At 39.4% G+C, this 288,358-nt stretch overlaps 3 protein-coding genes across 4 annotated transcripts; 1 reads left to right on the top strand and 2 right to left on the bottom strand.

The window, feature by feature from the left end:
* Nucleotides 1–66,440: 66,440 nt before the first annotated feature.
* On the bottom strand, nucleotides 66,441–67,178 carry LOC149813025 (uncharacterized). The gene is made up of 2 exons (XM_089990755.1): nucleotides 67,059–67,178; nucleotides 66,441–66,887 (listed from the first exon to the last, which is right to left on the bottom strand). The coding sequence occupies exons 1-2, from the start codon at nucleotides 67,150–67,152 to the stop codon at nucleotides 66,604–66,606; spliced, it is 378 nt and encodes a 125-aa protein (XP_089846881.1). The 5' UTR covers nucleotides 67,153–67,178; the 3' UTR covers nucleotides 66,441–66,603.
* Nucleotides 67,179–108,557: 41,379 nt separating this feature from the next.
* LOC149813024 (cell division protein FtsZ homolog 1, chloroplastic-like) lies at nucleotides 108,558–135,622 on the top strand. 2 transcript variants are annotated; one of them, XM_089992511.1, is made up of 6 exons: nucleotides 108,558–109,165; nucleotides 110,883–110,982; nucleotides 111,164–111,393; nucleotides 127,874–128,041; nucleotides 128,197–128,430; nucleotides 135,219–135,622. In XM_089992511.1, the coding sequence occupies exons 1-6, from the start codon at nucleotides 108,905–108,907 to the stop codon at nucleotides 135,462–135,464; spliced, it is 1,239 nt and encodes a 412-aa protein (XP_089848637.1). In that variant the 5' UTR covers nucleotides 108,558–108,904; the 3' UTR covers nucleotides 135,465–135,622. The 2 variants fall into 2 exon arrangements, with proteins under 2 accessions (XP_089848637.1, XP_089848636.1); XM_089992510.1 differs by having other exon boundaries at nucleotides 108,782–109,165; nucleotides 111,158–111,393.
* A 2,449-nt stretch (nucleotides 135,623–138,071) lies between these two features.
* Nucleotides 138,072–262,117, bottom strand: LOC149813023 (transcription initiation factor TFIID subunit 6-like). Its single transcript, XM_089991927.1, has 12 exons — nucleotides 261,856–262,117; nucleotides 205,115–205,201; nucleotides 203,043–203,144; nucleotides 202,841–202,949; nucleotides 176,571–176,674; nucleotides 176,304–176,441; nucleotides 176,128–176,223; nucleotides 150,465–150,589; nucleotides 139,599–139,731; nucleotides 139,401–139,526; nucleotides 139,072–139,186; nucleotides 138,072–138,596 (listed from the first exon to the last, which is right to left on the bottom strand). Exons 1-12 carry the CDS (start codon nucleotides 261,979–261,981, stop codon nucleotides 138,226–138,228), a joined length of 1,632 nt encoding a protein of 543 aa, XP_089848053.1. The 5' UTR covers nucleotides 261,982–262,117; the 3' UTR covers nucleotides 138,072–138,225.
* Between the last annotated feature and the right edge of the window lie 26,241 nt (nucleotides 262,118–288,358).

The following is a 288,358-nucleotide window of genomic DNA, read 5'->3' as shown; positions in this document are numbered from 1 at the left end:
TGTTTATGATACACTTCAAAGTGGACATAAAGTGACAAAGTGCAGATGATATAGTGAGGATCATGGGTTCTCTGTCAGGCAGCAAAGATGTCCTAATCCAACATGTTAACGAGTGCTCGAGGAAACGATGGTAAGTGGCAGCCTCGACCCTAACTGATACAGGAGCAAAACAGAAGACCCGAGTCCATAAGGGTCCAATTGGACTCATTTGTGTTTCAGATTTTTATTTGGTATTTTGGTTCTTGTGTTTGGATCATTATATTTGATCCACAATTTTGGACATATTCTATCTTATTTTGGAAGGTTATTTTAGAAGGTAGTTTGTTTTGATTCAATTAGGAAAATCTTCTTATGTAAAAAGAGTGTGGATACCCAATTTTTTATGATGTCCAAGTGTTAATATGTTTCTCAGGTTCTCCGACGAAAGTACCAAACCCTTAGGTCATGTCACACCCTAGCATAGGAGACACCCCAAAAGTTAGGCATAACCCATAAAAATTTAGAACACCTTCTACCCCCCCCCCCCCCCCCCCACCCACACACACACACACAAATGTGCACAACACCCAAAATATTAGAAATTCCTTCATTTTCCCTAACTTTCTTTCCATACGGCAAAAACTTTTTGTTGTCCGCGACTTTGGATGAAAAAAGGTTTTTGCTACCTAATCTTGGATGGCAAAAGATTTTGTCGTCTACTCTTTTGGACAACAAAAAGCTTTTGCATTTTGATCCTGGATGGCAAAAGTTTTTGCCGTATACACCTTGGATGGCAAAATATTTTGTTGTTGGATCTTCGGACGACAAAATTTGGTGTCATCTGTATAGACGTCAAAAACTTTTGCCATTCATCTTGCCCCATTTCTGTTGGACACTAAAAGTTTTTGTCTTTTGTTGGTAGATGGCAAAATCTTTTGTCATCTGCTACTCTGAATGTCATAAGATACCTTGGGATTTATCCCTATCTCGTATCCTAACCTTTCATGAGCATTTTAAGCATAAATCCTTCTGTGAGACACACCCATATTACTTTATTTTATTATTATGGATGAGCCTAAATCCATTTCGGGCATATCCAAATACAAAAACTCCTAGGACCCATATCTTATTCCCAAATCCTATAAATAAAGGGTGACCCCTAGAACCTAGCCAATCTAAGCGATCTCTACATAAGTGGAAGCCTCTTAAAGAGTAACCAGGCTTTTCCCTCACTATGTCTCTCTCCTACTCTGATTTGTATCCACAACATGAAGGTGTTGGCAAATCTGCTTTACAAATCACCCTACCTAAACATAAGTGCTACCGAATTATGGAGAAACATCTTTAGGACATTGCATTTATGGTCTGAGACCCATTTTTCATCGCATGTGTAGCATAAACCCTTCTTCCTATGTTTGGCATTTTGCGCATTGGATATGTATTCAGTCTTAACATAAGTACCAAAAACTTTCTTGGGCATCCTTGTTTGGACCCGTTTTGCGCCCACCATACCCATCGAGGGGTGGTTTGGCTTCCTTGCAAAGTTCAACCTTTTGTTTCATTCTTCAATCAACCTAGCTTTTAGATCTTATTTAAGTCCTCCAGTGAAGGCACTAATTAAATCACTTTTGTGACAGTCCCCGCACATAGTGCACAAATCTTCAAACTCGACTTGGTATTCTAATATGGTCCCCTTTTATTTGATGTTCTTTATCTCTACGCTATGGTTAGTATAGGGAGATGGACCAAACCTTTTAAGAATCTCAAGTTCGAATTCAAACCAGTTTGGGCACCCATGACGAACTTTGCACCATCTAAACCATCTAAGAGCCTCACCTTCAAGGTGGGGCTATATCACAACCTATTCTACTTTCATTATTCACATTTTGGCTTACAAAGTACTGCTTTGCCTTATACATCCAATCAAGAGTGTCCTTTCATGCAAACATGAGGAAATGAAGCTTCACGGGTTTGATTTAAGTGTCTCTTGAATCGGATTCAAGATCTCTAATTATGAACATGTGTTATGGCGTGGGGGAGCTCCAAGGATCGATCTTGCTTTCTTTATTTGAATACGAGAGTGAGCAACAATGTCCTCTTCTCCTTTCGACTTGGAGACATTCTTCCCAATATAACGAGCACGAGATTTAGCTGGGTTGATTCTAGAAGGTTGTTGTAGCACCCGGTCTAGTTGGTTCTTGAGGGTCACCATCAATTGTTCCAACATTGTCAACTGTTGTAAGTGTTGGCCGACTACCTGCTCCAAATTCAGGGGTCAGCTGTTTCCGCCATTCTCAAGAGCATTTCTAGAAACTGATTCTTCTTGGAAGGCGTGGTGGAGGGGGCAGATTGCAGGGTATAGGCTGATGGGTTCACTAGACTAGGCTCATATTGAGGGTTTGGATGTCGTTTCTAGTTCAAAAAACAGGTTTTGACAAAATTTGGTAATCTGACTATAACTCAATATCAGTAAGGACTTTTATATCCATAAATTGGGTTTGAAAGAGGACACCTTAAGCTAACTATTATAAATTTTTTGGATTTAAGCAGTTCAGGAATAAAAATATATGATTTTTTGAACCATTCATTGGTTATGGTTGACAAAAATATGATAGTTTTCAATTAGTTTTACCAAAACAAATCATTTCTCTCAAATGGCTAGGCAAAAAATTCTAATTTTTTGTGGGTAAATTGAAGAAAGGTTGGAGAAGACACATACCAAAGAGCAAGGGATAACTCCTTGTGGTTTGGGCACTCAGAATTTTCAAAGTTGATACAATTTTCTTGTTGGTTCACAAAACTACAACACTATTCAAATGAGCTCATTCTTATTCAACAACCCTTGGGCGAGCTTCTTGGTTTGAGTAATGGTGGTTCTGATACCAATTAATGTGCACATGATCGGGATTGGCCTTAGGAATCCAATTGAGTTTAAAATTTAGTCGTCTCTTTAGAAAAGGAAACCCGAATAGTAGAACATCTCATTAGAGGCATTAATCCCTGACTCATGGGAGTAGAGAAAACTGAAAGAAAGAGTTAGGGATAGTGAGAGGGAGAGAAAGAGTGAGAAAGAGAACAAGAAATTCATTCAAAATTCATGATGTTTTTTTTTTGCTTCTACATTTAATGTCTTGAATCCAATCATCATATGTTAATCATTCCTTACCGGTTGACAGTTTCTTATAGTGGATCCTTAGAATGGCAAGAGGATCTAGCTTGGGTGACACCTCATTTGGATGTGGCTCCTCAAGATTGGTCCATGAGAAGGCGACTTGTAAGTGGTTCCCTTGGGCGACATGCTGACTGTTGATTGGCCTTGATGATGGGCTTCCTATGATGAGGTTGTAGTCCTTTTCTTTTGTTTTATTGGGTTATATGGGTAGAAACTTTATTTGAATTCTTTAGATGGCAAGAGGGCTCTTATTGGTTTAAGTGAGAGGCAGCTCCTCTCCTTTAGTTTGATGTCATGTGTCAAGGTTGGTTTGGGAAAACTTTCACGTGGATTGCTCCTCTTAGATGTAGATAAGTGGCAACCAACTAGAGGGGGTGCTAAGTAGAAGGCCTTTCCCTTTTGGACATGAATCTAATTCCAAGAGTGTGACCCATTTTTTTCTCTGGGGTGGGTCCTGTGATGAGTGATTCCTAGGGCAGATCTATTTAGGTCATATCATATAATCATAAAATAATATAATAGTTATTCTAGAACATAAAGATGCATACACACACAAACCCCTAGAGCATCGGAGTAAGTACCAAAACATACTCTTAAGCATGATGTTGCCTATTGTGCCCAACCTCACTACAAATACTGCATTTGTATGGCATGACTTCCTTTGACGCAATCTTCTATCTCTTGACCATAGGATATCATGCTTTACATGACACTTTGGGTGGAAAGAGTGGAAGAAGAGTTGTTGGAGGGATGTGTGGAACATTATTTACCATCGGTATAAATATCTATGTACTATACGTAGTTCTACACGCTTCAACCTTATAATATTTTTACAACATCTTTCCCTCACACTAGATGCATGTAATCACATGCTTGCATGCCATTCCACTGACCTGTCACTTTATACATGAGCATTCACTCTTCTCAATATCAACATTGTAACCTGTGATTCTAGTCACGTATCTCATACTGACATCGAAGGCAACATACAACTTGCACATGTATTTATTCTATCATTCTTAGATCATTTATCTTTTTTTTACTCGAAAGCACAATAATGTCTGGCATATTCTGTGCGATGTCCCTCTTTTTTTTTAAACAAGATCATCAAGTTGAGACGGTCTTTCAATCAAAAGAAATAGAGGCTTGTCACACAATGAAAGAATCCATGCATTGAAGAATTCTATGTATCTTTTTCTTGGAAAATTAGATGTCATGCAATATTTTTGATCCATGTTTATGGTAATATAATGGTAGCTTCATCTTGTTCTTGTATTTTTTTTTAAAATATATGTATCATTTTTTCGTCATCGCTCATAGCATGCTTTACCAAAGTGTAAATAATGGTGTACCAAACTTTATAGCAAAATTCTCCATCAGTTACTTTATGCACTATCTGATATGACACCTCTCATGCCACACATGGGAGACAATATACAACAACCTTGGATCACTGTTTGAAATTACTATCAACTCTAATATCTCAACAAACTCATCGTATCGTATTTTTGGAGTTCTTCCTTCACACCATCTAAAAGCCATAACCATGAATTCTGACTCTTTATCTACAACTCCAAAAACTATAACTCCAAAAGCTACACCACAAGGATCAATGTCATGTGCCACTAATAATATTTTCATGTATTTTTCTTTTAGAAATATTTCTTCTACCATAAGAATTAGGGAATACCTTTTTAAAAAAATTGTCAATGCATGGCCGAAATGATAAGAACATGTACTTAAATCGACACTATTTATCTCTATTGATGTCTTCTAGTGTTCCAGGGTACACTTTTATCAAGTGATCTAAATAGGCAAAAAGTTTTGTAAAGGATTCTTCAAATGTACCACATAACACTTCTTTTGTGCATTCCCTTCTATGTCATGTTTGTTTGTAACTAATGTTTACACCCTCCTCACAACTAATGTCATTAATGATTTGTTTTAGAGTCAGGTCTAGATTATCATTCAGGAAATCACAAATGACACCTAATATCCATATAAAAGGTGATTTCTTCGCTCGATGGTTGCCCAAAAAAAACTGCCATAAGTATAATTATTTAAATATTATTTTACTTCAAAGAAAGATGATCCATGAACCCTGGTGCAATGGATCTTCCATGGGCAATTCTCCTTGCTTTGCTGATTTTTCCTCGTGCATTGAATTGTTACTCTATTGAAGTTGTTCCTAGAGTATTTTGTTTTGTAGTTATTTCTAATCATATGTTTTTTCAAAAAGTCATGATAATGTTTTAGATCATTAAACCTTTGGCTAACACATATGTCTATATTGTTTGACTGTGTTGTTAACCATTGAAAGGATTCTCGATTGTTGATATGTTCATTTTGCAATCCTTCAAACAATTTACATGCTTCTACTTCTATGATTTTCAACTCCTCTTTATTATAGGAGAACTTACTAAATGAGAACCTATGTAAAAACATATACAATTAATGTTAGGAGTCATGTTGTATGTTGCATAACTACTCATATACTTTAATGTACCATGGGCCCAACTTGTCAACTAGCATTTCTATATTATCGTCATCTGATGTTATATATTCATAATCATACATGCCTATCTCATGTGGTTTTAGAGTCTCTCTCATCCTCTACTACGTAGTGCATTCACTGGCATTGATTTTTTCATCCTTTATACAATATTCTTTATATTTTTTCATAATTTGTTTTTATTAACAAAGATAACTTTACAGAAATGATACATAAACAACAAAACAGAGAAACAAACAAAAACACCTATAAAATAAAATAAAAAATAAAAACTTTACAAAAAAAAACTTTTTCTATAAAGAGGGGGATGGGTACTAGCTATGAAGAATAACTCAAATTGGAGTTGGGGGAGGTGGTGTCAGATATGGTCTTACCAACACTATAATATTTGTTTGTCTAAAAGTAAGGCAATGAAGAGTGTTCATCTACATCCATATGACTACCTCCATCCTCATCCTCCTCGTACTCCTCCTCCTCCTCCACATTCATATCCTTCTCCTAGCTGAGGGTTGAAAGTTGTATGTTGGTTTTTGAATTGTGATTAAGGACCAAAGGACACTAGTTTCTATGGGTGGGCCTCCTTAAAACAATTGTTAGGTATGTTGGCCAAAGTTTCAAACTTGACCTGTAATTTGTAGGAAAAGAAACAGAGGGGGCTGGAGGCCAAACATACCTAACACCAATCTTCTTGTCAATACAATTATAGTCAAGAAAGATAAATTATTTGTCGATGATAGCTCTAAGTTTGTTGAATATGTCATGTTTCTAATGTTTAGTCTCAAACCAAACCAAATCCACATAGGTCGGGAAAGGAAAGAGACAAGTTTCTCTACATGGTCTTTGAATAGAAAGATGATTATGTGCACCAAGAATATATTATCTTTCACTTTCTACATGTCATTAAGTTATTCAAACGAGACATGGGTAAGACCCATGCTGGGTCCTCCTCCTACAGATCAAACTTCACTGGTCTCCTATAGTTGAAGGCACTCTTGAGTCCTTTAAGTATCTTATCATCCAAGAAGGTGGATGACAAACAACCAACCAATCAAAACTAGAGGCCCCTCTTGCACTCAGCACAATGCTACATCGAAATGTTGATAACTGCATAGTCACCCCATGTGTAGGACATTCCTAGGGGTGGTAGGGTACTTGAGAGTGGGGGTCAAATATTAACCTTAAGCCAGAAGAGGAAGGGACATAATCCATTGTTGAGGCGACAAATAGGGTGACCAATAGTGGGAGGAGAGTCATGGTGGCTAACGAAGGGAGGATAACTAGGAATAGGCAAAAAGAATAGAGAACTTCATACTTCTTCAACCTCTTGATAAAAGGACTCACCATAATATGAAATAACCCATGTCATATAGCCATTTCATTTCATAGGACAGTGACCCTTGAGATATGTGGGACGAGACATGCGACCCTATCACCTTACTGCTCCTGATGCTTTGGAAAACTCAGAAGGCGGTGAACGATTCATGAAAAAGGAAGAGAGGAACGAGGAGAGATGATGGGAGAAGGAATAAAATCATGAGCAGATTTGCGTGGAACCCTATACATTCACACTAATATCTAGCAAATGATCAACAAATTTGAATTGAAGAAAGGTATTAAAATTAAATAAGAAGATTCTAATTAAAATAAGATAAAGATTCTTATAAACAAAAAGGAAATTCAATGCCCATTGAAATAGAAAGGAGATTCACAACACTACAAGGAAAACGCTAATTAGCGATGGTAATTTGTGATGGATATTATCCATCGCAAATTAACAACGGATTAGCGAGAGAAAGATATTTATCGCTAACCTTTACAAAATTAGCGACAGAAACCAATTTGTCACTAATATGTCGCTCATTAGCGATGAATAATCAATGGAATGCTTTCTGTCGTAATATTCGTTGCAACTTAGTGACATATTAGCGGCAGAACCTTTCCGTCGCTAGATCATCGCCAAATAAGCGACGACCTAGCAACAACATTTGACCATCGCTAATCTGTCGCTAATTTTCTCGTAAATCCTTAATCAGAACCCTTTCTTTCTCTTATCTGTTTTGTCTCTCCTGCCCGACGCCATTCTTCTTCGTTGCCCGACGCTCCCCGGCCTACCGCCTGTCGCCCTTCGGTCCGCCGCCCGTCGCCCTCTCGACTGCCGACCCACGACCATCACCCAATGCTCCCCCTTCATCGACCTCTGTCACCCTTCTCAGCAGGCACCACCGACAGAATCCTACGAGCAGAGCCACCAGCGCTGTCATCGACACACTGACGACGTCTCAGTCACGGTCCTCCGTGCCATCCCTGTCACCGTTGTCTTTCTTGGCGTCTCTCAGGTAAACCCTGCGACCCCCTATCACCTTTTCCCCCTTTCTTTCGGGATCGCCAACAGGGGGTGTCCCCCTGCGTTGTTTGATTTCTCTAGTAGGGGGTGGCACCCCCTGCCTCGCTTGTTTTCTGGCAGGGGGTGGCCCTTCTGCCTTACTTGTTTTCTGGCAAGGGGTGCCCCCCTGCCTTGCTTCTTCTTTGGCAAGGGGTGCCCCCCCCCCCCCCCCCGCCTTACTTTTTTTTTGGCAGAGGGGTGGCCCACTGCGTTGTTTGATTTCTCCGGTAGGAGGTGGCACCCCCTGCCTCGCTTGTTTTCAGGCATGGGGGTGGCCCCCTGTCTTAATTGTTTTTCGGCAGCGGGTGGCCCCCTGCCTTGCTTCTTCTTTGGTATGGGGTCGCCCCCTCTGCCTCTTTTTTTTTCTGGTAGGGGGTGCCCCCCTTGCCTTACTGTTTCTCCGGCAGGGGGTGCCCCCCCTGCTTTGCTTGATTTCTCCGGCAGGGGGGTGGCACCCCTCTGCCTGGCTTGTTTTTTGGCAGGTGGGCACCCCCTGCCTTACTTGTTTTCTGGCAGGGGGTGACACCCCCTGCCTTGCTTTTTCTTTGGCAGGGGGTCGCCCCTCATGCATCATTTTGTTTTTAGGCAGAGGGTGCCCCCCCTGCCTTACTGTTTCTCCGGCAGGGGGTGCCCCTCTGCTTTGCTTGATTTCTACGACAGAGGGTGGCACCCCGTGCCTGGCTTGTTTTCTGGCAGGGGGCACCCTCTGCCTTACTTATTTTCTGGTAGGGAGTGGCACCCCCTGCCTTGCTTCTTCTTTGGCAGGGGGTCGCCCCTCATGCCTCATTTTGACCCCTGCCTTACTGTTTCTCCGGCAGGGAGTGCCCCCTCTGCGTTGCTTGATTTCTCCAACAGGGGGGTGGCACTCTTCTGCCTCACTTGTTTTCTGGCAGGGGGTGGCCCCTGCCTTACTTGTTTTTCGGCAAGGGGTGGCACCCTCTGCCTTGCTTCTTCTTTGGTAGGGCGTCGCCCCCCTGCCTCGCTTGATTTCTGGCAGGGGGTGGCCCCCCTGCCTTGTGTTTTTCGACAGAGGTAGCCCCTTGCCTTGTTGAGTGATTTTTTTTTCTGGCAGTGGGTGCCCCTCTGCCTCACTGTTTCTCTGGCAAGGGGGTGACCCCTCTGTCTTGCTTGATTTTTCCTGCAAGGGGTGGCACCCTCTTGCCTAGCTTGTTTTCTAGTAGGTGGTGGCCTCCTTGCCTTGTGTTTTTCAACATGGGGTAGCGGGTGCCTTGTTGATTGATTTTTTTTTTTTCGACAGAGGGTGGCTTCATTTTAACACAGTGTCTTTTGCATATTTCTCAACGGATCCCCCTTGTGCCCCGCCACCCGTGGTAAGTAAGTGACAAAAACAATGCAAATCGAGTAAATACCCGTGGTGAGTAAGTGATGCAAGTGCATCACATGTTATTTAATTTATTGGGTGCAACACTTTACTGTTCACAGACTCACTTAATTGTTGATATCTAGGACTTCTTTGATGGAGTTTGGAGATCATGCTGAGCATGATTTTAATGTATGAAAATAGAAGTGTTCTTATTTTTGGAGTATGGATTTCATGCTAGGCATGATAGTAGTTAGCGGTATATTGGAGTGTGTTTACTGCAGATACATGTTTGATATTGTTTTGATTTGAATGTATTGCAATGTTTGATGTGTCTGTATCCATGCTTGCATGAAGTTATTTTTCATTTGATTATGTCTTCTATGTGAAATTGTATGATGAATTTTTTGTTTAAATAAATATATCGTTCTATGTAATTTGATTTCAAATTTGTAAATATCCTCGTGATATGTATAAATATGATGTGATGGTGTATTGCACATGAAAGTTTAAACAAAAAATTACTCACAAACAATCACCAAATAAGAATTAATAGATAAATTAGATATTTGCTTCATCATAGCATTATTAAGATTTTTTTTAACTGGTGATGAAAATATCCGGTAAGTTGGTAGAGTTAGTAGATGTTATGTGTAGGAGAAAGATTGATGTTTTATGTCTACAAGAGACCAAATGGGTAGGTGAGAAAGCAAAAGTGATAGAACCTTGGGGATATAAGATTTGGTATACAGGAATAAATAGGAATAGGAATGGAGTAGGGATTGTTATGAGTCGTCAGTTTATAGATCATGTAGTTGAGGTCCGTAGGAAGGGTGATAGAATTTTACTTATTAAATTAGTATTAGGTACGGATATTATTAATATTATTAGTGTTTATGCACCTCAAGTAGGTTTAGATGATTCCATTAAGCATCAATTTTGGGAAGATTTAGATGGAGTAGTATAAGGGATATCTTATGGAGAAAAGCTTTTCATCGGCGGTGACCTTAATGGACATGTAGGCATTAGTAGAGATGAATTTGAGAGTATCCATGGAAGCTATGGTATAGGAGAAAGAAATGAAAGTGGAGAAAGGATTTTAGATTTTTGTTTGTCCTATGATATGATCTTAGCAAACACTTGGTTTAGGAAGAGGGAGTCTCACCTAGTAACATTTAAAAGTGGGGTTAATACGAGTCAGATAGATTTTTTCCTACTTAGAAAGAGAGATAGGGGTTGTTGCATCAATTGTAAGGTTATACCGGGAGAAAGTGTAGCTACACAACATAGAGTCTTAATTTTAGATCTTAGAATTAGACAATGCTGCAAAAGGGATAGACATAGGATAGATCCTAGAATTAAGTGGTGGGCACTGAAAGGAGCTAAACAAGGAATGTTTGTAGAGCAGATAGTTAAGGAAGTTGATTGGTGTCTCGAGGAGGATTCAGAATCAATGTGGAATAAGATAGCGGGTGGCATGAGAAAAGTGGCTAAGGAGGTATTGGGTGAGTCTAAAGGCGGTGCACCACTAGGTAAGGATACATCATGGTGGAACAAGGATGTCAAATTAGCTATTAAGGTTAAAAGAGAGTGTTATAGAAATCTAAGAGTCGTGATAATGAGAATTTGGAGAAGTATATAATAGCAAAGAAGGAAGCTAAAAAAGTAGTTCGAAACGCGAGAGCTAAGGTATATAAGGAGGTTTATGACAAGTTGGATACCAAAGAAGGCGAGAAGGATATTTATAGGCTTGCAAAGATGAGAGATAGGAAATCGAGGGATTTGGGAATGGTTAGATGTATCAAAGATGAAACACAAAGGGTTTTAGTCAAAGATGAGGAGATTAAGGAGAGATAGAAAGATTATTTTGATAAGCTATTTAATGATAGTCATGCTCAAGATCTTGGAGACTTCTCCATTCCTTTTCATGAGATAAATCGTGACTTCATGCGCAAGATTCAAAAGAAAGAAATTGCAGAGGCTTTGAAGAAAATGAAATCAAGAAGGGCAGTTGGCCCAGATGGTATACCTATCGAGGCTTGGAAATGCTTAGGAGAGAAAGGTTTAGAATGGTTGACAAATCTTTTTAACAAGATTTGGCGGACAAATAAGATGCCTAATGAGTGGAGGAAGAGTACTTTGGTGCCTCTATATAAGAATAAGGGTGATATACAAGATTGCACAAACTATCGCGGTATAAAACTCATGAGTCATACTATGAAACTTTGGGAGAGGATGATTGAGTCTAGGTTGAGGAAGGTTGTCATGATATCGGAGAATCAATTTGGTTTTATGCTTGGAAGATCAACTATAGAAGCTATACATCTTCTTAGACAACTTATTGAGAGATATAGAGAGAGGAACAAAGATTTGCATATGGTTTTTATTGATTTGGAGAAGGCATATGATAGAGTACCTAGTGACATTCTCTGGTGGACAATGTTGAAGAAAGATATTTCTCTCAAGTACATTAGTATAATTAAAGATATGTATGAAAAAGTAGTAACCAATGTCTGCACTTGTGGAGGGGTGACAACCAATTTTCCTATAACGGTTGGGTTACATCAAGGATCTGCTTTAAGCCATTTCCTATTTGCTATAGTGATGGATGAGCATACGAGATCAATTCAAGAAAATGTGTCATGGTGTATGTTGATTGCTGATGATATTGTTTTGATTGATGAGTATAGAGTTGGTGTTAATGCTAAGTTAGAATTATGGAGACAGACATTGGAAGCAAGAGGTTTTAAGTTGAGTAAGAGTAAGACAGAATATATGGAATGTCGGTTTAGTAAGCAACGAAGTAGTGATGGGAGTGTAGTGAAGCTTGGTGAGCAAGAAATACCGGTGAATGATTATTTCAAATATTTGGGATCCATCATTCAAAATTATGGAGATGTAAATCATAGGATAAAGGTTGGGTGGATGAAATGGAAAAGTGCAACTGGAGTGTTGTGCGATCGTAGAATGCCATTGCGGTTGAAGGGAAAGTTTTATAGGACGACTATTAGACCCGCTTTACTATATGGTACGAAATGTTGGGCTGCCAAGAGACATCATATTAAAAAAATGAGTGTAGCTGAGATGCGGATGCTTAGATGGATGTGTGGAAATACAATAAAAGATAAAATTCGGAACGAGGAGATACGTAAGAAGGTAGATGTTGCACCCATTGAAAATAAGATGCGAGAGAATCGTTTACGGTGGTTTGGACATATTCGGCGAAGGCCTAATGATGCTCCAGTTAGAAGGTTGGAGAAATGGGAAAATATATTAGTTAAAAGAGGTCGGGGTAGGCCTAGGAAGACTTGGATGGAGATGATAGGAAAGGATATGAATGCTTTGAACCTCACCGAGGACATGGCATTGGATAGAAATGATTGGAGGAAAAGGATTCTTGAGGAAGACCCAAAATGAATTTCTTTTTTGGTTCATATCGCTGACCCCAATTATTTTGGGATGAAGGCGTAGTTGTTGTTGTTGTTGTTGTTGGTGGTGGTGGTGGTGGTGGTGATGAAAATATCTGTAATATTATAGAACAAAATGGCTGCAAACCGTGAATGGATGTATCGTAGGATAGTTGATAATGAGGTATCACATGAATATATGGATGGTGTTGACAGTTTTATTGAATTCACAATGGCAAGTGTCAGTACAGTGGATTCCACCGGTCGAATCAGATGCTCCTGCACGATGTGTAAGAACAATCGATTGGTAGAACCTCATGGCATTAGACATCACCTATACAGAAAGTGTTTTGTTAGTGGTTATCAAAATTGGACGCTTCATTGTGAAGAATTTTGGAAGAATTATGATGCAAGGGTGGATGTGGTGCATGATAATCCATATGTGGACCTGATATTTGATGCCTCAGGACCGGAAATGGGTTCTACTGTGGGACATAGTGATGCACCAACTGGGGTAGAGGAAGAAGCAACAAACGATGCAACTAGTACATTCTATGACTTACTTAGAGATGCTGATGAACCACTATGGAATGGTTGTGAGAGTCGCACTATTCTGTCTACAGTTCTTCAACTATTGAATTTGAAGTGCGAGTTTAATTTGTGTCAATCATGTTTTGATCGTTTGTGCTCTATTATGAAGAGTATGTTGCCCAAAGATGAGAAATTGTCACAAAATCTCTATCGTGCGAAGGTTATGGTCAATGCTCTAGGTATGGGGTATCAAAAGATAGATGCTTGTCCCAATCACTGCATGTTGTATTTTAAAGATCAAGAAAAAAGCAGATCATGTCCATCATGTGACAACCTCGGTTCAAGCCAAAGACAAAGGAAAATGGTAGCACAAAGTCAAAAGAAGTGTCGTATAAGTCACTCTGTTACTTCCCTCTCACCCCTAGATTGCAATGACTTTATATGTCTTTGAGGGCAACTAAACAAATGATATGGCATGCAAATAAAGTTCAACATGATGAAGACAAGATCACACATTCTGTTGACGCAGAAGCTTGGAGGCACTTTGATCGTACTCATTAGAACTTCACTTTGGAAGTGAGAAATGTTAGGCTAGGTTTATGTACAGATGGATTTAATCCATTTGGGGGTAGATCAACCCCATACTCGTGTTGGCCGGTATTTGTCACCCCATACAACATTCCTCCAAGCTTGTGTATGAAACTTTAAAATCTTTTCTTGTCTCTATTGATCCCTAGTTCAACGTCTTCCGGCCAAAATCTTGATGTATATTTGAGGCCATTGATTGATGAACTAAAAATATTGTGGGATGACGATATTCTCACGTACGATGCCCACAAAAAACAAAACTTCAATATGAAGGTTGCTGTTCTATGGACAATCAATGACTTCCCTGCATATGGTATGTTATCTGGTTGGAGCACACATGGGAGGTTAGCATGTCTGTACTGCATGGAGGATATAAAATCATTTAGATTGACGCATGGAAGGAAGTCGTGCTGGTTTAATTGTCATCGTCGATTTCTACCTAGCAATCATCCGTTCTGACGACAAAAGAATGTGTTTTGAGCATGCACAACTGAAATGGAACGTCCACCAACAAGGTTGTCCGGCATAGTTATTTTAAGAAGATTGTGATACTTTCCATGTGGACTGACAGATTCCCGTAGGGCAACACCCTTTATTGGATTTGGGAAGGATCATAATTGGATAAAAAATCTATATTTTGAGAACTACCATATTGGTCAACCTTATTGATACAACATAATTTGGATGTCATGCATGTGGAGAAAAATGTGTTCGATAATCTGTTTAATACAGTAATGAACATGAAAGGAAAAACGAAGGATAATCCGAAGGCACGTATGGATTTAAAAGTGGTATGTAAAAGACCAGAATTGAAACTCAAAGAGTACAATGGCAAAGTACTGAAACCAAAGGCAAGGTATGTGCTTGGTCCAGATCAAGTAAAGTTGGTATGTCAATAGTTGAGACAATTTATATTTTCAGACGGATACGTTTCTAATATTGTTTGGGTTGTGAAGTTAGACGAGGAACAATTATATGGGTTGAAGAGCCATGATTGTCATGTCATTATGCAACGGTTGATACCCCTAGCATTCCATGATATTTAGACAAACCTATATGGAGGGTATTGTTCGATTTGAATAGATTTTTTAGAACATTGTATGCAACAGAAGTTGTAGTATCTGAGGTAAATAATCTCGAGGAATCTGTCGTAACTACTATTTGTCACCTAGAGAAGATATTTTCACCAGAATTTTTTGATGTTATGGAACATGTGGTCATACATTTGCCATATGAACTTAGGGTTGGTGGATCTGTGCAATATCAGTGGATGTACCCATTTGAAAGATATATATTTATTTAAATTTTTCTTTTTAATACTATTGAGAAATTTATTGTAATCGGAGATGTATATTGTTGACAGATGCATGTTTGACCTAAAAAAATGGTTCAGAATAAAGCAAGAGTAGAGAGCTCTATTTGTGAGGCGTACACCTTGGAAGAGATTTCAAATTTCTCATCTATGTACTTTGAACCTCACATTCCAACACGTTACACATGCCCACCTCGTAATGATGATGTAGAATAATTAACTGTAACTGACAAATTATCTATATTTCAACCACTTGGACATGCATTTGGCAATTGTCAGTCAAGACTCTTGGAAGATCGAGAGCAAGATGCAACACAAATATATATCCTTTTCAATTGCTTAGCAATCGACCCATACATTGAGTAAGTATAGTTAGTACATAACATTAAGTTCTATATGTGTGTACATGGTTTGGTAAAATAAGTTTATGTTAAGTGTAGACGATTTGATTTGGAGTTGCGAAGAAAATTTCTACAACTCACTGATGCAAAAGTACAGAAAGAATATGAAAATAAATTTGTGGCATGGTTGAAAGAGTTGGTAAGGACAATTGTATATATTTTTTCCCTTTATACAACAATAAGATACTTAATTTGTTGTGATCATAGTTCTTGTTTGTGTTTGTAGGTCCGTCATAGTGATGTTAAAGATCAAGGAATATGTGATTTAGAAAATGGTCCATCTAAAGTTGTGCAATGTTACAACGGGTACATCGTAAATGGTTATAGTTTTCATACAAAAGACTATGTTGTCAACAAGTCAACGCTGAACAGTGGCGTGTGCATCAAGGGTAGCAGCTATGGTGAAAATGAACATGACTACTACAGTGTTATAGAAGAAATAATGGAGTTGACTTACTTAGGCACAAATAATATCTTAATTTTATTCAAGTGTCAATGGTTTGATCCCACAACAACTAGAGTCGACAAAGTCTTAGGCATTGTGGAGGTGAATGGTAAGTCAAGGTTTAGAACATATGAACCATTCATATTAGCCTCGCAAGCTCAACAAGTGTACTATACTTCATATCCGAGTACAAGGAAGTCATATAGAAATGAATGGTGGGCAGTTTGTAAGGTGAAGTCTAAACTATACCTCGAGTATGATCAGTTACAGAAAGATAAGATTGCTAAAGAGGGTGAATACTATCAATCAGATGATATGTATGACTTCTCTTATGGTCACGATGTTGCACATGGTATGCATGTCATATCTCCATTGGCTGATGACACATGCATGGAAGAATGTGATCCAAATGATATACGAAGTGGATGGGCGCTAAATGAAGAAGAAGAAGATAATGACGAAGAGGAGGAGGAGGAAGAGGAAGAAGAAGAAGAAGAAGAAGAAGAAGACTATGAAAGTCAGACAAGTGATGATGAGTCATTCACGAGCTAGTGAAATACAACTTGTAATACAATTTGATCTAAATGATCTGAATGATCAGAATGATTTGAATGTATTAAAATGTATTATATTGATTTGAATATATTAAAATGTGTTGCAATGTTTGAATGTCTTGCATGAAGGTTTTTTCAATTTGATCTGAATGTTTTGAATGATTTAAATGTATTGAAATATATTGTATTGTATTGATTTAAATATATTGAAATGTATTGCAATGTTTGAATGTCTTGCATGAAGTTTTTTTCAATTTGATATGAATGATTAGAATGATTTAAATGTATTGAAATGTATTGTATTGATTTGAATATATTGAAATGTATTGCAATGCTTGAATGTCTTGTATGGAGTTTTTTTCAATTTGATTTGAATGATTTGAAATGTATTGTATTGATTTGAATATATTGAAATGTGTTGCAATGTTTGAATGTCTTGCATGAAGTTTTTTTCAATTTGATCTAAATGATTAGAATGTATTGAAATGTATTGTATTGATTTGAATATATTGAAATGTATTGCAATGTTTGAATATCTTGCATGAAGTTTTTTTCAATTTGATATGAATGATTTGAAATGTATTATATTGATTTGAATATATTAAAATGTATTGCCAATACATTTTTATTTGTTAGAATATGGTTCATGGAGGATACAGTCGTCGAGCACCCAATGGTAGCCAGTCTGAGCCTTCATCTTCACGGGCTCCTTCGATAGGTATATAATTTAAATAATTATATATTTGATTAGTTGAAATTTATATTATGTGAATTTCTAACTCATTAATCTGTAGGTGATGTTTCGTTTACATATGACACACCTATGCCAGATGTAGGGTCTTTTCAGTGTGACCCACGATAAGTAATTCAAATAGTGTATATCAATGGTCGACCGTAAGTATTTCATTGTCACTTGTTCAATATTTAACATATAAAAAATGTATATTGATGGTCGATTGTTAATGTGTATCTTTTCATGTGCAGTGCAAGGTTTGAGCAGCAAGAAGTAATACGAAGAATAATGAAGTCATTATTGTATCATCTTCCAGGACCGGTAGCGCAATGGAAAGAGTACCCGAGAGAGGTGTTGGACAATTTTCCATTTGACTTTTTTAAAACTGAAAAAAACAAATGAGAAAAACGAGTGCAGCCCAGCAACACGTTGTTGTACACAGCACTCAAACTGAAAATTCAAAAAGAAAAATACTCAAAACAAAGAAAAGAAAAGAAAAAGCCGCTGCAGTATTTTAGCGGTTACTGCAGCACCACTGTGAAGTGTCGTTGTAGTATTCCAGTGGATACTGCATTGTCGCTGCAGTAGTCAACCAAATACAATAGTGTCGTTGTGCAGCGTGCACAACACTGCAATATCACAATAACAGGGGCATTTAGGCCCCTTTGCCCTCTATAAATAGGACTTAACCTCCCCCCCCCCCCGCCTCAAGACCATTTTTGAGTTTTTGTTTAGTTTTAAGTTATAAAATCTTGGATTTTCTCACTTTTTGAATTTACTCAAAGTTTTCACTAGGATCTCCTGTGTTTTTTTCTAAAATCTAGTTTAGGATCTTCCAAGTTCTCATTTTGAGATTTCAAGATTTTCTAACTTCCCCAAATCTCTTAGGATCTTTGGAATTTTTCTTAGGGTTTTTTCATTGTTTCTTAAAATCTTCACTTCATGTTTTTCCTAGGTTGCCCTATGTTTTCAACTTAGTGTCTTGAGATTCTAACTTTTTGAGATTTTTCAAGTTCCTCATTTGGCTTGTTTAGCATTTAGGCTATATATATATATATATATATATATATATATATATATATATATATATATATATATATATATATATATATATATATATATATATATATATATATATATATATATATATATATATATATATATTTGCCAAATTCCCAAAATTTCTTAAGATCTTAGGATTTCTTAGGCTGCTCTTTAGCCCCCAAACATCCCATTTTAAAGATTCCTTAAATTATTACTTTGAGCACTTTTATTTCTTCTAAGATCTTGATTTTCTAAGTTCTTCTTGATATTTTCCCACCCTATATCTCTAATTGCTTGCACTCTTTTATGTTTTTACATTTTTGAGCAACAATGGTGTATCTAATACCATTGAGAGCTCACCTAAGTACTGAAACTTCGAAGTACGCAATACAAAAAAAAAGATCCAAATCCAATTTGAAGACTAGTCTTATTGGAATTATCCCTCGTCGTTAGAAGAGAAATGACCCCATCTCGTACATGTGGGATCCCATCACTTTTCAAAATGGAGGCAAGTTAAAGAATATTTTAAAAACAAAACAAAGAAAGAGAAGTGGACCAGGGACCTTCCTCCTTTCTGGGAGATCTCCATCTACCCATCTTAGGTGTCCACATGGAGGTATTAGTGCGAATGAGGAGAGGTCCATTAAAACATAAAATGAACTTTCAGGCCAAGAAGATTCGTTATTAATTGATGTGTACCACCTAAAAACTGCACTAAAACCTTGTGAAATGTGCTACCCCTTCATTGGTTTGATTCTTTTAGAGGTTCATGAGGTATTCATGTGAATGTCAAGAACACCATCCAAACTGACTACAGACCTATAAAGGGAGATGCATAGGTGTTTTATGTGGATCTCATGACATCCACACATATAGCTCATAAAAATGTGAATCTACTTTGTAGGTTTCATTTGATGCGTTCTCAAAATTTGAAGACCTTGATCCGAATTTGTTGTCTCAAGTCCTTGATATGTACCAAGAAGAGAAATAACCTAATCTAGCTTCTAGGGTCCACTAGAAGCAAACATACCCCATTATGGTCAAACCAGATCTGGTATCCAAACTCCAAGTGCTTCAAGCCACCTCAGTCAAGTGAGACCCTTGCCAAGTATCGCCACATCATTCATACAACCACCTCAGCATATGGGACCCACCCTTGGATGCCCCTATGAGGAACATTGAATGCAAATGGGGCCCATATGGGGTGCCCCCTCTAAAAGACTCCAAGAATGGCATGTTAGCCTCATCCTCTATGTGCCCTCGAAGGACATTAAACACTCTTCAAGGAAGTCGTGTATCCCTTGGGGCTCCTTCCTTGGTAGTCCAAGTAGGTCATGTGAAATGGGCCTCTTTAAGTGCCTAGGGGGGAGTATGCCTAAGTTTAGAACTAGGTGTGTAGTGTTATTCCTAGTGTCCCAAATGTTGTAGCACCTCTTATTTTGGAATTCCAAGACATCATGTTCGATGGGCTACCTTCCATGAGGTTGGTCTAACATGCCATAGACCTTGTTTCTAGAGCTAGTCTTCCTAACTTGCCTACATACCACATGAATCATGCAGATAATGTTGAGTTACAAAGGCAGGTTAGGGAGTTACTGCAAAGGGCTTCATTCGAGAGACTGTGAGTCCTTGAGCACTTTCAACCATACTTACTTGAAAGAATGATTGTTCAAGCGCATGTGTATCGATAGTCAAGCGATAAACAAGATTATAGTGAAATATTGGTTTCCTATTCCTCGAGTTGATGATATGCTAGACATGCTTGTTGGTTCTAGGGTCTTCTAAAAAATAGTTTTAGAAAGTGGTTATCATCAAATTCATATTCGTGAAGGAGATGAATGGAAGACAACTTTCAAAACTCGAGATGGACTCTATGAGTGGATGGTCATGCCTTTCGGTTTGTCGAATGCACTCAGTACTTTTTATGAATGTTATGACATAGGTGCTTCGGTCATTTCAATTATATTCTTGTTTACGGTCCTACTGAGAGGGAACATGTGTCACACTTGAGGCAAGTTTTAGAAATATTATGTAGGGAGAAATTGTATGTGAATGCAAAAGGGTGCCTTCGTGACATCTAGTCTCATTTTCTTATGATTTGTCATGTCATCTAAAGGAATGAAGGTTGACCCCTCAAAGGTGTAGGCAGTAGTTAATTGGCCAACCCCTAATTCCACTGAGGATGTTTATAGCTTTCATGGTTTAGCAACTTTCTATTGTAGGTTCATTCAAAACTTTTGTACCATTATGGATCCTATTATAAAATGTCATAAGAGTATTGTATTTTGATGGATGCCTATAACTAAGAAGACATTTTAGCTTATCAAGCAAAAGATGACCCATGCCCTTATCCTAGCTCTTTCAAACTTTTAAAAGGTATTTAAGGTTGAGTGTGATACCTCTCATGTGTGAGTTTCTGCAGTTTTGGGCCATAATCGTTGCTCTATCGCTTTCTTTAGTGTAAAGCTGACATCAACTAAGCACCAATACTCCACATATTATTTAGAGTTTTATGCAATCATACAAGCCCCCTGTTATTGAAGACATTACCTCATTTACAAGGAATTTGTCTTGTACACTGACCATGAAGCTCTAAAATACCTTAATAGTCAAAGAAAGCTAAGTACTCATCATGCTAAGTGGGTTAGCTACCTACAGGAGTTTACCTTCACCATTAGGCATCAATTTGGAACTCTCAACAAGGTAGTCAATGCACTTAGCTAGAATAATAACCTCCTCACTACTATGTCTATTCAGGTTGTGGGATTTGAGAACTTTCAGAAACATTTGGAAGAATTGCATTACAAATAGATATCCCCATGACTCAAAGTTTTCGATATATGATGGATATTTATTTCAGAGGAATCAGCTTTGTGTTCCTAACCCTTTTCTCATGTTGTACACACATTTTCATATGATGGCCTAAATCGAGGTGTGGCGTTGTTAGGTTCATATAGTGTTTTGTGTGTCAAGTCACCAAAAGTCACATGTAGAACACTGACCTTTAAACTCCCTTTACTATTCTTGATAGACCATGGGAGCATGTGTCTATAGATTTTTTTTTGGTTTACCCAAGATTGATAGGGGTTTTGATTTCATTCTTGTTGTTATTGACTGATTTTAAAAAATGGTTGTCTTTATTCCATATAAATAGAGTATTGATGCATCCTTAGTTGCTTCTTATTACTTTAAAGAAGTAGCCCATTACCATATACTTCCTCAGACTATCACCTCTTATCATGACACTCATTTTTTGGATCATTTATGGAGGTCATTGTGGGCTTTATTGAAAACAAAGCTCTAATTTAGTAGTGTGTACCACCCTCAGACTGGTGGATAGACTGAGGTTGTCAATTGTACATTGGGTAATTTGTTACAGAGCTTAGTTGGAGATCACATCAAGACCTGGGATCTTATCTTACCACAAGCCAAGTTTGCCTACAACAATGTAGTAAACAGATCCATTGGAAGGTCGCCCTTCCAAATTGTTTATGGGCATGGCCCCCACCCATATTGTGGATTTGTCTCTTGTTCCTAGACTAGACATATTTGCACCTGCGACTTCAGACATTGTTGATTACATGCAAGAAATACATCCTTAAGTTAAGCAAAAGCTCAAGGAAAGCTATGCCAAATATAAGTCCCATATTGATAAAGGTTGATGACATGTTAGTTTTGAGGTTAGTGATTTAGTCATGGTATACTTTTGCCCAAAATGGTTTTTTTAGGGTTATATGGGAAATTGAGCCCACGTAAGTATGTTTATTCAGAGTCCTCAAAAACTTAGAGAACAATGCATACCTGCTTGAGCTGCCTGATGTTTGGCAAATTTCATCGATCTTTATTGTTTTTTATATATTTCCTTATCATGCTACATTTAATTGGTCGGAGCTGAATTCTCTTCAATCGAGGGAGAATGATGCAGAGCAGACCCGTGATGCATTTGATCCTAATGCTATAGTCTAGGATCTGAATCCTATGCATGGTGATTTAGAACCAGAATTGGATCCTGCTGCAGACCCAAAGACTAATCAAGGTGATCCACTTGCACGTGGATCTGGTCAGTCAATGAAGGGACAAAAGAGGTAGAGATTTAGCCCTTCACCTCCTTAGTCAGATTTAGACCTAACTTGGCTCTTGGGTCTATTACTGAGACCCACCACCAAATCTAGTTCCAGATTCATTTTTTAGAGGGACTATATATATTTGTTTTGAGAGAGGGGAGAGTTAGTTGAGATATTGAGAAACCCTTTTTGTTTTGTTTATTGATTGCTTGATTTTCTTCTATGCATTATAGTTTTTCATAGTTTTGGTATTGATTTGAGAGGTTAAAGAGTGATCCTTCTATTCACTACATCACATGTTATTTGTTTGTGGAGGAGAAATGTTGTTAATTTAGAGGTGGTGGCAATGTCGAATCAGTTTGACAGTAGCAGTGAAAACTGCTTTGGGTTTGGTGTTTATTTCTGGTACCTGTGACATGTTATGGAAGGACTTGGAGACTAGTGCTCTTAATGTTCTATGGATGTTTTTAGTTGATTGGAATGCAATCCGGGACTAGGCTAAGATGTGTGGGGGACAAGCATCATCCAGTATATGTAGTTATTTTAATGGCATGATTTGGAATTGTGCTCTGACAGAAATTCCTATTCTAGGAGCCAAGTTCATATGGTACAATTAGTAGAAAGGATTGTGTCATGTGGCGAGTAAGTTGGACAGTGTCTTGGTTAATTAAGCTTGGATTCTTTCCTTTTCTGACACTTGCATAGAAGTCATTCCCAACTCATGCTCGGATCATGTTGGACTTATTATGCACTCAGGTCAAGTGCAGGATTGGCCAAAGCCTCTTTTTTGGTTTTTTAAAATGTGGACATTCAGACCAGATTGTCAGGACATCATCCAAGCTTGTTGGAAGAGTAGAGTTCAAGGGGTACCCATATTCATGTTGGTGACCAAACTGAAGAAAGTTAAATAGTACCTCAATGGAATAAGAATGTTTTGGGAGATATTCATGAGAAGATCAAGAGATGCAATGAAGATCTTATGAGGATTCAAAAACATATAGAAGAGAGTCAGTAGGTTTCATTGAGAAGGAGATGGCAATTAGGGGGAGGTTCAAACTCTTCTTATGTTTGAGGTAGCGTATTCGAAGTAGAAATCTTGTGTCCACTAGTTTAAGGAAGGAGATTGAAATATTAACTTCTTTCATTCAAAATTTAAATGTAATGTTCTCTTAAATTGCATTTGAGTGCTTAAGAAGTAGAACGGTTAGATGTGCCAGAGTTACCAGAAGCGCCATAGGGCATGGAGAAGCATGTTGCGCTTTCGAAATGTGCTGGGAAGTGCCAACAAAATTGGGAAGCACACTTCTTATTTGGGGAAGCTCGCTTCCCCTTCTTTTTTTCATTTTTTTTGTGTTTTTATTTATTTATTTATTTTGCTTTCCCCTCGCTTCCTAGGTCGCTTTTGGTTTGCTTCTTAAGTTGCTTTTGAGATGATTCTCGGTTTGCTTCTAAGTCGTCCTGCGCTTCCCGCTTTCTAAACTTTTGAAAGTGCAATGTTTTCTGCTTTCGCTTCTCGCTCCCACTTCCCCGACTAGCAACTCTATGTACTGTCATCAGGTGAATATCATGGCGAAAGCTACCTTGTGTGAAAGATTGATGAATTCAAACAAGTGGTGTTTGATCTCAAGGGAGACAGTTCACCGACCCCGAATGGTTTCTCAGGTATATTTTTTCATTATGCATGGTGATGTATGTAAGGTGGTTATGAAATTTTACGAGACTGGTCAGCTTCTTAAGGAGATTAACTCGACTAATATTATCCTCATTCTTAAGGATCTAGAGACTTTGCAAATCTTTGATTTTTGGCTGATAAGCCACTGCAATTTTATCTGTAAGGTCATAACGAAGATCATTCATTGTTAACAAAATACGGCCTATTTTGCAGCGTGTGATTTCACATAACCAGAGAGTGTTCTTGAAGGGAAGAAGCATTCAAGAGTGCATCTTGATTGCTCATGAACATGTTGATTCGACGTAGCAAGAAGTCATCATTCTTATTCAAAACGAATCTGGTGAAGTCTTATGACGATCGATTAGGGAGTTTTGTGTTCTTGGCTATCTTGATTGGGCTTTGATACTTGGTGGGTGGATTGTATCGTAGAGTGTGTGACCTCTCTCCGCTACTCTATGTTGCTCAATGGAAAACCGGGACATGTTTTCCATTGCACCAGAGGTATTCAGCAAGGGGATCCCATGCCCCCATATTTGTATTTTTGTGGTGATGGAGTGTCTTACCCGAAAGCTTCTTAAAGAGGAATTTGATGGAAATATAACCCTGTAAATGTCGGGGGATTCTCGTGAACACAGTTTTTATGCGGATGACTCCTTGTTTTTTATTAGAGACAAGGGTGCCTCTGTGGCTAATTTCCTGCATGTTATGAAGGAGTTTGAAGATGCTTCAAGGTTAAGGGTGATCAGAAAGAAGTCTATGATTGTTCCTTTTAGTGTTTAGGCCTACTGAGTTGATCATATTAGGCGTTGTTGTCAATTAAAAACTGGAGGTCTTCCTTTCAAGTATCTGGGTCTTCCAGTGTTTAAAGGTATAGCCTGAAAGCTTCTCACTGCCAAAGTCTCCTTTTGAAGTTTGAGGAAACTTGATTTGTGAAATGGGTACTATGCTGTCGCTGGCAGGAAGAGTGGTCATTTTCTGAAATGATATTTAGCGGGTGTGGACCCAAGTGGGTAGAATGTTTGGTGCAGTGACCTAATTCAATCCTATGAGCATTGGATCCGAGTGAGGTTGTCAAACAAGAACATTTGGAGTAGCTGGATCCTATCCTTTCAATTGGTGGTGTGGTTTATCTGGGAGACTCGTGATCTTATCATCTTTCAAGACAATCATATGCAGGTTGGTGATCATCATGAATCGGGTTCATGAGCTCTTAATTCTTCTCTTACATGGTGTGAACCATCCTATTGCTCTACAATGGTTATATGCATACCACTGGTGGGGTGGGTAAAACTTTCAATCTTCAGTAGATTTCACCATGGCTGGCGGACAGGCTACACTTTGCGTAATGATAAGGGTGAATTTTTAAAGCTAGGATGGATGAACAGGAAGGTTGGTGTTGCTGTCAGAGAATAGAGTTGGTGGAAGGGAATTTTGCATGATGTTTGAATGAGAAATATCATTATTGAAAGCACAAGATGTGATGTGGCGAAATTATTATGAAGAATGCTTTACAAGGGAGAATTAATAGGCACGTGGTTGCTCAAGAGATTGTGAATTTATTTCTTAGATTGGATAGATTCAAGTGTGTTTGGACCTCGAACGACTACACTTTCATACTGCGGTGCATCTCAGCCATCTCGAGGACCTGGGCAACAACCCTTGTTGGAAGGACAAACTACCAGTTTGATTTCCCATTGATTGCTTCACGTAATTGACCGAAGCAGGTTATATGTTCCCCCCCCCCCCCCAACAGGGCAGTTAGCTACATCTCATGATCGGGGGTCCCAAAGAGCACCACGTATGTAAGCATGTGCGTCTCGTATCCCCATGTTTGTCAGCATTAATTAGCGTTGGAGTTTGATGCGATTGCAAAGACTTAAGTACCCTCTCCTCCATTGGTGCAAAAAAAAATGACGGTTCTTGAAAAGGAGTGGTTATAAAGACTTAAGTGCCCCAAAGATGATTATTTAAGACCCAGTCTCTGTACTGGAGGATTATCCGAAAAAGAAATCTCCCCTGGAGGAGGCCATGAACATCAACCCTCTTATTCTCTCTCTCTCCCTTCTATTTCTGCTTCTGTGCACATCCATTAGAAGATCATACATTGCTCCATCAAGCACCGACTGACCTGCACATTGACTGTTGTGGAGCCTGATTCAAAGTTTTTACCCTTACAGGAGGAGGGTTTGGGGGCTCATCCCAGCGTGGGTAGCATCATTCAACTCTCACTCTCTCTCTCTCTCCCTTCTATTTTTGCTTTTGTGCACATCCATTAGAAGATCATACATTGCTCCATCAAGCACCGACTGACCTGCACATTTACTGTTGTGGAGCCTGATTCAGAGTTTTTACCCTTACAGGAGGAGGGTCTGGGGGCTCCTCTCAGCGTGGGTAGCATCATTCAACTTGAAGAGTTGTGGAGTCTGATTTAGAGTTTTTACCCTTACAGAAAGGGGGGTCTGAGAGCTCCTCCCAGTGTGGGTAGCATCATTCAACTTGAAGAGTTATGTAGTTTGATTCAGAGCTTTTACCCTTACAGAAGGGGGGTCTGAGGGCTCCTCTCAGTGTGTTCATGGCATTTTGCCCTTACAGGAGGGGGGTCCGGGGGCTCATCAACCCTCTCTCGCTCTCTCTCCCTTCTATTTCTGCTTCTGTGCACATCCATTAGAAGATCCTACATTGCTCCATCAAGCACCGACTGACCTGCACATTGACTGTTGTGGGTCCTTACTGATGAGCTGCCTCTAAATTTATTCGACTCTGGGTCCTTACTGCACTTGAAGTTGAGTCGTTGTATTTTTTGTTATTCGGTGGGTGGTGAGGCCCTCCTCTACTCTCTCAAGACTCTTAGCTTGGGCAATCTTTCTTTTGATGATTGTGGTTGTAATGTATCGTTGAAGTTAAAATGGGGAATGAAATGACAATAGAAATCGTTGAAAATTTACAGAAATAAACTAGACTCAATAACAAATACACCACTTTTTACGGATTTGGAATATGACCTCCGGTTAGGTACAGCGATTTGCTTACTGAATAACACTACAAATCGCTATAGCGTTGGAGTTTGATGCGATTGCAAAGACTTAAGTACCCTCTCCTCCATTAGTGCAAAAAAAAATGACGGTTCTTGAAAAGGAGTGGTTGTAAAGACTTAAGTGCCCCGAAGATGATTATTTAAGACCCAGTCTCTGCACTACAGGATTATCCGAGAAAGATATCTCCTCTGGACATCAACCCTTTCACACACTCTCTCCCTTCTATTTCTGCTTCTATGCACATCCAACAGAAGATCTTACATTGCTCCATCAAGCACCGACTGACCTGCACATTTACTGTTGTGGAGCCTGATTCAGAGTTTTTACCCTTACAGGAGGAGGGTCTGGGGGCTCCTCTCAGTGTGGGTAGCATCATTCAACTTGAAGAGTTATGGAGTCTGATTCAGAGCTTTTACCCTTACAGAAGGGGGGTCTGAGGGATCCTCTGTTATCATCGCAAAAGTTTTCCCCCGTCTTCCCTTCCTTGCGGAAGAGAAAGAGGGAAACACTTTCGCGATTCAAACTTGACCAGATTTTGGAAATGTTTTGAAATACTCGCCTCCATTTTGAAAATTGCGGGAAAATCCATGGGATGGGGCTCGACCTGTCGGTACGAGGTTCGACCGTTCCTGCCGCCTTTAACAGGGGTAATCGAACCAAGGACCAAAATTGTGCTTGACTTAGCGAAATTATTGAAGTTATGTTTTATCCTAAATGCAGAGAGAATTCAGGCATGTGCTATGAGGTTTTGGGAAAATGCAGCTTGGGAAAGCATGATGTATGCTTGGAAAATATTTGGAGTTGAAAAGATTCTCTAAGGAAAAAGCATGAAAGTCAATTTCTCAGGAAAACTCATGTGAAAAAGAGTTTTTGAAATCACGGGAAAGTTCATGGAGTTGTGGGAAAATCATGAATGGTTGAAAATACTGGGAAATGGAAGTGATTCTTGAGAAAAAAGGTGAACATTTGAAAAGGGAAACACTTCTCAGAAAAACTCAGGCTTTGAGAATTTTCTTAGGAAAATGATGGAAAATTCATAGGAAAACTTATTGGAGAAGGAAATTCAAACTTGGGAAATTGAAATCCTGGGAATTTTACCCTTGAAATACTTGGAAATCGATTTTGATCTTGGAGAAAGATTGGAAAACTCTTTTGAATCTCTTAAGAAAATAACATTTTCCAGGGAAAACTGTGGAAAAACTTGACTTGGGAAAAACCGATTTTGGAAAATCTTCAGAGTTTCTTGAGAAATCAATTTCTTGAGAATGAAATTTTCTTAAGAGAATCATGAGAAAACCAATGATTTCAGGATGCAAATGACATGAGTGAATGAATGCATTTTGGAAGATTTTCTAAGAAATTTGTTGGAAAAATGTGTATTAAGTCAAAATAAATCCTTCACATATTCTGACTGTGGCCATGAATATGTTCAGAATTTAATTGATTTAATGCACATGATTTTGAAAACTTTGGAAATATGATGTGCATTTTAAGATAGCCTAAGAGTGTAGGCTCAATGTGACTAGTAGAAAGATGATGGATCTGGGTCTCATCCATACTCCGACTAGGGTCGTAAATATGGATTCCACCGAGTTCATCAACTCCCTAAGAGTTGGTGCACATGCCATTCGTGTACATCCATAGTGCTTTTGAAATAAAATGCATGAAGCATATAAGCAGGATATTGCATAAATTTAAACTATATGATATGCATCCTAGCCTAAGCAGAAAATTAAAATCTTATTCCAAAATTTATATTATTACATCACTAAGTAAATGAAATAAGCGGAATTTGCAGACTTCAGCTCCTTCTTTTGAATGTCCCTGCCGAACTTGAAATAGGGTTAGCTCAAATATGTGGGTTTTTCCAAGATTTTCCAATAATATTGTGAAATTATTGGATTTAATTGGATATAAACCCTATTCTCATGCTTCCTTGATATTTGAAATGATGTAAATGCAGGGAATTCAGTGGAAAACAGTTTGAAATTCGGAATTAGGGTCAAAATGACCAAAATACCCCTAAAATTAAAGTTACACCTTTAAAATCAGGGTTTTTTGAAGGAAAACTTGGTAAAATTGAGATTTCGAAATTTAAATTGAATCAAATGATGATGAAATGCAGTAAGAGACATGATGACATGCTGCTAAACACATTAGGACTGTAAAATCAGAATTTGACATTTTGCAATTTATCCAAAATAACGAATTTCGCTTGTTTTTCACTTGGATCCGGGTTCTGCGGGACCCTGTTTTGGTATTATGGCTAATCCGAACCTTAAATGGATTCCAAATTACACCAACCTCGGTATGAAGCATCTACTTACTCTGATAAACAGCTTAGAATTCTAAAAATCATGAAATAATATGATTTAAATGCTAAAATTTAAAGAAAGTCCTAAAATGATGGATTTTGCCTATGGATCCAAACCAAATGCAATGCTTAATATGATAATGCAAGATTTACACCATGAAAACTTTTGATATTTTGCAGACTGCTAAAGTACCCGAAATGGAACATTTTTGGTTTTTACAGCCTTGGGATTTGAGCCATGGTGAGTTCGGCAACAGGGATTTAGTTCTGACAGAGGTAAAAATCACCCTAATCTGATGTAAAATGCTAAAAAAACAGAACAGTCATGGAAATTTCGGAAATTAATCAGAGCTATTCACGACACCCACATAAACAACTTTCATGTTCATGACGTTGGCATTTGATCAACAGAAACATGGATAAAAATATAACTTTGTGTTCCTAAATTGACAGAACAGACCAATGTGACCAAACAGGGGACTGAAAAGAAAAATCCGAAGCAGGTATCAAAACTGTTCTAAAAATCACAGGCTTTCAGATGCAAATAGATGACACCTCGGAAATAACTTTCACCTTTTACAGTTTTGGATTTGGAGAAACACACAAAGATAAACCATCGACCTAAGTTGATCCAAGATCTCAGAGGCCCAAATCAGGCTCTGACATGTGTCCCGAACTCTCGGATTTTTGTCAGACATAAACAAAAATCATAAAAATCTGCGAAAATCCAATTAAAAACTAGACATTCTCCCTAGTTCAGAACGTCTTTCGTATCGAAAATCTGATCTCCCATAAGGGATATCTAGATTTTACAAGTCGGCAAATGATTTTCAAAACGCATCCAGGTTAATAAAACCCGACTTGCCATTTTGAATGTTTACCACAGTAAACAAATTCAAATGCCTCCGAATTTTTGGCACGATTTTAGGGACACCTAAGGGCGCATTTTATGATTTTTTTGGGATTTTTAATAAAAACTAAATGCATGAAATGACGTGTGGACTGACTGACAAAAACAGAGACCTACTGAAAATGAGCAAAATTGAAATACATGCTAAATTAATCCTAATTAATTCATGAAATGTGCTAAATGAATGGAATAAAATGCAAATTAAACCTATCTAACTACATGAATGTTAAAATCATCAAGGAAGCCTAATTAACATTTTTATATATGTCGTTTTATTAGAATAGCTCAATCCATCTCTCGGATGAGCTCTTTCTTCAAACGACTCCCGAATCGATTTATGGAATCAAATCAAGGGGAAAAGAAGTGCACCTTGCTTCGTTATGCAGCGTAGAAGCTCTTGAAAGGGGCGGCTACCACGAGCTTCCTTCGTCCTTCGCTCCGGGCTTTGAATGGTTCACCAAAATCGACCTATGCTTGAATTGAATTGGCCACTGCACGAACTTTACTCCACCTTCTCCAATGAGCTAAAGGGGCGTGATTTCCAAAGTTCAAAATCAGACTTTTAGGAAGGCTAGGTCGAATTTTCAAGTTCACAAAATGGTCTCCAAAGATGCTCCCTTCCTCCTGGGCGTGGAGCCTTGTTTTTATAGATTTTCTGAAAAATTTTGAATTTCAAACAGGCTCAATCTGAGCCCTCCATGTGGCGCCATCTCAGGGGGTGCCATCTGGGGGTTTGAAATTCGAATTTGGCTTTTGCAGGGAGCCCTCAGGTGGCGCCACCTCATGGTGGGCTACTTTTATTAAAAATAAAATAAAAATCAAAATGGAGCCAATGGGAGCTCTGGAATGGTGCCACCTCAAAAGGTGTTCTGAGGTGTAAAGTTGGAACAGTAGGGGCATGCCATGTAGCGCCACCTCTGGGGGAGTTCAAATGTTTGAAATTTTTCTTTTTCTGCAGGAAAGGAGAGGCTGACATGTGACATTTCCTCAGAGTGGCTCCTACGATGCCATGTGGCAGGAGAACATGAAGGGAGGAAGCAAAATGCGCCACCTCATAGGGGGGGTTTCTACTTTTTCTGATGCAGAGAGGTCTGGACATGTGGCAGACAAGTGTCAGCTGTCTGGAGAGGCCTTCTCAAATGGCGCCACCTCAGAGGAGAATTTGAATTTCAAATGGAGGTTGGCTCTGAAGGAATGGGGGGTGGACATGTGGCGCCACCTCAGGGTGGCTCCTACAATGCCATGTGGCAAGAGGGAGAAAAAGGAGGGAAGTGACATGTGGCGCCCTCATAGGCCATCTGGAAAAATCATGGCCCAGGATTTGCGCCACCTAGGCCCTGTTTGAACATTTGAATGGTTTGCTTTTTCTAAAGAAAGCCAGGAGTGACATGTGTCTCCTACTTTTCTGAGAAAAGTAGGGAGAAGACATGTGTCCTCTACTTTTTCTGAAGGAGTTAGAAGGAGACATGTGTCACCTTGCTTTTTCTGAAAGAAGCAGAAGATGACACGTGGCTGAGGGGAGAGAAGGAGGGCCAAGCCATGTGGCGCCATCTCAGACAACATGGAAAAGTTGAAGTTCAGGATCTGCGCCACCTATGAGGAGATTTGAAACTTTGAATTCTAGTTTTTCTGAAAAGAGCAGGAAATGACACATGGCACTTGCTTTTTTTGAGGAAATGAGAGCATGACACGTGTCCTCTGCAGGAGACACTCCAGATGGCGCCACCTTAGAGGAGACAAGCCTACCTTTTCTGTAGGAATTTAGGAGTGACACATGTCTCCTACTTTTCTGAGAAAAATAGGGAGAGACATGTGTTAGGCTACTTTTCTAGAAGGAGGGAGGGGTTGACACGTGTCCTCTGCAGGAGACACACTTTAAGTGGCGCCACCTCAGAGGAGACAAGCTCCACTTTTTTCTAGACAGGACAACCTATGACACTTGGCATTTCCTGGTAATCTTGGAATGACACATGGCGCAGGATGGATAGGGTGACACATGGCAGATAAATGGGATGACATGTGGCGGCTTCTTAAGGTAGCCCCACACTGACACTTGGCATGGAAATGGGAGGAGAGAAAAATGACAAGTGGCACCAATCTAGGGGACAAGGCTCCTATATTTTTGGGTTTTTTTTCAAAATTCAAATTTTTCAAAAGAAAAGCTTGTGTGACACCACCTCAGTGTGGGTCCCACATTGCTTCTTTATTGAAATAAGGATAAAATAACAACTTCTTTTTGGAATTTTCATAAAATCTGGACTAATGGGCAAAACAGGAATTTTGGAAAGAGTTGGCCCTTGTAGGGCGATTTTGTAAAAGGAAGATATTTGAAATTTGTCAAAAACGGCAAAATCTGAGGTGAAGTGACTGAAATCCACATTAAAAACTATCCAGATCGTTTTCCTGAGAAAATATTTTGAAATTCAGAGTCCTGGGGGTAAAATGGGAAGAATTGATAATTTTGAAGACCCAGGGTTTTGAAATCAATTTTGAAAAGAGTTGAAATTCTAATCTGGATTGAAATTTTTGAAATCGAGAGTTCTGGACCTCGAAATGACATGCTGTGCAGTGCAGTGATTTGAAATGCTCATGCAATGATATGCAATGTCATGTCTTATGAAATGCAATCTTGAATCAAGACTTGGAGCTGTCTGTCTCCTGTCAGGAATAAAATTTTGAACATCTGAGCTAAAAATAGAGAAATTTTGAGAGTTGCAGATGAAAATTAGACTTTTGCAAGGTCCGGGCTCAAAAAATGACCATTTTACCCTTCGACGATTTCAGAGGTTGAATGATGATGTTTGGTGGAGATGTAGGGGAGGTGAGTGAAAATTTGGGGTGTGCGTGTGGCCGAGCTTAGTGGCAAAGAAAAACACACCAAATTTGGGCTATATATAAAAAAAATGCCCCAATTAGAAGGATCTGACTGAGTGTGGAGGAATTAGCCTGAGGAAGATGGTAGATATGAAACGGAGAATGAAGAGGAAAGATTTGCTCTGTCAGAGCAAAGTTCAGGTTTATGCCCTTGACCTGGATGGGACTGAAATACCTCGCATGGAACGAAGTTCAGGTTTTGACCCTTGACCTGATTGGGGAATGGAATATCTCATCGAAATGAGACTCAGGTTTGTACCCTTAACCTGATTGGGAGGAAGATGAAATACCTCTTTGAGGCTCAGGTTTATACCCTTATCCTGATCGAGCGGAAAATGAAATACCTCTTTGATTGAGGCTCAGGTTTGTACCCTTATCCTGATCGGGTGGAAAAATGGAATACCTCTTTGATTGAGGCTCAGGTTTGTACCCTTATCCTGATCGGGTGGAAAATGAAATACCTCTTTGAATGAGGCTTAGGTTTGTACCCTTATCCTGATCGGGCGGAAAATGGAATACCTCTTTGAATGAGGCTCAGGTTTGTACCCTTATCCTGATCGGGCGGAAAATGGAATACCTCTTTGAATGAGGCTCAGGTTTGTACCCTTATCCTGATCGGGCGGAAAATGAAATACCTCATTGACAGAGGCTCAGGTTTGTACCCTTATCCTGATCGGGCGGAAAATGAAATACCTCTTTGGATGAGGCTCAGGTTTGTACCCTTATCCTGATCGGGCGGAAAATGAAATACCTCTTTGGATGAGGCTCAGGTTTGTACCCTTATCCTGATCGGGCGGAAAATGAAATACCTCTTTGGATGAGGCTCAGGTTTGTACCCTTATCCTGATCGGGCAGAAAATGAAATACCTCTTTGGTTGAGGCTCAGGTTTGTACTCTTATCCTGATCGGGCGGAAAATGAAATGGAATCCTCGAAGGAAGAGACCATGATGGAACCTTCGGATTTTGCACAGTAAATCCGACAGGGGTTTTGTAAAAGGAAGGAAAATGGGGTCCCTAAAGCTTGAAAAGGGATTGGTTTTGGGCGTCTCATTGCTGAGACTAAAATCAGCTTTTGAAATTGCCTTTTGCGAGAAAATGATTGGTGGTTCGACCTCGAACCGAAATGGGACTGTCTATGGTGGGACAGTGGGGACACAAGGAAGTGTGCAATCTGAGAGTTCATGCTCTCAAAGAAGGGAAGGAATCAAGTCCTTAAGAGGGATTTAAAATTGGTGTCAGGATGAATCAAAAAGGGACATCAAGCTCTCACTTCACGTCAAGATAGCTAGAAAATATTGTCAAAATATTGAGAATTTTATTGTTGATTCAAAATATTTGAAAATGTTGCACATTTTTGCAAAGATATTCTTTCTTTTCTACCCAAAGCATTACCTCCAAACAAGGTTCACTTTGTAGAATCGAGACTTGAAATCCAAATTGCTCGCAATTGACCTTCTTCAAAGAAGTTATCAATTTCCTTTATATGAGCAAGAAAGAGAATTTTATATTATGAAAGCAGTTGATGAAAGAGTATTGATAATAGAACTTCACAAGATTAAAGAGGATTCTTGATAGATCTGGCAGTTTGATATCCTGAGGGCTTCTCTCATGATAATCTTTCTGCACTCTTTTGGCTCTCTGGGTTTTGGCTGCATTCTCCTTCATTTTGGAGATGTTCTGACTTTTTCTCTCTTTCTTTTTCCTCTCTTTCTCTCTTTTGGGAAAAGGGTACGTCACAAACTCCTTCAACTTGGAGATGTTTCGATCCTCCTTTGATGATATTGGTTTATGGGTTATTTTGATGATATTGGCTCATTGGCTGGAAGATCTTTAGCTGAAATTAAATACCTTTTAGGGATTGTCGAGGGGTTCATCGCATCTGCCTTCATCTTGACAGTGCTTTGGACCTTCCCTGGAAGGATCCGTCACAAACTCCGTCATCTTGGAGATGTTTTGAATCTTCTTTGGCCCCGGGGGTCTACTCGCCTAATTCGCCTTCATCTTGACGACAGGTGAGAGATCCCTTTTGCGGATATTTAATTGCAGCTTAGGTGATTCTGAGGAGACAGGGTTAGGGCGAATTCTCTCTTTTCTAGCACTCAGGATATTTCCACTGCCTCATCCTTACAAGAATAGCCTTTAAAGATGCGCCATTGACTGCAATCAATATCGATCATCTAGGGCTTTTCGATAACATTGAATCTTCTTTTCTGGCCATATTGAGGATTTATCCTTCATCCTTTTGGTTGGCCAATAGAAAGAATTTGAGTTTTGAATCTCTTTTCGCAAAAGCTTCACTCTTTTGGAAGTGATGCTGAAGGTAAATTGAGATAGAGATTAGTGCAATAAATATTCTGAAATCAACAAATAATTTGATTGACAATTTGACAAAATTTTCTTGAAGTCCTTGGTGAAAGTGAGTATTTGAAATCCGGCTCAACACATCCGTGACGAAAATTCTCCTCTCTTTTTCCCCAAAAACAGAGACTCAGGCTTAGCCCTTACCTGAATGGGAATTGGGAAATACTCCTCTCTTCCCTGAAGAGGAGGTGTTTGCAAAATGAACTTTCGAAGAGAAATTGAGCTTTCCTCAAAGCTCCCTAATATTAGGCTTCTCTTATGGAAAGGGGGCCGATAATAGTGAGGTCTGAAAATTGGGTCATGAAAGGAACGAGTCCATCACACTCTCCCTGCAAAGAGGGTCTTTCATGACGAAAAATGGCCTAGTATGAAATTGGGGGGTCACAAGAAAAGCGAGTCTCCGTCGAGCCTCTCCCTTAAAAAGGGTTTCTCGTGTGAAATTGGAAATTGTTTTGCAAACGGTTCACAAAGGCGCGAGTCCCTTCAAACTCTCCCTGAAAAGGGGCTAAGTGAACGAATTGGATAGCATGCGAAAAGAACGAGCTCCCTCGAACTCTCCCTAAAAGGGTCTCTCGCAAGAGAAAATGATTGAAATTGGATATTGAGATTGATTGACCCAAAGGTCGAAATTGGAAATTGGAAAATTGGTTGACCTGAAGGTCGAAAATTTGGCAATTGATCGAAAATTGGAAATTGGTAATTGAAATTGAGAATTGGAAAATGGGTGACCCAGAGGTCGAAATTGGAGAATTGCCTGATTTGAAGATTTAAATTGGAATTTGGAGAGCAAAATATCAAATTTGAGCAATTGACAAACCCTGATGATTGAAATGACTTGGATCAATAAAAGAGAATGATGAGTTCGAGTCAGAGCTCGAATAAAATATAGAGATCACGAGTCGGAACCCAGATCAACAAATGAAGAGCTTGAATCTGAGCTCGAATGAATAAAGAGATCTCGAGTCGAAACCCGGATCAACAAAAGAAAATGAAGAGCTCGAATCTGAGCTCGAATGATGTAATGAGATCACGAGTCGGAACCCGAATCAACAGAGAAAAATGAAGAGCTCGAATCTGAGCTCGAATGAAGATAAAGAGATCACGAGTCGGAACTCGGATCAACAAATGAAAATGAAGAGCTCGCATCTGAGCTCGAAAGAATAAAGAGATCTTGAGTCGGAACCCGGATCAACAAAAAAAGAAGAGATCGAATCTGAGCTCGAATGAATAGAGAGATCTCGAGTTGGAACCCGGATCAACAAAAGACAATGGAGAGCTCGCATCTGAGCTCAAAGTAAAGAGATCTCGAGTCGGAACCCGGATCAACAAAAGACAATGGAGAGCTCGCATCTGAGCTCAAATAAATAGAGAGATCTCGAGTCGGAACCCGGATCAACAAAAGAAAATAAAGAGCTCGCATCTGAGCTCAAATAAATAGAGAGATCTCGAGTCGGAACCCGGATCAACAAAAGAAGAGCTCGAATCTGAGCTCGAATAAGATAATGAGATCACGAGTCAGAACCCGGATCAACAAAGAAAATGAAGAGCTCGAATTAGAGCTCGAATGAATAGAGAGATCTCGAGTCGGAACCCGGATCAACAAAAAACAATGGAGAGCTCGCATCTGAGCTCAAATAAATAGAGAGATCTCGAGTCGGAACCCGGATCAACAAAAGAAGAGCTCGAATCTGAGCTCGAATAAGATAATGAGATCACGAGTCGGAACTCGGATCAACAGAAGGAAAATGAAGAAATCGAGTCAAGGCTCGAATAAAGTAGGGAGATCACGAGTCGGAACCCGGATCAACAAAGGAAAATGAAGAGTTCGAGTCAAGGCTCGAATAAACTAGAGAGATCACGAGTCGAAACCCGGATCAACAAAGGAAAATGAAGAGTTCGAGTCAAGGCTCGAATAAAGTAGAGAGATCACGAGTCGGAACCCGGATCAACAAAGAAAAATAAAGAGTTCGAGTCAAGGCTAGAATAAAGTAGAGAGATCACGAGTCGGAACCCGGATCAACAAAGGAAAATGAAGAGTTCGAGTCAAGGCTCGAATAAAGTAGAGAGATCACGAGTCGGAACCCGGATCAACAAAGGAAAATGAAGAGTTCGAGTCAAGGCTCGAATAAAGTAGAGAGATCACGAGTCGGAACCCGGATCAATAAAGGAAAATGAAGAAATCGAGTCAAGGCTCGAATAAAGTAGAGAGATCACGAGTCGGAACCCGGATCAACAAAGGAAAATGAAGAGATCGAGTCAAGGCTCGAATAAAGTAGAGAGATCACGAGTCGGAACCCGGATCAACAAATGAAGATGATTTGAATAAAAACCCGAATCGGAACTCGGTTTTCCAAAAAGTTGAAAATGTGCCAACTTGAATACTGGATTTTGAAATAATACCAGTTCGAGTGCTGGGTTTTGGTTCAGTATTGGCGATGATCTTTAGATCATTAGGAATTGTGATGGGACTGTTTGTTGAAATCCCAATACCGACCGGATTGTTATTAATGCAATTGAATGCAAATGAATATGAGTTGATGCATATGAATGCACAAGTGCATGAGATGAGGAATTTGTTTATCCTGCCTGCATATAGAATGCTTGAAAACAAATTTTCAAAAAGATGCCCCAGTGTAATGGGGGAGAGAGAATAATAACAAAACCGAACAACCAAAAGAAAAATGCCATAATTAAACGAGAAAAGTTGATGATTTTATTGATGCCTTAAAAAAGGATGACAACTTGAAAAAGGAAAACCACTAGGACTATATCGTCCTGACAAAAATAAATATGACAAAATGAGAAGGCATTGGCATTGGCATTGGCATTGTCATTCTTCAGAGTGATCTGGGAGAGGCTTGGTCAGGACTGCAACTCGTCCCTCTCTTTCTTCCGACACCAAAAGCTCTTTATCGATGTAGTCCTGTATAATATTTTTGAGAATGAAGCAACGTTCAGTATCGTGCCCCATTGCCCGATGGAACTCGCAGAAACAATCTTTCCATTTCCCCATGGTGACGGGAGGATCCACAATCCTTGGAAGTTTGATCATATCCTTCGCGAGCAGATATCCAAGAATTTCTTCGATTGGCTCACCTAAAGGAGTAAACTCGCGATCATAACTCCAACCATCACGCTTTATTTTCTTCGGATTGTTGGATTTCTGTTGAATGCTGACTTCTTTGACTTCTTTCTTGGTTAGGGCTACTGGATGTTCTTCTTCTCTGCCTTCAACAAAGAGGTTCTTATCAATACAGTCTTGTACAATATTTTTGAAGACAAAACAATGATCAGTGTCATGCCCTACTGCCCGATGGAACTTGCAAAACTGATTCTTGAACCTTCCCATGATGGTGGGAGGAGTTGTGGCCTTTGGGAGCTTCACTAATCCCTTAATCAACATGTATTCAAGGACTTCGTCGAGTGGCTTGTCTATAGGAGTGAAATCTCGATCGCCGCTCCAGTTTCCGCGCTTTGGTTTTCCTTGATTTTTTTCCTTTTGCTGAGGGCTGGATTGAAAAGGTCTATTCTGGATTCTAGAATACTTTCCTTTCAAATCTTTAGACTCTTCTAACTTGCTGCTTTGACTGTCTCTGTTGTTGCTGGGTTTAGAACTGGTTGCCCTGTTGTGGTCTCCAATGATGCTCATAGGGATGGTGATCGATGCCCCTTCTTTAACAGGAACTTTTCCGAAATTGGCTTCAGCTTGCTCGGATAATATCTCAATCATCATTCTTTTGAACAACCGATATATGGCGGGATCAATCTCCTCCTTGATGGTCTGAGCTCCCTCTTTAACAGACTTTAGGGAATCCATCTCTCACTCACTGTCTGTAACTAATGTGCTGGAGTAGTGCGGTCTTTGATCTTGTCAGAATCATACAACTATGCCAATGCCCTCTGCAGAACCACATGGGATGTTTAGCATGATGAAAAAGAATTTTGAAAGCAACAATCTTGAGAGAAAAACAAATGATGGGATTAGGTAATCTTGAAAGGAAATGACAAACAAAATTTTGGACAAAATTTGGAAGATATACCGAAAAAGAAGTTTTTGAAGACGAGCAAAATTTGAAATTTCAAAAATTTGCAGGCAGGATTGGAATAAGGTTGGAAATCCGAGATCCAGTAGAACAGAGGAATAGAAAATCACCTGGAGTTTTGAAAGAAATTGGATATTTGAGAAAATCATCCAGGGTTTGAGAAAAGATCTCGTGGAAAATAAAGATATTTTGAAAAAGGCCTAATAAGTTGAGAAACATTTGGGAAATATAAAGAATTGAGGAAATAATACACATACAATCACATCTTGCACAAACATTTATGCACATTCAGCACTCCCTAAAAGGCTGACTCTAGATGCATCATTTTGAAAACAGCTGTAGGACCCTAATCCTAACTCTAGGTTCAGATCATCTTTGTCCAATCCAGTTATGCCGATATACCCGAATCGAAATTCGAGGTACGTGGCATAGAATTTCAACTCTGGTTCTAAGGTAAGGTTTTCCAACATCCTTGAGCGCCTACCGATATACTTCAGACTGTGGCCCGCGGTACGTGGTAGGGGGTGTTAACCCAAATAGTTGGCCCAGTTGTGAGGTTCTGTCCCGAACTATGGTTCTGGAAGAGAGCCCAGCAACGTGAAGACCAGGTAATGATAGGTAAGGGAGTTTTGAAAAAATGATCACATGCAAAAAATAGAGGGCTCTAAATCCTAGAGAGATAGATTTTGAAAACTTTGAAGAAGCATACATTGTTTGCATTCAGATCCTAAATTGAGGAGGGTTGTATTTAGACCTAAGTCTATGTGAGCATGAAAATTTCTCCTCAATATGGTCCTACCAAACCATGCCTAAGCTATATGCAGTCAATGTCAGCTAGGTCAGAATCTAGGCTCCTAGGTTCGCATGATAGCAAAAGTAAAGAGCTGACATTTTGTGAACATAATTTCGATGATTGAACTAAGTCAAGCACTACTTTGACCAGACGAGGACAGGTCCCATCACGGTCGCCAAACCTGTTATCGTCGCAAAATTTTTCCCCCGTCTTCCCTTCCTTGCGGAAGAGAAAGAGGGAAACACTTTCGCGATTCAAACTTGACCGAATTTTGGAAATGTTTTGAAATACTCGCCTCCGTTTTGAAAATTGCGGGAAAATCCATGGGATGGGGCTCGACCTGTCGGTACGAGGTTCGACCGTTCCTGCCGCCTTTAACAGGGGTAATCGAACCAAGGACCAAAATTGTGCTTGACTTAGCGAAATTATTGAAGTTATGTTTTATCCTAAATGCAGAGAGAATTCAGGCATGTGCTATGAGGTTTGAGGAAAATGCAGCTTGGGAAAGCATGATGTATGCTTGGAAAATATTTGGAGTTGAAAAGATTCTCTCAGGAAAAAGCATGAAAGTCAATTTCTCAGGAAAACTCATGTGAAAAAGAGTTTTTGAAATCACGGGAAAGTTCATGGAGTTGTGGGAAAATCATGAATGGTTGAAAATACTGGGAAATGGAAGTGATTCTTGAGAAAAAAGGTGAACATTTGAAAAGGAAAACACTTCTCAGAAAAACTCGGGCTTTGAGAATTTTCTTAGGAAAATGATGGAAAATTCATAGGAAAACTTATTGGAGAAGGAAATTCAAACTTGGGAAATTGAAATCCTGGGAATTTTACCCTTGAAATACTTGGAAATCGTTTTTGATCTTGGAGAAAGATTGGAAAACTCTTTTGAATCTCTTAAGAAAATAACATTTTCCAGGGAAAACTGTGGAAAAACTTGACTTGGGAAAAACCGATTTTGGAAAATCTTCAGAGTTTCTTGAGAAATCAATTTCTTGAGAATGAAATTTTCTTAAGAGAATCATGAGAAAACCAATGATTTCAGGATGCAAATGACATGAGTGAATGAATGCATTTTGGAAGATTTTCTAAGAAATTTGTTGGAAAAATGTGTATTAAGTCAAAATAAATCCTTCACATATTCTGACTGTGGCCATGAATATGTTCATAATTTAATTGATTTAATGCACATGATTTTGAAAACTTTGGAAATATGATGTGCATTTTAAGATAGCCTAAGAGTGTAGGCTCAATGTGACTAGTAGAAAGATGATGGATCTGGGTCTCAAACATACTCCGACTAGGGCCGTATATATGGATTCTACCGAGTTCATCAACTCCCTAAGAGTTGGTGCACGTGCCATTCGTGTACATTCATAGTGCTTTTGAAATAAAATGCATGAAGCATATAAGCAGGATATTGCATAAATTTAAACTATATGATATGCATCCTAGCCTAAGCAGAAAATTAAAATCTTATTCCAAAATTTATATTATTACATCACTAAGTAAATGAAATAAATGGAATTTGCAGACTTCAGCTCCTTCTTTTGAATGTCCCTGCCAAACTTGAAATAGGGTTAGCTCAAATATGTGGGTTTTTCCAAGATTTTCCAATAATATTGTGAAATTATTGGATTTAATTGAATATAAACCCTATTCTCATGCTTCCTTGATATTTGAAATGATGTAAATGCAGAGAATTCAGTGGAAAACAGTTTGAAATTCGGAATTAGGGTCAAAATGACCAAAATACCCCTAAAATTAAAGTTACACCTTTAAAATCAGGGTTTTTTGAAGGAAAACTTGGTAAAATTGAGATTTCGAAATTCAAATTGAATCAAATGATGATGAAATGCAGTAAGAGACATGATGACATGCTTCTAAACACATTAGGACTGTAAAATCAGAATTTGACATTTTGCAATTTATCCAAAATAACGAATTTCGCTTGTTTTTCACTTGGATCCGGGTCCTGCGGGACCCTGTTTTGGTATTATGGCTAATCCGAACCTCAAATGGATTCAAAATTGCATCAAATTCGGTATGAAGCATCTACTTACTCTGATAAACAGCTTAGAATGCTAAAAATCACGAAATAATATGATTTAAATGCTAAAATTTAAAGAAAGTCCTAAAATGATGGATTTTGCCTATGGATCCGAACCAAATGCAATGCTTAATATGATAATGCAAGATTTACACCATGAAAACTTTTGATATTTTTCAGACTGCTAAAGTACCCGAAATGTAACATTTTTGGTTTTTACAGCCTCGGGATTTGAGCTATGGTGAGTTCGGCAACAGGGATTTAGTTCTGACAGAGGTAAAAATCACCCTAATCTGATGTAAAATGCTAAAAAAATAGAAAACAGTCATGGAAATTTCGGAAATTAATCAGAGCTATTCAAGACACCCACATAAACAACTTTCATGTTCATGACGTTGGCATTTGATCAACAGAAACATGGATAAAAATATAACTTTGTGTTCCTAAATTGACAGAACAGACCAATGTGACCAAACAGGGGACTGAAAAGAAAAATCCGAAGCAGGTATCAAAACTGTTCTAAAAATCACAGGCTTTCAGATGCAAATAGATGACACCTCGGAAATAACTTTCACTATTTACAGTTTTGGATTTGGAGAAACACACAAAGATAAACCATCGACCTAAGTTGATCCAAGATCTCAGAGGCCCAAATCAGGCTCTGACATGTGTCCCGAACTCTCGGATTTTTGTCAGACATAAAAAAAATCATAAAAATCTGCGAAAATCCAATTAAAAACTAGACATTCTCCCTAGTTCAGAACGTCTTTCGTATTGAAAATCTGATCTCCCATAAGGGATATCTAGATTTTACAAGTTGGCAAATGATTTTCAAAACGCATCCAGGTTAACAAAACCCGACTTGCCATTTTGAATGTTTACCACAGTAAACAAATTCAAATGCCTCCGAATTTTTGGCACGATTTTAGGGACACCTAAGGGCGCATTTCATGATTTTTTTGGGATTTTTAATAAAAAATAAATGCATGAAATGACGTGTGGACTGACTGACAAAAACAAAGACCTACTGAAAATGAGCAAAATTGAAATACATGCTAAATTAATCCTAATTAATTCATGAAATGTGCTAAATGAATGGAATAAAATGCAAATTAAACCTATCTAACTACATGAATGTTAAAATCATCAAGGAAGCCTAATTAACATTTTTATATATGTCGTTTTATTAGAATAGCTCAATCCATCTCTCGGATGAGCTCTTTCTTCAAACGACTCCCGAATCGATTTATGGAATCAAATCAAGGGGAAAAGAAGTGCACCTTGCTTCGTTATGCAGCGTAGAAGCTCTTGAAAGGGGCGGCTACCTCGAGCTTCCTTCGTCCTTCGCTCCGGGCTTTGAATGGTTCACCAAAATCGACCTATGCTTGAATTGAATTGGCCACTGCACGAACTTTACTCCACCTTCTCCAATGAGCTAAAGGGGCGTGATTTCCAAAGTTCAAAATCAGACTTTTAGGAAGGCTAGGTCGAATTTTCAAGTTCACAAAATGGTCTCCAAAGATGCTCCCTTCCTCCTGGGCGTGGAGCCTTGTTTTTATAGATTTTCTGAAAAATTTTGAATTTCAAACAGGCTCAATCTGAGCCCTCCATGTGGCGCCATCTCAGGGGGTGCCATCTGGGGGTTTGAAATTCGAATTTGGCTTTTGCAGGGAGCCCTCAGGTGGCGCCACCTCATGGTGGGCTACTTTTATTAAAAATAAAATAAAAATCAAAATGGAGCCAATGGGAGCTCTGGAATGGTGCCACCTCAAAAGGTGTTCTGAGGTGTAAAGTTGGAACAGTAGGGGCATGCCATGTAGCGCCACCTCTGGGGGAGTTCAAATGTTTGAAATTTTTCTTTTTCTGCAGGAAAGGAGAGGCTGACATGTGACATTTCCTCAGAGTGGCTCCTACGATGCCATGTGGCAGGAGAACATGAAGGGAGGAAGCAAAATGCGCCACCTCATAGGGGGGGTTTCTACTTTTTCTGATGCAGAGAGGTCTGGACATGTGGCAGACAAGTGTCAGCTGTCTGGAGAGGCCTTCTCAAATGGCGCCACCTCAGAGGAGAATTTGAATTTCAAATGGAGGTTGGCTCTGAAGGAATGGGGGGTGGACATGTGGCGCCACCTCAGGGTGGCTCCTACAATGCCATGTGGCAAGAGGGAGAAAAAGGAGGGAAGTGACATGTGGCGCCCTCATAGGCCATCTGGAAAAATCATGGCCCAGGATTTGCGCCACCTAGGCCCTGTTTGAACATTTGAATGGTTTGCTTTTTCTAAAGAAAGCCAGGAGTGACATGTGTCTCCTACTTTTCTGAGAAAAGTAGGGAGAAGACATGTGTCCTCTACTTTTTCTGAAGGAGTTAGAAGGAGACATGTGTCACCTTGCTTTTTCTGAAAGAAGCAGAAGATGACACGTGGCTGAGGGGAGAGAAGGAGGGCCAAGCCATGTGGCGCCATCTCAGACAACATGGAAAAGTTGAAGTTCAGGATCTGCGCCACCTATGAGGAGATTTGAAACTTTGAATTCTAGTTTTTCTGAAAAGAGCAGGAAATGACACATGGCACTTGCTTTTTTTGAGGAAATGAGAGCTTGACACGTGTCCTCTGCAGGAGACACTCCAGATGGCGCCACCTCAGAGGAGACAAGCCTACCTTTTCTGTAGGAATTTAGGAGTGACACATGTCTCCTACTTTTCTGAGAAAAATAGGGAGAGACATGTGTTAGGCTACTTTTCTAGAAGGAGGGAGGGGTTGACACGTGTCCTCTGCAGGAGACACACTTTAAGTGGCGCCACCTCAGAGGAGACAAGCTCCACTTTTTTCTAGACAGGACAACCTATGACACTTGGCATTTCCTGGTAATCTTGGAATGACACATGGCGCATGATGGATAGGGTGACACATGGCAGATAAATGGGATGACATGTGGCGGCTTCTTAAGGTAGCCCCACACTGACACTTGGCATGGAAATGGGAGGAGAGAAAAATGACAAGTGGCACCAATCTAGGGGACAAGGCTCCTATATTTTTGGGTTTTTTTTCAAAATTCAAATTTTTCAAAAGAAAAGCTTGTGTGACACCACCTCAGTGTGGGTCCCACATTGCTTCTTTATTGAAATAAGGATAAAATAACAACTTCTTTTTGGAATTTTCATAAAATCTGGACTAATGGGCAAAACAGGAATTTTGGAAAGAGTTGGCCCTTGTAGGGCGATTTTGTAAAAGGAAGATATTTGAAATTTGTCAAAAACGGCAAAATCTGAGGTGAAGTGACTGAAATCCACATTAAAAACTATCCAGATCGTTTTCCTGAGAAAATATTTTGAAATTCAGAGTCCTGGGGGTAAAATGGGAAGAATTGATAATTTTGAAGACCCAGGGTTTTGAAATCAATTTTGAAAAGAGTTGAAATTCTAATCTGGATTGAAAATTTTGAAATCGAGAGTTCTGGACCTCGAAATGACATGCTGTGCAGTGCAGTGATTTGAAATGCTCATGCAATGATATGCAATGTCATGTCTTATGAAATGCAATCTTGAATCAAGACTTGGAGTTGTCTGTCTCCTGTCAGGAATAAAATTTTGAACATCTGAGCTAAAAATAGAGAAATTTTGAGAGTTGCAGATGAAAATTAGACTTTTGCAAGGTCCGGGCTCAAAAAATGACCATTTTACCCTTCGACGATTTCAGAGGTTGAATGATGATGTTTGGTGGAGATGTAGGGGAGGTGAGTGAAAATTTGGGGTGTTTACATCCTCCCAGCGTGTTCATGGCCCTTTGCTTTCACAGGATGCTACCCGTTCGGGCTCATCAACCATCTCTCGCTCTCTCTCCCTTCTATTTCTGCTTCTGTGCACATCCATCACAAGATCCTATATTGCTCCATCAAGCACCGACTGACCTGCACATTGACTGTTGTGGGTCCTTACTGATGAGCTGCCTCTAAATTTATTGCAAGTCACAGCTATGCTCAGAGCAACATGTCAACGTCCCACTGATAGGCAAAACAACATTTCAAAGGTTATTTATCATAATGCCAGCTTTAGTTGAATCTGTTTTGATTGCAATGTTTGAAACATCTCTTTCTTGCTTTGAGTGTTTGTGTTTGTTGCTTGCTGCTTAAGTGCTTCTCAGTAAGCAGAATCTGGCCCTCATGCTCATCTCGATTGGATTACTGAGATTCCACCAGTAAGATCTGTAGTCCTTGCTGCTAACTCTTTACATTTGCAGGTTGTTTCTTCAAATGATTATAATAATGACAAATATGCGAAGGAGTTCAGTATCAGTGTTTCTAATGCGCTTGCTACTTGTCCTGCTCGGGTTTTGCCAACTCCTCGTGTGAGTTGATCAGAATAATGAACAAAACAATAAATTACATATGATCAACTCACACGAGGAGTTGGCAAAACCCGAGCAGGACAAGTAGCAAGCGCATTAGAAACACTGATACTGAACTCCTTCGCATATTTGTCATTATTATAATCATTTGAAGAAACAACCTGCAAATGTAAAGAGTTAGCAGTAAGAAGGACTACGGATCTTACTGGTGGAATCTCAGTAATCCAATCGAGATGAGCATGAGGGCCAGATTCTGCTTACTGAGAAGCACTTAAGCAGCAAGCAACAAACACAAACAATCAAAGCAAGAAAGAGATGCTTCAAACATTGCAATCAAAACAGATTCAACTAAAGCTGGCATTATGATAAATAACCTTTGAAATGTTGTTTTGCCTATCAGTGGGACGTTGACATGTTGCTCTGAGCATAGCTGTTTGGAAGGGTGAAGCCCAACTGTTGCAGCCAACCGTTGGAGAGGTGGAAGAAGAAGATGAGGTTGCGGCGTTTGAGACGTCGATGGAAATGCCACCCCTCGAAGCCGAAATCAAGTCTGGCAGGGCAGATTGGTCCAGAAATTGCAGGTTAGAAGGTGCAATGAGGTCGCTGCCCAGGCTGTCCGACTGGTTCCGGCGACTGGAACCCAAGTTCGGAGGAGGTTGTAACAAGGTTGGGATCTACGGGGCTTTGAAGGCATCCTTAGGGAACATAAAGTGTCAGGCCAACGTGATAAGGGCTCTGTTTGAAGCATGGTGCTGGGAGACCAACACCTTTGTGTTTCCGTGGAGAGAGATGACGATCACCTTGGAAGATTTGGCGATGATGGGACTCCCATTGCTTGGAGAGCTCGCTCGAGAGGACCCCAACAATTTCAAAAGCAACAGTGCAGAATCCGGCAAAGAACTGAAGGAACGATTCAAGAAGCTTCTTAGGCTTGGGCAATCTTTCTTTTGATGATTGTGGTTGTAATGTATCGTTGAAGTTAAAATGGGGAATTAAATGACAATAGAAATCACTGAAAATTTACAGAAATAAACTAGACTCAATAACGAAGACACCACTTTTTACGGATTTGGAATATGACCTCCGGTTAGGGAGATATGGCCCTGACAAGTTGGTCCTAATTCGGGTAGCGATTTACAGTGATTTGCTTACTGAATAACACTACAAATCGCTATAACGATTTGCGGAAGACACTACAAATCGCTATAGTGATTTGCGGAAGAATTTACAGAGCCGGTACTGAGATCTCATGTTCGGGGGTTCCAAACCGCGCCACGTATAAGATGCAGACCGGCATGTATCCCCATGTGGGTCGCCATCATATTGCATCGTAATTTGGTGCTGCAGCAAAGACTTAAGTAACCTTTACCGCCATTCGCTTCCTCTTCCTCGGACGGACATAAATGCCATCCTTCTAGAAAACTGAATCGTCGGTTCATGAAAATGACAAAACTGCCCTCCATCGATATCGCGGGAAAACGTTCCGCAGGTGGTTGTAATGTATCGTTGAAGTTAAAATGGGGAATGAAATGACAATAGATATCGCTGAAAATTTACAGAAATAAATGCCCTCCTTCTAGAAAACTGAATCGTCGGTTCCTCTTCCTTGGATGGACATAAATGCCCTCCTTCTAGAAAACTGAATCGTCGGTTCGTGAAAATGACAAAACTGCCCTCCATCGATATCGCGGGAAAACGTTCCGCAGGTGGTTGTAATGTATCGTTGAAGTTAAAATGGGGAATGAAATGACAATAGATATCGCTGAAAATTTACATAAATAAATGCCCTCCTTCTAGAAAACTGAATTGTCGGTTCCTCTTCCTCGGATGGACATAAATGCCCTCCTTCTAGAAAACTGAATCGTCGGTTCGTGAAAATGACAAAACTGCTCTCCATCGATATCGCGGGAAAACGTTCCGCAGGTGGTTGTAATGTATCGTTGAAGTTAAAATGGGGAATGAAATGACAATAGATATCGCTGAAAATTTACAGAAATAAATGCCCTCCTTCTAGAAAACTGAATCGTCGGTTCCTCTTCCTCGGACGGACATAAATGCCCTCCTTCTAGAAAACTGAATCGTCGGTTCGTGAAAATGACAAAACTGCCCTCCATCGATATCGCGGGAAAACGTTCCGCAGAGTTTGCGTATGTAGCAAGCGTTATGTTGTATGATACAAATAGTTCAAAAAAATCCTTTCTCGCTCTAAGCACTCTACCGGAGATTCTTTGCTTTCATCTCGAGTTGCCGGAGCATCCTTTCCTTTTTACCAGAGCATCTGTTTCCGTCTTACGCGCAGTCGCAGCATCGTTGCCACCTTCTGTTGCGTATTAGTTGTTACTGTTGCTTACTCTACAGTTGGAATATCCAAATTCCCATCGTTTCAGTGAGTTTCGTGTAAGTTTTCTTTCTTCAATCTGAAGATTGGTTCTTATACAAGGATTTGTATTATGAACCCAAATATTCCGACGATTTCTAATGATGATGATCATGTATTGTGTTGTGCAGGTTAGCAATGTCTGCGCCTCATCAGATTAGAGATACCCCGTTGTTCTATGGGTTGTCTATTAGAGAAGTGATTCGCCAGTCCCATCTATCTAATGTTTTTGAAAGATACCAAAATATACTTAAGATTGAGAACGATGAAGACAGGGAAAAAGCCTTGGAATCGTATTTTGCGGAGGATTATCCATCAGATATCGAGGCTGCGGACCAAAGGAAGAACTCTGAAGAACGAAAGATGCAGAACAAGGATGACAAAGTGAAGGCAAAGGCCAGAAATATTGATGAGAATATAAATAGAAGGCGAAGGATTAACGCACAGCAGATGGAAAAGAGGAAGAAGAAGGCCGAGGAGTGGGAAAGGGATGTTAGCAATATGATGGCGGAGGCTCATAGGATAAACTTGGAGAGTAGAGCAATGTGACACAAGGCAAGGCTACTGAAGGAGGCGGAGGATAGGCGAAGGCAAATGAATAAGGAGGAGGAAGAGAAGGAACAGAATATTCCTCAGTTTGAGGAAGAAAAGGAAAGGTGAAGGAGGGAGTTGGAGTTCGAGGAAGCTAAGGAAATGCAAAGGCAGCAGAAGGAGAATGAGGAAAAGAAGGAAAGGCAACGGAAGGAGAAGGAGGAGGAGGTAGAGAAGGAAAGAGAAAGGAAGAAGCATGAGGAAGAATTGCAGGAAAGAAGGAAACAACAACTGCAAGAGAAAGAAAGGCGGCGAAAGGAGAAGGAGGAAGAAAATGAAAGGGAAAGGAAGAAGCAGGTGGAAGAACTGCGGCAAAGAAGAAAACAAGAAATCGAGGAGAAAGAAAGGCGGTTGAAGGAGAAGGAGGAGGAAGAAAAGGAAAGGGAAAGGAAGAAGCAGGAGGAAGAGGCAAAAAGGGAGAGACAAAGGAAGCAGAAGGAGGAGGAGATAAAGGAGAGAGAAAGGAAGGAGAAGGAGGAGGAGATAAAGGAGAGAGAAAGGAAGGAGAAGGAGGAGGATGCGAAAAAGGAGAGAGAAAGGATGCAGGAGGAGAAAAGGGAGAGAGAAAGGAAGGAGAAGGAGGAGGAGAAAAGGCAGAGAGAAAGGAAGCAGAAGGAGGAGGAGGAGAAAAGGGAGAGAGAAAGGAAGGAGAAGGAGGAGGAGAAAAGGCAGAGAGAAAGGAAGCAGAAGGAGGAGGAGGAGAAAAGGGAGAGAGAAATGAAGGAGGAGGAGGAGAAAAGGCAGAGAGAAAGGAAGGAGGAGGAGGAGAAAAGGGATAGAGAAAGGAAGGAGAAGGAGGAAGAGAAACGCGAGAGAGAAAGGAATCAGAAGGAGCAGGCGGAAAAGGACAGAGAAAGGAAGCAGAAGGAGGAGGAGGAAAATAGGGACAGAGAAAGGAAGCAGAAGGAGGATGAGAAAAGGAAGGCGAGAGAAAGGAAGGCGACGGTGGAGCCGGTAGAGATGGAGATTGAAAGGCAGTTCGAGGCAGTGGACCCACCAGAAAGTCCCAGGTTGGAGCGAGAACAGCAGAAAATAGCGACCAAGGTAAATATATCTGTCCTGTCTGCGAAGATTTAATAATATGTTTAGCGATTTTGGTATAGCGATTACTGTGTTAGGTATTGATATTTATAGCGATTACTGCGATAGTATGTCTGCAATCGATATTATTTATAGCGGTTAGTAGAATAGTATTTATAAGTACAAATGGAAGTAATTTATAATTTGTAGGAATAATATGTTATTTTGTGTTACAGGGAGGTCACAGGAGAAGTAGAGCACCAGGTGAAAAGCTCGGAGGTCGCTGTCAATGGCCTGTAGTTCTGTCTTGGTATGGTCAACTGAGTGCATATCAGAAGGATCGACTACGAAATATGCACTTCGGTGGCCTTTTGGACCAGTAATATTTTGAAACTTGCTGGAATACCATGACTCACCTGGTAAATAAGTGGAATGATAAGACTAACACATTCCAGTTTGATTCTTTTGAGATCACCATGACTCTAGAAGATGTGGCGAGGATCACTGGCCTTAAGTGCGATGGCAGTGCTGTCCTATTACGGCATTCAAACTATAACGCAAGGGAAAACTGCACTGCCCTTCTAGGAATGTCGATGGACGAATGGAGTCAATGTATTTCTGGTGGAAGCAATTCCACATCAATGAAGGTCTCAGTTTTTCGTAATAAATGGGAAGGCCACTCCGCTACTTGTGCATCTGAAACAGCTGACCAAGAGTTGCGCGGCTTCCTTCTATATTTTTTTGCTCTTACATTATTTTTCGATTGTTCTGGTTCGAGAATAAGTTTCATGTGGCTGCAGTACCTGGCAGACTTAGACGAAGTCGACAACTATGCCTGGGGTGCCGCTATGCTCGCACACCTGTACAGTCAACTCCACCGTGCGAGTAATGGTACGAAAACAGTTGGCGGATTTTGGCCATTTGTTCAGGTATTTGTTGATTACATACTTAGTATTTGTAGACAAATCTCATTGCAATCTGTGGCGTTGCTAATAATATTTTTTTTGTTAGGCCTGGGCGTTGGAACATATTATCCCATTGCGTCCACGGTGTGGCCCTCCGATTTGTGGTTTTCCAAAGATCGGTCGCTGGGCCAGAATAAACGTCGCAGTTTATAATGCTAAGTCCATTTTAGATGGGCTGCAATTAAACGAGGTAAACGTTCTAAAATTGTTTACAATCGCGTCAGCATTTAGCATTGAGTATTATAAGTCGTTGTAATGTTCAACATTCTTAAGTATACATCGCTGCAGGATTGTCTTCCGTAGTGCATATTGTTGTTGCCATATCATGCGTAAATAAATTTTAATATATTTGTCATTCGTTATTAAAAAGAATTACCAATGTACAGGTTTTGTGGAGACCTTATGGAGATGGGGGCGATGATGAAGACGTTGTTGCGGAGGCTGCCAGATTGTCTGACCGCGATTTGTGGCTATTCTGCAATTTTGAAGCCGAGATGCAGCAAGGTAGTTGAGTTCTCCTACAATCTGGCTTGGGGCAGTCTATCCCAAATAAGCCTTTGGAGGTGAGAAGGAAGATGAATAATGGTGGGGGCAGACACGTGAATTGGAGCGATCGCTACAGGGATGAATTATTAAATTGGAACTCAGGTGGTTTCTCTGCCGTACCGTATGATCATGAAGGACGACAATTTGATCCCTTCTATTTCGAAAGCTATTGGGAACCAATGCGGCGAAATCGGAAGATTGAGAAAATTGTCAACCCATGCCTCCCAACTGTCCCTTCTCATGTTGTAGCCCAGCCTCTACAACCAAAACGTCGTCTCGATCTGGTTAATACGACTAGTCCATCAGTAACAAATCACGAGGAAGACCGAACTCTTGCTCCAAAAGAGAAGACTGTCTCTGCCGCAAGGTTCGAACTTATTGAGAGGGAGAATAAGAAATTAAGGACAGAAGTAAGCACTATGGGGACCCAATTGAATGCAGTGGTGGACATGATGACCAGTCTTCTTAGGCAAGGTTTCGCAACGAGGAGGCCACCCAGGATAGACAGTCCACCAATAAAAAGTGAGAGACAAGTCTATGAAATTTCATCAGATTCGTCCAGTGACTCGGAATAAATCCTAGATTTTCATTTTTATCACGCTATACATTTGTTGTAATTGTATAATGAGTTGCGGTAACGTGAAATTCTTTTACTGTTTAATTCTTTATTATTACATCTTTCCGACTTTGGGTCTCGGTAATAAATAAACTTTCCTCTATGGGAGGATTAGTAGGTTGATAAGAAGGATGGTTGTCTTCATCTATATTTTCTTTTTTACTAAACTAATTGAGTTCATCATCACTAAAATTATCATCATTTTTAGATAGTAACTTAAACAAGAAAGAGTAATCCATATTCTCTTTATGGGATTCATCCTTCTCCAAACCACTAACGTTTCCTAAGAAAGTCACATTCCTAGAAACATATAGTTTGTCGTTCTTAACATCATAGCATCTAAATCTTTTTTGAGTTTCAGAATATCCAAGAAATGCATAAGGAATGACTTTTGGTGAGAGTTTGTCATTTTTGTCGGTAAGGACAAAACATTTACATCCAAAGATTCTTAACCTATTTTAGTCGGGTTCCTTTTGGTATAAAATTTTAAAAGCTGAAGTTTTGTTTAGATTTTTTGAAGAAAAGTGATTTATAAGATAAACGGATGTAAGAGCTGCCTCGGCCCAAAAACTTTTTGGAATGTTTTGAGAAATGAGTAAAGTTCTAGTTGTTTCAATAATATACCTATGTTTTCTTTCAGCTAGACTGTTTTGTTGTGGTGTTTTTGGACAAGATCTATGATGAACTATTCTATGGTTTTCAATATAGTTTTTAAAATCATTTGAAAGATACTCACCTCCGGAATCAACTGTAAAGATTTTTAAATTATCATTAAATTGATTTTTAATCATCATATGATATGTCTTAAACGATGCAAAGACTTCATGCTTATGTTTAAGGAAGTATATCCAACAAAATCTTGAATAATCATAAAAAAAATAACATAGTAAGCAAATCCTCCCTTAGATACTACGAGTGTCGGTCCCCATAAATCCGAGTGCACAAGTTCAAAAGATTTGTTTGTAAACGTAGATCTTTGTTCAAAAGTCAGGCTTCTCATTTTTCCAAAAATGCAATGATTACAATTGAAATTACTTTTATAGAGATCTTTGTCTTCGCAATCGCTGTATTTGTCTTCGCCTCGAAAGAATAGCGCACAAAGTATTGGCGATCTAAGCCATGAACAATAATTTAACGAGTTCTGACGGCACAAAGGTTTGTATCCATATACGATAATCGTGAAAAGGTATTTGTGTTAAATAATCAATAGATAAGGAAAGGATTTGTTGCCATCGCTGGATACTTCGTGCTTTGAGTCGGAGAGCGATCTGTGGCATCGCAGCATAGTGATTTGTGGGTATTGTTCGAATGTCAAATCACACGTGAAAAACATATTTTTGAATATTTAAAACTTAATGAGCGGCATGGAAAGACGTATTTTTGAATACTTCGAACGCAAGCATTTAATTTGGCAGCGGTTATCAAAAAAAGGCGGCATGCGAAAAGCCGTATTTATATTTTTTTAAAACGCAATCAATTAATTAGCTTCGTGCTTTGAGTCGGAGAGCGATCTGTGGCATCGCAGCATAGTGATTTGTGGGTATTGTTCGAATGTCTAATCACACGTGGAAAATGTATTTTTGAATATTTAAAACTTACGATAATCGTGAAAAGGTATTTGTGTTAAATAATCAATAGATAAGGAAAGGATTTGTTGCCATCGCTGGATACTTCGTGCTTTGAGTCGGAGAGCGATCTGTGGCATCGCAACATAGTGATTTGTGGGTATTGTTCGAATGTCAAATCACACGTGGAAAACGTATTTTTGAATATTTAAAACTTAATGAGCGGCATGGAAAGACGTATTTTTGAATACTTCGAACGCAAGCATTTAATTTGGCGGCGGTTATCAAAAAAAGGCGGCATGCGAAAAGCCGTATTTATATTTTTTTTAAACGCAATCAATTAATTAGCGGGCTGTTTTCAAAAAATGGCTGCACGTTAAAGGACTTTACCTTTGTAGGTGAGGACGGCGTTTCAGTATCTCCGTTGCAAAGGTGCCATCGATATCTCCGTCCAGGCATGGCGCCGAAGAAGGGGACAATCGGAGCAGTACGACCAGCCATGGCGGACAAGAAGAGGACTAGTGGAGCAATACGACCCAGCACGACGCCAAAGACGATGGAAGCACTACGACCGGGCACAGCGGCAACGAAGAGGACGATGGTAGCAAAACGACCAGGCATGGCGCCAGAGGAGTGGACGAGGGGAGAAAAACGACCAGGCACGGAGCAAACGGATAGGAGGATGGGAGCTAAACGACCAGGCACGTTGCCAATGGAGTGGACGATGGCAGCAAAACAGCCACGCACGGCTCTGAACAAGAATACAACCACATCCACAGTACCAGGACTAGCGCTTAAGAGGTATATTCTTTGAAACGCCTGAGCGGTTTAGTAAACATTTGGCTTTTCATGTCGTATTTGGACTAGTGTTGTTTACTGTAGACAATAATTTCAATGTTCAATCCTGAATACCACGCTCATGGTGCACTCAGTGCAACATCCACAGTCTCGGGTGGGCGGCAACGCCCTGACGAGTTCGTAGATGACATCGAGCAGATGCAAGATGAATTTGCAGATGGAAACACTATCAGTAATTTTTTAAGTATTTGTCCACTATCAATTTCTAGGTCATCGGTTTGCATGTTCTGAAGTTCGTAACTTTGTACAACCAGACAATGTATGATTTTGTCAATTACATTCAGAGCAACCCAACGAGCAATACAGTACGCATCATCAGCCCGTATTTCATGGTATGTCTGTGCCGCTGTTGTTCTGTTCGCTTTCATGACGTACTCACGTTTCTTGGTGGTTAAACCTTGCTATTTCGTGCAACAGATGTACGTCCGGCGAAAGCCATACGGCATAGGATTCGAAGATGCACTACCTTGTTGGAACAGCGATGATGAGTGCATAGACATTTCGAAATTTGGAAAGGTAAGTGAACAAACCTCTTATCCAAGGTTTATTCGTAACATCCCCATCACGATAAGTCTCTGGAACGAAAAATGATTTTATCGATTCACAGATTTTACTTCCTACACTCTGGCAACATCCAGACCATTGGGTCCTATACGAGATGAATTTTCAGCTAAAACAACTATGGTGCTACAACTCATTGGACTGCCACAGTGACGTAGAACGCGATGTTATGCATTTGGTAAGCTTGTACCCAAAGGTGAAGTAGCTATTCGAGGTGGACCGGACTGCAATATATTATCCCTTTTTCACAGGCGGGATTCCTTAACGGGCAAATGGGTGTCGACATTGGTGAGTGGATGTTGCTCTGTGCTGACGATGCTCCATTACAAAGTAATGGGGTCGATTGTGACATATTCGTAATGAAGCATATTGAAGCAATATACAATGGAGAACAACCTTGTTTCCACGCTGTATGAGCTTCGTATCCGATGTTATTGGGTATTCCTGTTATATATTGGTTTCACATTACCTGTTTTGTTGCAGGAACATATGCCGGTAATACGCGACGAAATATGCGGAAAATTGATTGAGTTTAAAACGAACGACAGACAGAATAGTATAAAGTGAAACCTATCGATTGCTCTGTCTGTACAACCTAACGAGGCCCTCCATCACCGTTCTCGTCGTCCTCCTCGACAGTAACCCAGTAGGTGCAGTCGCGCTGAGGGTGACCAGCAGGAGCTCCGCCAAGTCCTCTTCCTCTCCCTAGCGAGGTCTAAGCGGATTTGTCGTTCCAGTGGCGGGTGTTCATCTCGTTCCGTTGACGGGTGTTCTATGAAAAGTAAATTGTCTTCAGAAATAGTTTTGTGTTGTATACGCATAACCAATGCTGGTAAAGTTGTTCTTAAGCAATGAAGATATTTCTACTAGTAAGGGGTAGTAATGTTTCAAGGTGTTAGTGGGTATCTAAATTTTTGTCATGTAGTGTAAAAGAGGGTCGACCCCTATATGTTGTAACCTTTTCAGGGTTTTTTGCTAATGAAGCTTAAGTTGTTTTCCCTCTCTATTCTCCTCTCTTCTCCTTTTGTTCTTGCTGGTTTCCTGATTTCAATATGGTATCAGAGCTCTATTGAAAATGAAAGGGTGCTTTGTTGAAGATCGGTGAGAGGAAGAAGCTTCATCTGCATCGGTCGTGCTGGGACCCACCTCAGTTTGTGTTCTCCACAGCTGACGTCCGTACCAACCTTGAAGTCTTGAACTTTTGGTCGATTGATGTTGGATTCCATTAGCTCTTGATTTTTGTGATTGAATGAATCAAGAATTTTAATGGTCGGATGAAATCTCATTTTTTAGTGGATTTTCTTGTATTTTCTGAAAAAAACTGATGAACAGTACCCTGAATGCAAAAAGTTTGTGATTGTGATGCTATCAGTGGGTTTTGTTTGCCCAAATCAATTGTAATCTGGTCATTTTTTGGTGTGTGATAGATTGGGACTGATTTGAAGGGCTATTTGGGTGTTTGGGTGCAATTTTGATGATAGATTTGGGTTCCTAGTTCAGGCGGTAACCCATTTTCTGTAGTTTTTCTCTGTTTCGACCAGCATATTGTGTTGGGTTGCTGGTGCTTTCGACCAACACAAGTACGACCAGTATATTTTTCTCCGGCGAAAGATATTTCTAAATATCGCATTACGTGAACTTATCAATAAGAAAGGTTTGTTCTTAGAAATCGCTGTATTGATGAACCGACGGTAATATACACCTAAGGCGATTTCTTTAGACGTACTTGTGGATTTATTTGAGACCCAAAGATTCGGTCTAATCGCATTGACTACCATTCAGAATAGCCCTCTGGCATGACATTGTTTTCATTAATGCGGAGTGCTTTTTTATTTAAGATTTGCTTTTGGTTTAATGAAACTGACGTATATACTCGAAAACTGACGGAGGGTGATAGGACGTTTCATTAATATTTGAATGACACAACACACAGTTCCACTTTGCTTCACGAATAAGGAACCGACATAATCGACAATTCCTGCATACACGACTTATTCTTGAATCGAGTGCATAGGCGGCTTCAACGCAGTTGTCGTATCCGTCTATACCTTTTTCATAGGTCTGTAAGATCATAATTGAAGAAACCATCGTTTAAAATTCAAGCAATTTTCAAATGCTGGCACAGGTTTTCATGGTCGTAGCAGTGTAGTTTGACGTTAGACCACCAAGTGTATCGCTTTGTACTATTCGTAAAATACGAACGCGACATTAAAGCGATGTTTAAGCATACAACATTTCATAGCGATGTTGAATGTTATCATTTCGAACATTAGAAGTCTTTGTTCATTGCACACATCGCAGTCTCACCCTGCGACTGTCAATCATGCGGGTTGAGCGCACATCTTTTATCAATTACAAGCCTTTTAGACCTCGCCTCCGTCAGTTTCTCCTCCGAAATTAGAAAGGACGTCAACTTTTTGCAGAGTTCTTCGCGGAATCCGGGTATATCAACCTGCAAAAACAGATTGTAAACTAGAAGCAATAGACATGCCCTTAATTGCCAATAACAGAGGCCAAGGAATGGCATACAGCGTCGAAACAGGGTTCAGCACCATTGTATATCGCTTCAATGTACTTCATTACAAATACGCCGCAATCAACGCCATTATCTTGTAAAGGAGCATGGTATGCCGTGCGATAGATCCACTCGCTGACATCGACTCCCAAAATGGATATGAGGAAACCGATCTGAGAATAATGCGACCGAAAGTAAATTCATGACCCCATTACACTACACGATACTCATATAGATGGAATCTTACGAGATGGGAAATGTCTAGCCGTAAACCACTGTCAACTTCCAACGAATTGTAACACCATAGTTGTTTTTCACGTAAATCCATCACGTATAAGACCCAATGCTTTTCAGACTGCCAGAGTGTAGGAATCAGTATCTGCAAATAGATCAAAAAAATGTTGTTACCACTGTCACGCTGTAATATTGCACTGTAGGTTTGTTTGCTTACCTTTTCACTTGTCATAAGGTCTCTGCAGTGATTACCGTTAACCCAATAAGGTTTGCCGTCTTGAAATCCACTGGAGTATGGCAAACGGCATAATATAGTCTGCAAACCGAAAGAAACATTGCTAACACCAACGTTAACATATGAATCAATTGGACTAAATCAATAATGAAAAGCAACATAAAATACAACCGATATACCATGAAATATGGGCTGACGACGCTCACAGTCTGGCTTGGTGCGTTGCTTTTAATATAATTTACGAAATCGGATATAGTCTGTTTGCAGCAAATATGGTGTTGTATTGATCATATGTACACATGGATTACGTTTATAGACAACTACTACTAGTTTCATACTAACAAAATTACTGATCATGTTGCATTGTGCGAATTCACTGCGCATTCGGTTGATGTCCTCCAGGAGTGATTGACTAAGTTTTCGCCCAACTTCATCGGTGGATGTTCGACTGAAATGAATGCGGACATTGCAACGACCGATATTTAAATTACATTATATAGTACACAAAAACAAATCGCAAAAAATGAATGAAAGAGACGGATTTTGCTGAACATGTAGACTATGTGTAGACAATATACCCATGATTCGCCATTGTTGGTCGTGTAGCTGTCTTCGTCTGCCTCACCGACTATAATTTTCTATGTTCGAGGGCGGATCTCCAGGTTTATGAAGGAACCGTCGGTTTGGTTGTTGCTGGTTCACGAAGTAGAAGACAAACACACCTTCCAGTGCTTGTGCGACTATTTATGACCTAAAAGATGTACTGCTCAACCAACATGATCAATGAATATTGTACGACAACTCAAACATTTATGGGTATCCGTTGGAAAATACACATTGAGTAGCCTTTTATTTATAATATATGGATACAACTTTTCACAAGATAACAATAATGATTTCAAAAGGCAAGTGGAGGTGTCGGGAACGCGAAAGATTTGCTGGAGAAGAAGTTGACTGGAGGTGTATGGTGATTTGTGGTTATCGTTGAATAGCGATCTGTGGCATCGCAGCACAGTGATTGACAGTCTTACGCTGCGATGTCACACATCGCAGCACACTTGAACAATCCTTCGCATCACGCTAAGATTGACAGTCCAACAATAATCAACAACGTTCTACGCTGCGATGCCACATATCGCTATTCAACGATAACCACAAATCGCCATACAGTGATGTCATCATTCACCTTCCTGCAGAAGCAAAAACCCGCTATCTATCGATTTGAACAAATTCAACCATGAACCGCAAGTCGTCAATGACAAACGACTATAAACTCTCAAAAAATCCGGCATTGTGGAGATCGGGTCATGCAAAGAGGCATGACAACTAAGTTAATAGCCCACACGAGATTCCTGTGTCCCAAACCTATCTGTCGACTGCATCATAGCCTGTCATGAAAGAGAAAATATTAGACACTGAATTATGTTTCACAAGAAATGTGTATCTCCTCGCAACATCGATTACATACCAAAAGCCTTGTAAAACTGTAGCGATCGTTGCCAGAAATCTGGTCGGGAGGAATGTAGGTTTGAACGTTTGCCGGTACTTCTGCAGGGTATTGCTGCATGAAGGACATTACACGAGTTAGCTATTTGACAAGCTTCACGCAATGGGAAGCAATATAATGTTTTACATACCTGTTCATTCGAAGGGCTTTGTTGTTTTTTATTACAGGTTGGTTGTTTCTTAGTCCTTTTCTTGCCAACCAATTCTAGTGCACCCTTTGCCCTCCGACGACTGCGATCAAAGGCAGGTTTTCTTTTGATACCCTGTGCTTCATGAATATGTCCATCATAATCAACAACGTTCACTACTGACTTGTTGAAGATAATGTTTACGCTTCGGCGCAACTTCTCGGGAGTGTCAAGCGAGACATGATTTTGACCTACGTTGTTCGATCCCATTATCTTCGGCTGGTATTCATTCGCTGCAACAGACTTAATGTGAATTAACTCCACGTTTTCAAGTAACTCCGTTGCAGCTTTTCTCACACATGCATAGCCTTCTTCGCTTCTCGATGCCAAATCAGCAACATGCATGAATGACCTACACAGTTGTTGGTAACGGGAGGCTATGTGGCACTTCTCGTCAACACCAGATTTACTCGCATTGTCCATAACGAGCTTTTCAATCTTCGCGCGTCTCGTCCATCTTCGCATTACGTAAGACTCAGGTATTTCTTGTATCTTCTCTTGATTGAGTGCCTTTAATGCATGACAGCATAGGATACCTTTGAATTCATACATTTTGCACGAACATTCTACCCTTCCGTTGTCGACATTGTACGTGACATGCGCTTCTTGCCTTTCCTGATGCTTTTCGCCCTGACAAAAAATATGGTATTTGTGCATATTCTCGGTTTGCACCACTTCTTCTATTCTGCAATTCATGACATGCAACACATCTTTCTTGATCCATTCAAATACAGTTAGTGTATACAGAGCTGCAGGTCGCATCAATATTTTCATGCCAAAAGTTAGAGGTCGTGTATTGAAGCATTTCACGTCTTGTTCAAGCTCATTCTGTCTTAGACCGTCTACAAATAATTCATATTGTTCCATGAAACGAAACATTGTTAAACATGAATACAGGGTTTTCTTCAGCGTGGCATGCATAGATTCGGCTCTTTGTGTGCTTATCATACCTGCACAAAAGTATTATCTTCCATATGCCAATGCCCACTTCTCTTTTTCTGCATATAAATTTTGTAACCACAGACAGTCAGCAAGGTCGTATGTCTTAATCATTTTGTCCCAATCTGACTTAAAGGTGACCTCGTCTACGCTATGAAGTACACACCTTGTAAAATGTTTGTCAAACCCTGTATTCTGATTAAATATGTGTCCTATGTTCTTTGCTGCATTTTGAAAGATATGCCACAAACACAGGCGATGATGTGCATCTGGCCACACATGAAGCACTGCAGCCGCAATTGCGTGATCACCATCTGTAAGTACAGTTTCAGGATGCTTCCCATTCATTGCCTGTGTAAATACTCTGAACAACCACTCAAAGGTTTCCTTGGTCTGGTCATACACAAAAGCACCGCCTAATATACAACTCTGTGCGTGATGGTTCACTCCCACAAACTGCGCAAATGGCCACTGTTCAGTGTTAATCTTTACTATAGTATCAAACACAAGCACATCATTGAAGCATTCATAATCTAATCTAGACCTTGAATCTGACCAAAACATATTCACGGCATATCCATCTGCGTCCACTTGCATTGCACTAAAGAAACCATGTTCATTACTTGATTTATTCTGTAAGTAACGAACCAAACAACATATTTCTCCATTTTTCATGTTATCTGTCCTCTTCCTGCTCAAGTGGTTTCTAGGATCCAAAGGTGTGAATGGCACATTTTCGCGACCACCATCAATGCGGGTAAACAAATTGTATGTCTTCCTTGGTGCAATGCCGGCGCTATCGGCTATTTTAGCCATTGCAGCATGAGCTACAGTTACTTTACGATGTGACCTTAGCATAGGAGTCATAAATGATGCAGATAAATCATGATTATGATCACTGATTAAAGTACGCATGACAAATTTCCCATTCGGATGTCTTCTCAAAACCAATCTCGCCTGACATCCACATCTTGATTCTGGCGTGCTCCTAGTTGGATTTCCCATTGATTTCTTCCAACCTTGCTTGGAACAGACATATGTCTTTCTAACCAAGACACCCTGTGCATTTTTTGACCAAGAAAACCTTCTCACACTGAAGCCAACTTTTAAGGCATAATCATTGTAAAATTTATATGCATCTTCTTCGTTATTAAAATGCATTCCTTCTACAGGAACATAGTCAAGTGCAATTCCATGTACATTCCCAGTTCCTACGGTTTTATTAAGTGTACTGACATCAAAATCAGGATCATTATTGAATTGCATTTCTTCTCCTGGAACATTGAAGTCAGGTGTACTTTCGTGTACATTCCCGGTGCATACACTTTTATTATGTGCGCTGTCATGGTAGTCTACCTCATCATTGAATTGCATTTCTTCCACTGGAACATTCAAGTCAATAGTGGGTCTAATGCCTGCACCCTTCTTTTCATGTGCATCGTCAGTGCAGATGTTCAATTCTTCAGTTGGGTCATAAGTATAGATATTCAATTCTCCAGATCTTTCTATTGATTGAGCTACATCGTCTTTATTACAACCTGGTGATAAGCTCAATAATGTTTTAAGCAATATATCAATTTGTGTTTGCAGTAACATGGCAAACAAGTCGATATTATCTCACAAAAACGAGAGTCTGTTACTAATACAGCGGTTTGAGATACAATGCATATGATGAGTGACTGTAGGATACCTGATGGGGTAGAGGCCCTTCCTAGCATCTGCAAACAAGCATTCCTGTCAACAGGTCCCAGCGTCTTACAAATATCGATAAGTTTCCAACCTTCGTAAGAACAAGATCTACCTGCAATAACCAAACAAAGCCTTAATGACACACAAGACGACATGTCTTCTTCATCGATAGCATGATGCTTGGAAGCTACTCACGCCGCCTTGATGGAACTGGTTGGAATGTTTGTGCATCATTGCTTTCTTCCTTAATGCCTAACAACAACGACAAATAAAAGAAGACAGTGGAATGTTTTGTAAGCAATATATCAATTTCCGTTAGCAAGCGGCATAGGTTTACTACGATTTAATCAGGATGCATATAAGAACGGATACCACTAGGGTTACGCAAGTCAAAGCAACGATTTAATGAATGAAAGTATCAAAGCAAGTGTGGTTTGATGTTTGCTTATGCTGAGCATCGACGTGTCGCTTACCATGCCAATAAAATAAACATGTCGTACATGTGTGTTGACGATAACGCTCTCATAATATCCACAAGGCTCTAAAGCGAGTTCAATAGAAGTTGTTGAGAGAGCAACGATATGCATGCGAAAATCGCCCCGCCATGCGTGTCAAGATGTGTTTCTGCACCCAAACGTTTTCAAAGTCTGTGTACAAATATCTTACAAATACATATTACAAAACATATAATATCTTACAAAACGATATGTATAGCGATTTGTCAGATATTGAAAATCGATACGGCAGTTCAGTATTTATAACTTATAACTCGACGATACAAAAACATACTATCTAAAAGGTCGATAAATATATCGCACAATAAATTACAAATCGATAAGGAAGAACTTGAACATAATAGCAAACAAATCGATATTAACTAACAAAAATGTATCTCACAAAAACGAGAGTCTGTTACTAATACAGCGGTTTGTGATACAATGCATATGATGAGTGACTGTAGGATACCTGATGGGGTAGAGGCCCTTCCTAGCATCTGCAAACAAGCGTTCTTGTCAACAGGTCCCAGCGTCTTACAAATATCGATAAGTTTCCAACCTTCGTAATAACAAGATGTACCTGCAATAACCAAACAATGCCTTAATGGCACACAAGACGACATGCCTTCTTCATCGATAGCATGATGAGATGAAAAGCTACTCACGGTGCCTTAATGGCACTGGTTGGAATGTTTGTGAATCATTGCTTTCTTCCATGATGCCCAACGACAGCAGAAATGAAGAGAAGACAATGGAATGTTTTGTAACACAAGGCAGGCACGAGAAGGCGACAGTGTGTTGTACAACAAGATAAAAAACAAGGCGGAAAGCTCGACTGGAGACGAAGGCAAAGTTTGCGTTGATAATGGGAGCACTGTTACAGCAGATGGCGCAGGCGAACGTCTCCACTTTAAATGGTTAACATCAAACTTTCTGGAAGGAGGACTTTTTTGTCCTTTTCCCCACCCGTCGTTTCACAACTTTTGAACGGAGGATATTTTTGTCATTTCCTCGAACCGTCATTTCAGGGCAAGAAAAGCAAGTAAGGGTGATTAAGTCTTTGCAACAGCACCAGAGTCCGATGCAAAGTTATGTCAACATACACGGGAATACGAGCCCCATGTGCATGAATACGTGGCGCTCATTCGATCCCCCGAACACGGACGTGGGATTCAGTGAATCATCGGGGGCGAACATACACAACCCTCCCTAATTGACTCGTGATGTAACTGGTCGGACTCTACCTAACCCCAGCTTGTCAACCCATATATATATATATATATATATATATATATATATATATATATATAGTGGTAGCTGTGCAACCCATAGGTCCGCAACTATCAGTGGGATCAAGCTGGCCGTCCATGAGGGCATGATGGACGGCCAGTGCCCAAAACTGTGAAAAAAAATGTTAAAAATGTGCTCTTGTTCAGTTTTGAGCCTTTAGTCGTGCTTTTGAAGCGCCACTAAAGGTCTCAGTTCTGTTGAGACCTTTGGCAGTGCTTTAAAGTGTCATTAATGCCCCCAAGAGGGATCGGCCAATCATTTTCTGAAATGATATTTAGTGGCGGGCAGAAACTGCTCTAAATGTCATTTTTGGGTAAAAAACGCTATTTTCAGTGTTTTTTTGTGGTGTAAATGGCTGAGCATCCATCACTCCCCATTATGGACGCTCAACAGTGTTCCACTCCTAGCTGCACACCTAAGAGGGTTGCGTATCTCTCTCTCTCTTTTTATATATATATATATATATATATATATAGAGAGAGAGAGAGAGAGAGAGAGAGAGAGTAGGGTATATCATCGGACAGAAAATCAGACGTGTGCACGGCACGTGATCAGCGGCGCGCACACGTAGTTAAAAGAAAACTTAGCTACGGTCATTGACTGCATCTAAAGGCTTTTTTTTCCTACACGTGGTGCACGATGGGGGCGTCCGGTTTCTTTCTAATTTTGGGGGGTTCGATGATACTCCCAACCATGGGTGTAGGTGCTCCGGAGCACCCTATCATTACTAATATATATATATATATATATATATATATATATATATATATATATCAAACGTCAAGATTCAAGTTGCTTGGTGACCTCAGATGCAATGGACTAAAGTTATTTTTGCTGTTGGGGACGAACTGCACAACATTATTTGGGTTGGGGTTAAGATGGTCGATGAGGATATTATTTTTCCAGAAATGCAGCTATGCACAATATCGTTCGATCAAACTCATAGTGGGAACATTTTTCTTGTCTCTAAGTCTAAGCAGCGGATTTCTCTCCTGAAATCGACTCATGAAGGTCATCAAAGAAAGGTGCAGAGATTTATCATCAGCTTTCGTGAAATTCCCATTGATATAAAATTCTGCAAAAGCTTCCTTCAAAAAAAATTCTGCAAATGCGGTCCAGATCCATTATTGTGTAATTTATCAAGTAGAGGATCAGATGTTTTGTAATAATATGCTGCCGGATTGGAGGCTGCTATACACCCATTTATAAGGATTGTATATATTGTTTTTTATGAATGAAATTTTCAGGGACCTAAATATTTCATTTCTACAAGTTTGTATTCTTGTGATTGGCCCTGTTCGGATGGTGAGAACTTATAAATAATTAGCTTTTCTAGAAATTTCCATATACAACTCAAACGTGGTGAAAGCACATGCATGACAATGATATTGTATGCAAATAACAAGACATTTTATTTATTTCGTACATCATCATACACTTGAAGAAGCTAATGCTTCAACATTTTATTTCGCTTATTTGCTTATTAATTAAGGGGCAATGAGTGAATCGCCCACTTATTCAGTTTAGATTTACGTAGACAGCATATGCATGCATTCATGCATGACATGATCAGCAACGGCCCAAGGGGCAAAAAGGAGGACGGTAACCACCATATCCGGGAAAACCACCTCCAAACCCGGGTCCATATCCGTAACGAGAACCGTAACCACCATATCCATGACCATAAGGACCACCATATCCAGGGCCATAAGAACCACCATATCCAGGACGATAAGGACCACCAAAGCCAGGACCAAATCCACCATACCCACCATAACGTGGACCATATCCAACTAGAAATCCAGGGTCGTCACCATCATCTTTGGTGTGATAGAGATTATTTGCCTTCTCGTCTGCATCAAAACAAGCATGCGAGATGATTGATTAAATGCAAGAAAATGAGAGGATTCATAAACGAATTAAAACAACTTTTCTGCAAAATAAGAAAATGTTCATTTCGATTGCAGCTGTTTTGTTGGTTGTTCGTGATGTAGTAGTAAGGGAGAAGCACGAGGGATGCTTACTTGGCTTCTCCTCAAGCTCTCGAGCGAACATTTGAGAGAAGAGTGAAAGGAACACGGCACACACAAGAAGGAGAGTAAGGCCCTTGGAAGCCATTTCTCTCTCTTATGCAATTATTAAATTATCTCTACGACTGTAACAATGGTGTATGGTGAATACCTATTTATAGCAAGAGAGAGAGAGAGAGAGCAATTAAAGAGTGCAGTTGGTAGTTTGGGATGGTTAATTTTCATCTCACCCTGTGGGTTCTTTGTATCTCACCCTACTCCTAGCTACTTGCAGGGTTTCACGGGCTTATTCGGTTGACTGATGGCCGCGTTGATTCTCACTTATTTTTGCTTGTCTTTTTGGGCAATTTGCATTCGTCCCTTGCTGTTCAAATTTGATGTTCATGTTTCATTCTATGTCACCTCACTCAGAAACTTTTGTTGTGGCTTACAAAAGCAATATCACTTCTTTTTAAGGCGCAAAGGATATGTTTGTGTGGCAAACATATATATATATATATATATATATATATATATATATATATATATATATATATATATATATATATATATATATGTGTGGTTGAATGCAGGTTACCATACAATCTAACTGGACTTATTTATCTTTCTCACTTTGAAAATCAATAGGGTTTACATATTTCACTTGATCGAGTGCCATAGGTTCTCATATCTAATCTGAAACTTCGTTGTGTGATCTAAATAAGATTCAGATCCAAAATATGACTCGCTAGCTCTTCAAAAATAGGATTAACCTTTTGCATTCATAGGTTATGGAGAGAAAAAGATGTGCAGCGCATATGATGTTCAAATCTTTACTACTGTGTGATTTCTTGAAGTAGAAGAATATCTTACAAAATATTTTTAGACATCTCAAAGTTAATCATAATTAAACCATTTCAAAGTAGCGGCCAAAATATAACAAATTTATCGTTTTTATTTTTTTTAGCACGATAAATTGGCTGGATTTTTATACTTGGGCTTAAGTTCCAATTGATATGAATAGGTAGCCATATAACAGGCAACCTAGTTAGAAGAGTAGCTATCATGGGAGAGGCATGAGCCTCTCATGGAGGCGCACGCCTCATGTAGGGGCTTAGGCTTCCTTGGGGAAGAAGCATGGGGGAGGAGCTAAACTGGCTAGTGTAGAGGTATTAATGGCATACGCCTTTATTAATGCCCTCTACAACTGCCTTTTTAAACCAGAATTTCTGCCGCTACAGGTTCTAAGTGGCAGTCGATCAAGTGGCCTCACAATTTTGCACCTAGTTAAACAATGGTGTCACTAATTTATTACCGAAGAAAAGGGTGTGTGCCACTAAAAAATGCTTTAGTTTCTGGAAAACATAGGCATACTTGTGGTAAATACTTTAGTGGCATTTCATCAATCTAATGGCATTGGCCTTAATTTAGTGGTCATATCTTCCTTTGTGTTGCACCCTCCTCGACATCCGGTTCTGAAGGTTTGAAACTTGGACCTGAAGGGAGCCTCGGGTTGATAAAAGAGAATTGTGCTTGTGATTTCGGTCCCTTTGGGCCTGTGGCTAGGGTGTTACACAGATTGACATAGTGTGGTAAATGTATGAGGCCTTTAATGGTGACGGTTTAAGAGGTACAAAAAGCTACAAGAACAAAACACCAAAATCGAGTAGGTCAAAACTAGGCCTAGTAGGTTGTTCGAGAAACAAGTGTGATTCGGATATGCAAGGGGCTGAACACGAGGGTCCTAGGGATGCCTAGGGGCATGACATAGGGTTTGGTACTGGTGTTGTGGTTCAGGAATTCAGGATGGGTCGTTGGATGGGCTAGTGAGGTCAAACGGCTAAACGATGTGTTCAGACGGGTCGGTATAGTATGATTTAGGGCTTCTGGATTCCGAAAAGGTATAATGACTTGGTTAAGGTTGCATCTAGGATCAGGGATAAAGTAAAAGGTCTAGGGACCGATAAAATACCTAGAATAAGTCTGGAGAGGTTGATCAGCAGAACCACATCTGACAGGGCTCCTGCACGATTTCTCGGGTAGGGGTGGCTTTAATACAGTAAGAGGATTGCACAATGGGCTTGGGCCCTCTAGTGATTCGAGACCACCAACCAGGGACGTCCACCCAAGGGAGAGAGATATGTAAAGGGGTAGGGATTTCTTGAGAAGGGAAAGAAGAGAGAGCATGAAGGAAAAGAGAGAGAAAAAGAAATCCAAGAAAGAATCAATATTAAATGATCCTCAAAGTGCTTCACAACCCTCTTTTATAGAGTGGAGGTATAGCCTAACCAAGTATAATTACTCAAGAGACCAACCAAGATAAAGAAATAAGAAACTGGATAAGAGAGAGAGACCTACACTAACCATAACTCTCTAACTATGAAGAAACAAGATTAACGAAACCTTAAAGAAAATAATAGCTAACTAATCTAATTAGATGAGTTTCTCTGGAAGAGGGGCACGTCCCCTAAGACTTCTAAATTTTTGCCCCTCATGGAGCCCATTGGGTGAATTAGCTTGCTCTCTAGGGTGACACGTATCAAGCTTCTAGTCTCTCTATGAAAGAGCCACCCCAGCTACTGCGTCAGATGTCTGGGTATCACTTGTGCCTAGTTGACCCTCTTTGCCTGCTAGGTAGGGTGTGTGGATCCTCAACTCTGGATTTAGAAACTCTGATAAAAGTAGGCTCGTAACAACTCCACCACACTCCAGTTGACCTTACCCCTAAGGTCCCAAATCTGAGAATCTCTTTTTCATGTCGAATTTCTACTCTGATGTTACAGTCTCATTGCCACCATGTTCCCACTCTGCAAGATGCTTCTGCATCATGCAGTTATAATTGTGGAGCCTCTTGGTCTTCAAAATGTCAGTGGGTTAGGGCTCTCAATCTTCATCATGGGGCACATCCACAACAGTCAGAGGCTCAGAATAGAATGGCTTAAGGCGAGACACGTCGAACACTAGATGAATCTTCACCTCACTAGGCAGGACTAGGCGGTAGGCTAGCTTCCCTACCAGTTCCTTAATGTAGTATGGACCATAATACCTAGGCAAGAGCTTATGGTAATCTTGACCTAAGAGGGTATTTTGGCATCTGGTCCTTCTCTTTAACCACACCCAGTCTCCTACCTCAAACGATCTTTATGATCGGCCCCTATCATATATCAACTTCATGTGTTGCTTGGCCTTGGCAATATTCTACCTCAAAATAGCAAGAATCTCATCCTGCGACCTCAAGTCTCTATCCACTTCAGGAGATGCAACACTTTCATGCTCATTAGCAACCACTTATAGTGGCGAAAACCCATACAATGCCTCAAAAGGAATCATGTCTATGGAAGAATGATGACTCTTGTTGTAGGCATATTCTGCCCAGAATAAGAACTGAAGGACTTGTTTGAGTGGTCTTATACAAAACAATAGAGATAGGTCTCAATTGCCTTATTAACGAACTTTGTCTGGCCATCTATCTGTGGGTGATGGTGGTGCTATAGTTTAATTTGGTACCACTCAATGCGAAATATGTGGTCAAGAATTGACTCGAGAATATGGAATCCAGGTCACTCACGACTCTCTAAGGCAAACCATGGATCTTAACGATATGGCTCATGAACTTCTTAGCCACCATCTCTGTAGAGTATTTTTAGGGTAGCACAATAAAATGAGCATACTTCAAAAATTGGTCAAATATTGTCACAATGACTACTTTCTGCTCACAAGAGGGTAGGGCCTCAACAAAGTCCATGGATATGGATATGTCCCTCTAAGCACCCTCAAGAATTGGCAATGGTCGTAACAACCTAGGCATTTTCTTAGCATCGTATTTGTTGGCCTAGAAAACCAAACACTTCTACACATATTTGTGGACGCAACCTCTCATACTTGTCCAATATAATAGGGCCTTAAGTCGTTGGTATGTCTTGGACACTCCTCCATGTCCACTACTAGGAGAATCACTCATCTCATCAGGGCGATATATAGATTTGTCCTTTATAGAATAGGATTTCACATCTAACTGTGTGTCTAAAGTGACTACTCAGGTTTGTAGTCAACTCACACACCATCTTCTAGATAGCACTATGACCCTTTTGGGTAGCATATGCTTGGTTCCAAACAGAATAATCAATAGTAGTAAGGATGTGCAAATATGTAGGCTCCTTAAAATGTCGAGATAAGGCTTCAACTACTGTATTCTCTATCATTTTTGTACTAAATCTCGAAGTCATATCCCATGAGCTTTACAACTCACCTCCGTTGGCTGACAATGGTAATTCGCTGCTCTAACATGTACTTAAGGCTTTGTTGACCCATACGAATAATAATTTTGTGCCCAAGGAGGTAGGGGTGTCACTTCTCAACTACAAGGACTGTGGTCAGCATCTCCTTGTCGTAAGTGGACAAGGGTCAACTTCGCTTAGTTAAGGCCTTGCTCATTAATGCAATGAGATGTTTCTCTTGCAAGAAATCAACATCAATCCCACTGTCACAGGCATCAGTCTCCATAATGAACAACTTAAAGAAGTTAGACAAGGCAAGAATTAGGGCCCAAGACATCGCAACATTTATCCTCTCGAAAGCATAAGTAGCTTTTTTTATCCACGTGAATTTGTCCTTCTTCAAGAGGGGTAAAGGGCTGAGCAATGAGATCATAGTCTATCACAAACCTTATGTAGTATTCGATCAACCCTAAAAGAGCCTATAGTGCCCTTACTGTTTGTGGCTTGGGCCATACCTTCATGACCTTAATTTTGTCCTGATATGTCTGCATGCCACAATCGAAAATAATATGACCAAGGTAACTCACCTCAGCCTGTCCAAAAAGGCACTTGGACATCTTCGCACACAGGTGATGATCACGTAAAGTCCTCAAAACAATATGCACGTGTTACAAGTGTGTATACCATGTGCAGCTATACACCAGGATATCATCAAATAAGACCAATGTAAACTTTTGAAGCATTGGCTTAAAGACGTCGTTCATGATTACTTAGAAGGTGGCCGATGCAATGGTCAATCCAAAGAGCATGACCAAGAACTCGTAGAGACCTAGATGGGCCAAGAAGGTTGTCTTATGCATCTCCTCATAGGCAATGCACACCTAATGATACTTGGAATAGAGATCCAACTTGGTGAAGAAACCTGTGATGTGCAACTCGTCCAACAGTTTCTCAATGATTGGGATCGATAACTTATCCTTCATCGTGATCTCATTAAGAGCCTAGTAATCCATGCAAAACCTCTAGGTGCCATACTATCCTTCATCGTGATCTCATTAAGAACTTAGTAATCCATGCCAAACCTTTAGGTGCCATACTATCCTTCACCGTGATCTCATTAAGAGCCTAGTAATCCATGCAAAACTTCTAGGTTTCATACTTCTTCACCAATTACAACTCCATGCAAGTCCATGGCCGCTTTAGCTGCCGGGAGATAAATGTTCTCATCGATACAAGTAGCACTCATAACTATATATGAGAAAACTGTCTGAAAAGTCTGGTACAAATTTAAGGAGCTCTCGATTTTTTATGTTATGGTGAGAAACAAGTCAAACCTCAAATATTCAAATATGCAGAGGTCTGCCTGAATGTGTGTTTACAACTCCAAGGAGCTAAATTTGTGCTAGATCTATGTCTTATCTATACAAAGTGTGGGTATGGTCCTTGGTATGCACTGACATTGAGAAAAGTAAACTAGGATTTCTCTACCATTAAGATGACTTTTTGGAAATGCAGAGAGGATATCATACTTTATGCTTTCAGGCCTCCTACGGCAGAAGAAGAGCAACCAAAAGGGGCCTTGAAGTTGTTGAAAGTTCACCAACCTTAACCAATGTGAGTTGATTGGCGATGTTTTCTAGAGCAATTGTTAGTTTTATTCCTAATCATGTTTCTGATCATGTTTGTCTCCTTATAGATTGCGGATTGGATTCTCATAAAGTCAAGGTGTCATTCAGATTTTTTAAGATGTGGACAATCCTTCCTGAGTAATCAAATTATGCTTAAAGCGTGGTCTATTCATGTTAGAGGTGTTCCCATGTTTGTTGTGGTGAATAAACTGGAGGAAGTTAAACAACAACCAAAGTTATGGAATTCTGCTAAAATTGGGGATATTACAGGTCACAAGAAGAGACTTCAGGAGGAGCTAGTTTCTATCTAGAATATTATCGATAGAGGGGATGACACGATAACTGATAAAAGCTTTGTTATCTGAGATGAACTCCAATGATGCATTCAGATGAAGGAGCTTTTTTGGAAGCAGAAGTCCTGCGTAAAGTGGTTGCATGAAGGTGATCAAAATACAACATTTTTTCATGCCAAGGTGAAGCACAATACGAATAAGAACCATATTCAAGCCATTGAGGAGGATGACACTTTAGTGGATAAGCAAGATGACCTGGCCACACTTATTCGGGTTTAAAGATGGCTCCTTTTGGCATCGATGGAAGTTTGTTGGTTATTTATGGGGATGGAAAGATGTGATTAGCAGCATTGATTTGATTCAAGAGTGCTCCAAATGGCTAATTGGTGATGGGCGTAGAGTTTTATTTGGGTATGATCCTTGGGCTGAGTTCGGCCCCCCTTATCCGTCATGTTGCTACTCATTGGGACACAGTGACCTTGAAAAGCTTGCTTCTTATTTCGGTTGCCAAGATGATTGATCCATCAGACATTTGTTTTTTATCAGAAACAACTATTCCGGACCTTGATGCTTTAAGAGCTTCACAACTCACTCCTCTCATTAATGGAGTCATCGGTAGAAGTTCGGATCTAGACGTGTCATGGCAGGGTGACCAAGATTTCACCACCAATTCAGTATGGAAGTATAACAGGCAAACAAGCCCTCCTCTTTTTCTTTTTTTTTGAATAAAAATTAAGTATTATTGATTTGAATGGGTGTGATGAGATATCATACTTAGATAACAGGTAGTCTAAACAAAGCAGAACTATAACAAAAGTAAAACTGTAAAAACAAAGATAAAACTGGAGAAACCAACAGCCCAGAATGGTCCAAATGAAGGGGTAGATCTGCCAAGTGGAAACCAGAGCAATATGACAAAAGAAACCAAGACGGCTAGTGCCCAGCCAACAGAAGACCAGACCAGGCCAATTGAGAAACAAATTCTATTCATCCAATATAGGACTAATGTTAATGTGCAAAGTATCGAATGAATGAAGGAAGCACGGCCCTGAAGAATCAGGGTTTAAAACTGCAAAAATCCTTCTGAAGCAAACAATGTGACGAGAGAGATAAGAATACAGCTTGATCTTCCTGAGTTGAGGTAGAACATGATAAGTATGGGCAAAACCCAAACATCCGAAGGTCAGTATGTGTGGCTTGCCCAGCACAAAGAAGAAGATGAAATCAAACTAGGTCTGCAAATGGTAGGCCATGCACAGGACAGAGATGAACAGAACCTAAAAGAACGTCCCTGCAACACAATCACATATCCACTGACACCCCATAAAGACACGCACCCATACACATTCACACACACCAAAAGAACCAATTTTAGAGAGTCCGAGCTCTCTAAACCATTATCCTCCTCAAACCAATCCAGCGAAGATCTTCCTTCAGCCATTTCCTTCTAGCCCTTCTATCCATTTCTAGTTTAGAATTAAGTGTATCTGATCAACACATGTATGGGTCCCCTCGAAAATTTTGTGGTTACGCTCCAGCCAAATAACCTGCCGCGTCGACAGCCACCATACCCTCCAAATGAATCGCCAATTATGCTGCCGATATTGAAAGTGCTGCGCGATCGATCAGCACTTGCTTTGGAAATATCAAACTATCTCATGGGATACAAAGGTCCTCTCAGGCAAGACTTCTCAAGGAACAGATAAAGGGGCAGTCCCAAAAGATATGTATAGTGTTTCTCCTCATGAAAAAAGGCAAAGGGGACATCTGCTCGCAAGATGAAATCCTTTTTTCTTTAAGTAATCCTCTGTTACAATTCTACCTGCAAGAATGAACCAGCCTGTCAAAGAGGCACATTGGGGCAAGTTGTTCCCCCAAAGTGCTCCTTTTGGCCCTCCTCATTTGCATAAATTCATTTGGTTTCCGCATCATGTTCTTCGAGCTGCTGTCACTCTTAGAATGGTTGTGAGTAGGCGATTGCTTACGCAGGGTCGCTTGCAATGTCTGGGTAATAAATGTGTTTTGTGTGGAATTGAAAGTGAGACAATAGTACCTTTTTTTCATTTCTTGCCAAGTTACTGTCTCCTTCTGGAAAGCAGTGGTTTTCTATTTTGGACGCTGGACAACTCATGCAGGTTATGCCTTCACAGAGCTTGGTTAGTTTCATTTCAATCTGTTGTTAGGAAAATCTGGGAAATCAGATGTAGCATCATTTTCTACTCTCAGCTCCTTTCTAGTTCATCTATCATATGCATGGTTCTCTGTCATGTTCTTCGTATTGGCTCCTGAAGGTTAATATATACTCTTATGTGATTGAGTAGCTGGAGGGTTGGCTTCACCATCCGGGATTACAATGGCGTCAATCTATTCTTGGGGATCCTGGTTTAGCAATCCCAGGTCTTGCAGTCAGAGCTGATTGCATGGAAGTACATTTTGAGCCGTATCCTGTTAAGGTAGTTGTTGAATCATCTAGATGGGATATTGTGTCCTCGACGAACAGGATCTTAGAAGGTTGAAATCCTTTATAAGCCTCCTGATTGGTTCCCTTTAACTAATTGGCATTTGTATTGGGATTAATTTTCTATAACTGGTAGTTGTTTGCCTAACCCCAGCTTTTCAATAAAATAAAATACTCAGGCCATACAAAACACAGAATGGTACCAACATACTGAGAGGGTGGTGTATGTTCTCCCCAGATGATTCACTGAATCCCACGTCTGTGTTGGGGGGTCTGAATGAGCACCACGTATACACGCACATGGGGATCGTATTCCCGTGTATGTTGATATCGCTTAGCATTGGAGTCTGGTGTGGTTGCAAAGACTTAAGTACCCTTTCTTGCTATTCTTTTCATAAAACGACGGTTTGAGAAAATGACAAAAATACCTTTCATTCAAAAAAGAAAAAACAAACGGTTCAAAAAAAGGACAAACATGTCTTCCATCCAGAAAGTCAAGGATGATGTTGACTCTTCAAAGTCTACACAACGAAACAAACTTTAATCATTTCGCCGATGGTGATCGGGTGAAACGATGGTGAGCCGGCGATCCGATGGTCATCCGGCGAAACGAAACTGAGCCATCAAAAATGTTTGTTTGAACTTTTCATCAAAACAATGATGAGCCGGCGATCCGATGGTCATCCGGCGAAACGAACCCGAGCCATCAAAAATGTCTGTTTGAACTTTTCATCGTCATCTTCTTCTTCTTCCTTCTCCGTAAAACACTGTAAAACCCTCTCTCTCTCTCTAGAGAAGAAATTATGGGAGGCAAAGAGTTCCTCCTGGAGAAGGCCATGAACATCAACTCTCTCACTCTCTCTCCCTTTTTTTTCTACTTCTATGCACATCCAGCAGACGATCCTACATTGCTCCATTAAACACCAACTGACCTGCACACTGACTGTAGCATCGTTCAACTTGATTCGTTGTGGAGCTTGATTCAGAGTTTTTGCTCTTACAGAAGGGGGGTTTGGGGGCTCCTCCCAGCGTGGGTAGCATTATTCAACTTGATGAGTTGTGGAGCCTGATTTAGAGTTTTTGCCCTTACAGGAGGGGGTCCAGGGGCTCCCCCCCGGCGCGGGTCCCGTTGCGCGGTCAGCGGGCGCGGGTCCCACTGGAGCCTGATTTTTAGTGTTGTCGGGTCTTCAACGAGCCCCACAACGATTTATAGTATTGTTCGGTCTTCCAACAATGATTTGTAGTATTGTCGGGCCTTCCTACAACGATTTATAGTGTTTTCGGGTCTCCAACAAGTCCCACAGTGATTTATAGTGTTATCCGATCTTTCAACAGCGATTTGTAGTATTGTTGAGCCTTCCTACAACGATTTGTAGTATTTTTGGGTCTTCAATAAGCCCCACAGCGATTTATAGTGTTATCCAATCTTCCAACAACGATTTGTAGTGTCTTCCGCAAATCATTATAGCGATTTGTAGTGTTTTGGGATAATAGGGGTATGGTTTTTAGTTAAAATGGGAAATGAAATGACCATAAAAATCACTAAAAATTTACAGGAATAAACTAGACTCAATAACGAAGTTGGTCCTAATTCGGGTAACGATTTACAGCGATTTGCTTACTGAATAACACTACAAATCGCTATTGCGGAAGACACTACAAATCGCTTTATTGCTCTTTTTCGATATTTAAAAGAGGAAAAGAAAATAAAAAAATTATACAAGGACCCGCGCTGGGGGGAGCCCCCAGATCCCCCTCCTATAAGGGCAAAAACTCTAAATCAGGATCCACAACAAATCAAGTTGAACGATGCTACCCACGCTGGGAGGAGCCCCCAAACCCCCCTCCTGTAAGGGCAAAAACTCTGAATCAAGCTCCACAACGAATCAAGTTGAACGATGCTATCTACGCTGGGAGGAGCCCTCAGACCCCCCTTCTGTAAGGGTAAAAACTCTGAATCAGGCTCCACAACTCTTCAAGTTGAATGATGCTACCCACGCTGAGAGAACCCCCCAGACCCCTCTCCTGTAAAGGTAAAAACTCTGAATCAGGATCCACAACTCATTTAGTTGAATGATGCTACCCACGCTAGGAGGAGCCCCCAAACCCTCCTTCTGTAAGGGTAAAAACTCTGAATCAAGCTCCACAATAGTCAATGTGCAGGTCAGTCGGTGCTTGATGGAGCAGTGCAGGATCCTCTGCTGGATGTGCACAGAAGCAGAAAGAGAATGGAGAGAGAGAGTGAGAAGGTTGATGTTCATGGCCTCCTCCAGGAGAGATTTCTTTCTCGGATAATCCTGCAGTGCAGAGACTGGGTCTTAAATAATCATCTTTGGGGCACTTAAGTCTTTACAATCACTCTTTTTCTAGAATCTTTATTTTTTTTTTGCACCAATGGAGAATATGGTACTTAAGCCTTTGCAATCGTATCAAACTCCAATGCTAATTAATGCTGACAAACATGGGGATACGAGACACACAGGCTTAAATACATGGTGCTTTTTGGGACCCCCGAGCATGAGATCCCTTGTTGGGGGGGGGGGGACATATAACCTGCTTTGCAACATACTACATCCTCCTCCAAGTGGATAGAGGCAATAGACACCTTTTTCTAATTTCGAGGTCTGCATCAGTCAAAAATAGTGCTTGGCCATAAAGATCCAACTAGTGGGGTCCTTGTTGTTGAAGGTCAAAAATTTCAAATGTGGCTGCTTCATTTGATTTCTCCCTTTGGCATGACCGAATTGTTGGTCATGGTTCTTGGGACCGTGTTAGCTAGACCCTTCAAACGTTCTAAACCCTTGGTTGGTTATTAATTCATGCATCATGGTTGATAAGTCATTGAACTTATGGTTCAATTCTCCCATTTGATGTTGGGTCTCAATCTGCAGTGCATTTGTGAGTGCTTGAGCTCCACGGGTGACCATGGTTCTAATTCAAAGTTCACTTACTTATAAGTTGTTGTTGGTCCATGGTTCAAGTGGTTCAAAGGTGTGGGTTGCGGTTTGGGGTTGGTTTTGGGTCTAGTCTTGCTATTAGAGGTATAACATAGGTACAAATAATGTTTTTGGTATTTTTTTAGGGTTTTAGGATCTAGAATTTGGGTATTCTATGGCCGGATGTCGGGACAGGAGCAGGCTTCTACAAGTTACAGGTTGACAGGGTCTAGTAAAATGGAGATAACTCTAGATCGAGATAAGATTTTTCTGATTCAACTAGGTTAGGTTGAGGACAAGTTCGACTAACTACTGTCAATTTTTGGGAGTTTTTGGCTAAATACTTGGTTTTTGAGTTGTTGTGCAAGTCAGGCCAATTTTTGGTCTAGGGTTCAGGCTAGTTCAGAATCGATTTCTGACAAGTCTGTAGTTCTAACCAATTTGTGGTTCTAACCTAAAAAGGGGTAGAGGCAGTAGATTTGAGGTTAAAATTTTTACTACAGCTTTTAAAATTTGTGGAGGACTTTAGTCATGTCAATCTCTGCTTCAAGGCACGATAGACTTGGTCCGGGTTCGTGAAGGGCTTGGGCCCTCGATGCGAATCGATCTCTACGTGCTAGATTGATTTCAATGTCCTGATATGGACTTGCTCTAATACCAATTGATAGTAGCAACTCCCAAATGGTGTTGCTCTCAATGAAGTTGCCCCACTGTAGGGACATCTTGAAAGGGAAGAAGGGACGGTAGTGAAGGGGATCAAGGTTTACTGTGATAGGAGATTGGATTAGGTAAGGGCATGTAGGGTTTGGCTTTGGGTTGAGTGGGGTTATGGGATGAGTGGAAGGGAAGGAGGAAATTGAGGGCTCCTGAGATGGTAAGGGAATTAAGACCTCCTTGAAAATTCAAGGAGACTGATCCTTCTATGAAAATAGTAGGCCAAAAAGGAAAATATCATTTCAATAGAATTCATATTGCCTACCTTTGAATTACAATCTTACAATATTTATAGATGTAGGTCAATTAAATTTCAAATTGTACCCAACTTGACCATTCCACATCCATATTAGAGATTTCCTCTCCATTGCAATGATGAAATTGCCCTTGTATGGGTGTTTGAATCAGAACATGTACCACATGTTCCTATGATGGCATTTTGCTTGGTCCCTTACCTAAAATGCCTCTCTTAACAATCTTAATTACCTCCATTGACCCTCCTACATGTAAAGGACCAATATATCCCTATCCTAACCCAAATTACTTATACACTCGTATGGATCATCAGATCCAATTTCTACTAGGGATACATCTAGATCCAATTATAAAAAGAGAAATTAGACAATGTCTTTGTGCCAAGCTGCTATCAAATATCTAGTTTTACTTGCATCTCCTTGACATGAGGTCGAAACGAGTGATCCCTATGAAACACCTTCGGATGCAAAACGACTTTGATGGTGATCTAAACTGGCAATCTCTAAAGATATACTTATTGATGTTGGAGAATCTTGAAGAGGGCTCCATCACTTGGAACATCATGCATGTTTATACTTATCGAAATCCCAAGTTCACCAAGTCATACCCTTGAAGAGTTCTTTGGTTGGTAGTCCTTTTTACAAAGTTTCATATCATCCTGACAAGTGTCATTGCCAATTCTCACAAATTCAGGGGACCATAAATAATAAGGTAGCTGAGGACATACTTCAAGAGGTTGCCATCGACACGGCTGAGTGGGATTATTGCTTGAGGCTTGTATCTTCTTCATGGGATCATGTTGCACCCTTTCTTTCATACGATGGTCTGAACATCAACCAAGATTACTTCAACTGGTGGGAAGATGTCCGTCCATATTTTGATTTCTCATATCTCGATTAGGGATTTCTCTGGTGTTGGGATGCATATATAGATGTTCTTTTTTTTTAATGTAGAGAGCATACCTCATTTATGTCCATAGATCCACTTTATTTTTATACAAAATTTTGATAGAAAGAATATTTTTAAGACACTAACACTTGTTTTTTAAATTCTCTTATAGAAGAAGAAGCATGAGAAGTATCACGACAAGCTCAAGTCAGCGGTCAAGGAGTTGAGACTCACCTTGCGCCTAGGGAGCACTTTAAATGCCCCCTTGCTTCTTCATATTTTAGTCATTCACATAGAGTTAATATATTTATCTCCTTATTTCTCATTTTCCAAAATACCATTTTACTTTTTTTTTGTACTTCTTTTTGTCAATATATCCTCTATCTTTTGGTTAATTTATAGTTTTTTTTATTGTATCAACACTTGTTCATGATGTATTGTGATGTTTTACTTAGCTCTATTATTGCTTATTTTATTTTGTAGCTATTTTTCTTTATTTTTTATTGTTCTTTTCTGGTGCTTCTTTATTGTTATTTAAGGAGAAGGGAAATATCAAAAGAAAAAGGGATCCAGGCTACTAGCACAGGAGAAAGGTAATAGATCCAAAGACAAAGAAGTGGAAAGGCACTACAAGAATTCTGCAGATTAGCGACGGACGCTATCTGACGATAATCCATCGCCAATCCATTTAGCGATGGATTGGCGATGGCTTAGCGATGGATATAATCCATCGCAATTTTTTGGTCGCTAATTAGTGACAAAATTGATGTCACTACTTTCGTCACTAATTCACGATGGATTAGCGAATGTCATGATCCATCTCTAATCCGTTGCTAAATAAAGACTGATTTGGTTTTGAGATAGATACATATTCATCGATAATCCATCGCTAAAAGTTAACGACGGATACGTATCCGTCATTAAATTCCATCGTCAATTTAACGATGGATTCATGACGGATTACATTCTTTCACAAAACATCAGCTGATTCAGTTTTTGAGACAGATAATATATGTCCCTAATCCGTCGCTAAATTGGCGACGGATATTGTTCATCACTAATATGTCGCAAAATTTTAAAATATATATATATATATATATATATATTTAAAATATAAATATCGATATTTTTTTTATATACAATTTATATAACCTGTGTATAAAAAATAAAATACACATAAAAAATACATATGCAATGTAGGTGAAACAAATTTAACACAAGTTATAAGTGAAACAAATTTAACAACCCACTGTAATCCTCGCCAAGTTCTTATTAGTTACAAGTGAACATATATAAAGAGTTTTGTTTGAAACAACAAGTATGTGAAACAAATTCAACACATGAATCTAATCATCGCCAAGATTCAGAGTATCATCCTCTTCATTATCTCGATCTGCCCCTTCATCCATGCCTCCATCAGCTCCTCTACGTTGATTATCTTCAGCATCCTATAAGAGAATCAAAATATTAGTATTGATAAACAAAATATAATAAAATAAATTATATGCAATGCACATAATCTAAGGAAATCAAAGTAACATGGCTGAATGACACATAGACTAGCAATAAAGTGAAGGACATTAACAAAATTTAGATATATGTTCTAAGGCTGACAAAAAAAATTCATAGTGATTCAATCATGCAAATATGTGTTGTAAGATTGTCAAAAAAATATCATAGTGATTCAAGCATGCATATATGATTTATAAGACTGTCAAATAAATGTGTTATGTATCACAATCATGCATATGTGTGTTATAAGGCAGTCAAAAAACATTCATAGTGATGAAATCATGATTATATGTGTTCTAAGGTTGTCAAAAAACTTTCATAGTGATTCAATCATGCATATATGTGTTATAAGGCTGTCAAAAAAATTTCATAGTAATGAAATCATGCTTATATGTGTTCCAAGGTTGTCAAAAAACTTTCATAGTAATTCAATCATGCATAGATGTGCTATAAGGCAATCATAAAACTTTCATAGTGATGAAATCATGCTTATATGTGTTCTAAGGTTGTCAAAAAACTTTCATAGTGATTCAATCATGCATATATACGTTATAAGGCAATAAAAAAAATCATAGTGATGAAATCATGCTTATATGTGTTCTAAGATTGTCAAAAAACTTTCATAGTGATTCAATCATGCATATATGTGTTATAAGGCAGTTGAATAACTTTTATAGTGATGAAATCATGCTTATATGTATTATAAGGTTGTCAAAAAACTTTCATAGTGATTCAATCATGCATATATGTGTTATAAGGCAGTTAAATAACTTTAATGGTGATGAAATCATGCTTATATGTGTTATAAGGTTGTCAAAAAACTTTCATAGTGATTCAATCATTCATATATGTAATATAAGGCAATCAAATAAATTTCATAGTGATGAAATCATGCTTATATGTGTTCTAAGGTTGTCAAAAAACTTTCATATTGATGAAATCATGCATATATGTGTTATAAGGCAGTCAAAAAAAATTCATAGTGATGAAATCATGCTTATATGTGTTCTAAGGTTGTCAAAAAACTTTCATAGTCATTCAATCATGCATATATGTGTTATAAGGCAGTCAAATAACTTTCATAGTGATGAAATCATGATTATATATGTTCTAAGGTTGTCAAAAAACTTTCATAGTGATTCAATCATGCATATATGTGTTATAAGGCAGTCAACAAACTTTCATAGTGATGAAATCATGCTTATATATGTTCTAAGGTTGTCAAAAAACTTTCATAGTAATTCAATCATGCATATATGTGTTATAAGGCAGTCAAAAAACTTTCATAGTGATGAAATCATGCGTATATATGTTCTAAGGTTGTCAAAAAACTTTCATAGTGATTCGATCATGCATATATGTGTTATAAGACAGTCAAATAACTTTCATAGTGATGAAATCATGCTTATATGTGTTATAAGGTTGTCAAAAAACTTTCATAGTGATTCAATCATGCATATATGTGTTATAAGGCAATCAAATAATTTTATAGTGATAAAATCATGCTTATATGTGTTATAAGGTTGTCAAAAGACTTTCATAGTGATTCAATCATGCGTATATGTGTTATAAGGCAGTTAAATAACTTTAATGGTGATGAAATCATGCTTATGTGTTATAAGGTTGTCAAAAAACTTTCATAGTAATTCAATCATGCATATATGTATTATAAGGCAATCAAATAACTTTCATAGTGATGAAATCATGCTTATATGTGTTCTAAGGTTGTCAAAAAACTTTCATAGTGATTCAATCATGCATATATGTGTTATAAGGCAGTCAAAAAATTTTCATAGTGATGAAATCATGCTTATATGTGTTCTAAGGTTGTCAAAAAACTTTCATAGTGATTCAATCATGCATATATGTGTTATAAGGCAGTCAAATAACGTTCATAGTGAGGAAATCATGCTTATATGTGTTCTAAGGTTGTAAAAAAACTTTCATAGTGATTCAATCATGCATATATACGTTATAAGGCAGTCAAAAAACTTTCATAGTGATGAAATCATGCTTATACGTGTTCTAAGGTTGTCAAAAAACTTTCATAGTGATTCAATCATGCATATGTGTTATAAGGCAGTCAAAAAACTTTCATAGTGATGAAATCATGCTTATATGTGTTCTAAGGTTGTCAAAAAACTTTCATAGTGATTCAATCATACATGTATGTGTTATAAGGCAGTCAAATAACTTTCATAGTGATGAAATCATGCTTATAGTGATTCAATCATGCATACATGTGTTATAATGCTATCAATAAAAATTCATAGTGATTCATTCATGCATATATGTATTCAATCATGCATATACTTGTTTAAAATCTAACAACATGAAATAAATGACATGAAACTTTATACCTGACGAGCACCAGAGCTTATGTTGAATGCAGACACATTGTCCCAAAAAAAGTTGCATAACTCATTATAGACAAGGTTGAGAATAACTTCATGTAAAAAGTCACGCATTGTGTCCTGAAGTAGCTGACAGACATTATCCCAAGAAACAGCAGGGTCAATCGGACAGTGGGAGTTGATGCTAACGGGAGAACTCTGAGAGCCCTGGTTACAGGAGACAACGATTTGTGTGGTGTTCATATTACTCCCAAACCTGAACACACGATCCATTTTGAGTTCACCGGTTGCAGTCACCCATACTACAGAATCAAAAGGCGGATATTGAGTGGAGTCATCGTCATATCGCTCTACCATCTGTTGCTCGTATGACTCCTACAAAGTAATTATTACAGTATAAATTAATAATTAAGAATTATAATGTTTATGATAATGTAATTCATGGTAACTTGTATATTACAATATTTATTAATACAATAAATACATATCATTGTCGCTCCCGCCTTCTCTGATACAAACTCTCTCGTGCTCTTACGTTTATGTGTTTCAACAAACACATCCTTGTAAGACATAATGCTTCCTTTTTCGGCTTCCTGCAAGGTTAAATGATAAAAAAAATAATTAAAAAGTAAGCAGAAATACTTATAAATTTGCCAATATATATTAATGAGTTACAATTTTCTTCTGGTGGATCCCAAAAGTCCTAGAACCACTTGTGTGTAGATGATCATCTGACATCTTTGCTCGGTTTTGTGTGGCCTTTACTAAGCGGTTTCAAAATTCATGGCTCACCCACTTGTCGCACATTGCATCACAATAATTTATCCTGATAGCAGAATGGTCATGGCTCTTCTAATGCAGTGGATCATCTATCCAACCAGCTGCTTTTATTGTTGCAGTCTTCATATTGTGAAGCATGTCGACAAATCGACTCACAGCCACTTTTTGTTATATTATCCTCGCGTTTTGCTCCTCCTTCACAACTGCGAAGCGATTCGAAGCCTACAAATAATTTTAGAAAGTTAGTACACATGACTATAACAAAAAATTAAATATGAAAAACATTAGCTATGATAAATAATTGTATACCACGAATGAAGACCATAATCTTTCCAACACCTCCTTCGGGTACTCTTTCCATTGAGTGACCGGTCCTGGTAGATGCTGAAGTAGTGACTTCTTAATTTTTTGTATTGCTTCTTGTGGCTCGAACCTCATGCAGCATATAAATTGGTACACATTAACAATCGACTATCGATACACACTATTTATAAAATAAGTATTGGACAAATGACAATATAATACTTACGGTCGACTATCGATATACACTATTTGAATGAGTCATCGTGTGTCAGACTGAGAAGACCCTGCATCGAGTGTTGTCTCGTGATGTGTATGAGTAGCTGGTGTAGGTGGGTCATGTGCAGGCGAAACATCATCTACAAAACAATGAGTTAGAAATTTACACAATGCATATATAAACTAATCAACTGTACATTTATTTAAATGATATATCTATTGAAGGATTACGTGAAGATGAAGACTGAGACTGGCTACCACTAGGTACTCGACCACTGTGACCTCCACAAACCATATTCTAACAAATAAAAATATTATTTGGATCAGTTACATAACTCTTGATCTTATCATAGACATGACATATGCATAAAATGTAAAGATTTAAAGGTTCTATATGAATCAGTTTTATAACTATGCATGAATTGTGCATGTACATGCTAAGTATGCATAGAATGTAACATGATATGCAATTCCATAAATATGGATACATAATTAAATAAAAAATAACTTCATGCAAGCATGGATACAGTCACATCAAACATAACAGTACATTTAAATCATCCATATCACAACAATGTCAAAGATGTACCTGCAGCAAACACACTTCAATATCCTGCTAACTACAACCATGACTAGCATGGTCTCCGAACTATAAAAATAAGAGTATATGAGAAAGTGATGTGTTATTATTACAAGATGTATTTCACTAGCTCGAGTATGCTTCCTCATTACTTATTTGACTTTCATATTCTTCTTCTTTCTCCTCTTCCTCTTCGTCTTCTTCTTCATTTGGCACTCATCCACTTGGTATATCATTTGGATAACATTCTTCCATACGTGCATCATCGAACAATGGAGATGTGACATGCAGATCATTTGTGAAATCGTGACCATAAGAGAAGTCATACATATCATCTGATTGATAGTAATCACCCTTTTTAACAATCTTATCTTCCTGTAACTGATCATACTCGAGGTATAGTTTAGACTTCACCTTACAAACTGCCCACCATTCATTTCTATCTGACTTCCTTGTATTCAGATATGATGTATAGTAAACCTGTTAAGCTTGCGATGCTAATATTAATGGTTCATATATTCCAAATCTTGATTTATGATTCATGCCCATAATGCATGAGGCTTTGTTGACTCTTGTTGTTGTGGGATCAAACCAATGACACTTGAATAAAGTTACCCTGTTATTTATGCCTAAGTCAACTCCATTATTTCTTCCATAACACCGTAGTAGTCAAGTTCATTTTAGCCAGAACTGCTACCCTTGACACACACGCTACTATTCATCATTGACTTGTTTACATCGTAGTCTTTTGTATGAAATTGATAATCATTTACGATATACTCGTTGTAACATTGCACAACTTTGGTTAGACTATTTTGTAAATCACATATTCTTTGGTCATTAACATTATCATGGTGGACCTACAAGCATAAACAATGGTTGCAAACACGACCAATTAAGTAACATATTGTTGTTTACACAGAAAGAATGTATGTCATCATCCTTACCAACTCTTTCAACCATGTCCCAAACTTATTTTCACATTCTTTTTGTACTTCTGAATCAGTGAGATGTAAAAGTTCTTTTCGCAACTCCAGATCAAATTGTCTGCACTTAACAAATAATTATATTACCGAACCATGTACGTAGAGAACTTAGTGTAACATATTATGTATGCTTACTCAATGTAGGGATCGATCTTTGAGCAATTAAAAAGGATATAGATTTGTGTTGCATCTTGCTCTCGATCTTTCAAGAGTCTTGACCGGCAACTACCAAAGGCATTCCTAAGTGGTTTAAATATTGATAGTTTGTCATCCACAATAACTTGTTCTCTATCATCATTACGAGGTGTGCAAGTGTAACGTGTTGGAATGTGAGGTTTAAAGTACATAGATGAGAAATTTGAAATCTTTTCTAAAGTGTACACCTCACAAATTGAACCCTCCACTGTTGCTTTATTTTGAACCTTTTTTTTTAGGTCAAACATGCATCTATCAACAATATACATCTCGTAATACAATAAATTTTTAATAGCATTAGAGAGAAAAATATAAATAAAAATATACCTTTTAAATGGGTACATCCACCAATATTGTATAGGACCACCAACCCTAAGTTCGTATGGCAAGTGAATCATTACATGTTCCATAACGTCAAAAAATGCTAGCAGAAATATCTTCTCTAGTTGACAAATAATAATGACGACAGAATCCTTGAAATTCTTTACCTCAGTTACTACAACTTTCGATGCACACAATCTTTTCAAAAATTGACTCAACTCGGATAATACCACCCATATAGGTTTGTCTAACATATCATGGAATGCTAGGGGAATCAACCATTGTATGATGACATGACAATCATGGCTCTTTAACCCATATAATTGCCCATCGTCTATCTTCACAGCCTCAACAATGTTAGAGACATATATATCTGAAAATCTCAACTGTCTCAACCACTGACATACCTATTTTACTTGATCTGATTCAAGCACGTACCTTGCATTTGGTTTCAATACTTTGTCATTGTACTCTTGAAGTTTCAATTCTGGTCTTTTACATATTACTTTTAAATCCATACGGGCCTTCGAATTATCCTTCATTTTCTCTTTGACATTCATTACCGTATTGAAAATATTATCGAACATATTTTTTTCCATATACATCATATCTAAATTATGTCGTATCAATAAGGTCGGCCAATATGGTAGTTCCTAAAATATAGATTTCATTGTTCAATTGTGATCCTTCACAAATCCAAGGAAGGGTGTCACACTACGGGCATTTGTCAGTCCATATGGAAAGAATCGCAATCATCTTAAGATCTTTGTGCTAGACAACTGTGTAGGTGAACCTTCTATTTCAGTTTTGTCAGCTCAAAACGTGTTTCTTTATCGTCAGAACGGATGGTTGCTGGGTAGAAATCGACGATGACAATTAAACCAACATGGCTTTCTTTCATGCGTCAATCTAAAAGATTTTGTATCCTCCATGCAGTACGGACATGCCAACCTCCCATGTGTGCTCCAACCAGATAACATACCATATGCAAGGAAGTCACTAATTGTCCATAGAACAACAGCCTTCATAATGAAGTTTTGTTTTTTATGGGCATCATACGTGAGAACACTGTCATTCTACAATATTTTTTGTTCATCAATCAATGGTCTTAAATATACATCAAGATTTTGGCCCGAAGACGTCGGACCAGGGATCAATAAAGACAAGAAAAGATTTTGATGCTTCATACACAAGCTTGGAGGAAGATTGTATGGGGTGACAAATATCGGCCAACACGAGTATGGGGTTGATCTACCCCCCAAATGGATTAAATCCATCTGTACATAAACTGAACCTAACATTTCTCACTTTCATTGTGAAGGTCTGATGAGTACGATCAAAGTGCTTTCAAGCTTTTGCGTTAATAGAATGCGTGATCTTGTCTTCATCATGTCAAACTTTATTTGCATGTCATCTCATGTGTTTAGTTGTCCTCAAAGACATATACAATTGTTGCAATCTAGGGGTGAGAGGGAAGTAGCGGAGTGACTTGTATGACACTGTTTTTGACCTTGTGCTAGCATTGCCTCTTGTCTTTGGCTTAAACTAAGGATGCCTACATGACTGATATAATCAGCTATTTTCTTGGTCTTTGAAATACAACATGTAGTGATTTGGACAAGCATCTATCTATTGATACCTCATACCTAAAGCGTTAACCATAACCTTCGCATGGTAGAAACTTTGTGGCAATTTTTCATCTTTAAGCAACATACTCTTCACAATAGAGCACAGACGATCGAAACATAATTGACTCAAATTATACTCTGACTTCAAATTCAGTAGTTGAAGAACTACAAACAAGATAGTGTGACTCTCGCAACCATTTTAAAGTAGCTCATCAGCATCTTTAAGTAAGTCATAAAATCTACTAGCTGCATCATTTGCTGCTTCTTCCTCTACCCTAGTTGGTACATCACTAGGACCCATAACAAAACCCAGTTCTGGTCCTGCGGCATCAAATATCAAATCCACATATGGATTATTATGCACCACATCCACCCATGCATCAAAATTGTTTCAAAATTCTTTACCATGAAGCATCCAATTTTGATAACCACTCACAAAACCCTTCCTGTATAGGTGATGTCTAACGCCATGAGGTTCTACAAATCAATTATTCTTACACATCGTGTAGGGGCATCTGATCCGACCTGTAGGATCTACTGTACTGACACTTGTCATTGCAAATTTAATAAAACTGTCAACACCATCCATATATTTAAGCGATACCTCATTATCAACTATCTTATGGTACATTCATTCATGGTTTGCAGCCATTTTGTCCTATGATGTTACAAATATTATCCTAACAAGTTAAAAGAGAATCATAAGAATGATATGTGGTTTACAAATCTGTTAGAAATTCCTGTTTGGTGATTGTTGGTGAGCAATTTTTTTGTTTCAGTTAATGCAAAAATTTTCTTCCTCTCTCTACTACAAACATTTTTAACATAAAATGCAATTTCATGAACTATTATGCATGCATTGATAATTCAATATTTTCGTGTGTAACACCATCACATCATATTTATACACATCACAAGGATATTTAGAAAGATGAAATCACATTCACAAACACAATACATTTAATTTAAGCATGTTAAAATGCAATTCCATGAACTATTATGCATGCATTGATAATCCAATATTTTTGTGTGTAACACCATCACATCATATTTATACACATCACAAGGATATTTAGAAAGATGAAATCACATTCACAAACACAATACATTCAATTTAAGCATATTTTCATGATACAATTTCACATGGAATACATAATCAAATCCAAAATAACTTCATGCAGGCATGGATAGCCATGTCAAATATTGCAATATATTCAATCATTAATATCACAACAATTTCAAACATGTACATGCAGCAAACACACTCCAATTTCTCGCTAACTACTATCATGCCTAGCATGAAATCCGAACTACGCAAATAAGATCACTTCTATTCTCATACATTCAAATCATGCTCAGCATAATCTCTAAACTCCAATAAAACAGTCCTAGATATTCACAACTAAGTGAGTGTGTGAGCAGGAAAGTATTGCATCCAAGAAAGTAAATAACATGTGATGTGCTTGCATCACTTACTCACCATGGGTATTTACCCAATTTACATGCTTTTACATTTGCATTTTTCTTCTTTCTTTTTGCATGGCATTTTAAGCCGCATGTGATGCTTAGCATTAAGCATCACATGTTTTGCTTTGTTATGCACCTGCAATGACAAAGACTATCGGCCAAAGACAAAGACACAGGCAGTGAGCTTCACCATGCCCTACCTGACGAAAGAGGAACACGAACATAAGGGAGCCCCCTCCCTCTGTCGGCAGAAGAACCATTCAGGTAGGGGCTTCGCCCTTCCTGCCCGACAAGAAAAGACAACAGAGGGAGGCAGAGCCCCTGCCGGCCGAAGAAACAAAGTGGACAGAAGGCGGAGGGGCTCCGCATTCTGTTGACTGGAAGAACCGCGGACAGGGGGCTCTGCCCCCTACCGACCAAATGAAAACAAAGAAGGAATAGGGGAGGGGTTGAACCCCTCCCTCGTAACTCAAGCAACAGAGAGGGGGTCTCAGCCCCTCAATTATGAAGAAGGACAAATGACAGGGGGCTGAGCCCCTCCCTCAAAACTGAAGAAAATGCATACATGGAGAAGAGGGAGGGGGTCTCAGCCCCTCCCTTACAAAGAAGGAGAAATGGCAAGGGGCTGAGCCCCTCCCTCAAAACCAAGAAAAAGAAGACAGGGAGTGAACTCGACCCTTCCCTAAAGAAAAAGAAAGAACGGGTGGGGCAATGACCTTGCCCCCGCTTGCTGGAAATACCCAGGCAGTAGGGGCAAAGCCCCTGCCGGTCGGAAGGAACAAGGCAGGGGCCCAAAGCCCCTGTTAGAAAATTGTTCACAGGCATCAGAGGGTGTCTCTCCTACTGACCTATCAAAAAAACTGGCAGGGGCTTTAGCCTCTGCCGGTCGACAGAAAAGAAAGAGAAGGAGAATAAGAAGTAGAAGAAGAAGAAGAAGACACCAGAGAAAGAGAAAGGGGATGAGAGGTTACCTAAAGAGGTGAATGAGGGTTCGACTATGAGAGTCGAGCGAGGGAGAGGGTTCGGGGTTCGATCGAAGGAGAGAACTCGGTGGTCAGCGGTCGATCGAGGGAGAGGGTTTGACAATGTAAGTGAGGGAAGAAGTAACACGGTGGTCGATGGTGACACACGACGGTCGGTGGTCGGTGGTCGGTGGTCGGTGGTCGGTGGTCGGTGGTCGGTGGTGGCACACGGCGATCAGTGGAAGGAGAGAGGGTTCGGGGAAGGTGGTCAGCGGCGGCACAAGGCGATGAGAGAGATGAAGTGAGGCAAGAAGTAACTCGGGCGGCGGGCGGCGGAAGGAGAGAACTCGAGCGACGGGCGGCGACTGCGTGCGAGGAATGAAAAAGAAAGGAAAAGAAAGGGGCTCACATTAGGGTTTTACTTGAAAAATTAGCAACGAAAAAATTTTGTCTCATAATTCGTCGCCAATTAGTGATGAAGTAGCGACAAAAAAAATTTGTCGCTCATCCATCGTGAAGTTGCGACGGAGTTTGAGACAGAATTTTTCCATCGCTAATTAGCGATGGATTTTGAGACAAAAATTTTTCGTCGCTAATTCTGTAATTAATTCTAATTTTAGGGATGGCTAGTTTTCTCTAGCTAATTCATCACAAATTCGCGATGGATTGTTTTCATCGAAAATTTTCGTTGCTAATTAACGTTTTTCTTGTAGTGAGGTGGAGTTTTGTGCAAATATTGTAAAGAAACCTACAATGGTGATATTTTTTGACTCAAGTATCATCTTGCTGGCACAAGTCACTCTACAGCACCATGCAAACATGTGCCAAATGAAGTGAAAGAGATGATGTCAAAATATTTGAGGACCACAGGAGAGGATAAAGAGCAGAGAGAGAGAACTATTTGAAATTGGAAGAGTGGGATATCCTTGTACAACAAAATCGATTCAAGGTAGCAATTGTACTTCCACAAAGTTGGATAACTCACATCCTATGGATTTATTTGTGACTAAAAAGGCAAGGCAAGAAAGTATGAACATTGCCTATAAGAAACAAGATCACCATTGCTTGTCGTGCTATAGGAAGGTTTTTTATACGAATGCATTTTCCTTCAACCTGTGCAATAGTCTGTACTTTGGTTCAATACTAGACGCAGTTGCAAACTATGGGTGTGGCTTTATTCCTACAAGCTACCATCACATGCATACAAGAATTTTGAAAGAAGAAGTTGAACATACACAATAGTTTGTTAGAATTTATGAAAACATTGGGCCAAGACTAGATAAAGTCTAATGGTTGATGGTTGGACTGATGGCAAAAGTAGAAGTTTAATAAATTTTTTGGTAGATAGTCCAGCAGGAACTATGCTCGTGAAAAGCATTGATGTTTCTAATATGGAAAAAAATGGAGAAAACTTATTTGTTTTATTTGATGAAATGGTTAAGAAGGTCAGGGAAGTCAATGTTGTGCAATTAGTGACCGATAATGCAACAAATTATGCCAAGGTTGGAACTCTATTGCAAGATGGGAAGAGGTTGTTTTGGACACCTTGTGCTGCCTATTGCATTGATTTAATGCCAGTAAACTTAAAAGTACATAAAAAAATGATCGAAGAAGAAAAACATGTAGCAAATTAATTACATATACAATCATGGTTGGGTGTTGAGCTTAATGAGAAAATTCACTGAAAAAAAGAGGAATACTGCGGCCTTTGGTAAAACGTTTTGCTACTTCCTTTCTCACATTGCAAAGTATGTACTCTTTGAAATAACCTTTGAGGATTATGTTTTTGTCAAATGAATTTCAGTCAAATCACATTACAAGAAGTCTTGTTTGAAAGCAAAAAGGGTTATTGAAATTATTACTAAAGACATAATTTTGAAGTAGTCTCCTTTATGCTATAAGGACAACTTCTCTAGAGAAGGTATTGAGATTAGTGGATGCAGATGATGTTCCTCCTATGAGATTTCTATACAAAGCAATAGAAATAGCCAAGCAAGAGAGAGAGAAAACTTAAAAACATAGAGAGGCAATACAAGCCAATTTGCAAGGTGATTGATAGGAGGTGGAACATGCAACTACGTGGTCCTTTACATGCAGCAGGGCGTTTTTTTAAATCCTTACTTTCATTATGATGATGACATTGATGCTGATATAAATGTCAGAAATGGTTTCTATGATTGCTTAGAAAAGATGGTTCTTGATCGGGGGCGAGCCTGCAAAAATCCTCCAACAGTTGCCTGCATTTGAAAAGTAATTGATATGTTAGGAAGGGAGGTAGCTAAAGATACAAGAAAGACAAAGAAACCTGGTATATAATTTTTTTTATATGTATCTATGTATACAAGTATTTGGCTTAATTAAGTGCATGGCAATATAAATATTTGCTGTTTCAGCTGATTGGTGGAATGCATTTGGAGAGAAGATTCCAGAGCTAAAGTGATTTGCTATTAGAATTCTGAGCCTTGCAATGCATCTGGATGTGAAAACAATTGGAGTACATTTGCTATCAGGTACTTAAATAACTTTTTTTATTAAAACCTGCACTTAAATGAGAAAATTATAATACTAAATTTGATATGTCAACTTACATGTGCATACAAAGAAAAGAAATCTCTTAGAACAAGATAAAGTTAACGCATTGGTATTTGTTCTTTATAATATAAAATTGAAAGAAAGACAACAAAAAGAAAGGTTGTTACAGATCCCATTTGCTTAGATACAATGGATTAAGATGATGAGTGACTTGCGGAGAAAGAGGAACCAACATAAACAACAAACATGTCATAGCTTGAAGACTCATGGTTAGATCTAGATTTTGATATCACAACTATTGAGATGTGCCTTGAATTCCTTGTTACAACCCCGACACACCCTATGGTATGGACCCGATCTGTTTGTAACAAGGTCCTATAAATACTCTTCTGACAAAGTATTTTCAAAAAGATATCTTTAATAAAAGACATAGATAGCTTGATAATTGGTGTTAGCTAAAGACGTGCACATAGCCCAACAGCGTCAGACACTTACTGGTAGAAAGGTTTGGCCAAACGAGGTTGGTCTGCAAACTAAGCTAGTACCTTGTTTTGAACGAGGGCTTTCCCTTGAACTTGATATTGTGATCATGAAGTCTTGTTGAACGAGGTCAGACAAAGATGAAACACGTGTCTTATTGCTTAAAATTGCATAAAAGATGATTGGTGATTGATGAAGACAAAGATTTCTTATAAAAATATGGACAGAGATAAGTTTTTTGGGGCAAAAGCATAAAAAAGACTAAGACTTTTTTTACTTTTGATGGGGTAGAATGAAATGAAGTGGAATAGAATGGAGCCAATTTTTTGAAATGCGCATTTGAGACAAAATTTTGGTTTAGGATGGTTTATATGCTTGTCAAACGGGTTATCAGATTGCTCCATCAATCAGTGGGACAATCTAAAGACCTAATGTCCATCTATCTACAAGATGATCCTAAGATGGGTAGATGAATAAGCTTTTTCTAAGGGGTTGACCGAGATTCCTGTAAGAAAAAGATTAAAAAATGCAATATGCATGTAATGCATGACAACAACATATTGAATATACATGATATGCATGAAAATGATTACCGAAAAGACATGGGGAGAGGAGACCTATCATGTCAAGCAAACTCTAACGACAAGTGAACTTGTCATTAACGGGATCCAATAATGACAACTCATATTGGGGATGTGTCATGTTGTTGTACTTGGAATTTTGCATTTTTTCCTCTAACGCCAACTAGACTTGTTAAGGAAGCTTCCAAAATCGCTAACGACAACTAGAGGTGATGTTAAAGATCTTTTCTTTTGCTCTGATGACAAGTCGAGGCATTGGGCTCTCTTTTGAAAATTTTCCTCGGGGATTGGCGACAACTTATGGACCTGCCGTTTCATTGGTGACACCTTGCCTTCCTCTGACAACAACTTAAGTTGCATTAGAGCTTTTTTGAAACTTTTTTAATGTTTAAGGATTCCTTTCTGTGTCAGGCTATCAGTGAACTTTCTCCAATCCTTTCTTTCTTGCATCTTCTTCTCTCTTGAGCTATGGTGATGATCGGGAAGGGAAATGTCTTCCCTCACTTTGATGTTATCGGGTTGACTTATGAATACTATCGCATGGAGGAAGTGGACATGGTAAGGCTACTTTTTTATTTACTCTTTCTTTATTTCTTCCCTCTAATTTTGTCTTTTCTTTTCCTGCACGTGCAGAATTTGAAGAACATTGTTCTTTCTACCACTCCTTGGTTTATGGACTGGGTGCCTGTATTCGAGCTTTTTAATGAGTATCTGATCATTTTCAATTTTCTTATAGCTGCTCGACTTTGCTCTTTCAAAGTTAATGGCTCACTCATTTCGATACTTGCAAAAAGGTGGAATTTACGCACTAACATGTTCTGGCTTTTGATGGGGGAGCTTACAATTACCTTAGATGAATGCCTTACCATCTTTGAGATCACTTCTCTACCTCGTGGTAAGACACTCCAAAACCAATTTTTTCTTGAACTGTCCTCCCTATAATGAGTGAACTGCTTTACAGAACTTGACTGATGGAGCATAATGGCCACTCATGGACCGCAACGGTGTCTCATGCTTGTCTCTATGATCCTTATGGGAGGCATACCGCGATGTTACCGATATCAAGACTCAATCCAAGTAGTTCTTGACAAGGTTGAGATATAGCTTTACACTATGTTTGGTCGCTTTCATTGTTTTTGGCGAGACTTAAGAACTTATAGATCCTTGTCATGCTCATCTTATGAAGAATTGGTTCCACCATGAAAAGTGACTTTCAATGAGCATGACGGCTCTTGCTTCTCTATACAAGGGTTTGAGCTCTTTCGCTTATCGCCAGAACAAGGGCTTTACTGGTAGTAAAGTCCTCTTGGATATCTGATTTTACGAGCATGTCTTTGACCTTCGACCTCCTCAAGCTCTTGCGAGGGGAAAACTGCCAAAGAACTATGCTAACTTTACAAGAATACAAAAGTGTCAATTTGTAAAGTTTTTTTGAAGGCTGCTCAATAACCTGGAGGGTGAGTCCATCACTTGGGATGTCTTACTGTCAGCTACTTTTGGTCTGCCCAAGTTCACGATATCAGTTCCTCAAAAGGTTCTTTGGTTGGCAGACCCTTACTATAGGGTTCTCTATCATCCCCATTGATGTTTGTGCCAATTCTTGCAGACTCAAGGGACCATGAACAATAGGACTTTTGAAGATAAGTTGCATGATGTAAATTTGGATTCCAACAAGTGGATCGTCGACTTGAAGATGGTCTTGGAATATTGTTGTGCTGACCTTGAAGGCTTCGAGTGCCACTACCAACTTTTACCATTGGTGGGAGGATGTGTGTCCCAATTTTGATTTGTAACTTCTCAAATTTTAACCCAAAAATACATAGAATTTCTTTTTCTGTTCAATTAAAATAGGAGGTTTCATCTATGTCATTGCCTTAACTGAATCAAACTCTAAAGAGTCAACATGCATAAGCATTGGCATTTAGTAGCCTCTAGAACCGAATTCAAGAAAATACGTTCAATTGATAAAACTTTTTTATTAAATAAATTTGAAATCACAGCAGAAACATTATTTTGAAATCGGTTAACCATTAAGAGTGAGTTACAAGTATGTAAAACATCTCTACCAAATCATAAACATATCTAAATCATTTATTCTATAAATCATTTATTCTATAAACCATTTATTTATGAGTCTAGATTAAATAAAATAAACAAATATAAAAATTAAAATTCTCCCAAGGATTAATAATTGGTTCTCATGGCACCACTATAGCATCCTGTAACTGCTTCAACCCAATTATTCTATATCTATTTATTTTAAAATATAAGGGTTAGACTTCCAAAGTCTCTATAAGAAAATGCATCAACTGAGCATATATACATAACATGAAGCATACATACACATATAATCAACAATCATTCTTTTAGAAAATACACAAAGCAATATAGCATTCATCATGCAATCACACAGATAACTATAATAGTTAAATGCATGGAACATATTATCATAATATACCACATATTAAATATCAACCTCATCAAATGCAAGCTCACAACACAAATATGATGGTAAATGTAACTGCACAACTGTAAAGTGAACCTATTCAACTATTTTATCGTTTCTCTTGCTTACACCCCTGGGCGTACTCGCAGGTTCACATCAACGCTTTAGTTGAGACCACTTGTATGTTCATTAAGGTTTGTATTTTAATAACCCGAATGACTAACTGAAGTCATTAATCCAAAGAGGGTAATTCACAACCAAGAGAAAAACCTTTAGAGGCTCAACATGAACATGATCAATCCTATAACTCTACAAAGACAGGAACATACCACCTAGGACAGATTGATAGTCCAGCCCCCTAACTCCTGTGACTAGGGACTAAGTAAGACCTTCCGCCCACAAAACGACAACAATATTCCAGGAGCTTGTACATTCTACTCTCACTAAGGTAGACTTGGGATGCTAGATCTCGTGCATTATAGTACCCTTTCAAGGTTCCAAGAACCGCCAAGTGTGAAGTTATCTTCATTAAGGTCATAGGTCAATGATATTTTCATAAATTAGGGTATAGTCAACACCCCATGAGTTCACAACCCCTTGCTCACAACTAAGCAGTCCAATGTCATATACATGCCTTACAGCACAAGAATATCATTTGATATCATCCCCACAATTGTGCACACACAAGGCATGTCCACATGCGCATATGCAACAAATCAATTTAGGCTCTCAAGCATTGATCGGTTCCTTAAACCGTAAGCTCACAGAAGAGCAATCAATCATATATCATGTATCATAGAATATAACAACCGTAATTAATCATCACAAAACATGTCATAACATATGTTTCATATTATACTTATTTAAGCACGTAACATATTATGTATTTATTTAACTATGCAACTATTATTTAGTATAAGTATAATCATAAACATCATATAAAAAATATATTGCTCTCTAACCATTAGTGTGTCCATCTAGTTTAGTTCTAGAACTAGGACATGTCCAATTGGTCCTCTCTTGGAACCAAGGCACATGTATCACACGAGTTTCAACTCGAAACTATAGAGATTGAATTTTATTAGTCAATATAAATTTTGTCACAATCATATTACAATGAGTAAAAATCTAAATTTTTTATAGTAGATGCACAGATGTGTTAGCTAAACATAGCCATAAACTTTGCCTCAATCGAAGCTTGGAGCAAGAAGAAATAAATAATTTACCAAAATTGTTTTCTGCTCCTGAACTAACCTATCCAATTTTGTCCTCCGAAGAAGTATCAAACAACAATTTTACAAAAGTATGAAAATTCTATAAAAAATACTGTAGATAGGTGGACATGTCTGAAACAATCTATAGAGATCAGGTCTAAAATCAATCCCAGTTGTGAATTAAAATTTAGATATTGCATCCTATTCAAGTTCTTGGACAGGCAATGATACATACATTTTCAGGTTTCATTTTATGATTTTTAACTCACATGCCGTAATGAATTTGTGTATCAAATTTTCATTGAAAGCTCATCAACATGTAATCTAACAAATGTAATACTTTTAGTCATAACCATGAAACAGATTAATAAAACTAAAATTCACAAGATAATGCAATCATATATAGAATTTTTGTTATTCTGTTCCAACTTTTACAGGTCGTATCTTCTCATCCGAACCTCGAACAAAGCCAAAATTTCTTCGGGGACTTTCTTTATGTGTTTGAAATGTCCTTATAAAATTTGAGAATTTTTTGTCAAATTTTTGGGCATATGATAAAGTTCTTGAAAATAGATAATATATTATTTACACCCAAAAACCATGTATAATTAATAATTTCTATAAAATAAAGCACACAAACATGATTTTCATGGTTTGAATCATCACAATATGATTAATATCAATTTAAACATGCATCAACATAATTTCATGCTACATACGAATTAATCCAATGCATAGAATCGAATGTAAAACACACCAAAATATTTTTCTTCAAAGCAAGCATTCATACACTAAAACACATTGAAAAAATAGAATTTAATTTTGAGTAGTATATGAGTCATGCACATGTATATCAGATCTAACAAGAATAAAATATATATATATATATATATATATATATATATATTAATCATGAATTAATTATTCATAAAATCATAAATAAAGCCATATAATTTATTTTTCTCAAAAAAGGTTCTTATAAACCCTAATTGGTATAAACTATATAATTGCATTTATGATATTTAAATTCAGTCATGCATAAAATCATGAATCTAACATGAATATAGTTCAAATCATAGAATAAATGAATCTTAACATGAAACATAATATCATAAGCCCTTAAAACCTGGTTTTCCCAAAAAGTAACCCTCAATCCAAAAAATTAATTTTCACTATTTATTGTTTTGTTTTATTTTAATTAAACATCATAACTACCAATTTCAATAGAATTAAAACATGTTGATCATATCAAATTCATCATAATCTAGAAATATTAAACATGATTTCTATGAACTATGAATAAGATTTAAGATTTTTCCTAGAAATCATTTTTTGCAAAAACCCTTTTCGAGATCTCGTAAACCTCTAAAACCCCTGGATATCAGTCCAAGCACAAAGCTAGGGCTGATATCTCATCAAATACCCATCTAAAAATTTATTCCAGCATGTGGATGCACCCTTGGTGCTATGTACACACACAAGTCAAAGGTTTCCTACTTGAAAAATTGGCAAGATGAAAAAGTCGTTAGAAATCATTGGATGTTGGTGTCTAGCTTCACCACCAATGGATGTACAACCTCACCTCCAAGCTCTAATGGAGGTCTAGACCTAGGGTTTGAGGAAAAAGAGGGTAGAGAGAGAGGGACGGTCGAAATTGAGTGAGGGGTCTCCTCTTTTTTTATAGACTTTTATCAATATTAGAATTTTATCTTTCTAGGAGTCGAATTCGATGTTTAAATAGTCGATTTGATAGCCTTTAAAATATAGATCATCATGGTGGTCTTAGATTTAATTGTATAAGCATGTATCGGTAAAAAAAATAGTTGACACTGAAAAACATTGATTTCTGACCTACAATAAGGCATGAACTTCAACCAACGATAAAACACTCAAATCAATACCAATTTGAGAGTATAGATAGTCAATTTTGATGTCCTCAAAATGAAGAATGTCAAGTTCAACTACAATTTAATAAGTGAACTATTGATCAGCCAGAATGTTCACTAAAATTGTAATGATAATGTTCAGGGCATCCCACACTTGGGTCTCCACTGAGTCCAAATACCATATTAGATCCAAAATTAAGTTCCAAATGAGTATTTAAACCTAAATTAAAATTAAATATCAATTTAAATACCTAATACAATTTCAAAACACCATTAAGATCAAATCTTATTTTTATTTATTTAATACATAGAAAATTCTTGGATATTACATGATTGATCTCCCTGGGGTCCTCAGTGATAATGTCATGCTTGAGAATGAAAATGGATTCTCTTTTTTTATTTTTATGAATAAAGGATGGTTGAATGCAAAATTTTTGGAGTTTTTGATGAATGCATGCAATTTAAGGATGTGAATACATAAAATGTTGTGCCCTTGTTCACTCTAGAAATAGTCCAGAGGTCGTAGGACTGAACGAGTTGTAACAACAACTCACTTGTCATTAGAGACAGGTGATGATGACAATTCTCGAGGAAGAGTTGTTATTGTAACCCAGATCTAGGTCCTTGAACCTAAAAATGCAAAAGAGGTCTGACGACAACATAGGTTGTCGTTAGTAGACCGGATCTGGACCAAGGTCAAATGACCCAAATCCCTTATGACAAACTAAAGGGTTCTAATGACATTTACACTAGTAAGAATTGTCATCAAAGCTCTAACGGGTTAACTTATTCAGGATCATTTTTTGTCAATTTAAAAAAAATGGTATTTTCAAAACTTTTGGAAGTTTTTCGCAATCCATGGCATTTGCGACTGAAAGAATGTTGGATTCAACAAAATGAACCCTTTCCACATTCAGAAATCACTTGAGAATGAAGTAAACTGAAAAAGCCCTTTTTTGAAATTTTGATTTTCAATTTTTATGCCAAAATTGCCTTATTAAATCGGTGCAAAGCATTTCTAGGGTAAAAATGAACGCATAGGGATATTTTTCATGGGTGAAAATGTCAAAATTGGTAGAAATCGATTAGTGACCTTTTAGTTTCTAAAAAAAGCCCCAAATCTGAATTTGGGTCAAAATCCTTGCAAAAATCTAAGTATTTTTTGTTTAAAACACTCAAAAACAAGTTTAAAAATGTTTTAGAAATGTTTAGAAGTTCTGGGTTTGGGATTTAATGGAAAAAATTAGCTAGAAAAGGGTCAGACAGTCGTCGAAAACCCTGGAATGTTGATGACAATTCAGCGTCAGTGTCGCGGGCCTTGACAACAACACAAAGTTGTGACGACGATTTTTGCCTGAAGAGTTGTCATTAGATATTGACGATAGCTGAATTTGTCATCAACCAGACCTCTGACGATAATCAAACTTGTTGTTAGAGGTCCACTAATGACACTTTGAGTTGCTGTTAGAGATTGTCCAATGACAAACCTGCTCTTTTCCCTTTCATATGGTATTGTGGCCCTACACCTTAGAGGAGGAGGAGTCTCTAGGAGTTGCCATCTTGCTGGACCGTGCACCAGTGTTTTCTTGTTTGATTGGATCAACAAACCTTATTATCCAGACCAGGTGAGGAGGTAGTTTGGTCTTCGATAGAGTGTCCTGGTCTGGGGAGCTTGGGTACTACAGGTAGCACCTTGGGTGCGTCCTGAGGATGATGCCAAGTACTTGAGGTGGTACTTCTTAGTGCAGTTGATCCCACTTTGCCATAGGATAGGTCAGAGCAGAGCAAAGGCAGTGACTACAACACAATGTGTGAAAGTTCATGAGCATAATACAACAATGAGCATAATACAACAACTTATGGGAAAGCCTTCTCGGGAGAGGACCAGAGAGCAGAGGTTGGCTCTGATGTCTTCTCTTATGAGGAGCTGTCGAGAGAGCCATCGAGGCTTCATCGAGATTGTCCTAAGCAGACAAAGGGAGAGGATTAGGCTTGCAACACCTTCAACTTGGGTATGTCTCAGGTTCATAGACTTCTTGAGGTACTTTTTGCTTTTGCTTTTGCTCTTATTTTTTTCCTTTTCTTTCCTGCTTTGCTGCTCGTTCTTGAGCTGACCTATCGACTTGGTTGGCTTTATCAGAAAGAGGAGAGGAGATATATGAGGCATAGATTTGGAGCCTAGTGGACACTTTTTTTTAGAGGACTATTGTGTTAGAGGCTGCCATGTTGGGGCAAACTGCGACTAAGGAGCTGTGGATTGCCCTAGAGGAGGCTAAGAGAGATTGAAACATTATAGAAGAGTTGTAAATCACCCAGGAAGAGGCACTGAAGGCTTGAGACACTGCCTTCAAGGAAGGTAAGGTGGTTGCACGAACAGAGTCGGTGCAGTTGTTGGCCACTGTTGCTTTAAGGTATCATTGTTATCTTAGGGAGGCCACCAGTACCTGCTTGAATAGACATCGACCATCCAAAGGCTTCCTTGTCGCCCAGAGGATAACAACACGTGAGTTCACTCAGAGGATGGTGAGTGGGAACCCTCGAGGAATCCCTGTCATCAGCGGTTCAGTGGAAGGAGTCAGGGATAGCTAGGGAGTGTCTTAGGAACAAGACGCTCCTTAGATTCACTTTCTCTCTCTCTATACTGATATGATGTGAATGATTTCATGGAATGGATGCATGTGGGTTCCAAGGACAGGGATATGCAAGGAATGACACCCTTCCTCGCATAGCATGAGTGATCATTTTCCACAAAAGCCTATCTTCAACCTAGGAGGACATACACTAGCACTTTTGAAAGCTATTTTGCAAAACTCATGATTTTATGTATGTGCACTTTTGTGCCACTAATTGCCTCAATTCCAAAATGCCTTTCTATATGATGAGATATCAAATTCCAACATTTTGGCCCTCTTTTCCCTTTTTCAAAGTTATCCTAGATATTGAAAAAATGGCTTGGCATTTACCGCTACCCTCCTCACTGAATTTTTGAGCAGGGTCAAGAGATGACTAGTCATTGGGTCCATAATTGGATATTCGTGGTACCGGTCACCATACTTGTTATTTTCATATATTTGGACTCTATTTGCTGCCAAACAGGAAAAGTACCTTGAGGATCTTTTTATGCCCCTGGGAAAGAAAAAATTGGAGACAAGTTCATATTTGCCCTAAGCCAGTTCACCTTTCTATAGTTTTTCGCAACTATTGACCCCCCCGTCACATGAGATTCTATACAATTTTTTCACTCTTTCATGTGTGACCCTTTTTTGTTCTTTATGGGTTTTTTTCTTTGCGTGTGGCCTTTTTGGCTATTTTGTTTCTCAATGTTGTTGCCACCTGAACCTGTGACTGGATGATAACTTTACCCACAATCACCAAGCCTAGGGTATGACAAAGTTTTTTCACAATTTTCACTCCTTAGCACCTTGGCCTCATTCACTTCCCAGCTAATTTTACTACTATATGAAGTCCACTTTAGGTTAGTGACTAGGAACTTTTTGGGACCGACCAAAGGACGTTGAGAAGCAAGGTCAAGCAAGAGGTGACTATGTTCTATTTTTAAGCCCATAGAGTAGGTCATCTAAGGAAGTCCTATATGGTTTAACACTTTAGATATCAAATTATGCATTCCCATAATTTGACTCTAGTGACCCTTAGTCAGTATACAATTATTTTGGTATCTCTGCTTTATCGCTAGTTTTTTTCCTCAAGACAACATTTCTATTCGGATTTTGGGCTTTCATAGTTTTCTTTTCATCTCACTTTTCAAAAGACACATTTTCATAAGAAAAAGAGAGCATATTTGTGACGTTTTCATTAAAATTTGAATCCAATCTAACTTTAGAAATTTTCAAATACATCTCATTGATCGGGGTTGTTTAACTGGTATTGTTATTGGGCAGATCTTGGTTCACAAAGTAAGGTCCTTCCCAATTTGGGTGTTGCTTCCTCAAGGGATGTGGTCCTATATGGTGAATGAACTTCAAGACCATCTTGTTGACTTGGAAAGATGACTTAATCACAAGCTTAGCATAGTATCTCTCAATCATTCTCTGATATTCCTCATTATGCTGAATGGCCAAGAGTCGCTTATCATTTAAGAGATCTAGCTCTGCCAGTCTAAACTCTTGTTGAGCTTCTAAAGGCATTTCTAATGTAATAACCATAAAATTTTTAGAATTTTAAGGTAATTAAAAAGATAATTATTTTGGCATTCAGTTTAATTTGCCATTTTTGGGCTAATTAATTAGCTATTATTTGTCAAATATATTTAATTAACAAATTAAGTAATTTGTTTAAGGATTTAAGATAAAGTAAATCTAAATTATCTAAGTATCGATTTGGATTTACAAGATCGAAAGAGGTATTCGAGTTTGGATCTTAGTAAAGATCTGATCAAAACCCACCTGTGAAATTCTGAATTCCAAATATCCAATTGAAACACATCAGACCAATAGATCCAAAAGTCATTTGGGTTTGGATTTTAACAGACCCACATGAGTTAACCCACCCAAACACTTTTTTTTAACCCGATATGTTTGGATCCTTATTTGGATGTAGAGGATCCAATGGATCAACACACTTGATTGAGATTAGATCCACTTGGCGGATCTGGTCTAAATTAAAACTAAATTGTGTTTGGATCCCTATTTGGATAGAGGAAATAAAACATATAATGGATTTGGGTTTGGATCCAAGGACCCAAAACCAAAAATCGAAAACCAAAAACCATCACATTTCTTCACCCATCACATCCTTTATTTAAACCCCTTAAATCCCTCACCAAACCCTATTACAATCCCTTAAATTCCTCACCTACCTACCTCTCACATCACTCATCTCACACTCTACTATGTATTCCCCTCTATAAATACCTCCCTTGTTAACTCTCTCTCTCTCTCATGTCCTCTCTCCCTCTCTATCTTTTTCTCCTCTCCTTAGTGTCGATTTTCTTGGAGTAAAAGAGCACCTTCTTTTCATGATTTTGTGAATGACCTCTAATTATGCTTTCTCTAAATCCACGAAATTGGGGTTGGTCTTAAGTGTGGGAGTTCACTATTAAAGAAATTTGTCATTTTCAAGATTTATTACTCCTTGTAAAATTACACGAATTTTGAGATAGGGTAAATTTATAATAACTCTGGTATTTATGTGATTCTAATGCATGATTTAAATTAAGTAAAATAGATACTCATATATATTATTTTATAAATAAAATATGCAAATATATTCGCATACGTGGTTTTACAAATATAGGTATATATTCACATGTGTTAAGGTTTAGGTGCCTCATATTGTAAAATATGTATATTTGAAATTAAATACGCATGTTCAGAATTATATATGCATGCTATGAAATATAGTTGATTTAACGTATTGAATACACATGTTTTGGATTTTTGTGTGCATGTTTCGGTGTTCAATTTATGAACATATAAATATTATGAAATGTGATGTTATGATATGCTGCTATCTGATGTGATGTATGTATAAAATGATTGAATTACATCATAATAGAAATGAGATATATGATAGTTTCTTTTTATATGAGATTGACTAATCAATCAAGCCTAGACATGTGGCTCATGACCTTGTGTGTGGTCATCTAAATTGATGTGTGTTGGTGTCCCAAAATGTTGGTCGATAATCTTATGTCTAGTTAATTGAATGTATAATGTTTATGCATGTATGACAATATACTCATTAAGAAACTGTTCCAAATGAGATCTTTGTGTGAGTACGCATGACCAAAATTAGGTGATCCAGCTAGGACGGTAAATCTCTATGAGGAGGTGTATTGTCCAAGATTAAGAAACCTGCTAAAACGGTAAATCCGTGTGAGAAAGTGCATTGTCCAAGAGCAAATAATCTGACTAAACCAAAATCCTTCTAAGGTTGTCCATTCTCAAGACCAAGTGATCAAGAATAGAACTTGTTTTCAAGATACTGTAAATCTGTGAGGATGAACACTAAAAGTAAATTCTGATATACTAGATTAAAAATGTATATTTGTGATTTTTATAGAATGTTTAATATGATATAGTGCTTGAGGTTTCATGTCCTAATCAAATATGGACCTTGGCATGAGATTATAATTGAACAGGTTAAACATGTTAGTGAATGATACATCATACCTACGTAGTTACTTGGTAAATGAATGCATTATGTTTTTCTTAGTGAAATATATTATACATGTGCACCATGATTGATATACATCATGAATATCTAATTTGATGAATTATGTTATCATTAAATATTCTATTTTTATTAGTGTTGTTCACTTGCCATGTGTTCTAGTGTAGACCTACGGGGCTTTTATGAGTCTGACCCTTTTTATGGGATTTCAGGTGATGTATAGCTGCAGAGCGGATGCAGGATGCTAAGGCGGTGTCGGGAGTCAATCATTTTCTTTTCCCTAGCACTAAATTATGGATACATATTATTAAAAATGTTATTGTTTATTGGTTTGCAATATTTAGAATGTAACTTGCCTGACATTTTGAACCAAAGTTAAAAATGTTTTTAGTGATGCTTATTTTAATTTTAAATTTTCATGTATTTTACAAGTGGTTAAAAATCATGGGGTGTTACATCTAAAGCAACAACTATCCTGAGTGAGGGTAACTGCACTTGTAGAAGCAACATGACTTGGGTTTCATATACCAACTCGAAAGGAGTGGCATTTGTGGGGGTATGGATGGTGGTGGTGCAGGATGCAATGAATGCATCATGCAGATTTTCATGTCAATCCTTGTTAGTTTCTATGATTCTCTCAATGATGTAGAAACGACATTGTCAGATTTTTAAATTTTTAATTTTTTTAGTTTTTAAAAATATCCAATTTTTTTTGGATTTTTTAATAAGGGACATAGACATTGATGAAAATGGGAGATTGATAAAGACATTTTTATCCTTGTCCACGAACACAAAGGAATTCTGGAACAAGGAAGAAACAATGTTATCTGTTATACCCTCCCCAAGATCTAGTTTTGAAGGTTCAAAACTTGGATCCAAAAGGAGCCTTGGGCTAGCAACAAACATATACTTTAGTATGAGCTTGACGGAAGCGAGAAGATTGAATCTAAAGTTCTTAGTCCTCTAAGGCTGAGGTGAATGTATCTGAGGTATGGACCCCTACTGGACACAATAGGACAGTGGTCTAAGGGTAATTGTAGTGTAGGTTTAGGGGTTTTAAGATAAACTCTAAGGAAACAAAAAAAATCAGGTAGGATAAAAATGACTCTCAAGGTTAATCAAGAAAGTGCTTTAGTTCAGATCTAACATAAACTTGAAACAAGGGCTTTTTGAACACTTAGGAACATGTGTCAGAGTTAGGATAGGATACTTGAGAGATCACTAGAATAGGTTGTTGATTGACTTGGATGCTCAAACGAGCAAAACTAGAAGTTTTGTCGAATCAACATGATGCAGTTTTGGGTCCTGAACATGAATAGGGTTTTAGGAGATCATTTTTTTTAAGAGTTGTGTATAAAGTTTAGGGAGGTCTTGAAGGGTACGTTGGACGTATCTCTCGTATGCGACTTGTGCTTCAATTTTGATAAAATATTAAATATCATGTCGTATTGTTTTTTAATCTATAAGTATGGTCTTACATTCGTAATATATTGAGATGTTATCGTTTTTTTAAGACTTTTAAACAATTGTTTGTGAAACGTACGCTTTTTACGCTTCCAAGCGAGTGCCTCGCCTTAAAGCATGGCTTTTTGGTTTTTCACAATGACGATCACGACTCCTTAAAGGCTTAAACCCCATTTACTTCCTCTTATCACTCCCTCCCTCCTTCGCCCAACACAGTCCTCCGACCTCCACTCTCACAAACAAAACCCACGGCACGGCGGCCTTCCCTCCTTCCCTCCCTCTATTTATTTTACATAGCTTGTTTGTGTTGTTTGGCCGCTTCTCTCTGCTGTTCTTTTCCATTCCCTTCCATCCATCATTTTTGCCTGACCTAACCGCAAACAACCTTCTTCTTCTTTCCGTAGTGTCTTTTCTGTAGGCAAGGCGGGGGAAAATGGGCGTCCTGGAGTTCTCGAATCCCTCCCTCTCTTCCACATTCTGTGTCGGGTTCCGACGAAACTTGTGGTGCGATTCCTGCATCTGCGAGTGGGATTGGAGCAAGGGGAAAAGTAAATGCAGAAGCAGCAGGCGGAGCGGAGGTAGCAGAGTCTGCCGTGCTTCTTTCACGCCCATGGAGACTGCCAAAATCAAGGTCGTCGGCGTCGGCGGTGGTGGCAACAATGCCGTCAACCGGATGATCAAAAGTGGGTTGCAGGTGTGGTTTCCGGACCCCCGCCCCCCTCCTTTTTCTTGTATTGCGATTTTGTTTGAACACAATTCGGTCTGAGCAAGCGATCCCTTGTCGAACAGTAGGCGCTTACAATGTAAAGTAAACGTAACCTAAGAATTAGGCATATATCACTTAAGTTTCTCAAATGCATTGCTTGAATATGGAGAAATCGTGCCTGAATATGTTGTTGTCGAGCTCGATGCAGTCTCTGAAAACGCTAATGAGGGTAGATTAGGTCGCTCGATCTACGGCTTCTCCATATAAACCTCCAATAACCTGACTGTTATTGTTGGCCTGAAGATGGCAACCTTGCTTAGTTAGTAAAGGAACATTTCTGGATATAAGAAAAGAAGCCTTTCCCCATGTGTTTCCTCAAATGTGTCGATTACTTCATTTGAGTCGTGGAAGAGTTCTGGTTTCGAATTCATCAAGTCCACCAAGCGCATTGCCATGCTTATTTGGTGGCTATAATATTGTGGAGTTGCTGAAACTATTCTTACTCTCTTCATTTGTGGCCTTTCTCCATGGTAACTTTCTTACCCAATTCGTAGCTATGATTAAGTCATCCTGGTCATCGAGTTACCAGAATTGGGAGTTTGTTTAAGGGACCTAGTTGTGGAATGCATGGGGGGTGACTACAACTGAGATGGCTTTATGGATGGTTGAGTTAACGGTTGATGGTATGCTGTTTTGAAGTGGCTTGCGTACTTAAAGCTTAAGAATATGCAGGTGGCCATGTCTCACTCTGTATAAGAGAAGAAATTTCCTTTTCTTTTTTGGATCGTTTTTTGGCACTTGTTCGGTTCTTTTGTCTCACATGCATCAGGGAAGAGATAGTTCCACCCTTTTTTTCCTCTTTCAGGGACTGCCCATCTCAAGTTGTAGTCTTGTTACCACCAGGGAAGGTGGTGATTGAGAGTTATATGCCTGGCTGGAGCTCTTGCTCCACACCTTTTCATTTTGATTTTCCCGTGATACATGCATATGGAAGTAACATGTTTATACTTTTCTTGTTACACTTTGCATAAGCATATCATGATATAGCATTTTTGGATTTTAAGAGGCCAATTAACAGCTGGACACAGTTGGACTTATATGTACTCGGTGATGCCAGAAATGTAGGAAACGTTTGTCGTGAAATTAACTCTATTCTAAATTAAATAAATTTGGTTAGTTTTTGCCAATACAAGGAACCAAAAGTTTTGCCAGCCAACATAATGATTGGATGGTAGTGATATTAGTGGATGTGGTGGTTATGTCTTGCTTGGCGGTTTGGTTGACGTTCAAGTTTGTTAAATGCAATCAAAATGGGGGCTTATTTTCTTCACTTGGCAGCTCGTTCATGAAATGCACTATGCTGTTAGCCAGCATCCTGCTTCAGAGTCTTGATAATTCACATTCTAAGATGGATAATCACAGAAGATGCTTCGGGATCAAATGAGATAGTTGGATGATTAGGTCACACTATCACAACAGAGGGTCTGGCTTTAATCCCATGGGGGTTATCCCCCAGCTTGCAAACCAAAAAGCAAAAAAAGAAAAAAGAAAGAAAAAGAGAAGCATGCTTCTTGTCCCGGACCAAGCCACTTCTAGTCTATTGATTAAATCATTTCCCTTAGCATGTTACTATCTTTTCTTAGTCACCTGTTTTCTACCTTTTTCGTGATGTTGTGATGCTCACTTTTCCTACCTTCCAAATCAGGGTGTCGAGTTCTTTGCGATTAATACAGATGCTCAAGCGCTTAAGCATTCAGCTGCCGAGAATCCACTGCAAATTGGACAAATGTTGACTCGTGGACTAGGTCAGTTATTCATGCTGAAAGAATATTTACTGTATCAGGCAATATTATCTTGATTTATTTCTTTCAAATGCCTGCACAGTCATCAGGATCTTAGATGAGGTTTAACATATGGGTTAACCTATTACCCTTTAATTACATTAACTGTTCTGTATCCATTAATTTTTCCCATTCATAGGTGCAGGTACTGGTGGAAATCCATTACTTGGAGAGCAAGCTGCAGAGGAATCCAAAGAAGCAATTTCGGATGCCCTCAAAGATTCTGATCTTGTGTTTATTGCTGCTGGTATGGGTGGGGGTACTGGTTCAGGTGCTGCACCTGTTGTAGCACAGATATCAAAGGATGCTGGCTATTTGACTGTTGGTGTGGTTACTTATCCCTTTAGTTTTGAAGGTCGTAAAAGGTCTTTGCAGGCAAGTGTTTCATGAAGGCTTTTGTTTTTTATTTGATTTGTCATTGACTATCATAGTTCTTTTAGTTACTGAATTTATATTTATATGAAGCAGTATATGATTACAGTCTTTGACATGTCTATGACAGGTTCATTTATACTTTGCACATTTTCTGGCAATAAGTTTTTGTAGATTAATCAGAAACTGTCAACTTTATTAAAAAGGAATGACTATTTGGATGTGCCATATTTTCAACTGCATTTTGAAATAAGTTATATGATGAGCTATGTAGGTAGTTCTGGTTGGACAATAGGTTAATGATACAATAATGAGCTCTATGCCTTGCCCGATAAGCCTTAAGCCCAAACCTGCGTTTTGACTTCCGCTACATAAACTATTTTTATGTTATTGTGTTCTGGTAAAATTTTCCTCTTTCCAAAAAATTAAAATATAAAAATGAAAAAATAAGAAGAAAAATGGAAGAGAAGGAAACTTCTATTTTGCCTTGGGAAAATGACTTTGGTACCAGTTACAAGAAAGGGTACCTTAAGTTGCAGTACATGTTCTTGTTAAAATACATTGTATACATCTGATATATGTATATTTATACAATATATGTATATAAGGGGCATTTTGGTCTTTTACTGTCCTGTAATAAATACAGTGGCACTTATTGTCTTTTTATTTTATTTATTTTTCTGTTTTTATATGTTAGTCAAAGATGACAGTTGGACTGCTCCCAACGGTCATAAATATGATCATTGGAGGCAGTCGAACAACTGTTGAACTAAGTCACAGGGATTCAGCCAACCAGGTGCCGCACCCGCATCGATGACGCGATGCGGGTGCGCGTGCGGCATCCGGTGCGATCAAACCGACCCTGGGTGCGGTCAATGCACCCAGAGTCATTTTTGTCTAGGTTTTAGACTTAAAAAAAAATGCCCGATGAAAAGGGTTGTGAAGAGGAGGATTAGGGCAATTTTTTTTGCCCTAATCCTCCCTTCCTTTCCTCCCGACCTCTCCTCCTGAAGCCGAAGCTGATTGACCTTCGTCGGACCCCGCCGCCATCGACAACCGCTCTGCTGGACCTCTCCTCCTAAGGTACTCTCTCTCTCTCACTCGACTCCCTCTACTCTCCTCCTCTCCTCTCTGACTTCCCTCTGCTCTCCTCCTCTCCCCTCTGACTCCCTCTGCTCTCCTCCTCTTCTCTCCGACTCCCTCTGCTCTCTTCTCCTCTCCGTGATTTGCTAATGTTGTGATTTGATCTGATTTATGTGATTTTGTTGTTGGCTATCGGGTTGTTAACATGATCGTTAAGTAGAAAAACAAATTGTGTATACACAATCTATTTAAACGTTTTCCTTGAAATAAAATAGTTTTTATTAAATTCCTGTAAGTGTTATCGTTTTCCTAGTACTTGTGTATACACAAATCATAGATTGTTAATTTGATTTATTGCATGCATGATGATGAATTGATTTGATGATATTGTGATAATTGTTTTTTATTTCATTAGTGTTAATGTTGTTAATTGTTAAAACTTAAAAATTATATATATATATATATATTTTTGCCGTACCCCCGCACCCAAGTTTTTTGAAAGTGTCGCACCCGCACCTGCACCCATGTGACATAGCTGTTGAACTGCCTCCCCCTTTTGTATGTGTGGCTCTATAAATAGAGCCACACTATCTCTTGTAAAGTAGGCTTCTTACAAGCTTTTTGTGAAGTAATATAAAAATATTTATTTTTATATTGTTCTTGTGATAAGTGTGATATTGTGTGTCTCCTTCGTGAGATTGTATTTGATCCATTTGAGATCCTTTTGTGATTGTGTACTTGTATAGCCCTTTGTTGGCATTGTAATTGTCCCCATCTTGTTTTCATTTCATGGTATCAGAGCCATGGGCTCTTATAGTGGTGAAAATTATCTTGGGTGTGCTCTCTTTGTGGTGGTGGTCTTCAAGCTTGGTCCTTCAACCTCAAGCTTATTTTTTCAACATGGGTGAAAAAGAATGCGCTTTCATTGTCTCCTATAAGCTCGACAAAAGAAATTACTTGGCGTGGGCTACAGTAATGGAAGCCCACGTAAAGGGGAAAAAACTTTGGGGTTTTGTTAGTGGAACCACTAATGAACTCCAACTAAAGTTAACGAGAAAATAAAGAGATCAAACTAAAGTTCTCTCCGAAGAAGAAAAGAAGAAGACTTTGCAAGATTATCAAGACAAAATGGAAGATTGGGAGGCCAATAACGTCAAATTCTCTCATGGTTTATGAATATCATGGAATTCAAGATTGCCACCAACATCATCAAGTTCAAAAAGGCGTGTGATGCATGGATTTTCCTAAAGAGTACATTCATTCAAAAGGATATGGCTAGGCTATATTATCTTCAAGATAAGGTGCATACTACTAAACAAGGGGATAAAAGTGTAAAGGATTGTTATAGTCTCCTATCTCCGATTTAGGATGAGATGACTATGTTGAAACCAAAATGGGAGGGTTCCTCTATTGAGATGAGAACACAAGTTGAAAGAGAAAATCTCTTCTTTTTCCTATATGGTCTTCAACCATAATTTGAGCAAGTTAGGTCCTCTTTAATCCATTGGACCTCGTCTCCTTCCGTTAGTAATACTCTTGCTCAAATATGCCAAGAAGAAACTAGACTTGGAATGCAAGTCTAGTGATGAGATCCTTGTTGTATCAAGACCCAAAAGCTTTGTATAAGCTCATAAACACCTCACTTTGAAAAAAAATACAATGGAGGAGGATACAAGGGTGGTAAAATTACTTGTGGCTATTGCAAAAAATTGGGGCATATAAGGTCGGATTGTCCAAAACTCAAAAAAGTAGCCTCATTAAGTGAAGAGTCTTCAATAAATGAAGAATCAAGAAAAAATGGCAAATTCAATGATTTGACAATTGCCCAAAATATGAAAGTCGTTTCACAAATCCTAAAAGTCACTTCTTCTACATCTGGTGCTGCCATCTCTTCCTTTTCTCTTCCAAGTAAGTCTTCTTGGATTTTGGATTTGGGTGCCTCTTTTCATATGACACATAATGAGTCATTATTATTCGATTGCACTAATTCATATTTTCATGTGTCTCAACCGCCGATGGTACCCTTTTAAAAGTTAAAATTTTAGGAAATTTTTACAAAACTATAGGTTTTTCTGCCTGTGTATAACTGTTTAGTTATACACTGTCGGTCTCAAGCCCGGATAAAGGAGGGTTGTGGTAGGCCAGTGACAGCCAGCATAAAAACTTAGTCATACCCTATGAATATGAATCAATATAAGAATTTCGTTGGGGCGTTCCCTACTTTGCGACACACTGTACTCTATAGGCCCGAAGGCAGTGATAAATAGGCAAGGGTTGCTAGGTCGTCGCTCAGAAGCAACGCGTCACACCAGCGCTCGGGTGTGGTGTCAAATAGGCAAGGGTTCCCTCACTTTGTTGGACGGGTGGGGGTAAAGAAGTTAGTCCAAGACCATAAAATTAGGTTAGCCACTTGGAACATAGGGTCTTTAACTGGTAAGTTGGTAGAGTTAGTAGATGTTATGTGTAGGAGAAAGATTGATATTTTATGTCTACACGAGACTAAATGGGTAGGTGAGAAAGCAAAAGTGATAAAACCTTGGGGATATAAGATTTGGTATACAGGAATAAATAGGAATAGGAATGGAGTAGGGATTGTTATGAGTCGTGAGTTTATAGATAATGTAGTTAAGGTCCGTAGGAAGGGTGATAGGATTTTACTTATTAAATTAGTATTAGGTATGAATATTATTAATATTATTAGTGTTTATGCACCTCAAGTAGGTTTAAATGATTCCATTAAGCGTCAATTTTGGGAAGATTTAGATGGAGTAGTACAAGGGATATCTTATGGAGAAAAGCTTTTCATCGGCGGTGACCTTAATGGACATGTAGGCATTAGTAGGGATGGATTTGAGAGTATCCATGGAGGCTATGATATAGGAGAAAGAAACGAAAGTGGAGAAAGGATTTTAGATTTTGGTTTGTCCTATGATATGATCTTAGCAAACACTTGGTTTAGGAAGAGGGAGTCTCACCTAGTAACATTTAAAAGTGGGGTTAATGCGAGTCAGATAAATTTTTTCCTACTTAGAAAGAGAGATAGGGGTTGTTGCATCGATTGTAAGGTTATACCGAGAGAAAGTGTAGCTACATAACATAGAGTCTTAATTTTAGATCTTAGAATAAGACAATGCCGCAAAAGGGATAGACATAGGATAAATTCTAGAATTAAGTGGTGGGCACTGAAAGGAGTTAAACAAGGAATGTTTGTAGAGCAGGTAGTTAAGGAAGCTGATTGGTGTCTCGAGGATGATTCAAAATCAATGTGGAGTAAGATAGCGGGTGACATGAGAAAGGTGGCTAAGGAGGTATTGGGTGAGTCTAAAGGCGGAGCACCGCTAGGTAAGGATACATCATGGTGGAATGAGGATGTCAAATTAGCTATTAAGGTTCAAAGAGAGTGTTATAGAAATCTAAAAGAGTCGTAATAATGAGAATTTAGAGAAGTATATGATAGCAAAGAAGGAAGCTAAAAAAGTAGTTTGAAACGCGAGGGATAAGGTATATAAGGAGGTTTATGACAAGTTGGATACCAAAGAGGGCGAGAAGGATATTTATAGGCTTGCATATTAGAATATGGGTTGGATATGGATCCATTTAATATTGGATCCATATCCATTCCCAGGCTTTGTATTTTAATGTAATGAGTTACTTATACAAGGGCATTTTTGTCCACGTGTGAATTATTGTAACCCTATTAAACTAATGATGTATTAGCGCAGACCTGTGTAGAATAGAGGCTGCCGATTCTCAACAACAATATCAGAGCTCTCTCTCTCTCTCTCCCTCTCTCTCTCGTCTTTAATTTCTGCAGGTATTCTATTATGGTATCAGAGCAGTGGCAGGTCTGGGCATAAAGCATCTCTTCAGCGCAAGCTTTTGAACAAAAAAAAAGCACGATCCTTCAGCTTCTTCAGTTAGCCGAGTCTTCCCATTCAGCATCGGCTCCATCTCTCCTTCCAGTTAGCCGAGTTTTCTTCTCATTCAGGGGCTGAAATCATTCAGCCGAGTCTTCTTCATCTTCTTCAGCCACACCCAACAGTAGACCCTCATCTTATCCAGCGTAACGTGAAAAGCACGATCCTTCAGTCGAGTCCTGACATTCATCTAATCCAGCGTAACGTGAAAAGCACGATTCTTCAGACCGAGTCCCCTTCATCCTCTGCAGCAGATCACCTTCTTCCAAGGTTTTAAAACCCGTGACTCGGAACTCGACTCGTTCTTTATTGACTCGTGACTTGGCGGGTCAACTCGGTGACTCAGACCGAGTTTTGTTAACTTTTGTTTTTAAAAGAAAAACAATGTATAATTTGTCTGAAACCATGTTTTTGAGTAAACATAGTCTCCAAATGTCTGTAAGAATATAAAAACAACTGCAAAGAGGTATAGAGGTTTGCTTGAATAATTGAATTTGATATCTATACAAGCACTTTGACAGTCAATTTGTCATGTGCCACAGAAATCTGGGAGTTTAAAGATTAAAAGTTTATTAGATGTAGAACAGTTGGTCACGACAAGCAAAAATTCATTAATTTTGCTAGTTTAAGTCTCGACTGCCAAACCATTTCATCAGCTTGCAGAAAGTACTAGACTATTTTAGCCTTACTCAAGACCTGGTTCTCCATTTCAACAGTTTATCTGATTTTTCATATCAATCCCAATTTTGAGGTAAACAAGGTCTGAAACTGCAAAATAGACCATTTTTTATTTGACAAAAGCAAATGCATACAAAAATCTCCTGGTTTTGCCAATAGAGTAAGTTTTTCAATGTATGTTTTTACACAGTCAATTGTACATACAATCTATTAGAACACATTTTTTTTTTCAAATAGTTTGTCAACATGTAAGCAAGTTTCTCAAGGGCTTCACAAATCAATGGCCTACAATATGCCAAAATTTCATGACTCAAAAAAACATATTTTTACATAAAAATATATGATAAAGGTGTGATTCCTAGCAAATAAACCATGTTGAACACATATATGAGGTCAGATTGCTTAGATACAACTTGCATCTATGATTTTTCAACTAGATTGTACAGACAGTAAACAGTAGACTGCATATATGTAAATATATCATTACCATTTGAAACTCAAAAAACAAATTTCAAACATCCCAGAACTCTCCCGAGTCAGGCCGAGTCAAGCCCGAGTTTTGGCAAACCGAGTTTGCCTTGCCGGGTTGACTCGCTGGAGGGCCGAGCCGAGCCGAGTCAGCCGAGTCAACGAGTTGACTCGGCGAGTTTTAAAACACTGCCTTCTTCAGGTCGAGTTCCCTGTGCCGAGTCCTATCTTTCTAGTTTCTAGTTTGACAGAAAAAGATCACCTATCTTTCTAGCTTCTGTTGTGAATATCTATTGGTCGAAGTTTGTTTTTCAGTTTTCCTCTAATATTTCTTCTTTTTATTCTTTAGTTGTGAAAATTTATTCTTTAGTTTCCTGTTGATTCATCATATTTAACATCTTATATTCTGATTTCAGTAAAATCGAGTTCCCTGGTTTTCCAACCAAGTATCTGCCTTTGATATCGAGTTCCCTGGTTTTCCAACCAGGAATCTGTTTTTAATCTTCATTCCTTTTCTGTCAAACTTTCCATACCCTAGAGCTCTCATTTCCCTTGTCGTGACATTGTGCCGATTTCTGCCAACTGTAATAAAACAACTCAGTTTCAGTCACTAGTATTAATTCTAAAAAAAAAAAGGGTTGTCAACAAGCCTACAAATGGATACTTCAGCCAATTTGGGTCTTTCTTCCAATTTCTTGGGGCAGCTAGTTTCAGAAAAGCTAACTACAAACAACTATCTGACTTGGAAAAGGCAAATTGCTCCTTTTATTTGAAGTCAAGACCTTTCCGGTCACTTGGATGACTCCATTCTTATGCCCCCAGAATCCATCATAACCGTAGCCAAAGAGGATTGAGGATTGCCGAATATTGTTCGCAATCCTGCCTTTGTTTTTTGGATGAAGCGCGATCAGGCACTTGTCGCATACATCACTTCCACGTTATCACAAGAAGTACTGATTTCTATTCCTGATGATTGCACATCCAAAGTTTTGTGGGAGGCTTTAGCTCAAACCTACTCTCAGATATCGGAGGCCAAAGTGTTGTTTCTCAAACGCGAATTTCAAATGCTAAAAAAGGGGGCAATGAGCATCATTGAATTCTTAAATCAAGTTAAAAGCATCACAGATCAGTTAGCCATGGTTGGATATCCAGTGTCAGATAAAGAAAAAGTGCAGCAGACATTGAATGCTCTGGGACCAGAATATCATGTTCTTGTAACGTCTTTATTGTGTCTACCTACGCTACTCAGCTTTGAAGAATTACGTGCTAAACTCTTTCAGTACGAGATGACTCTGAAAAGCATGTCTGATGCTTCAGCAGGACAATCATCTACGCATGAAGTTCTTGCCACAGGGATAATAGCTGATCGTTCACGAGGAGGACGTGGCAGAAGCAGGGGAACTCCAATCCAGGGTGGACGTGGGTTACTACCTACACCAAATCCTAATGTCAGTGCTTCAAAGAATGTTCCCACATGCTACCAGTGTAACAAACGTGGTCACATCAAAGCCAACTGCTGGTTCAATCCACAAAATCGGAACAAAACACAAAATAATAGAAATGTTGCTACATCAGGAACGACAGGTACATTTCGAGTCAGTGATGATGCCAAGGATCTTCTCTTATCTGCGATGGCCAACTTGAATCTAAAACAGAGTGATGATGGAATATGGTATGTTGACTCTGGAGCAGCAGCTCATGCCACTGGCAATGCAGGTAAGTTCTCTGCGTTGACTCCTTATCTTGGTAAATCTATTATTGTAACTGGAGATGGGACTCACCACCCTATTTCAAACATTGGCAATGTCCTCATTCTTTTGTCTGAGTCATCTATTTCTTTATCTGATGTTGTTCATGCGCCAAATATAAAGAAAAATATTATCTCTGTTTCTAAGCTTGTTGATTCTACCAATTCATCTGTGGAATTTACTCCTACTTCTGTCTTTGTCAAGGATCTTCAAACGGAGATGTTCGCTAAAGGAGAGCGACGTGGAAACATGTATGTCTTCAATGAAAATTCAACCTCCAGTGTCCTGAAGCCCAAGTCTGATCATGTCTCCAAAAGCGTCTTAAGTATATCCAAATGTAATAAGCCAGATCTCTGACATTCTCGTCTTGGTCATTGTAGTCAAGTCTTTATTGAAAAGTTAGTGTCCAATGGTTTTCTTTCAGAATATGTTTCATCTTCATTGAAGGATAAAATGTGTCCCAGTTCTCAGGTCTGCAAAAGTCATGTACTTCCTTTCCATCAAATAAATAAAAGAGCCTCCATGCCCTTTGAAATAATATGTTCTGATATTTGGGGCTCAGCCCCCAATCCTTCCTTTTCTGGAAGCAAATATTATGTATCTTTTATTGACAGTTTCTCTCGTTTTACCTGGATATTCTTTATGAAACACAAATTAGAGGTTTTTTCCATCTTTCGTCATTTTCATGCCTATGCTAAAACTCAATTCTCCCAAAACATTCAAATTCTTCAATGTGATGGAGGTGGTGAGTATTCTTCCAAAGAATTTTTAGACTTTCTCCAAGATAATGGGATACATCGTAGAGTTTCTTGCCCGTACACTCCACAACAAAATGGAATTGCTGAACGTAAACATAGACATATTGTGGAAAGTGCAATGAGTATGATGCATGATTGTAACTTGCCCATTAGTCTTTGGACAAAAGCTTTTCACACTGCCACTCATGTGATAAATCGTCTTCCTATGTCTATCCTTGAAAATCAGTCTCCCTATTACGTTCTCTTTGGTGCACATCCTTATTATGATGAGTTACGAGTTTTTGGATGCACATGTTATGTACACATTGATAAATCCATGAGAACTAAATTTCAGGACAAAGCCTCCATATGTCAATTTGTTGGTTATGCAGATGAACATAAGGGCTACAGGTGTTATGACCCTGCCAATAAGAAGGTTAGGATTTCCAGAAATGTTGTTTTTGATGAAAATAGTTTTCTGAAAAGTAAAGCAAATCACAATCGAGAACACGGTGACGCAGCTGGTAATTGGTATGATCCATGGCTTAGTGCTGAACTTTTTTCACATATTGCCGAAGATACTATTTTGATCCCTGAAGACATACATGGTGAGACAGTTTCAGATGATGCATCACAAACAGCATGTCTGAGATACAAAGGTAATGTGTATACCAGGAGACCCAAAGAGCAAACAAATGTACCTGCTGAAGAAAACATTGCATTGTCTGATAACAAAGAAGCACCAAGAAGATCAGGTAGGATAAGACATCCTATTGAAAAATGGGTTAGTTATGACAACTTTTCTATGGACTTTCAAATTTCTCTATCCAAGATTGAGAAACATGATGAACCACTTGGTTTTCATCAAGCTGTTCAATCCAACAAATGGATTGAAGCGATGAATGAGTAGATCGAGGCACTTCATGAGTGTCAAACATGGGAGACAGTTGGGCGTCCTCCAGATAAGAATGTTGTTGGTTCCAAATGGGTATATAAAATTAAATATAAACCGGATGGTAGCATTGAACAATACAAGGCACGTCTCGTAGCCAAGGGTTTCACTCAAGAATATGGTCAGGATTACGATGAGACATTCAACCCAGTGGTGAAAATGGGAACTATTCGCATCATACTTGGCTTGGCAATTGAACATGGCTGGACCCTTAGTCAACTTGATGTTAAAAATGCATTTCTTCATGGAAATTTAAAGGAAGAGGTCTACATGGAGCAGCCTCAAAGTTATACAGAGGGAGACCCAAAAGAGTATGTATGCAAGTTAATCAGAGCCTTGTATGGTTTGAAGCAAGCTTCCAGGTCATGGTTCGAAAGCTTCTCCTTAGAAATTCAGAAACATGGTTTCTTTCGTTCCCAACTAGATCATTCTCTGTTCATATACAGGAATGATACCACCCTGGTCTTCTTACTCATATATGTTGACATTGTGATCACTGGTAATGCTCCAGACCACATTCAACGAATTAAAGTTTTATTGAGTATGCAGTTCAGAATGAAAGACCTTGGGGAACTGAGATATTTTCTTGGTGTAGAGGTGGACAGACAAGATAACAAAATGTCATTAACTCAACACAAATACACTCTTGATCTTCTGGCTAAAGCAGGAATGACAGATTGTAAACCTCTACCTACACCCAGTGTTGTCAACCAAAAGCTCAGTATTTGTGATGGTGAGTTATATCCTGATGCAGTCAAGTATCACAGTTTAGTGGGTATGTTGCAATATCTTACCTTTACTAGACCAGACATTGTATATTCTGTTAATCAAGTATCTCAGTTCATGCATGAACCAAAGACTGGTCACATGGATGCTGTCAAACACATCCTTCGCTATCTAAAAGGAACATTAGGCGATGGACTTACGTATATTCAATCTTCATGGAAGTTCCAAAAACATAACATACTGTCCTATACAGATGCAGATTGGGCAGGGGATCCAGATGAGAGGAGGTCTGTTTCAGGATACTGTGTTTTTATTGGAAGAAATCTTGTCTCATGGAGTAGCAGAAAACAGAAAGCTGTGGCAAGGTCTAGCACAGAGGCAGAGTATAGTTCTATGGCAGCCACCACTGCAGAAGTGACCTGGATTAGGCATCTACTTACAGAAATGGGGGAGGATATTTCAAATTCGACACTTATGTGTGATAATAAAAGTGCTATACAAATTGCATTCAATCCCATTCATCACAGTCGAACTAAGCATATTGAGATTGATCAACATTTCATCAGACAAAAGATAGCAGACAAAGAGATCCTTCAGAAGATCAAATTGTTGATATGTTTACCAAAGGTCTTACAAGTCAACGTTTCTGGTATCTGAAGAACAAGTTGCACATGGTTCACTCCCATGCACAACTTGAGGGAGGGTATTAGAATATGGGTTGGATATGGATCCATTTAATATTGGATCCATATCCATTCCCAGGCTTTGTATTTTAATGTAATGAGTTACTTATACAAGAGCATTTTTGTCCACGTGTGAATTATTGTAACCCTATTAAACTAATGATGTATTAGCGCAGACCTGTGAAGAATAGAGGCTGCCGATTCTTAACAACAATATCAGAGCTCTCTCTCTCTCTCTCTCTCCCTCTCTCTCTCGTCTTTAATTTCTGCAGGTATTCTATTATTGCAAAGATGAGAGATAGGAAATCGAGGGATCTGGGTATGGTTAGATGTATCAAAGATGAAACGCAAAGGGTTTTAGTCAAAGATAAGGAAATTAAGGAGAGATGAAAAGATTATTTTGATAAGCTATTTAATGGAAGTCATGCTCAGGATCTTGGAGACTTCTCCATTCCTTTTTCATGAGATGAATCGTGACTTCATGTGCAAGATTCAAAAGAAAGAAATTGCAGAGGTTTTGAAGAAAATGAAATCAAGAAGGGCAGTTGGCCCAGATGGTATACCTATCGAGGCTTGGAAATGCTTAGGAGAGAAAGGTTTAGAATGATTGACAAATCTTTTTAACAAGATTTGGCGGACAAATAAGATGCCTAATGAGTGGAGGAAGAGTACTTTGGTGCCTCTATATAAGAATAAGGGTGATATACAAGATTGCACAAACTATCGCGGTATAAAACTCATGAGTCATACTATGAAACTTTGGGAGAGGGTGATTGAGTCTAGGTTGAGGAAGGTTGTCATGATATCGGAGAATCAATTTGGTTTTATGTTTGGAAGATCAACTATAGAAGCTATACATCTTCTTAGACAACTTATTGAGAGATATAGAGAGAGGAACAAATATTTGCATATGGTTTTTATTGATTTGGAGAAGGCATATGATAGAGTACCTAGGGACGTTCTCTGGTGGACAATGATGAAGAAAGATATTTCTCTCAAGTACATTAGTATAATTAAAGATATGTATGAAAAAGTAGTAACCAATGTCTGCACTTGTGGAGGGGTGACAACCAATTTTCCTATAACGGTTGGGTTACATCAAGGATCTGCTTTAAGCCATTTCCTATTTGCTATAGTGATGGATGAGTATACAAGATCAATTCAAGAAAATGTGTCGTGGTGTATGTTGATTGCTGATGATATTGTTTTGATTGATGAGTATAGAGTTGGGGTTAATGCTAAGTTAGAATTATGGAGACAGACATTGGAAGCAAGAGGTTTTAAGTTGAGTAAGAGTAAGACAGAATATATGGAATGTCGGTTTAGTAAGCAACGAAGTAGTGATGGGAGTGTAGTGAAGCTTGGTGAGCAAGAAATACCGGTGGATGATTGTTTCAAATATTTGGGACCTATTATTCAAAAGTATGGAGAAATTGATGGAGATGTAAATCATAGGATAAAGGTTGGGTGAATGAAATGGAAAAGTGCAATTGGAGTGTTGTGCGATCGTAGAATGCCATTGCGGTTGAAGGGAATGTTGGGCTGCCAAGAGACATCATATTCAAAAAATGAGTCTAGCTGAGATGTGTATGCTTAGATGGATGTGTGGAAATACAATAAAAGATAAGATTCAGAACAAGGAGATACGTAAGAAGGTAGGCGTTGCACCCATTGAAAATAAGATGAGAGAGAATCGTTTACAGTGGTTTGGACATATTCGTTGAAGGCCTAATGATGCTCCAGTTAGAAGGATGGAGAAATGGGAAAATATATTAGTTAAAAGAGGTCGGGGTAGGCCTAGGAAGACTTGGATGAAGATGATAGGAAAGGATATGAATGCTTTGAACCTCACCGAGGACATGGCATTGGATAGAAATGATTGGAGGAGAAGGATTCATGTGGAAGACCCAAAATGATTTTCTTTTTTGGTTCATATCGCCGACCCCAATTGTTTTGGGATGAAGGCGTAGTTGTTGTTGTTGTTTTACAAAACTATAAGTGATTCAAATAAGCTCTTTATTCTAAATGTTTCTAAAATTTTACTTAAGCCTTCTTTCGATTTCTTAAATTTCTAATTATAGGTGCAAAGTCTTCTCATCTAAGGATTGTTGGGTGCATGATCTCCAGTCAGGGAAGTTGATTGGGCAAGGCCATAAAAGAAGAGACCTTTACTATATTGACTCTTTATGTCTACCCAATTTTTTTTTTGTAATCTTGCCAAAAAAAATGATTTAGATCTTTGCCATAAACGATTAGGACATCCAAGTATATCCAAACTATCTCTCTTTCCATTTTTGAAAAAAAAATTGTAAATAAAAAGAATATGTATATAAATATTGTGTACTTGGAAAAATGTTAATGTTACCTTTTAGATCTAGAACTTCTCTGACTAATGGAATTTTTGAATTAGTGCATTTGGATGTATGGGGTTCCGTTCCCGTTATATGAAAATGAGGTTACTCATATTATGTTACATTCATAAATGATTTTATTAGAATACTTGGATTTACTTCCTTAGACTCAAGTCTGAAGTTTTTTCATGTTTTAAAGATTTTCACAATTTTGTTAAAAATCAATTTAAAAGAAATATTAAAATCTTTCGCTCTGACTCCGAGGGAGAGTTTCTTTCAAATAAATTTCAATCCTACCTAAAAACCATGGTATTTTGCACTAAAAATTGTGTCCTAGGACTCTTCAATAAAATGGAATTGTCGAAAAAAAAACATCGCCACATTATTGAAACTACTAGGATTTTACTTATTTCGAATGAAGTTCCAAAAAGGTTTTGGGCTGAAGCCACTCTCACCGCAGTCTATTTAATAAATATAATGTCTTCTCAAATTTTAGAAAACAAATCTCTAATTGAAATACTTGTTAAGACTACTCCCGATTTGAAAAGATTAAGAATTTTTAGATGTAAATGTTTTGTGCTTCTTGAAAAATATGACAAACTCTCTCCTAAAGTTATTAAATGTGTGTTTATTGGATATGCTGATAATAAAAAAGGCTATCAATATTATGATTCAAAAAATGATAAGCTTTATGTATCTAGAAATGTGACATTTCTTGAAAAAAAAGGATTTGATATTAAAAAACCTAAGGAAGAATCCGAGTATGCCTTTTTATTTGACTTATTGCCTAAGTCCAATTATGACAATAATGATGATGAAGATAGTGATATTGTTGAGCAAAATAATAAACCATGAGAAGAAAGAGAACAAACTCATAATCTTATACAATATTCTAGACGTAACAATGGAAAGCATCCATGTGCTTTAGAAAAATATAGTCAACCACTCAATGTAGAAAAACCTAGTGTTAGAAGATCTGAGTGAATATCTAGAATTTCAAGTAGGTTTGTTTCATATGAATCATTCTCTCTTATAGGGCATGTCTTCTAGCAATTCACTCATATTATGAACCATCCAACTATAGAGAGGCCAAAGACATAAAAGAATGGGTTAAGGCTATGAAAATAGAATTAGATGCATTACATAAGCCCCATACTTGGGAAGTCCAACATTTGTCAAAGGGGAAGAAGATAATAGGATGTAGATGGGTATTTAAGGTCAAAACAAAGAGTGATGGATCTTTAAAAAGATTAGTTACGAAAGGGTATTTTCAAGAATATGGTATAGATTATGAGGAGACATTTGCCCCAGTAGCTTGCATAACCACAATTAGAACTCTAGTTGCAGTAGCATCCATTAAGAAATGACCTATATATCAGTTAGATGTTAAAAATACTTTCTTAAATGAAAATTTAAATAAAAAAGTTTACATAGATCCTCCCCCTGGTCGGATTATTGAAAATGGTATGGTTCATCTTCGAAAGCCTTTATATGGGCTTAAACAAACCCCTAAAGCATAGTATGATCGGTTTAATGAAACTATTATAAATTTTGGATTTAAATCATTTTATACTAACACTGCTCTTTTTGTAAGATCTATAGGTACTTCGCTCATCATTTTGCTCTTGTATGTTGATATAATAATCACTGGAAATGATCAAAAGGAAATCGAAGAAATTAAGATTATGTTTTAGAAATCTTTTGATTAACTGACTTTGGTTTTTTGAGATGTTTTCTAGGTATTGAAGTAGCATATTCGCCAAGGGGATGCATTTTGTCTCAAATAAAGTTTGCAGCTTATTGTTGCGCATTCGAGAATCACAGGCACAAAATTGCTCACACTCCTGAAGTAAAATGCAAGCTGAAGTCAAAATTTTATTAGATGATCCATCTCCTTATAGGAAAATCACTAATGTATTTATCTATTACCAGACTAGATATAGCGCATGCCATACATATTGCTAGTCAATTTCAACATGCGCCTACATCGGTTCACATGAGTGCCGTGTTGAGAATAGTTCGATACATCAAGAAGACTATATCTAAAGGGTTATTCTTATGATCTTCTTCCTCTTTAAATCTCATTGCTTACACTGATTATAACTGGGAAGGCGATCCCAATAACCAATACTCAACCACAGGTTTTTGTGTGTTTGTAGGTGATTCTCTCATTTCCTGGGGATGCAAAAAGTAGCAAAAACTGTTTTTATCTTCTACGGAAGCTAAATATAGGGCGATGGCTACAACAAGAACCGAGGTCATGTGGATGAGATCCTTGCAGAAATAGGTGTTGATGTTTAAAAATCTTCAAAGTTGTGTTGCGATAACAAGATTGTCATATATATAGCTAACAATCACATATTTCATGAAAAAAATGAAGCGAGATGGATTGCCACTAAGTTCGAGAAGAATACTTAAAGGAGATGATTACTTTACCATATCAGTCCGAGTTTTAGATTACGGACTTTTTCATCAAAGCTCTTCTTCTACCACAATTTTTGTTTCTTCTTAACAAACTTTCGGTGATCTCACCGTAAGTTTGAAGGAGAGTGTTAAAATTTATTGTATACATCTGATATACGTATATTTATACAATATACATATATCAGGGGCATTTTGGTCTTTATTGTCCTATAATGAATACAGTCCAATAGGGACTAATTGTCTTTTTATTTTATTTATTTTTCTGTTTTTATATGTTAGTTATCTCTTGTAAAGTAAGCTTCTTACAAGTTTTTTGTGAAGTAATATAAAAATATTTATTTTATATTGTTCTTGTGATAAGTGTGATATTGTGTGTCACCTTCGTGAGATTATATTTGATCCATTTGAGATCCTTTTGTAATTGTGAATTTGTGTAGCCCTTTTGTTGGCATTGTAATTGTTCACATCTTGTTTTCATTTCAGTTCTTCCTCTGTGCTTGGCATGTTAATATGACATTGTACCAAGACTTGCATATCTTGTTCGCCATTCTCTTGTTGCACATAGGTTACTGTCTTTCATACACAGAGGCATGACCGTAGTTAGTTCAGACATTCATATGCCCATTTCCTGCCTGAAGTATGGTGGCAAGAATTTATGTTTAGAAGCATCTACCTGAACTTTAACATTAGTGATTTGTGGATCTCCTTGCTTGCAGGCACTAGAGGCAATTGAAAAACTTCAAAAGTCTGTTGATACACTTATTATCATTCCAAATGATCGGTTATTGGATATTGTTGAAGAACAAACCCCCTTACAGGATGCTTTCCTTCTTGCTGACGATGTTCTTCGTCAAGGTGTGCAAGGAATTTCAGACATAATCACTGTAAGTCATTCAAAAATCTCTTACTTCCAGCCATCTTTCAATACATATATTGTCTTTTACTATCTTTCCTCCTGGCTCTTGTATGCCCAAATGCTTGTCTTTTGCTGATAGCTATGATGATACCTAAGGCATTTAAGCTATAACATGTGTTGCAGATACCTGGATTGGTAAATGTGGACTTTGCAGATGTCAAGGCTGTTATGAAAAACTCAGGAACTGCAATGCTTGGGATTGGTGTTTCTTCTAGCAAGAATCGTGCTGAAGAAGCTGCTGAGCAAGCAACTTTTGCACCTCTGATTGGATCGTCTATTGAATCTGCTACTGGTGTTGTGTACAACATCACTGGAGGAAAGGACATTACCCTGCAAGAAGTCAATAGAGTCTCTCAGGTGCTCTAAATAACTTGCTTTTTACTTCCTCAGCTGAATCTCTTAAGCATCTGATATGTTTCTTGAATAATTTTCTTCTTTTTCTTTTTGTTTGTTTTTCAACTGTATCATTAGTATTATTTGACTGTTTCAAAGTGCTTATTTTTTTTTATTGCACCTGTTGAAGTTGCATCTTCGATTCTATGATATATGTGTGCACATGTATGAACATATCAGGTGCATGGGTAGATCAAATTCCCAGAACCACTGGCATGACACATGAATTTCACAGGGGTTTTCTGCCAGTACAATTTTGTCACTATTCAAACGTTTACTGCTGATCTGAAATATTTTATAATATAAAATGTCAAGGATACAAAAAAAGTATTTCTTTTATTGTTGTTATTCTTCATTTTTGATAAGTTACTAATAATTTAGCACAGTAAATAGGGCAGACCATATTCATTATCTTATACTGCATTCCATTTGGATTTAGTCAAATCTGACCTGCTTTCCCCCTTTTACCTTAAATACTGATTTTTTAAGTCTTATACCGTGCATTATATTTAATTATTGGTTTGTAATTAACAGTTTTCATGTACTTACAGAGTTCCTGTATTTACTTTTAATAAAATATGCCAAGTGGTCCGTGCATTGCTTTGAACTTGCAAATATGATTTTTTTTGTCTAATCTCAAATGGAATTTTCGTAATTGAGTAAAGCATGTTAAAAGGATATAATAACACAATAATGAGACAACATAAAGTTGAACTAGATGCGTTCTTGATGCCAACTAATTTTGCTTTGGTCATGAAACATTACATTATTTACTAATTGGTTCTAATATATTTCTGATCAATAATTTCTTACTGAGCTATTATGTAATTATAAATGTACAGTACAACACACCCAATATGGTTGCATAGACTCACACATCTAAGCCATAGATAGGTCTCAATGTTGTCTATTATTATTGATGGGCTTCACAGTTGTCAGAGCTAGACAGTGAAATAGGAAGAAGCAAATATAAACTTTCAGTGGATTCAGGATGTGGGATGTGAAAGGAAGCAATGTTTGGCATCATTTTGGGAATGGAATAGGATTCTGTTAAGAAGCTTGTCATTCTTCTTTTAAAGATGGAGATCATAATATATATTTTATGTTAGTAAATTCCTAAATCACTTTATTAATGAAGAATAAATAATGAAACTATGCATGCAACATTCAAAGGCAGTAGTTCTTTATGCAACATTCAAGAAATGTATGACATTTGTAATAGAAAGTTTATCTTCTACGCCGTGGTTCTGGATATGAAAATAATTCATGTAACCTTTTGAGACATTCTATAAGTCCATCAAAATACTGCATGACATTGTGAAGAATGTATGATCCTGTTTAACAAACAAAAATGTAAGTACTTTATGATATTACTACTGTAGGAATGAAAGCATCCCGATTTTATGAATAAGGGCAGGTTTCAAGATATGTTGTTTGGATGAACTATTGTTATCTCTATTTGAGGAGCATAAATTAAAATAAACAAAAGCATCCCAATTTCTATAGATGGGGGCAGAATTTTTTCTTTTTAATGTTTGTGCTTTTCATTTTAAGAGTACCATTTCCAGGTTACCACAAGTTTGATTTGTTCTGTCTACAAGAGTCCTCGACTAGAACTTAACATGAATTTACCTGAATGGATTGAATCCAATCCAATTCAAGTGTCCAATACAAATGTTGTATTGATACAGTGTGGTCTGGTTGTGACACAATGTTAATGCCTATGTACTCGTTTGGGGTTTAAAATTGATATAGCAAGATGCCACATAGGTATGACTTGGACCCAATCTAGACCAAGCATGAACTGATTTGAACATGTTGATCCATGGTATCAATTTTGGATTCAGCGGATATAGTTTATCTCGATTTCGTCTGATTCAGATGCAAGCGATGTAACATTAGGTTGAATTTGGACTCAATTGAACTCAAGTCCAGTGGGTCTGTAGTTGCTTCTATGGTTCTGAAACTCTTTATTTCAATCATACCACCATTTGGGTTCAACAGTGGTACATGGATTTAGATCACAATTGGGTGCATTTAGTTTTAGTCTTTCTAGTTCTAGCCGTGTAATCTACAATAGATCCAACTGAAAGCAAAATTTTTGTTTAACCTACAAAGTCCATCTTAGATTAGAGTTACATCTCCTTAGGACAATTCATATTTTTATGAATCTATTTTTTTTAACCTAAGTCCATTTTGAATGGGTTTGTCTCTAGTTCCAACTTTGATTAACACTTGTAGACTCGGATCCACATGTGGATCCAACTAGAATTTACATTGATTCACCAGGTATAAATTAGATTCCATTTGGTAGATCTTGTGATTATAGCGGATTGGGTAGAGTATTCGACCAACTTCCTCACTATAGTTATAGGGTTTGGACTTTGGTTTGGCCTGTTTAAAATTGACTCAGATCTCAATGAGGATTGAAAAAAACTGTACTTGGGATCCCCATATATATTATTGGACTGATACACAGTTATATCCAACCTAACTGGTTCATAGTAATATGTAATATAGATCTGTAGTAGTTTGATTCCGTATCTAAACCCAACCAAGCCTAATTATGTATAGCTAGTTATAGTCAAACGTAGATCCAGATCTTGACCTAAGTAATTTGGATGAGAAAAACCTTTTCAATAGATAAGGTTTGGTTCATCTGGACAATTCATTTTTATCCTTGTTAGGCTATAATTTTCTATCAAGATTTATTTGTTAAAAGTATGTTTAGAGTAATTGAATGGCGACAAATCTGCGAATGTGTTTAGATTTGCTTAAAAATACATGACTAAATTTGTAGTGGTGCTAGGGATGCACATGAGCCGATCCTAGTCTGTTTGAACTCGGCTCAGTTCAAAATGACTTTGTCCAAGCTCGGCTCGAGCTTGGAGCCGAGCTTGTAAGGCATTGTCTAAACTCAGCTCGGTTCTGAGCTCGAGCTGAGCAGAGCTTCAACAAGATATAGTAAAAAAAAAATTGCGGAGGAGGGATTTGATCCCCTGACCTCTTTAACGTTAACCAAGTGACCCACCATTTAGCCAAAGCATGTCTTTTGACTATTATCACCGAAAAAATTGTATACATACTAAAAATTCTCGGCGAAAAAAAGTGCAAAAGACAATATTTGAACCCAACACGTTCTGAAGAAAGGCTAACGCCCTACCCATTACAGTGACAATGCACTTTTGAATTTATTTGCAAAGATATATATATATATATATATATATATATATATATATATTGGGTTTGCAATGAACCGAGCCTTATAGGGCTCGATAGGTCGTTCAAGTTCGGCTCGATAGCTCGTCCGAGCTTTAAACACCGGTTCAAGCTCGGCTCATATACAAAGCGGCTGAGCCCGAGCCGGCTTGGTTCAGAGTGCATCCCTAGGTGGTGCATAATCTTGACCAAAGACTTGTCCTCTCCCCCCTTCTCTCTCTCTCTCTCTCTCTCTATATATATATATATATATATATATATATATATATATATATATATATATATATATATATATAACAACTACGCCTTCATCCCAAAACAATTGGGGTCGGTGATATGAACCAAAAAAGAAAATCATTCTGGGTCTTCCACATGAATCCTTCTCCTCCAATCATTTCTATCCAATGTCATGTCCTCGGTGAGGTTCAAATCATTCATATCATTTCCTATCATCTCCATCCAAGTCTTCTTAGGCCTACCCCGACCTCTTTTAACTAATATATTTTCTCATTTCTCCATCCTTCTAACTGGAGCATCATTAGGCCTTCGCCGAATATGTCCAAACCACCGTAAACGATTCTCTCTCATCTTATTTTCAATGGATGCAACGCCTACCTTCTTACGTATCTCGTCGTTTCAAATCTTATCTTTTATTGTATTTCCACACATCCATCTAAGCATACGCATCTCAACTACACTCATTTTTTGAATATGATGTCTCTTGGCAGCTCAACATTCCGTACCATATAATAAAGCGGGCCTAATTGTCATCTTATAAAACTTTTCCTTCAACCGCAATGGCATTCTACGACCGCACAACACACCAGTTGCATTTTTCCATTTCATCCACCCAACCTTTATCCTATGATTTACATCTCCATCAATTTTTTCATGCTTTTGAATGATAGATCCCAAATATTTGAAATAGTCATCCACCGGTATTTCTTGCTCACCAAGCTTCACTACACTCCCATTACTACTTCGTTGCTTACTAAACCGACATTCCATATATTTTGTCTTACTCTTACTCAACTTAAAACCTCTTGCTTCCAATGTCTGTCTCATCATTGTCCACCAGAAAACATCCCTAGGTACTCTATCGTAAGCCTTCTCCAAATCAATAAAAACCATATGCAAATCTTTGTTCCTCTCTCTATATCTCTCAATAAGTTGTCTCTCTCTCTCTATATATATATGTATGTATATAGTCACAAATATCAGTCTGGGTTATATCTCAGCAAGGCAAAATCTTGGAATATTATAGATTTTTTAGTAAATCTCAAGAAAATCTTGGTGTTCAAAAAATAAAATGAAAATTTTGAAAAAGAAAAACGGAAATTTTGGACAAGCTTCCTTCCTTCTTTTCTTTCTTTTCTCCTTTTGCACGTCACACGAGGCTAAAGGAGACACCTATATATCACAATAATATTGTGATAGTATCGCAATAATATTGCAATATATATAAATTTCTGATATTTTCAAAATATTGTGATATTTTTCCTTTAAAAAAGGTTTTTGAATTTAGCAATAATATCACAATACTTTGAAAATATCGCTTGTGACTGATATATATGCAATGACCGTATTTGCTGGTTGTTTGTAAGTATAAATGCCTCTTATTTTTTCATCTTTTGGTTGTTTTTCATGAAACTAACCTTTATCTACATGTTTTTCTTAGTGTGAATCACCTCTTAGATTGTCCGATTATGGCTAGTGGGTAAGGCTTCAAAAATCAATGGCCTGCGATGTTTGATAGTTTTCTGGGCCATAAAATCATGTTTTTCCATTGAAAAAACATGATTTCAAAAGTTGATCCTTTGGACATGCTGAATCCATCTATGAGGTTTGATTGGATCAGAACTTGTGCCATAGAGATCCAGAGGTGTTTGTACCTACAATTGTTTGTAGCAAACATTTTCCCATATATATAAAACAATATCAAAGGAAAAATCTCGTGATATTTTGAAAATACTAGAAATTTATATATCACGATATTATCAATTACTTTCATTTTTTTACTTATTTTCTATATCTTAAATATATTTTTCTTTTTTCTTTTTTTCTTTTTATTTATTTCTTTTGTTATATGTTTATTTTATTATCTAAGCATCTTATTTTCCTACTTATTTCTGCTATTTTATATTTTAAAATTTTTTAAGCCGAGTTTTTTCCAAGAATTTCCTTGAGATTTATCAACTAATCCTATATTAGAAAGTACACATAAAATATACAAATAAGAATTTTTTTAAAAACTATATTATGATATCTATGTTATGGTGATGCTTTGAAAATATCATGACATTTTCAAAATATTGTGTGGACTTGCTGTCTCGTCTTTGTCTCTCTCCATAGACATCTCTTTATTCTGTTTTTTCCCTCTCTTTTTTCTCTTCTCGGAATTATGGTGCCTGCTTAAAGATATGGTTCCTGTTAAGCAAGCCATGGATGTCCTTATGCCTGCCTCGTCATGTTTTGCTTCAGTAATTATGATAACTGTACAAACATCTTCATCTACTTGGAATGCTTGTGGGTGGGATTTTACTCATATACGGCATGTGCATTTTGCCAGGTATATATAAAGATACACAGTCCTCTCTCTCTCTCTCTCTCTCTCTCTCTCTCTCTCTCTCTATATATATATATATATATATATATATATATATATATATATATATATATATATAATGTGCTTGTGGGTGAGATTTTAGTAATTTTACTCATATACGGCATGTGCATTTTACCAGGTATATATAAAGATACTCTCTCTCTCTCTCTCTCTCTCTCTCTCTCTCTCTATATATATATATATATATATATATATATATATATATATATATATATATACCCTAAAGCGCGAAGCCCGATGGACATGTGTGCTCTAAAAGCTGCAAAAGCTAATCTTTAGTGGAAGTCAAGACCACCAGTAATGATCTTTTTTTTTTCAAATTGGACGTTCAGCATGTGTTCGTTGGCAGTTGATAAATGTGTTTGAACTTATGCCCATTTCTATATACTCGCATGGACCAATGTGGAGCATCAGATCTTGGGAAGTCATGCAAAAACGACTTTTAGCAGTGCTTCTAGAGTGTTGCTAGAAGTAGTTTTTGTGCAGGCTTAATGAGCTGTCCAATCTTCTCAACTGGATGGCTGTTTTTGGTCTGATTTTTGGTATGCATGAATGCTGGTTCGTAGTGTGTGTGTGTGTAGAAGCTGCTAAAGGTTGTTTTTGTGCTGGCTCAGAGCGCTGCCCGGTTTTAATCTGATGGCTGTTTTGTCTGTTTTTCAGTATGCACGAAGGCTGGTTCGTGTGTGTTCCTTTGTACCTTTCATTTGTCTTTGACTAACCTTTTTGTTATTGTATTCTTATCTTTTCTTCACTTTTTCATTTGGCAGCTGATTATGTTTTAATGAATGTTGTGTGGGTTTCCTATTGGTAAATTTAATGCATGTAGTATTTTCTGGATGAGTTTTCCTGTTAATTCAGTCCTCTACTGAACATAAAACAGATACCTCACATTCATCATGATTTGCAGGTTGTAACTAGTCTGGCAGATCCTAGTGCCAATATAATCTTTGGGGCAGTTGTTGATGATCGCTATACTGGGGAGATTCATGTGACAATAATCGCAACGGGCTTCTCACAGACATTTCAGAAAACTCTGTTGACAGACCCCAAGGCTGCCAAACTACTGAATGGCCAAGAGACGAAGGGGTCTCCACCACTCAAGATGCCCAACTCACCTCCACATCCTTTGAGATCTCGCAAGATTTTCTTCTGAATTGCTCTTCTTTCTTAACAAAGGTCACTGTATTGATTTTGGTAGTACATTGCGAAGCGAGGCAATGGAAATAGTCAGCTTTTTCCTTGTATAAAGGTTTTTGTGTTGGGAGATGTTCAAGCATTAGTGCATTTCAGACTATCATTTGTATTTGTTTATCTCCTCTTTCAAGGGTTTATGTTTTCACACTTCAAGGTGGAGCTGATGGATCTGTTTAACAGGTCAATGGTCGTTAGATTTGAACCTTCTTACCCGTGGATTTTGGGTTAAAAATCCAACTGAGGCCTAACCTAACCTAACCATAAATCCATGAGAAAAGAAAAATCCTCATAAACATGCTTACCAAGTCACTCGCTCTCTGGAAAAAGCATTATAGAGGCTCCAATATATTAGGAATGGAAAATAGGCCTAGATTTCCGTAGCCATTGGTGTAATGTCCCAATCATTCCTAACATGGATCTCCATCTTTTACAGGCAAAACAATGCGGTGAGTGATGAATGTTTTAGTTAAAATGACTGGGAGTGATTTGAGGCAAAATGCAATATGGGTGAAAAGATCAGGTGCAATATGATTGCATAAATATTTGTGCATTGAGCAACCGATCACCCTCCATCCTGGGGACAGGGCCTGTCAGTTGTGGGACCCAAGGCCTCAGGCGCTTAATGCACAAAAATTGTGCCATGTGATTGCACCCGATCCGGACTCATAAAATGGTGCTTACAATTGTGCAAAACAAGATTATTTCTCATTTCATACGAGATTGATCACTAGGATTTCAGGAATTTATCTGATCCAATCTAATCTGATTTCTGCGCGTTGCCACGTCAAATAAATTTTGTTTGCATTTTCTGCAAAATCATACCCTTTTATTAATTAATGACTCTTTCTAGCCTCAGCGTCCACCCTCTCTCCCCATGTAGTAAATTCTTCCTGTATCGTAGCAGGGCCATAAAGGGGTGGGATTATCTGTTTTTCGAAGAGTGGGCCTGGATTCAGATTCAATTGGAGCTTCCTGGTACTGGATCAATCTGCACCAAAAGCTTTATTCAAGGTGCACCTTCAGCATAAAAACTTGGTCTTTGCTGTGGACGACTGAATAGTGACCAAGATCTTGTGGATAATCCCTGAGAGGGAGATGGGTCTAAATCTGTTGATGCCTTCAGTCTATGAATATTTGGGAATAAGAATGAATAACGACCTATCGATTTCCTTAAGAGAGCCATTCTGATTGAACTCGTCCAGGAGATCTAACAATTCATATTTACAGGCAACAATCAAAACCACTTGAAAAACTTCAAGAAAAAACTTTCAGGGTACTGCCGCTTTCCCTCTAGCCAGCATTCAAGTGGCTGGTTTTGACCCTCCTAAACCGAATGGACTCTAAATCTGAAGCTTGATACTCCGACAAGGTTGAGAAAGGTTGGTTTAAAGAACATACCTACAGAATCATTAAGACCCTGCAAGTTCCATGATCCCAGCTTCATTTAGCTTGTAAACAGCTATTTCCCAGACCTCCCATAACGATGAACAAGGAATATCACGGACGAATTTGAAACTGCTCCTGGAACAATCATCGTCAACAAACCAGGGTCCTGCAACGGAGCTAAATCATTGATAGTCCTGCCTTTGAACGAAAGAGCTCCTTTATGTAATTTACCTCAAGGTTTGACAGCAAGGGGTCGATGGTGTTTAGGGTGCACGTCCTTGCGAAACGCATACACATACACTCAGTGGCGGAGCCAGGGGTGGGCGGTCGCCCACCCCAGAATTAGAAACCGAGTCGAAATATGATATGACTCGGGTCTTCTTCTTCATTCCCCACGATTTGGAGGTTGCATTCTTTCCTTGCGAATGCTTGTCGAAGAAGATCAGAGCAGGGTCGTGCATGAGTGGAGATCATGCCTCCCTGCGATACAGAGTTGCTCTGCCTCGATGCTGTGGCGAGGACCGTCCCCTCCGAGAGAGAGCTGAGGAGGCACCTCAGTTGGAAGACCTTCGGCTTGCTGCTGGATCACCACCGAGAAGGAGGTGGCTCAACTACCGAAACAGGCTTTCGATCTCAATGTATGATCTTCACCACCATGGAAGCTTCGTGCCACTGCGCCACCGACAGAGGTCGATGATCACCACCCGAAGTCTGCCCACCCAACAAAAAACTTCTGGCTCCGCCACTGCATACACTCCTGCACAATGATGTCAATACACCACGGATGCGTCTTGAACTCTTGAGGCAGAGTGCAGTAGTCTCCCCGATCAGCTACAAAGGGGCTATTCACAGCGGAAGCCAGCAATGGAACTGGTAATTGCTAGAGGCTCAACCAGGTAATGGTGCAACACAATTCGCTACAAAAGATGGAAACTATCTAATTTGCAATGTAGTGAAGCATGCCGTATTAGCTAAAAAATTGAGTTTAATCAGACTAACCCGCCTTAACTAATGCATCAACCTTAAATCATACTTGCAAGCTTCTTTGTTGGAGAGGCTAAGGTGTGGTCACCTTTCCATGGCCGATTCTTCCAACATAATTCACGTGCATCATATATAGTATGTTTATTGTTTAACGCTCTGTTATGGTAAGTGTTGGTGGGCGCTTGATCCTTAACTCTTATTGTAAACATTCATTTCCCTTCTAATTGAATATTTTACAAAGCATCCCTCAGCATGTAAATACGTTTTACTTAGTTTCTTCCAAAAAGAACTATTTTACAAAAAAAAAACATTTCCTAACCGCTGAAACTAAGGTGAAGATTGGGTTTCTTTTATAAAAATATCATCATCTCTGAGGACTGAACAAATGAGAGAATGGCTTCACCAAACAACTCGGATAAAGATGACAACATGTTGCTTGCATCCACATCTTCCTTCATTAGCACCTGTGTTGAGTTCAAAGTCAGCTTCTGTACATCCTGGGCAGCATCCACTTTGTCTTGTCTATTCCCACGGGATAATGTTCCATTCGGTAATGATGATGAACGAACAACAGCAGACTGCCCTGATGATGCATTTGTGAATGCTTCTTGAGGCGCATGTGACAATGATTCTGCTTGACTACCCATGAGCATGCTCTCACTTGCAACTTTCTTGACAGGCGGCTGCAGTGATGCGTAATCGGTGGTAGCTTTGCTTTTGCCTGGATCAAGGTTTAGCTAATTAGAGAATAGGTAATAACACAAAACTCAGCAGTTAAGTTTTCAAATTTTTATCAGCAAACCGTTCAAACATACTATGACACATGGATGCAGGACTTGACACAATATGTAACATGAACGGCAACTTTTATGAGGACACTGGCAGTAAGCTTTTATATATATATATATATATATGTGTGTGTGTGTGTGTGTGTGTGTGTGTGTGTGTGTGATTTGCTCTTACAGGCTTAGGGAATGTTAACACAATGGCAAATTATGAAAAGAACAGCAGCAAAAACATAGATGGAGTTAGAACTGCAGTAGATCATGCCCAAACATGTTTTGACTCTGTACATGAAATATTGCTGCATGTTTGATGTCTGCTGTAGACACAGGAAGCATGCTCCATGAAGCACCAGTATGGAATAGCTTTGTTATCATAATCACAACATCAAAAGTGGTTAGTTAGAATCTTACTAGGCATAATTGTTGATATCCTCCCTTTGTTTGTTTTCTGGAAGGCAAAAGATGGAGGAGATAGCAGACAAGGAAACAACTTGAGCCGTTCAGATAAGCATTGACCAGCAGCTTGCTGCAGAAAGGCATCTTATTTAGTGAGCTTGTTAATCAATTGGTACATGGGTACTCATGCACACGTCCATACACATCTGAATCCCACGTTTCAAACCAGGGAGGTCTGCTTGACAAGATAAACGTGCTATCACAAGTATAAGTTTTGCAGGTAACAGAAATTGTTCCAAATTGTTCCTCATGGTCGGTTTGACAAAACATAAAATGAGATGTACCAGAAGAGCTCCATAAACACGGTAAGCTTCATGTCTCTTCATTTCATTCTTCTGCTTTTCAAGTAGCATCTCTGGTTCCAGCAGCGGTAGGTAAACCTCAAGGTTTGGCAATATCAACAAACGTATCTGCATTACAAACATATGAAGTTAAAGAATTTCAGAAACCCCAATTTTGACTTCAAAGGCAAACCAGAATACCACGCCTGTTCCCAAGGCAGCAAGCCCTTGAATTGCTCCATAATGTTGAGTCAATGATTTTGTTGGATCCAGGAAGGCATGAAGAAGGGTTCTGGTTACACGGGGCTGGAGATTGTGATAAGCATGCCCAAATCTGGAAAAAGACTGCAAAACTTCAAGGTCAAGAGCATTATCTCCTCTACTAATATCGGGCAGTGCAACAGATGACTCAAATTTAGCCTTTGTTTGACCAAAAATCCAATCTTTTTGACTAGCATTCTCCATCATTCTTATTGGACAGAAACTGGTAGGTGGGGTGGCTATGATTGTCGCGCTCTCGGTTTTTGACATATAATTTTGGAATGGTGCTGGAAAATGCTAGTGTATATCATGCTGTGATACACTCACATGTATGCAAGCATTTTCCTCCTACAATGCCCACCTTATTAGTTAAAAAGGGTCGCTCTTCCAACAGAATTATTTATGTCAAAGGATAGCATAGGAACTTTGACATTTAAACCACATTGCACTTCCAAAGACCTGCCTAACCCACCCCTACCAACCTCACATATATTATCAAATGATAAAGGAAAAAAGATAAAGCCAACTCATCCAGAATGGTTTAACTGTGATTAAAGCTAGCAAATACATGGCTCAGGCTAAGTTTCATAGTCAAAATTGATTAATCAATCAAGTTTGCTTCAGATTATAACTCACATATCAGTAGTGAAGTTGACATGAGAGAAATACTTTATGATGCACATATACTAAAACCTTAAAACATCAAATTTTACTCCAAACTATAAACAAAATTATTGAATAATAAACAACTATGCAATGCATGTAAATGGGCATGGTACTTGCAAGAACATGGGCTCTGGTGGTTGATTGAACAGTCTATAATATGGTGACTCCATTTAATTTTTTATAAATATACAAATTATGATGAAAGTGAATGTGTGCAAGGCTCAACACAAAGGTTCTACTCTAATATCGTGTCAAATATGAGCACAGTCCATATGCCTATGTTTCCATTCAGACTTCTGTTTTGGTAGATATAGGCAAAAAACCTATCGTTAATTCCACCATCTAGGACAAGTTGTATGAAAGAACCTCCACTTTGAAATTAGCACATCAGGGAAAACTATTTATTGATTTAACCATTGAAAAACTTAAGCAATGCTACACATCACATTTCTCTTATAAGAAAACATAGTCATACAAGTACAAGCACCCATATTTAATAGTGGTGTGGCCATCGGGCCAGGCTTCGGGTACCTGGCCCGAAACGGGTCAGTCTAAGGCCTTATCTTACAAACACAGCTAGCCCAACCCGATAACTTATTGGGTCGGACTCGGGCACTAGGGGTGGCCCGAGTCGAGCCCTAATTATTCACTAATTTAGGGTGTAAAATAAAAAATCAAAATTTAAAAAACAAGTATGGGTAATGGGGGTAATGGTTTTGGATATCTGAGCTGGGCTCAATCAAACCCAAGGCCAAATTCACTCAGATTGGGAGGAAACCCTTCACTCTCTCCCACTGAGCAATATGGGACTAATTTTCTTTGTGGGTTGGACAAAAAATGGAGGTTCTTTTTATAAATGTATTGCATTAATTATTGCTCTCCCTCCCATTCTTTCTCTATTGCATATCATTAATGTTTACAAAAAGCATCTTTCTAGTCTTTTTTATTATACTGCATTTAAGCAGCTACTTTACAAAAATCATCTTTCTGCCATTTTTTCTGTTAAAGTATTGCATTTAAGTAGCTGCTTTACAAAAATCATCTTTATGTCATTTTTTCTATGAAAGTATTCCATTTAAGTAGCTGCCTTAGTCCTATATCAATGAGATGAGAGAATGGGAACAGTTCTGCCATACATTATCAAGCTCTTGAGGGACTCTGTAATGAAGTATGCGAAAATATAACCTAGGAATGCAAAAGCATTCACAAAGTCCAATAATGGACAAGCACGATGGCACAAGACAAATACAAGTAAGAAGTCCACAATGGGACAATACAAAAGCCTTAAAAGGCTAACAAGTAAATAAAGAAATGAAATCTTTATTAAAGAGATCATTGGAATACCTTACAATACAAGGGGAGAAGAGAAGTCCCCTATTTATACACAAAAGAGGAAGAGTGAGAGGCCATTGGGGGCTCCCACATAGAGTCGTTGGGAGCCCCTAACGACTCTATGTTGGGACCCCCAATGCTATTAAAAAAGGAAAATAAAAAGAGAAATAAAAAAGAAACTAACCTAATTATAATAATTGTTTTTATAAACAACTATGTAAAAAGACTAAAATACCCTTATCAGGTATATATATATATATAATTTAACCCCCTCAAACTTTACGGAAAGATAACTGAAAGTTTGTTAAGAAGAAAAATAAAACGAGGAACAGGAAGTGTTTTGGTGAAGAAGTCCGCCAACTGGTACTCTAATGTGACATATGGCAATGTAATAGTTCCTCTTAGATATTTGTCACATACATAGTGACAACCCATCTCAATATGCTTAGTACGCTCGTGGAATGTATGATTGCTAGCGATGTAAATTGTACTTTTGTTATCACAACACATCTTTGAAAGTGTGGAGATGACTATACCCATATCACAGAAAAGACTTTGAAGCCACACAAGCTCCATAGTCGTAGTGACCATTGCACAATATTGAGCTTCAGTTGAGGATAACGATACTTTGTGTTGCTTCTTGCATCTCCATGAGATCATCGAGTCACCTAAAAACACACAGAAACCATGTAAAAAAACATTTTTTACTTAATTCACCATTTAAAAAAAGTATTTTGTATTTGAAAAAAAAATTTGTAATGAAATTTTTTTTGCTTATAAGGATTATATTTTTGGAAAAATGAAATCAACTCATTTTCCAAATAGAACTTTCGTTTCTAAAAGACCTTTTGAATTAGTGCATTTGGATGTTTGGGGACTTTTTCCCGTTATGTCAAAAGGAGGATACTCATATTATGTGACGTTTATTGATGATTTCACCAGATATGTATGGAGATACTTTCTTAGTTTCAAATCCGATGTCTTCTCATTATTTAAAAAAATACATATGATTGTCAAAAATCAATTTTCAAGCAACATCTTTATCCTTAGATCCGATTTGGGTGGTGAATATTTATCAAATGAGTTTCAAAATTATTTAGAAACAAATGAAATTTGTCATCAAAGATCATGTCCTAGAACTCCCAAACAAAATGAATTAGCCGAAAGAAAACATAAACACATCTTGTAAACCACTAGGACACTGCTTATTTCTAAAGAAATTCTGAAATATTTTTTTGTCGAAGCCGCTCTAACATCAACTTATTTAATAAATAGAATGACCTCATCATCTTTGCAAAATATATCTCCATATGAAAAATTATTTGAAAGAACACTCTAAAATTTTTTGGTTGTAAGTGCTTTGTGCTTTTTCATAAAAGAAATAAATTATCTCACAAAGCTATTGAATGTGTATTCTTAGGTTATGGAGAAAACCAAAAGGGATATAGATGTTTTGACCCAAAAAACAACAAACTATATGTTTCTAAAGATGTAAGCTTTTTAGAAAATGAAAATCGTTTTGAGAAGACCAAAGATAACAATGAAATTGAATATACCTTTTTATTTGATCTTCTACCACAAGAAGAGTTAATCTCTTATGATAATTCTTTGAATGACGAAGGGGATATTCCTCTAAATATCAATGAAAATGATAATGAAACTTATATAAACATAGGAATCAAGACCTTGTTTTAACTCTAACCTATGCTTAACCGGATCATGGATCTTGGCATCAGGTCCAAGTCCATATTATAATTGGATCATGGATCTTGGCATCGGATTCAAGATCCATATTACAAATGGATCATGGATCATGGCAATGAGTCCAAGATCCATATAAGGATCCACTTAACGTCAGCCTATATTATATATATTTTGCATTAATCTAAGCAATGAAATATATTTATTTAATAAAATTTTTTTTTATTAATCTATAACTTGGCAAAAATTTGTGAGATATTACAATTGACATTACACTACATTCCTCTGTTGATTATTGTTCTGACCAGCAACACGATTGTCTCCCTCTGTGGCATTTTGCACATTTTATGGAAGAGGAAGAATGCCCCTTCCACCAGCCCAATTATTTCGACTTCTGCAATGACCTCCTCTTCTCTTGGTCTGCCAAATTTTCCCATGACCAGCATTGAAGTTCATGTTCAACCTCTTGCGCGACATTTCACTGATGAATTTTTATCTTTTGCACATGGTTGGCTTCAAGATATAAGAGTGACATGTAGTCCTTCATAAAAAGGAAATGTTTCCTAATAGTAAAGGGAAACAACCAGCATGGTATATTTCAGGGGTCTAAACTAAGGCTCTTCTAGTGAAGGCATTGCGAGGCTTAAAAAGGTGCAAGCTATTAGTGGTGATCAGCCATCCTCACCTACTTTGAGTAGCACTTCAGATGTCTTGTCAGGGGTCCAACCAGATGGGAGCTTTCGTAGTCTCTTCTAGTGAAGGCATTGCGAAGCTTAAAAAGGTGCAAGCTATTAGTGGTGATCAGCCATCCTCACCTACTTTGAGTAGCACTTCAGATGTCTTGTCAAGGGTCCAAACTAAGGCTCTTGAGCATATTCAGTAGGAGATTCAGCAACTCTTTTAGATAGTTCTACTGATTGGCTAATAGATTTAGGGGCCTCACGTCACATGATAGCTCATGAATCCATTCTAGCCAACTGTGCTCCCTGTAGTGGCTCTATTCTTACTGTAGATAGCCCTTCTAGCCCTATCTTTAAGTGGATCCGTTACCCCTACTCATCCTGAAAAGAAATTGAATGTTTCTCATGTTCGTCATGTTCCCACACTTGCTATGAACCTCATCTCTTTTGGAAGAAATTGAACCATTACAAACCAATTTTGATTCTCTCCCAGTTGATTCTGTTGATGCAATTCAAGTCGCCCCTCCTACTATTCAGGTATGCTGTAGTTCTCGTGTTTCGGTTCCTCCCACTTGTTTTGTTTCTTATGAGACTTTCGCTCCAAAGCATCGCGCATTTTTAGTCCTAATCCATTCCTATGTCAAGTCCAGTTCTTATGTAGAGGTAGTTTATAAAGAAGAATGGCAGAGGACAAAGGCCGAATGGTTGAGTGCTTTGGAACAAATGCAAACTTGGGAGCTTGTAAAACTATCACCTTGAAAAAAATGTAGTGGGATGAAAATGTGTTTATAAAATTAAGACTAAGACAGATGGTTCAATTGAGAGGTATAAAGCCATATTAGTAGCTAAGGGATATAATCAATAGTATGACATTGATTTCGCATAAACATTTGCTCATGTGGCACACATGACATCTATTAGAACTTTGCTCGCAGTGGTTACTCTTAAGTATTGGAGTTTATGGTAGTTAGTATGAAAAATGCTCTTAAATGGAGATTTAGAAGAAGTCTACATGGAGCTTCCTCAAGGATATACTGATCCTAAAAGAAGAGATGCAAGCTAAAGAGAGCATTATATGGTCTCAAACAAGCTCTACGAGCGTGGTCTCAGAAATTTAGTTCAACAGTAAAATCATTAGGATTCGAGCAAAGTCATCATGATCCAACATTTTTGTGTCACCATCTAACCAATGTAAATGTAAACTTCTTTTATATGTAGATGATATGATTGTTATAGGGGATGATGTTCAGAAGATTGAAGTCACAAAAATAAAGTTGGCCAATGTATTTGAAACGAAGGATCTGAGAATCCTAAAATATTTTTTGGGTCTTGAGGTAGCATACTCAAGACGGGGAATCTATTTGGCCCAGCATAAGCATGTTACTGAATTAGTGTCAAAAGCAAGACTTGTTGATGATACTAAGAGAGTGGATTCTCCTATGGAAGCCAACGCAAAATTAAGAGCACATGGAGAAGAATTAGATGATCCAGTTATATACAAGCAATTGGTTGGTAGTCTAATATACCTAACCATAACCAGGCCAAATATTTCTTATGCTATGTCACATGGGTGCGGGTGCGGGGGTGCAGGGGTGCGGCACTTTCAAAAACCTTGGGTGCGGGGTGCGGGGGTGAGGCAGGGGAAAAAATGTAATATATATATATATAGAAGGGGGGTCCGAGGGTTCCCCCTGGAGCGGGTCCCGCATCCATGATTGCTCATTAGTGATTAGAAGGTTACCAAACATATTTCTAAATGTTGGGATTTGACTACCTATCATATGGGTGCCAATGAATTCAATGATTTCATAGACTTAGCAGGACTGATAGAGATTGATTATGGGTCTTCCTGTTTTACTTGGCATAACAAGCAAGTTGGTCCTAACTATCACGCCAGTAGGATCGATTGTTGCTTCGTTAATGACCATTGGATGTTCAGATCATCCCAACTCTTCCACCTTATGACAAACCGCAATACGTAGCATAAACAGATGAACTGACATCAGAGGGAGGACGAATCTTATGTGGTGGGAAGAGAGTATTTTTTGAGAGGCCTCAAATTATTTCTTCAAGTTATTTGTCAGGGGCTACATCAATCGTAACCCTTTTAAAGGTTGTCCAGATCCATGGGGTTGGAAGAGGAAGTGGTTAAGGTGGTCTTTATTCTTGATGGAGATAGCGCCCCAAGTTTAGATGGATACCCAGATAACTTCTTTACTTCATTCTGGTCTATTGTATCTAAAGACATTTCTGAGGCGGTGAGAGATTTCTTTCTCAAAGAGAAGATCTGTCCATGATGAGTTGTGGAGCCTGATTCATAGTTTTTGTCCTTGCAGGAAAGGGGGTCCGAGGGCTCCCCCCGGCGCGGGTCCGCAGCCCATTTCATAGGGCAAATTTAAAAAAAAAAATCCAAAAAATGGACTAAAATGACCCTGGGTGTGGTCAACGCACCCAGGGTCGGGTTGACCGCACCTGGTGCCGCACCCGCACCTGCGTCGAGTCGCGTCGCGTCGGCGCGGGTGCAACACCCCGCTAGCCGAATCCCTGTGACTTAGTTCTTATGTTGTTCATGCAATTAGCCAGTTCATGAGTACACCAAGATTAGTGTATCTTGTTGGTCTATTGAGGATAATCAGATATGTCAGAGACACTGCACTACGGGATGTTCTTCTACTTCTTGTGAGCTTAGAGTCTATTATGATGTTGATTTTGGGGGCTCTACTACTATCTATATCTACATTTTATGTGTTTTCTAAGAGTTCATTGATTTCATTGAAGAGAAAGAAACAACAGAGAGTGGCTCTATGTAATATCTCATAATTTTTCTATATGTTCAAAAATACAAATTTTAATTAAATAATTATATTTATATGTCTAAAATAAAAAATAATAAATTATATATGGGCTAACATCAATGTGGGTCTGGACCTGGTCTAGTGCCCATTGACGAGATCCATATATTAAATGTAACACCTGCAAATTTTATTTATTTTGACTTTTAAATTCGAGCAAAATTCTAGTTAAATTCAAGCTAAAATTAGGTTAAATTCAGGCGAAATTCAAGAGTTAAATGGAACTAAGACCCTAATTAGATCCGTTATGAAACGTAGATCTAGTAGGAGATCTGATTTGGTGATTTTGGATATGGGTTGGTCCAAAAAATGCATTTTTTTAAATTAGACCGACCTCTATTTTGGGTCTTTTTCAATTAGATCGGAGTCGACCTATATATATATATATATATATATATATATATATATATAGAGAGAGAGAGAGAGAGAGAGAGAGAGAGAGAGAGAGAGAGAGAGGTTGACGTCAATATGGATTTGGACCTACTCCCAAATCCATATTGACCAGTACCCATGAATGGGCTGAAATCCAAATGGATTTGGATCGTGGTTCCAACCCAAACCTATAATCCGTCCATAACTTTTAAAAAAAATGAATTTAAAACTTTAACATATATATATATATATATATATATATATATATATATATATATATATATATATATATATATATATATATATATATATATATATATATATATATATATATATATAAAGTAGTTATGATGGGGTGGAGTTCTACCACCTCATATCTATCTAGAAGGGGGAGCATCACCCCCTAGAAGCACTTTAGAGCATTCCTCTCTAAACTTGGAATGATCCCATTTGCATTATCTCAAAGCTTGAGGGGAAGTGTTGAAATATGTATATTTTCTTATCTCATGTACATACATGTAATTATAAGGGCATTTATGTACTTTAGTGTAACTCTAGAATAGAAGTCAAAGTAAGAGGTCCATTAGTGTCTAATTATTATTAATTTGTTACAGAAAAGGGGTCGATCCCTATATTGGTTGTAAGCTCTCATACTTTCTCAATGAAGTCTTCTAAGGGTTTTCCTCATCTTCTCTCTTGCATCGTTCCTTCTATAGCTCGAATAGTAAGAAGCTCCAAGTATCAGGCATTGGACATGTTGAGTTGCTTGGAGAACCATATATAATTCACATGTCCTGACCTTCTAACTTTGATTTTAATGTAAAATACCTTGTCCACAACACATATGACCCATCCACAATCTCTTCTACATTGGACCTATCTTGTCATATAAATCTCCTTGAAGATGAGGATGTCTTTGATGAGATTGTGATTAATCAAGTATTTAACTGAGTGGAAGGAATGACCTATTTAAAATAATACATACATTACATGCGAGGAACTCCATAGAATTAATCCAAACTTATTCAAGTCCTTCCAAAGTTAGATCAGGTTTGGGAATGAAACAATTCAAGCTGGAGAGTCAATGAAAACTATGATCCAACTAGATCCAGGAAAGTCAAGATACATACTTGTGACACTACAACAGTTGCGCTTTACGGAGACTAGTTTGCAAATATGTTCAAGACATGGTGCGACCCAATTTTGAGTTTTTTGTTGTTTTTTATTCCATTATAGTCTCAATTCAAAGTCATCGGTTTCTAGTTTAACTCAATTATAGCGATTTAGTTTCTATTTGTTTAGTTTTAATCAGAGTTACCAGTCGAGGAAGCGGGAGCGGGAAGCGATACGGGAAGCGGGAGTAGGAAGCGAGGCACTTTCAAAAATTTAGGAAGCGGGGAAGCGTGGGACTACTTAGAAAAAAATTCTGAACCGTCTCGGAAGCGAACCGGAAGCGAGGGGGAAGCGTGGGGGAAGCGCACTTCCCCAAAAAGGGGGACGTTTCCCCTCACGCTTCGGAAGCGTGACGTTTCGCGCTTCCCCTTTTACCTACGCGCTTCCGGTAACTCTGGTTTTAATTCTTGTTTTATTTGTTTCAGTTGAACACTGTTCAAGAGTTATTTAGTGGTAGCCAAAATCCAAGGTCCACATAACAAATATAAATAGTTTCAGGTTTCAATTTGAGTCAATATAAGTTTGATTATTGGATGAGAATTAAGTTTTTTTTCCTTGTATTTTGAAGCAAGAGCATCCTAAGCATGATGCTTACAAATGGCATAGTGTAATGGCATGGTCAACCCTTGGAGTGATTCAAAAATTTGTGCATCTCGTTTTTGCATATTTTTACCACAGCTTGATACAATTTGCTTTCAACAACCATAACTTTGCATCATTTGAAAACCAATAACAAATTACAACATTACTTGCCATTGATTTGCACATGAAAGCTCCTGATGTGGTTTATCTTAGATTGACTGTTTATTTTCATTTCTCTTCCTCTCTCCTCTTTTATTTTATCATACTTGATTTTTGCTTTCTTTCTCAGTTGTTACCCGTGTCTAATCCCCAGCAACAGATAACTGTTGATTGCTTTAACACCCACCTTAACATGGATACCAGCAACAGATAACTGTTGATTGCTTTAACACCCATCTTAACATGGATACCAGATCATTTTCATGAAGTTTTCCATTAAGTATAGTATGTGAGGGATATGGTAATAACAGAAATGGAGTATCCTTGTGACAGTACTGCCACAACTGGATGCCAATGCCTGTGACGTTTATAGGATTCAGTTTCAGGTGAGCTCCGTAACAAACAATGTACAAAAGAAACTGTACTGGCAGTTTAATATGTGAAAAAGATTGCATAACATGTTTTATATAGTCAAGGTCAGAGTAGGTTTTTTAATAGGACTGTACTAGCAGTTCAATATGTGAAAAAGACTGCATAACATGATATATATGGTCAAGGTCAGATTCAGCCTCATAAATTCAAGCTCAGATATCGTAGAGGATGTCTTGAGCCGACCTCAATGAAAATTCAAACTTGAATCTAAATCTCAGAGTTTATTAGTTAGATTTGATGGGGATTGACCTTGATCCATATCAATGTGAAGTGGATAAAAGAGATGGTCATCATGCACCCTTACACAACAACTCCTTAGGGGAAGGGCTGAGTAAGGTGGACAAATGATTAAGAGAATTGGAAGTTTGGTCTTTGCTATGGTTACACCTTCACCAGATGTCATCTAAAACCAAAGGTAATCCTCAAAGTGGAGACCAAATCAAGCATGCCAAAATTAGGTCTTCTCTTTAAATGATGTGCCAAACAAGTATACAACGTGGACATTTGTTTTGACATACAGAGAACGGAAGACATATTTGAAAAGAATCTCACAATGAGATCACTGTTATTGACAAATTGAAGCGAGCAAACATGGCCTTCTAACATCACGGTTGCATTTTTTACAGCTGAATATTTTTTTCATGACGAATAAATCAAATTGCATCTCTAATATAGACCTTAAGCAAAATCATTGACAAATGCAATGATTGATAAGGTCTATATAACCATAAAATTGCCTGAATGAAAACTAGCATAGTTCCATGAAAAAGAATCACTGAAGCACCCAAATATCATGAACCAACATGAAGCCATGAAGTAGCATAAGCCATAGAACTAGGTGTCTCATAAGTTCTAACCTCTTGCATATTGAAGAAACCATATTTGCTGTAAAATCTCTAAGCTCCCAGTGGTTATCTGCAAATCTATTCCCCAGCTTTTTGGCAACCAAGCAGGTGATAATAGATGGCATCAACTGGTGCAACTAAACAAAAAGAAAACTTTTAAGGTACTACAAATCTCATGCTTTTCCTTATACTGGCAAAGTAACATCTTCACACTGAATTAAAAAGCTAAAAATTAACTGATGAGCTTGTCTTCTCGAAGTGCAGCTTAATGGCTTGGAAAAGAAGATAGAAGATATGCCAAACATGAAAGAAAGAGACACTCACCCTAAATGATCCCAACATTCGGAGTGGCACATAAAAACATTAATATATCATATCTTGATTAGGATTAATAACAATTACACCCACTTTGTACTTTCATTATAATAACATGATTATTAGGTGCCATCTATGTCACATGGGTGCGGATACGGGTACGGGTGCGGAGCAATTTCAAAAATTTTGGACACAGGGACACGGCTATATATATATATATATATATATATATATATATATAATAAGATTGTAAATTTTAAAGCAAAAATAAAAAAGTAATTTTATTGAAGTAACAACACAAACTTACCAAAATAAATGGACAAAAATAGACTCAATCAAAGTTGACCGAGTCTAAAATGTGGACAGACTCGGCTCCGATGTGTTGACCGAGTCCGACACTTAGTTGACCGTGTCCACCCCGTGTCCGAAGCCGCACCCGTGTCGGGGCGTGTCAACGCGGGAGCGTCGACCTTTTAGCGGAGTCCGTGTGACTTAGGGTGCCATCAAGCATGGTTTTAATATTACACAAGTCTCGTCATTAGTACATGTTATGAAATTACCATTTAAGGTTGGAATTAATCTCAGTGGGCATATAAATTCCCCCTCAAGTTTGTAAGTCTAAGACCATTATGTACAACTTTTTTCTAGATAGTTAAACTTAGTAGCATTTATGCACCTCAACTAGGACTAAGTGAAAGTGTCAGCCAAGATTTTTAAAACTTGACAGAAGAAGCAATTCAACAAATTCTAGAGAATGAAACCATATTTATCTAAAGAGATTTGAATGAACAAATATAAAAGATAAAGAATGGATTTGAAAGAATACATGAAGGATATGACTTTGAAGATAAGAATGAGATAGGAAAAATGATTCTAGATTTTGCAATTGCTTTTGATTTGTGTCAAGGTTGTAAGTATCGCGTCATTACCCATATTGGTCGGGCCCAAAGTAACACCGTATCGTATTGTATTGTATCGTAAACGTATCATAAATTTTTAATAAAAAAAATCCAAAAAAGAATCAAGAAAAATCAGAAAAAAAATAGCAAAAAATCTAAAAAAAATTATAACACGTGTAACAATGATGAATTACACAAAATACAACCATAAAATCACATTTATGTCTCTATGCGCTATATAAGACATCATCAAACATCAACTAATATAGAATCATAGATAATATTGCATGCATATCTCACAAGAACAATGCCACAAGACTCATACTTTCATATTACATAAACATAAGCAAAATAACCAAGTTTATGAAATATTGATGCAGCGAGAGATCGAAGTTCCGACGTTAATGTTGATCTTTCAACGCACGATCAGTCGTGCAGAAACAAATGACTTAAGGGAAAACACTGAAGCAAGGGGGGGGGGGGGTGCGATTCAATCGATCCACCTTAATGGTTTATTAAAAAAATATAAAGAACTACAATGAATAATGGCAAAAAAAAACTAGGAAATGGAACTGGCGACTGGAAAGAAAAGAAAGGCAAAATGAAAAGACTGTTGCAGCTGAACGTGACAGAGAACCGAAGACTTCCAAAAAATCAATCTTCCCCCCTCTATGTAACCCTAAAGCAGGGTATTAGTAGGGCACAAAGAGAACTGGGTCTCGAATCCAGTCCCTGGACCCGAGAAAGCTCCACTCTGTTGATGGATCTGGGACATTGTCGAAGTGCGGTGCCGCTTCAGACCTTCGCTCGCCTGGAATAGGTGCGCAGGGGCATGTCCCTACATCGTGGTACCGGACTCGCGATCAGATCCATCATCTGGGTCCGATCGTCCATCCCATTGGTGTCGAGATCCCTAGCCATGCCCGGGTCACTCTGTATAGGCCCAGCCCGGCCGAGTCCTGCTCTGCATCATTCTCCCCTGGTTGGAAAGAAGTCGGCTCGGCTCTGACAACTTATTGTCACCACAATAAGCATATAGATCAGACACATTGAAGATAGGTGAAATGTGCCAATCGTCGGGCAGTTCAAGGAGGTAGGCATTCGGACCCAATCGCTGGAGGATCTGGTCATGTTTCTTAGAACTCAACTTACCATAAGTACCCACTGGGAAACGCTCAAGACGCAGGTAAACTCATACTAACTGACCTACTTGAAACTAAACATCACGACAACCTTAATCCACAAAAGCTTTGTAAGCTTTGTAATTTTCAACAAGTTTGGCTCGGACCTGTCGGTGCATATCACGCATGTACTCAACAGCATCAAACGCGTCTAGGGCTGGGTCTTGGAGGCTAGTCACGGGTGCTAGATCTACCAGATGTGTTGGTGAACGCCCATAAACCACTTGAAAATGAGACTTGCCTGTGGACCGGTTGATGGAACTATTGTAGGCAAACTCGGCTTGTGGCAAGACTAGGTCCCATGTCTTGACATTCTCCCCCACGAGACTCCTCAGTAGGTTCCCTAAAGTGCGGTTCACGACTTCTGTTTGGCCATCGGTTTGCGGGTGGTATGCACTACTGAACTGGAGCTTGGTTTTCAATAAAGCCCACAATGATTTCCAAAAATGACTCATAAAGCGAGTGTCACGATCTGAGGTGATCGAGTGAGGCAACCCATGGAAACAGGCCACATCCTTGAAGTAGTACGAGGCTACTAAAGAGGCGGCAGTGATTCGCTTTTACGGGACAAAGATAGCCATTTTGGAAAACCAGTCAACCACAACTAAGATGGAGTCAAAATGACGCGAGGTCCTGGAAAGACCCACAATAAAATCCATAAAGACGTGTTCCCAAGGTCGCTCAGGGATGGGCAAAGGAGTATACAGACCGTGTAACGACCCCAACTCATACCTTTGAAAATTGCAGATTTTTTTTCTAAGAGTTGCGGAAAACTTCCCAGAGACCTGGGGTCCATACAGTTCCAATTTCAGTTGGATAACCACACACCACAAACCAACTTACATTTATCATTCATAACCAACCAACTGAACACTTTTATTAATGAATCAAAAGAGTCATATTCAATGTCAAAAGTGAAATAACAACTTGCAGTAAATAAGAACTAAAAGAAAATAACAGTAGAGTCACTCTGTCCGTAAGTGAAGCCGTCTGAAACAAATGTGACCCTCGTATCTCCTCAGAAGCGAGTCCATTTCACTGATCACCTGCGTCTGGGAAAAACCAATAAAAGAAGAGGGTCAGAAATCCGAAGAATTCTGCGTACAGGTTTCCCTAATGAATCAAATAAGAAAAAGAGCATAAATAAGATTCATGTAATATTTTAGAAGGATACAATTATAACCAAATTATAAGGCAATTAACCATTCATGCAACAATAAAATAAACATTAGGCATGAGGGAACACTAAGTAAGTAACAATGATTATAATTTAATCAATAAAACAATTAAATGCAAAGAGATCAATATCATGCAATGATCAATATATAACAACCAAGTAAACAGGTAAACGTGCATGAACTAATGCATAGCAAAAATATGCATGATTTATGTGCAATGCATGAACCCTTATTATCTTTCATTTAAGCTCCCCGCTTTCCATATGCATGTCCTATTAAATGCACACAATCTTTAATTTCCGCTTTTTAATTTACCATTGCCCGCGGATACACCAAACAGGTACAGTCCCCGAGGTCAAGTAGGGTTCCCGAGGTAGCTTAACACACAATTTGTATTTTATTACCGGATTCCACACTTAGCCCTCGACCGATATCAGGAAACAACACCATCCATCGGAACCTTGGAAAACAGCATCCAAAGTCGAGGACACCAGGGAAAACAGCATCCACTGGCGCCACTTTCTTGGTATACCAAAACAAACTCACAGCTGTGACTAACACACCACTCCCGGGTAAAGTGGCGGATTCTCCCTAAAACCGTGGCCAGGAGAAGAACCTCAATATCAGGTTCAGGGGCAACAAAACGCACACGGAGTTTTTGTATCCTCACGGTTTTCCCTAAACCGCAATATCCAAGATTCCCACGCTAAAGCAGGGACATCAAGGAGAAAGTGAATTACACTGTTCTTTATTTTTTTTTATCTGGTTATTAATTCATTTCTTTTACATTTGCAAATTTACATGCAGAATTAATAACATAAGCTTGCACATCAGCATGCTAAGCTTTTCACGGGACCACCGCCCGTGACAACATAGAACAGTGCGGTAAAACAATAATATTACATTTGATTTGTTGCAATGCATCAAAATAACTAAAACAGAGAACAATTGGTTCACGAGGCTCACCCAGCCTCCTGATGATCCATTTGATTATCAATGCATTGACATGCAAAAATCATGAATAACAGGTCATTATGAATTCTTTTCTATGCTTTCATTTCATACACATGCTCATATCCCATGTATGATTTTATTTAGCCTATGCATTCATGTCAATGCATGCTTTAACATACTTGTTCTTGTCACATTCATACTTTGATGAAATTACACATCTTAATCAGCATATGAACCTTCAAGTGGTGGTGCACGTGTCAATACATCAAGTTAGTGTACGATATGCATAAAATGTAGCTTTGCAGCAAATACTTTGATTTTAGCTTAATGTGCGAAATGCAGGAAAACAAAACATATCATGCTCTTACACACATAGGTCTGAATATCAGGTAAGCATAAATATGAAAATTTCAAGAAGAACTAAACCTTACACAAGCTAATTTAACTCAGCCTATAATACTTAGTTTAAGCCTTGGAAAACAGCCTGTACGATAACCACCGAAAACATTTACATGTTTAGCTAAATTAGGATAACACCCATAACGTTTGTGTCATACAGATGGGTGTATGTCTAACAATCTTTGCACGTCCATATGCCTCTTAATCACCTTGTAAATAGGTATGACAGGATGCATGACATTAATCAATTATGCTACTAAGAAATTTAACAATTATGAAGCAAATGACCACTTACACATGAGTATATAAAAAAAAACAATATAACCATGCAAAGCTGGACTAACACAGGTATAATGTAGTCTTATTTGAGAAGCAATGACCCAGCCAATGCACTTGGATGAGGCTCCACAACCACCAGGCTCGGCCTGTCAAGCCAGCCAAATTCGGCTGGCCTGACAGCCAGCCCACCTTAACAAAACCTTTCATATATATAGATATATATATATATTGTTACAGATGGGGGCTGCCAACACTTTGGCAAGTGCTGCCAGACCTCACAGGGACTGGGTATTGCCCAGCCGACCCAATTTGATTTGGTTTAAGTCTAGTTGTTAAATACAGTAACCCAAGTTTTGTAAATGAGAACTCAGATAAATATGTATTTCAAGTTTTAGTTCTAATAAAATAAAATCTCAGGTTCAGCGAGTATCAAAACTATAGATGTAATACGCCTCCGAGCTTAGCCTGTATGCACTATAAGTATTACTCATATAAGAGAACTAGTTCAACCCTGAAAACGAAATGGGGGCAACAAACATAGGAAAAATAAAAGAAACATAACGCTAACAGGTAAGTAGAGTTGAAACTCTCCTCTGAACACTACAAACCAAATGTGAATCTGGGTTTGGGCAGATTCTGGATTCAAATTCTGAAACGCAACAACAAGTAAAAAGAAGCATAAACAACCAAAAACAGAGTGGAAACATGTAGGATCCAAAAACCTATTTACATATTAACAATTAAAATTTTCTTTTAGAATTGATATCTGATCACAGGAGTGTACCATTCAGCATGTCTACAATTTATCTTAGTTTTCATTAACCTCAAAACATAACACAAAAGAATATGTACTTTCAGAAATTAGTCCAAAAAATTTCCAGACTTCGATATATAGCAAGCGTTAAGCCTATTCCAATACTTATTAAGACTACAGAGGTTTCACAGCAACATCGATCGACTATTAAACATGCAAAGCTTTATCTAGATGGAATTCACCAGAAGACATAATACCTACGCCAATTAATAAACAGAGGCTTATTCAAAAGAATCGTGTATGGGTAGATCTCCCTCCAAAAGGACTTAGAGTCATAGTTCAACAACCCAAAACTCCATCAATCAGCGGACTGAAATCCCTAAAATTGCCGATTTGGGGTATCTGGCACATCAAACCCCCAAATCTGCCTCTCCCCAATGATTACCATAAAATATTCCATGGAAAGCAAATCTACACCCTCTTTCTCACTAGAAATCAAAAGGAACACTCGTACCTTTGAATCAATGTTAGGTGGCTGCTGAAACTGCTTGCCGTGAGAGAAAGGGGGGGTCGTTGATGGCCCTGCTGGCTGTGAACCGCAGCTAGGGCTGGCGTCGGTGGTTGCCGCACCCAAGGGAAAGAACAGGAGACGGGGCTGCCATAGCCTGCGGTGGCTGCAACCTTCCGGTGACCTTCAGCCCTCCGATGCACGCCCACACGAGAGAGAGAGAGAGAGAGAGAGAGAGGCGAGGGAAGAGGGTGAGACCCCCCTCTTCCACCTTCCTTTTATCGCCGCCCCCCCCCCCCCCCCCTCTTGCCGAGATGGGGGGGGGGGGGGGGGTTGGTTACGCCTTGCGTAACCCCCCTCCTGCCCCCTTTCTTTTCCTGTTAGGGTTTTATCGGGCAACCCTTATCGGGTTGCCCCTTACCTTTTAAAAAAACAAAGCTGCTACAGGGGCACGGGGTGGGGCTCGGGTCCGGACCCGAGACCCGAGACCCGACTCCAATCTATATGGATCCACAAGTTGGATCCGAATGGATCCAACTGTGGATCCTCGGATAAGTTTTAAAATTTAAAATTTTATTTGATTTGAATTTCATAAAATTTTAACCCCCATCAATATGGATCCGCAAGTTGGATCCAACTGTGGATCCTCGAGTTTGCTATATATATATATATGTATATATACATATGTATTTATGTATATTTCTCTTTTATTACTAATATTAATATTATTTTAGTATAACACAATTATTTAGGCATAAATACCCCTTTATGGGTCCCGGATCCGCGACTTGGATCCCGGACCCAAATCACATTGTTATGAAATATATATCATAATATTTTTAAATAAAAGCCTAAAAATTAAGGTTATTACAGACCGCTATTCTGATGTCGACCCTTGGACACTTGACACACTCGACAACTCTGGACAAACTTGACAACGTCTTTACGCATTTTGAACCAAAAGTAGCGTTCATCTAACAGTGTGAACGTCTTATCGTGTCCAAAAGGCCCAGCTAGTCCCCCTTCGTGTAACTCAAAAATCAACTGAAGCCTAAGAGAGGAATGCTGACACACAGAGTTGATTACCTCGAAAAAGGTAACCGTTATGTATAATGAATCGTGGGTCTGCCATGCTGGTAGAGGAGAGACACCCTTCCCAGACCTGCTGAAAATCAGGGTCCGTCGGGTACAACTCCTTGCACTGCTCAAACCCAATGATCTGCACGGACATAGTCATTAAAAGACTATCCTTCCTGCTAAGGGCATCAGCTATCTTGTTCAAAGTGCCGGATTGATGGCAAATCGTAAAAGTGCACTCTTGCAAGAAACTGACCCACTTGGTGTACCTCGCACTTAACTTCTTTTGACTGTTTAAATACTTCAATGCCTCATGATCCGTGTACAAGACGAACTCCTTATAAATGAGATAGTGCCTCCAATAACGAAGGGCTTGTATAACGGCATAAAACTCGACATCATAAGTAGAATATTGGCATCTCGACTGAGTCAACTTTTCACTAAAGAACGCAATAGGCCTGCAGTTCTGACTCAGGACGACACCAATCCCCACTTTAGAGGCATCGCACTCAACCTCAAAAACTGCGCTAAAATCAGGAAGGGCTAGGACGGGGCACTAGTCATTTTCTCTTTGATGAGCGTGAAAGCTTTGCCCGCGGCTGAGGTCCAATGGAAACTAGTACCCTTTAGGCACTCTGTGATAGGGGCCATGAGGGTGCTAAAATTCCTCACAAAACGACGGTAGGTGGCCAACCCATGGAAACTATGGATCTCTCCTATAGTCCGCGGGATAGGCCACTCTACAATAGCTCGGACTTTAGCAGGATCAGCCTTCACTCCATCAGACGACACTATAAAACCCAAAAACACCATGCTTGACGTCATGAGCTCACATTTTTTGGCATTCGCATAGAGTTTCTCTTTCCTCAAATGATTAGACAAAGAAGAACTGTAAACTAAAATGTCATCAAAATAGACAACGACAAATTGTCTGATACAAGGACGCAACACTTGGGTCATCATGTTCATGAAAGTACTTGGAGCATTTGATAACCCGAAGGGCATGACTAACCACTCGTACAATCCATCACGTGTCTTGAATGCCATTTTTCACTCATCCCCTTACCGGATACGGATTTGGTGGTACCCGCTTTTGAATCGATTTTCGAAAAAATAGAGGCACCAGCCAGCATATCAAACATGTCAGCCAACCAGAGAATGGGGAAACGGTATTTGACAGTGATGTGATTGATTGCCTTACTATCGACACACATGCGCATGGACCCATCTTTCTTGGGAGTGAGCAGGGCAGGTACTGCGCAAGGGCTAACACTCTCATGAATGAACCCCTTTTGCAATAGCTCTTGGACCTGTCTCAACAATTCGGCATGCTCTGACGGGTTCATGCGATACGTGGGTAGGTTTGGTAGACTCGATCCGGGGAAAAAATCTATGGCATGTTGCACCACCCTCATCGAAGGTAGGCCATCAGGAAGGTCGTCTGGTATGATATCACGGAACTCTTCGACAAAGAGCGTGATTTCCGTGGGAACGGGTAGAGACATACTCATAGTCGGTTTGGCCACCAGGGCATAGCAATAATTGTCCTCACTGCAGTGACTCAAGAAAGTCCAGTGGGATAGGCCCGCAAGCTGGGGAACTCGCTTGGGCTTATCCACAGTGGAAAAACCGGTCTCCTTGATAGGAAGGAGGATTATTTTATGCCCTTTGAAAATAAAGGGGTACGTGTTCCTACGGCCATCGTGAATAGTCTTACGATCAAACTGCCAGGGACATCCCAAGAGAATATGACAGGCATAGAGGCCACATCACACCATACTTCATCGTGGTAATGCTCTCCTATAGAGAATCTGACTAGACATTGTTGGGTGATAGGAACTTCATTTCCCCTTTTGAACCACGCCATTTTGTATGGTTGAACCAGTTTTTCCGTTTTCAAATTCAGGGTGGACACAACGTTTTCAGAAACCATGTTTTCACAAGCTCCAGTGTCAATGATGACATCACATGCATGGCCGTCACAATTGCACCTGGTTCTAAAGATGTTATTTTGCAATGATTTTGCGGGGGTCGACTCTCAGGGTACGGTTAGGACATGACAAATAGACAATAAATTCTCGACGTTACCATCGAACTCTACAACTTCTCTTTCATGCTCCCCCTCAACCGAGGACTCGCCCTCACTCTCACTATCTGACGATAACTCAACCACGGGTTCTATGAAATGGGCGTTCTTGGTCATGGTGGGGCACTTGGAGGCAACATGTCCTAACTCTTGACATAAAAAACAACGTATGGTAAACTCACTAGGCTTTGACTTGGACCTGGTATGATAGGCGGGTCTGGACTGGTCAGGCTTGTTGGTGTCTACTCTTGGGGTAAACTTTAAGTCTTCCTTCCTTGGGGAGCTCGCTCCCCTGGTTGGGAAACTCTACTTGGGTCGACTGGTCTGATCGCTCCGAGAAACTCTATACTCCTGCCTCCTTTTTAATTTTTCCTCCACATTCATGGCATAACTGCTGGCCTAATCCAATGACTCGACTGTGACACAACTAAAATCATCAGAAATAGCAGGACAGAAATCAAAGATATACCTCGTGACCTACTGTCGGGCGATCTCCTCGATCTGCACTCGCAGGGATAGGCGATGAAACTCAGCACTGTACTCCGCCACGGTATGGGTGCCTTGAGGCAGGGTCAGGTACTCCTTGTAGGCTCTCTCAGTGTGATCCGATGGCACGAACTTGGACTGCATCAATCTCTGCCTCTCTTCTCATGTCTGCACACGCTCTTGCCATTGCCGTCCCATCGACCTTTGTAGCTCAACCCACCATGTCTGCGCTAGGCCCCTCAATCGAGTGGACGCTAGAGAGACACGACGGTGCTCAGCTATAGAGTGGTAGTTGAAGAAAAACTGTACGACATAGACCCAGTCGAAGAACTGATCTGCGCCGAATTGTCCCGCGAACTCTGAAAGGTCCAGCTTCACCCCGTAGGTGGAGGGTGTGAGAAAGGGGTCCTTGATCTCTACAGACCTGTCACCGAGATAGAGAGAGAGAGAGAGAGAGAGAGAGAGAGAAAGAAAGAGCGTCAGAGCCTTGTGGCTACGCCTTTCAGTCTATTAATATATTGAGTATATAATTCTAGGGTACAAAAATACCCCTTAATAGCATTGTAATTTACATTATACATTGATTGGGTCTGGACCCGATCCAGTATATAGATCGGGTCGGGTCCTGCATATACATAATGACGACTTCTTTTCAGCCTCCCTCAAGTTGTGCATGGTCCTGAACCATGAACAACTTGCCTTTCAGAAACCAAAATCTGTCCTTTGTCAACCCTTTAGTGAGAATGTCAGCAACTTGTTCTTCACTTGGCACATACATTGGCTCAATCTCTTTATCTTCAACCTTTTTCCTAATAAAATGTTGATCTATTTCAATATGTTTTGCTCGACTATGATGGATGGGATTGAAAAACATGTTGATGGCACTTTGATTGTCACACAGTAGCAGTGACCGAGCAATCGGTTCTCCCATTTCTGTCAGGAGATGTCTTATCCATGTAGCCTCAGTCGTGGCAGCAGCCATCGATCTGTATTCAGCCTCAGTGCTTGACCTAGCAACCACCTTTTGTTTTCTACTGCTCCAGGATACCAAGTTTGATCCAATGAAGCTGTAATAACTGGATATTGATCGCCGTTCATCTGGATCACTCGCCCAATCAGCATAAATGACGATCTTATGGCCCCCGTCTGGATCTAATTCTCTTTTCTTGTATACCAGCCCATCACCAATTGTACCCTTCAGGTAACGAAGTATTAGTTTGACTGCCTCCATATGTGACATATGAGGTTCATGCATAAACTAGGACACCTGATTAACCGAGTACACTATATCAGGTCTAGTAAAAGTCAGGTATTGCAACATGCCAACTAAGTTGCGATACTTAGTGGGATCTCCATATATATCCCCTTCCTTTGAACTCAGTTTCTGATGAATGACACTTGGAGTTGTTAACGGCTTACAATCTGTCATGCCTGCTCTGCTGAGGATGTCCAACGTGTATTTGTGTTGAGTAAGTGTGAGTGTATCACTTCTTTTATCAACTTCTACCCCAAGAAAATATCGTAGCTCTCCCAAATCTTTCATCTTAAATCTCTAATTTAATAACTTCTCACCTGCTCAATGTGACTTTTACAGTTCCTTATGATGATGTCATCTACATATATCAATAGAAGAGTAGTGACGCCTTGTTCATTGTGAATAAATAATGAGTGATCCAGAAGGGACCGAGAGAAGTCATGCTTTTGTATCTCTAGAGAAAAACTGTCGAACCAGGAACGAGAAGCTTGTTTCAAACCATAGAGTGCTCTCTTTAACTTGCATACATATTTTTTGGCATCTCGTAGGTTGTTCCATGTAGATCTCCTTTTTTAAATCCCCATGCAGAAATGCATTTTTTACATCCAGCTGACTCAATGTCCATCTATGTTCAATGGCTAGACTCAACACGATGTGAATGATCCCCATTTTAACTACAGGACTAAAAGTTTCATCAAAGTCTTGTCCTTCCTCTTGTGTGAATCCCTTGGCTACAAGTCTAGCCTTATACCTTTCGATGCTCCCATTTGGTTTATACTTTATCTTGTACACCCATTTTGACCCAACAACATTTTTGTTTAGTGGTCTAGGTACAATCTCCCATGTCCCACATTCATGTAAGGCCTCCATTTCTTCATTCATTGCTTCTACCCATCTTCTAGAGCTCGTAGCTTGATAAAACATGAGGGGCTCATCCTCTTTACTTATGGATGTCAAGAATAACTGAAAATCCAATGAAATTTTTTTATAACTTACCCACCTGTCAAGCGGATGTTGAATCTGTGACGATCTTCTGATATCCATCATCTGTGAAGCGGGATCAGATGGATTCGTACTTGTACAAGGAATGAATGAGGGCTCTTTCTCTCATCGGGTGTACACAACACCCTTATACCTTGTTGGCTCCAAGTCCTGTGTAACAGTCTCTTCCGTTTGAGTTTCATTAGCTGATTCCTCATGTGTCTCCTTCTGATTGCAGTTTGCTGGACAGTTTGCTTTACCATTGGAAAAGAGTTCTGAATTTAACCATAGGTAGTATACCTCAACGCTGGGGCTTGAGTTATCAGCATGAAGGCTTGAATTAGCAGGCTGATCATCAAAGTTCATTTCATTAAAAACTAAATTTCTCGATATTTTAACACGCTTACTCAGGGGATCATAGCACCTGTACCCTTTGTAGTCTTCTGCATATCCTATAAACCTACATTTTAAGGCTTTATCTTGGAACTTGTGCCTTTGTGAGTTGTCAATGTGAACATAGCAAACAGACCCAAACACACGTAATTCATGATAATCAGGTTGTATGCCAAATAGAGAGAAATATGGTGACTTATTTTCTAAGATACTCATGGGAGTCGATTTATCACATGAACTGTGGAGTGAAAAGCCTCAGTCCATAATGATACAGGGAGATTGCTCCCGTGTATCATGCTCATTGCAGTCTCAACAATATGTCGATGCTTCCTCTCAGCAATCCCATTTTGTTGAGGTGTATGCGGAAAAGACACTCTTCTCTTTATCCCATTATGTTGAAGGAAACTAACAAAGTCACTCGAGGAGAATTCACCTCCTCCATCACATTGAAAATTAAGAATGTTGGTAGAGAAATGATTTTGAACAAAAAAATGAAATCTCTGGAACAATCCAAAAACTTCTGATTTGTGCTTCATAAAAAATATTCAAGTATAACGTGAGTAACTATCAATGAAAATAAGATAATATTTACTGCCAGAAAGAGAAGTAATTGGGGCAGGACCCCAGACATCTGAACAAATGACCTCAAATGGCCTTGAAGCTCTTTTATTAATGGAAGCAAATGGTAAAACATGACTCTTACATAAATGACAACTAGAACACTTTGTATCAATGACCTCTGAACTCAGACTGGACTTAAGAATGAGATTATTCAAGACAAGTTTTTCAATAAAATGGCGACCACAATGGCCAAGACGACTATGCCAAAGTCTTGGCTTATTACATTCAGAAATAGTAAACACAAAATCAGGATAAAAAAATTGACGTTGGTGAGGCTTCAAGGATGAATAGTCGGAATGAACAGAGGAAGGATCTTCTTGAAAGATGTACATGTTGCCCCATCGTTTTCCTTCAGCGAATGTCTTCCTCGTGCGAAGATCCTTGACATAAACAGAAGAGGGAGTAAATTCAACGGAAGCATTAACATCATCAACAAGTTTTGAGACAGAAACAATGTTCTTTTGAATATTAGGTGCATGGATGACACTTGGAAGATTAAGAGAGGACTTTGACATGGGTATAATGGCATTTCCAATATGTGCGATAGAGTAATGAGATCCATATCCTGTGACTATGCTATTCTTACCAACATAAGGAGTAAGAGTCAAGAGTTTACCTACATCACCCGTGACATGAGTAGTTGCTCCGAAGTCGACATACCAAATGCCTTTGTCATTTTGGTTCATATTCAATCCTGCCAAGGCCAGCAACTCCTTTACTTCTCCATCCTTCCTAGCCTCTATTTGTGGGACTTTCCCTTTGTTTTAAGGATTAAACCAACAATTTGCTTTAATGTGCCCTTTCTTGTCGCATAGAAAACAGGTGGGAATGGGTCTTTGTCCTTTTATATTGGGTGTTGGAAGTATACCTCGACCTCCATTGGTATTTCTCCCTTGGCCTCCCTTTCCTCGAAAGAAACTTCCTCGTCCTCGACCATAACTCATTCCCCGTAGCTAGCACATCTTGGGTTCCTGAATGTCCATGAGAATCTTCAGAAGATCCTTTCAAAGTCATTTCATATTGCAATAATTTCGCACGAAGATCTTCAAACTTTGGAAGTTCTGGTAAACATAGTAAGGTTGTCGTCATAACATGATAGTTTGGCCCCAATCCACTCAAGGTTTGTAGCTTTATCTTTTTCACTGACAAGACACCCAACAATAGCCAGTTGGTCTGTGATGCCTTTTATTTTGTTCAGGTATTCCATAATAGACATGGAATCTTTCTTCAGCATTTGAAACTCTCGCTTAAGAAACATAATTCTTGCCTCAGAAATTTGTGAATATGTTTGAACTAACTTGTCCCACAGTTCCTTGGCCGAACAATCATTAGGAAGGGCAACAAGGACCTCCTGTGAGAGAGATGAAGTGATGTATGCCACTAGCGATTGATCCCTCTTCATCCAAGCAACATATTCCGGATTCTTGTGAAGAACAATAGATTGTTCTCCTTTATCGTCCGCTTTTTCCTGCGAAATGAATTCTGGAGGCGGTGGAACCGATCCATCCAGATGACCAGAGAGGTCCTGACTCTTTATAAATGGGATGATCTGTCTTTTCCAAGTTAAGAAGTTTGAGTTATTCAGTTTTTCAGAGACTAGTTGACCGAGAAAGCTGGAGGACAGACATGATTGCGCATGAGTGAAATCCATTTGAGAGAAAACCTGAACTGACACTTAGGTATGAGAGACAAAATAAAGGGCTCGGCTAATCAGCTTCACGTGTTTGATCAAAATCATGTGGCTGGACTTCGCTAACAGAAAGATAATCAATTTCACGTGGCTGGATTCGGCTAACAGAGCACTCGACTAACAAAGCACTCGGCTAACAGATAGTAGAAGCATGTCTCGGCTAACAGAAAAGCAGGAGAAACAAGTTCACGTGTTGGATCAATTTCACGTGGCTGTACTCGGCAAACAGAAAAAGAATAATGTGATTTCAGAAAATGCGATCAAAAGTGATTTCAGAACCCACGAAACAACAGAGGTTAACAGAGATTTCAGAAGCACAGATTGTAGAAAAACAGAAGAACCACAGTGATCTGAAGTAAAAACAGAGGTATGATTTCAGATTAAAGGTGAATAAGTTGACAAAGAGAGAAGAACGACCTGTGATCGAGAAACACAGGAGGTCGAGTTTTTCACAGATTCACGTGCCTGTCACCGTGAAACCAAAATTGAGCTTTTCACACCCAGACTTGGTCAGATCCACGCGCCTGTCGACTTTCACGTTGATAGGATGAAAACGAGGCAACTCTTCACTCCCAGACATCACGCTGCTCTGATACCATGTGAGAAAGGGGTCCTTGATCTCTACACAGACCTGTCACCGAGATAGAGAGAGAGAGAGAGAGAGATTCCAGAGAAAGGGCGTCAGAGCCTTGTGGCTGCGCCTTTCAGTCTATTAATATATTGAGTATGTAATTCTAGGGTACAGAAATACCCCTTAATAACATTGTAATTTACATTATACATTGATTGGGTCTGGACCCGATCCAGTATGTAGATCGGGTTGGGTCCTGCATATACATAATGACGACTTCTTTTCAGAGGGGTGCTCTGACGCTCTTTGCTGACGAGGTTCCACCATTCTTGCAGGGTACTCATTCCAGAAGGCTTCATCGTCAATCAAGGCAGTGTCATCCTCGTCACGGTACTGCTCGACTGGAGGTTGATGCTGACGGATTCCATTGACATGTGGTCGGCACTCAGGTCGCGTTGGCCCCTACAGGATCTGCATAGCCACTGCTTGAAGCTGTCTTGGTCTGGCCCGCCCTTGGGTGGGAGCCATCTGCAGCCATCGTTGAGGCAACAATATAGTAGGGGGTAAAAGAATATGAGTGAGATAGGTTTCTTCACGCATCACCTGCACAGGAAACAGAAAGAAAGACAGAGAGAAGCAAAAAGGCTGGGGCGGCAGAAGAATACACGACCTCCAAGCCCTAATTCATATATATAAACATAAGTAATATGATATTATAATATTGCCATTAATGAAACATTATTCTGCGTGTTTTGATATAACGTGCATATGGATCTGGATCCAGATCCATACGCATACTATATTTTAACACCCTCCCTCAAGTTGTACGTGGTTTTGAAGCATGTACAACTTGCTCTTCAATAGCCAAAATTGTCGTCCTGTTAACCCTTTGGTAAACAAGTCTGTCACTTGATCTTCTGTTCGAACATGACGTAGTTCTATCTCCTTCATCTCGACTTTCTGCCGTATAAAATGTTGATCAATCTCAATATGCTTCGTTCTGCTATGTTGAACAAGATTACACACAATGTTTATTGCGCTTTGATTATCACATAGAAGAAATGATCGAATAAGTGTCTCCCCAAGGTCACTCAATAAGTGTCTAATCCATGTAGCTTCTGTCGTGCCTGTAGCCGTTGACCTGTATTCAGCCTCTGTACTTGATCGTGCCACTGCCTTTTGTTTTCTGCTGCTCCAGGACACTAAATTGTGTCTAATATATACATAATATCCAGATACAGACCGTCTCTCATCTGGATCTCCTGCCCAATCTGCATCTGTATAAGTGATGAGTTCATGCCCTTTATGTAGGTTATTGTTCTTGCGATAAACAAGTCTGTCTCCTATAGTTCCTTTTAAATAGCGTAGAATGCGCTTCACAGCTTCCATATGACCTTCCGTTGGAGCATGCATAAATTGGGATACCTGATTAACAGCATAAACTATATCAGGTCTGGTAAAGGTCAAATACTGCAGCATCCCCACGAGACTTCTATACGTTGTAGGGTTGACACAAAGATGGCTATTTTCAGAGCTCATCCTTTGATGTAATATACTGAGAGTACTCACTGGTTTGCAATTCGTCATCCCGGCTCTTTCCAGAAGATCAAGAGTGTATTTTTGTTGCATGAGTGTCAATGTGTCCTGTTGTTTGTCAACTTCCACACCAAGGAAGTACCTCAACTCCCCTAAATCTTTCATCTTGAAAGTTTTCATTAAAAATCGCTTCACGTCTTGCACATGGTTATCTGAACTCCCAGTGATCATAATGTCATCAACATATATAAGAAGTATAACGATGTCTGTCTTTTGATAAACAAAGAGCGAGTGATCCAAAAAGCATTTTCTAAAACCATAGCCTTGGATTTGCATAGAGAAACTTTCAAACCAAGAACGAGACGCCTGTTTCAACTCATACAAAGATTTCCTTAGTTTGCATACCCAGGCAGTAGGGTCCTTCTCGGCATATCCAGGTGGTTGCTCCATATATACTTCCTCCTTTAAAGTTTCATGCAAGAATGCATTTTTAACATCCATCTGGCTAAGCCTCCATCCTCGATCGACTGCTAGGGATATGATGACACGAATTGTACCCATTTTGACTACCGGACTAAAGGTCTCATCGTAATCTTCACCATATTGTTGTGTAAACCCTCGAGCAACAAGTCGCGCCTTATATCAGTCAATACTACCTTTGGGTTTATACTTTGTTTTATAAACCCATTTTGAGCCAACAACATTCTTTCCTTCCGGTCGAGGTACTATTTCCCAAATTTGGCACTCATGAAGTGCTTCCATTTCTTCATTCATAGCTTCAGTCCAATGACGGGATTGAAGGGCTTGATTAAAACAGGTGGGTTCCTCCTGTTTTGTGAGTTGAGACATAAACAACTGGAAGTCAAGGGAAAAGGTCTCATAACTCACCCATCGTTGAATAGGATGCCTAATGCGTGATAACCTTTGAGCTGGATCATTGGCGATGCTTTCCACATTCCTCGGCCCTGTATTTTTGTCCCTCCTGGTGTATATCTATCCAGAAAAACGTTCTACTGGAGGTGGCTCTACTGGAGGTGGCTCAACTGAAGATGGTTCAACATGCATCTGTGAGTCATCCAACTCTCTGCTCAAGCTGAAGGAAAGACAATTCGCCTGACATGATTCTCCTGTATTAGCAACAAGATCTGCGCTCATCCATGGATCATATACCTCTAATTCTCGAGATGGCAACTCATCGGAGTCATTGATCTGAAAATTTTGTTCATCAAAAACATTTCTGGAGGTCCTAATACGTTTTGTAGTAGGGTCATAACATTGATAGCTTTTGTATTCATCCGCATACCCAACAAATATGCACTTAGCGGCCTTATCCTGAAACTTATTTCGCAGTGATGAATCAATATGTACGTAACATACACAACCAAAAACACGCAGCTCATCATAAGAGGGATGTTGCCCAAATAAAGTATAATAGGGAGATTTCCGATCCAGAAGTGCCATAGGAAGACGATTTATGACATAAACAGATGTGTGAAAAACTTTTGTCCAGAGACTAACGGGCACATTGCTATCATGTAACATGCTTATCGCACTCTCGACAATATGCCTATGTTTCCTCTCCGCAACCCCATTTTGTTGAGGGGTATGAGGGCAAGAAACCTGTCGACTTATTCCTTTATCTCAAAGAAAGGCAATAAACTCGTTCGATGAATATTCTCCTCCACCATCACATTGTAAATGCACAATATCACATGAAAACTTGGTTTTGACCATCGAATGAAATTCCCGAAATATTTGGAAAACTGCATGCTTATGTTTCAAGAAGTATATCCAAGTATAACGGGAATAAGAATCAACAAAGATAACATAGTAACGACTGCCAGAAAGAGAAGGAATAGGTGCAAGTCCCCAAACATCGGAACAAATAATCTCAAATGGCCATGGAGCTCTTTTATTAATGATATGAAACAGAAGAACATGACTTTTGCAGAGTTCACGTGAGGAACATTTATTACTTTCTAAAAATGAAGATAAACTAGACTCTGGAAGAAGACCATCAAATACAAGATTTTCAACAAAGCCCCGACAACAATGTCCCAAGCGACTGTGCCAAATGTCTGGCTTATTACAATGATATGATGAATTAAAAACTCTCCATGAAGGGAAAAACAAAGGCTCTGAAGGCGAAGACACTGAAGAATGCTTGGACGACTTCAACTGGAGAACTGGGACTGAAGACGAAGACACTGAGGGAATCTCCTTGAAGACGTACATGTTCCCTTGACGCTCCCCCTTAGCGAACGTCTCCTTCGTTCGTAGATCCTTAACATAAACAGAAGAGGGAGTAAATTCGACGGAAGAATTCATATAATCAACAAGTTTAGCCACAGAGACAATGTTCTTTTTAATATTAGGGGCAAGGAGGACATAAGACAAATGAAGTGAGGACTTTGACATAGGAATATGTGCACTGCCAGTATGAGTAATGGAGTGATAGGTTCCATCTCCCGTAACTATACAACCTTTTTCAAAATAAGGCAATAAGTGAGATAACTTACCTGCATTACCTGTGACATGAGTGGCAGCACCAGAATCAATGTACCACTAGCCTTGCTCATTTTGCTTGATCGTCATCTGTGACAATGCTGATAACAAAAGTTGTTGCACATCTGTAGATGGCGCTTTCATGTCCACAGTAGAAGTTTTATTTTCAATTTTGTTTATTGTTCCTCTATTCTGCAGGTTAAACCAACAATCAGCTTTGACATGTCCTCTTTTGTTACATAAGAAACAAGTGGGCACTCTCCTCTGATTCCCTGCATTAGAGACACCCGAAATATTAGGTGTAGGTAAGATACTACGTCCTCCCTGTCCAAAGCGACCTCGGCCTCTGCCCCCTTGATGCCCTGCATTCCCTCGTCCAAAACCTACAGAAGTCCCCATAGCCAAAACTGAATGAGAACGAGCTGATTCATTTCCTTCTGCCCTTTGTTTCATAATCATCTCATGTTGGAGAAGTTTCGCTTGAAGATCGTCAAAATTGGGCAAGTGAGGAAGACATGTCAAAGTTGTGGTAAACATGTCAAAATCAGGGCCCAACCCATTAAGGAGTTATACTTTGTCTTTATCTGAAATAGCACTCCCAATAACAACCAATTGGTCAGTAATACTCTTCAAGCGGCCTATGTATTCCATAACTGTCATGGAGCCTTTCTTTAAACTTTGAAACTCATTCTTTAAATACATAACTCGGGCTTCTGATATCTGAGAGTATGTATGAGAGAGCTTACTCCACAAATCTGCCGCAGTGCAATCATCTGAAAGAGTAACCAACATTTCTTCAGAGAGTGTTGACGTAATATACGCAACCAAAGATTGATCCCGTTTTCTCCAAGTGGTATACTCCGGATTCTTAATAGATTTGGTAAATGCATCACCCCTTTCATCCTTGGTTTCCTGCAAAATAAGCCGTGGTGGTACAAAAATGGAGTCATCCAGATGTTCATCGAGATCCTGACTCCCTATAAACGGAAGTATTTGTCTCTTCCATGTTAAGAAATTAGAATGAGTAAGTTTTTCTGTAACAAGCTGATTTAAAAAACTTGCAGAGGGACTGGATGACGAGTATGAATCCATATCAATGGCAACAATGAATAGGCGAACAAAAAGGATTGAAGAAAGCAAACTAAGTTGGGATCACTTAATCAATCAGCAGTGCTACAGTAAGAATATGTACTTGTGCAACCAATACCATGAAAGGGAATTCCCTTTTTTTTTTTTGAGAACGAGAATGTAATCTGTTACAGTCTGCCTATAGGCGTTGCACAGAAAACTCTGATTTCACTGCTGATTAAAAAGGATGGAAAACATCAAGACAAGAAAATCTGATACGATGTTGAATGCTAAACTATGACAATGAGAAATAAACAAAAAAAAAAGTATGAATCAAGGAGTATTCACAGCATAGACTTAGAAAAATATTAACGCACGTTAAATAAAACATAGTAAGTGCAGTTGGGGATAAAAGAATTAATATGGAAGAAGGAGATACAGTCAGATGATGACGTTGAAGATTTTAGAAGAAGTTGATGCCAGCATATACTTAGGAAAATATTAACGCACGTTAAATAGAACACAGTAAGTGCAGTTGGGGATAAAAGAAGTGATATCAAAGAAGGAGATACAATCAGATGATGATATTGAAGAAGAAGAAGGAGATGCAGCTGACGTTGAAGAAGACTTGACAGATGATGTTGAAGAAGAAAGAACAGGATGACTTCACGGCTGAAGGAGTCTTCACGAGTCTTAAGAAAGAGGGAAGAGACGCAGCCGAAGACTTGACAGACAATGTTGAAGAAGAAATAACAGGATGACTTCACGGCTGAAGGAGTCTTCACGAGTCTTAAGAAAGAGGGAAGAGACGCAACAAGTCTTCTTCACGGCTGAAGGAGTCTTCACGCAGCCGAAGAACAGGATCTCGTTGAATGGGTGGCTGGTAGGGTTCCACAGCTACTGCTCTGATACCATAAAAGAATATGAGTGAGATAGGTTTCTTCACGCATCACCTGCACAGGAAACAGAAAGAAAGACAGAGAGAAGCAAAAAGGCTGGGGCGGCAGAAGAATACACGACCTCCAAGCCCTAATTCATATATATAAACATAAGTAATATGATATTACAATATTGCCATTAATGAAACATTATTCTGCGTGTTTTGATATAACGTGCGTATAGATCTGGATCCAAATCCATACGCATACTATATTTTAACAGGGGGCCCCATCAACGGGGGAAGGATTGGTTGGTTAACTGGGTCTAGATTGGTAGGAATGGGGTAGTATGGGTTTGGCTTAGGGGTTGTGTTATGGTAGAAGTAGTGGGTTGGATATGAGGTAGGGTTCCGGATCTGGGACGGGTTAAAGGATTGGGTCAGGTTCGGGGTTTGGTATGGGTATTGGGTATGGTCTGTGAAATAATGGGATGCCTCACCCAGAGTTACCAGTCGAGAAAGCAAGAGAGGGAAGCGGGAGCGGGAAGCGGGAGCGGGAAGCGAGGCACTTTCAAAAATTTAGGAAGCAGGAAGCGTGGGACCACTTAGAAGAAAATTCTGAATCGTCTCGGAAGCGACCTAGGAAGCGAACCGGAAGCGAGGGGGAAGCCAAAAAAATGGAAAAAATGGGGAAGCGTGGGGGAAGCACGCTTCCCATAAATGGGAAGCGTGTTTCCCATAAAAGAGAAGCGCGCTTCTCAAAAAAGGGGGACGCTTCCCCTCACGCTTCGAAAGTGTGGCGTTTCGCGCTTCCAAAGCGCGCTTCCCCTTTTGCTTAGGCGCTTCCGGTAACTCTAGCCTCACCTGATTGGATCTGGATCGGGTCTAAACCTACACTATTCGTCGAACCCAGAATAAGATAGAAAGGATCATGGATCAAGTTGTGGGGAACAAAGGCCTGGCTAGAACTCGATCCCTGATCCATAACATGATGGGTCTGGTTTTGACCTAGCTCGAAATCAAATTAGAGCTCCGTCCAGGGCCGATGCAAGACTGGGTCGGTAGTGGATCTCACATGAGGTTCAAAATTATTGGGTTGGATCTGGTTCGGGATAACCCGCGAACCGGACCCAACTGGGTAGGTCGGGTGATGGGGCTCAAGGCTCAGGCCCGCTCCCTGGGACCCAAAAAAGGGTGGTCCCCGAGGACCGGGTCTGGGCCCTATTACAATTGGCTCCAGGTCGGACCCTGTCGGGTTCGGTCCGATCCACAAGGGACCGCACCCCTTGCTCGCTGGTGGGCTGCGACCGAGCCCCCACGCACGAGCTCTGGGAGGGGTGATAGTTTAGCCCTGACTCGGGCTGATGAAGTCGCACCTGCAGCCTGGCCCAACGCCACGCTCGGGCCCTGCAGGCCATGTCTGGCTTGCAGCACCTTCACCGTGGCTTAAGGCCAGGCCTGCGCACCCGAGTTGATGTTGGGAGGACCCTCAACGACCCCCTGATGCAGTTGGGAGGCACCGACCACCTGAGTCACCGCTGCTACCGGGACGAGGTTCAGAATAGGTACCATTTGCGAGATGGTTGTGTGGCCAACATCCATGTGTAGGCTCATCTCGACGCCATCCAGTTGCACGGCAGATTGATGGTACATCGGTTGGACTGGTTTGATCGTTGCGGCATCCGCGTGTTCAGCTGCACCGTCGCCCAATCCCGCTCCCCTTTTCAGCATAGAAGTCGCGTGTGTCTCCTCCAACGACTCAAGGACCGCGATCTGACCTTCAATCCCATCCAAACGTTTTGACATGCCGGCTATGTCCATACTTACACGTAGCATATTTTCTTGGATCTTCCTTATCATGTCGATCATCCGCATCATGGGATCCTCGTTGCCGGTATCCGATCCCTCTCGTTCCTTCCCGCTCGTAGGATCGTCCCTCGCTTCTTACACCATGCCGTCGACCAAGGAGGAGGAGTTGCGCTCTGATACCACTTTGATGCAGCGAGAGATCGAAGTTCTGACGTTAATGTTGATCTTTCAACGCACGATCAGTCGTGTAGAAACAAATGACTTAAGGGAAAACGCTGAAGCAGGGGGGGTCGATTCAATCGATCCACCTTAATGGTTTATTAAAAAAATATAAAGAACTACAATGAATAATGACAAAAAAAACTAGGAAATAGAACTGGCAGCTGAAAAGAAAAGAAAGGCAAAATGAAAAGGCTGATGTAGCTGAACGTGACAGAGAACCGAAGACTTCCAAAAAATCAATCTTCCCCCCTCTATGTAACCCTAAAGCAGGGTATTAGTAGGGCGCGAAGGGATCTGGGTCTCGGATCCAGTCCTTGGACCCGAGAAAGCTCCACCCTGCTGATGGATCTGGGACGTTGTCGAAGTGTGGTGCCGCTTCAGACCTTCGCTCGCCTGGAATAGGTGCGCAGGGGCATGTCCCTGCATCGTGGTACTAGACTCGCGATCGGATCCATCATCTAGGTCTGATCGTCCATCCCATTGGTGCCGAGATCCCTGGCCACGTCCGGGTCACTCTGTATAGGCTCGGCCCGGTCCTGCTCTGCATCAAATACAATTAAAAAAAATGCTATGCATCATATTGTATCGTACGATACAGTACTATACAGGGGGTGTATCATATGATACACCCGATACAGGTACGATACAAACCCGTATCCAGATACGGGTGTGTATTGTATCGCTTTCCGCCAAAGTAACGATACTTACAATACTGATTTGTGTGGTGTGTATAGTATTGCTTCCCCCCAAAGTAACAATACTTATTTGTGTGATAGCAAATTCATACTTCTTAAAAAAAGGTGAGCATTTGATGACTTTTAAGAGCAGATCTCAGTAGACACAGATTGATTACGTTTTTAAGACGAAGAGAAGTAAAAATGTTTAGGAATTGCAAGGTCACTCCAAGACAATGAAACACTACCCAACATAGATTACTAGTTACAAATTTATGCATAAATAGCAAGATAAGAAAAAAAAATATCAAGAAAACCCAAGAATTAGATGGTAAAATTTTAAAAGTGATAATATAAAAAAAGAAAAATATTACTCGAACAATGAAATGAGATGTTAGTAGAGGCGAGTGACATGTAGAATATGCATGTTGCCAAGCAAGTACTGGGAAAACAAAAGACAAATCCCATGCTGGAGGGAAGAAATTCAAAAATCAATCAAGGATAAGTATACTTTTAAACAATGGCAAAAGGTAAAAAAATATGATGGATTTGGAAAAATAAAAGCAGCAAAAAATGTGATTAATAAAGCTAAACATAATGTATATGATGAAATATGTACAAAAAGGTTTTAGTCAAGGATGAATAAATTAAGGAGAGATGAAGAAAATATGTTTGTTACTTGCTATATGAAGAATGAAAAAATGAAGTAGAACACAAAGGGGGACCTAATGAAGGAATGATCGATAGAATTAATGTGGAGAACATCAAATAGCAACAAATAAGATGAAGAAAAACAAAGCATTAGGATAATATACCTATCCAAATTTTAAATGTCAATGGATAAGATTGGGATAAAAAGGCCAACAATTAAAATGCCATTTTAATTAACATGGTCAAGATATGACTGTTTAATAATATTTTTACAGGAAAAATGGCAAATGAGTGGAGAGAGTCTTAACATTTAAGGGGCTACATCTTGGGGATCATGGTGTCGTGGGATAGAGAGGGATGTGTAGTCAGTGATTAGAAGTATGACTTAGAATGAACCATCCCATCTGAGACATCAGTCTATCATGGGACAATTGACACCATCCCATCTGAGACCATGTCCATTATGATATATTGTAGACTTAAACAATGTATCATGTCAGCAGAAGTCACCATTGAAATTTAAAACTATAAGATAGTTTAGCAGTATGACTTAGAATGAACCCTTCACCTTGAAATGAACCATCTGGAAGGTAAAACAGATTAAGCTATGTCTAACAAAGATGTATTACAAGTGAGAAGGAAAAAAAAACTACAAATTGTTGGAATTAGAAGCAGAAAATCTGCAAATAAATCCAAACCAACTTACATAAGGTTCAATATGTATATGAGGATTCAGCAGAAGACTATGGACTACACGCATCAGAGCAAATAGGAGACGGAAATCATTCAAGCTCCTGACAACCTATCACAAGGCTTGAGTGAGTATATGAAGCTCAAACTTGGCCACAGAAATAAAATACCAGATTTTGTATTTTGCATTACCTCATCTGCAATAAAATGCGTAAAATATGGAACTAAAGGATGAAGCCCTGAATCTGTGGTCAGACTCGCTAATGCTTCCTTGAAGAGGGGTGAGTCGGATCCACCAACAATAAGCTCCGTAATTTTATCAAAGTATAGCTGCAGAAGTCCAATAAAGGCTGGGTAAAAACCTACAGAACAATCAAGAATCTATACGAAGATGCACCAGAGTGTTTTCTTTAGTGACAAGAAACCTTTAGAACAATAACAGACAATTACAAGAAGTACCTGGAGCTCTCTTGATAATATGTGCTTAACAGGAAACTTAATATCAACAGGAAGTACATCCTCTTTGTTGTGTTCAGGCTTATTCTCTGGAGGAGCTACAAGCACTGATGATAAAACAAAGAATCAATTCCCAATATACTAGTAAAAATTAACAGGAAAAAGGTGTTAGTATGAGTATCCTAAAAATTCAGTAGTTTCAAATTGAATGTATATGGTCTCTTAAAATGTATCACCAAAAAAAAATCCTTGTTGTAAGTATAAATATATATATTTATATACATAGAGATACATATACATATAATATATTATATGTATACGTATCTCTATATATATAAATATATATATTTATATACCTTTTTGATCTCTTACCCAAAAAGGGTATTTTTGTAATCTTGCGCATATTCCATTTGGAATATGTTGTATTTTTCTTTTTCTTTTTCTTTTGTAATTCTTTTTATTCTTTTCATTTTTTATTTTTTGTTTTATAAAAGGTGCATTGGGGGTCCCCCAATAGAGTCGTTGGGGGGCCTCCAACGGTCACAAATGTGACAGTTGGGGGCTCCCCAACGACTCCTTTGGGAGCCCCCCTTTGCACATCTTGCCTCTTGTATAAATAAGGGTGTTCCCCCCTTGTGTTTTCTAAGCTTGAGAGTCTCAAGCATTTGTTATTTTTATTCAATACATGCATTGTTGCATGTTTACCACTTTTACGCTTTTTGCGTATTTTGTTCAAGTGTTGTGAGAGTGTTTGTGAACACTTCTTTTATAAAGTATTTATGCTTGTATGCGTATTGTCTCTTCATAGACAATTTCACATGGTATCATAGCTCGGTCGGTGATTGAGGATCGTGGGATTCTCCTTTTTTCAAGTGCCTCGAAAACCGTGCCTTCGGATCCTTAGAAGTTGAAGTGGTGGATCTTGATTCTCAAATATTTTAGAAGGATCTTGTGCAAGCTAGAAGTTGAAGCATTGTGTTGGTACGCCCTTTTTCTCCTTTTTTTTACTCCTTAATGGGTGAAAAAGAGTCTCACTTCGCTCTTGGCTTCAAGTTAAATGGGTCCAACTATCATTTTGGGACGGGAACATGGAGGCTCACATAAAAGGTAAAGGATTATGGGGTTATGTGCAAGGCACAATTCCGGAACCGGAACCCAAAATAACCGTAATGGACGAAAATGAAATCAAGATTCTTGAAGGAGAGGAAATGATCAAAGCTCTTGAAGAATACTCCAAGAAGCACGACGAATGAGAAATGAAGAACTTCAATATTCTTTCATGGTTCTTCGCATCCGTTGAAACAAAGATTAATGCCAATATTGTCAAATTTAAATGAGCATCGGAAGCTTGGCATTATCTCGAGAAAATGTATACATCAAGAGATCTCTCCCACAAGTATTACCTTCAAAAGAAGGCCCTCTCCCTTACTCAAGGTGAAATGTCTATTAGGGAATATTTTGCCGACCTCTCCTCCATTTGGGATGAACTTTCCATGCTTGAACCAAAATGGAGTGGCGAGGCAATTGAACTCCGCCACAAGCAACTTGAAGAAGATCGGTTCTTCAATTTTTTGAATGGGTTAAGACCGAAATTTGAGCAAATAAGATCATCACTTCTATCCTCATTTTCTCTTCCTTCTCTTGAAGATGTTCTCACCAAATTAAGTGGTGAGGAGACTCGTATGAGTTTATGTAAACAAGGATCAAATGTTCTTGCGGTTCCTTGTAATTATGAAGAAAACAATGAGGTCAATGTTGTATCAAGACCCAGAAATAATGTAAAGACCTATCGTCCTCTTCATTTCAATTCACAAAATCAAGGAAGTGATGGTGGACAAAGAGGAAAGAGAGACTATAGCAAGATTATTTGTTATTTTTGTAAAGAACCGGGACATATCAAGCCCATATGTCCCAAATTGAAGAAGCTTCTCGCCATGGCTACCACCGGTGTACCACAAAAGTATTAGAATATGAATTGGATATGAATCCGATAAAGGATCCATATCCATTCACGAGTTTTGTTTTGTACTCTAATGTAACATGTGCAACTAATGCAAGGCACTTTTGTCTTTGTAAAATGATTGTAACCCTATTAAGACTAATGAAGTATTACTGCAGCCATTTAAGGAGAATAGTGGCTGCCGATTCCAAATAGAGAAAAGAAAATCCGTGCTTTCTCTCTCCCTCTCCTTTTCCTTTCCCGAGATATACAGGGGTTTTAACATGGTATCAGAGCAGCGGCGACAACCCTGGGCATAAAGGTGTCTTCTTCGAGAACGCGAAAGGATCTGCACCTTTTGGCCATGCCTGCTCCTCTGCAAGTCGACCCTGTGCTTCTCTGTCACGCCTGCTACCTTCTGCGACTCTCTGTCACGCCTGCTATCTTCTGTAAGTGCAGACGAGTTCACAAAAGCCGAGCCCAAGAGCCGAGTTTCTTCAATCATCTTCAGTCGAGCCCAAAAAGGTGAGTTCAACCCTGTGCATCTTTGTCACGCCTGCCACTACCTGCGCCTCTCTGTCACGCCTGCTGTCTTCTGCGACAGATACTGGAATCTGTCTATCACGCATGTTGTCTTATGCTACTTCAGACGAGTTCACAAAAGTCGAACCCAAGAGTCGAGTTCCTTCAGCCGAAACAACTTGTTTTTGCTGAGAAAAGTCTATTTTCTGTCTTCTAAACAGGTCTTTTTCTCTTCTTATCTTATCTCACAACTTGTTTTTGCTGTCTTCCATTTTTGCCCCATCATCTCCCAACTGTGTCATTGTCGTGACATTGTCTTTCTCTGTGTTGATTTCTGCCAACTGTGTCAGTCCAGTTTCATCCAACTGTGTCAGTCCAGTTTCAGCCACTAGTGTCATTTTGTAGGGTCATTCTGTCAAAAAAAAAAAGGAAGGACTGTCAACAAGTCTACAAATGGATACTTCATTCAATTCAGGCCTTTCTTCCAGTTTTCTGGGGCAGCTAGTTTCAGAAAAGCTAACTACAAACAACTATCTGACTTGGAAAAGGCAAATTGCTCTTTTTATTCGTAGTCAAGATCTTTCAGGTCACTTGGATGGCTCCACCCCAATGCCTCCAGAATTTTTCGCAACCGAAGCCAAAGAGGATGGAGGATCGCAGAATATTATTCGCAACCCTGCATTTGTTACTTGGATGAAGCGTGATCAAGCCCTCGTCGCGTACATCACTTCCACATTGTCACAAGAAGTATTGATTTCCATTCCTGATGATTGCACATCCAAAGTTTTGTGGGAGGCTTTAGCTCAGACCTACTCTCAGATATCAGAGGCTAAAGTGTTGTTTCTTAAACGTGAATTTCAGATGTTAAAAAAGGGGGCAATGAGCATTATTGAATTCTTAAATCAAGTCAAAAGCATCACAGATCAATTAGCCATGGTTGGGCAGATAAAGAAAAGGTACATCAGACACTGAATGCACTGGGTTCAGAATATCATGTTCTTGTTACATCCTTATTATGCTTGCCTACGTTGCTCAACTTTGAGGAATTACGCGCCAAACTCTTTCAGTATAAGATGACACTGAAAAGCATGTCTGAAGCTCCAACAGGACAATCATCTACGCATGAGGTTCTTGCCACAAGGGTGATAGCTGATCGACCACGAGGAGGATGTGGCAGAGGCAAGGGAAATCCAATCCAGGGTGGATGTGGGTTACTACTTACACCAAATTCCACTGTTAGTTTTTCAAAGAATGTTCCCACATGCTATTAGTGTAACAAACGAGGTCACATCAAAGCTAACTGCTGGTTCAACCCACAAAATCGAAATAGAATGCAAAACACTAGAAATGTTGGTACATCAGGAACTGTAGGTACATTTCGGGTCAGTGATGATGCTAAGGATCTTCTACTATCTGCAATGACCAGCTTGAATCTGAAGCAAAATGATGATGGAATATGGTATGTTGACTCTGGGGCAGTAACCCATGTGACTGGCAATGCAGGTAAGTTCTCTACTTTGACTCCCTATTTTGGAAAATCTAATATTGTAACTGGAGATGGGACTCACCACCCTATTTCAAACATAGGCAACGTTCTCATTCCTTTGTCTAAGTCATCTATTCCTTTATCTGATGTTGTTCATGCACCAAATATAAAGAAAAATATTGTCTCTGTTTCTAAGCTTGTTGATTCTACCAATTCATCTGTGGAATTTACTCCTACTTCTGTCTTTGTCAAGGATCTTCAAACGAAGGAGATGTTTGCTAAAGGAGAGCGACGTGGAGACATGTATGTCTTTAATGAAGATTCTGCCTTCCAGTATCATGAAGCCCAAGTCCGATCCCGTCTCTAAAAGCGTCTTAAGTACATCCAAATGCAATAAGTCAGATCTCTGGCATTCTCGTCTTGGTCATTGTAGTCAAGTCTTTATTGAAAAGTTAGTGTCAAATGGTTTTCTTTCAGAGTCTGTTTCACCTTCATTGAAGGATAAAATATGTCCCAGTTGTCAGGTTTGCAAAAGTCATGTACTTCCTTTTCATCAAATAAATAAAAGAGCCTCCATGCCCTTTGAGATATAAATATTATGTATCTTTTATTGACAGTTTCTCTCGTTTTACCTGGATATTCTTTATGAAACACAAATCAGAGGTTTTTCTCATTTTTCGTCACTTTCATGCCTATGTTAAAAATCAATTCTCCCAAAATATTCAAATTCTCCAATGTGATGGAGGTGGTGAGTATTCCTCCAAAGAATTTTTAGATTTTCTCCAAAATAATGGGATGCATCGTAGAGTTTCTTGCCCGTACATTTCACAACAAAATGAAATTGCTGAACGTAAACATAGACATATTGTGGAAAGTGCAATGAGTATGATACATAGGAGTAACTTACCCATTAGTCCTTGGACTGAAGCTTTTCACACTGCCACTCATGTGATAAATCGTCTTCCTATGCCTATTTTTGAAAATCAATCTCCCTATTATGTTCTCTTTGGTGCACATCCTGATTATAATGAGTTACGAGTTTTTGGATGCACATGTTATGTACATATTGACAAATCCATGAGGACTAAGTTCCAGGACAAAGCCTCTATTTGCCAATTTGTAGGTTATGCAGATGAACACAAGGGTTACAGGTGCTATGATCCCGTCAATAAGAAGATAAGAATTTTCAGAAATGTTGTTTTTGATGAAAATAGTTTTCTGGGAAAAGAAGCAGACGTCAATCGTGAACGTATTGGTGCAGTTGCTGATTGGTATGACCCATGGCTTAGTGCTGAACTTATTTCACAAACTGCCGAACATACTACTTTGACTCCTGAAAGCACACATGGTAAGACGGTTTTGGATGATGCATCACAAACAGAATGTCTGAGATACAAAGGTAATGTGTATACCAGGAGACCCAAAGAGCGAACAAATGTACCTGCTGAAGAACACATTGCATTGTCTGATAACAGAGAAGCACCAAGAAGATCAGGCATGATAAGGCATCCTATTGAAAAATGGGTTAGTTATGACAACTTTTCTATGGACTTTCAAATTTTCCTATCCAAGATTGAAAAACACGATGAACCACTTGGTTTTCATCAAGCTATCCAATCCAGCAAATGGATTGAAGCGATGAATGAGGAGATCGAGGCGCTTCACGAGTGTCAAACATGGGAGATAGTTGGTCGTCCTCCAGATAAAAATGTTGTTGGTTGCAAATGGGTATATAAAATTAAATATAAACCGGATGGTAGTATTGAACGGTACAAGGCACGTCTTGTAGCCAAGGGTTTCACTCAAGAATATGGTCAGGATTATGATGAGACATTCAGCCCAGTGGTAAAAATGCGAACTATTCGCATTATTCTTGGCTTGGCAATTGAACATGGTTGGACCCTTAGTCAGCTTGATGTTAAGAATGCATTCCTTCATTGGGACTTAAAAGAAGAGGTTTACATGGAGCAACCTCAAGGTTATGCAGAGGGAGACACAAAAAAATATGTATGCAAATTAACCAGAGCCTTGTATGGTTTGAAGCAAGCTTCTAGGTCATGGTTTGAAAGCTTTTCCTTAGAAATTCAGAAACATGGTTTCTTTCGTTCCCAACTTGACCATTCTCTGTTTATATACAGAAATAGTACCACTGTGGTTTTCTTACTCATATATGTTGATGATATTGTGATCACTGGTAATGCTCCATACCACATTCAACAAATTAAAGCTTTGTTGAGTATGCGGTTCAAAATGAAAGACCTTGGGGAACTGAGATATTTTCTTGGTGTAGAGGTGGACAGACAAGATGAAAAAATGTCATTAACTCAACACAAATACACACTTGATCTTCTGGCTAAAGCAGGAATGACAAATTGTAAACCTCTACCCACACCCAGTGTTGTCAACCAAAAGCTCAGTATTTGTGATGGTGAGTTATATCCTGATGCAGTTAAATATCGCAGTTTAGTGGGTATGTTGCAATACCTTACTTTTACTCGACCAGACATTGTATATTCTATTAATCAAGTGTCTCAATTCATGCATGAACCAAAGACTGCTCACATGAATGTTGTTAAACGCATCCTTCGCTATCTAAAAGGAACGGTGGGTGATGGACTCATATATATTCAATCTTCATGGAAGACACCAAAACATGACATACTGGCCTATACAGATGCAGACTGGGCAAGAGATCCAGATGAGAGGAGGTCTGTTTCAGGATACTGTGTTTTCATTGAGAGAAATCTTGTCTCATGGAGTAGCAGAAAACAGAAGGCTTTGGCAAGATCTAGCACAGAGGCAGAGTATAGATCTATGGCAGTTGCCACAGCAGAAGTGACCTGGATTAGGCATCTACTTACAGAGATGGGAGAGGATATCTCAAATTCGACACTTATGTGTGATAATAGAAGTGCTATACAAATTGCATTCAACCCTATTCATCACAGTCGGACTAAGCATATTGAGATTGATCAACATTTCATCAGACAAAAGATAGCAGACAAAGAGATTGAACCAGTTTATGTGCCTTCAGAAGACCAAGTTGCCGATATGTTTACCAAAGGTCTTACAAGTCAATGTTTCTGGTATCTGAAGAACAAGTTGCACATGGTTCACTCCCATGCACAACTTGAGGGAGGGTAGTAGAATATGAATTGGATATGGATCCGATAAAGGATCCATATCCATTCACGAGTTTTGTTTTGTACTCTAATGTAACATGTGCAACTAATGCAGGGCACTTTTGTCTTTGTAAAATGATTGTAACCCTATTAAGACTAATGAAGTATTACTGCAGCCATTTAAGGAGAATAGTGGCTGCCGATTCCAAATAGAGAAAAGAAAATCCGTGCTTTCTCTCTCCCTCTCCTTTTCCTTTCCCGAGATATACAGGGGTTTTAACAAAAAGGAAGAGGCATCATCAAGTAGGTCACTCTCTTTAAATCAAATAGTGGAATCCCTTCAACCTCTTCTCAAGAGAGCTACCTCCGGTGCCGTCGTGTCAACTTCTTCCTTTCCAGGTAAAGTCTCTTGGCTTTTGGACTCAGGTGCATCTTTCCATATGTCTCCAAACGTGTTTTCGCTTTCCGACTATTCTAAAAATGTTTCTCCATCCTTTGTCTCTACTGCGGATGGAACCTCTCTTGAAATTAAAGGAATAGGTAATTTTGAAACTCAAGATTTTTTCATTCCAAAAATTAGATTTATACATAAACTAAACTTAAACCTCCTCTCTGTTTCTCAACTCTCGGACCATGGTTGCGATATTAAATTTTCGTGTGATAAATGTTTAATACAGGATCGCCGGTCCGAGAAATTGATTAGGGAAGGCTTTAGAAAATGAGACTTATACTATATGGAATCTCTTCAAGTTCCAAAATCTTTTTGTAATGTGCCCGAAACAAAGATATCAATATGTGGCACAAAAGACTTGGTCATCCTAATATCACCAAGTTATCTTATTTACATTTTGCGAAGGACCTATGTAAAAGTTCTTTTTCTTGTAATGATTGTATTCTCGAAAAAATGCAAAGTTTACCTTTTGAGCAAAGAACTATGTTCTCATCTAAAACCTTTGAAATTGTTCATTCCGATGTTTGGGGACCCGCAAAGTGTTCGGCAACTAAGAATATACCTTCGATCAGATCAGCCTGATCATCCTGGGAGGTTGTTGTCGCTGCGTAGACCCACCCATTGGTCTTGCGCTGACCCTGCTGCTGTTGAGGCCTCTGCTGCTGCGGTTGCTGCTGCTGTCCACCCGGAACCGCAGGCTTGTTTGGATAGAAGGGGGCAATGTGCCCTGGCTGCTGGCACTGATAGCAGACCCCCTTGAACGATAGGCAAAAACCTAGTTGATGATTCTTGCCGCATCTGCGACATGCCGGCTGGGCCTTCCCCTGTTGTCTCTGCGGCTGAGGTCGGCCCTGTTGCACGCCCTGCTGTGGCCCGTCATGGGTTCGCTGCTTCTTCCCGTTCTGCACCCCTCCTCCTGCTGGTGGGTTCTTCCTGGTCGCGCCTGAAGAACCCCCTTTGTTGCCACCTTTCTTCTGAAAGCCACCTTTGGATCGTTCCCAGTCCTCGGTCAGTACGGTGGCTGACTCGGAGCACACGAGTCTGCAACCCATCCTTCAGTTCACGCACGAATCTAGTCGCCCTTGCCTTCTCATTCTTAAAGAGGTTTGGGCTATACTTCTCAAGGCTCCGGAACCTGGTAGTGTATTCCACGAGACTCATGGTCCCCTGAGTCAAATCGAGGAACCTTTGTTGCATCTGCTCCTCGGCGTAAGGGGGAAAGTATGCATCCAAAAACTCCTCTCTGAACGTGTCCCATGGAATCTCATCCCAATCGGCAAACTTCACCCTTCGCAGGGTGTCCCACCAATTCTTGGCATCGCCCTTCAAGCGGTACGTGCCAAAAGGTGTTTTTCTCTCCTCAGAGACAAGTAAGACGTCGAACACCCTCTCAATCTCCTCGACCCAGCTTTCGGCAGCCTCTGGGTCTGCCTTTCCTGAAAAGGAAGGCGGGTCCAACTTCAGAAACCTTTCGAAAGAAACACTGCCTGCGTTTGGAACAATATTGACCGGAGGGTCACGAGTCGCTGCCTGTGCCGCTTGAGCCGTTTGTGCAGCCTGTGTCGCATGGAGGTTCTGGGCCGCTTGCAACGCCTGCGCTGTTTGTGTCGCCTGAGCCGTCATGGTCTCCGTCAGGGTATGGATGGTCTCCATCATGAAATCTCTTTGCTCCTGCCAGTTCGTGGGTATAATGCGACATCTACAATGCACATCCTTCTATAAATTAGACTCTTATTGATACTACCCCCTTAGGGTTGAGCACGAACAATAATCGTTCCCGTAATCACACCAGACTTTTAAATTCACACCAAAGAACATTAAACTATAATTACCATAATCACACAGAACTTATATAATTTAAGTAAAAGTATTAAACAGTCATATCAGTGAAGAAGACTGCTCTAGAGGACGAGTCACAACTTGTTGACGCTTCAGGACAGGGCTCACATACCAATAATAAAAATTAAACACTCAAAGACGATAAAATTGCAAGTATTTGTGGTGGCTCTGATACCAAACCTGTAACGACCCCAACTCATCCCCTTTGAAAATGCGGATTTTTTTTTTCTAAAACAGTGCGGAAAACTTCTCAGAGACCTGGGGTCCTCACAGTTCCAATTCCAACTGGATAGCCATAAACCACAAATGAACTTGCAATTAACATCCATAATCTAACCAATACCTTTATTCATGAATTAATAACTAATCTCAAAACAAAATGTTTGACTCAACAAAACGTAACGTAAACACTGATGAAAATAAGCAAATGTCAAGAATACTAGACTGAAAAACCAAAATAAAGAGCCACTCTGTCCACAAAGAAGACTGTCAAAACTCATTGTGACTCCTGCACCCTCACAGTAGCTGTCGACTTCACTGATCACCTGTTCCTGCGAAAAACCAATGAAGTAGGGTGTCAGAATCGAAATCCTAAGCACAGCTACTTCTTAATGAAACAAGTGATTATAATAGGTTACGAGTCTTCGAGTGTAAATGTTTTATACTTACGGACAAAAATGACAAGCTCTCTCCCAAAGCTATCCCTTGCGCCTTTCTTGGATATTCTGAAACTCAAAAAGGGTTTCGTTGCTATGACTTCGAGATGATAAGTTATATGTCTCTAGAAATGTAACTTTTTTGGAAAATGAAAGTGGATTTGAAAAAAATGTTTCTCAAAAAGAAAATTTTGATTACTCCTTCCTTTTTGACTTATTGTCTAGTAATGATGATATATCTAGTGATGATGATGTATCATCAAACCATGATGAGGAAATAAATGGTGATGTTGAAGAACATAACCCACTCAATGAACAAGAAAACAGGATTTCAAGTGATCCAATAACCTACTCACGCCGAAACCAAGACACCTTTAGAAGTGTTATTGATCAATATAGTGAACTTGTTCCTGATCACCGAAGATCTGAGAGGAATAGGAGACCTCCAACTCGTTTTGTCTCTTTTGATTCATTTTCACCCCGATATAGGGCTTGTCTTAATGCGCCATTCATTCTTATTTTGAACCAAGAAATTTTGAAGAAGCTAAAAAATGTATAGAATGGCAAGAAGCTATGCAAAATGAACTTAATGCTCTTAAAAAGGCTGAAACTTGGGATTTCCAAACTCTACCCATAGGAAAGAAAACTATAGGTTGTCGATGGGTTTTTAAGGTTAAAACTAAGAACGACGGATCCCTGGAAAGGTATAAAGTACGCTTAGTTGCAAAAGGGTATGGGCAAGAGTATGGAATTGATTATGAAGAAACGTTTGCTCTTGTAGCCCGAATAGTTACAGTTAGATGTCTTATAACTATTGCATCTATTAAAAATTGAAACATTTTTCAAATGGATGTGAAAAATGCCTTTTTAAATGGTGATCTTAACGAAGAAGTATATATGGATGATCCACCAGGCGTGAAGATTCCTAAAGATAAAGTTCTTCGTCTTCGAAAGCCCCTTTATGGTTTGAAACAGGCCCCCAAAGCCTGGTATGACAGATTTACTAGTGTAATGCTGGAAAATGGTTTCTCATCATGTTATACTGACACTGCTCTATTTACTAGAAAATCTAATGCAGGGATTGTGATATTATTACTCTATGTTGATGACATGTTAATTACAGGTGATGATGTTCAAGGAGTCCAGGGTATTAAGTCCGTCATGACTTCAAAATTTGAGATGTCAGACTTGGGTTTTCTGACATATTTTCTTAAAATTGAGGTTGCCTATTCGCAACGTGGTTATTTTCTATCTCAGTCTAAACTTGCTTGCGAGATTATTGACAGGTCAGGAATTTCTGATGACAAAGTATGTGAAACTCCTAAAGTTGTGGGAGCAAAAATGAAGATTGACGATGGTGTTCCTCTAACCGATCCAACTCCTTACAGGCAGTTGGTAGGTTCTTTAATGTATCTTAGCATTACTCGACCTGATTTGTCACATGCTATACACATCGCCAGTCAGTTTCAGCACGCTCCTACAACCGTTCATATGAGTGTTGTGTTTCGCATCATTAGATATTTAAAGGGAACTGTGAATAAGGGAGTATTTCTATCTTCTTTTTCTGAATTGAAATTACTTGCTTATACTGACTCAGATTGGGGAGGTGACCCTAGCAACCGTCACTCCACCACCGGCTTTTGTGTTTTCTTAGGTGAGTCTTTGATCTCATGGCGATGTAAGAAGCAACAGAAAGACTCTTTGTCATCCACTGAAGCCGAATATAGAGCCATGGCATCTACCACCATGGAAATTGTATGGATTCGACGCCTTTTGGAAGATATGGGAGTGATTATCTATAACGACCCCAACTCATCCCCTTTGAAAATGCGGATTTTTTTTTTCTAAAACAGTGCGGAAAACTTCTCAGAGATCCGGGGTCCTCACAGTTCCAATTCCAACTGGATAGCCATAAACCACAAAAGAACTTGCAATTAACATCCATAATCTAACAAATACCTTTATTCATGAATTAATAACTAATCTCAAAACAAAATGTTTGACTCAACAGAACGTAACGTAAACACTGATGAAAATAAGCAAATGTCAAGAATACTAGACTGAAAAACCAAAATAAAGAGTCACTCTGTCCACAAAGAAGACTATCAAAACTCATTGTGACTCCTGCGTCCTCACAGTAGCTGTCGACCTCACTGATCACCTGTTCCTGCGAAAAACCAATGAAGTAGGGTGTCAGAATCGAAATCCTGAGCACAGCTACTTCTTAATGAAACAAGTGAGATAAAGAGTTAAGATGAGATATCATGCAACAATTGAGGGAAATACATACAAGACCGTTTATAGCATTTGGGAGATTTATTCATGCAACAATCACAAATGGTAAGCATGCAAAGACAGTAAAGCAGTAGCATGTACTAAAACTTCAGCATTCAACAAGAAATAAACATTCAACACTTATCATCATGTAATGATTAAGGGAACCATTAAAGTATGCATGATCTAATGCATAACAGGAAAATGCATGACTTTTATGCAATGCATGAATCATTTTATTATCTTTCATTTAAGTCATGTGTTTCCTTATGCATGCTTATTAAATGTATACAACTTTAAGTTTCTCTTTTTAATTACCGTTGCCCGCGGATACACCAAACGGGTACAAACCCCGAGGTCAAGTTAGGTTCCCAGGGTAGCTTAGCACACAATTTGTATTTTATTACTGGGTCCCAACTTAGCCCTCGACCGAATCACCTTCGGAACATTAGACCTCCACATCTAATGTCGGGGACACAAGGGACACCCCACGCCCACAAGTGTCACTTCCTTGGTACAAAAAACAACAACAACTGTGTCAAAACACACCAACCCCAGGTAAAGTGGCGGATTCTCCCTAAAACCGTGGTCAGGAGAAGGAACCTCAATATCGGGTTCAGGGGACCAAATTAAGCACACGGAGTTTTGTATCCTCACAGTCTCCCCAAGACCGGATTTCCAAGATCCCCATTCTCCAGATGGGTGATCCCAGAAGGTATATTACACTGTCCTTTATTATTTCTTTTTATTAAAAATTAATTTCTTAAGTTTTGCAACAGCATATGCAAAAAGAAAGATAAAAGCTCGCATCTATCTCGCGAGAGCCATCACAGGACTCCGGCCAGTGGAAACATATAGAACAGTGCAATAAAACTGAGATATTAATAAAACATGATCTTTACGATGCATTGAAATAAATAAGGGAAAATAATTCCACAGCTCGGGTTTACCAAACCCTCGATGATTCATTATGATCACCGAAGCACTAATGCAAGGATCATAATCATATGTATGCAGTGGTATTAACATGCCTGCAAGGTATAGTCATACATGTATCAATTTAATCCATTGACAATGAACATGAAATATGACATTCCCATATGCAAATTGAACAACCCACATTATGCCCCTTTTCCTGTGCGTAGGCATGGTATGCGCATGCATGCATCTTTATGCAATCATTGTGACATATGCTTCTAACCATGAATTGTATTGAGATGAACAAAGGAGCATTCATGTATTTATGGATATGCAACAACACACGTTAAGTGCATCAATATGTAAGCACTCAAAACAAACTTTATCATGGAATAATGTGTAAGCATGTTCCAACAGACATATGAATCACTTCAACTCCTAACATATGTGGAAATCAAAATTTCAGGTACATGACTCATTCTCAAAGTTTATCATGCATCAAGAGATTAAAATTTTAAACTATACTAATCACACAACCAGGCCCTATTTTCATATGCCAACACACTTCTGTTACTAACATGATACCATTTCCAACGTGAGAGAAATTCTGTATTTAACAGCCCAGCCCAGCCGACCCTGTCGGCTGGGTCTGACAGCATATACGCAGGCCCAAAACAGGGACTGCGTATGCTGCTCGGAAACATATCACAAAAGGGGAGCCATATGTTAACCTCCCTGTTCATATATACATACATATATATATATACATATATATATATATATATATGTGAAAAGATCAAACCCAGCCCAGTCGACCCTGTCGGCTGGGTCTGATAGAATATTCACAGGCCCAGTTTGGGCCTGTGTATGCTGTCAGGAAGACCCACCTATACAGAAATTTTTTTGTATATAGTATATGCAAAAAATTTCTCAAAGCCAAGGCCCAGGCCAGCACCCACTGACTGGGTCGACTGGGCCTGCCCCAGCCCTGCCAAAACCAACCACACACCTAGCCAAGCACTTGGCTGGGCCTGTCGGTTCGGCCAGCAGCTGGCAGTCAGCCGAGTGCCACTCGGCTGGCTGCCAACCAGCCAATCCAACAGCCGAACCCTAAAAAAAATAAAAATTAGATTTCAAAATTTTATATTTTTTTTGTTACAGCCATGCCCAGTCCAGCCGACCTTGTTGGCTGGGCTCAACAGCGTATACACAGGTCCAGTTTGGACCTGTGTATGCTGTCAAAAATGGCAGCATAACGGATACGCCCAAACTGATATTTAATTTAAATCAGACATATATATATATTTTTTTAAGGACAATGCCCAGCCCAGCCGATCCTGTCGGCGGCTGGGTCCAACAGCATGTACACAGGTCCAGTTTGGACCTGTGTATGCTGTCAAAAACAACAGCATACAAAAGATTTTGCAAAACTGCCTACTTGTATTATCATGTATATATATATTCGTTTTTTTTTTTTGAAACAATAAAAATACAGCATCTATGAATGGTGAACAGTGGAAATCGAGGGTCCACTCTTCCTCTATGGATTTCCATCAAAAGATGCATGGAAGATCCAATCTTTACCCTATTTCTCATTCGTTTCAAGGAGTATCCGTACCTTTTTGGGAAAAAAAAAAAGAATAGAGGCTGTGGAAGGCGTTTGGGCTAAGCTCCGATGCCTCCAACCTTCTTCTTCTACCTCCTTCACTCTTCCTTTCTTTCTCCCCTCTCTCTCTCTCTTCTTCTTCTCTCCCCTCTTTTTCCTGTTTTCTTCTCTCTTTTTTTTTCTCTACAGCCAAATGAAAGAGAAAGGGCTGCCCCCCCCCCCTTCCTTCTCTTATTAGTAGCTGGAAACTCTTTAGAGAGTTTCCAGATTTGGGTCTCTCACTTTAGGGAGTTTCCAGATTTTTGGACTCCTTTACTTATTAACATTTGGTTGACTTTTTGACCTTCTTATCCTAAAAGGTATGGAAACCTCTATACCCTTTTTAAATTAGGGAAGAGGGTTAGCCCTAAATCCTCTTAACCCAAATCCCGAAATTAATAAAAATCATTCAATTAATAAATTTATTTTTTTGAATTTACTTATTCTAAAATATTCAAAGGTTCCAAAAATTGGTCATGTTGACCATGGAGACTTTTTACATGCTAATAACCCCAATTTAAAGCTTCTAGTTGAATTTAAAGTCACAAAGATGTTGAGCTTGGATTTGGATCGGATTCGGATCCAAGATCCAAGATCCAAACCCATACTCGTACACAAATTTGGATTAAGACTTATATCAACTCCAGATTTTTATAGGACCTAACTAGGACCCAAATCCATAAAAATTTGGATCCTACACCTTGGATGTAATCCGATCCAATTTCGCATCCGTTTCAACTGCTAAAATTTTAGAAAAACGTGATTTCTGGGCCAACCGGAACTCAGATTTGAAAAAGTAAAATACCATTGCGCTCAGAATTTCGAGGCGCATCCAATGATATATTACATGAATATCAAATTCCGAGTTTCGCCCAAAAATAACCCGAATTTCGCTTGAATTTAAAGGTTGAAATTAAAACTCTTTGTCACACATCGATTGGCTTGTCTAGACCTTGTTGATGAGACTTGGGTCAAACCCAAACTCTAAGACCTTGGTCTAAAACTCGAACCTTAAACGATTTTATTACCAGACTTAGCCAAATTTCAAAATTTTCATGAATTGACTAGGATCCGAAAACACGAGATCTTACATTATCAGAGAACCAACAAAGCTATGCTGTGACAATAAAAGTGCAATTTATATTGCTAAGAACCACACCTTTCACGAGCGAATAAAGCATATAGAGATGGACTGTCATTATGTCAGAGAAGAATACTTGAAGAAGGTCATTGATCTACCATATGTGACATCTGAGTATCAACTTGCAGACTTCTTCACAAAAGCTCTATGTTCGCCAAGATTTCATTTCCTTCTTGACAAACTTGCGGTTATCGCACCGTAAGTTTGAGGGGGGGTGTTAAAATGTATCACCAAAAAAAATCCTTGTTGTAAGTATAAATATATATATTTATATACCTTTTTGATCTCTTACCCAAAAAGGGTATTTTTGTAATCTTGCGCATATTCCATTTGGAATATGTTGTATTTTTCTTTTTATTTTTCTTTTGTAATTCTTTTTATTCTTTTCATTTTTTATTTTTTGTTTTATTAAAGGTGCATTGGGGGTCCCCCAATAGAGTCGTTGGGGGGCCTCCAACGGTCACAAATGTGACAGTTGGGGGCTCCCCAACGACTCCTTTGGGAGCCCCCCTTTGCACATCTTGCCTCTTGTATAAATAAGGGTGTTCCCCCCTTGTGTTTTCTAAGCTTGAGAGTCTCAAGCATTTGTTATTTTTATTCAATACATGCATTGTTGCATGTTTACCACTTTTACGCTTTTTGCGTATTTTGTTCAAGTGTTGTGAGAGTGTTTGTGAACACTTCTTTTATAAAGTATTTATGCTTGTATGTGTATTGTCTCTTCATAGACAATTTCACATGGTCTACAATGAGGTCCAACTGTAATATATCACTACCAAGTAGACAAAGAAAAATGCATCTTAATTGACTGCATATGGTCTACAATGAGGTCCAAAATAAATATATCAGTACCAAGTAGACAAAGAGAAATATGTCTTTGCTTGCAACTATGCTTATCATATATTTAGACAAGAGATACACACAATAGGAATGTGTTTAGAGTACTTCAGGCTTAATTCTGCATGATGCCCAATGATTGGTCATGGCTTCACATTTCAGCATTGCATTAAATGGAAATAAATTATAAAAATGACATGAATAAGTAACATCATTACAAACATTTTTTAAAAACATAATTTAAAATAGTGCCACAACTGAAATATCAGTTGTCACAACTTCTAATAGCCTCCCCCACTACATAAGGTTTGGTCTGGACTTTTACACCTACTCAATCAGTGGGTAGGTCTTAGTTCCAGATTTTGTGAAAGCAGTCGAACAAAAATAGGTGTCAAACATCTCATGAAAGGCATACTTCATCATGGACGACTTGGATTTCATGACTAAAAGGCTTATGCCTGTAAGTTTCTTTGCGCGCAACTTGGTTTTTTCATCCAATAAATCTTGCCTCCAACTCAATCTTCAATTTTTTCCCTTGTAAAATGTTGATCAATTTCAATGTGATTCAAAGAATTTTTGTCATAATTCATAAAACATCATTCAATGCTTTCATCTACTTCAGAAAAGGGGTGTCAAATCCATGTTATTATTGATGTAACAACTACCATGGATCTGCACACTGTCAATACCTACAGAAGCAACTGCTCTTTGTTTCTTACTACTGCAAGATGTTATTCTTTCAAAGAAACATATGACGCTTAGAAATGAACTATCTTCCGTTGTGAAATCCAACATCTGAAAATGTCATTAGAGTAATCACACCCTCATTTTGAAGATATATTTATATATACCAAGCCATCATCAAGTGTAAATCTAGAACTTTTTTTTAAGTGTAAATTTAGAACTTTAGATACATTAAAATTCTCTTAACAAGATCTGCATGAACTTGGTTCATCCATGCATGCATTTGTGACACCTGAACCATTGCATACGCAATGTCAGAGTGTCATTGTGGTGGCTTTCAGCTGAATTATGTGAGTGAGGCATGGCTGGAGGAGGCAACCAATGCCTTGACTGCCCAACTCGCTGAGGCAACACTAAGGACTCTTAAGAAACTTAACTTGTGTGAGGGGTTGGAGACCCAAACTCGAGATCATGCTGCTAACTTTGATGCCTGCATGCAGGAGTTGCACAAGAAGGTGCACCATGGTTTAGGTGTTCAAGCAACTCCAAGTGCGCACCTAATGGAGGTCAATGAACTGAAACACTTCAATGGATCCCAAAGCTCAGACGAAGTCAAAAATTCCAAGATATTGATCAAAATTGTTCATACACAAGAAGACAACCAGGAAACTATGGATAGCACGTATCTACATGGTGATAATTAGCCATGGTGGCACACCAAATTGGAAGAAGATGCCAATGGTCAACGATCATCAATCTCCATGCAGGAAGAGATGAAGAAGGAATTCATGTATCAGTTCTTGTCATCCAACATTGCATGGTTGGCATGGGAGTCTCCTAGGCACCAGGAATAAACAGGGTTGGCGCGTGATTGCATCAAGTTTTCAATGGTTTGATGCTGGATATCGAGAACATGTCTGAGAAGGACAAATCGTTCTACTTCATGAGTGGTTTGTCACCAAGGGCACAGAGGACCTACCTTCGGCTTTGAAGGTGGCTGATTGATTGGTGGATTATTGTGCTTGCGTCAGAGTTCAAAAACCACAACTTCAAGAGGTGCTTCATTTGCAAGGGCCCTCACTGAGCAAAGGAATTACCTGCAGTGAAAGACCCTGAATTGTTGCAATTAAGGTTCACACTCCTGAGATGGGCCAGTCTTTGATGCAGTTCGAGTGAACCGTTGCAGTCAGCAATAGGAGAGTGACACTCTAATGTTTGTGCATGCCAAAGTGAACAAAGCATCTGCAAAATGTGAATCTTTGATATGGGAGCTACGCATAACTTTGTGGCGACCCAAGGAATGAACAAGCTGGGGTTATCACTGACGACCAACCTGAGATGGGTCAGTCTTTGATGAAGTTCGAGTGAACCGCTTAGGAGAGTGACACTCTAATGTTTGTGCATGCCAAAGTGAACAAAGCATCTGAAATGTAAGACCCATGTGATTCAAAAAAAACTCGGACCCGGGTCGGATCCGACCCAGATCCATAATACCCATTAGGGTTATACGAATGCGACGCAGGGGCGAGGATCTTTTAAACCCTCTACGCCGCTTTCCCCTTTCCCCCTCGATTGAAAAGGGAAACCCTTTGAAGGTTTCCCGAATCTCTCCCCCCCCCCCCCTCGTGCCCTTTAAAATCGTGCAGAGGGGAGGGAGGGCTCTCAACCTGCGCCCTCCCTGCTCTTATTTCCCGTGACCTCCCCTCACTGCAACCCCCAGCGAGCCAAACGCTTGCCTCTCATTCGCTTTCTCCCGTCTGGCATACCTCGACGATCGCCTGACGCCGACGGCGACCTCGCATGACGTTGGCCCTCTCTTAGGTAAGCATTGTCCCTCTCCCTTTCTCCCCTCTTCTCTCTGTGTACGCTGGGAGGCCGATAAGAGGCCGGCGGCCCCCTTCCGCGCCTCTCCTCTCCCTCTGCGTGCGTCGAGAGGACGGCGGGGGCGACGGCCCCCTGCCGTCCTCCCCTCCCTCTCTGCAACCGCCGGGAGGACTGCAGGAGGCCAGTGACCCCCTGTTGTGCCTCTGCGGTCGTCGGGAGGACGACAGGAGGTCGGCGGCCCCTTGTCGTACCTCCCCTCTCTCTCTCTGTGTTCCCTGGAAGGCCGACAGGAGGTCGACGGCCCCCTGACGTGCCTTTCATCTCTCTCTCCCTTTCTGTTGCTGGCAGGCAGAGGCTCGCCCCCTGCCGCCTCGTGGAGTTCTGATAGGTAGGGGCTCGCCCCCTGCCGCCTCTCAATTCTAGGCATGCAGGGGACGCCCCTGCCGCCTCTCTGTTCTAGGCAGGCAGGGGTTCGCTGCCTACCGCCCCTCTATTTTCGGTAGGCAAGGGCACGCCCCTACCGCCTCCCTTTTCTGATCGGCAGGCAGCGGCGATGCCCCTGCTTGATTTCCCTTTTCGGTAGGACCAAATGGGTCTTCGCTTGTTGGTAGGAGTTGTTAGTGCACGCCATCGTGTGTTGGGACGTTGCAAGTTCAAAACCCTAAGGTATGTTGTATTTTGGGTTGGAGCCAGCCGGCCTTCGGGTTGCCGAGCCCACACATGTCGCCCCTTATTTCCATTGTATGGGGTCAACCCCGACTCGATCAATACTTCCTGTATTTTAATAATCACTTTATTTGTTTACAGCTCGCACGACGAATCTCGCTTGAGCCTCACAGCCCGTGTCTTACATCACCTACACTCGTAGGTGCTCACAGCGACGCAACCTCTCGAGGTAGGGAAAAGTTGCATGAGGACTTTTGATGAATTAAATAAAGTAGTTAAATCTTGAGATAAGAACTAATATTTTCATGCATGCATACATATAGATGAATATGACTTGTGATGGCATGTTCTTTACTTGTCTTTATTTATCTGAAATTACATGTTTCCTTTAGTCACCATATCATGCATGCATAGTATTAATTTTGCAGTTAGTTTTCTGCCGATAATCTTCTTTACTTCTTGTTGTCGGCGTACTGCATATGTCTAGAATTGCTAGTATTAGTTCTAGCTTGTGTTCCCTCTGTGAGTTGCTAGATGCAATTAATTGTACCTCGAGTCGGTTACTTGGAAGGAAAGATTGAATCCACGACGATCCCAAGACTTGCTTGAGATTTTCATATTTCGTAGTGATTGTGCATGCCAAGTTATATTATTGATTTTATGTCATACGAAACACAATGTTGGGGTTATCCTTCGTGAAACCCATGATCTACTGTCATCGTCATACCTTTTTTACAGGTCCAGTATGTTCACTACAATGAGTAGTATGAGAGGTCGTTGGGCACCTCGAGCTGTGCAATAAGCACTCTGTTGAAATAAATAAAGATAATGATGTTCGCCTCCACAAGCCAAATGCTCAAAGAGTTATGCATGTCAAGATTTAACCAAATAAATTGCAACATATTAAATGTTATCCTTTCATCGTAGTCGTAACTTTGGATAGGTACGATCGTACCTTTGAACAGGTACGTCTGGTTTGTGTTATGATGATTGGATGATGGGGTTGTGGCAACCTCGAAACGTGCAAATAACACAATGTTGAGATCACATAAATGGTGATGATTCGCCTTCACAGGCAAGATGCTCGAATTGGTTAAAAGACCAAAGTATGCAGAATGGGTCTTCAGTTAACTAACACCTGGCGTACCCATTCGAACCGCTGACTCCCATCAAAAGAAAGGACGGGAAGGTACAAAACTCCGATGGACAGGTCCTTTAATGGCAGTTACGGGCAAAAGACTCGGATTCCCCAATCATCGGAGTTAGGGAAATGGGCTACAAAAGTTAACTCAACACTTTTGCAGAAGTTAGATGCATCCTTTGGAATAAGTGGAACAAGTGGCCTTTGGAAAAAAATTTCTAGGTCACTGACCGTCTCAGTTGTTTCTAGCTATTCGGGGTATTGAAAACACATGGCATAATAGACCCCCGAACTAGTCTCAGTTGTTTCTACAATTCGTGCTTTATGTGTACCCGCAAGGCCAACTAATATTGAAACATAAAATTAATTTGTTCTCATTGCTAGTTGAATTGTTTATGCTTGTTGTGGCATTACACTTGTTAGTTAAACTACTAACGGCGTTCTTGTAATAATTAGCTACTCAGGCTAGCTAACTGCTTATAATGATGCTAAAACCTTGTGTTGTGCATTCCCTTCAGTTTAGTTCTTTGCTCATGTTGCTCATGCTAGAATAGAAGTAATTTCTCGAAATTCAATTATACATGCTATCACTGTCTTTAATGAAATAAATTATTTATCTTATTAATGTCCTACTTTATTTATTCTACATTGTCTATTTGTGCACCTACTAGTTTGTTATTAAATTGACCCATTTCATGAGCAGGTGGCATGTAGGACTTTAGAGACAGCCGATGGCGCGATGCAACATGGCTCGAGATCACCCTCTTTTTGTTGGCGTTCTTGATATTCTTTATGAATAAGATTGATTTGTAAGCTAACATGCTCATAATTGTCAACTTGTTTTCCTCTCTAAAAGAAAATTGCTTTCGCTTACTATTTGAAAGATCAAAATCCTAAACTTTGAAAGGTTTTTCTCTAAATGTTTTCAAAATTACAAGTTGAAATTTTGAGGCGTTACATGAAAATGTGATGCTTTGATACGGGACTTACGAAGAATTTTGTGACGACCCAAGGAATGAACAAGCTAGGGTTATCACTGACGACCAAGTAAGGTAAAGACAATCAAATTAATCAATGCCCTACCATATTTCATACAGGCCCTACCAAAATAATGTGATTGACTTTTTGCTTCCCTCCCAAAAAAGACTCATTTTACCTCAAAAAATAACCATGTACTTTTAAAAATGCCATTATTTTTAAGGATGCTTTGCTCATTTTGAATGCAATTAATGTTAAATATAACTAGTTTAATGTTATATAGGACGACTATTAGACCCGCTTTACTATATGGTACGGAATGTTGGGCTGCCAAGAGACATCATATTCAAAAAATGAGTGTAACTAAGATGCGGATGCTTAGATGGATGTGTGGAAATACATTAAAAGATAAGATTCGGAACGAGGAGATACGTAAGAAGGTAGGTGTTGCACCCATTGAAAATAAGATGCGAGAGAATCGTTTATGGTGGTTTGGACATATTCGGCGAAGGCCTAATGATGCTCCAGTTAGAAGGTTGGAGAAATGGGAAAATATATTAGTTAAAAGAGGTCGGGTAGTCCTAGGAAGACTTGGATGGAGATGATAGGTAAGGATATGAATGCTTTGAACCTCACCGAGGACATGGCATTGGATAGAAATGATTGGAGGAAAAGGATTCATGTGGAAGACCCAAAATGAATTTCTTTTTTGGTTCATATCGCTGACCCCAATTGTTTTGGGATGAAGGTGTAGTTGTTGTTGTTTTGTTGTTGTTGTATAACTAGTTTAATGTTAGATAACCCATATATATATATAGACCTATGTCACATGGGTGCGGGTGCAACACGAGTGCGGCGCAATTTAATAAAATATGGACATGGGGACTCGGCTATATATATAATTTTTTAAAATATATATATAACAATAAATTAATAATAATTGTATGGTAGGGGCAGAGCCCCCTGCAGGAAAATAAAGTATGGCAAGGGCCTCCGCCCTCTGCCGGAAAAAAAGAATGAGGCAGGGGGCTCCGCCCCTTGCCGAAAAATGAGAACGAGGCAGGGGGCAACCCCCCGCCGGAAAATACATCTGAGGCAGGGGAGCCCCCTGTCGGAAAATAAAGTATGGTAGGGGCCTCGGCCCCCTGCCAGAAAAAAAAAGAATGAGGCAGGGGGCTCCTCTCCCTGTCGAAAAATAAGAACGAAGCAGGGGGCAGCCCCCTACCGGAAAACAAGGAGGAAGGGGGAGCCCCTGCCAGACGAAGAGTAGGAAGAACGGAAGAGGGAGGAGTCATACCTGAGACCTGTGGCTAGGGAAGAGGGTGGCTGGCGTCGCCTGCGGCTACGATCGCCAGGGTCTAGGTCGTCGGCGTGACTGCAGGGATGAAGACCGAATGGCTTGGGGGGAGGCAAAGATCGACAGGGTAAGACCCCTCCCCCTATCGTAAACCCCTCTTTAGGGTTCGGCCCCGACGCAGGTAACATTTTGGATTTGGGTCGAGTCCGAATCTGAACCCGACCCGAATCCAAAATGAGTTTGAAAATGGACCTTTATAGACTCGGTCAAAGTTGACTGAGTCTATAAAGTGGACGGACTCAGCCCAAGTGCGTTGACCGAGAGTCTGACACCTGTTGACCGAGTCTGTCCGAAGTCGCACCCGTGTCGAGGTGTGTCGACGCGGGTGCGTCGCCTCCCTAGCCGAGTCTGTGTGACATAGATATAGACATGCACATCAAAAGAAATAAAAATTCAGTTAGGAAGATACTAAAAACTTGGTGAATACAGTGAACACAGGGCACGAGCAAACACCCGAATAACATACTTGATAGTCGATACAATAAAACCCACACCCATAAGAGAATGGCTTCTAAAACATATCTTTAGCAGGCTATGAAATTCTCATGTTCATATGAGTAGTGATTAAGCAATTCAAGTAAAGAGTTCTCAATGAGAATCACTACTTCCATCTTCTTAGGCATACATTGTTTCTTCAAGTTTTTAGGCACCAACTTGATGGGAGGCAAAGATGCACCAAGTGGTATACAGATAGGAGGCTCAACAAGCTCCTCCACACAAGAAGACAGAAGCATATGAAGGGGAATGACGAAAAGGCCTAGATAAAGGGGGTAGACCCGAGGATAAGGTGAGAAAAAGAAGGTAACTAGTACTCTTGACATGTTATACGACCCAAACTACCAAAAGGGCTAGGTTCTGACTAAACCGTCCTAGAGACCAGATAGAGGGAATCAAAGGCAAGATGGAGAGGAAAAGTTTTATATATATATATATATATATATATATATATATGTTTTAGTTACGGCCACTGTTCACTGGGATTTAGTCGCCAGCCTCCTTGTCATCAGGAAACTAACTTCCTTGACCTTTCAGAACTGGGCAGGCGTCTACCCCCATATATAGTCTTACAACTTTACTCCAACCTGTGTTTTTGGTAAACAATTTCTCGAGCCTGGTCACTGCAACCCCCTTTGCCAGGAGGCAGCCCTTCTCCTGAAGTTACGAACTGAGTTCCTCAGAGAGAGTTGTCTCACGCCCCTAGGTATTCTCTACCTGCCCATCTTGTGTCAATTTCAGGTATAAGTATCCTTTCGTGGAAGGTCATTCAAGCTTTTCTTACAGCGTGGGTGACTTCTGCGCTATAGTGTCTCATACTCAGACATTAGCTCGAGGCATTTCCTCTACCCTTTCTTTCCCTGAAAAAATTAAGGTTACCTTGCATCTTTGAACAAATAACCATCTTTTGGCTAACTTAGCCTCCTCCGTCCCACGGAACCAAGAAGGGGTAGTATAGGAATAGATACCTTTTTCAGATCGTCAATTATGCCTCTTAGCTTGATCTTAGACCTTGACTCACACTCCATGGACGAACCTTGCAAAGAACCCCATTTGTTTTCCTCACAACTTCAGCAGATTGTTTAGCCTCTTGGTGCAAGAGCACTCGATTAGTGAGCTGTTGCACACTCTTTCAAGGGTGGCTGCTTCTAGGCAAACCTTCTGGTTGTCTTTGCACCCTCACCTCCTTTATAATTGAGTACTCATTTAGAAGCCTAAGATTGTGATCCGGGTTGTTCCCCTCTCGACACTAAAGCTTATCCTCCATCTCACCGTCCGACCTTAACCCCAATTATATGGTTTTGGGTCATATCTAGTATTTTATTTTGCCTTATTTTGGTATGGGTCTCGCAGCCTGCACCAAGACAGTGATTTACCCCTAGATGTATAGTCAATTGTCATGCCTCAACGCAGATCCTAATTTTTTCCTTCACAACTAGACTGTTTTTTCTAGTCCAACCCACGTCCCTGTATGAAATCTTTAGCCACTAGCTTGACACTATACCTCTCAAAACTTCCATTAGCTTTAGATTTAACTTTTTATGTCCAGATGTAGCCACCCACATTTGGATCCCTTAGTCTCCTTGCAATATAGTGCCACACCCACGAACCCCATTCAGTCATTGCTTTTACCGATCTTTTGTCTCGTCTTGGTTCCATCATGCTTGGTTCAGTACTCTGCTATTTTTTGTTCATCCATTTGGAGAATATGACCCGACCATCCTTGTAGAATGCATCAATATGCTCATGTGCTGGTTGTTCAATCTTTTTATGCTGAAAGAGGTACTCATCAATAAAAGCTGTCTTCAATCAGTCGTGCATACACTGGTGGCTGATATAATTCAACTTTGTGTTCTGCCAAACTATTCTTCAGGTGTTTCTGCCTAGCCTATCATGTCTTCTTAATTTTTGATGAAAATTTGAAGAAGGTTTTCGCTCCAAATATAAAGGCATCTACATACCTTCACAATCAGAAATAGCAGCGTGAAACATATCTAAGTCAGCAACCAGGGCAAAACTAATATTGACAGCCAACATTAATAGAGGGACTTCAAGGACTTTATTTTATCTAAAGGATCATGAAGCATGTTATTCATCTCAGAGAGATTACTAATGCGGGTCTGGGACAATCTGGCTACTTCAACCTTTCCCTGCATTTAAGAAATGCTTTAAAAAAGGGCCTTGCTTTGGATAGAATGGCAGAATGAGAAATCAACAACATTAGACAACAGCAAGTTCCCAGAAAAAAAAAAGAGACATAATACAATAAAAAAAGGCATTTAGGTTATTGAAAGAGACCATCTACAGGAGCATTTTCAGGAATTGCAGGTTGCACTCCTTCAATAGCCAACCAATGAACAGTAACTGCAGTATCAAGTGGTGCTCTTGGTAGTGGTGCTTCAATTACCTGGATAACAAAAACAAAAGTGGAGTTAGAATCAAGAAAGTCACAGTGTAATTGAGAAACATAGTTAATGAAAAAATACCAAGCTTTCCTCACATCTTTGAATTCCACATCTTTGTCATCAATGTAAAATAAATCCTTGTGACCCACAACCTTTTTAAACCGCAATGGATCTCCCGAAGCAAAGCCATAAATTGGCTACCAAAAAGAAATTAAATGTGTGAAGAAAACAAAAAGGTATCAATCATGAATAATGGGAAGATAAATAAGGACGAGATCATGTAATTCATATAATTAGAATATACATGATACAGAATATTAAAGAGTTGATAAAGAAATTAGTGTAGTTGAGCTGCCAGACATGATGCTTCAATTCACTTTAATTTGAGTTGCAACACAACATGAACACACCACAAAATTCATATAGCATGATTCTTTTTTTTTTTTGAGAAAATAATTCATATAGCATGATTCAAGCAATATCAAGTGGACATGTTAGTGTAAGTTTGTTTGGTGTAATGGCATTACAGAGGTTATTAAAGGGTGTTGCAACTCACTATAAATAAAATAGATAGAAAAAGTTCATCTAACTAAATGATAGTAGATGATACTTAGCTTTTCACTGATCAAACTATCTTTATCCAAAGATAAATCCATGCAATGATAAAGAATTTTATGAGTGAGAAAATCAAGTAGTGAAACATAGACAACAGACAAAAGCATGTTCAACCACAAACCAAATATATTGAGTCATGAAGGATGTTAATGAAATTAGCTGGCTTCAGTTAAATAACAGCTGGATCAACATCACATGCTATGACAACTGCATTGGATACATCTGTATTCAATTAGACAAATTTTAGAGTTTGAATGAAAAAAGGGAGATTTATTATTGTAAAAAAAAATCACGAGGATAGGCAGACATGTAGCCCCACGCAATTACAATAATGGGGTTAGGAAGGTTATAAAAGAAGCTAGTGGTGAGAAGAGAAATACCAACTGGAGTCTACATGAACAACCCAAGAGATCCCATTCTGTGCCATTTTCTGATTGCCCAAATTCTAGTTTGCTGTTGTACATTCCCATGTTTCAAGAAAAAAATTCTAATAGACAAACTTGCAATCACATTAGGACAGTGGAACATCTGTTAAACCACATGATTGTGGTTGGAACGAGTCATAGAAATAGTTCTCCTCTAAAAACTCCCCTTGTCAAGTCCTAATTTTAGCAAGCGAAAACTGGAAGGTAAATCAAAAGAAAATTTCCAGAGAAGTTCAAGTATCATTGTAATTCACCTTCGATCTACACCAAAACCCCACAACAGAATCTGAAATGATAGCATATGCACCACTGTTTCACTGTAAATGGTAAAGGAAGAATCATTTTAATTTGATATAGATAGGGAAAAAAGAAAAAAGAAACTCTACAATTCAGATCTTCCATGAAGTGGAAATGAGTAAGAGCCCTTATTTTGAAATTAACCTCTAATTATCAAAAGATGCTCATATTAACTGAGATCAGGGAATGTGTCTTGCTTAGAACAAACATGGCATCCATCACGAGGTTAATCACCAACTATCCAAAAGTTGATTATTTTCTTGGATGAGATGAAAGTTAAACTTCCATCACCAATTATTCAAAAGTTGATTATTTTCCCAGATGAGATGAACATTAAGGCATGATTCTCTGGTTTTATCAGGTTCCTTAAAGAGAATGTGACAGCAATTAGGGGGAGATATGATTTTTCTGAATTCTAATATTTTTTTCTAAATTGATCCAAAGGAAGTTTTCTAATACTGCTTGGCAAATTTTTGAAGAGCTCTGACCATGCAAATCATGCAAACCTTAGCCCTTGGGTTGCACTTTTACACCCCAAATAATAGCAAATTGTTCTCATAACAAATCTTACAGAAGTTTAATAATGCAGCTGAATGCCAAAAACTAATCCACTGAGTACCAACTAAGATAATGCCAAATAAGATAAAAAAGAAAACAGAAAAACATAAATAATGGAGTAAGAATGCAAATCTACTTATATGTGTGAAAACTAAAACTGTGTTTCCATTTACTGAACAATTAACTTCTGAATTAAAAGAGTATATATTAGAAATAAAAGTCAAGGGAAAAATTAATTCATCAAAGTTGTAGTTGAAAAATATGGTATGTACCTCCACATTTCTTAAACTTAGAGCACTATCAACATCATCTGTTGTGAAAATAGTCCGCTTCGAGTGACGCATACACTTGATAGCTTCCTAAAACAAAAAACAGAGTTAGCATTTTCAATGTAGCCAAATAATATCCCTGGCCAGATTCCCTCATCTAAAGATGTTCTGGCTCTACTGGTCCTGCTATCACATTTGTGATTTAACCCTCAATGTGGAAAGCACACATCCATATATTTATATACATAGAAACAGAGAAACAAACATTAACGAGCAAAGCAATAATTGACAAAACTCAGAAATTCTAAACTTTTATACCCTTTCTTAACAAGAAATATTTGATTATATGTGATAGACACATGCATCTAAACTAGAACATAAGTATCCTAACTGCTTATAAAGTGGCTATTTTACATACCATCCTAGTTTGCAGATATCTACCCGCTATTGATTCAACATCATAGGAAATAAGACTTCCTATGATGACTAGAGATAATGATTCTCAGCGTCTATTCCAGTATGATGTAAAATTTGCAGCTATATAATGAGAAACATTATATTATTTAGTACCAGTTCTAGGTGAATCAGAAGATTCTACTTTTCTCCCTCCCTGTCACGCCCCAAAACCAGCCCGCAATTGGTCCCATCTTAGGGTGAGACTTTAGGCTGTTCATTTCTGTATTAGGGTCTTAAATAACCCAACAAAGATTTACAAAAGCAATAACATGGACATTTACAGAGTATTCGAACTCTATCTAATAACTGAGCTTTCATTAAAGTCTCCAATACAAGACAAAATGCAACTATGATATGATTATCATGTCCTCTAACAGATCAAACTAATAACTCCACTGAGATTTAGATGCTTAACTTCATTATCGAAATATCCCATGAGCGTCTCTTTAAATTCCTGCTACTTTTATCAAAAATTCCCACTCTAAAAAATAATAATAGCATTTGATGAGCTACATGCTCAGTAAGCAACTAATTACAGTTTAATAATTAGATTTCTGAGGGTTTTACAAAAAAGACATTTGAAAAGGACTTTTTCAAAAGGCAACATAATATATTTGAAATCCCTTTCCAAGCTTTATCTGAATAACAAAACCAATTTTTTAAAATGACTTTATAAACCACTTTGCAAACTCATAAAACTTTCTCTTCAAAAGCAGACATTTCTCATTTCATTAAACTTTTAGAAAACATGTAAAAAAATGTGATTCACAATCCCATTGAAGGTCCGGAGGGCTGATAAATCTCAATTTTAGTAGGGCTAATAAAATCCCTCTGTATTTCAAATGGGCCGATAACACTAGCGGTGGCGAGTTCTACCACCCATTGGATATCCAATTGGGCACCGATGGGAGATTCCACATTTTCCATTGGCTACGTCAAAGGGCCTCATGACTTTCCTAGGACTAAGTCAACTAAGCCAATAATGCCAATGACAAGCCAAATGGGTTGATTACCCTTTTCAAAAAGGGCCCATAAACCCCGATACGATTGTCGAGAGTCGATATACCATCCAGCCAATGGTTGACTTACAGTTGTGTGAACTGGTATTTAAATCCAAACACTTAAAATCAATAAAAACAATATGCTTTCAGAATAAAACATTTGAAATGGAACTTTCATTTGATTCTCAATGCCAAATCCGATTTTCTAAATAATACGGTTTCAAATCAACTCAAAGACGATAAAACAAAACCAAAATAACACTTAAAACAATAAGTAAATTCATAAAGATATAGCTAATCACTTTTAAAGTAATTTAGGAAATCTAATGGTTTTTCCAAAACAATTTAAGAAAACCAGTTTAACTGAAATCTGATGGCATTTAAAATCAATTTTAAAAACCCAGTTTAACTGAAATCTAATGGCTTTTTAAAACAATTTTAGAAAACTAGTTCAACTTAAAAGAGGTTGTAAAACCATATTTAATAACAATAAAACCTTGTGATGTTTGAAAAATCAATAACTTTTAGAAAACACAAAAGTAGTAATCAAATATTTGGATTATGAGATTGACTATGAAATTATATAATTAAGAGGAAAATTGAACTTTTGAACATTTCAAACAAAAGCTATAAATCACCTAATTCAATTGCTTACAATAACTAATTTATCAAAACTATAATCTCATTATTAAGACACTAATTCAGAAAGTCCAAATCTAATTACAGAAATATGTGACTAATTCCTCACTTGACTAACTTTAATTATGAAAACTAAAACTAATTATTCAAATAATTAACTTAAGGCAAGCCTAATCCTAATATCAAAACTATAATTACTTACAAAACTAAATTTAAGAAAATCTAATTACTAAAACTGAAATTAATCACTCGTCTGATAGTGATAGTTGCCAGCGTCGTAGGTGGCCCTATCACCCTCTCGCTCCTTCGGCTGCTCTGCCTTCTCCCTTCCTCTGACCCCCTAGGAGTTTTTATAGAGGAGGTAAGGGCAGCAACGGCATAGGTAGGTCAGTTGGCAGGGTTGAAATGACCATTTCACCCCTGGCCTTCATTCTTTTTTACATGTAAGCCTATACCCCTTACTTGAATCCTTTAAAAATATTTAAAAATTCAAATTCCCAAGGAATAAAAAATAAACATCAGGGTTTTAGTACAAATTTTGGAATTTTGCGATTGGGTTCAAAATTGCGCCTCTTGAAATCTTAAGTATTTTTTTGGTCTTATATTTTTAAAAAATCTATCTTTACATATTATTACTTTGTGTCTAAAGTACGAGAGAAAATCTTTCATAATTTAACTATTAAAAATATTTTCCTGTTATGGGCACATTTCACAACACCTGGACAGATAAAGACCTAGGTTTGACTTTTATATAAATTGCTATATTTGAAGTAAATTTAAGGCATATAACTAAGGGCAGATAAAGACCTAGGTTTGACTTTTATATAAATCGCTATATTTGGAGTAAATTTAAGGCATATAACTAAGGGAAATAGGGTAGGGTATTACACTCCCTCTCTTCAATGGTCAGCACCAATTTCTCCGTCAAAATTTTGTACATCATTAAAGACATCAAAAGCATTAGGAAACATGTTTTTCTTTGCTTATGTAAGCTATAACATGAATTTTTCCAAAAATCACCAGTGTTGTCATTATCAATATTAATAATAATGTGAGTTTGAACTCGGCAACTTTACCAATAGACGCTAGATGATGAAAAGTAAATATAGACACCTCTGAGTTTGTCTTTTGCGTGTCTCATTAGACTACTCGATTGGGAAAAACTCCACATTTGACCTAGCATTCAAAAGGAAGGAATTCCTAGGAGCCAAGACAATTGTTCCTTTTTATTGTATGTTCTCTCATCATGCTCATAGCTAAGGTGAGGTGATCTACCCAGAAGCTTGGAAGAACTGTGCATTGTTCCACATGAGATCCAAACTATTGTGTTTGTCCAGGATATACATAAAGCGTCTCTCTGCATGTGTCACTTCCTACCAAGAATTATACCACAGCCACATCCCTCTCTCCTATTTGAAAAGCTTTCAAGAATTCATGACTTATAGTGATCCTTCTCCACTTCTATCTATCATGATTCAAATTCAAATGTTTGTCCTATAGAGATGCAAAAAATCCTTATGAAATTCATTAAAACATATTTTATATTAAATAGGCAGAAAAACTACAAGCAATAACATAATAAAGACAATAATGTTTCCCATCACCATCATAATCATGATCATCATTGTCGTTATCAGTGATTTACCAAATAATGATAAAATTTGTCTGTGACCTGCACACACTTATCATTTTACGCTTTATAACATTGAAATTTCACACCATTCAAAAAAATACTATGAATGATAATAGTTCTGTAACGCCCCAAAATCGTGGACTTGAAACCTTTTATGAAAAAGGTTGAAAGCTTTGAAATCAATCATTTATCAGAGTTTAAAACAGAAGTTCAGCGGAAGATCAGGTTCAAAACAGCAAGTCCCTAGACCTTGGGCACATTACAACACACAAGCAAACGCCCCTTATAAACCGATTTGCAACTCAAGTATATATTTTATTGAAATGAAAAGAAGAACCACGTTTTGGTAATAAAGTTTTAGAAATCCAGAGTTCTAATCAGAAGAGATGCTTTCAAGAAACTTTATACCACATTTATCAAAAGTATCCCTAGGAGCGCAACGTCAGGAAAGGGCCTTGCCTTCAACGCATCACGTCATCGTGCCATCGCAAGCTGTATAACATGTTCACCACCTGCCCATGGAATAGGTCAATCTCACAACAGACTAGTAGGGGTGCAAAAGACAAGAAAGAACAAAAGCTGCAATAAACAAGATAATCGCTAGATCAAGCAGGAAAAGCAAGACTAGCAGATCTAACCAAATGTGTTGTGGAGTAAGCAAAGCTCTAGTAAAGCAAACAGCTACATACAGGAGCAGTAAGGACCATAGTGCTAAACAAGCAATTATAACAATCCAACAGATACTATAGGTGAAGAGTAACTAACTTTATCCAACAGTCAAGCAAAGCAATTGCGTAAGACAAGCATTCATAACAACACTCGTAATACATATACAAGTATCATTGAATGACTCAGTCCATTGACAAGTAGCTACATTAATCGTAAGGCACAAGCTATTGCATCATAAGCAATTCATAAGCTACACATGATAAGCAATCATATGATAGCAGTTATATCACAAAAGGTAATAACTAGCATAATATTAATAGTATAAGTAATTGACTAGTATGAGAAGCTAGTCATTATCTAACAGAGAACTGCGCAAGCAGTTTAACCAACTTAGAGTAATGCCTCGACAGGCGTGCATAGCTCAACGAGTAGTGTACCGAACTACCGAGCTAACAAGCAAGCAAGCAATGCACGTCACAACACGCACATCTCATAATCATGTGTGTAAGTTATATCTTGTCTTAACCGCCGTTGTGGGTACGCACAAGGCAAAACGTAGAAACAGTCGGAATCGATTCAGGGGTTCATTATGCTATGTATTTTATTATACCCCGAATGACTGACTGAGTTCGCTCCTAAGGGGACGGCCAGTGACCAAGAAAGTAAATCCCCAAAGGCAAACAAATGCCCAATGGATGCGCATCCGAACTTCTGCAGAAGTGGCCTGAAAGATCACCACTAACCTCCGATGACTAGGAAAGTCGGATCTTTGCCCGAGATTAACATTAATGACTGGCCATCGGAGTTTTGTATCATCCATCATCTCTCTTAATGAACTGTCCCGAATGAGCACGACGGAGGGTTTCTTAACCGTCGTCCCATGTCTTTCAACCCAATCGAGCATCTTGCCTGTGAAGGCGCATGATTATCATTTATGTGAATTATACACGCCATTGCGCGTTCGAGGCAACCATACACCTCTCATCCTACTCACCGTAGTACGCAACGTACATGTTCAAAAGTACAACCACGATGAGAGGGGTCAACTCATAGCGAGGGTAGAAACATCACTCTTGTAATCTCAAACACATGTCATTGCATGTTCGAGGTAGACATAGACCTCTCGTCCTGCTCTTCGTAGCTCAAACATCTCGTACGTGACTAAGGATACAACTACAAGAGGAGGTACATGGATTACTCGTGAGAAATCCAACAAAAATACCTTCACGAAGGAAGGAAGGCGCTACTATCTGGGTTTGACCAGAAAGCCTAGAAACTAGGTCTTGCATCAGAAGTGATGCAACACCGATCTAGCGATGACGCAAGTATCTTGCCAGAATCCCCGACCTACTCGTGCACAGGCTCCTAAACAAGGTTATCTGAGTCGTATCGGATAGGTGAACTGAGGTTGTAACACACCTATCCCAAATACATCGATTTGGGAGATTCGGCCGCTATCACTGCTTTACAAGATATACATCCTTGAAAATAGGGTTGCACCTAAGACCATCATCTTTGAAGAACCGAAGTGCATAAGTGTGTACGTCGTGTCCTTTAAGACAAGTGAAACGATATACACTATATACTCGAAGCTGCACTCAGAGAGTGCAAGCTGACAAGGGGCAAACCTGTGCACATACTAATACAATGGCAAATCGAGGGGCAAGACTCGATGGGTGAAGCTGCATCGCGAGTGTAGAACGCTAGAGCTACACACGAGGTATGAGATCATACCTCGATCATCGAAACACACAAGCAGGCAACTACGTAAGCAACTCGTGAGGTATGAGATCCCATACTGACTACGCAAGTGTAAAGGACGACTCACGAGGCATAGGGTTGTACCTCGATTAGACGATAAGTGTAAGCAAGTAAAGAAGCATACGAGAGAGATAAGAATACATGCACGAGCAAAGCATATGCACAAAGTGCGTCAACAAGGTAAAGACAAACACATACAAAAGTGCACAGTCAGCATAGCAGCACAGGAACGTAAAGTACGAAGAGTAAAGCAAGCAGCAAGGTCAGGGCGCATAAAGCGCGGGGCAATAAAAGTAAATGCAAAAAGCAAAGTGCGGGAACGTAAAAGAGGACCAGAATGTCCTGGAGTAAAAAGGCAGACATATACAAGTAAATGCCATGGCGCAAAGCGCGGGGCAGCAGGAAAATAAAGTACGAAAAAGTAGAGAGGACAAGGATCTCGAAACCGCATCCTTGAGTTATATGTGCAAACAAGAAAATTTAAATCATTGCACCATCATATGCATTCACAATTATTACATCAAAGCACATCGCATTCGACTACTTCAACGTGAAACACAGACACATATCTACAAGATATTTTAGTCCAATATTCATGATATTCGTCAATCATGTTATACAAAGATGATATAATCACACAACCAATCATAATGCAACCTTCAACACAGTTACGTAGGCGTGATGCATCATAAAAAAAAACTAATCGTTTGTAGTCGTGAGGCATCATTTATCTAAGTGGTCTAAACTAATGATTTGTAGGCATATAAGTCAATCACCTAAAAGTTAATCATTTGTAGGCGTAACGAGACAACTACTCAAAAACTAATCAGTTTTAGGCGTGACGTGTCATTTACCTACATAAGCATCATAATCATTAAGATCACAGGGACACCAAAGTCATACGTAATTCCATCGATAAGCTTTTACTTAACAAAAATACGTAACAAAACACACAAAAGGTCTTAAACTAAGACTATCAAAGTGTCTATTCGATGTTTTCTATGCGTTTTTGTTACTGTTACTGAGGAGGTTGGAGTGTACTGCCCACTCGCTGGAGGTCATCGACCTTCTTTATACGACAATCACGGATAAAGTGGCTCATTTTGCCACAATAAAAACAGTCACCCGAGTCTCGGGGACATGACTGTCCATGATTAACACGATCGCATCTCAAACACTTTGGGTTTAACGGTCGTTGAGGCTCATTTTGTTCACTTAGTTTTTGTCTTTTAGCAGGTCGACGCTTGTTGTCAGCACTATCTTCGACAGACTTTTTATCGCAACGTTATTTAAAGTGGCATACTTCAGCAGAATGACCCACATTTCTGCAAAAGTTACAACCATCAGGGTCCCGAAGGCATATCGGACCGGACAAAACATGAGGGCTGACACTCCGCCCTAGGTTGATGATCTTGCAACCCAACCTATCAACCTTATGAACTAAGTTCTGGATCATCGCTTGGAGCTGCTCAACTGCTCTGGTTAATGCGTCTATAGATTTGATCAGTTCATTGAACGATATCTAAGCAAAAACACATTCTTTAATTAAAATAAATGCAAAATAATTTAAGAGAAATAGTACTCACAGTGCGATGCAGATGCCGGATGATCAAGGTTTACTACTTTCCCTGTTGCTCTGATACCAAAAACTGTAACGCCCCAAAATCGTGGACTTGAAACCTTTTATGAAAAAGGTTGAAAGCTTTGAAATCAATCATTTATCAGAGTTTAAAACAGAAGTTCAGCGGAAGATCAGGTTCAAAACAGCAAGTCCCTAGACCTTGGGCACATTACAACACACAAGCAAACGCCCCTTATAAACCGATTTGCAACTCAAGTATATATTTTATTGAAATGAAAAGAAGAACCACGTTTTGGTAATAAAGTTTTAGAAATCCAGAGTTCTAATCAGAAGAGATGCTTTCAAGAAACTTTATACCACATTTATCAAAAGTATCCCTAGGAGCGCAACGTCAGGAAAGGGCCTTGCCTTCAACGCATCACGTCATCGTGCCATCGCAAGCTGTATAACATGTTCACCACCTGCCCATGGAATAGGTCAATCTCACAACAGACTAGTAGGGGTGCAAAAGACAAGAAAGAACAAAAGCTGCAATAAACAAGATAATCGCTAGATCAAGCAGGAAAAGCAAGACTAGCAGATCTAACCAAATGTGTTGTGGAGTAAGCAAAGCTCTAGTAAAGCAAACAGCTACATACAGGAGCAGTAAGGACCATAGTGCTAAACAAGCAATTATAACAATCCAACAGATACTATAGGTGAAGAGTAACTAACTTTATCCAACAGTCAAGCAAAGCAATTGCGTAAGACAAGCATTCATAACAACACTCGTAATACATATACAAGTATCATTGAATGACTCAGTCCATTGACAAGTAGCTACATTAATCGTAAGGCACAAGCTATTGCATCATAAGCAATTCATAAGCTACACATGATAAGCAATCATATGATAGCAGTTATATCACAAAAGGTAATAACTAGCATAATATTAATAGTATAAGTAATTGACTAGTATGAGAAGCTAGTCATTATCTAACAGAGAACTGCGCAAGCAGTTTAACCAACTTAGAGTAATGCCTCGACAGGCGTGCATAGCTCAACGAGTAGTGTACCGAACTACCGAGCTAACAAGCAAGCAAGCAATGCACGTCACAACACGCACATCTCATAATCATGTGTGTAAGTTATATCTTGTCTTAACCGCCGTTGTGGGTACGCACAAGGCAAAACGTAGAAACAGTCGGAATCGATTCAGGGGTTCATTATGCTATGTATTTTATTATACCCCGAATGACTGACTGAGTTCGCTCCTAAGGGGACGGCCAGTGACCAAGAAAGTAAATCCCCAAAGGCAAACAAATGCCCAATGGATGCGCATCCGAACTTCTGCAGAAGTGGCCTGAAAGATCACCACTAACCTCCGATGACTAGGAAAGTCGGATCTTTGCCCGAGATTAACATTAATGACTGGCCATCGGAGTTTTGTATCATCCATCATCTCTCTTAATGAACTGTCCCGAATGAGCACGACGGAGGGTTTCTTAACCGTCGTCCCATGTCTTTCAACCCAATCGAGCATCTTGCCTGTGAAGGCGCATGATTATCATTTATGTGAATTATACACGCCATTGCGCGTTCGAGGCAACCATACACCTCTCATCCTACTCACCGTAGTACGCAACGTACATGTTCAAAAGTACAACCACGATGAGAGGGGTCAACTCATAGCGAGGGTAGAAACATCACTCTTGTAATCTCAAACACATGTCATTGCATGTTCGAGGTAGACATAGACCTCTCGTCCTGCTCTTCGTAGCTCAAACATCTCGTACGTGACTAAGGATACAACTACAAGAGGAGGTACATGGATTACTCGTGAGAAATCCAACAAAAATACCTTCACGAAGGAAGGAAGGCGCTACTATCTGGGTTTGACCAGAAAGCCTAGAAACTAGGTCTTGCATCAGAAGTGATGCAACACCGATCTAGCGATGACGCAAGTATCTTGCCAGAATCCCCGACCTACTCGTGCACAGGCTCCTAAACAAGGTTATCTGAGTCGTATCGGATAGGTGAACTGAGGTTGTAACACACCTATCCCAAATACATCGATTTGGGAGATTCGGCCGCTATCACTGCTTTACAAGATATACATCCTTGAAAATAGGGTTGCACCTAAGACCATCATCTTTGAAGAACCGAAGTGCATAAGTGTGTACGTCGTGTCCTTTAAGACAAGTGAAACGATATACACTATATACTCGAAGCTGCACTCAGAGAGTGCAAGCTGACAAGGGGCAAACCTGTGCACATACTAATACAATGGCAAATCGAGGGGCAAGACTCGATGGGTGAAGCTGCATCGCGAGTGTAGAACGCTAGAGCTACACACGAGGTATGAGATCATACCTCGATCATCGAAACACACAAGCAGGCAACTACGTAAGCAACTCGTGAGGTATGAGATCCCATACTGACTACGCAAGTGTAAAGGACGACTCACGAGGCATAGGGTTGTACCTCGATTAGACGATAAGTGTAAGCAAGTAAAGAAGCATACGAGAGAGATAAGAATACATGCACGAGCAAAGCATATGCACAAAGTGCGTCAACAAGGTAAAGACAAACACATACAAAAGTGCACAGTCAGCATAGCAGCACAGGAACGTAAAGTACGAAGAGTAAAGCAAGCAGCAAGGTCAGGGCGCATAAAGCGCGGGGCAATAAAAGTAAATGCAAAAAGCAAAGTGCGGGAACGTAAAAGAGGACCAGAATGTCCTGGAGTAAAAAGGCAGACATATACAAGTAAATGCCATGGCGCAAAGCGCGGGGCAGCAGGAAAATAAAGTACGAAAAAGTAGAGAGGACAAGGATCTCGAAACCGCATCCTTGAGTTATATGTGCAAACAAGAAAATTTAAATCATTGCACCATCATATGCATTCACAATTATTACATCAAAGCACATCGCATTCGACTACTTCAACGTGAAACACAGACACATATCTACAAGATATTTTAGTCCAATATTCATGATATTCGTCAATCATGTTATACAAAGATGATATAATCACACAACCAATCATAATGCAACCTTCAACACAGTTACGTAGGCGTGATGCATCATAAAAAAAAACTAATCGTTTGTAGTCGTGAGGCATCATTTATCTAAGTGGTCTAAACTAATGATTTGTAGGCATATAAGTCAATCACCTAAAAGTTAATCATTTGTAGGCGTAACGAGACAACTACTCAAAAACTAATCAGTTTTAGGCGTGACGTGTCATTTACCTACATAAGCATCATAATCATTAAGATCACAGGGACACCAAAGTCATACGTAATTCCATCGATAAGCTTTTACTTAACAAAAATACGTAACAAAACACACAAAAGGTCTTAAACTAAGACTATCAAAGTGTCTATTCGATGTTTTCTATGCGTTTTTGTTACTGTTACTGAGGAGGTTGGAGTGTACTGCCCACTCGCTGGAGGTCATCGACCTTCTTTATACGACAATCACGGATAAAGTGGCTCATTTTGCCACAATAAAAACAGTCACCCGAGTCTCGGGGACATGACTGTCCATGATTAACACGATCGCATCTCAAACACTTTGGGTTTAACGGTCGTTGAGGCTCATTTTGTTCACTTAGTTTTTGTCTTTTAGCAGGTCGACGCTTGTTGTCAGCACTATCTTCGACAGACTTTTTATCGCAACGTTATTTAAAGTGGCATACTTCAGCAGAATGACCCACATTTCTGCAAAAGTTACAACCATCAGGGTCCCGAAGGCATATCGGACCGGACAAAACATGAGGGCTGACACTCCGCCCTAGGTTGATGATCTTGCAACCCAACCTATCAACCTTATGAACTAAGTTCTGGATCATCGCTTGGAGCTGCTCAACTGCTCTGGTTAATGCGTCTATAGATTTGATCAGTTCATTGAACGATATCTAAGCAAAAACACATTCTTTAATTAAAATAAATGCAAAATAATTTAAGAGAAATAGTACTCACAGTGCGATGCAGATGCCGGATGATCAAGGTTTACTACTTTCCCTGTTGCTCTGATACCAAAAACTGTAACGCCCCAAAATCGTGGACTTGAAACCTTTTATGAAAAAGGTTGAAAGCTTTGAAATCAATCATTTATCAGAGTTTAAAACAGAAGTTCAGCGGAAGATCAGGTTCAAAACAGCAAGTCCCTAGACCTTGGGCACATTACAACACACAAGCAAACGCCCCTTATAAACCGATTTGCAACTCAAGTATATATTTTATTGAAATGAAAAGAAGAACCACGTTTTGGTAATAAAGTTTTAGAAATCCAGAGTTCTAATCAGAAGAGATGCTTTCAAGAAACTTTATACCACATTTATCAAAAGTATCCCTAGGAGCGCAACGTCAGGAAAGGGCCTTGCCTTCAACGCATCACGTCATCGTGCCATCGCAAGCTGTATAACATGTTCACCACCTGCCCATGGAATAGGTCAATCTCACAACAGACTAGTAGGGGTGCAAAAGACAAGAAAGAACAAAAGCTGCAATAAACAAGATAATCGCTAGATCAAGCAGGAAAAGCAAGACTAGCAGATCTAACCAAATGTGTTGTGGAGTAAGCAAAGCTCTAGTAAAGCAAACAGCTACATACAGGAGCAGTAAGGACCATAGTGCTAAACAAGCAATTATAACAATCCAACAGATACTATAGGTGAAGAGTAACTAACTTTATCCAACAGTCAAGCAAAGCAATTGCGTAAGACAAGCATTCATAACAACACTCGTAATACATATACAAGTATCATTGAATGACTCAGTCCATTGACAAGTAGCTACATTAATCGTAAGGCACAAGCTATTGCATCATAAGCAATTCATAAGCTACACATGATAAGCAATCATATGATAGCAGTTATATCACAAAAGGTAATAACTAGCATAATATTAATAGTATAAGTAATTGACTAGTATGAGAAGCTAGTCATTATCTAACAGAGAACTGCGCAAGCAGTTTAACCAACTTAGAGTAATGCCTCGACAGGCGTGCATAGCTCAACGAGTAGTGTACCGAACTACCGAGCTAACAAGCAAGCAAGCAATGCACGTCACAACACGCACATCTCATAATCATGTGTGTAAGTTATATCTTGTCTTAACCGCCGTTGTGGGTACGCACAAGGCAAAACGTAGAAACAGTCGGAATCGATTCAGGGGTTCATTATGCTATGTATTTTATTATACCCCGAATGACTGACTGAGTTCGCTCCTAAGGGGACGGCCAGTGACCAAGAAAGTAAATCCCCAAAGGCAAACAAATGCCCAATGGATGCGCATCCGAACTTCTGCAGAAGTGGCCTGAAAGATCACCACTAACCTCCGATGACTAGGAAAGTCGGATCTTTGCCCGAGATTAACATTAATGACTGGCCATCGGAGTTTTGTATCATCCATCATCTCTCTTAATGAACTGTCCCGAATGAGCACGACGGAGGGTTTCTTAACCGTCGTCCCATGTCTTTCAACCCAATCGAGCATCTTGCCTGTGAAGGCGCATGATTATCATTTATGTGAATTATACACGCCATTGCGCGTTCGAGGCAACCATACACCTCTCATCCTACTCACCGTAGTACGCAACGTACATGTTCAAAAGTACAACCACGATGAGAGGGGTCAACTCATAGCGAGGGTAGAAACATCACTCTTGTAATCTCAAACACATGTCATTGCATGTTCGAGGTAGACATAGACCTCTCGTCCTGCTCTTCGTAGCTCAAACATCTCGTACGTGACTAAGGATACAACTACAAGAGGAGGTACATGGATTACTCGTGAGAAATCCAACAAAAATACCTTCACGAAGGAAGGAAGGCGCTACTATCTGGGTTTGACCAGAAAGCCTAGAAACTAGGTCTTGCATCAGAAGTGATGCAACACCGATCTAGCGATGACGCAAGTATCTTGCCAGAATCCCCGACCTACTCGTGCACAGGCTCCTAAACAAGGTTATCTGAGTCGTATCGGATAGGTGAACTGAGGTTGTAACACACCTATCCCAAATACATCGATTTGGGAGATTCGGCCGCTATCACTGCTTTACAAGATATACATCCTTGAAAATAGGGTTGCACCTAAGACCATCATCTTTGAAGAACCGAAGTGCATAAGTGTGTACGTCGTGTCCTTTAAGACAAGTGAAACGATATACACTATATACTCGAAGCTGCACTCAGAGAGTGCAAGCTGACAAGGGGCAAACCTGTGCACATACTAATACAATGGCAAATCGAGGGGCAAGACTCGATGGGTGAAGCTGCATCGCGAGTGTAGAACGCTAGAGCTACACACGAGGTATGAGATCATACCTCGATCATCGAAACACACAAGCAGGCAACTACGTAAGCAACTCGTGAGGTATGAGATCCCATACTGACTACGCAAGTGTAAAGGACGACTCACGAGGCATAGGGTTGTACCTCGATTAGACGATAAGTGTAAGCAAGTAAAGAAGCATACGAGAGAGATAAGAATACATGCACGAGCAAAGCATATGCACAAAGTGCGTCAACAAGGTAAAGACAAACACATACAAAAGTGCACAGTCAGCATAGCAGCACAGGAACGTAAAGTACGAAGAGTAAAGCAAGCAGCAAGGTCAGGGCGCATAAAGCGCGGGGCAATAAAAGTAAATGCAAAAAGCAAAGTGCGGGAACGTAAAAGAGGACCAGAATGTCCTGGAGTAAAAAGGCAGACATATACAAGTAAATGCCATGGCGCAAAGCGCGGGGCAGCAGGAAAATAAAGTACGAAAAAGTAGAGAGGACAAGGATCTCGAAACCGCATCCTTGAGTTATATGTGCAAACAAGAAAATTTAAATCATTGCACCATCATATGCATTCACAATTATTACATCAAAGCACATCGCATTCGACTACTTCAACGTGAAACACAGACACATATCTACAAGATATTTTAGTCCAATATTCATGATATTCGTCAATCATGTTATACAAAGATGATATAATCACACAACCAATCATAATGCAACCTTCAACACAGTTACGTAGGCGTGATGCATCATAAAAAAAAACTAATCGTTTGTAGTCGTGAGGCATCATTTATCTAAGTGGTCTAAACTAATGATTTGTAGGCATATAAGTCAATCACCTAAAAGTTAATCATTTGTAGGCGTAACGAGACAACTACTCAAAAACTAATCAGTTTTAGGCGTGACGTGTCATTTACCTACATAAGCATCATAATCATTAAGATCACAGGGACACCAAAGTCATACGTAATTCCATCGATAAGCTTTTACTTAACAAAAATACGTAACAAAACACACAAAAGGTCTTAAACTAAGACTATCAAAGTGTCTATTCGATGTTTTCTATGCGTTTTTGTTACTGTTACTGAGGAGGTTGGAGTGTACTGCCCACTCGCTGGAGGTCATCGACCTTCTTTATACGACAATCACGGATAAAGTGGCTCATTTTGCCACAATAAAAACAGTCACCCGAGTCTCGGGGACATGACTGTCCATGATTAACACGATCGCATCTCAAACACTTTGGGTTTAACGGTCGTTGAGGCTCATTTTGTTCACTTAGTTTTTGTCTTTTAGCAGGTCGACGCTTGTTGTCAGCACTATCTTCGACAGACTTTTTATCGCAACGTTATTTAAAGTGGCATACTTCAGCAGAATGACCCACATTTCTGCAAAAGTTACAACCATCAGGGTCCCGAAGGCATATCGGACCGGACAAAACATGAGGGCTGACACTCCGCCCTAGGTTGATGATCTTGCAACCCAACCTATCAACCTTATGAACTAAGTTCTGGATCATCGCTTGGAGCTGCTCAACTGCTCTGGTTAATGCGTCTATAGATTTGATCAGTTCATTGAACGATATCTAAGCAAAAACACATTCTTTAATTAAAATAAATGCAAAATAATTTAAGAGAAATAGTACTCACAGTGCGATGCAGATGCCGGATGATCAAGGTTTACTACTTTCCCTGTTGCTCTGATACCAAAAACTGTAACGCCCCAAAATCGTGGACTTGAAACCTTTTATGAAAAAGGTTGAAAGCTTTGAAATCAATCATTTATCAGAGTTTAAAACAGAAGTTCAGCGGAAGATCAGGTTCAAAACAGCAAGTCCCTAGACCTTGGGCACATTACAACACACAAGCAAACGCCCCTTATAAACCGATTTGCAACTCAAGTATATATTTTATTGAAATGAAAAGAAGAACCACGTTTTGGTAATAAAGTTTTAGAAATCCAGAGTTCTAATCAGAAGAGATGCTTTCAAGAAACTTTATACCACATTTATCAAAAGTATCCCCAGGAGCGCAACGTCAGGAAAGGGCCTTGCCTTCAACGCATCACGTCATCGTGCCATCGCAAGCTGTATAACATGTTCACCACCTGCCCATGGAATAGGTCAATCTCACAACAGACTAGTAGGGGTGCAAAAGACAAGAAAGAACAAAAGCTGCAATAAACAAGATAATCGCTAGATCAAGCAGGAAAAGCAAGACTAGCAGATCTAACCAAATGTGTTGTGGAGTAAGCAAAGCTCTAGTAAAGCAAACAGCTACATACAGGAGCAGTAAGGACCATAGTGCTAAACAAGCAATTATAACAATCCAACAGATACTATAGGTGAAGAGTAACTAACTTTATCCAACAGTCAAGCAAAGCAATTGCGTAAGACAAGCATTCATAACAACACTCGTAATACATATACAAGTATCATTGAATGACTCAGTCCATTGACAAGTAGCTACATTAATCGTAAGGCACAAGCTATTGCATCATAAGCAATTCATAAGCTACACATGATAAGCAATCATATGATAGCAGTTATATCACAAAAGGTAATAACTAGCATAATATTAATAGTATAAGTAATTGACTAGTATGAGAAGCTAGTCATTATCTAACAGAGAACTGCGCAAGCAGTTTAACCAACTTAGAGTAATGCCTCGACAGGCGTGCATAGCTCAACGAGTAGTGTACCGAACTACCGAGCTAACAAGCAAGCAAGCAATGCACGTCACAACACGCACATCTCATAATCATGTGTGTAAGTTATATCTTGTCTTAACCGCCGTTGTGGGTACGCACAAGGCAAAACGTAGAAACAGTCGGAATCGATTCAGGGGTTCATTATGCTATGTATTTTATTATACCCCGAATGACTGACTGAGTTCGCTCCTAAGGGGACGGCCAGTGACCAAGAAAGTAAATCCCCAAAGGCAAACAAATGCCCAATGGATGCGCATCCGAACTTCTGCAGAAGTGGCCTGAAAGATCACCACTAACCTCCGATGACTAGGAAAGTCGGATCTTTGCCCGAGATTAACATTAATGACTGGCCATCGGAGTTTTGTATCATCCATCATCTCTCTTAATGAACTGTCCCGAATGAGCACGACGGAGGGTTTCTTAACCGTCGTCCCATGTCTTTCAACCCAATCGAGCATCTTGCCTGTGAAGGCGCATGATTATCATTTATGTGAATTATACACGCCATTGCGCGTTCGAGGCAACCATACACCTCTCATCCTACTCACCGTAGTACGCAACGTACATGTTCAAAAGTACAACCACGATGAGAGGGGTCAACTCATAGCGAGGGTAGAAACATCACTCTTGTAATCTCAAACACATGTCATTGCATGTTCGAGGTAGACATAGACCTCTCGTCCTGCTCTTCGTAGCTCAAACATCTCGTACGTGACTAAGGATACAACTACAAGAGGAGGTACATGGATTACTCGTGAGAAATCCAACAAAAATACCTTCACGAAGGAAGGAAGGCGCTACTATCTGGGTTTGACCAGAAAGCCTAGAAACTAGGTCTTGCATCAGAAGTGATGCAACACCGATCTAGCGATGACGCAAGTATCTTGCCAGAATCCCCGACCTACTCGTGCACAGGCTCCTAAACAAGGTTATCTGAGTCGTATCGGATAGGTGAACTGAGGTTGTAACACACCTATCCCAAATACATCGATTTGGGAGATTCGGCCGCTATCACTGCTTTACAAGATATACATCCTTGAAAATAGGGTTGCACCTAAGACCATCATCTTTGAAGAACCGAAGTGCATAAGTGTGTACGTCGTGTCCTTTAAGACAAGTGAAACGATATACACTATATACTCGAAGCTGCACTCAGAGAGTGCAAGCTGACAAGGGGCAAACCTGTGCACATACTAATACAATGGCAAATCGAGGGGCAAGACTCGATGGGTGAAGCTGCATCGCGAGTGTAGAACGCTAGAGCTACACACGAGGTATGAGATCATACCTCGATCATCGAAACACACAAGCAGGCAACTACGTAAGCAACTCGTGAGGTATGAGATCCCATACTGACTACGCAAGTGTAAAGGACGACTCACGAGGCATAGGGTTGTACCTCGATTAGACGATAAGTGTAAGCAAGTAAAGAAGCATACGAGAGAGATAAGAATACATGCACGAGCAAAGCATATGCACAAAGTGCGTCAACAAGGTAAAGACAAACACATACAAAAGTGCACAGTCAGCATAGCAGCACAGGAACGTAAAGTACGAAGAGTAAAGCAAGCAGCAAGGTCAGGGCGCATAAAGCGCGGGGCAATAAAAGTAAATGCAAAAAGCAAAGTGCGGGAACGTAAAAGAGGACCAGAATGTCCTGGAGTAAAAAGGCAGACATATACAAGTAAATGCCATGGCGCAAAGCGCGGGGCAGCAGGAAAATAAAGTACGAAAAAGTAGAGAGGACAAGGATCTCGAAACCGCATCCTTGAGTTATATGTGCAAACAAGAAAATTTAAATCATTGCACCATCATATGCATTCACAATTATTACATCAAAGCACATCGCATTCGACTACTTCAACGTGAAACACAGACACATATCTACAAGATATTTTAGTCCAATATTCATGATATTCGTCAATCATGTTATACAAAGATGATATAATCACACAACCAATCATAATGCAACCTTCAACACAGTTACGTAGGCGTGATGCATCATAAAAAAAAACTAATCGTTTGTAGTCGTGAGGCATCATTTATCTAAGTGGTCTAAACTAATGATTTGTAGGCATATAAGTCAATCACCTAAAAGTTAATCATTTGTAGGCGTAACGAGACAACTACTCAAAAACTAATCAGTTTTAGGCGTGACGTGTCATTTACCTACATAAGCATCATAATCATTAAGATCACAGGGACACCAAAGTCATACGTAATTCCATCGATAAGCTTTTACTTAACAAAAATACGTAACAAAACACACAAAAGGTCTTAAACTAAGACTATCAAAGTGTCTATTCGATGTTTTCTATGCGTTTTTGTTACTGTTACTGAGGAGGTTGGAGTGTACTGCCCACTCGCTGGAGGTCATCGACCTTCTTTATACGACAATCACGGATAAAGTGGCTCATTTTGCCACAATAAAAACAGTCACCCGAGTCTCGGGGACATGACTGTCCATGATTAACACGATCGCATCTCAAACACTTTGGGTTTAACGGTCGTTGAGGCTCATTTTGTTCACTTAGTTTTTGTCTTTTAGCAGGTCGACGCTTGTTGTCAGCACTATCTTCGACAGACTTTTTATCGCAACGTTATTTAAAGTGGCATACTTCAGCAGAATGACCCACATTTCTGCAAAAGTTACAACCATCAGGGTCCCGAAGGCATATCGGACCGGACAAAACATGAGGGCTGACACTCCGCCCTAGGTTGATGATCTTGCAACCCAACCTATCAACCTTATGAACTAAGTTCTGGATCATCGCTTGGAGCTGCTCAACTGCTCTGGTTAATGCGTCTATAGATTTGATCAGTTCATTGAACGATATCTAAGCAAAAACACATTCTTTAATTAAAATAAATGCAAAATAATTTAAGAGAAATAGTACTCACAGTGCGATGCAGATGCCGGATGATCAAGGTTTACTACTTTCCCTGTTGCTCTGATACCAAAAACTGTAACGCCCCAAAATCGTGGACTTGAAACCTTTTATGAAAAAGGTTGAAAGCTTTGAAATCAATCATTTATCAGAGTTTAAAACAGAAGTTCAGCGGAAGATCAGGTTCAAAACAGCAAGTCCCTAGACCTTGGGCACATTACAACACACAAGCAAACGCCCCTTATAAACCGATTTGCAACTCAAGTATATATTTTATTGAAATGAAAAGAAGAACCACGTTTTGGTAATAAAGTTTTAGAAATCCAGAGTTCTAATCAGAAGAGATGCTTTCAAGAAACTTTATACCACATTTATCAAAAGTATCCCTAGGAGCGCAACGTCAGGAAAGGGCCTTGCCTTCAACGCATCACGTCATCGTGCCATCGCAAGCTGTATAACATGTTCACCACCTGCCCATGGAATAGGTCAATCTCACAACAGACTAGTAGGGGTGCAAAAGACAAGAAAGAACAAAAGCTGCAATAAACAAGATAATCGCTAGATCAAGCAGGAAAAGCAAGACTAGCAGATCTAACCAAATGTGTTGTGGAGTAAGCAAAGCTCTAGTAAAGCAAACAGCTACATACAGGAGCAGTAAGGACCATAGTGCTAAACAAGCAATTATAACAATCCAACAGATACTATAGGTGAAGAGTAACTAACTTTATCCAACAGTCAAGCAAAGCAATTGCGTAAGACAAGCATTCATAACAACACTCGTAATACATATACAAGTATCATTGAATGACTCAGTCCATTGACAAGTAGCTACATTAATCGTAAGGCACAAGCTATTGCATCATAAGCAATTCATAAGCTACACATGATAAGCAATCATATGATAGCAGTTATATCACAAAAGGTAATAACTAGCATAATATTAATAGTATAAGTAATTGACTAGTATGAGAAGCTAGTCATTATCTAACAGAGAACTGCGCAAGCAGTTTAACCAACTTAGAGTAATGCCTCGACAGGCGTGCATAGCTCAACGAGTAGTGTACCGAACTACCGAGCTAACAAGCAAGCAAGCAATGCACGTCACAACACGCACATCTCATAATCATGTGTGTAAGTTATATCTTGTCTTAACCGCCGTTGTGGGTACGCACAAGGCAAAACGTAGAAACAGTCGGAATCGATTCAGGGGTTCATTATGCTATGTATTTTATTATACCCCGAATGACTGACTGAGTTCGCTCCTAAGGGGACGGCCAGTGACCAAGAAAGTAAATCCCCAAAGGCAAACAAATGCCCAATGGATGCGCATCCGAACTTCTGCAGAAGTGGCCTGAAAGATCACCACTAACCTCCGATGACTAGGAAAGTCGGATCTTTGCCCGAGATTAACATTAATGACTGGCCATCGGAGTTTTGTATCATCCATCATCTCTCTTAATGAACTGTCCCGAATGAGCACGACGGAGGGTTTCTTAACCGTCGTCCCATGTCTTTCAACCCAATCGAGCATCTTGCCTGTGAAGGCGCATGATTATCATTTATGTGAATTATACACGCCATTGCGCGTTCGAGGCAACCATACACCTCTCATCCTACTCACCGTAGTACGCAACGTACATGTTCAAAAGTACAACCACGATGAGAGGGGTCAACTCATAGCGAGGGTAGAAACATCACTCTTGTAATCTCAAACACATGTCATTGCATGTTCGAGGTAGACATAGACCTCTCGTCCTGCTCTTCGTAGCTCAAACATCTCGTACGTGACTAAGGATACAACTACAAGAGGAGGTACATGGATTACTCGTGAGAAATCCAACAAAAATACCTTCACGAAGGAAGGAAGGCGCTACTATCTGGGTTTGACCAGAAAGCCTAGAAACTAGGTCTTGCATCAGAAGTGATGCAACACCGATCTAGCGATGACGCAAGTATCTTGCCAGAATCCCCGACCTACTCGTGCACAGGCTCCTAAACAAGGTTATCTGAGTCGTATCGGATAGGTGAACTGAGGTTGTAACACACCTATCCCAAATACATCGATTTGGGAGATTCGGCCGCTATCACTGCTTTACAAGATATACATCCTTGAAAATAGGGTTGCACCTAAGACCATCATCTTTGAAGAACCGAAGTGCATAAGTGTGTACGTCGTGTCCTTTAAGACAAGTGAAACGATATACACTATATACTCGAAGCTGCACTCAGAGAGTGCAAGCTGACAAGGGGCAAACCTGTGCACATACTAATACAATGGCAAATCGAGGGGCAAGACTCGATGGGTGAAGCTGCATCGCGAGTGTAGAACGCTAGAGCTACACACGAGGTATGAGATCATACCTCGATCATCGAAACACACAAGCAGGCAACTACGTAAGCAACTCGTGAGGTATGAGATCCCATACTGACTACGCAAGTGTAAAGGACGACTCACGAGGCATAGGGTTGTACCTCGATTAGACGATAAGTGTAAGCAAGTAAAGAAGCATACGAGAGAGATAAGAATACATGCACGAGCAAAGCATATGCACAAAGTGCGTCAACAAGGTAAAGACAAACACATACAAAAGTGCACAGTCAGCATAGCAGCACAGGAACGTAAAGTACGAAGAGTAAAGCAAGCAGCAAGGTCAGGGCGCATAAAGCGCGGGGCAATAAAAGTAAATGCAAAAAGCAAAGTGCGGGAACGTAAAAGAGGACCAGAATGTCCTGGAGTAAAAAGGCAGACATATACAAGTAAATGCCATGGCGCAAAGCGCGGGGCAGCAGGAAAATAAAGTACGAAAAAGTAGAGAGGACAAGGATCTCGAAACCGCATCCTTGAGTTATATGTGCAAACAAGAAAATTTAAATCATTGCACCATCATATGCATTCACAATTATTACATCAAAGCACATCGCATTCGACTACTTCAACGTGAAACACAGACACATATCTACAAGATATTTTAGTCCAATATTCATGATATTCGTCAATCATGTTATACAAAGATGATATAATCACACAACCAATCATAATGCAACCTTCAACACAGTTACGTAGGCGTGATGCATCATAAAAAAAAACTAATCGTTTGTAGTCGTGAGGCATCATTTATCTAAGTGGTCTAAACTAATGATTTGTAGGCATATAAGTCAATCACCTAAAAGTTAATCATTTGTAGGCGTAACGAGACAACTACTCAAAAACTAATCAGTTTTAGGCGTGACGTGTCATTTACCTACATAAGCATCATAATCATTAAGATCACAGGGACACCAAAGTCATACGTAATTCCATCGATAAGCTTTTACTTAACAAAAATACGTAACAAAACACACAAAAGGTCTTAAACTAAGACTATCAAAGTGTCTATTCGATGTTTTCTATGCGTTTTTGTTACTGTTACTGAGGAGGTTGGAGTGTACTGCCCACTCGCTGGAGGTCATCGACCTTCTTTATACGACAATCACGGATAAAGTGGCTCATTTTGCCACAATAAAAACAGTCACCCGAGTCTCGGGGACATGACTGTCCATGATTAACACGATCGCATCTCAAACACTTTGGGTTTAACGGTCGTTGAGGCTCATTTTGTTCACTTAGTTTTTGTCTTTTAGCAGGTCGACGCTTGTTGTCAGCACTATCTTCGACAGACTTTTTATCGCAACGTTATTTAAAGTGGCATACTTCAGCAGAATGACCCACATTTCTGCAAAAGTTACAACCATCAGGGTCCCGAAGGCATATCGGACCGGACAAAACATGAGGGCTGACACTCCGCCCTAGGTTGATGATCTTGCAACCCAACCTATCAACCTTATGAACTAAGTTCTGGATCATCGCTTGGAGCTGCTCAACTGCTCTGGTTAATGCGTCTATAGATTTGATCAGTTCATTGAACGATATCTAAGCAAAAACACATTCTTTAATTAAAATAAATGCAAAATAATTTAAGAGAAATAGTACTCACAGTGCGATGCAGATGCCGGATGATCAAGGTTTACTACTTTCCCTGTTGCTCTGATACCAAAAACTGTAACGCCCCAAAATCGTGGACTTGAAACCTTTTATGAAAAAGGTTGAAAGCTTTGAAATCAATCATTTATCAGAGTTTAAAACAGAAGTTCAGCGGAAGATCAGGTTCAAAACAGCAAGTCCCTAGACCTTGGGCACATTACAACACACAAGCAAACGCCCCTTATAAACCGATTTGCAACTCAAGTATATATTTTATTGAAATGAAAAGAAGAACCACGTTTTGGTAATAAAGTTTTAGAAATCCAGAGTTCTAATCAGAAGAGATGCTTTCAAGAAACTTTATACCACATTTATCAAAAGTATCCCTAGGAGCGCAACGTCAGGAAAGGGCCTTGCCTTCAACGCATCACGTCATCGTGCCATCGCAAGCTGTATAACATGTTCACCACCTGCCCATGGAATAGGTCAATCTCACAACAGACTAGTAGGGGTGCAAAAGACAAGAAAGAACAAAAGCTGCAATAAACAAGATAATCGCTAGATCAAGCAGGAAAAGCAAGACTAGCAGATCTAACCAAATGTGTTGTGGAGTAAGCAAAGCTCTAGTAAAGCAAACAGCTACATACAGGAGCAGTAAGGACCATAGTGCTAAACAAGCAATTATAACAATCCAACAGATACTATAGGTGAAGAGTAACTAACTTTATCCAACAGTCAAGCAAAGCAATTGCGTAAGACAAGCATTCATAACAACACTCGTAATACATATACAAGTATCATTGAATGACTCAGTCCATTGACAAGTAGCTACATTAATCGTAAGGCACAAGCTATTGCATCATAAGCAATTCATAAGCTACACATGATAAGCAATCATATGATAGCAGTTATATCACAAAAGGTAATAACTAGCATAATATTAATAGTATAAGTAATTGACTAGTATGAGAAGCTAGTCATTATCTAACAGAGAACTGCGCAAGCAGTTTAACCAACTTAGAGTAATGCCTCGACAGGCGTGCATAGCTCAACGAGTAGTGTACCGAACTACCGAGCTAACAAGCAAGCAAGCAATGCACGTCACAACACGCACATCTCATAATCATGTGTGTAAGTTATATCTTGTCTTAACCGCCGTTGTGGGTACGCACAAGGCAAAACGTAGAAACAGTCGGAATCGATTCAGGGGTTCATTATGCTATGTATTTTATTATACCCCGAATGACTGACTGAGTTCGCTCCTAAGGGGACGGCCAGTGACCAAGAAAGTAAATCCCCAAAGGCAAACAAATGCCCAATGGATGCGCATCCGAACTTCTGCAGAAGTGGCCTGAAAGATCACCACTAACCTCCGATGACTAGGAAAGTCGGATCTTTGCCCGAGATTAACATTAATGACTGGCCATCGGAGTTTTGTATCATCCATCATCTCTCTTAATGAACTGTCCCGAATGAGCACGACGGAGGGTTTCTTAACCGTCGTCCCATGTCTTTCAACCCAATCGAGCATCTTGCCTGTGAAGGCGCATGATTATCATTTATGTGAATTATACACGCCATTGCGCGTTCGAGGCAACCATACACCTCTCATCCTACTCACCGTAGTACGCAACGTACATGTTCAAAAGTACAACCACGATGAGAGGGGTCAACTCATAGCGAGGGTAGAAACATCACTCTTGTAATCTCAAACACATGTCATTGCATGTTCGAGGTAGACATAGACCTCTCGTCCTGCTCTTCGTAGCTCAAACATCTCGTACGTGACTAAGGATACAACTACAAGAGGAGGTACATGGATTACTCGTGAGAAATCCAACAAAAATACCTTCACGAAGGAAGGAAGGCGCTACTATCTGGGTTTGACCAGAAAGCCTAGAAACTAGGTCTTGCATCAGAAGTGATGCAACACCGATCTAGCGATGACGCAAGTATCTTGCCAGAATCCCCGACCTACTCGTGCACAGGCTCCTAAACAAGGTTATCTGAGTCGTATCGGATAGGTGAACTGAGGTTGTAACACACCTATCCCAAATACATCGATTTGGGAGATTCGGCCGCTATCACTGCTTTACAAGATATACATCCTTGAAAATAGGGTTGCACCTAAGACCATCATCTTTGAAGAACCGAAGTGCATAAGTGTGTACGTCGTGTCCTTTAAGACAAGTGAAACGATATACACTATATACTCGAAGCTGCACTCAGAGAGTGCAAGCTGACAAGGGGCAAACCTGTGCACATACTAATACAATGGCAAATCGAGGGGCAAGACTCGATGGGTGAAGCTGCATCGCGAGTGTAGAACGCTAGAGCTACACACGAGGTATGAGATCATACCTCGATCATCGAAACACACAAGCAGGCAACTACGTAAGCAACTCGTGAGGTATGAGATCCCATACTGACTACGCAAGTGTAAAGGACGACTCACGAGGCATAGGGTTGTACCTCGATTAGACGATAAGTGTAAGCAAGTAAAGAAGCATACGAGAGAGATAAGAATACATGCACGAGCAAAGCATATGCACAAAGTGCGTCAACAAGGTAAAGACAAACACATACAAAAGTGCACAGTCAGCATAGCAGCACAGGAACGTAAAGTACGAAGAGTAAAGCAAGCAGCAAGGTCAGGGCGCATAAAGCGCGGGGCAATAAAAGTAAATGCAAAAAGCAAAGTGCGGGAACGTAAAAGAGGACCAGAATGTCCTGGAGTAAAAAGGCAGACATATACAAGTAAATGCCATGGCGCAAAGCGCGGGGCAGCAGGAAAATAAAGTACGAAAAAGTAGAGAGGACAAGGATCTCGAAACCGCATCCTTGAGTTATATGTGCAAACAAGAAAATTTAAATCATTGCACCATCATATGCATTCACAATTATTACATCAAAGCACATCGCATTCGACTACTTCAACGTGAAACACAGACACATATCTACAAGATATTTTAGTCCAATATTCATGATATTCGTCAATCATGTTATACAAAGATGATATAATCACACAACCAATCATAATGCAACCTTCAACACAGTTACGTAGGCGTGATGCATCATAAAAAAAAACTAATCGTTTGTAGTCGTGAGGCATCATTTATCTAAGTGGTCTAAACTAATGATTTGTAGGCATATAAGTCAATCACCTAAAAGTTAATCATTTGTAGGCGTAACGAGACAACTACTCAAAAACTAATCAGTTTTAGGCGTGACGTGTCATTTACCTACATAAGCATCATAATCATTAAGATCACAGGGACACCAAAGTCATACGTAATTCCATCGATAAGCTTTTACTTAACAAAAATACGTAACAAAACACACAAAAGGTCTTAAACTAAGACTATCAAAGTGTCTATTCGATGTTTTCTATGCGTTTTTGTTACTGTTACTGAGGAGGTTGGAGTGTACTGCCCACTCGCTGGAGGTCATCGACCTTCTTTATACGACAATCACGGATAAAGTGGCTCATTTTGCCACAATAAAAACAGTCACCCGAGTCTCGGGGACATGACTGTCCATGATTAACACGATCGCATCTCAAACACTTTGGGTTTAACGGTCGTTGAGGCTCATTTTGTTCACTTAGTTTTTGTCTTTTAGCAGGTCGACGCTTGTTGTCAGCACTATCTTCGACAGACTTTTTATCGCAACGTTATTTAAAGTGGCATACTTCAGCAGAATGACCCACATTTCTGCAAAAGTTACAACCATCAGGGTCCCGAAGGCATATCGGACCGGACAAAACATGAGGGCTGACACTCCGCCCTAGGTTGATGATCTTGCAACCCAACCTATCAACCTTATGAACTAAGTTCTGGATCATCGCTTGGAGCTGCTCAACTGCTCTGGTTAATGCGTCTATAGATTTGATCAGTTCATTGAACGATATCTAAGCAAAAACACATTCTTTAATTAAAATAAATGCAAAATAATTTAAGAGAAATAGTACTCACAGTGCGATGCAGATGCCGGATGATCAAGGTTTACTACTTTCCCTGTTGCTCTGATACCAAAAACTGTAACGCCCCAAAATCGTGGACTTGAAACCTTTTATGAAAAAGGTTGAAAGCTTTGAAATCAATCATTTATCAGAGTTTAAAACAGAAGTTCAGCGGAAGATCAGGTTCAAAACAGCAAGTCCCTAGACCTTGGGCACATTACAACACACAAGCAAACGCCCCTTATAAACCGATTTGCAACTCAAGTATATATTTTATTGAAATGAAAAGAAGAACCACGTTTTGGTAATAAAGTTTTAGAAATCCAGAGTTCTAATCAGAAGAGATGCTTTCAAGAAACTTTATACCACATTTATCAAAAGTATCCCCAGGAGCGCAACGTCAGGAAAGGGCCTTGCCTTCAACGCATCACGTCATCGTGCCATCGCAAGCTGTATAACATGTTCACCACCTGCCCATGGAATAGGTCAATCTCACAACAGACTAGTAGGGGTGCAAAAGACAAGAAAGAACAAAAGCTGCAATAAGCAAGATAATCGCTAGATCAAGCAGGAAAAGCAAGACTAGCAGATCTAACCAAATGTGTTGTGGAGTAAGCAAAGCTTTAGTAAAGCAAACAGCTACATACAAGAGCAGTAAGGACCATAGTGCTAAACAAGCAATTATAGCAATCCAACAGATATTATAGGTGAAGAGTAACTAACTCTATCCAACAGTCAAACAAAACAATTGCGTAAGACAAGCATTCATAACAACACTCGCAATACATATACAAGTATCATTGGATGACTCAGTCCATTGACAAGTAGCTACATTAATCGTAAGGCACAAGCTATTGCATCACAAGCAATTCATAAGCTACACATGATAAGCAATCATACAGTAGCAGTTATATCACAAAAGGTAATAACTAGCATAATGTTAATAGTATAAGTAATTGACTACTATGAGAAGCTAGTCATTATCTAACAGAGACCTGCGCTGCGCAAGCAGTTTAACCAACTTAGAGTAACGCCTCGACAGGCGTGCATAGCTCAACGAGTAGTGTACCGAACTACCGAGTTAACAAGCAAGCAAGCAATGCACGTCACAACATGCACATCTCATAATCATGTGTGTAAGTTATATCCTGTCTTAAACGTCGTTGTGGGTACGCACAAGGCAAAACGTAGAAACAGTCGGAATCGATTCGGGGGTTCATTATGCTATGTATTTTATTATACTCCGAATGACTGACTTAGTCCGCTCCTAAGGGGACGGCCAGTGACCAAGAGAGTAAATCCCCAAAGGCAAACAAAGGCCCAATGGATGCGCATCCGAACTGAAAAGAAGTGTGTACACACGACTGGGTTTGGATCTTATCCAAACCCAATCTGAGTTCATCCAACTAGCACTCTAATTAGCACATGTTCATTAAAGTCACTAATGGCATTTTGTAATTTACATTTGTTGTATAATGGGTATTTTCGTACCCTAGTAATTGTAACAGCATGTATTTAACGTGAAGCCCAATACCACAGTCGGTGTGATTCATTTGGGGAAAATCCTGCAGCTTTCTCTTCTCTCTCTCCCATTCGGTGGTGTTTGCTCTTGTGTATGAAACAGGGAACCACGATTTCTATCATGGTATCAGAGCTACATATCCAAGCTTAAGGATCTTATTCCTTCATCCGGTAAAGTCTCTTCCCACTCACTTGCCTTTGAATCATCTCTCCTACTTGTTTCTCTGCATTTTTCGGTTTCACTGATTGCTGAACCTTCTTTCATTAGCATACCTGTTTCTTTCTCTACATATTTTTGTTTCACTGTTTCCTCTCTATTTTCTTCACGTTATCATATTTTTGTCTCCCTTTTGACTTGTCACTGCACGTGATCTTATATGTTAACAGCACAAATACTCACGCAAGATCAGATTCACATCATTTGATCTTTGCGTGATTCCAAGGCTTGAATAGGGTCACGTTAAATATTTTTTCTTTTACAAGTTGACTGCATATCAGATTCAGATCTTGTTGTCCTGATTAACTAATATTACATTAGTTGATCTTTCTCTATCTTCTTCTTTGTTTCACACTGTCTGTTTCTATCCCAGAGTTATAAATCCATATTCCCTCATATTCTGAAATTACACACGTTAATTTTAAAGTAACGTGTCTCTTTGATCAAACTCTAATTCAGAACAGTTTCTTGGTAAATAGTTCTAGTTTTCTACCTCAGTTTTATCATTCAAAAAGGCTTGCAGCAGAATTTCTGATATTAAGTTTCTGTTCTGATTTTCATTAGATCTCAACTGCAATTGGGTCCTTGTCGTAAAGTCATTTTCTTAATTCTTATCTCTTCTTATATTTTTGGTTTTGATAGAATATGGACTCATTTCCTCACTCTCAGTCTGGTCTTTCCTCAAACTTTCTTAGTCAACTCGTGTCTGAGAAACTCAACAATTCCAATTTTCTAACTTGGAAGCGACAAATCATTCCATTCATAAGAAGTCAGGACCTTTCTGGACATCTGGATGGCTTTGTTTCTGTTCCTCCAGAGTTCGTATCACAAAAAGCAAAGAATGGTGAGGGAGATCCTTCTATTACCTATGTCAAAAATCCAGAATATGTATCCTGGATGAAGCGAGATCAGGCGTTGGTTGCCTACATCACTTCTACATTATCACAAGAAGTGCTTGTGACAATTCCAGATGACTGCTCTGCAATGCAATTATGGCATCGATTGGTTCAGACATATTCTCAAGTTTCTCAGGCCAGAATATTATTTTTGAAGAAAGAATTTCAAATGTTAAGAAAGGACTCCATGACCATCATAGAGTACTTGAACAAAATGAAGACCATTACAGATCAGCTGGCCATCGTGGGATGTGCAGTTATTGACAAAGATATGGTGCAACAGACTTTGAGTGGGCTGGGATCGGATTATCATATGATGGTTACTTCCTTATTGTGTTTGTCAGAGTTACCTGCTTTTGAAGATCTTCGTGCCAAACTTTTGCAGTATGAGATGACCCTAAAAGGATTTTCTGAAGATACTCATTCTCAAGGTGAAGCACACACTGTTCTTGCCACAGGAGTTGCATATGGGCGAGGACGTGGTACATATGATTTTCGAGATAGAGGGAGTCAAGAAAGAAATGGACAAGGAAGTCGTGAAATATTACCTACACCTAATATTCATCCTAGTGGGCAAAGGCAAAGACCAATACTGACTTGTTTTCTATGCAATAAAAGGGGGCATATCAAAGCAAATTGTTGGTTCAATCCTCAAAATAAAGGTAAACGGCCAGAGACAAACAAGGGGCCAGATAAATTGAAGAACAGTGAAGGAGTTGTTACTCTCTGCTTTAGATGAATTGAACTTAAAGCAAAATGATCAGGGCACTTGGTATGTTGATTCTGGTGTAGCCACTCATGTCACTGGTATGTTGGCAAGCTCCTAACTTGTGTTCCCTATGCTGGTAAAAATAGTATAGTCACTGGAGATGGGTCTCACCATTGTATTTCCCACATTGGAAACTCTGTCATACCTATGTCTACTTCTTCCCTTGCTCTTTCAAATGTCATTTATGCTTCGAATATCAAGAAAAATATTGTTTATGTCTCTAAGCTTGTTGATGACATCAATGCCTTAGTTGAGTTTACTCCTTTTTTTGTTCGTGTCAAGGATCTCCACACGAGGGAAACGTTCGCTGAAGGAAAGTGACAAGGGAATATGTACGTGTTTCAAGAGAATCCTTCCACTTCGAAGCTCGCATCATCATCTTCTTCAACTTCTTCTAAAAATGTTTTTAGCCTTTCTGAGTGTAATAAGCCAAATCTTTGGCATGGTCGTTTGGGTCATTGTAGTAGTCGTTTTATTGAAAAGCTTGTTTCTAGCAGTCTTATTCCCAAGTCAAGTCTAAATTTAAATGTTGATGATAAGAAATGTTCTAGTTGTCTTTAATGTAAGAGTCATATCCTTCCATTTCATTCTATTAATAAAAGAGCTTCAAAGCCTTTTGAAATTATTTGTTCTGATGTTTGGGGTCCGGCTCCAGTTCCCTCCATGTCTGGCATCAGGTATTACCTCATTTTTGTTGATAGCTATTCTCGGTATACATGGATCTTCTTTATGAAATATAAGTCTGAAACATTCAAGTTATTTCAGAATTTTCATTCCTTTGTTCAAAATCAATTCTCTGATAATATCCTTTGTTTTCAATGTGATGGAGGGGGTGAATTCTCCTCAAATGACTTTATTAAATTTCTTCAGACAAACGGAATACGTAGGCAGGTGTCTTGTCCTCGTACACCTCAACAGAATGGGATTGCTGAACGCAAGCATAGCCATATTGTCGAGAGTGCCATGAACATGATGCATGATAGTAACCTTCCAGTTACCTTAAGGGCAGAGGCCTTTCATTCAGTCGTTCATATCATAAATCGATTGCCCATGAATATCTTGGAAAACAAATCACCCTACCTTTCCTTACATGGTGTTCATCCAAATTATCATGATTTGCGAGTATTTGGGTGTGTATGTTATGTTCATGTTGACAGTTCAATGCGACATAAGTTTCAAGATAAGGCCTTGAAGTGCAGATTCGTGGGGTATGCTGATGATTATAAAGGGTACAGATGCTATGATCTTGTGGGCAAGCGTATCAAAATATTCAGGAATGTTGTATTTGATGAATTGAATTTTGATCACAAGGTTGACAACCTTCCTGAAATTGAAGTTTATCACCCCTGGTTGAACTCTGACCTCTTCTCTAGTGTTAATGATGTTTGTCCTTCATAATGTAATAAAAGAGATGAGAGAAACATGTCTGATGATGTACAGACGACTCAGGAAAGTGTCATTTCCGATCCACTCTTGCCTCCCGAAAGGTATAAAGGCATTGTTTACTCTCGACGTGAGAAGGGGATTCTTCCTAATTCTAATCAAGAGATGAATTCTTCTTCTGCTCCCAGAAGATCCACTCGACCCCGACATCCTATTGATAGATGGGTAAGTTATGAGAATTTCACTATGGATTTTCAACTCTTCTTAACCTCTCTAGGTAAGGAAGATCAGCCCACGACTTTCTATCAAGCTACAAATTCTAAGTGATGGATTAAAGCTATGAATGAAGAAATGGAGGCTCTTCATGAATGTGGCACTTGAGAGATTGTTCCCAGACCACATGATCGAAATGTAGTTGGGTCCAAGTGGGTGTACAAAATAAAGTATAAGCCGAATGGTACTATTGAGCGATATAAGGCTAGGCTAGTTGCCAAGGGATTCACCCAGGAGCAAGGACAAAATTACGATGAGACCTTCGGTCCGGTTGTGAAAATGGGTACTATTCGAATCATACTATCATTGGCTATTGAACATCAGTGGATTATCAGTCAACTGGATGTAAAAAATGCATTTTTACATGAAACTCTAAAGGAAGAAGTGTACATGGAACAACCCACTGGGTATGCAGAAGGGAACTCCAGAGAATATGTGTGTCGATTAAAGAGAGCTATATATGGTTTGAAGCAAGCCTCTCGATCTTGGTTTGACAGTTTTTCTCTTGAAATAGAGAAATATGGTTTTAGTCGTTCGCTTCTTGATCATTCACTTTTCATATTCAAATGTAACAACACAATTACCTTATTATTGATATATGTAGATGACATAATCATTACAGGTAGCTCTGCTGAACACATTAAGCAGGTCAAAGAACTCCTGAACCACAGGTTCAAGATGAAAGACCTTGGTAAACTGCGATATTTTCTTGGAGTAGAAGTTGACAGAACTATTGAAGGCATGACACTTACCCAACATAAGTATACCAATGATGTTCTCAGCAAAGCAGGTATGAAAGATTGCAAGCCTCTAAGCACACCCAGTGTACTTCATCAGAAACTCAGTTCTAGAGATGGCGATTTGTATGATGATCCTACAGGATATCGCAGGATAGTGGGGATGCTTCAATATCTCACTTTTACTCGCCCTGATATTGTCTATTCAGCCAATCAGGTATCTCAATTTATGCATGAACCGCGTATTGGACATATGAAAGTTGTTAAACGCATTCTTCAATATTTGAAGGGAACTATTAGATATGGTCTTTTGTACAGAAAGAGTATGAATGAACATAATATGCATGAACTTCTTGTTTACACAGATGCAGACTGGGCAGAAGATCCAGATGAGCGCAGGTCAGTGTCAAGATACTGTATTTTCGTTGGCCTAAATCTTGTATCTTGGAGCAGTAGAAAACAAAGGGCTATTGCCAGATCAAGCACAGAAGTTGAATACAGATCAATGGCAGCTGCTACAGCTGAAGTAACATGGATTAGACATTTGTTGACAGAAATATCTAAATGTATTCTCCTATGTGACAATCAAAGTGTCATCAACATGTCATTCAATCCTATCTACCACAGTCGTGCCAAGCATATTGAAAATGATCAACATTTTGTAAGACAGAAAGTCAAAGAGAAGGAAATTGAACCAGAATTTGTTCGGACTACTGATCAAGTTGCTGACTTGTTTACCAAAGGGCTTATCAAGGACCGATTCTGGATGTTGAAAGGCAAGTTGTTCATGGTTCAAAACCATGTACAACTTGAGGGAAGATGAAAAGAAGTGTGTACACACGAATGGGTTTGGATCTTATCCAAACCCAATCTGAGTTCATCCAACTAGCACTCTAATTAGCACATGTTCATTAAAGTCACTAATGGCATTTTGTAATTTACATTTGTTGTATAATGGGTATTTTTGTACCCTAGTAATTGTAACAGCATGTATTTAACGTGAAGCCCAATACCACAGTCGGTGTGATTCATTTGGGGAAAATCCTACAGCTTTCTCTTCTCTCTCTCCCATTCGGTGGTGTTTGCTCTTGTGTATGAAGCAGGGAACCACGATTTCTATCACGAACTTCTGCAGAAATGGCCTGAAGGATTTCCACTAGCCTCCGATGACTGGGGAAGTAAGATCTTTGCCCGAGATTGCCATTAATGACTGGCCATCGGAGTTTTGTATCATCCATCATCTCTCTTAATAAACCGTCCCGAATGAGCACGACGGAGGGTTTCTTAACCGCCGTCCCATTCTACATGCTCTGGTCTTTCAACCCAATTGAGCATCTTGCCTGTGAAGGCGCATGATTATCATTTATGTGAATTATACACATCATTGCGCGTTCGAGGCAACCATACACCTCTCATCCTACTCACCGTAGTACGCAACGTACCTGTTCAAAAGTACAACCACGATGAGAGGGGTCAACTCATAGCGAGGGTAGAAACATCACTCTTATGATCTCAAACACATGTCATTGCATGTTCGAGGTAGACATAGACCTCTCGTCCTGCTCTTCGTAGCTCAAACATCTCGTACGTGACTAAGGATACAACTACAAGAGGAGGTACATGGATTCCTCATGAGAAATCCAACAAAAATACCTTCACGAAGGAAGGAAGGCGCTACTATCTGGGTTTGACCAGAAAGCCTAGAAACTAGGTCTTGCATCAGAAGTGATGCAACACCGATCTAGCGATGACGCAAGTATCTTGCTAGAATCCCCGACCTACTCGTGCACAGGCTCCTAAACAAGGTTATCTGAGTCGTATCGGATAGGTGAACTGAGGTTGTAACACACCTATCCCAATTACATCGATTTGGGAGATCTGGCCGCTATCACTGCTTTACAAGCTATACATCCTTGAAAATAGGGTTGCACCTAAGACCATCATCTTTGAAGAACCGAAGTGCATAAGTGTGCATGTCGTGGCCTTTAAGACAAGTGAAACGATATACACTATATACTCGAAGCTACACTCAGAGAGTGCAAGCTAACAAGGGGCAAACCTGTGCACATACTAATACAATGGCAAATCGAGGGGCAAGACTCGATGGGTGAAGTTGCATCGCGAGTGTAGAACGCTAGAGCTACACACGAGGTATGAGATCATACTTCGATCATCGAAACACACAAGCAGGCAACTACGTAAGCAACTCGTGAGGTATGAGATCCTATACTGACTACGCAAGTGTAAAGGACGACTCACGAGGCATAGGGTTATATCTCGATTAGACGATAAGTGTAAGCAAGTAAAGAAGCATACGAGAGAGATAAGAATACATGCACGAGCAAAGCATATGCACGAAGTGCGTCAACAAGGTAAAGACGAACACATACAAAAGTGCACAGCCAGCATCGCAGCACAGGAACGTAAAGTACGAAGAGTAAAACAAGCAGCAAGGCCAGGGCGCATAAAGCGCAGGGCAATAAAAGTAAATGCAAAAAGCAAAGTGCGGGAACGTAAAAGAGGACCAGAATGTCCTGTAGTAAAAAGGCAGACATATACAAGTAAATGCCATGGCGCAAAGCGTGGGGCAGCAGGAAAATAAAGTACGAAAAAGTAGAGAGGACAAAGATCGTGAAACCGCATCATTGAGTTAAAAGACATAAAATGTAAAGACAAGAATGAAAAGCCTAGGCACATATAGCGCGGCGGCAATAGAAAGGAAAGTGCGAGAAAGTAAAGAGGACAAGGATCGCGAAACTGCGTCCTTGAAGGTAAAGACATACGTATATATATTACATGTATACATATATCATCCTTTTTTAATTATCTTTTATTATTTTAGCATTTATCCGTTCATTGTCCTTTCACGCAAGAATCCCCTACCTTAAGGGGTTGCGGGTCCTCGTACACCAGCGGCGTAGGTAAGCGCAAGCTCGAGCCACGAAGGCGAGCTGGATCCACCGTTCAACCTGAAAAGCTTAGAACATTAGTATCCGTCGTAATATAAACGAGAAGCAACAAAGGCAGCAAGGCCTCCTGCCTGCAGGAGGCAAATGCAGTAACTCTGCATCCTTCAGACAAGGGTGCCAAAGGCAGGGGCCTCAGCCCTACCGGGCAATAGCAGCAGAGGCAGGGAGCAGGAGCTCCCTGTCTGTCAGCACAAAGAAAGGCAGGGGAGGGAGCAGAGGCTCCCTGCCACGCCTGCCGCAACAAGGCAGGGGGGAACACCCCTTGTCAGAACACGAGACAGGGGCGCAGCCCCCTGCTGGGAACGAAACAGGCCGACAGCAAGAACAAGGCAAAGGGGCAAAGCCCCTTGTCGGAGAACAACCGGGGTGCAGGGGGCAAGCCCCTGCTGGCAAAACGTAGGAAACAGGGGGCAGAACCCCCTGCGGAGGAACAACAGGAGAGCAGGGGGCTTCAACCCCTGCTGAGGAAAAACAGAAGGCAAGGGGGAGCTTCTCCCCCTACCAGGAAACAACAAGGGAGCAGGGTGGGCTCGCCCCCTGCCAAGAAACAAATGCAGGGGGAGCCTCGCCCCCTTGCAGGCAAACGCAAAAGCAGGGGGAGCCTCGCCCCCTGCCAGAACACACAAAAGGGACAGGGGGAGAGGAACCCCCTGTCGACAAAACAAATGGCAGGGGGACGGAGCCCCCTACCGGCACAACAAGAAGGGCAGGGGGAAGTGGAGCCCCCTGCCGACAAAGCAAATGGCAGGGAGACGAAGCCCCCTACCGGCCCGACAAAGCGAGAAGAGACGGGGGGTGACAGGGCTCGATCGGGCCCTGCCGACCCACCGGGACACAAGGTGGAAAGGAGGGGAGGTGCTCAGCACCTCCCTCCCAGGGAGACACAGCCACCATCATGGTGGCTCGGGTCCACCACCACCAAACGGGAAGAAAAAAAAAGGAGAGTGTAAGGTTTTACCTCAGGAGACCACGGCGATGGGGGAGTCCACGGACCACCCAGAAGATCGGGGGAGTGTCGGCTGAGGTCACCAGACCGAGGGGTTGCCGACGAACATCGATCGTTGTCGGGGGTAGCAGAGAGAGAGCATCAACAGTGTTGTCGCCGATAGTCGTTGGTGCAAGGAGGTCGCTGAAACTCGAAAGTTGTCGTCGGCTGCTGTGGTCGCTGGTGGCCACAGAAGAAGGGGAAGATGTGTTGCCGGAGCTCAGAGGGTCGGCTACGATCGTTAGCGTCGATCGTCGGCGTCCCGCGCCACAGGGAACGAAAGGGGTCGACACAGGTGGGGGGTCACCGGAGCGTGGAGAGTGGCGACGATCGGCGGCGGCTGCAGCACCCAGGACGAAAACAGTGGCTGACGACGAGTCGCCGATGCTCGGGGTCCCTGGCGCAGCCGACAGCCAGACAGGAGGTCGGTGGCGACGACACTCGCTCGGAGGGTGAGAGGCGGAGAGTGGCAATGATCGTCGGTGGATGCAGCACCCAGGACGAAGGCGGTGGCCGGCGGCGAGTCACTGATGTCAGCTCGGGGGCCGTCGGCGGTGGCAGAAGAGGGAAAGGCCGACGACTGCGATCGTCGGCGACAGGGAGGCAGAGAGGGATACTCGCGTCGCCGGGAGGCCTGTCGGACTGAGAGAGGAGGCGGCCGGACGGAGTTGCTCGCCGGCGTCTCCGATCGCCGGCGGCAGCATGAGGGGGGGCGGAGTAGAAGAGAGAGAAGGGGCAAGGGTTTTGTACCCTCGCCCGAGACGCTTGTGACTTTTAAAAGACGCAGGTTCTCGAGGCTTCGAGAACCCGGGTCCGGGTTAGGCTCGGGTCTGGTTCGGACCCGGATCCGGGCCCGACTTTGAACACCCCAAATTTTTCAAAAATTTACAAAATGACCCTTTTGCCCCTGACTCCATTTTCTGAGAAGATCAAAGCGATTTCAAAGCTAAATTTCAATCATTCTTCGGATTTTTTGAACTAAATTCCATATTGATATATTCAAATTCAATTCCGGATCCGAATCCAGTGTTTTAAATCCATATTTCCCCAAAATCTGGATCCAAACCCATTTCTGAAGAAATTTTCTCAAAATAGCTTTTAAATTCTCAGAAAAATTCCCTTTTGTAAATATTTTTTGCAAAAACACAAAAAAAAAATTAATTTTAATCTTTGTTTTCTCACAAACTTTAGGATTTTATTCTAAAAACACAAAAAAATGAAAAATAACATTAAAAAAATAAAAAAAAATGGAAAAAATTACAAGAAAAACAAAGGATTTTTAAGCCTTTTGAAACCATTTTGCCGAAAATCTCATTCCCTAACCATTTTTACAAAAATTTCTTAAAAGGAGTCCTCTTATTGGAAAAATGAGAAATTTTACAACGGTTTGCTCCCGCGCATCCCTTCTCTCGTTCACCATCGTTCATCTTCAACAATCTCTGCATTCTCCCCCTTTCATCTTCAACAAACAGCTTCTCGAATTTTCCTTCTTCTCTTTAAAGAGGGCATCCCTCTTCTTCCTTCAGGCATCCATTAGACTCATCTCCACGCTGCAATTTCTCCTCCAGCATCATCGATTTTCTTTTCTTCCTGGAAGACATCGAGCTTCTCGGCAGAATCCATTACAATCCAGGAACTTCATCTAGTTTTTCATCAACATTTCTTCTGATCGACATTTCTTCTGAAGGAGATACCCATCACCCACCTCCATCGGCCTTTCTGCTGGAGCATCCATTCATCCAAGATCAGAATGCATCTCTCAGCCGGACTCCCCTTTCTTCAAAACCCCTGCAAACAAGAAAAACTTTGGCATCTGAAGATGGTTCACACAAGGGCTGATAAGCAGGCTGCTCAACGGCACAGTGACAACGAACTAGAGGAGATGAACTCTCCTAGAGTATCCAAAAAGCATGACTCAGGGGATGAGAGCGACGTTGATCCGGCCATGTACCGGATCTTTCAAAAGATGATGGCCGAGCAGGCTAAGGCTGGTCCCAAGAAGGCAGCTTCTAAGGGCAAAGCCAAGAAGAAGCTTATGAAGAAGCCCGTCAAAATCAGCAAGCAGAAAGTACAGCATGACAGTACTTCGGAAAATTCAGAATCAGCGGAAGAGAACTCCGAAGAGGAGCAGTTGATTTACATTCCGAGGCATCTGCGGCAATCCAAGAGGCCAGTGGAAGAGCCACTGTCAGTGAACAAGCCTAAGTACGGGCCCCCCGCAGAGGATTCAATCCAAGCCCTGACCAAAATAGTCAAAAACCTGCAAATTCGGGATAAAGGGAAGAGGTCATACACCAGGCAGGACTTCTATCTCGGCTTAAAAGGGGACAAGGATCTGGAAAACCTCCCCCGGAAATTCATTAAATTTGACAGGACCGGCGATCCAAAAGCTCATTTGGCAATGTTCTTCGCAGAATGTGCCCGGTTCAGTGAAGATAACCGCACCCTTTTTCTCTGTTTTCCCCGCAGCCTGGACGGGATAGCTGCCAAGTGGTACGTTGAGCATGTCAATCCCATCGAATTGAGAGATTTTGACAAAGTTGTTAATATGTTTGTTGAACGCTTCCTGTTCAACACGGAAGCCCTACCTACTCTGAACCACTTGTGCAACCTCAAACAGGAGCCCAATGAGAAAGCCAGAGATTTCATCCATAAATGGAGGAGCATCTGTAACAAGATGAGGAATCCCATTTCTGAGGAGCATGCCCTCCAAGTCATCCTAAACAACTTCTGTCAGCCCCTAAAAAGCCTTCTTTTCCCATACTCATCCAAGTCATTCATTGAATTAACAGAACGAGCAGAATGGCTCGAAATGGGGGTAGAGAATGGGATGTATGAAGGCGTCGTTTTGTCCAAAAACATCCTGGACCCAAAGAAGAAAGCTCATTTTACCTACTCAGCTGATGTTCCCGAAGACAATCAGGGCAGTAGCAGTAAGAATGACAGTGGCAGTGGCACGAGGCCTGAGCAAAATAGAGGTAGAAAGGGAAAGTTCTTTAAGAACAGTGATAAGTCTCTCCCCAGCGGTCCTCAACAAAAAGGGGACTTTCAAGAAAGACCTAAACACATCAATTGGAGTAAGGATCGGAAATTCACTCCTTTGGACCAGCCTCTGGAAAAGGTGCTGGAATACCTACTGTCCCACGGGATGGTGAAACTGCCCAAAATTGCAGATCCTCCAATATTCATGGGAAAGTACAGAGAGCAATATTGCAAATTCCATAGAGCCATGGGACATGATACAAAACACTGCTTCATCTTGAAGCATTTGGTCCAGAACTGTATCGACAAAAGCATCCTCGTAGAATATGAAGAGAAAGGCAAACTGGAAATCTTATCTGCTTCATTCCCAAAACATTCCACATCAACCATTTCAGAACATTCTTTCCTCCCACAGAGTCATATACATCCATGCTCTAGTGAAGAGCTAAATCTCCAGCATCAGGTAATGGTTCTACATCAGGATCAGCCTGTATCTCAGAAAATGGATATCTTCTCGCTTCTTGACCAAGTAAGTGTACCAGTTGAGAATGAAAGAACTTAAGTTTTCCCAAGAAGATTCCTTAAGAAAGAAGCCTGCGCAGAGGAAGCAGAAACCTCTAAGGCAGCAGAAGAGCGGGCTGATGATTTTCAGAAGCCAATTACAGCGCTCTCCAACATTTCCATCTTTGAGTTAACTCATGATTCTTCCAAGCATCAGGAAAAGTTGGATGATCTATTGAGGAAGATCAAAGTGAAGCCGAACACTACGCCAAAAGATATGGCGCGGATTGTGAACCAGGCGATGACTAACGCGCCTATTACCTTCTCTGATGAGGACTTGTCTAAGCCTCATTCATTCAACAATAATGTATTGTATATTGTGGTAAGGACCAGGGGCATGACTGTTCCGCATGTGCTCGTTGATGGAGGCAGCAGCCTCAACATTTGCCCAAAGATGACAGCGAAGGCCCTGGGATTAAAAAAAGAAGAATATGTGCCTGATCCCATTACCATTTACGGCTTCGATAATCACGGGCAGACTGCCAAGGGCAAAATCTTTTTAAAGATTTTCATTAATTACTCAGTGCACACAGTATTATTCCATGTTGTCAATGTGCCGCCAACTTACAATCTGTTGTTGGGACGAACATGGATCCACAACGCCAATGCCGTTTCATCAACCCTCTATTAGTGCATCAAGTGGTCCAAGGGCGGAATGATTACCATCATTCTGGGCGAAGACCCTGAAGAAAGGCTGCCACAGCCTATGATTCCCCGTCCAACATTCACAGTTGATATTCCAAGCATCCGAGAAGCGGATGAGATCAATCTCAGCGAGAGCTTAGAGATGTTGAAACTGAAAGATGTTATGGACAAAGAGAATGTTGCAGCCACGGTCCAATGGCAGGGACCTTGTTTCTTCAAATTAGGAGGACGGATCAATTACACCTCCTTCAAAGATCATCCTTTATTTCCACAATTTTCTAAAGCAAGAAAGGGATTCGATCTGTTGATCAAACATGGATATCAGTCGTTCCAAGGCATGGGGAAAAAATGAAGACGGCATGATAGAACCCATCATTCCAGTTCAGGGTTGGGATTCACCGGCCAAGATTCCAGCAAGAAAACAATATTTGTCAGAGGGAACAAGTGAAGATGATGCCTTAGTTTTCCTGCTTTCTTTTCTTTTGTTAATCTTGTAGAGACGACGCAGTCCCATTCCTTTTGTCGATGTATTGTAAATACTTCATTTCCAATCAATGAAAGATCAATTTTTCTCTTCACATTTGAGCATCTATCATTCTTATCTTATATTTTGTCTATACCATTATTCCTTGCTTTGTATAAAAGGCTCACCTTTTGACTTGTATTTTCTCTTAAAAACCTCCTCTTGGCATTTTCAGGACCATTAACTCCTGAATCAATGACAAAATTCGTTATCAATCCCAAATATCTAAAATTGACAAGGTTTCCTGAGATGAAAGACAGAGCAGAGGCCAGTCAGACAGCAGAGCAGACCGGAGAGCCAGCCGAATTTGATTCCACTATTCAGGAATTGCCAGAATTTGCTCATATTCAGAAGCAGGATGAACTCTCATCTTTGGTTCAAGATCCAACTGAGGATATCAACATTGGGTCGGAAGATGATCCGAAAATTCTAAAAATCGGGTCGAGTCTAAGCAAAGTTGAAAAAGCAAGACTCATCCAATTCCTTGAAAAGCATCAGGAAGTATTTGCCTGGACTTACGAAGATATATCCCAAGCTGGTTGAGCATCGCCTCAAATTGAAACCAGAAGCCAGACCAATCAAGCAGAAACTGAGGAAGTTGGACCCTCGAATTGAGCAGCAAGTCAAGGAAAGACTTGAAGATTTATTAAAAGCAGGCTTCATCCGGGCCATTGATTATCCAGATTTGTTAGCAAATATCGTAGCAGTCCCTAAAAAGAACGAAAAAGTTCGGATCTGTATTGATTTCAGGGATCTCAATAAGGCTACCCCTAAAGATGATTACCCACTTCCCAACATTGACCTGTTAATCGATAACACAGCAGGTCATGCCATGTTTTCTTTCATGGATGGATATTCAGGCTATAATCAGATCAAGCTGGCCGTTCGTGATCAGTCCAAGACTTCATTTACTACACCATGGGGGACCTTTTGCTATATAGACATGCCATTCGGACTCAAAAATGCTGGGGCAACTTATCAAAGGGCTATGGTCGTCATTTTCCATGATCAAATGCACAAGAATATGGATGCATATGTGGATGACATTTTTGTTAAGTCTAAAGAAGAAGAGGATCACCTCGATGCTCTTAGTCAAGTTTTTGAAAGACTTATTCTTTACAAGTTAAGACTTAATCCTCAGAAATGTGTTTTTGGAGTGGAGTCCGGCAAACTGCTCGGCTTCATTATCAGCAAGAAAGGAATCGAGGTGGATCCGGCCAAGGCAAAAGTCATTATTGATATGCCACCTCCAACTAATCTCAGGGAACTGCGAAGCCTTCAAGGGCGTATTCAGTCTATTCGCAGGTTCATCTCCAATTTGGCTATGAGATGTGAACCCTTCAATCATTTGCTAAGGAAAGGAGTTAAATTTGAATGGGAATCGGAATGTCAGCTCTCGTTTGAGCGTATCAAGCAGTATCTCCTTAATCCACCAGTTTTGAAGCTGCCAAAGCTGGGAAAGTCTCTCTTACTGTACATTTCTGTCAATCAGAATGCCTGTGGTGGATTCCTCGCGCAGTATGAAGAGGGCAGTCTGATAGAGCATGTCATCTACTACGTGAGCAAAACTTTCATTGATTATGAAAAGAAGTATTCTCAGATGGAGAAAATTTGTCTAGCTCTGGTTTGGATGTGCCAGAAATTAAGACATTACTTGTTGGCTTCTGAAATCAAGTTTCTATCAAAGCTCAATCCTCTTAGATACATTTTGGAGCAACCATTTCTCACTGGACGGATTGCGAAGTGGCAAGTCCTGATGCAATATGACTTAGAGTGTGTCTCTCAAAAGTCGATTAAAGGCCAAGCGATCGCAGATCAGTTGGCAGATTTCCCCCTGACAGAAGAGATTAAAGCAGAGGATGATTTTCCTGATGAGCACATCTGTAATATTCAACAGCCCCCAGTTTGGAACTTTTTCTTCGATGGCTCTAAAAATATGTCTGGCATAGGAATTGAAGTCTTGTTGGTCACTCCAGAAAAAGAAATGATCTCTTATTCTCTTAAGCTTGATTTCCAATGCACTCATAATATGGCCGAGTATGAAGCTCTAATACAAGGCCTCAAAATTCTGCAAGGTTTCAACGTCAAGAGAGTGCATGCCTTTGGCGATTCATTACTTGTCGTCAGTCAAGTTAACACTGAATGGCAAGTAAAAGATCCAAAATTGATTCTGTATCAGAAGATCGTCCTAACTCTTGTGGACAGCTTCGGAGAATTTCAGCTCAATCATATCAGAAGAGAGCATAATCAGATAGCTGACGGTTTGGCCAGTTTGGGCTCCATTTTATCTTTCAAAGGCAGTGAATCATGTCGTTCTTTCGAAGTTGGCAGAATTGAGCAACATGCTTTCGCTTCAGTTATGCAAGTAAACCAGGTCGATCAGAAGGAGAAGCCTTGGTACCAAAATATCAAAAATTTCATCGAAACTAGTGAATTTCCACCAGAGATGCCAAAAAGGGAACAACGTGCGATTCAACGTATGTCTACCCGGTATTTCATTCTCGCCAATGTCCTTTACCGTCGTGGTTTCAGTTCTGAATATGCCAGATGTTTAGACAAAAAAGAAGCTATGAAAATTATCCAAGAAGCACATGAAGGGATTTGTGGTGGTCATGTCGGCTATCAAACTCTCGTCAAACAGATTGTCCGAGCAGGTTACTACTGGAATACCATGCAACAGGACTATCATCGATTTGTGAGGAAATGCGTCAAGTGTCAGATGCACGCACCTTCCATTCATGCGTCGGCCGCATATTTACAATCAGTTGTTTCTCCTTGGCCATTTTCTATGTGGGCTTTCGATGTCGTAGGCCCAATCACCCCTTCTGCTTCTAATGGCCACAAATACTTTCTGGCTGCGACAGAGTATTTCACGAAATGGGTTGAAGCTGTTACTCTACGCACAGTAGAAGGCCGCCATGTGGTTTCTTTCATTCACAAGAATATTCTTTGCCGCTTTGGCATACCCCATGACATTGTTTCAGACAATGGAAGCCATTTCAAAAATGAGAGGATGAAAACATTTTGTTCTAAATTCAGAATCTCCCATCACTTCTCAGCTCCCTATTATCCTCAAGGGAATGGCCAAGCAGAGGCTACCAATAAGATTCTGATCCGTATTTTGGAAAGGACTGTGAAAACAGGTCGAGACTGGCATGAGAAAATTCATGATGCATTGTGGGCGTACCGGACCACCATTCGGACTCCGACTAATGCCACTCCTTCGGAACTTGTTTACGGAACTGAAGTGGTGTTACCTCTCCATATCCAAAAGTCCGCTCTCAAATTTGTTTTCCTTATAGAATTGTCACTTATCAGTATCAGCAGCAGATATTGGTGCAACTGGATCTACTAGATGAAAAAAGGCTCAAGGCAGCAGAGCATGCTGAAGCTTATCGACAGAGGATAGCTCGACACTATGCCAAGTCCGTCATTGAGAGAAAATTTCGGGTCAACGATTTGGTACTTAGATCAACAGTCCATCTCAAGCATTGACCACGGGGCAAGTGGTCACCCAATTGGGAAGGCCCTTATGTGGTTAAGGAAGCACTTCCTCGCAATTCGTATCGTCTAATGAACGCAGATGGAGTGGAGATGCCAGATCCCATCAATGCTCTGCATTTGAAGAAGTTTTATACCTGAAATGTTCATTCTAAAGCCTTTGTACTCTTCAAAGAGTCATTTCAATAAAACAATGATCTTCTATCAATTCTTACATTCTTCTCCATGATACTGGAGCATTTTATTTTTGGTCTATAAATCATCTTCTTTCATCATATGCAGGCAGGATTAGACGAAAGCTCTTTTCCTCAAAATTTTGTTAATTCTCAATTGATCTGGTGGTCTTTATTTTCATTTCATTTGATTCACTTTTGGTTTAATCAAATTTTCATCAGATTATTGCCAATTTCTGTCAAGGTTTAAAAAAAATTTCGTCAATCTTATTAAATTTCATCCAATCCTTATCTTTGAAAATACCCTTTCAGGTTAAGGGATAAACCTGATGCCTCCTGTCAATGACGTATTCTTGTTATTTCCCCCATTCAGGACAAGGGGACAAAATCCTGAAAGTCGACTACATGCAATTAAAAATATGATGGTCCACTAATTTTTACCAAAGAATCTTTATTTTCTAAAAATTTCACTTTGTTAACTCATCTTTTACAACCCAGTCCTCGCACTGGGGTATTTCTCAAAATCTTCAATCATATATTAAAGCCCATTTGGAGGGTCCAACCCTCGCACCAATAACTTTCTACATTCAGTCTTTTGATCAAAATCTTTCCTTCTACAAAATTCAAGTTCTGACTTAAATCTCTCAAAATTTGAGGTATATCCAAAAGATCTGACACTCGTTGGACATGTATTTCAAACGTTCCAGCTTCTTGCTGGTCAGGTATTTCACACGTTTCGGCTTTTTGCTGGTCAGGTATTTCCAAAAAGATCCAGCTTTCCGTTGGTCATATATTTCAAACGTTCTAGCTTCTTGCTGGTCAGGTATTTCAAACGTTCCAGCTTTTTGCTGGTCAGGTATTTCAAAAGATTCAATACTCGTTGGACATGTATTTCAAACGTTCCAACTTCTTGCTGGTCGGGTATTTTAAATGTTCCAGCTTTTTTCTGGTTAGGTATTCCCAAAAAGATCCAACACTTGTTGGTCATATATTTCAAACGTTCCAGCTTCTTGCTGGTCAGGTATTTCAAACGTTCCAGCTTTTTGCTGGTCAGGTATTTCAAAAGATCCAACACTCGTTGGACATGTATTTCAAACGTTTCAGCTTCTTGCTGGTCAGGTATTTCAAACGTTCTGGCTTTTTGCTTGTCAGGTATTTCCAAAAAGATTCAGCTTTCCGTTGGTCATGTATTTAAAACGTTCCAGCTTCTTGTTGGTCAGGTATTTCAAACGTTCCAGCCTTTTGCTGGTCAGGTATTTCCAAAAAGATCCAACACTCGTTGGACATGTATTTCAAACGTTCCAACTTTTGCTGGTCAGGTATTTCAAAAGATTCAACACTCGTTGGACATATATTTCAAACATTCCAGCTGTTGCTGATCAAGTATTTCAAACGTCTCAGCTTTTCGCTGGTCATGCATTTCAAACGGTCCAACTTTTGTTGGTAATGTATTCCAAAAGACCCAGCTCTCGCTGGTCATATATCTCAAAAAGTCCCAGCTCACAATTTTCGAGCTTCCAAATCAACCCATTCCATGAATCAAACCTTCAGGGTGCAATTTCTCCATTCTCTCATTACCAAACCTTCGAGTTTCAAATCTCTCAAATCTATCATTTCCAAAACTTGATATCTCCAAACGTCTCAATTCTATCAAATTCTCCAACCTCCGGGTACAATGTTTATAACCAGTCGTGTATTTCTCAAAAGATCCAACACTCGTTGGTCATGTATTTCCAAAACGTTCCAGTTTTGCTGGTTAGGTATTTCAAAGGTTCCAGCTTTTGCTGGTCAGGTATTTCAAACGTTCCAGCTTTCGCTGGTCAGGTATTTCAAAAGATCTCAACATCTATTTGTCATGTATTCCAAAAGGTTCCAGCTTTCGCTGGTCATGTATTTCAAAAGGGTTCCAGCTTCCGCTGGTCATGTATTTCAAAGGTTTCAGCGTTCGTTGGTCATGTATTTCAAAAGTCCCAGCTTTTGCTGGTCATATATTTCCAGAATCAAAGATTGCAACTCAAGGTCTCATCAAAATCTATATTGAGTGATTATTTCACAAAGAATTCGTGAAAACTTTGCCAATTTGCTAAAAGCATTTGTTGATTCTAAAAGTCTGACTACACAAAAAGAATTTCCTCGAATTACCTCTAGCATTTCTTTCCAAAAAGGTAAAACTTTTTGCGAAAAGAGGTAAAATTCAAATCCTTTCCCGTTGATCAAAAGGATGTAAGAAATGTCCTCGAAATGATCAATGAAAGAAATCTTCAATGATGTTGAAAAGCCAGAAGCGAATTGATATTGATCTTGGCTATGACGCATGTTTAAAGATGACTTTTTCTAGCAATCAGGCAGTGGAAATATCTTGAGCTATAAAAAGAACTCACTCAATCCATATCTCCTCATTTATTTATTTAAAGCTTCAATCAAATATCCGCAAAAGGGATCCCTTGATTGTCGTCAAGATGAAGGCGAATTAAGCGAGTAGATCCCCGGGGCCAAAGAAGATTTGAAACATCTCCAAGATGACGAAGTTTGTGACAGATCCTTCTAGGGAAAGTTCAGATCACTGTCGAGATGAAGGCGGATGCGATGAACCTACCGACAAACCCTAAAAGATATTTGATTCCAGCTACATCTAAAAACCTTTTGAGCCAATGTCATCAATAGAATCCCTGAGATAAAAGAAGGATCAGAACATCTCCAAGATGAAGGAGTTTGTGACGTACCCTTCCCCGAAGAAGAAAAAAAAAGTCAGAAACATCCAAATGAAGAATGATGAGAAAAACCGAGAAAGTTCAGTGACTCAAAAAGAGTGCAAAAGGATCATCATGGGAAAACACCCAGATATCAAACTGCCGAAGTTGCCAGAAGTCATCTTTTCTCATACAAAATTCCTTTATCAATATCTTTTCAATACTTGTTTTTATGAAATTAAGAATATTTCTTCTCTTCTCATATCAGAGAAATTGATAGCTTCCTTGAAGAAAATCACCAGCGCTAAAATTTTGAATTTGACTCTTAGAACTGAGGAGTTAACCTTATTGGAGGAAATACTCTAGGTAAAAGAGGGAATATCTTCGCACATACGTGCACATTTCCAAGCATTTGAATCAACTATAATTTTATCTTATTGGCAAAGTTTTCTAGCTATTCCAAAAATGAAATAAAAATTTAATATCCATTTTTTATGCAACCTAGCGTTGTCTATATCTTCCAGAAGAGTTGTCTCATTCAGTTGAAGTATCTCTTCATGTCCCATCGCGGTTTCTTCAGTCAAGGATTCCGTATGGTGTTCCCACTCATGTTAAGAGTCAAAACCTGAATTTTCTGCGAGAGGTCATTTGATTTCAAAAAGCTATTTCAGTCTCAGCAAATGAGACACCCAAAATCATTCCTTTTTCCAAGCTTTAGGGAACCCTATCTTCTTCCTTTCGCAAACCCCTTTCGGATTTGTTCGTCCAAATTCCGAAGGTCCCATTATGGTTTCTCCATTTGAGAAATCTGTATGATAGATTTCTTATTCAGGCTAAAAGTGAACCTGGAACCTCGCCTCACGGGATATTTTCCTTTCAGGTTTGGGTTAAACCCGAGTCTCGTTTCAACGAGATTCCTCATTTTGACGAGATGTTTTCTTCCAGTCCCGTCATGGCTCTTCCATTCAAGGAATCCATGCTTTGTATATCCATTCAGGATAGGATTCCACTTGAGCTTCATTTCATGAGGCATTTTTCAAAAAAATGTCCCATCTCGATCGCCAAAACTGTGATCATCGCAAAATTTTTCCTCTCGTAATATTCTCTTTTCCTTTTCTAACCTCTATTTCATCCTTTTTGAAGGGAGAATATAAAAGGGCAGAAAGAAAGAGAGAAGAGAAAAGAAAAGAAAAGAAAAGAAGAGAAGAGGAATTCTTTTACGGGGTCTCACTTGACCTTAATTTTGAAATATTTTTAAAAAATAACTCGCCTCCGTTTTTTGAAATATTTGCAGGAAAACTGGTAGACGGGATCCGCTCGTCGGTACGAGGTTCGACCGTTCCTGGCGCCTTTACCAGGGGTAATCGAACCAAGGGTCGAATTTATGCCTTTTGCTTTGCTAAAAAATTATCTAAGAATTTATTCTAAGTCTAAATGCACAAAGAATCATGCTTGTGCGAATGCAAAGATGTATGCTCCTTTTGAAAATAATTTGAAAATTTTCAAGTGTTTCTAAGATAAATCTGATGGTAGAGTGAAGAAATGGTTTCTAACTTAGAACTTAAGATTTAAAGTTCTAAGTTTTTGGAATAATCAAGAGCTTGGGAAAATAAATCTGGATTTGGAAGATATGATTTCGAAGTTTGAGATAAAAGAAGAAGAAAGGAAAATTCGAAGTCATAAATGGACTTTGAATTAGGACTTTGAATCAGGATAGAGATGTAATTTGAATTTCAATTATAAAGCTTGAAATTGAGATAAGATTTGAAAAATCAGAATAGAATTGAGAAATAGAATTGATTTTTTTTTTTGGATTCAAGATAAGCTTGGAATGGAATTCAGATTCGCAGATAGAATTTTGATTTTTTTAAATTTGGAGTTCAGAATAGAATTTCGAATCAAAGGTTTGAACTCTAAATAGAGTTGAAATTCAAGATGAACTGAATTCTGGATTTGGGATCCTAAGGGAAATTTGGATCTGAAATATGAGATCTAGAGATCCAATGTAGAATTGAGTTCTGGATCCTAGAACGGATTTTGGATCTGAAATCTGAGTCCAAAGTGGAATTGGAATCTGGATCCTAGAATGGATTTTGGATCTGAAATCTGAGATCCAAAGTAGAATTGGAATCTGGATCCTAGAATGGATTTTGGATCTGAAATCTGAGATCCAAAGTAGAACTGGGTTCTGAATCCTAAATGGAATTTGGATCTGTAATCTGAGATCCAATGTAGAATTGGGATCTAGATTCTGAATGGAATTTGGATCTTAAGCATGAGATCCAAAGTGGAATGGAGATCTGGATCCTAGAATGGAATTGGATCTGAAGTCTGAGATCCAGAGTAGAATTGGGTTCTGGATCATAGAATGGAATTTGGATCTATAATCTGAGATCCAATGTAGAATTGGGATCTAGATCCTAAGTGGAATTTGGATTTGTAATCTGAAATCGAATGTAGAATGGGGATCTGGATCCTAGAATGGATTTTGGATCTGAAGTCTGAGATCCAAGGTGAAGTTGGATTCATACTTGGAAATCTGGATCCAAGTTGAGATTAAGATCTAACTTTGTTTTTTGGAATTTTCAAAAATTGATTTGAGGATGAATTTCAAAGTCAGATTGGACTTTGAATTTGAATCTTGAATTTGGAATTTAGAAAAATGAATCCAGTTGAATTTTGAACCTTTAATTTGATTTCAAGGTTTTGGAAATGAGATAGAATTGAAATAAGAATTTGAAGAAGAGATATTCACAATCACTTGGATTTTAAAAGGAATTTTTGAAAATATGATGCAATTCTGTTCTAAATGATGAAATGAATTTAAAGAGTTTTGAATTTGGAATTTGAAAAGCAATTCCATTATTTAAATGAATTAAAAATGAGGTTCAAGACATAATACATCCCTGACTATGGTCATTGAATGTATTATGTAATAACTACATTTAAATTCAAGTGAAGAATAAAATACATTTTGGTGCTATTATAAAATTTAAAATGAAATTAACTCTCAATATACCCTGACTATGGCCATTGGTATATATATTGAGTTAATTTTAGATTAAATTCTGATAAAAGAGGAGAATATTTACCGAAAATATGATGATTTTTTTAAAAGGATCCAGTGTGGATCCAGTGTTATTTTGTAAAAGATAAAAACACTAAGTCTTGTTTACATCCTGACTATGGTTATTGATGTAAATCATCAACTTAGGATTAATTATCTCTTACGAAATGGTGCATGTGCCATTTGTGAGAATTTGAGAAATAAAGGCAAGAAATGCATGAAAACAAGCAATTCATGATGTTTACAATGCTCATTCATTCTATCTAAAACTGGAAATGTAAGGAATTCTCATTATATCTAACTTATTACAAGGTTTACATTTGAAAATACAAATCTCAAGTGATGATATTCTCCTCATATTCTCTGCAAAACAACTTAGTTAGTATGAAAGCAAAAGAGAATTACATATGTCACATCAATTTCAAAAGATGCAAAATGAGATGCTCATATGGATAGATGAAAGGTGATATATGCCTATATATATATATGTATATATATACATATACGTATGCATGTGTATATATATATATGTATGTATATAATATATATATATGGCCTATATACAATGCAAGTGAAATATGTCAATCAGACACATGGTATAATTAAATGGTTAGGAAATGGCAGGGATTTATAACAGTGCAGCAGGGATCTATAGGTATCTACAAAGTGGCATGTGTGTGATCATTCACCCGGCTGCATACTACTGTGCATATACCCATTATCCTTTCAATCTTCACAGTACACCTTGTAGATACCTATAGATCCCTGCTGCACTGTTATAAATAGCATCTTAGGAATCCCATGTGTTATTTTCCTGCCATTTCCTAACCATTTAATTATACCATGTGTCTGATTGGCATATTTCACCTGCATTGTATATAGGCCATATATATATATATTATATACATACATATATATATATACATATGCATACGTATATGTATATATATACATATATATAGGCATATATCACCTTTCATCTATCCATATAAGCATCTCATTTTGCATCTTTTGAAATTGATGTGACATATGTAATTCTCTTTTGCTTTCATACTAACTAAGTTGTTTTGCAGGGAATATGAGGAGAATATCATCACTTGAGATTTGTATTTTCAAATATAAACCTTGTAATAAGTTAGATATAATGAGAATTCCTTACATTTCCAGTTTTAGATAGAATGAATGAGCATTGTAAACATCATGAATTGATTGTTTTCATGCATTTCTTGCCTTTATTTCTCAAATTCTCACAAATGGCAACACGAATGGCACATGCACCATTTCGTAAGAGGTAATTAATCCTAAGTTGATGATTTACATCAATGGCCATAGTCAGGATGTAAACAAGACTTAGTGTTTTTATCTTTTACAAAATAACACTGGATCCACACTGGATCCTTTTCAAAAAATCATCATATTTTCGGTAAATATTCTCCTCTTTTATTATAATTTAATCTAAAATTAACTCAATATATATACCAATGGCCATAGTCAGGGTATATTGAGAGTTAATTTCATTTTAAATTTTATAAAAGCACCAAAATGTATTTTATTCTTCACTTGAATTTAAATGTAGTTATTACATAATACATTCAATGACCATAGTCAGGGATGTATTATGTCTTCAACCTCATTTTTAATTCATTTAAATAATGGAATAGCTTTTCAAATTCAAAATTCTTTAAATTCATTTCATCATTTAGGATAGAATTGCATCATATTTTCAAAAATTCCTTTTAAAATCCAAGTGATTGTGAATATCTCTTCTTCAAATTCCTATTTCAATTCTATCTCATTTCCAAAACCTCGAAATCAAATTCAAGGTTCAAAATTCAACTGGATTCATTTTTTTAAATTTCAAATTCAAGATTCAAATTCAAAGTCCAATCTGACTTTGAAATTCATCCTCAAATCAATTTTTGAAAATTCCAAAAAACAAAGTTAGATCTTAATCTCAACTTGGATCCAGATTTCCAAGTATGAATCCAACTTCACCTTGGATCTCAGACTTCAGATCCAAAATCCATTCTAGGATCCAGATCCCCATTCTACATTGGATCTCAGATTACAGATCAAAATTCCACATAGGATCTAGATCCCAATTCTACATTGAATCTCAGATTATAGATCCAAATTCCATTCTAGGATCCAGAACCCAATTTTACTCTGGATCTCAGACTTCAGATCCAATTTCATTCTAGGATCCAGATCCCCATTTCACTTTGGATCTCAGGCTTAAGATCCAAATTCCATTCAGAATCTAGATCCCAATTCTACATTGGATCTCAGATTACAGATCCAAATTCCATTTAGGATTCAGAACCCAGTTCTACTTTGGATCTCAGATTTCAGATCCAAAATCCATTCTAAGATCCAGATTCCAATTCTACTTTGGATCTCAGATTTCAGATCCAAAAATCCATTCTAGGATCCAGATTCCAATTCCACTTTGGATCTCAGATTTCATATCCAAAATCCGTTCTAGGATCCAGAACTCAATTCTACATTGGATCTCAGACTTCAGATTCAAGTTTCATTTAGGATCCAAAATTCATTTCCATTTCGGATCTCAGATTTCAAATCCGAATTTCATTCCTTCGGATCCAATTCCATCCTAGATCTCATATTTCAGATCCAAATTTCCCTTAGGATCCCAAATCCAGAATTCAGTTCATCTTGAATTTCAACTCTATTTAGAGTTCAAACCTTTGATTCGAAATTCCATTCTGAACTCCAAATTTAAAAAAATCAAAATTCTATCTGCGAATCTGAATTCCATTCCAAGCTTATCTTGAATCCAAAAAAAAAAAATCAATTCTATTTCTCAATTCTATTCTGATTTCTCAAATCTTATCTCAATTTCAAGCTTTATAATTGAAATTCAAATTACATCTCTATCCTGATTCAAAGTCCTAATTCAAAGTTCATTTATGACTTCGAATTTTCCTTTCTTCTTTTATCTCAAACTTCGAAATCATCTCTTTTTCAAATCCAGATTTATTTTCCCAAGCTCTTGATTATTCCAAAAACTTAGAACTTTAAATCTTAAGTTCTAAGTTAGAAACCATTTCTTCACTCTACCATCAGATTCATCTTAGAAACACTTGGAAAAATTCAAATTATTTTCAAAAGGAGCATACATCTTTGCATTCGCACAAGCATGATTCTTTGTGCATTTAGACTTAGAATAAATTCTTAGATAATTTCTTAGCAAAGCAAAAGGCATAAATTCGACCCTTGGTTCGATTACCCCTGGTAAAGGCGTCAGGAACGGTCGAACCTCGTACCGACGAGCGGATCCCGTCTCCCAGTTTTCCCGCAAATATTTCAAAAAACGGAGGCGAGTTATTTTCTAAATATTTTCAAAATTAAGGTCAAGTGAGACCCTGCAAAAGAATTCATCTTCTCTTCTTTTCTTTTCTTTTCTTTTCTTTTCTTTTCTTTTCTTTTCTTTTCTTTTCTTTTCTTTTCTCTTCTCTCTTTCTTTCTGCCCTTTTATTTTCTCCCTTCAAAAAGGAGGAAATAGAGGTTAGAAAAGGAAAAGAGAAGGAAGAGAGAGAATATTACGAGAGGAAAAATTTTGCGATGATCACACTGACACAGCGGACCAAACCCCGACACGTGTCTGACACGTCCAGGGCACGTGTCTGACACGAATTTTTTTTCTTTACACGGGTGTTACAAGTTCAGTACGTCTCACTCCATTATTATGTTATACATTCACAAGATCTTAATTTTTGTACCTTTGAATGAGTAATATACTACGGTATTAATAATGAAACCATACAAATAGCTTAAAGACATATCGCTTATATGTATAAATTTAAAAAGGATAAAAAAATAGAGAATTCTAAATGCTCATGTCATATTCAATTGAAGCGGTTATTTAGTTAAATACTCAAAGGAAGTAGATAAAAATGGTTAAGTATACAGTATTGTAGTGCTAATGAAGATTAAACTTCTAGCTCATGAGAGTGTGATCGCTAGTTGACAGTACTAGGAAGAACTTTGGCTGAACATTACTTGTGTTTGCAAAAAACTTGGAGTCAGATGCCATTAGTGCCTATTGTTGTTGGTGGTATAGTGGTGGTAGTGTCATCGACAGTGGTGGTGGTGGTGGTGGTAGTGTTGTGTTGATAAATCATTTACAAAACAAACTTGGGATACAAAAAAAATGGAGATGGAGCTTCAAGTGATGGTTGCATGATGGTGTTCATGTTGTTGGTGTTGCATCATTGAGCTATTTGTTTAACAAGCTTAAGGAATATGATGGGTGAGAAAATGGAGTTGAAAGAAATTCCGGGCAGCAGAGCCCTACACGAAGTAAGCTATTCGAGTAGAAACCATACTTTCCACAAAGTACTTTAATTATTTCCTCCCAAACAAAGTAACGTCAGACTAGAACCAAAAAGGACAGAAAGGAACAAAAAACCATTAGAAGAACTGAAATGAAGGATGGCTACAATCAAGGACAATTTTAGGATCAATTACTAAGAATCTAAACCAAACCAAAACAATGAGATTAATGTACACACAAAAGACACTCATACAAAAGGAAAAAGAGCTTATTATTAGACATAGAAAACCCTTCATATCATATAAACAAAACTCTTCTGCGTCCCAGTTACATACATAGTTAGCTCACCCTTACATGCACACCTTATATTTCCCATCGAGATATATTGTTCCCAAAAACACCATTAAGTGAGGAAAACGAGTAAGCAAATAAAGCAGGACCTAAGATTTGTTTCTTCGTGTGAACAATGGTTCATTAATCTCGAAAGAAATTAAAAGGAAACGAAAAGCATTTCCAACAAAAAATTCAAAACAAACGGAGCATACCGTTTTCAAAAATTCCTTTTATTTTACTGTATTTAATTCTGGAGAAAATACGGGAACGACGGATTCTGTGAATGGGAGGATTCAATTGGAAAGCGAGTGGTATTGATTCATTGGAAGGGATGGTGGTACGTGTCGGGAACTGTCAAAATATATTCCATGAAAAAATGTCTAGGGTTCCTCAGAAAGACGAGTACCGGATCGAAGGTTCCCAATATCACAGGAAGGGAGTTAAACCTCATGCTTAACCGAGAGCGATTTGTAGAATACTTCTTCAGATGTCATAACCTAACAAACTTGCCAGCAATTACTTCAAGGAAAGAGGTAATAACATGAAGCCGCAGAATAGCTAGGCTCTCAAGAAGCTCGAACAGAGCTAGAGACTGAAACGCCTATGAATGAACAACCCAACAAGCTCTATCGTCGGAAACTAAGAGCAGATAGAGAGAGAGGAATGGGGGAAGGGGGGAAGCAACCTGCATGATCTCTCTCAGGCGATATTCGACATCGGGAACGAGGGCGAGGGCGACATCAGGAGAGAGGTTGTTGATTCCGATACTCTGAGCGATCACCTCGATCGTCTCCTTAGGCATGATGCTCATCTCCTCTTCTAGCCTCCTCCTCCTCCTCCTCCTCCTCCTTCTTCTTCTTGAGAGAGAGAGAAGCAAACCCTTCAAGTGGACTCAGAATTTCCAGGCCATCGCAGAAAACTCGGACTCCGGATCTGGAAGCCAAAACTTGGGTGGGATATCAGACCGACCCGAATCCGGATCTGGTTATGTCTCGGGTTTCAGTATTTTATGTTCAAATCCGGTTCCGAATCCAACTATAAATCAGCAAACAAAGGAAATTTTTCATCAGGACCCGCATTGCCCCTTATACACTCACCATTCAGGAGGCTTATCCTTCCATTGGATATGCTCCATGCTGATACCTGGTATGAATACAAAAAAAAAAAAAAAATCTCATATACATACTTCTGGATGTACATCTCTGTTTATGAACCGCCTTAACTACAGGAAAAACCTGTTCTACCATCTGCAACCTATCCATCCCCTGTTAGATGAACAAATCTTGATGTTCTTATAATTCAGATCTTCAATCTCCAAAATGTCATTGAGAACCTCTGTGTCCGGAAATTGCTCTTCATTAGTTTTTTTTTTAACACCCCTGCTCCCAAAAACTAACCTTTACTGTTCTTGCAAGCAAAGGCTATCAATGAACATTGAGATATGTCTAAGGGCATGTTAGTACCCAATTTTCTGGTAAACGAGGGAAGAAGAATGAATGTCTAACCTTGTAATGACCCAAAATTCAACCTCTAAAATACATAAATTTTTTTTAACAGGGTTGTATCTATGGCATAGCTTTAATCGAATTAAGCTTTAAATAGTCAGCATACACATTAACCAACGTTTAATAGATTCTTAAAACAAAGTTTGAGACAAGACATTCAATTGACTTCAATTATATCAAGTACTAGATGGCTGGCCTTAACTCAAACCACAAGCATATTTTAGCCTCTTAGTACTAGGTCCAGTACAAAATTACTAAAGTCAAGACCTTTTTGTCAAAAATTAAAATCATTGCTTTATTTTATTTTAAATGCAGAATAAAACCCAAGGATTTGGGGTTCATCACAAATTTACTTTTCTCACACTAACCAATCATGACGCATTAAAATAAAATAATTTTAAACCATAATCAAATTTAATAAACTTTAAAATTCAAGTTTCCAAGTCTAAATCCATATCAATCCCAAACGTTTAGAAACCAGCCACTAATTCATAAATATTGTCACTCTCAACAAGCCAGCTTCGCCATCATGTTGTTTAGTTAAGCTTGAGCCTTATTACCTGAAGATATTAAGTAGTGAGTGAGAACTCACACTTCTCATACTAAATCTTACATTACATGATAGAAAAGATTAAAGCATAAGTCATCCAAGCAAAAGTTGCATAAATAGTTAAGCATAATAATTTAGACATAATAGTTCAGATATGCTTCCACACAAACGCATTCAATATAATTGTTTCAGTTGATACTTTTGCTTCTTGATGTAAATACCTCTTTGATCCTTTGTAGTGTACATAAATGGCCTTTGGCCTAAGAACCCCCATGAACAACAAATGTTACGGGTCCCTCCCCCCCCCTCCTTCTTACTCTCTTGGTATAATCTTGCAACTTATTAATATGAGTTACTTTCTCTCTATCTCTCTTTGTTGCTCTCTTTGAGATTGTGCGTACTCTATTGAGATTGTGCACCCTCATGTGGGGTGTTGGTGTTGCTTCCTTGACTCGAAAGGCTGGCCTGGTTGGAATCATCAGGTATCACGTGATGCTTCCAAATAAGCCCGTGACAATTGGTACTAGAGCCTACTAGAGAACTGGGAGAAGGAAAGAGGGATATTTGATGAAACCCTCGTGAGTTGAGTTTGATAATGGACTCGGAGTTGGAAGAACTCCTTGGAAAAGTCTAGAAATAAAAAAAAGCAGAAAAGGAGAAATTTGTTGTGGAGTCTGCAAATGGTTGGCCCTATAGAAAAATGGGTGGCCAAATTCGAAAAAAGAATGACAGAATTGACAAGTGATGTTTGTGCATGTGCCAACGCTGTTGAAAGGGAACAAGATGACTTCGAAAAGTTAGATGATGATGTGAGGCCGAGATTGAAAAACTAAGGACTACAATCCAAGAATTATCATATCAGTTGGGTATGCAGGAGGCTGAAATGCGGTAACTTTGAAAATGATATAGAGTCCTAGAAAGGTTGTTGGAAAATGGGATTGGTGGTGTGGCAAATGCCAAAAATCTTGAAAACAACCCACAAGGGAGAAACACAATGATGTTTCATCGTGATCACCCCAAATTAAAACAAGTTGAGCCGACAAAATTTAAAGGCGAAAGAGATGATAGGATCATGGAAAATTGGTTGTGGGATGTGGAACAATTCTTTGATCAAGTTGAGATTGACATTGATGCGGATCGAATACGTATGGCGACTAGGTACTTGATTGAGAGTGTCACTGTATGGTGGAGGACACAATACTGAAGCATGGAATGCGGAGAAGTTATGATTGAATCGTGGGCCGGCTTCAAAAAGGAAATGAGGAGATAATTTCTTCCACACAATGTTAAGGACCTTGCATGTGACATGCTGATGGCCCTAAGGCATACAGAAAGCATTCAGAAACATGTGGCGGCATTCTCATCGGTGATGCTCAATATAGAAGATATGTCGAACATGGATCACATTTACTTCTTTAAAAGAGGCTTGAGGTTTTGGGCTCAACAGGAGTTGACTCAAATGAAACCGATGGACCTTGTAAGTACAATGGCGATAGCTGAACAAATAGTTGAGTTTTTTAATCATGGAGGATCTCAAGCAAGGTCATCTCATAGAGATGATCGGGTAATGTTGCAGGAGGCCAAGGGGGAAACTAGTATCAACCACCTCCTCGAGACCAGAGAAATTAGCCCAAGCACGACATGAGGGACTTTTAGGAAATATATTGGTACCTTCAAACCTTTGATGTTGGTACTGCAGTAGAAATCACTTTGTGCAGGATTGCCCCAACCAAAATCAAGGAATGCGGGATGAAGGGCTGCCAATGCTATCGAAATAGAAGAGGCACCCACAAAAGAGGACGTCAAAGTGGGGGCCTTACAGAGGGTGAACGCACTAAAGGGATCGACCTCTATCGTGCTCGTGGTAAAGAAGGAGTTAAGATACTTGGCGGTGACTATCAATGAAAGGGCTACTAATGCGATGGTTGATACGAGAGCCACACATAACTTCATGGCCCAAGAGGAAGCCTAGAGATTGGGCTTGCAATGGGATCAAAAAGCCAGACACATGAAGGCTATGAACTCAGTTGCGCAACCCATCTTGGGAGTATCCAGGAATGTACAAGTTAGGGTTGGACAATGGACTGGCAAAACATACTTCTATATTGCTCTGTTAGACAATTTCAAAGTAATCTTGGGGATGGAGTTTTTATGGGCGAGTAAGGTCGTGCTTATGCCCTACTTGGACGTCATCAGCTTTATGAGTAAAGAGTCCCCTCGCATGATCCCTGCCTCGACGTCGAGAACGTCAGACATCCGCATGGTTTCCACTTTGCAGATAAAAAGGGGCCTCCAAAGAGGTGATCGAACATTTCTAGTGGAAGTGCGAGAAGAAACAAAGGAAAAGCCTCTTGAAGATATATTGTCACCTATTGTTATGATATTGGAAGAGTTTCAAGAAATAATGTCCTAGGAGTTGCCAAGAAACTTGTCGCTGCGAAGAGAAGTGGATCATCGGATATAGTTTGTGCCAGGTGCAAGACCTCCTGCAATGGTACCATACAAAATGACCCCCCCTGAACTAATAGAACTTAGAAGGCAACTTGATGATATGTTGGTTGCTGGTATTATCTGACCATCAAAAGCTCCTTTCGAAGCTCCCGTATTTTTCAAACCAAACATGATGGGTCCAAGAAGTTGTGTGTGTATTATAGGGCACTCAATAAACTGGCTATGAAGAACAAATATCTCTTGCCCCTAATTGCCGATCTGTTTGACAAACTAGGAGAAGATTGAGTTTTCTCAAAATTAGATCTGGGATCAGGATATTGACAGGTTAGAATTATGGAAGGAGATGAGGCCAAGGCTACATGTGTTACACGGTATGGTGCTTTCGAGCTTTTGGTGATGCCATTTTGTTTAACTGATGCACCTACGACTTTCTCTACACTGATAAATTAAATATTCTACCCTTATCTTGACCGTTTTGTAGTCGTGTATTTGGATGATATCATTGTTTATAGTCAAAACATGGAGAAACACGTGCGAGAAGTGCATGTTCGACCAAGATGAGAAGATACATACACACTTGTTTGATCTGTCAATAGGATAAGGCTATGAATCAGAAAACCGCGGAACTATTGGAGCCTCTCCCTATCCCAAGCCGACCTTGGGAGAACATTTTTATAGATTTTATCGTCAGCTTGCCAAAAAATTGAGGGGTGCAGTATCATTTTCGCTGTAGTTGACAGATTCTCAAAATATGCAACCTTTGCACCATGCCTTAACAATTGTTCAGTTGAAGATACAGCTCGAATCTTTATGAAGTATGTTGTGAAGTATTGGAGCATTCGTGAGAGCATTATCAATGATCAGGATGCTCGATTTAAAGGTAAATTTTGGAGAGAAGTCTTTCGGTTGCTGGGATCAGAATTGCATTTTTCTACTAGTTTCCACCTCCAGATGGGCGGCCAGACTGAATGTATTAATGGGATGCTAGAAGAATACTTGAGACACTTTATAAGTGCAAATCAAAAAAATTAGATGGACCTATTGGATATCGCTCAGCTCTGCTATAATCTTTAAAAGAGTGAATCGTCGGGACATAATCCATTTGAGATTGTGACAGGACAACAGCCCCAAACACCACACTCTATCACTGCCCAAGGTTGGGGAAAGGTGCCCTTTACTTATAACTTTGTCAAGAACTGACATGATCAGACAAAATTTGCAAAGACATTTCTACACTAAGTTGTTAAATGTATGAAGAAATGGGAGGATCAAGACCATCGGCCCACCGAGTTTCGAGTTGGAGATAAAGTGTTTGTCAAATTATACCCTGAGAGAACGGCTACCTTCAGGGACACCATCGAGGACTCATTCGAAAGTATGATAAACCATTTTCTGTTATCCAAATAATTGACAAGTTAGCATATAAGCTAGACCTTCTTTCCAGTTTTCAAGTCCACTATGTCTTTCACATGTGTAATCTCAAGCCCTTTAATGAAGATGAAGAGGATTTCAGTTGTAATCTACCTCAGCGGGCTCCCATTCCTTAGCAAGCTCCAATATCAACATCATCATCGACTTTTAGATAAATTGAATTCATCATGGATCACGTCAACAACTATCTAGGAGAAGTGAAGAAGTATCTCAAGAAATGAAAAGGACTACCAGTGAGAGATGCCAGTTGAGAGACTTCAAGAAATATTCATCAATTTCAGCAAGCCATTGAAGACAACCATCAGCTGATCGTGCCAAGGACAATGCCAGTTTAGGCGGGAGAGTGTGTTCCAGTCCGCCATGTTGATACCTTTGCTTCTTGATGTAAATACCTCTTTGATCCTTCGTAGTGTACATAAATGTCTTTGGCCTAAGATCCCCCATGAACAACAATTGTTATGGGTCCCTTCTATCCCTTCTTACTCTCTTGGTATAATCTTGCAATTTATGAATATGAGTTATTTTCTCTCTATCTCTCTTTGTTGCTCTCTTTGAGATTGTGCGTGCTCTATGGCGATTGTGCACCCTCGTGCGGGGTGTTTGTGTTACTTCCTTGACTCGGAAGGCTGACCTAGTTGGAATCACCAGGTGTCACCCAATGCTTCTAAATAAGTCTGTGACAATAATCATATAACACATAAATTGATACAGGTACAATGGATATATCAAATCATATACAATGCATAATCATATAACACATAAATTGATACAGGTACAATGGATATATCAAATCATATACAATGCATGAATCAATGTCAATACACAAATAAATTTCATCTCTTTATTAACAGTTTTTGTTGAATGCATGTAAATAATTAATGTCAAACAATTTAAGTTAGCATCTTGATCAAGACTCACAAGTACCAAACAGGTCAATTCCCAAGGTTTACGGTAATACCCAGTTGTATCTTAATCTCACACAATTATATTTTATTATTAACTGGGTACTACACATGTTCCTCAAACGACGTTTGGAGAACACATCACCCCAGACCGAAACATACAGGGAACATATCACCCGGATGTTGCCTAGCACTTTTTTGGTATACCAATACTCAACAGTTGAAGCTAAACATCACTACCCACAAGGAAAGTGGTGAAAAGTTCTCTACAATCATGGCTAAGAACATGAACCTCAATATCAAGTTCTTTGATAAAACAATGCACACATTGTTTGGTATCTCACAAGTCTCCCACGACTTGCAAAAATCCAAAGATCCAAACACACAGGCAAGGCAAACAATTAGGACTCAAATACATTGTTGAGGTCTCTTTTACCTTTTTAAATTCACATGTTTTTATCCAATTTGGATTCACACATCCAGAGCATGCACCTTACCATGCATTAAATAGTATGTCATTGTGTGCTATCAAGTGTCACAAATCATATACATTATATTACAACATAAACAATATATGTACGATATTACTACATTTATATGCATAAGCACACAATCATAAATATGCTCATATGTAGCTTACTCATAAGCCATAATACAATTCAGTTCACTATTTCAAACTATATCATGCATTCAAATAAGCATTACTCGTTGAATAACAAATAATGTTCAAAGTCACATACCAGGGCCACATGATTAATATGAACATACATAAAGAATCACACATCAATATGCACATAAATCACAGGGTTCAAATATGGAACCAAACCATATCTCACTAGTTCCCTTTTAGAAACAAGATACTGAAATCATAAGAGTTCCAACTAGTAACTGTAGGGACTGAATTTTATCAGCCAGTATAAATTATTCATCAGTCAGATTATACTGAGGAAAAAATCTAAAAATTTAATAGTAGATACATGAATGTTTTAGATAAATATAATCATAAACCTTGCCTCATTTAGAGTTTAAAGCAGGGAGGAATAATTATTTTATCAAAATTGGTTTTCTGCTCCTGAACTGACCTATATGGTTCAGTCCCTCTGAAAAAGTATCAATTAAAAAACTTTAAGAATAAGAAATTTTCTGTAAAAATTATTATAGATAGATGGACATGTCTAAAAAAACATTCCATAGAAATTAAGTCCAAATCTCATCCGAGTTGCGAACTAAAATTTATAGATCATAGCCTATTCATGTTTTAGACAGACTATGCTCCAGAAATTTTTAGGTTTCAAAGCCAACTTTCGTGATTTTTAACTCATAGATAGTAACAAGTTTGTGTATCAAATTTTTATTAAAAGTTTTTTAATATGTAAGTTAATATATAAATTTTTTAGTCATAACCATAGAAAAAATTAAGATAAATAAAATCCATAAGACATCATAGTCAGGTACGAAATTTCTCTCAGGACAAAAATTATATTATGGTTTTTGGAGACAGTATTTCCTTATCTGAAACCTGAACGAAGCCAAATTTTCTATTGAGATTTCCTCTGAGTTTGAAACGTCACTCTAAAATTTAAAAATTTTTGGCCAAATCGTTAGAGTGTACGAGAAAGTTCTTGAAAAGTGTTTGAGCCCATGAAAATCAGAACATGCTTTTCAATTAAACACAAATAAATCTCCTTATTTTTATAATAAAACACAATAATCATGTATCTAACAATTATCACTGAATCATAATCACAACATACATATGTATATCAACATCTAAACATGTTGTAATCACATTTATAAATTAAAGTTCAATATTTTCAAACAAGAAAACACATTTTTCTCCAAAAGCAGTTTCTGGAAATTATTTTGGGATAACAAACACCTTTGAATAAATTTTTAGTACATCAAACCATATTAAATTTATGCATGAACATATCTAACGTGCTATAAACATCAGATTTAGCATGAATATAAATTTAAACATCAAACTACATCATCTTGATATCGAAAAATAAACTAAATCACGCTTACGATTAAAAACTAATAAAATAATTGAAACTAGGATTTAAAAATTGATATATACATTAAATCTAACTATAAGAACGTGGTTTCATGCCTGATCAACCTATATCAAACTCTAAACATGTTGAGTAATGAGAACCAACATACTTTTGATGCTTAAATGAATAAAAAATTACGATAAGCACATGAATACCGGAAACACCAAAAGAAATTTGAAAAGAAACCATTGATCTTTTTTCCTCTTCACATAGATGCTTTGTTTGCTTCTTCATATATCGGCCCCCTCTCTTCTCTTTTCCTCTACTCTTTCTCTTTCTCTCTCTCTCTCTCTTTTTCTCTATTCTCTCCCTCCCTCTCTACCAACTCGCGCGGAGAAGAAGGCTACTCTTTCTCTCTCTTACTTGGGTTGGAGTTCCACCATGGGTAGGGCTCCACCACCAAAAGGACTTTTTCAAGGGAGGAACGTTACATCCTTAGAATCTCCTATTTGACTATAACTTTTTTTAAAAACCATTTTAATTAATTAAATTTTAAATTAAGCATTCTAAATAATTTGATTAACTTATTTATTATAATGGATATTAAAAAATCATACTAAAACTGTGGATCCTATAAAAAAACGAGTTCATGATCTAACATTACACCCTACTCTATTTAATTAATTATTAAATAAATTAACATTAATAATCATATTTAAATAAAAATTTAAATTTCTAAAATACCAAAAATGTTAAGCATTAGAAGCCTGGTTTGATTGCCAAAAGATTGGGGATACCAAAGTCAGAGTTTGAAACTCACTGCCAGATAAGTGGGTATGATGGGATCTCAACCACTACAGAGTGAACAATCATGCTAGATGTGACCATTGATCCTGTAACCTAGGAAACTCTCTTTCATGTAGTTGATGTGCTAGCATCCTACAACCCTTTTTTTTTAGACCTTGGATACACTACTTGAAAGCAGTATCCTCCACTTAGCATCAGTATTTAAAGATCCCTTGGTAATGACCTAACCATTCGAGTAACCCAACCGATGATTTCCAGAATTAGGACAATATTGATATGCCCACGATTTGGGATAAAGGCAAAGCCACAGAAGGGGCAAAACTTAGAGAAGAAGAGCCAACTAAGGTAGCAGTGGTAGACTTTGATCCAAAAAAACTACAGTGATTGAAAAATGGACGGCAGAATCAATGGAAACCAAAGCTAATCATTTGATAAAGAAATCCAGAAAGACAGACATTAAAGTCCAGAGGAAAAGAAGAGCAGAACCATAGAAAGGAATAAGAAAAGTAAGGTCGTCCAGAAGCCATTGATTATCATTGGGGATTTCAGCTGTGTTCTTAATAATACTGAAAAATAGGTCTGCCTTCGAGTATTTACTGTGCTTCAGACTTTCATGATTTTATGTTTGTTGATGGGCTTTTTGAGATTGAGGACTGGTGGGCTAGATTCACTTGGTCTAATAACCAAAAAGGTGCACCGAATGTACAGTGCCGGCTGGATAGGTGTTTCGTGAACTACCAATGGTTTGACGATGTGGGTATGGGCAGCATGATAAAGGTGTATCCCTAGTCTGTGGTTGATCATATGAACTTAAAAATGAACTTGAGAAAGTTTTGCTGCAGGAGGAGTCTCAGTGGAGGCAAAAGTCCCATGCGACTTGGCTGAAAGAGGGGATAAGAATACCAATTTTTTTATGGCTTCAGTTAAAGGAAGACTCCAGTACAACCAAATTAATAAGTGGTTGGTTGAAGGCTCTTATGCGTCTAACTCCACTCATATTGAAGATCAATGTGATAATTTTTATGAGAAATTGTTTGCTGAGGAAGAGGAGAGAGCAGATTTGATGCAGTTTTTTTATGGGCCTTCTGTCTCTCAAGCTGAAAATGATGCCTTGCTATCCCCAGTGTCAATGGAGGAGATTAAGACAACTGTATCTCAAGCTAATGGAGACAAAGCGCCTGGACCTGACGGGTTCCCAAGTCTCCTCTTTCAAAAGTGTTGGGATGTGGTGGGTGATGACATCGTTGCAGCAGTCAAGTATTTTTTTTGTTGAGGGTAAAATTGTTAGAAATATTAATTCTACCCTCATCTCTCTCATTCCTAAATTCCTTGGTGCCAAGGAGCTTAAAGATTTTTGCCCTATTGCGCTATGCAATTTTTTATACAAAATTATTTCAAAGGTTATGGTGAATAGTATGAGAAAAAACCTCATCTCACAAGGATTATTTCTAGGAACCAGGGGCTTTTCTTAAAGGTAAATATATTTGTACATTTGTGAAAGCATCTTGTTGGCGCATGAAATAGTTGATTCAATTGCAAAGAAGTCGATCTTTCAAAAGCCTATGATAGGGTTTCTTGAGGTTCCTAGAGAGCTCTTTACTCTGGTTGGGGTTTTCACATAAAACTTAAAAAAAGTTAGTTGGACCCAAGTCGGATCTGGACCTGACCCGAATCCAACCCGGATCACCCTCCCTCTCTCGCGCCTATTTAAAGCAGTGAGGAGGGGAGGGGTTTCACATTCGAAACCCCTTCCCCTCTCACTCTCTTGTTCCTCTCTCAGTACCCCATCTTCTCTCTCAGTCCTCTGACCCTCTCTCTTCTGCTCGTCGGAGACCACCCTAGTGACCCTCGCCACCGCCTCCTTCCTGTTCCTCCCTACATCTCTCTCGGCTCTCTCTTGCTGTCCAATCGGCACAAACACCCCCCAAGTATGTGTCGCCTCCTCTTCACCTTCCTTTTCTCCCACCTTTTTCCTCTCGGTGCTTCCTTCATGCTAGGGAGGGTCAAGCCCCCTCCCTGAGTCCTCTTTTTGCAGGGAAGGGGTCGGGCCCTTCCCTGCACTCCCTCTGAAGGCAGGGGAGGGGTCAAGCTCCTCCCTGCTCCCTTTGACGGCAGAGGAGAGGTCGAGCCCCCTCCTTGCTCCTTGCACCCTCCAACGACAGGAAAGGGGTTGAGCTCCCTCCCTATACCCCCTTGTATGCGAGGGAGGGGTCGAGCCCCTTCCCTGCGTACCCTTTGATAGGGATGGAGCCAAGCCCCACCTCGTGCCCTCATTTTGCAAGGGAGGGGCTGATGCCCATGCCTCCACTAATTTCGGCAGGTAGGGGTCAAGCCCCCTGCCTCCCCCTTTGTGACCAATGGGCAGGGGCCTCACCCCTGCCTCTTTGCTCCTCCGACAGATAGGGGTGAAGCCCCCCTGCCTCCCTCATTGTTTTTGTTAGGTAGAGGCTTTTACCCCTGCCTCTCTTCCACCTTGTTAGGCAAGGGCACAACCCCTGCCTACTCTCACTTTTGAAAGGCAGGGGCGCAGCTCGTGCCTCTGTCCGATCTCTCGGAAGGCAAGGGCGCAACCCCTGCCTTTGTATGAACCACTGTCAGGCAGAGGTGCAGTCCCCTGTCTCCCTATTTTTTTCACTGACGGTAGGTCAGCAGGGGCTCGCAGCCCCTGCCCCATCTTCTTGCACTTACAACAGGTCCACAGTGGCATGTTGCCCCCGCCTCTGCTTCTTTCACGACATAACAGTGTCAGTGCCTCTGTCCTCTCTACTTTTCTGTTTGAGATAACATGTTGATGTCTCACTTTTACAGCTTGTACGACAGATCAAGTTTGCGCCCCGTGGCCTAAGACGTTGATCACATACACTCGTCAACAACTGCAAGCTCGCAACTCCCTAAGGTAGAGAAAGATTAAACGAAGGACTTGGACAATTGAATTAAGTTCAATTAATTAACAAGATATATATATATATATATATATATATATATATATATATATTGATATTGATATGAGGACGCATTTAGCTCAAGGACACAGTTTCGTGATCCTTGTTCTTTACTTTTTGTCATGTCTTTACTTTGCCATCGTGTATTGCACCTAAGCTTTGTTTATGCATTTCTGCTTTCAGTCTTTTCTTTGCCACCGCGTATTGCGCCTAGGCTTTGCTTACACATTTCTACTTTCAGTCTTTCCATTATCGTCGTGCATTGAGCCTAGACTTTACTTACACATTTCTGCTTTCAGTCTTTCCTTCGCCGTCGTGCAATGCACTTAGGTTTTGCTTACGCATTTCTGCTTTTAGTCTTTCCTTTGCCGCCATGCATTGCACCTAGGCTTTACTTACACATTTTTACTTTCAGTCTTTCTTTTGCCGTTGTGCTTTGTGCACAGGCTTTGCGTTTGTACTCCTACTTTAAGTCTTTACTTTGTCATCGTGCTTTACACCCAGGCTCCTGCTTTTGCAAATGTGTTGTTACCGCCTTGCCATTGCACATGACGCTCATGTTTTTGCTCATCACATGCACTATTAGATGCATCCTCGTGGAGTATGCCAAGGCATTTACCACTCTCCCTCTTACGATAAGAGATGAGTCTGGGGCTTAAACGATACATCCTAGACTAAGGAGAGGGATCCCTAGCAATGATCTCGGCTTTTTGAGTGAGCAGTCCTGCAAAGTAGACTTGAGGATTTTTAGTGGTACGCTAAAACATCAAAGATTACCCAAATATATGCATTTGGAAAGGGGATGTTTGTCTATTTCAGTTCGTGCATCTGACACATCTCGGGTAACCCCAAATTGGGACTCGAACGAACTTCTTGGTGGGGGTTCTATTGAGAAACCCGTATCCTGTTCATCAAGGCCAGTATCGAGCCATGCGAGGCATGCATATACTTCGATAACGTATGCGAGATTCTAGAAAATTGCATGTCATATGTTGGCATGAGTTGTTGACTATTTCGAAAGATAAAGAATGTCAAAAGTAAAGTTTGAGAAATATTACATCTTTGCGAAACACTTCTGTTGAGGCTTCTGTTAAGAAACTATATCCCTTTCATCATAGAGTCCTTATAGACGTGCACTGCTCATTAGTACTACGATGATTGGATGAGATGGTCATGTGACATCGAACAAGTGCTAACTGCACAATACTGTAATCACATAAAATGGTGAAGGATCGCCTTCACATGCAAGATGCTTGAGTGGTTAAAAGACCAGAGTATGCAGAATGGATCATCAGTTAAGTAACATCTGACGCACTCATTTGCCTTTTGTTTCTATCAAGGGAGAGGATGGATCGGTACAAAAACTCCAATGGACAGGTTATTAACAACAACCCCACGGGAAAAGATCCGGCCTTCTCAGTCATTAGCGTTGGGGGAAAGGAGACTAGCAGACATTATCATAGGTGGTAGATCCCATGAACTTCTGCAAAAGTTGGATACATCCAATGGCAATAACTGCCTTTGGAGAATCCTCCCTCGGCCAAAAGTCGTCCCCTTAGGAACATACTCAACTAGATATTCGAGTTATTGAAAATATATAGAATAACATATGCCCGAACTAGTCTTAGTTGTTTCTGTGATTCACGTCTGCACGTACCCACAGGCCAATTAATATCGAAACATAAGTCTGTTTACACTAGTTGATGGGTCATAAGACTTGTTAGTTGCTTGGTAGTTCACAACTTATGATTGAATGAATCGTTATTGCTGTATTTTGACAGTTACATTGATTATCTGCTTTAACTGCTCATCTGCTTTAACTACATTATCTGCTTTAACTGCTCATCTGCTTTAAACTGCTTAGCATGCTGAATCAAATGTGCTTATTTCAGTTTCTTGTCGTCTCTCTTCTGCACCTACCAATTTTTAAGAAACTGACTCATTTTATGAACACAGGTGATGAATAGGTTACAAGACAGGCGATGGCACGATTGCAAGATGATCTCAAGATCCCAGTGTTTTTGTTAGCAACTCGCATTCTGGACTTTTGGGTTTTTGGCAAGGGTTTCCTTAGAAAATCCTAATTTTGTACTACTTAAAGTTATTTCTAATACAAATGGCTTATTAAAATGTTTGCAAGTTATATGTGTTGGAAATATGGATTTTTTTACGCTAACGCGCCCAAGGTTGTCAACTTGCCTTTCTTATTCAAAGAAAAAATGTTTTCATTGATTTGTTAAAAACTCTAAAAAGAAAAGAGAATTTTCTAATCTTTTGACCCTTTTGAATAAGTTTGAAATTTTGGGGCGTTACAACTTGGTATCAGAGCTTGAAAAAACTGTGGTTCTTGACCATCAAGCATTCGCATTGCGCTGTAAGTAAACCTTTTTTCTTGGTTAGAATTTGATTACATCATTAGGCTAAAAGAACCTTGCATGTTTTATTAAAGTTTTCTGCCTAACTATATGGACCCTTCTGACGATGCGAGAAGTGGGCCGAGCAAAGGTGCACGATGGATGTGCTGTCGCTCGGTTAGGGGTAGAGGCTCTATGGTGGAAAGACATGGTCGTCTAACTATCGGGTCAGAATGTTGGACCAAGAGGCCACCGCCACCCTCCTTCACTGATTCTTGGGGCTTTACGCTTCCAAAAGTTTATCAGGCACCACTAGCTACGACTTGGGCAGCTGTGCATTTTTGAGAGGATGGTCGCGTACCATCGCACGCACTTCTTAACCAGCCTGTCGTGTTGGAATCCTCCAAGGCGGAGTCTCCCTGGCAAGGCATGCCAAAGTGCGTCTTTTATGGTGAAGAAAGGCACACAATGAGTGGCTGTCAACTTAAGGAATCATATGACAAAAAAGTGTCTACAACACAAAATCTAGAGGACACAACTTCCTCAGTCCAAGGTGCTTCAGACAACTTTTTGCCTACATACACGCCTTTACCTAACTCTTCATTCTACACCCCCGCTTCACCAACCTACGCACCAGACTCATCTTCCAAATACACACTTACAACACACCTCCATAAGCCAGGGGTCCCAAATAAGGATCTGCACTCCTCTTATTCTCAGCGCAAGTTCAGGCGCATGAGGGGAGAATACTTGAGACACTTTACTAGTCGTTCCTAAGGAGAACTAGTACTTGTTGTTTTGAGTTGGAGTTTGCAGACTCCAACTTTTGTGGATAATGTTTTCCACTTCTGCTTATGTACCAACATTGTTGAGTTTTTGTAAGCTACTCAGGTTACGCATGTATATTACAGATGTCTTTTGGCTTCTATCTCGAGTTCTCAGAATTCTAATTTTGTATCTCTTGTTTACTTCAAGGATGGTGAGAAACTCGAATGAAGTTTTTGCTGATGAATGGTTAGATCAGCGGAATTTCATGATAGATTCCCTGAGTGCCCTGGCAGAGGGAATATAAAGTCAAGTTCATTCACAAGGGGGTTAAGCACCCCTTCCTGAGCCAAGTCAGCATACGACAATGTCGTATAAAAAGTTCTTGAAGCTCGATGCTCCAACTTTCACTGGCAAGCCTGACCCAGACATGGTCGAGAACTGGGTTGAGGAAGTGAAACATGTGTTCCAAGTTTTGGCTATTCCCTATGATAAAAAGACTTTATTCGGGACCTTCAAACTGAAGGATGATGCCCGCAACTAGTGGAACATGACCCAGAACATGCAGTTTTTGGGAATTTCAGAGATTTCTTTGGAAGCTTTCAGAAAAGCTTTCTTCGAGTACTACTTCCCTCCTCACGCAAGAGAGAAGAAGGTCAATTTTTTGGAGCTTTTACAAGGCAACTCTAGTATGGCGGATTACATCGACAGCTTTAACAGACTGGAGCATTATTTCCCCAGCCTATTCGATGATGAGCGTGAAAGGGCCAGGAAATTCGTCTGAGGGTTGAAGGAAGGACTTCAACCTAAGGTCCTCACCAACATGACATCAACCTTCTCCGCGACAGTGGCAACAACCACACTCTTGAGCGAAGACTGAGAACGCTCCAAGAGCACCTAGAGTAAGAAGCCACTTGATACAGGTGGCGACCAGACGAAGAACCCCTCTGGTGTCCAAGTCAAACAACCACCCTTTTTTCGGAAGAAGGACAGAGGTAGGAAGCAAGCTCCTCCTTCCAAGCGACTGAGGTCGCAGGGCAGTCCCTCAGCCAGACAGCGAGTAGGTGATGTCTGCCCCAAATGTCGACGATCTCACACTGGACAGTCATGCCCACTCGAGACAGGGGGATGCCTGTATTGTGGCAAGATGGGCCACTACCTCCGTGAATGCCGCAAAAAGGCGGTTGATGACCTCAGGTAGAACAACAGAGCACCTCTGCTCCCTCGGCAGCCACAATAGCAGCTTCAACCGCAACAACCACAATCGAGCGATCAGAAGAAGGCACCAGGATGCATCTACGTTGTCACGACCGAGCAGTTGACCAAGGGCGATCTCGTGCAAGGTACCCTTTTGGTCGCTAACCAAGCGACCTTTGTGCTTTTTTATTGTGGTGCCACACACTCTTTTATTTCGGAAAATTTTGTTGAGTTTTTGCATATACCTGTAAAACCATTGCATAATGCCCTTGACGTGTATAACCCGATTGAGAAGAACACAATTTATGCGGCTTACATACTGGAGTTGGGCATAGTCTTGACAGATCGACATTTACCAGCTTGTGCTATCCTGCTAGATATGACAGAATTTGATGTCATCCTAAGCATGGATTGGTTGCATAAGTATCATGCTAAGATCATTTGCCAAGATAGTAGGATTGTCTTATCTCCACTAGGATACCCAAAGTGGAATTCAAGATCGTGAAATCCATTCGGGCGAGCAAGCTGATTTCGTCGCTGAAGGCGCAAAACTATCTAAGGAAGGGATGCTCTGCCTTCTTGGTCAGTGTTATTCAGTCCAAGCCGATGCGAGTCGCTATCAGAGATTTAGAGGTGGTTCAGAATTTTTTGGATGTCTTCCCAAAGGATCTACCAAGACTTCTCCTGCCTTGAGAGGTAGAAGTCAACATTGAATTACTACCAGGTACCACACTTATTTCTAAGGCACCCTACCGAATGGCGCCAACTGAGCTCGATGATCTTAAAAAGCATTTGCAGGAGTTAATGGATCAGTGATTCATTCGCCTCAACGTTTTGCCTTGGGGAGCACCTATTTTGTTTCTTAAAAAAAAGACGGATCGTTGCGGTTTTGCATTGACTATCAGATGCTCAATCAGGCCACAATAAAGAATAAGTACTCGTTGTCGTGTATCGAGGTTCTTTTCGATCAGCTGCAGAAGGCCAGAATCTTTTCATAGATCGTCCTTAGATATGGGTACCATCAACTCAGAATTAAGGGATATGATATCCCTAAGATGGCCTTTCGGACCAAATACGAGCATTACGAGTTTACGGTCATGTGGGACGATAAGTGCGAAAGCAATTTTCAGATATTGAAGGAGTGTCTTACAACTCCTCCTATTCTGGCCTTACCTTCGGGTCAAGGCATCTTCATGATTTACACCAACACTTCCGGGATAGGCTTAGGTTGTGTCCTAATGCATAATGATAGAGTGATTACCTATGCATCACACCAACTTAAAATTCATGAGAAGAATTATTTGACTCATGATTTGGAGTTAGCAACAGTGGTCTTCACGTTGAAGATATGACAACACTACCTCTACAGAAAATGGTTCAAGGCATTTACAGATCACAAAAGCCTCAAGTACTTGTTCTCGTAGAATGAGCTAAATATGAGACATCAACGTTGGCTAAAATTCCTCAAGGATTGCGACTTCATTCCGTCCTACCACCCAAAAAAGGCGAACATCATGGCCGATGCCCTCGTCCGTAAGACTCCCAACATTTCCATTAACTTGTTATTCACTGGTTGGAAGCTGATCGAGGATTTGGTATCGTGGGAACTGTTTGCGGTCACTCAAAATTTGATCAGTCTATCCAGCATGGTAGCTCAACTTGAGCTATTGGCCAAGATCTTTATCAGGCAGAAGATCGATGCACAGTACGAGAAGCTGATGGCTCTAGCGTAGCAGGCCGATACCCCCTTCCGTCTAAATGAGGAAGGAAGTATATGGCATAAAGGATCACCTCTAGGTTCTAGAAGATCATGTCTTGAGAGATGAGGTTCTTGTAGAAGCCCATAAGTCCAAGTACATGATTCACCTGGGCAGCACAAAGATGTTCAATGACTTGCAACATAATTATTGGTGGAGTAGAATAAAGTGAGACGTAGCCGAATACGTCTCAAAGTGCTTGACTTGTCAACAGATTATGATCGAGCACCAACGACCAGACAGAGTGATGCAACAGATGGAGATTCCACAATGGAAGTGGGAGGACATCACGATGGACTTCATTGTCCAGTTGCCGAGGATGAGGAGGAAACATGATGCGATTTGGGTGATCGTAGACTGACTCACCAAATCGGCACATTTTCTTTCTATCCACCTTAGTCAGTCATTGGACAGTTTGACAGACCTCTATGTACAAAAGATTATGAGATTGCACAGTGTTCCAGTGTCAATCATCTCTGATCGCGACTCGAGGTTCACCTCAAGGTTTTGGGGGCAACAACAGTTGGCCTTAGGCACAAAGTTGAAATTCAACATTGCCTTCTACCCTCAGACCGACGGACAATCTGAACACATGATTCAGACTTTGGAGGACATGTTGCGGGCTTGCATAATGGATTGGATGGGAGAATGGGATTCTCTTACCAGTCTTGCAGAATTCACATATAATAACAATTATCATGCTAGCATCGGGATGGTCCCTTACGAGGCCTTGTATGGGAGACCTTGTCGATCATCAATCTATTGGGACGAGGTCGGTGAACGAAAGCTAGATTCGTCGATAGTGCTACAACACTATACTCAACAAGTGCAGATGATTAGGGAACGTCTCTGTTCTGCTCAGAGTCTGAAGAAGTGTTACGCTAATCGGCATAGTCAAAAACTTACTTTCTCGACAAAAGATATGGTTTTTGTGAAAGTATCTCAGACTAAGAGCGTCTTCAGGTTCGGGAAAAAGAGGAAGCTAAGTCCCAAATTCGTCGAACATTTCGAGATATTAGATCAGATCAGTGAGACGACTTATCGTGTTGTGATGCCTCCTCAGTACACTTAGATCCACAACGTTTTCCATGTATCTATGTTGAGAAGATACGTTCATGACTCATCACATATCATTCATTACAATGATGTGGACATTCGAAAGGACTTGACGTTCGAAGAAAGACCAGTGAAAATCGTTGATTGTCGAGACCAAGTGCTCAGATCAAAAATGATTTTTCTTGTAAAGGTGCCTCGGCAGCATCATGGAATAGAGGAATGTACTTGGGAGCCTGAGTCCGATATTAGGAAAAAATACTATGATTTGTACCTTGATCAATTAATTCAATAGAAATTTTGCAAAAAAATTATTTTTTACAGAGGGTAGGATGTAAAATCCAAGGCAAAAAAAAAGTTAGTTGGACCCGGGTCGGATCCGGATGACCCTCCCTCTTTCGTGCCTATTTAAACCCCTTCCACATTCGAAACCCCTTCCCCTCTTACCCTCTTAGTCCCCCGACCTCTCTCTTCTGCTCGCCGGAGACCACCCCGGTGACCCTCACCACCGCCTCCTTTCCGTTCCTCCCTATATCTCTCTCGACTCTCTCCTGCAGTTGGGATCAGCGTAGGCAACCCCCCAGGTACGCGTCGCCAACTCTTCACCTTCCTTTTCTCCCCCCTTTTTCTACTTGGTGCTTCCTTCGTGCCGGGGAAAAGTCAAGCCCCCTCCCTGAGTCCTCTTTTTGCAGACAAGGGGCAAGCCCTTCCCTGCACTCTCTCTGAAGGCAGGGGAGGGGTCAATCCCCTCCCTGCTCCCTCTGAAGGTAGGGGAGGGGTCAAGCCCCCTCCCTGCTCCTTGCACCCTTCAGTGACAGGATAGGGGTTTAGCCCTCTCCCTATACCCTCCTGTATGCAAGGGAGAGGTCGAGCCCCTTCCCTGCATACCCTTTGGCAGTGATGAAGCCAATCCCCACCTTGTGCCCTCGTTTTCCAAGGGAGGGGCCGAGCCACCACCCTATGCCCTCGTTTTGCAAGGGAGAGGCCGAGTCCCCTCCCTGCACCCTTAGTTTGGCGGGAAAGGGGCCGATCCCTCTCCTTGCGCCTTCTTTTTCTACCAGACAGGGGTGTTGCCCCTGCCTCCACTAATTTTGATAGGCAGGGGTCAAGCCCCCTGCCTCCCCTTTTGCGACCAACGGGCATGGGCCTCACCTCTGCCTCTTTGCTCCTCCAACAAGCAGGGGCGAAGCCCCCCTGCCTTCTTCGTTGTTTTTGTTAGGCAAGGGCTTTTACCCCTGCCTCTCTTTCACCTTGTTAGGCAGGGGCACAACCCCTGCATACTCTCGCTTTCGGAAGGCAGGGCCACAACTCCTGCCTATGTCCGATCTCTCAAAAGGCAGAGGCGCAACACTTGCCTCTGTATGAACCATCATCAAGCAAGGATGCAGTCCCCTGCCTCCCTATTTTTTTTTGCTAACAGTAGGTCAGTCGGGGCTCGTAGTCCATGCTTCTTGCACTTACAGCAGGTCTGCAGTGGCACACTGCCCCTGCCTCTGCTTCTTTCACGACAGAATAGTGCCAGTGCCCCTGTCCTATCTACTTTTTTGTTTGAGATAGCATGTTGATGTCTCGCTTTTGCAGCTCATATGATGAATCCAGTTCGCACCCCGCGGTATGAGTCGTTGATCACATACACTCGCCAACGACTACAAGCTCGCAACTCCCCAAGGTAGGAAAAGATTGAACGAATGACTTGGATAATTGAATTAAGTTCAATTAATTAACAAGACAATTATATATATATATATATATTGATATGAGGATGCATTTAACTCAAGGACGCAGTTTTGTGATTCTTGTCCTTTACTTTTTATCATGTCTTTACTTTGCCGCCGCGCATTGTGCCTAGGCTTTGTTTATGCATTTCTACTTTCAGTCTTTTCTTTGCCACCACGCATTACGCCTTGGCTTTGCTTACACATTTCTGCTTTCAGTCTTTCCTTTGTTGCCATGCATTACACATTTTTGCCTACGCATTTCTGCTTTCAATCTTTCCTTCGCTGCTGCTCATTGCACCTAGGGTTTGCTTACGTATTTCTGCTTTCAGTCTTTCCTTTGCCGTCGTGCATTACGCCTAAGCTTTGCTTACGCATTCTTACTTTCAATCTTTCCTTTGTTGTTGTGCTTTGCGCACAAGCTTTGCATTTGCACTTTTGCTTTTAGTCTTTACTTTGTCATCACACTTTACGCTCAGGCTCCTGCTTTTGCAAATGTGTCATTACCGTCTTGCTATTGCACATGACGCACATATTTTCGCTCATCACATGCACTATTAGATGCATCCTCGTGGAGTATGCTCAGGCATTTACCACTCTCCCTCTTATGATAAGAGATGAGTCGGGGGCTTAAATGATACATCCTCGACTAAGGAGAGGGATCTCTAGCAAGGATCTCAGTTTTTCAAGTGAGCAGTCCTACAAAGTAGACTTGAGGATTTTTGGGGGTTATACTAAAACATCAAAGACTACCCAAATCTATGTATTTGGAAAGGGGGTGTTTGTATATTTCAGTTCGTGCATCTAACACATCTCGGGTAACCCCAAATTGGGACTCAAACGAACTTCTTGGCAGAGGTTTTATTGAGAAACTCGTATCTCGTTCATCAAGGCTAGTATCGAGCCATGCGAGACATGCAGATACTTTGATAATGGATGACATATTCTAGAAAATTGCATGCCATATGTTGGCATGAGTTGTGGAATGTTTCGAAAGATAAAGAATGTCAAAAGTAAAGTTTGAGAAACATTACATCTTTGCGAAACACTTATAGGAAATCAGAACCTGTGTAATTCCCTGATAGGGGTTCAGACCAGAATAAATTTAAAAAATATTGGTAAGGAGTTTTGCAGAAAGAATTTGGTTGAAAGGTAACAGATAAAAATATTGTCAGAAAAAATGAGAAATTTATAGGCCTTTGGATAGGATGTTGAATCATTGCTTCTTCAAAGAGCCAAATTTTGCACTTGTGTCTATTAACAGAAAATCCAGTTTCAGTGTAGAAATTGCTACATTAAAAATATAAGTGGTTTTCCAGATATGTAAATTAGAGTTGTTAGGGGATACTTGTAGGTATTATCCAGAATTTTTGAGTGATTGTCAGAGCTCTGTATGATCCGTGACAGAGCCTAAAACAATAACATGATTTCTGCTAATTACTGTTTTTAAATAATGCTTGTGAAACTATGTGATTCAATGCCTATCATGCTCACATACACATAGTCAATGTATGAAGGCGTGCACAGTCTATGAAATATGTATAATTGATATGTGGGAACATAATAAGTGTATGCATGATGATTATGATAAATGTCGTGTTACTAGATATGATGAATCATGATGAGATAAGTCATGTATGATGATAAATTGCATGAATGATACATAAATGATTTATGTATAGGCATGCACATCATGCATTGTGTTGAAATATGTATGTAAAGCATGGGGGATGATACATGTCATGAGGGACCCTACAAGCACATGGCTTGAGAGTGAACCTCGGTTCGGTGGAACCATTATGGTGTTTGTGTACACACGATATGAATAATTACAATACATGCACGTATACTCTTAAACCTCAAGGAAAGTTTAGCTCAAGGGTACTTTCAAAGGAAGTATGTTACCGCGAGTGACTCGAGGGTATCCCAGAATGAGGATATGTTACCGATGGCTTGGTTTGAATGGGTTAATATTTTTCTTATGTTGTTGTGAGAGCATTCTGAGGGAGATTCAGGCTGAAGGCCTTTGGTGTTGATGCACTTGAGTTGACTTGTGAGTTTAATTAATCTATACTAAGTATCTGCTCAAACTAGTGTCTACTTTAGAGAGGGTAGATAGTACACATGACTGAAGAAAAAAATGATTAATTTTGAGAGTGAAGCATCTCCCTAGTTCTCCATCCTCGACATAGGAAAACAAGACTACCTGATAAGGCCTAGGTTAGTAAATTTATAACTCTGCAGAGTAAGAATCGATTTTCTGGACCACTAAAGTGTCTCTCGTTTGTTGGCCGCTTAAGTGGGTGTTTGCAGATCTTTCTGAGTCTATGAGGTTAATAAAATACATGGCATAACAAACCTCTCTATCGGATTGGTTAGATCGAAGTTGAGTTCTTGAGAGTGTACCCTTATAGAGCGAGAAAAAAGAAATAATTAGAGATGAGGTTCACCAGGTTTACATGATTCACACATTTTATATTAAGATGTATGAAATAAATGTATGTAATGGTGCATGATCTTGCTTACTGATGAGTTTGAATGGAGGTATTGTGTTAAAGAGTAAGTTAATATTGTTTATTTACCTACATGCTCAAATGTGTGTAGGTGATCTGAATCTGTGATATATGCGTGATTGATATGTAAATTGCATGCCATATGTTCTTGAAATTGATTTTCTTGTTTGTATGGTAAAGTGTTATTTACTGGGACACGGTTTGACTCCCTACTTTTATCATTTTTTAGGCAGTTAGTAAGCTAGTTATGTAGTATGATTGTGGTGGTGTCAGGATGGATGTCATCGCTCTCTTCCCGAATACTTGGCTCATGTTTTGGCTCTTGGGCATTTTAGATATTTTAATAATGTATTAAGACTTTAATTTTATTATAATTGAACGTTAAATTAATAAATGAGTTATTTAGAACTCTTTCAATCATGTATGTCATGATTTAATTGTAACCTCACTAAGTTTATTCGAGTTTGCAAATGGCTTGGATAGCCCTTCCATTGGTTTAAAAAAAAAATCTGTAAAATTTATTGATATAAATTTGGGGCGTTACAATATCAAGCTTGTAGAGGGATGAGGCTAAAACTTATAGTGTCATAAATCATCAATAATGAAAACCCTACCTAGAGTTCTTGAAGATTTGGTTCAAATGGACCAACAAGTTATTGGGTTATTAAAAAATTAATAGCACTTAATATAAAAAATGTAAAGAATTTTTTTAAAGAAATTATTGAGAATTCTTAGACTCGTCTATAGAATTAAGTGCTACTTATGACTCTAATGATTAGCAGGATGATATTTAATCTCTTAATAAGTTCATAGGTCTATAAACTTGAAAAACTTTAGTTACATGGTTCTTTTGATAGACTTATCTATGTGGATGAATAAGTGTGGTCACTTTTTATGGGACTTAAGCAATTTCTAGAGCATCTACAAAATGGAGATAAGCGTAAAACCATAATGTAATGAGTTTAACAAAAACCTACATAAACATTTGAAATAGTATGTGAGTGATATATCCAGTTCATCAATTAAGGTTATGAGTTCAAAATCTAATTTCACTTTAGTGTCTTGATGAACTTTGATGTATTTACACTATATGAAAGTTCAAACTCACAAGGTACATTCAATTATGCATATTATTTCTCAATGAACTTTGAATTTCATATTTCAATTATTTTGAAACTACGAGGAATGATGAAAAAAATAGTTTCGAATTATTATTTAAAACATTGTGGGCTGTTTTGAAATTTGATTCGAGGTTGTTTGTAAATACCCAAAAGTTTTTGTAGTTCCTTCTTTTAGTGGGATTCTCTCTTGCTGACTTTGTTGTCCTCTTTATAAGCCCAATTTCATACTATGATTTTAAAATATAGCTAAAATGTTTTTTGGGACTTGCATCAAATTATTTAATAAGTTAGAAAATTTAATCCCATAATGAAGAGTGAAGTGAATTCTTATGGGCTTATATAAGCTAGATTTGACGGAGGCTTGTCAATTGCAATTGCATTTACATTTACATTTGCATTTGCCTAAGCCTTGACTTTGGCTTGGTTTGGGTTGAGTTTTGATCCAAAACCCAATGTTCTTATTTTGTCCATGTTGACCATGCATCCTAATTTTCTGTCAAATTCAAGGTTCTTTGACGTACTTAGTTACGAAGGTCGTGCAAGCCAAATAAAAGTGCAACAGTGGTGGCTGACTCATATCTCTAAGATAGACGTTTGAACTCCTTGCACGATTTTGAAGAACAAAAACTACCTTAGAGAAAGTGACTGACATAATGCGCCTTGTGCGAGTATCATCGTCAGGAATTTAATCCCTACAATTCTACCATTTTCACCTCTTTTTACAACATGGTATATATATATATATATATATATATATATATATATATATATATATATATATATATATATATATATATATATATATATATATATATATATAGAGAGAGAGAGAGAGAGAGAGAGAGAGAGAGAGAGCACCTCCAAGATCATAGACCTAGCTGCACTAGCTTTGTCTACCAAGCTAACGGTGACTATCCTGGCAGCGTAAAACTCTGTGGGCTTACCGGTTACCGCCGTGGAGTGGCCAGTTTTTCATATATATATATATATATATATATATATATATATATATATATATATATATATATATATATATATATATATATATATATATATAAACCTTACCACCCACAAAAAAAATGTAGGCCTAGCTGGCCTTGTTTGTTTCACACCGATGGTAAAGTCATTCATTTTCATACGAAAATACACATTCCTTTTGGATCAGATAAGCCGAGAGATTTACCTTTATATCCTATACGAAAATACGTTTCAAAACCTATCTTTTCAATGTAACTGTCAAATAGAGACTCAACACAGTTTGTGAGACCTGGTGGGTCAACTTAAGCGAGATCATCATCTGGATTAATGATGGGGGTGCAATCACTAACATGGGACGACCACAGTTCTAAATTTGTGGATGTCATCTCTTGCCACAAGGCCCGAACTAGGTACTCTCTAATGGGCAAAGAGCGCCTCCATGGTTTTACCAACTGGAGGCCTGCTAATGTCTGGTTGGTGATGGAAGGTTATCCCTCGGCCTAGCCATAGTGACAAAAGTTTAAAAAGGCAAAAATTTCATTTTTCAAAAACTCGTGAGAATTTGAATTTTTTCATAAATCTTGCATTTTTTTGGCAAAATCTCGGCAATAAAAAATAAATTTTATAAGAACATATTAATAAAATTTATTTAAAAATACAAACACATGGTTTTTTCACGATAAATAACTGTTTAAAACGTATCGCATTTAAATCATGGCATTTATGTTTTTTCATACATCTAGCGATATTTTGAAAATCTTGCGAGTAATTGCCGTATTAAACTTTCAGGCAATTTCTTGCGATATTATCACGAGATTTTCATAAATCTCGCAATATTTGTCACAATGGGCCTAGCCAAAACAACAAAAAATGTGCAGTTGCACCTGGTTCAGTTGAACCTTCAGTCTAAATATGACGACTTATTCTTAGATATGAATCTTATAATAAGATCTGAATATGGATTAGTGTCGAATGAACTTATCTGGCTGGAGATTCTAAATTCAGATCTGGACAAAAGTGACTATTTTTCTTGGATCTATGTTCAGATCAAATCTTACATTTTGTAAAAATTTTCACGTAAAACCTTGTTACAACCTTTTTGCCAGAACCAAGATTACGACATAAAAAAATAGTTCCAACTTCAACTCTG

Source organism: Nuphar pumila, chromosome 16 (genome assembly GCF_984573655.1).
Source record: "Nuphar pumila chromosome 16, dmNupPumi1.hap1.1, whole genome shotgun sequence".
Classification (NCBI taxonomy): Eukaryota; Viridiplantae; Streptophyta; class Magnoliopsida; order Nymphaeales; family Nymphaeaceae; genus Nuphar; species Nuphar pumila.
The sequence above is the reverse complement of the archived record's forward strand: the minus strand, read 5'-3'. Positions and strand labels throughout refer to the sequence as shown.

Bases quoted from the DNA above. Each gene is read 5' to 3' on its own strand.
- LOC149813025 (XM_089990755.1), bottom strand. From the start codon at position 67,152: ATGGCTTCCAAGGGCCTTACTCTCCTTCTTGTGTGTGCCGTGTTCCTT. The intron at 66,888-67,058 runs GTAAGCATCCCT...GTTTTGATGCAG, and splicing joins AGAGCTTGAGGAGAAGCCAA to ACGAGAAGGCAAATAATCTC.
- LOC149813024 (XM_089992510.1), top strand. From the start codon at position 108,905: ATGGGCGTCCTGGAGTTCTCGAATCCCTCCCTCTCTTCCACATTCTGT. The intron at 128,042-128,196 runs GTAAGTCATTCA...CATGTGTTGCAG, and splicing joins GAATTTCAGACATAATCACT to ATACCTGGATTGGTAAATGT. The intron at 128,431-135,218 runs GTGCTCTAAATA...CATGATTTGCAG, and splicing joins AAGTCAATAGAGTCTCTCAG to GTTGTAACTAGTCTGGCAGA.
- LOC149813023 (XM_089991927.1), bottom strand. From the start codon at position 261,981: ATGAGCATCATGCCTAAGGAGACGATCGAGGTGATCGCTCAGAGTATC. The intron at 202,950-203,042 runs GTGAGGAAAGCT...TTTGTTATCCAG, and splicing joins AAGATGTGGAATTCAAAGAT to GTAATTGAAGCACCACTACC. The intron at 139,187-139,400 runs GTACATCTCATT...GCCTTTCTGCAG, and splicing joins GTGTTTATGGAGCTCTTCTG to CAAGCTGCTGGTCAATGCTT.